The sequence below is a fragment of the Rhinatrema bivittatum genome, chromosome 6 (genome assembly GCF_901001135.1).
Source record: "Rhinatrema bivittatum chromosome 6, aRhiBiv1.1, whole genome shotgun sequence".
NCBI lineage: Eukaryota > Metazoa > Chordata > Amphibia > Gymnophiona > Rhinatrematidae > Rhinatrema > Rhinatrema bivittatum.
The window spans coordinates 205,537,719-205,781,511 of NC_042620.1; the positions used below are offsets into that span (position 1 = coordinate 205,537,719).

The 243,793-nt window shown below is 44.1% G+C and overlaps 1 protein-coding gene across 5 annotated transcripts; it reads left to right on the forward strand.

Moving 5' to 3' along the window:
• The first annotated feature begins 4,222 nt into the window (after window positions 1–4,222).
• Window positions 4,223–243,206, forward strand: SENP2 (SUMO specific peptidase 2). 5 transcript variants are annotated; one of them, XR_003857454.1, is made up of 17 exons: window positions 4,224–4,573; window positions 22,691–22,752; window positions 58,209–58,339; window positions 78,185–78,263; window positions 78,601–78,691; window positions 101,610–101,763; window positions 105,401–105,507; window positions 106,820–106,871; window positions 116,633–116,782; window positions 135,595–135,726; window positions 162,534–162,737; window positions 177,188–177,267; window positions 192,935–193,019; window positions 209,303–209,398; window positions 217,668–217,794; window positions 229,907–230,037; window positions 241,408–243,206. XR_003857454.1 is itself a non-coding variant. In XM_029606475.1 (16 exons), the coding sequence occupies exons 1-15, from the start codon at window positions 4,395–4,397 to the stop codon at window positions 223,268–223,270; spliced, it is 1,707 nt and encodes a 568-aa protein (XP_029462335.1). In that variant the 5' UTR covers window positions 4,223–4,394; the 3' UTR covers window positions 223,271–223,292; window positions 241,408–243,206. The 5 variants fall into 5 exon arrangements, 3 of the variants coding, with proteins under 3 accessions (XP_029462335.1, XP_029462336.1, XP_029462337.1); XM_029606475.1 differs by lacking the exons at window positions 217,668–217,794; window positions 229,907–230,037 and adding an exon at window positions 223,166–223,292 and having other exon boundaries at window positions 4,223–4,573; XR_003857453.1 differs by lacking the exon at window positions 229,907–230,037.
• The last annotated feature ends 587 nt before the right edge of the window (window positions 243,207–243,793 follow it).

Genomic DNA, 243,793 nt, shown 5'->3' on the forward strand with positions numbered 1-243,793 from the left:
TTGGGTTCCCAAATATGTTCCAACTGTAATATCCCTCTAGCTTTCCAAATAGGAAAAGAAGATAAGGGCAAGCCTTGGGCAAAGGATACATTATGAAATAGTGAGGTGCTAAGATAGAAATGCCTTTTCCAACTAAATGCCTTTTCCAGTGACCCAAATATTCAAAGTTTGAGCTAAAGAGACAGGCATTGCTGGTAATCTCCATGTTTTTATTTGGCTGCCAACAAGTGCATGCAGAGGCATTACTCCTAAGAAGGCTTGATCCAATAGTACCCACAGCTTCCTATTAATAACTTTATGCCAATCTGCAATCGCCCTTAGATGAGATGCAGCATGGTACCAATGTAAGTTAGGAACACCCAATCCACCCTGTAATTTAGATAGAAAAAGAACCCTTCCAGCCACTGTGGAAGGTCTCCCTTCCTATCGGGCCGATACAGTAAAGTGCACACTGTTAGCCCGCATTTGGCCGAGCGTATTTGATGCGCTATTTTTACCCTTTATATAGTAAGGGGTAATAGCGCGTCAAAAACGCGCGGCCAACCCTCCCCGAAACTAATAGCGCCCGCAACATGCAAATGCATTTTGATGGGCCTATTAGTCATTCCCACGCGATCCAGAAAGTAAAATGTGCAGCCAAGCCGCACATTTTACTTTCAGAAATTAATGCCTGCCCAAAGGCAGGTGTTAATTTTGGCCAGCACCGGGAAAGTGTTCAGAAAAGCAGAAAAAAACTGCTTTTCTGAACACTGCCTGTGTAAAATCTGCCTGTGGCCCGCAGGGTGGAAGACGGCCGCTCAATTTAGCCAGCATCCATTTTCCGAACCTGTGGCTGTCAGCAGGCTCGACAACCGACGCCGGTAAAATTGAGCGTCGGCTATCAAACCCGCTGACAGCCGCCGCTTCTGTCAAAAAGTAGGCGCTAGGGACGCGCTAGTGTCCCTAGCGCCTCCTTTTACTGCGGGCCTTCATTTACATAAATTTGTTTACTGGATCGCGCGCCCAGGAGAGTGCCCTGGGCGCTCGCCTGCTCTCCCGCGAAGTTTTCTGTATCTGCCCGCAAATAAACTGCAACAGACATCTTTGCCAGCAAGCCAAGACAGAGGGAACTTCGAAGGAGATAGTTTAAAACAAATAACTAAGTCTGGGTAGGATATTCATTTTCACCACTGCAATTCTACCCATCCATGAAATATGGTACATATCCCATTCTTCCAAGTCTTTATAAATTTATACTAGGAGTGGGGGGTAATTCAATTGAAACATATCCTTCGTGTTACAATATATACCCCAAGATATTTTATTTTCTGGTCAGCCCACTTAAATGGGAACGCAGCCTGCATCTCCATCACCAAGGAAACAGGAACAGTAAAATTATTTCCGATTTTTCCCAGTTGATCTTAAATCCAGAAACAATGCTAAAAACTGAGATCTCCAAAATTATTTCTGAGAGAGAACTGGATGGATCCATCACTGTAAACAAAATATCATTCACAAATGATAAGTTTTAGGAATAATCCCCAAGTTCGATTCCCAAAATCCTAGGATTATTCTGAATACAATGGCAAAGGGCTCTAAAAAAAGGTGCAAAAAGCAATGGAAACAGAGGACATCCCTATCTTGAACCCCGGCATAGAGGAAAAGATGCTGAATAGCCTCCATTTACCTTTATGCCGGCAACAGGAGTATAGTCGTTTAAAACAGGAGTATATCGTTTAACCATTTTATTCTTTCCTATTTCTTCCTCTTCACCAAGTTTTGCTACCCTTGTTAATTGTAACTGTACCTTCGGTCACCTCAGTTCTAGTTTGATGTATTTAATGCACTCCCGTTTCATGTAAACCAGCAAGATATGTTCTCATGATTGCCGGTATATAAAAAAACCTTAAATAAATAAATAAATAAAATAATATAATTTATGAAATCATTAAAGGAAAAAAATCACCAAACTGCATTTTCTCTAAGATATGGAATAGAAAAGGCCAATGTACAAGATCAAAAGCCTTTTCAGCATCGGTAGTTAGTAATAAGAAAGGATATTCTGTTGACGGGCCCACCAAATAAGAGTACACTGCTTTACGAACATTATCGGAAGCCATACGACCCGGAATAAATCCCAATTGATCAGGATGGATAATACCAGAAATAATACCATTCAGCCTATCAGCCAAAATCTTAGCTAACAATTTCAAATCTATATTAATAAGTGATATTGGGCGATAGGATCCGCAATTCGAGGAGTGGGTACCTGAGCCAGGGTCCAGAGTCCAAGAAGGGTCAAAGACAGCCGCAATAGGTCAGAGGAGACAGGAGCTAGTAGAGTAGCGAAGGAACTCATTGCCAAGTCGGCTAGCAGGGGGCAAAGGCGCTGCTTAAGAACCCAGATCCAATGATGTCATCAATCAGGGATGCCCCTGAAGTTCCCGCCATAGCAACTTCAAAAGAGGGCGCACGTCTAGGAAGGCCCAAAGTTGGCAGTGGCATCCAGGCCGCCACAAGGGACCATGAGATACACAGTGGTAGAGGCTGGCTCCTGCCGCAAGCAGGCCCGGAGAGGGAAGCAGGACAGTACAGGACGTGAGTAGATGCGGTCGCAGCCATCTGCGACCGACGGTCATAACATCTGAGAGGGGTGCCACTTCTATTGTACACAAAATAGCTCTAGATGATAATCAGTGTTAAAAATACCACTAGTCAATCTAAGACTATGATATGAGTCCCCACCCCACTCATACACGGGTGAAGCTGGAAGCTGCTCCCAGGTGCTGCTCACGCCAGACGTCGACCAAGAAGAGATGGTGGACCATCACCAATCCATTCACGTACTCCCTATTTTCAGGGAGGCGTATCCAGACCTGTTGTCTAAAAGACGTTACATGTCTTAAATCTTTTTCCCTATGGCCCATGTGTATTGGGGGTGACTGGGGACTGGAACGCTCTGAGGCCTTGGAGTTGCTGCTCGATCAGGGCATCTAGGAATAAGGGTGGTACATTAAAAAGTACCACCCTTATTCCTTGTCCCACGAGGGGCTCCACCTGATGGAACACACTGTCCACTATCATGCCCTGCTCCATCGCCTTAATGACCATGACGAATGAATAGAAAAAAAGGATAGTTTTTCCATACATCTTGCTGACTGACATGATATAACTAGGGCCTATTCCTTTGGCCAGGGCTGAGATGTAATCATTTATATCTGGAGAAGTTAGCATGGGGCTTTGGATGCAGTGTTTTAAGGACATGTCAATGATGGGGGTTGGTAAGGAGAACAGAGGGAAGGGGAGCAGTGACTACTGCAGCATAGCTTGATTTTCCCATTGCTCCTTCTGCGGTGGGGGTAGAGGTGGTGCTATGCCCACTCTACACCAGTGTCTGTAGTTATTGGGGTGACATTGCTCTTCTTTCTGTATGTCCACTTTGCATCTGTGGGTGCACCCCCTTTCTCTCTACAGAAAGAAAAGCAAACCAAATAGTGTGATAAAACAAAAAAGTCAGCTTAATGGAGGTTATGTAACTGAAAGTGGGTGTTTTAAACTATCCAGACTTAAGGTGAAAAAAGAGAAGAAAAAGGGGCAGGCAGGCCGCAGGCATGAGGGATAATACAGCATTAACAGTTAATATCAACTGATTCTCCAGTTATCTGATCGTTAGAGTTGCCTCTCAATCTCATGACTTGCCGTTTACCGTATTTCCTCCTCCGTGGGTGGAGCCCCAGAACGGCTTGTGCTGCAAAAGAAAGTGATATGAATGTGAGGGGTGCTCACAAAAACCACCTAGCTGCTGCTTTATTTGCCGTCTTTGTCCCTGGAAGGGCGGGGGCTGGTAAACTCTGTAACTTCTTTCTGCTCTCTCCTTCTCTGCAGATCTGGAGCTTGCAGGAACTTTGACTTCTGCAGTTACTGGGTTGGATTCAGGGGCGGGGGGAGATTTCCTTACTCCTTGTCAGCTGCTAAGAAAGATGAGGGAGAGTTTGGAATGATTCTTCAGGGTATCAGAGAAAAATCCCTCCTCTCTTCTTCTCCAGATGTGAAAACAGAAAACTTGTTTTCTCAAAAGCTAAGAGCAGCACGATAGAAATATGCTGAAACAACTCTCACTGCCGTGTTCTGCAGCAACAGTTGGTTTCCGTATCTGACCTGTCGTTCCTGTTATCTCTGATTGGCTGCAGCTGCCGATGAGTCATCACTCTGCGACTGCTAGCTGGGATGCCTGAAAAGAAAAGGCGCCAGTAATGTAAAGGGTTGTTAGCACTCGGCTGTGCAATCTGCCAGCCCAGAGCTAGTTAACCCACACATAAATATGTTTCCTGCACAACAGGAATAAAAGTAGCCCAACTGAGTGTGGAATAGTCCAATGTAACAATACCGACACCTTTACTTGCTGCAGGTCGTAGATGGCGTCATCGTCGCACGCCCCTATGTGGGTAGGTTGCACAGAAAGACGGAGCGAAGCGACCGGGCCTGGGATGTACAAATGGGTTCTTAACAGTATAAGCTCCTGGGTCGCCCCGCAACACCCGGAGTGTAAAACGCAGGCGAGTCTGATCTCCTGCAGGAAACGGGCTCGCCAGAGGTGAGTGAGGAGAGAAGACGGTAGGGTAGGGATACTTTTGTAGACTTGTTCTGTCTGTGCAAGAATAAAAGTGAACTGTGGGGATGATCAGTATTTGGAGGGAAGTTTTAGGCCATTTCTCGGCCTTTGTCTATCTTGCTTGACGCAGTGTGGTGTTTGAAGTGCAGATTTAATGTAGAAAAACTTGGACTACAAATCCCATAAAGCAGTGAAGGCATTAGAAATAATGGAATATGATTAAACCCATTGCTTATTTCCCCTTCTTGCTACAGTATTGCATAGTCCACCCGACCTCTAAATTTAATATCGCTTTCTTGCTTATTATTTGCGTTCTTTGATTATCATACCAGTTTTGTACGCCCCTCCCTCGCAACATTTCCCTTCGAATGACGGGATCACTGAGGCCGAGCAAAGAAGGTGCAAATCAATTTTTATTTCCACGAGTTTAACGTCCTGAAAACAAAAGGCCAATGGACCATATCAAAGGCGTTTTCAGCATCGAGAGGAGCTCAGTGGGGATTTTGCTCTTTTGCGCCCACCGGATTAGGTTAAATATTTCCCATATATTATCAGCTGCTATTCTACCTGGAATAAAACCTGCCTGGTCCATAAATAAGGGAGTTTGGCTGATAAGATCCCTATAATTCCAGGTCTCTCCCACCCTTTGTAATACTGTGATCCCTGCAGAGTTTGCAGCACCTATCTGTTCTAAAAGATTTTGGTTAGTGAGGCTACTAGACTGGCAGAAAAATATTTATAGAACCTTGCTGTGGAGCCATCCAACCCCAGAGCCTTTCCCACTTTAAGGTTTTTTTAATCACCTGTAGTACCTCCACTGACTCTCTCTGTCCAGTCAAATCTACTGTTTTGGTGTTAATTCTGGCAGCTCCACCTCCGCTAGATATGTTTCAATTAGACTTTCCTCATTTGAGTCATCTGAACTTAGCACTGGAAAAAAAAAGAGCTTCCCCTGATTTCGTATTTTAACAACCTGTTTGTGAGAACTGATTTTTGAGGCATCTGGCTAATAACTTATTTGCCTTGTTCCCAAACTCAAACAACTGTTGTAGAGTTAAATCTGGTTGACGCAAGGGAGTTTAAATCTTGTCGGGCTTGTAGCAATTTATTATAAATTCCCATAAAAACATAAGAGATGACATATGGAGTCAGAACAAGGGTCCCTCAAACCCAGTATCCTGTGTCCAATAGTAGCCAACCAAGTCACAAGCACCTAACAAGTACCCAAACAAATGAATAGATCCCATGTTACTAATCCTTTTTAATGGCAGTTTATGGACTTTTGCTCTAGGAACTTATCCAAACCTTTATTACACCCAGCTACACAAACTGCAGTAAGTACATCCTCTGGCAATGAATTCCAGAGCTTAATTATACATTGAGTGAAAAATAATTTTCTCCAATTTGTTTTAAATGAGCTACTTGCTAACTTCATGGAGTACCCCCGGGTTGTTGTATTATCTGAAGGAGTAAATAACCAATTCACATTTACCCATTCAAGTCCTTTCATGACTTTGTAGACCTCTGTCATATCCCGCCTCAGCTGTCGCTTCTTCATGTTGAACAGCCCTAAACTCTTTAGCCTTTCCTCATAGGGGAGCCGTTCCATCCCCTTTATCATTTTGGTTGCCCTTCTCTATACTTTCTCCGGTGCAACTATATCTTCTTTTTTTTTTTTAAATGAGGTGACCAGAACTGCACACAGTAATCAAGGTGTGGTCTCACCATGGAGCAATAAAGAGGCATTATGTCATCCACCATTGTATTTGCCATTCCCTTCCTAATAATTCCTAACATTCTGTTCGCTTTTTTGACCGCCACAGCACACTGAGCGGATGATTTCAACGTATTAACCACTAAGACGCTTAGATCTCTTTCCTGGGTGGTAACTACTAATGTGGAACCTAACATCGTGTAACCACAGTAAGGGTTATTTTTCCCTATATGCATCACCTTGCACTTGTCCACATTTAAATTTCATCTGGGCCCTTTGGATGCAAGGTCCTCCTGCAATTTATCACAATCCGCTTATGATTTAACTACTCTGCAAATTTAAGCACCTCAATCATCGTGCCCCTTTCCAGATCATTTATAAATATATTAAAAAAAAAACAGTCCAAGTACAGATCCCTGAGGCACTCCACTGTTTACCTTTTTCCACTGTGAAAAAAGACCATTTAATCCAACTCTGTTTCCTGTCTTTTAACCAGTTTGCAGTCCACAAAAGAATATCTCCTAACCCATGACTGTTTAGTTTTCTTAGAAGCCTCTCATGAGGGACTTTGTCGAATGCCTTCTGAAAATTCAAATACACCACATCTACCAGTTCACCTTCGTCCATATATTTATTCACCCCTTCATAAAAATGTAGCAGATTTTTGAGGCAAGACTTCCCTTGGGTAAATCCATGCTGGCTGTGTCCCATTAAACCATGTCTATAATTTTATTCTTTATAACAGTTTCCACAATGTTCACTGGTCTATAGTTTCCCAGATCTCCTCGGAGCCCTTTTTAAATGTTGGGGTTACATTGGCCACCCTCCAGTCTACAGGTACAATGGATAATTTTAATGATAGGTTACAAAATTTTACTAATAGGTCTGAAATTTCATTTTTTAGTTCTTTCAGAACCCTGGGGTATATACCATCTGGTCCAGGTGATTTACTGCTCTTCAGTTTGTCAATCTGGCCTACTACAAATTTCAGATCATCATAATTTGGTTCAGTTCATCTGAATCAGCAACCTTGAAAACCATCTTGAACAGGTATCTCCCCAACATCCTCTTCAGTAACACCAAAGCAAAGAATTCATTTAGTCTGTTGGCAATGAATTCATTTAATCTGTTGGCAATGGCCTTATCTTTCCTAAGTGCCCCTTTAACCCCTCGATCATCTAATGGTCCAACAAAGTCCCTCACAGGCTTTCAGCTTCAGATATATTTTTAAAAGTTTTTATTATGAGTTTTTGCCTCTTAGCCTGTCTTATCAATGTCTTACATTTAACTTGCCAACACTTATGCATTATCCTATTTTCTTCTGTTGGATCCTTCTTCCAATTTTTGAATGAAGATCTTTTGGCTAAAATAGCTTCTTTCACCTCACCTTTTAACCATGCCGTAATCATTTTGCCTTCCTTCCACCTTTCTTAATATGTGGAATACATGTGATCTGTGCTTCTAGGATGGTATTTTTTAACAATGACCACTCCTCTTGCACACTTTTTACCTTTTGTAGCTGCTCCTTTCAGTTTTTTCCTAACTATTTTTCTCATGTTATCAAAGTTTCCCTTTTGAAAGTTTAGCATTAGAGCCGTGGTTTTACTTACTGTCCCCCCTTCCAGTCATTAATTCAAATTTGATCATATGATCATTATTGCCAAGCGGCCCTACCACCATTACCTCTCTCAGCAAATCCTGTGCTCCACTGAGAATTAGATCTAAAATTGCTCCCCCTCTCTGTTCCTGAACCAATTGCTCCATAAAACTGCCCTTCTTTTTTTTTTTAACATAGTTACAAAGCATATCTCTTTGTTTAGAAACATTTGGAAATTTCTTTAATATTATCTCTCATATAAGAAAAAAATCATTATTTCAGACCTCAAGTCATTCCAGAGGAGGCATGCACAAATTAAAGGAGCAAATAAAGATAAGTTGTTTCTTTAAATTAAATTAACGTGTTATCTACTACCCATTACTGTTGCCTAGATATAGGACTCTCTTGCAGAGAGGGGATAGGCACCAGCCGTTTACGAGCTTCAAGTAACATTTTAAGCTGTTCTGGTACAAAGAAAATGTAGGAATACCTCAACTGAAAAGCGGCGCCCATTGTACGGGTCTCCTGGCGTAATGACAGGAAGCCGTCCCACATCTGGGAAGATTTGGACAACTTGACCCAGGAAATTAACCCCCATATACTGGAAGTAATTTCGCATTACAAGACCTAGGTCTTGTTTTATACCAATAGTGTTGATCTTTCGTATATCTCTACTGTTGAGGTTTCTAAAAAGTCCATTAGATTTTCAAAATCAATTTGGTGCTGTGCCGTATTCTCTCTTGTACGAGCAAATGGTAAGAAATATACTTTATTGAAAAGATATCTGGAGTTGTCTGAATCCATACGAAAGACAGACCAACTGTTCGTCCTTCACAGTGGGAAGAAGCAAGGGGAAGCAGCCTCACGAGCAACCATAGCCTGCTGGATCAAGGAAGTCATCAAGCTGCCGCCTCTACAAATCAAGGCCCATTCTACTAGGGCCCAGGCAGTGTCCTGGGCAGAAACCAAGATGCTGTCACCTGCCGAGTTCTGCAGGGCGGCGACATGGTTCTCCATCCACACCTTTTCCAGGTTTTACTACCTGGATGTTCAGGCTCAGGAGGACACAGCATTCGCAAGGGCAGCACTAAGTGGGTCACGGGCAGACTCCCATTCAGTTCGGGAGTAGCTTTTATACATCCCATTGGTCCTGAGTCCATCTGCTACACGCTAGGAAATGGGAGAAATTACTTACCTGATAATTTCGTTTTCCTTAGTGTAGACAGATGGACTCAGCATCCCACCCATGGCTGCCGTTACTCATGAAAGCCTCTGGGGACAACTCAGAGAGCAAGGAAATCAAGGGTAAGCCAGGCTTTCCTTCATCTAGGGCACCCACCCTACTGGGTGTCGACGTTTCCCGGTTGAGGGCAATGGCAGTCTCCAGCTATAGCCAATTCAACTGATTCAAGTTATGAAGTTACACAGGTTATTCAAATTAGTCAGTCACACATATATCCACAATGCTTTTCGAGGAGAATACTGAAGAGCTGCACTTCCTGCAGGGGTATATGTACTAGGGCTGACATCAGATTGAAATCTGATACGTCTCCAACTGCTATCAGGAGTACACTATACCCATTGGTCCTGAGTCCATCTGTCTGCACTAAAACGAAATTATCAGGTAAGAAATTTCTCCAATTCATGGCTCCCTGTTCCAACTGAGCCTCAGCTTGTAAAACATTCGGAGTACTTAAAGTTAGAGTTCTAACAGGCTCACCTCCACCAATCACTTCCATATGGGGTTCCAGGTCTAGGGACACTTTCGCCACATTCCCCTCTTTCAATGCCGCTGTAATAGTCCCAGTCCCCGCGGTGATTCCCTCACCTGCCTTTCCAGAACTCACTGGTTCTGTATCTGCATTCACTGGACTCGAGGACAGCTGGGAAAATGGCGCTGAAGGTGTTCTAGGACACAGAGGACTGAGAGTGGTTTCCCCAGGGAAGGCCAATGCTCCTCTATCGGTCTCCCCAGCAGGAGACGCCACTTCCGTCTTCGGGTAGTAGGTAGTAAGTTCAGAGATAGTTCGCTGCCCCGGTGGAAAGGAGGGCACCGAGGGAAATACCCGCACTCTCCCTTTCCATTTTGGAGGCATCTAATTCAGTATAATCGATGAAATTACTGTGAGGAAATGAACAGCGTCCTGAACACTACACACACATCGCTGGCATCTTGGCTCCTCCCCAGCCCTGCAAAACTGTCATTTATTCCATCCTGGAACTTTATCTCTCTCTAGCATGTCCCAATGATACATTTACCAATTTGGTTAGCTTCCCTAATTTCTCTTAGCATTTCACTGACCATCTCACCATCTTGGCCAGGTGGACAATAGTATATTCCTATCACTATATTCTTCCCCAACACACAAGGGATTTCTACCCATAAAGATTTGATTGTGCATTTAGTCTAATGCAGGATGTTTATCCTGTTGGACTCTATGCCATCCCGGACATAAAGCACTACACCGCCTCCTGGGTGCTCCTTTGTCATTGTGATATAATTTGTACCCCAGTATAGCACTGTCCAATTGGTTATCCTCCTTACACCATGTCTCTGAGATACCAATTAAGTCTATGTCATCATTCACTGCTATACATACTAATTCTCCCATCTTACTTCTTAAACTTCTGGCATTAGCATACAAACATTTAAAAGTTTGTTTTTTGTTTGTATTTTCATTCTGCTTTTTAATTGATAGGGATAATTTTGAATCTTTTATCTCAGATGCTTCTCTACTTTTATAGGCACATGGACTAGTTTTCTTATTGGAACCTCTCTGTTGAGATGCCCTAACTGTAATGCTTTTAGTATCCTTTGAAGATACCTCCCTCCGAAGTATATGCTGCTGAGCGACTGTCTGCTTTCCCCTTAGAGCAGCTTTTAAACTAGAACAATCTCCTTTTTAAAGGTTAGCGCTAGCAGCCTGGTTCAACCCTGACTAAGGTGGAGCCCATCCCTTTGGAAAAGACTCCCCCCTTCCCCAAAAGGTTTCCCAGTTCATTACAAAATTGAATCCCTCTTCATTGCACCATCATCTCATCCATACATTTAAAACTCCGGAGCTCTACCTGCTTCTGGGGACCTCTGTGTGGAACAGGAAGCATTTCAGAGAATGCTACTCTGAGGTTCTGGTTTTCAGCTTTCTACTTAAGAGCCTAAATTTGGCTCTAGAACCTCTCTCCCACCTTTTCCTATGTTGTTGGTGCTCACATGTACCACGACTGCCTGTTTCTCCCCATCACTGTCTAAAATCCTATCTAGGTTATGCATGAGACCCACCACCTTTGCCCCAGGTAGGCATGTTACCAGGCGATCCTCACGCCCATCAGCCACCCAGCTGTCTACATTCCTAATATTCGAATCACCAGCTATGACTGTCGACCTAACACTTCCATTCTGGGCAGTAGCCGTGGGAGACATGTCCTCAGTGCGAGAGGACAATGCACCAAATGGAGAGCAGGTCCTTGCTTACAGGATCATTTCCTGCTGCACAAGTTGATGGTTTCCGACCAGGAGAACTTCCTCTTCCAAGGCAGCACCAGGACTGCCAGACTGGAGTTGGGACTTGGCTACTATGTCCCTGAAGGTCTCATCTATATAACTCTCTGTCTGCCTCAGCTCCTCCAGGTCTGCCACTCTAGCCTCCAGAGATCACACTTGTTCTCTGAGAGACAGGAGTTCTTTGCACTGGGTGCACACATATAACCTCTCACTGACCCTGTCTGCTGCCCCCAAAGCGCACCTGGTCATTGCTGTGGTATTTCACTAGATAATCTCCATGAAGGCACTATCCTGGCTGTTGCAACACAGCCCCAAGGTCCTCGCTACATCCGTTGACCTCCTGCTACTGCTTAGACCGGCAGACCATCTGCTATCTACGGAAAACACAGTTTACGTTGAGCAAACTTGCTCTTTTCCCATAGATAAGCAGCATGAATTAGCCATGCTGTCTGGGACGTCCTCCATGCCACTAGATGGCGGAGCTCTCAAAGCTAAACTGATTTTTGCCAGTGAGGTGTATCTGCCTGTATGTTCCTGTGTTACCTCAAATCTCCTCAGTCAGTTACAAAGCAAGACGAGATGCATAGGTTAAAAACTGTCCGGGGAGACGGGAGGGTCAGCATGGCTTATTCATCTGCTATCTACGGAAAATACCGTTTATGGTGAGCAAACTTGCTCATTCTGCGAGTAATTAAAATCTTCTCTCACTATTGGCCCTCCCTCAACTTTAGTCAGCAGTACTTCTGACAGTGATTCAAAAAATATTCCCTGATCTTTATTTGGGACATATAGATTGACTGACTGACTAGAATATAACTGTCCTTTCCAACTTTAAAATGTACTATAATATATCTTCCCCCTTCTTCCCTATATACAGATCTAATCTCACACTGAAAGGTTTAAAAAAAAAAAACCCAAGATACCCATTCCCATGTATTTCTCTTGGCGAGTACATGCAGCAAAAAACGTGAGGATAACGCGGCAAAGTCATCAAGCTCTCAAAGCGTCTTTTTCAGATGGGTCTTCTCAACCAGCACAACTGACGCATGCAATTGTGAGACTGCTTGAAACAAAAGTTTGCACTTCTGTGGGGAATTCACTCCTTTCAGTTTTTTAAAACATTTTTTATTTAACAAGTTTCCAAAATAGACAATAATAGAAGACAAAATAAACATAGTGCTTTAACAAACCTGATAAAGGCAATATAATCCGCTGTCAAACCCACCCATCTTCAAAGCAAGCACTTTCAACCTGCCGTGTAATAAGCATGACATAGACCCAGAATATTTTGATATTTAAAACTTTTTTTTAATTTTGTAAAGCAAATCGCAAATGCTCAATACCTGCTGTTATCTGAACCTGATCCTGCCAATGGTGTATCCCAGAATTAGTTTCCCAAAAGGTGGCAATAGTAAACTTGGCAGCAAGCAATAGCTGACCTACCAATCACCTGTATTTCTGGGGAATCGTCTAACCCACCTACCAAGAAGACCCAATGTAGGAGTAATACCAATAGGGAATCCCAGTATATCAGCAATTTCCTGCATAACTTGACCCCAAAAGTGACATACACTTTGAGAGTACCACCACATATGCATGTTCGTTCCCAACTCACCACAGCCCCGCTAGCATGTAACTGCTGCGTCCCCATGAATTTTACCATAAAAAAAGAGGTGTTGGGTAAGTACTGTGCATCAATCGGATAATTAGCTCAACTCGTTTAACACAAATAGTTATGGTGCACAGCTAGTCAAATGTGTTTCCAAACCTTAGTCATAAGCAGTACCCTTGTCCAAATTCCATTGTGCAATCGATTTCTGGGATGTTTCCTCACCAAACGGACGAGATGGTATACCCCAATAAATGTCAGTTATCCCCTTTATTGAGGCATTGGGGTCCCCCAAATATCTCTCCATTTTACGTATCAACCCCAGCAGTGCAGAAACATTAAATGAAGGGCCAAAGCCTCACGCAACCTTAGGTAATGGGCTCGCGTAGACTCAAGCAGGTCATACTCCTGACAGAGATCCTCAAAGGATTGGAAACCATCCTCATCCCAGAGTTGCATAATTGTAAATAAACCCAAGTCTCTCCAGGTCTCTGTTGATGAAGTGTACCCCAAAATACAAGTATTCCCATAAATCGGTGCAATGGGTAACATTTCCCCACTAGATACCAAGAAAATTAAGAACCTGAGACCACACCTTAAGAGTGAGTGAGGTAATGGGAAGGCTCCTGCCAGCTGCTCTTCTCAACAAGGAGATGTCTGGGAGAAATGGCAACATAGCGAGGGAACTACCCTATAACTGCACGCGTTCCAACATTACACACAGAGCATCACTATGACCAGCCCACCTGTTAAGACACGCTAATCTAGCTGCCCAGTAATAGACTTAAGTTCGGCAATGCCATTTCACCTTGCCTCTTAGACATACATAACTGAACGAAACTGATCTGCGCTTGTTTATGATTCCAAATGAATTTCGCCATACAGCTATGAAGTGATCGAACACTTTCAAGGGAATATTACATGGGACATGTTGAAACACATATAAGAGCTTAGGTAATACGCTCATCTCTAGTAAATTTATCCGCCCAGTCCAAGACAAAGGGAGGTCCGCCCAATCCAGTAAATTTTTCTTAATCGTACCAATAAGGCCTGCAAAGTTATGTATATAAAGCTCAGCCCAATCCTTGGGGATATAAATACTTAGATACTTGAACCCCTCAGTCACCACCCTGAAGGCACCCAAACAGTCCGGGAGGCAAACGTTCATGACCCAGGAAAACACCTCAGATTTGCCCCAATTAATTGTGTAACCTGCAAAATCCTTTTACTGATGTAAAAGACCCAGCAGTACAGGAGCAGAGGACCTCAGCGAGGCAAGATAAATTAGTATGACGTCAGCATATATTGTGCTCAATATTCCCAATCCGTACCCCACGAATATCAGGGTGAAGACAGATTGCTGAAGCCAGGATTTCAATAGCCAAGTCAAAAAGCAAGGGTGATATGGGACAACCCTGCCTGGTACCAGTTCTATAGAGAAAAAAAGGAGAAAGGGAGGGAACCATTGATTAAGAGCCGAGCTCTAGGATTAGCATACATGGTTTGACTCCAAATAAGAAACTGATCAAATAAAAGTGGCCAAAAGATTCTGTTGAAGGGTTTTTCCGCATCCAAAGACAAAACGACCCCCAAGAGATCCTGACATTTAGCCAAATGGAGAATATTGAACAATCGTCTAGTGTTAAGAGTTGAGACTTGCCCTTTCACAAAACCAGTCTGGTCCCTGTGAACTAGGGAAGGAAGAACAGACTCAAGACATAGCTGCAAAACTTTAGCCAATATTTTCAAAGCGGAGTTAAGAAGTGAAATAGGTCTGTAAGACCCACATTCCAAGGGATCACACCCAGACTTGTAAATAAGAGAGATTGTAGCATCAGTTAAAGTCCCCAGGCCCTCATCAGGACTCCAGCAAAATTGTACACAGGTACTAAAAAGGGGGAAACCTCCAACAGATTAAAAAAAAAAAAAAATCAAAGGAGTAGCCATCAGGTCCTGGGCACTTACCCCCGGACAGCAACTTAATCGCATTCTGTACCTCGTGAGGTGATAGGAGCTGCTAACATCTCCCCCTGAACAGCAGATATGTGAGGAAGCTCGAGAGTCTCTAAGAATGAATAATATCCGTGGGAGAGGAAGGAGTTGGGTCACCTATAGTAATTTCCAAAATTGTATAAGAAGGCCTACTCAGTACCCTTGGAACTGGTCAAATCCTCACCCCGATCCCCCTTAATCCACAAAATATTGGACTTCTCTGCCCTCTTTCAGATCGCCTGTGCTAAAAAAAGCACCAGCTTTGTTTCTATGCTGATAAATTTTGAGTTTCACCAATTTGAGGGCTTGTTAAATCTTATCCAACTCAAGGGTGCGCAATTCTTTCCGAGAGGCCTTAAGCTTGCTTGTAAGTGCAGACCAAGCAATCTCGCTTGTGCTGATCCTCCAGCCACTTAATCGTGGCTGTCAGATCCCGAACCTTAGCCAAATGCTCTTTTTTGAGGTAACTCACAAAACTAATCAATCTACCCTGAAACCATGCCTTAAAAGTTTCCCAGCAAAGAACCGGGGAATAATTGTCGACCAGACTATTAATGTTAAACTCAGAAATGGTGACCTTCAGCAAAACTGGAAACTGGCTATGCCCTAACAAAGCTGTATTTAGCCTACAAAGAGATATCCTTGGGGTCCCATCCCCGAGAAACAAAGTAATTTCCACTAGCAAATGTTTAGACAGTATACTGACCAAGGTGTCACTACTTTTAACTTTAGAAACAAAAGCAGGGGAGCATAAGAAGTCATTCAGCCTAGTATTCATGTTGTGTCTCTGGGAGTAGAATGTAGAGTCTGGGTGGTGGGGTATAGAAATCTCCAGCTATCTGTTAGCATAAACGTCTCGGTCAACTCCCTTGTAGCAGGCACCACCAGGGTCCCAGAAGCAGATGTGGATGTTTTGTCAAAAATCGAGTCCAGGCATACATTCCAATCACCCCCCAAGCACAAATGATCAAAGCCAAACCCAGCAAGAGTATCCATCAATGCCCGATTGCTATAGGTGCCATAAACATTCACCAAAGTAAAGGTACTATTGAAAAGCGCACAATCCAAAATCACATAACACCCTTTCAAATCTTTAAGCTGATGACACACTATAAGAGTCAGGTTTTTATGCACCAGGATAGAATCCCCTACTACAAGAATTAAAGGACAAATAGCCCCCACCCAACCCTGTTTCAATTTATCGTGCTGGAAAGCAGAACAAACGGTAGTGATCGGTGTATCAAGGGATTCTTTATTGGAATATGCCCGACTCGGCCAGAGTCAGTATTATAGCTGAGAGAAAAAGAAAGCCATATTATCACAACTAGAAGACTATCTAGATGACCAAAATATTTTACATCCAAACCAATTTGAATTCAAAATAAATCGCTCTACCGAGACTTTACTCGTATCCTTAATGGACCCCATATTACGGGGATTTAACAATGACTAATCTTATATCCTGGTGCTAATTGACCTCTCGGCTGCCTTCGACATTGTGGACAATATCCTTCTATGCTATCAGCTGAGAAAATCGGATTTGATGGAGATGTAATGAAGTGGTTCACCTCCTTCTTATCAAAAAGGACATTTCAAATAACCTATCTTTAAAATCATCCATTGTACCTGAAGACTGGAGGATAGCTAATGTAACCCCTATATTTAAAAAGGGCTCCAGAGGCGATCCGGGAAACTACAGACCGGTTAGCCTGACTTCAGTGCCAGGAAAATTAGTGGAAAGTGTTCTAAACATCAAAATCACAAAACATATAGAAAGACATGGTTTAATGGAACAAAGTCAGCATGGCTTTATCTAAGGCAAGTCTTGCCTCACAAATCTGCTTCACTTTTTTGAAGGAGTTAATAAACATGTGGATAAAGGTGAACCGATAGATGTAGTGTACTTGGATTTTCAGAAGGCGTTTGACAAAGTTCCTCATGAGAGGCTTCTAGGAAAAGTAAAAAGTCATGGGATAGGTGGCGATGTCCTTTCATGGATTACAAACTGGCTAAAAGACAGGAAACAGAGAGTAGGATTAAATGGACAATTTTCTCAGTGGAAGGGAGTGGACAGTGGAGTGCCTCAGGGATCTGTATTGGGACCATTACTTTTCAATATATTTATAAATGATCTGGAAAGAAATACGACAAGTGAGGTAATCAAATTTGCAGATGATACAAAATTGTTCAGAGTAGTTAAATCACAAGCAGATTGTGATAAATTGCAGGAAGACCTTGTGAGACTGGAAAACTGGGCATCAAAATGGCAGATGAAATTTAATGTGGATAAGTGCAAGGTGATGCATATAGGGAAAAATAACCCATGCCATAGTTACACAATGTTAGGTTCCATATTAGGTGCTACTACCTAAGAAAGAGATCTAGGTGTCATAGTGGATAACACATTGAAATTGTCGGTTCAGTGTGCTGCAGCAGTCAAAAAAGCAAACAGAATGTTGGGAATTATTAGAAAGGGAATTGTGAATAAAACGGAAAATATCATAATGCCTCTGTATCACTCCATGGTGAGACCGCACCTTGAATACTGTATACAATTCTGGTCGCCGCATCTCAAAAAAGATATAATTGTGATGGAGAAGGTACAGAGAAGGGCTACCAAAATGATAAGGAGAATGGAACAACTCCCTTATGAGGAAAGACTAAAGAGGTTAGGACTTTTCAGCTTGGAGAAGAGACGACTGAGGTGGGATATGATAGAGGTGTTTAAAAACATGAGAGGTCTAGAACGGGTAGATGTGAATCGCTTATTTACACTTTCGGATAATAGAAAGACTAGGGGGCACTCCATGAAGTTAGCATGTGGCACATTTAAAACTAATCGGAGAAAGTTCTTTTTCACTCAACGCACAATTAAGCTCTGGAATTTGTTGCTAGAGGATGTGGTTAGTGCAGTTAGTATAGCTGTGTTTAAAAAAGGATTGGATAAGTTCTTGGAGGAGAAGCCCATTACCTGCTATTAATTAAGTTGACTTAGAAATTAGTCACTGCTATTACTAGCAAAGGTAACATGACTTAGTTTTTGGCTACTTGCCAGGTTCTTATGGCTTGGATTGGCCACTGTTGGAAACAGGATGCTGGGCTTGATGGATCCTTGGTCTGACCCAGTATGGCATGTTCTTATGGGCAACCATATTTCCAACACCTTCCTGATTGATGCTGGTGTCCCCCAGGATTTAGCACCTTCTGCAACTCTCTTCAACATCTACGTGCTTCCACTATGTAAATTACTAACTGATCTAGGAATTGCCTTCTTATCTATATGCCAATAATATTCAGTTCTACATACCATACACTACTTCCGTTGAAAATACAGAAAGGATGTTGGCATCATACATGAAGGCTATTCAACATGAACTATCGAATCTCAAACTTATCTCTAAACACAAAAAAAAACCTTAAATCATTCTGTTAAGAAGAAATCCTCCAATAAAATCTCCACAGACACTTGATCTAGGTAACTTCAATATTACACCCTCAGACCAAATATGGGACTTAGAAGTACAGATTGACGAGAACCTAACTATGGAAAAACATGTAACAAATTAATCAAATCAGGCTATGCTAAACTGTGGTTACTACGTAGTCTGAAACCATTGCTGACTCATGTAGACTACTACTACAAAACCTCATTTTTTTCAAACATAGACTACTGCAACTCTCTTCTACTCGGAGCACCTAAAGGTCTTGTAGGATTTTTTTTATAACTACTACAAAATGCTGCAGTGAGACTCCTAACAGGATCCAGGAAATTTGATCACAACTCAAAATCACTGTTAGCTCTGCATTGGCTACAGATACAAGCCCAAATCCATTACAAAGTCTTAACATTAATACATTCTTTCCTCCATTCTGAGACCGGCCTGGTAGGGGTGGCGCTATAACCAAACAAGCCACAGAGATCACTAAGATCTCCTAATAAAGAATTACTAGCTGTGCCATCATTAGAGAATACACATCAGATATGTTCTCCATTGCAGGCCCTACACTTTCCATCTCTCTAACTGAGACTGTAATTCAGACGTGACCTCAAAACGCAGTTATTTCAGAATGCCTAGAATTTTACTTAACCTCTCTGAAATCATCCCTTGCTCCTACGCTGACAAACTCCATGATGAACCTATCTATAGACCTCAATACTACTCTTTCCATCCCAGCACACATAAATCTATCTGAAACACCCTCGCTCCACTCCCTCTCCCACTTTATATCCCTCAGCACTTTTTGCAAAAAGTACTTCCTAATCCCTGCTACTTCACCCCTTATTTTTCTCCTCCTCTGACTGCCTTAGTCAATGTATGTGTCTTTCTCTAAAATGTATGATATAAGAACTCATCATAAGAATGTGATTGGAGATCTATTATATTTGTCATGATGTAAACCATTGTGATCTTCACTTGGAACAATGGTATATAAAATGGCTAAATAAATATTATTCCTAAAAAGTGCTTGCAGGCCCAGATTTAGGAATAGGTAACATAGGCAACTACTTCCAGTGCCAAACTTTTATAGGTGCCAGGATTGTTGTTGCTGACTGTTGCTATGCCTCTATGGACCTGCCACCCAGCTGCTTATCTAATGTGGTGGCAGCAACTTTAAAAAAAAAAAAAAAAAATTAAATTAAATGCAGAACTTACAGCTGCTGGCTGCATTCTCAATTCCCTGGCCCCCTCCTCTCATATGAGCTGCTTGTTACTATGGAAATTTGTGTGTGGGGCAGGGCCTTGAGCGTGTAGCTGGCAGTTGCAGTCCCTGTATTGAAATGTTTATATTGCTTCCACCATGGGATCAGGACTCTGCTGTTTTTGGGGCAGCAGCTGGGAGTTGACACCCTTCCCCTTCGCCCCCCGGCACTGCTTATGAGTGCACTTATTCCGGGAGGCATTTAACTTATAACTGTATGTTAAGTTTTAAATGCTGTCTTCTAGCAATAATTAATATCCTCCTTTAAATCATGACTGCTGTCATTTTTAAAGTTTTGCATTGTTTTGATTTGTGAATTGTCTGTCTAAATTTCAGTATGTTTTTAACTGTAAGCTGCTTAGACCCTAGGATAAGTGCCATACAAATACAAGTTTTTAAAATAAATAATACATCTGGTCCTGAGTGCTTGATTGACAGCACTGGAGACTGAGGTTCTCTATTCATCCAGAGAACAGACAGAATGTAGGCACTGTTATTTTAAACTTCCTTACATTATCCTGCATTGGTGAGATGATCTTTGAGCGGGAGTATACTTCATTTTCTATGCTTGTTAAATCTTTGGTCCCTCTAAAATTATCAGCAGTAGCATCAATTAATGCAACAGTGATGGTAGTTTTCATCTGCCCTCAAATCCTGCTCATTAAAGGGCTGATGCAATAAGCTGAACATTTAAAAAAAACAAAACAAAAAAAACATGCGGTTTCCAGCACACATTAACACTCAGGTTAAATTTTTTTAACTTCAAATGCAGTAAGCTAATGTTATGCAAATGCAATGGGAGTTTAAAAAAAAAAAAAAAAAAAAAGCAAAAACTGTAAAATGTACGTTTGGCATTGGCCGAAACCACATTTTAACTCAGGTAAGTGGGGGGAGGAGGCATCCTGGCAGCACCTTCTCCAGAGTCCATCCATTGGCCACATCTGCCGCTGGCCTGAAGCGGTAGCCATTGGGTTTTGCCTCGCTGCTGCTGCTGAGTCTCAGCTCCCCCTGCTCTACTCCCTCAATCGCTACTTATCTGACTAAGTGGCAGCAACCACTGACACTTACCAAAGTCAATACTTATCTGGGTATCTGGCAGTGGCGAGCTGCTGTCACTTATCCGGGTATCTGGTGCAGAGCACTGCTACTTATCTGGATAAGTAGCAGTGGCTGCCGCAACTTATTCAGCTACCCAAGTGAGCCCTTGTGTGAATGAGTGGCAGCGCCTTATCCTAAGGATGGAGGGAGGGTTGTGTTGGTGCTGGTACCCGCGGCTACCAAAATCCACCCAACCCTCTGCCACTAGAGGTATAGGGCCGCTCTGATGCAAGATAGCTGAGTGATTCTGGCTTGACGTGCCTGTTGCAGAGATTTTTCTGCATTTCCCTTTTTCCAGCATGCACAGGATCTGTATCTTCTCCCCACACTTGAAAGTAATTGATTGGGACTGAGAAACCTATTGGTAACTACCAAAGGAACAAGAGAAGAGATGCCAGGCAGCCTGCCTTTTGACATTGGCAGTATGTGTTTAGTAACATGATTTATAGGAAAGATAAATGTGCTGAAAGAAATGTGTAATTTGTTGGACTTCTTGTTATCTGCAGGGTTTTAATTTTTGATTAGAATCATTAAACATGGTCAACTTTTCAAAAGGGAATTCATTACAATAAAAATATGACTGAAGAAACTGCATAATTTTTAGTTTCCACTGCTTAATAATAGCTTCTTACTTAACATTTTTGTGGTGCTACTAGATGCGCATAGTACTTATCCAGCTAAGTGATAGCAGTTAGTTGGTAAACTTTTTTTTCTGTTTTTAACCAAATGTGATCAGCGCAGTAGCATTAGAAGCTTAACTCCATCTCTGGCCTGGAGTTAAGTTTCCAACGCTAAGAAAATGACAATTCGCCCAACGCACTGCTCTGCCTCGGGGAGTAATAATACCCTCATTTGAATGGTATTTCCATGCGGTTGCACTAAGTATTACTCCCATTTTAAAACACTTATTTTATGAGCGTAAAACTTGACTACGTCGGCTGTAAAGTTTATGCTCACAAAATAAGCATAGAATTGCAGGCAGTGCAGTACATTGCTCGGAATGCACCTTTCTGCGTCGGTCTGACAATGTGTATAATCTTTGAGGTTTTGTGAGTGGAGAAAATTTGCTCTGAACTGCTGGAAAAGGAAAACCTTAGATGCAGTCTGCAAGCCTAATAGAAAGAGAGAAAAGAGATTAGTGGAAGGGAGGAGAGCAAAGATGAGAAGTGGCTTGCATAGTAGCATGGACAGCTCATGCTAGTACAGCTGGTACTTTAGTAATATGCATGCCTGTCTCCTGGAGACCGGATGGAGATAAATCATTTCACATAGACCGCCCTTTTTGTTTACTGGGCTTGCAAGTGCTGAATCAGTGAGCTAGCAACTTACTAATTAAGACTGGTAGTTAAATTAGGTATTAGGTTATTTTTATTTTGTATATGTGGTGATGGTGGGAGGCAGCACAGCATACCCAATAGCTTCCTATTTTTGGACTTGCAGCTCAACCTGGTCAGGATCTGGTGCCATGAGCTTTTATTATTAGCTACTCAGAGCCTGGTGGTGGCTTCTCATCTAGGAAGCCTGGCAGCAGAGAGCTAACTGGGTCCATGGTTCTTTATCTGTTTGGCCCATTGGCAGAGGGTAGCCTCAGGTCACAGCAGATTTTTGGTAGCCTGATAACCTAGGATTTTTCTATTCCTTGATCTCTCTGTAATTGTTGGTGGTGTTCTATTTGCTAGGTTTCCTGTTGGTTGAGATCGTTTGTTGGAGCAATGTAAACAATTTCAAAAATAAGTGCATGGGATTTTCAGACTGGACATGGACCTTAAAGGATCATTATGTGTAATGTTAAGTGTTTGTTTAGCTCTCCTTCTGTTGCCAGCACAGCAGTTAATGGCTCTGTTGATTGATCATGATTTTTTTCCCTTTTTTTAATTTTTTTTTAGTGTTCACCAAGCTGCAGATGACTCTGAATGGTTACCAACAAAAAAGCAACGTCTAGAACGTGGTACAGTATCACTCTGGTTCGCTTTATAATCTGGTACTAAAATGTTCCCTGAATAAGCATACTACAGAAGTGAAATATTTTTAAGCAACCAGTGCCAAGCTACTCTGAGTCTAATTCATCCCTGGTGTGGATAGGCTTTATGTGTAAATGAAGACTGTTTTTTCTAGGTAGGGCAAGGGTTTGAAACAGATCGGCAGCCTACTGTTGATTGGACACACTCCAGGTAATCTCTTGAAAAAAAAAAATGCAAGTTGCTATATCTGCTATCACTAATTTTATCTTTACTCAAGAGTCACTTGTTAAGACATGCTAGGCCATGCTTGGTTTTTGCATATTCATTAAATCTAGCCTAGCATATCTGGTTGAATATTGACTCTTCTGAATAGATGAAAACCAGACAGTGATGGCATTTCTAGGGGTCTATGCCACAAACTAACATGAATGATAAGGGCCTTCTGTACATGCTAAAAATAGCATGCAATGCATTAAGGGGCGGATTTTAAAAGGTCTGCGTGCGTAAATCCTTCCGGATTTATGCGCGCAGGGCCCTCGTGCGCCGGCGCGCTTATTTTGCATAGGCCGCTGGCGCGAGTAAAGCCCCGGGGCGGGCGTGGTGCTGGCCCGGGCGCGTGGTCGAGGCCTCCGGACCAGCCCCCGGGACCGGAGGACGGAGCGGGGCTGCTGGCCGGTGCGCGCAAAGTTACGCCTGCTGAAAGCAGGCGTAACTTTGCTGACAAAGGTAGGGGGGGGTTTAGATAGGGCCGGGGGGTGGGTTAGGTAGGGGAAGGAAGGGGAAGGTGGGGGGAGGGCGAAGGAAAGTTCCCTCCGAGGCCGCTCCGAAATCGGAGCGGCCTCGGAGGGAACAGGCAGCGCGCGCTGGGCTCGGCGCGTGCAGGTTGCACAAATGTGCACCCCCTTGCGCGCGCCGACCCCGGATTTATAAGATACGTGCGGCTACGCGCGTATCTTATAAAATCCAGCGTACTTTTTAAAGATCTACCCCTAAGATCTACCCCTAAGGCTACCTTATTTAATCTATGTAAGCCAACCCCCTAGACAAAGTAATCTTTTCAGCTTCATTTGTAAATTTTGTAAATCAAATACCCTAGTATAACCTGTATACTTCCCAGTTTTGTTAAAAATGTTACCTTTTTCCTGTTTCTCTCCTTTCACTTAGTTTTTTGGTTCGCTGTTTTGAACCTCTTTCTCAGTTGTCGTCCCCCCCCCCCTTCCCTGTTATATGTAATTTCCACCTTTTGTTATTATGTAAACAGACATGATGTGTACTTTAATGTCGGTATAGAAAAGCTGTTAGTTAAATAAAATAAATAAATAAGGCTTTAACATGCACATTAAATGCTCCTTCAGTATATTACCAGGTAAGCCAAAAAGGTATTGCTCATCTCTATGTAAATGAGGTAGTGATTTATGCACAGCAGGCTTTACCAGGCTCACAGAAAATAAATGGTATGCTATAAGAACCCACAATTTTTCCATCAGTAAGCAGGCTGAATTAGCCAATACATGTGATGGCCATCCAAGACACTGCATGGGCTCGTCTCGCCTAGCTATTAGAGCTTTTAGCTGTACTGAACATGTATGGTAGTTCCCACATGGGCATTGTCTTGTGAGCTTTCTCCAAGCACAGTCGTACTAATTAGCAAAAAATATGCGGAGCTTCTTGATTGCAGAACTTTGGCTCTGTATGGCTGCTCGCGTCTTCCTGCATGATCGTCATCTTCTCAGACTGTTTTTTTTCCTTCCTGCCAGTCGCACACAGAGACTTTCTCTCTCTCCTTCTCCTTGGAGTTTCTAAAAAAAACCCAAAAAATTGCACTTTTCAGTGCTTCCATGGCTCCTAAATTGCCTGGGTTCAAGTATTGCCAGTGTGGTAAAGTTTTAAGAACATGCCATGTTGCGTCAGACCAAGGGTCCATCTAGCCCGGCAACCTGTTTCCAATAGTGGCCAATCAAGGCTGTAAGTACCTGGCAAGTACCCAAAAACTAAGTCTATCCCATGCTACTGATGCTAGTAATAGCAGTGGCTATTTTCTAAGTCAACTTAATAGCAAGTAATGGACTTTTCCACCAAGAAATTATCCAAACCTTTTTTAAATCCAACTACACTAACTGCACTAACCACATCCCTTGGCAACATATTCCAGAGTTTAATTGTGCGTTGAGTGAAAGAACTTTTTCTGATTAGTTTTAAATGTGCTGCATGCAAACTTCATAGAGTACCCCCTAGTCCTTCTATTATCCAAAAGAGTAAATAACTGATTCACAATTATCCATTCTAGATCTCTCATGATTTTAAACACCTCTATCATATCCCCCCCTCAGCTGTCTCTTCTCCAAGCTGAAAAGTCCTAATCTCTTTAGTCTTTCCTCATAGGGGAGCTGTTCCATTCCCCTTATCATTTTGGTAGCCCTTCTCTGTACCTTCTCCATCACAATTACATCTTTTTTTAAATGCGGCGACCAGAATTGTACACAGTATTCAAGGTGCGGTCTCACCATGGAGCGATACAGAGGCATTATGACATTTTCCGTTTTATTCATCATTCCCTTTCTAATAATTCCCAACATTCTGTTTGCTTTTTTGACTGCCGCAGCACACTGAACCGACGATTTCAATGTGTTATCCACTATGACGCCTAGATCTCTTTCTTGGGTTGTAGCACCTAATATGGAACCTAACATTGTGTAACTATAGCATGGGTTATTTTTCCCTATATGCATCACCTTGCACTCATCCACATTAAATTTCATCTGCCATTTGGATGCCCAATTGTCCAGTCTCACAAGGTCCTTCTGCAATTTATCACAATCCGCTTGTGATTTAACTACTCTGAATAATTTTGTATCCTCTGCAAATTTGATTATCTCACTCGTCTTATTCCTTTCCAGGTCATTTATAAATATATTGAAAAGCACAGGTCCCAGTACAGATCCCTGAGGCACTCCACTGCCCACCCCCCTCCACTGAGAAAATTGTCCATTTAATCCTGCTCTCTGTTTCCTGTCTTTTAACCAGTTTTGTAATCCATGAAAGGACATCACCACCTATCCCATGACTGTTTACTTAGCCTCTCATGAGGAACTTTGTCACATGCCTTCTGAAAATCCAGATACACTACAACTTCCGGTTCACCTTTATCTACATGTTTATTAACTCCTTCAAAAAAGTGAAGCAGATTTGTGAGGCAAGACTTGCCTTGGATAAAGCCATACTTTGTTCCATTAAACCATGCCTTTCTATATGGTCTATGATTTTGATCTTTAGAACACGTTCCACTATTTTTCCTGGCACTGAAGTCAGGCTAACTGGTCTGTAGTTTCCCGGATCGCCCCTGGAGCCCTTTTTAAATATTGGGGTTACATTAGCCACCCTCCAGTCTTCAGGGATAATGGATGATTTTAATGATAGTTTACAAATTTTTACTAATAGACCCCAGCTTCAGGAGCCTCAGTTGAAGAGGTGCAGGCTGTCTATTGCAAAAGAGCCAGCAACTCATCATAAAAGAGGGGCCCACTCACAAACTTGGCCAAACTCTTGACTTAGTGTTTTACAATACTTCCTTTTGTTTCTCTTGAAGCTGACATTTCTGCTGCCCCATGGTCTGACCCCTTCCTTATAATACTGAAAGGATCCTTCTATCCCATAAATCGCCTATCAATATAATGCCTATTTCTTTCTACAAAAGATCAAAATTTGATATTGTCTCATTCAGTGATTGCCTCATCCAACACCTTCCTACCTATACAAACTGAATCTCAAATTGACATAAACTCAAAATTTGAAAACTGGTTTACTATAGTATCGAACCATTACAATCGAATGACCCATATAAAACTCTGTCAAGCTAGGACACGCTCCTATGCACCATGGTACACCTCAGACATATGCCGTTTAAAAATCAAATTACACCATTCTTGTACGACGTTGGAGGAAAAATCCCAGTCCTGAATGAAAATCCGATTACTATGTCTGTTTACTTCGGTACAAAAAACAAATCAACTACAACAAAAAATCTCTCAAACCCACCATCTGACTTTTTGTAACGATATTGCACATTATTTTAAAGACGACAAAATTCAAACTCTCTCAATTATATTTTGACCACTTACCTATTCCAATTAACACACAACATACGCCTGCTTACTCATGGACAGAATTTTCAAAAATAACAGTTGACACTACTATTCATATTCTTTCAAAGATACAAATTTCTAACAGTCCCTATAATCCATGTCCTGGCAAACTCTTAAAAGACACCAATGAATCAATTGCACCATCACTAACTCACTTAATTAATTTATCATTATCCTCTGGTATTTTTCCAACAGTTCTTTAAAAAAAAAAAAAAAAAAAAAAAAATCCTCAATTTTACCAATTCCCAAGAAAAAAATCAACAGACACAATTATATTAAGTAATTATCGTCCTATTGCATCACTGACAACTCCAGCAAAAGTCATTGGATCTGTGGTATTACACCAACTTAGTGAATACATTGAAAAACAGAACATCCTACATTCAAACCAATATGGTTTCTGAAAAGGCCACAGTACATAATCCCTACTTCTTTCATCATTTGACTCCATAATTCGTGGTTTTGATTCAAATATAGATTACATCCTCAGTCTCTTAGACATAACTGCTGCATTTGATACACTAGATCACAATATTCTCTGTAATAATCTTAATATAGGCATCAATGGCAAGGTACTCGAATGGTTTACACCCTATCTACAGTCTCATCCGCAACAAAATAATTTTAAACATCACAATTCAGATTTATATTTTATTTATTTAAAAGTGTTTGTATACTGCTTTTACAAATAAAATTTAATCAAAATGGTTTACATTTTAAACACAGCAGAAGAATGTGCGGCAATCAATTAAACTGGACAATAGCACTAAAAATGAAGCATAAACAATTTAATGAGTGCACACACCAATAGTGCACAAAATTTGAATACTAAGCGTAAAAACGTAGTTATACAAAGCCCCGACACGGCCATGTTTCGCGTCAGGCTGCGTCAGGGGGATGAATTCCAAAGTTCTATGAAGACAAAATCCATACAGATATTGTACAGTGTGGCAGGCACAATGGTAACATTAGTAAAAGGTTAAAGTTAAACAAGGCACTGTAAAAAGCAACAAACAAACTTAACAACAAAGCAGTCTGAGGCACAGAAATAATCTGATAACATGTAAGTGAACCCTATGTGGATGGGGGAGGGAGAGAGGGGGGAGGGGGAAGGAAAGGAAGGAGGGGATTGGGGAAGGTAGAAGGGGGAAAAGGGGAGGGAAGGGAAAGGAATAATGAAAAAAGAGAGGGGGGAGGGGGGGAAGAAAGCCCCGCTTTTCTTCCCCTTCTTTCTTTCTTCCCCCCTCCCCCTCTCTTTTTTCATTATTCTTTTCCCCCTTCCTCCCCTCCCTCCCTTCCCTCTCCTTCCCTTCCCCAATCCCCTCCTTCCTTTCCTTCCCCCCTCCCCCATCCACATAGGGTTCACTTACATGTTATCAGATTATTTCTGTGCCTCAGACTGCTTTGTTGTTAGTTTGTTTGTTGCTTTTTACAGTACCTTGTTTATCTTTAACCTTTTACTAATGTTACCATTGTGCCTGCCACACTGTACAATATCTGTATGGATTTTGTCTTCATAGAACTTTGGAATTCATCCCCCTGACGCGAAACATGGCCGTGTCGGGGCTTTGTATAACTACGTTTTTACGCTTAGTATTCAAATTTTGTGCACTATTGGTGTGTGCACTCATTAAATTATTTATGCTTCATTTATAGTGCTATTGTCCAGTTTAATTGATTGCCGCACATTCTTCTGCTGTGATGTACCTAAATGTGTGTGCCTTTAACTCCGCCTTTTATGTATGCTTACATTTTAAACATACATAATCTGCTTAAAATTAAAACAATAAAATAGACCAAATTCAACATATCTAACAACAAAAAACAGAACTCTGTTTTAAGTGCATTATAAAGGTGCCAGGACCCTCATGAATCTTAGGCCGTAATGAGAAGGAATTGTAGGTGTATAAGGGGGGAATGTAAGTGATGTATGAAGTAGGTAAAATGCTAGAAGGGAACAGATAGGGATACTTTATGATGTATTTGAATGCTTTTTGAAATAACTTTAAAAACTTATCTTAAATTGTTGTGTGTTCGATAATTATTTATTTAGAGCTTTTCTATTCTGGCATTCATGATATAATCAAATCATGCTGGTTTACAGGTAACAGGGGGTGTAATAACCTTGAACAATTAACAGGTGAAGAGAAGCAAGAAATTACAGTATAACAGGGATGTTAGAACTGGGGAAGAAGAAAAAGCTAGAGTAACTTAACAGTAAGAGGAACAGTTATTTACATAGTGCTGACATGTCTCTAGATAAGAATGCGGTGATTCAATTAGGTTCTGGAAAGGCTTGTTTAAACAGCCAAGTTTTAAGCCTTTTTCTAAATGTTAAAAAGCATGGTTCCTGTCTAAGATCAGGGGGAATGGCATTCCAAATAGATGGTCCCGCTGTAGAGAAAGCCCAGTCTCTGAATGCTAGATGACGTGTAGATTTGGTTTGGGGAACATGCAGAGATCCTCTATAGGCTTCTCTGATGGGTCTGTATGAGGTGTGTAGTCTGAGCGGGATTTGAAGGTTAAGAGGGGTTTGGTTGTGGATGTATTTATGGATGATGGTGATGGACTTGTGAAGTATTCTGAACTGTATCGGCAGCCAGTGTAAATTTTTGAGAATGGGAGAGATGTGGTCTCTTCTTCTAGTGTTTGTCAGGATTTTGGTTGCCGCGTTTTGGAGCATCTGGAGAGGTTTGATGGATGAGGAAGGGAGACCTAGCAAGATAGTTACAATAGTCTATCTTGGAGAAGATAACAGCTTGGAGGACAGTTCTGAAGTCTTGAAAGTGAAGGAGTGGTTTGATTCTTTTTAGTACCTGCAGTTTATAAAACAGTCCTTGGTTGTGTGGTTGATGAATGTTTTTAGATTCAGGTGGTTGTCAATTAGTACTCCTAGGTCACTTGCTTGGGTGACGAATATATTAGATGATGCGCTTTGTGTGATATTGTTGTTTTCCGGGGTGATGAGGAGGAGTTCCGTTTTAGCTGAATTTAGTATCAGGTTCAAGCTAGCTAGGAGGAGATTAATCTCTCAGAGGCATTTTTCCCAGTACTCAAGTGTTTTAGTTATGGATTCTTTAATAGGGATTAAGATTTGCAAATCGTCGGCGTATAGGAAATGTTTTAGTTTAAGGTTGGTTAACAGCTGGCATAGTGGGAGAAGGTATATATTGAAGAGAGTGGGGAACCTTGAACTCCTAGTGAAGAGTTGCAGCGGGGGGATTCTTTATTGTTGATTCTGACCTTGTAACCTCTGTTTCATAGGAAGGTTTTAAACCATGTAAAAGCCGTTCCTGTTGTTCCAGTGTCCGACAGCTGGTTGAGGAGGATGGAATGGTTTACGGTATCAAAAGCCACCGAGAGGTCAAGGAGAATCAGTAAAAAGGATTGACCTTTTTCCAGGCCCATGATGAGGTGGTCTGTCACGGATATGAGTAAGGTTTCGGTACTTAATGCTTTGCAGAACCCGTATTGGGTGGGGTATAGTATTTTGTGATCTTCAATGTATTCGAAAAGTTGTGAATTGACCAGTTTTTCCATAATCTTGGCTATAAAAGGGAGATTGGAAATAGGGCGGTAGTTGTTGGGATCTTTTGGATCCAAATTCGGTTTCTTTAGGAGAGGTTTAAGCGAGGCCAATTTTAGGGCGTCTGGAAAGATACCCCGAGATAATGAACAGTTTATGATATCAGCCAGGGGTTTGGCAATAGTGTCAGGCACTAGCAGGAGAAGTTTAGTTGGGATTTGGTCGAAGGGGTGGAAGGAAGGTTTCATTTTCTTTAGTAGCGATTGGATCTCTACAGCAGTGGTGGGTTCAAATGATTCAAGAGTGATTCTTTTGTTTAGGAGATGGTATGATCTAGAGGGCGAGGAGGGGCTAGGGGGCAAGCGGGTTAAGAGGTTGGAGATTTTGTTTTGGAAAAAAAGAGCTAGTTCATCAGCTTTGGATTGTGCTTGGTCGTTAGGGATAGCTGGTGCATTGGTTTGTGTTAGTTCGGATATGTAAGAAAATAATGCTTTAGCGTTGAAGATAAGGTCATGAATCTTGTGAGCATAGAAATCCCTTTTTGATCTTAAGGTAGAGCTCCTGTAGTGGTGGAGAGCGTGTTTGTAGGCGGATAGAGTGCTGGGGCAGGGGGCTTTTCGCCATTTGCTCTCTTTCTGTCTGAGGCATTGTTTGAGTTTACGGAGTTCATTGGTGAACCACGGTTGTCTTTTTGGGGAGTTGGGGTTGAGTTTTTTTGTTTATAGTGGACTGATGTATCAGTAGATGTATCAGTAGACTGATACATCACGCATTTCCAGCATAGCTCCCTGCTTCAACAGCAGGGGAGAAGAAAAACAACCAATAAGGACTGTATAACATAGTCTGGGTAAAACAAATAAGCATGGGTGTAGCTTGCTTATTGCAGCGGTTACTACCCCTACTACCCCTAACTAATCAAGCTAGATATTTCAATGGTGGGGGTGGAAGGGAAATAGAACCAAGAGCTAAGAGAAACAGATAAGTATGAGAGAAAAAATGTGTGAAGCTTGCTGGGCAGACTGGATGGGCCGTTTGGTCTTCTTCTGCCGTCATTTCTATGTTTCTATATGTTTCTATAATTTATTTGCTACTGTCTCAGTGATGTTGCTCCAGGATAGGAGGGCTGAGTTGGGATCAGAGAGGTCTATGTGCGATAGTTCTTTAGCCAGGTGGTTGTTGAGGTCATCTGAGGAGCAGGGTCTTTTGTAGAGAAACGGGTGTGTGTTATGGGTTTCCGACATAGTGAAGGTGGCGGAGATTAGTACGTGGTCCGACCAGGGGACCTGCGTGCATATGGAGGGGGGATGAGTGCTTGATGCCCGGGTTTGTGAAGATAAGGTCCAGAGTGTGGCCAGCTTTGTGGGTAGGCTTATTGATGATCTGCTTGAATCCCATGGCTGACATGGTGGTGAGAAAGGCCTCACAGTTGGTTGTGAGTGTGGAGTTGTCAACGTGTAGATTGAAATCTCCTAGGATAATAGCAGGGGATATGAGGCGGAGAGAATCTGGTAATGAATTCCACAAAGAGGAGCCAGCCACAGAAAAGGCTCTCTTGCGGGTTATGTCTAATCTTGCTAGTCTAATTGTAGGTATTTATTTATTTTAAAACTTTTCTGTACCGTCATAACAGTTTACAATAAGGCACAAATATTAGAATTCATAATCTTTTCCAATATTATCATTATACATGTGCCAAGACTTTACGGTAACAAAGTAGTAATAAAAAAACTCATAATTGGATGTGTTATGTTATGTCCGTTAGTTTCTCTTTTATTCCCGCTCAAAACAATGTCATCTTATTCTAGATATTTGAGATTAATGATTAAAATAGAATATGTACCCGTGTTGATTTGGGTAGTGTGTTTAGGGTGTGCTGCCAATCGCTTTTCTATGTCTAGAAAATTTTTTGATTGTGATCTCAGCTGTCTGACTGGTTTGTAAATACATAGTGATGTGCATAACCAGGTTGATGAGGCATTATGGATAAGAGCATGAATAATAGTCAGGACTTTGTATTGTATTCTAAATTTTATAGGAAGCCAATAGAAAGAGTAAAGAACTGGGGTAATATGATTTCTACGAGAGATTCCTGAGAGAATAAGGGCAGCTGTATTTTGAACCAGTTGTAATGGGTGAATTGTAATGTCAGGTAGTCCCATATATAGCACATTGCAATAATCTAGACCCAAGAATAATAAAGATTGCAGGACCGTGCGAAAGTCTTGTAGGAACAACAGGGGGTGTATTCTTTTTAGGAGATGGAGTTTATAGAAAGATTTTTTAGTAATGGCAGAAATGTGTTGAGCCATTGATAGGTCTGAATTTATAATTATGCCTAGGCCAGTTGCATGATTTTGGATTGGAATAGAGATTCCACTGAAGAGGAGATGAGGTGAAGGTCCTATTGTGGAATTGGAGAAGGAAGTTAGATATAGTAGCTCTGTTTTAGCAGGATTTAATATTAAGCGATTGTGTGAAAGCCAGGTGTCAATTGTACCTAGATATAATGTTAACATAGATAGTGACTGACCAGGCAGTATTGTATGGAACTAGGAATTGAATGTCATCCACGTAGATTCTGAATTGAATATTTAGTGCAGAAAGAATATGGCAAAGTGGCAGTAGATATTAAAAAGAATCTGGGATAATGAAGACCCTTGGGGTACACCAGTGGATATTTATATATTGTTCAGATGATTGGTTTTGAATATTGATTTGTTGAGAACGATTTGATAAGAGAGACTGGAACCAGTTTAAGACTGTCACGGAAATACCTAGGGATTGTAAGCCAGATAAGAGGATCTGGTGGTCTAGAGTATCAAATACTGCTGATATGTCTAGAAAGACTAAAATGAAGTCTGTGTTTGTCAAAGCCGCGGAATAGGGTGTCAAAACAGGAAAGCAGAAGTGTCTCTGTAGAATGACCCTTTCAAAAGCCGTGCTGACCTGAGTGCAAGATTTCGTGGTCAGCAAGGAAATTGGATAATTAGTGTAAAACCACTGATAACCCAGGACTCGAGACTTTCGTCCGGCTCCTCCCTTTTCCCCTCCTCCTTTCCACAAATAATACAACACATCTGTATGGTGATAAACAAAAAGGCCGCAGTTTATTAAACTTAACCCGAGCCAGAATTTTAACAACAATCCAAATCCCCCCCCCCCCTTTGACTTCCTCCGCCGGTTCCCCTCTTCGCTTACACCGCGGCCCGGTGATAAGCTAGGTCTTGCCCCCCTTTTCCCCACTTACCCCGCCGCGTCACCAGCGAGGGTAAGCTTGCGGCCTGAGCATCGGCCCCCCCCTTGCTCTTTGGCCTTCCCGTGTAGCAGCCCCAAGCTACACGGGCATTCCTCCCCCCCCTCCGAACAGTCAATAACAATTGCACCATAAACAATACAACATATGGCTCGGGTTTACCGCCACAAACAAAGACCTAACTTTATCGGTCTTTGTACCCCCACTGCGGCCCTCTAACTAAAACCTGCTGCCTAATCCCATCCTCCAAGGCATTATTGAACAGATTGATGCCCACATCTGACAGGTGTACCCCATCCCCTAGAAAATACCCACTCAGAAGCTCCCAGGACCACTGATGCCGAATCCAGAAACCCCCCTCCCGCACGAGCCATTTGCCCACTTGACGGTTCAATTTCTTGACCCCATTGCGCCATAAGGGCTCGCCCTGGTGCCTGAGGCGAAGAATCACATCGGACCATCCCAACTTCGTGTGAGGCAAGCGGTTCATGATGGAAGCCATATCCTTCCTCATCATTTTGATGAGCTCACGACATGTCACCCTGCCCACATCGTTTCCGCCTAAATGGATGATAAGCCATTCCGGGGCACCCCACCTGTCAATATTGCCTTGCAACATAGCACATAGCTCCCCCCATCGCATCCCCCCTTTTCCAATCCATCGCACTCTAACGCCTTCAGGAGTCAAATTCAAATTCTCGCCATCAGGCCTCTTCTTGGCCCGACGGTAGGCACAATGAATAAAGGAATGACCCACGATCCAGGCACAGTTCCTGCGCAGCTCCTCCCCAGCCCGATCTGCAAGACAAACAAGCACATTACCATGAGGCAACCATGCGCACTCCCTCCCCGGGCCAGACGCTACTCTCGTACGTAGGCCCTAAACACCTCCGATTTCCACCGCCCCAACGCCTTAATCCTGGCCGCTGACCAACCCATTTCGGCTGCCGATGTAGCCGCCCCAATACGAAAGGAATGCGACGAGAATCGGTCTGCCTCCCACCCTAGTCCCTCCACCACCCTGCGCAACACCGCTCCAAACTGAAACCGGGTGAGTGGGGAGCCGTCAGCATGCGCTAAGAAAGGACCCCCCACCGGCGGGCGCACCAATACGTAAGCCAGCGCTAAGCGCACCGGACAAACCATGTCACACTCCGCCCGGATCAGGGAAATCCACGCACCCCTTCCCTTCTGGTCCGTTTTCGATTTGCGAATCCGCAGAGTCACCCGCTCGGTGAACACACGCACATCCCCGACCTGCAACCCTTCCTGCCACCCCTTGCCCCCCCTGGACCGAGCTACCAGCTCACCAATCCGCAGCGCCCCAAAGAACGCCCAAGAAAATGCTAAACGAAACAAAGCTACCTCAAACTCAGAACAGCACACCCCCCCCCCCCAGTCCCGTGGCCAACTCAATCAAATTCACGTACCGAATCGGCAGCCGCCTATCCTCCCGGATGCCCTCCCCCCTACTCCAGCCCTCCAACACTTTCTTAACTAAGAAACTGCGCAGGGGGTTCTCTCGACCCACCAACTTGCCGAAGAACGCAAAGCCAGCCAGTTGGCTCCTCACCGACGCCAAAGAAAGGCCTGCCCCTTTTGCCCACAGTATGAACTGAACCACCTCAGACTCTGACACCCGACGCCCCCAGGAAACGCGTCACTGCTGAATTCCCTGCCACGTAAGCTCTCCAAGTCGCCGGGGCCACAGATCGTCGAATCATGTCCCACGCCGCCTCAAGCCCAAGGTCCACAGATGGTTGGGGACTCTCGTTCCCTGCTGATCCGCCTGGGGAGCCGCCACTCGGAAGGTGTCCCACTTAAACGAGAGAGAGCATCGGCTATGAGATTCGAAGACCCAGGGACATGCCGCGCCCTCAAATTAACATTCAACTGCAGACATAACAGAACCATGACCCGCAAGAGAACTGATACCAGGCTGCACTTCGCTGACTGTCAGTTAACCACCTGGACCACCCCGAGGTTATCGCACCACCAGACCACACGTTTGTTCGCAAGGTCACGCCCCCAAATGGTCAGGGCCACCACGATCGGGAACAGTTCAAGGAAGGTAATATTCTTCACCAGCCCCTCAGCTACCCAAGCAGCTGGCCATGGCTCCGCGCACCATTTGCCCCGAAAGTACAGCCCCAAACCCGACGCTCCCGCAGCGTCCGAATACAACTCCAACTCCGCGTTGGACACTTCCGGCTCCATCATCAGGCATACCCCGTTGAACGATTGCAAAAATTCCTCCCATACCGCGAGTTCCTCCCGTATCGGACGTGACACCCTAATGAAGTGATGTCCAGCCCTAATACTGGCTGTCCGCGCTGATAAGCGCCGAATGAACGCCCGCCCCATTGGGATTACTCGACACGCAAAAGTCAAGGACCCGATAAGCGATTGAAGCTGCTGGAGGGTCACCTTAACCGCTGTTTTCATCTCACCCACCAACAACCGCAATTTCTCCACCTTGTCCGCTGGCAGACGGCAAACCATTGCAACAGAGTCGAGCTCAATGCCCAGGAAGGTCAACCTAGTAACCGGATCCTCCGTTTTGTCAGCTGCAATGGGCATGCCAAAACGCTCCGCCGTGTACAGAAAACCCCGCAACTGCCGCTGACACGCATCCGAGCCACCCGGCCCGACAAATAAAAAATCATCCAGGTAATGCAGGGACTCCTCACACTCGGTATGAACCTTCGTAGCCAGTGGATAAACGTGCTGAATGTTTCAAAAAAGGCGCACAAAATCGCGCAACCCATGGGAAGGCAACGATCTATGTAGTAACTGCCCTCAAAGGAGAAACCAAACAAAGGGAAACAGGACGGGTGTATCGGAAGCAACCGAAAAGCCGACTCTATGTCCGCTTTCGCTAACAAGGCTCCCTGCCCCGCGTTGCGCACCAACTCCACGGCCTGGTCAAAGGATGCGTATTTCACTACGCACGCTTCCCGCGGGATGAAATCATTCACCGAACCCCCCCCCTTTCGGACAAGACAAATTCAATATCAGCCTATACTTGCCCGCTGCCTTCTTCGGTATGACCGCCAGGGGCGATACGTGCATCTGCCCAAAAGGCTTCCCCGGAAACGGCCCAACCACCCTACCCCGCTCCATTTCCTCCCGTAGTTTTTTCCTGACCACCTGCCCCAGCTGAGAAACTGACCGCGAATTCCCCACCCGTCCCCCTTGCCCCGGACCCTGATATGGGATACGAAACCCCTCGGAAAACCCTGCCCGTAATAGCGCAGCAGCTACCCTATCCGGATACTCGCGCAAACCCGCAACCAACTCGGCCACCAGAATAGGGGAGTCTGCCTTGCACACTAATACGGACCTATTTGGCTCCCTTGCTAACCCCTCCCCCCGCCCCTTGCGGACACTTAACGGCAGAGTGCGCCCCTCCGCAGGTGGCACAAGCATGCCGAAACTTGCATTCTGGGAACAAACACGTGAGTTTGTTGTAGCGCCAGCAGATGTCGGCCGCCCCCGCCACCCCCTTTGAGCCTGGCTCACCGCTGCGCGCCCCCCCTGCACGAAAGGACTGTCCCTTACCACCCACCCCTGACGAAGCCCCCCCTGCCGCGATCGCCCCTCCCCCCATGTGGCTCTTCTTAACCAACCCCGCACTCTTATTTGTCATCTGAGTCAGCCACAGATGAATGTCCTGCGAGCCCCAAGTCATAAACTTGTTCCCCGCCATCTTATCCCAGAATTTTTCATCATAGTTGAGCCATGCCCAACCTTCATAATCCCGGAATGCCCCCAAAATGCTGTCCGCGTAGGACAGCAGCGCCCCATACTGGGACGGGTCAAAATGGCTAACTACGCTCGCTAGCCTTAGGAAACCCCTCATCCAGTTGACTACGTTCTTGGCAACGCGCGGAACCGACCCGCTCCTCCTGAGGCGCTTCTTCGCCTTTTTGGATAACTTTTTTTTTCCCCCCCCCCCGGCGGCCCTCCAGTAACTTAAATATATTGACAAACTTTCTCTTACGAATCCGTTTTACCAATCGGGTCGGCACCTCCTCCCACAGCTCCGACAGAGCAGCCGCCGCCGGGTGACCTACGTCAAATTTTGGACCCTCACCCAAGACTGCCCTCCTACTCAGCCGTGACCCACTAGAACTCAATCCCGCAGACGAACTCGTACTGGACTCCCCCCGAGACCTCCGTCTCCTGCCCTCTCGGTCCCTGCTCCCTCGCAGCGAACCATCCTTACCAGCATCAACAGGCTCGCACCGAGTACCGGCTGCGTCGGATCCCGGGACCGCCATCACTGGTTCCTGCCGCCTGTCACCACCGGTCATCCTGCACTCGCCCATCGCCGCTCCCGAAGCTAGTCCCTCGTGGGCCCTCCATGCCTCACGGCTCGACGGGCCCGGCATGTCGTCCTCAACCATCGCTGTGGAAAAAATCCCCACACCCTCGGACCTTCCCCCGGCCACTGAACCCTGTGCACCGAGGGCACTAGTCAACGGGAACACACCGCTGTGCATCCAGCTCAAACTACCCTCCACCATAGAGCCAATTCCCCCAGTGATAGCGCTCGTACCCCACTGCACCCCTGGCAATGAGCCATGACCCGTTTGCGCACTGGAACCACTGGGCGCCTGACTGAGGCTATAACCCGCTCTGGCCAAGTGGCCAATGACATCGGCAACGACAGCCGCCATATCATGCTGGGAAATGCTGCCCAAAGAGGCCGGAGGTAGGGGTGTCTGAGGCGAAGGTAAAAGGAAAGGAGGGGAGGCACCCGAACTCCCAACAGCTCGGCGACCCAAGGAGATAGTAGCTACACCCCTCGCCGGGGGTAACCTCGGTGCCTCAACCGGACCCCCTCGCGCTGCACTACGCCGCCGGCAAGCCGGGCCTGCACGTGCCCTGGACCGGGCGGAACTGCGCCGGGCGCCTGCAGGGAAGGCCACAGGAAGGGGCTCCACCAGCTGGCCAGCACAAACCCAGGAACGAGGAATCACCCCCGCCCCAATGGTTGGACGGGGATCCGTACTAGCCGGCGCAGGCATCACTAACCCAGCGTCCCCATGAGAAGAGGGGAGGCCATGTGCAGCCAACTCCCCCCCCGCCAGCCTGCGGCCCTAATGAGGGCGGCGAAACTTCCCCCATCGCGGCGCCGTCCAGCATCTCCAGCCCAAATACCCCGCGGGGGGAGGGGAGGCCATGAGCAGCCATCACCACCCCGCCTGGCCGCAGCCCCAAGGAGGGTGCCAAAACCTCCCGCAGCGCGTCACTCGCCGGGGCCGGCTGGGACACGCGTGCCAAGGAAATACCGAAATGAGAGCCAGGGCTGCCGGGAGGGTGGGGGCCCTCCGGCTCCGGGCCGCTCTCGCCCGAATCTGCCGCAGCAGGGGCCGAGGGACACACGAGAGAAGCAGTACCTGCCGGAGGCCGGGGCAGCGAAGGCGGCAATACAGGCGAGACACCAAGACTCACCCCCGGAACAAGGCCCTGTCCCTCCATCACGCTCGCCGGCTCCCGACTGGCTCCTGTCGCCGCCCGCACCGGCCTGGTGCGTGATTTCGCCGGCTGCTGGCTCCGGGAGCGCCGCATGGTGCTGCAGTAACCCGCCGAAAGGAGGTAAAGTTATATAAAAAACAAAATTTTATTTTATTTATTTTTTTTTTTTTAAATCCACCCACTGGGCCGGCTGCCGGAGAAAGGCAGGGAGAGAATTAATCGCCGCGTCCCCAGACGAAATGCGCCGCGCAGTTAGGAACAAGGCGAGCTGCAAGCAAGAACCCCTGCTAGCTTCGCTGCCTTGTTCCCAACTGCCACCTCCGCTACTCTACCCTCGTATTCTCCCTATTGCCTAGCCAATGGGAAGGCAGCATTTGAATTCGCTGCCTCCCCATTGGAGCCCTCACTAAATTCGCCTCCCCCTTTCTACCTACCCCACCCCCTGCTCCGCCTCCCGAGCTCGATCCTGGGTTACCGGCGGCGACCCAGGACCAGCCCGTGTCGCCTTCCTTTCTATTAACTTTGCTAACGAAGGTAATAGAGCAATAGGTCTGAAATTGAGGTCTAGGAGATTTTTAGATTTATTTTTGGAGTTCCTCAAGGATCCGCCCTTTCCGCAATTCTGTTTAACATATATCTTCTCCCATTATGTCACCTCTTATCCATCTCAACATAAATTAAATGTCATCTGCATATATTTTATAGTTTATCCTCCCATATAGTATATCTTGGAACCATACCTTTTCCTTAGCAACTCTCTACTTACAGACTATTAATACATGGTTAACTCATAATCGCCTCACTTTAAATGCAGCTAAAACTGAGATTGTACATTTATCTACTATTCCCAACTCTGCTTGCGCCCCACCCTCAATACCAGAATTCATTTACTAAAACACTTCAAACCTTTACTTTTTTTCTGATGACTTTCGCTCAGTTCTACAGTCTCTAATTCTAACATGCATTGACTACTGTAACTCTTTATATATCGTTCTCCCAGAATACTCAGTTCAACTACTCCAACTAATTCAGAACTGTGCTGCTAGATTCCTTACCAACACCCCTTGAAATGCCCATATCACCCCTATACTTAAACAACTTTACTGGTTTCCAGTTTGACAATGAATACAATATAAAATTTTGACAATAATTCACTCACTACTTTATAATACTTCCTTCGTATGACTATGTTCTACTCTCCGTTTTATATCAACCTCCATGCCACCTTTTTTCTTCTGAAAAAAAAAAATCATCTCAAAATACCCACTGTTAAAACAGCCAGCTTAGACCTTACTAGAAACCATGCTTTCTCTGTGGCCAGACCTAAATTATGGAACTCCATATCAAACTATATTCATCAACTTACTACCAAAAACAATTTCAAAAAAGCAATAAAAACATATTTATTCTCTCTGGCCTTTCCAAATTCCCAGAGTTAATTTTCTGTGAGAGCTTTAAATTACTTGTACCTTTTTTATTTTTCTTTGGTTGTTTTATTCCTGTTTACTTTTATTGATTTTGTGTGTTAATTGTAAACCGCCTATATCCACCAATGTGTGCATATGTGGTATATAAGAATCTTTTAAATAAATCCTCCTAGCTGGGGTATCTAGCTGGAGTACCCAGGGCAGGCATCATCATTCTACCACTGCAGCTACCGAGTCAAAGGACCGGCATACCACAGCAGAAGGTGGTCTAGCCTCCCAGGCAATGTCCCAGATCACGGAAATTCTCAACAATTTCTTCACATCTCTGGAAGCAGGGACAGCGAAGCATCCACCTCCAAGCCCCTTGTTGGGGGAGTTATCCCCACCTCAGCCACATAGCCCCCAGGAAGAAAGGGTGTCTCGCCTACCATGATCGCCACAGCTGAACTTGAAACCGCCTTACTCCCCGCCTTCTTCGCCATGATATTCTAGGGCAGGGGTGGGCAAGTCCGGTCCTCGAGGGCCGCAAACCAGTCGGGTTTTCAGGATACCCCTAATGAATATGCATGAAATAGATTTGCATACAACTGAGGCAGTGTGTATGCAGGTCTCTCTCATGCATATTCATTAAGGATATCCTGAAAACCCGACTGGTTTGCAGCCCTCAAGGACCGGAATTGCCCACCCCTGTTCTAGGGCATTCCATCCAACCTGCCTGAGGACCTCTGTTTATAGAGAAGGTGGGATCTCTGCTCAAGGTGGAAACAAAGAAGATACCAGGCCCTAGAACAGAAGTCCTCAACATCCAAAAATCTTCAAGGTCCCGTCCGAGTCTACGATGCTTCCATCCCATGCAGTCCTGGACGCGGTCATAGAGAAAACCTGGGAGTCTCCCTTCTCAGGACTTCCAGCATCCAGGAAAACAGACCTGAAGTTTCAGATGAGGAAATCACCATACTATAGTGCTGTGCAGTTACCGCATTCCTCCATTGTGTTTGAATCGGCCATGAAGAAGGCGAAGAAATCCAGACTCCATTCCAGTGCGCCACTGGACTTCCAAGCGGCCATGCTAAATGCTAAAATACAACAACACCAGTTCTACATCACTCAGAATCTTTGAGTGTTTGTAATCGATTAGGCCCCATTTCTTGAGCAATAATGCGGTGCTACCTCAACCCTTCATGGACACGGAGGAAGGGTTACGTCACCTCCTCAAGACGATATATGAAGCCTTCGCGATGTCAGCCTCTACATCGGCAATGGCTATAGGGACTCGGAGGACGGCCTAGTTGAGATCAAACGCCATCTGTATAGACGTTCACAAGAAGTTGATTGATCTGTGCAAAAGTGATAAATCTCTTTGGGGACAAGAGCAGGAGACAGTCGCGCAGCTAAAGGAACAGAATGTGATGGTTCCGACCCTGGCTTTTCCCTCGGAGCAACCATCTTCTTCCAAGAGGTATTACCCGAGCTACCGAATATCCAGCTACCACAGACGTCCATATCGGCAATTTAACCTTTACCGGACACAGGCTTTTCCACAGCCCAGAACACAAGTGCAGCCGGCGCTCCCCAGGAATAGATCCAGAGCACAGTGCCAACAGTGTCAGCCGTCGACTGCAACCCAGAAGCTGCTTCAGTTTTTGAGGGTAGCCAAGTCACTACTGCTGCCTATATGTAGGAGGCCAGATAGCCCAATTTTACAACTCTTGGAAGGCAATCACATCAGACCGTTGGGTTTTAAACATTATCTGCTAGGGCTATCCGTCAGGAAGACCCTACCGCTTCTGCGCCTTACGCCTTTTCTGCGGAACCGCGCCCAGACACCACTTCTACAAGAGGAAGTGTCCTCTCTTCTAAAACAGTATGCTATCCAAGTGGTGCCCGTTCACAAATGCAACTTGGGGTTCTACTCCCAAGTTGCATTTGTGAACTTCCTTATACCAAAGAAATCTGGGGGTCTCTGCCTAATCTTGGATTTAAGAGCCCTCAACAAGTTCATTCCAAGGGAGAAGTTCAAGATGACCTCCCTGAAGTCCATCCTGCCATTTCTACAACCCAATGACTGTATGTGCTCGATAGATCTCAAGGATGCATACACTCACATTCCGATGCACTGTTCCTCCTGGCGCTACCTATGTTTTCAGATCAATGGATGCAACTACCAGTAAAGGTGCTCTCTTTTGGTCTACTGTCTGCCCCGAGAGTCTTTACCAAGTGCTTGGCAGTAGCAATGACCCACCTCAGGCAGAAAGGGATGCAGCTATTTCCTTATCTGGACAATTGGCTTCTGGTAACCTCAGAAGTGAATTCTCTGCAGACTCACGTACAACAGACTATCAATTGTCTAGAAGTGCTAGGCTTCCTAATTAAACTATGAGAAGTCCAATCTCCAGCCAGTGCAGCTTCTGCAGTTCATTGGAGACAAAATCAACAGTTGCAGGAAGAGCTTATCTTCCAGGGGACAAAGCCAAACCATTCAATTGTTAGCACTGCAATTGCAGAGCATGACTCTCCCCTCTGCCTGCCAGATTTTGATCCTGCTAGGCCAGATGTCAGCTGTGATATAGAGTCTGGTGTGTGGTACTACATATATGTGGTGCCTACAATGGGGGTTAAAGTCACAGTGGACTCAGTTTGCTCCACCATTACACACCAAGGTGATATTAACAAAGGCCACACGCAAAGACATATCATGGTGGCTATCCCTGTCCACCCTCTCCGTGGGAGCACTATTCCGGAGCCTGACACATCAGCTAGTTCTGACCACAGACTCTTCAATGAAGGGCTGGGGAGCACACTTGGGCCGGCTAAAGATGCAGGGCCTGTGGTCCCCATTAGAGTTTAATTGCCAAATGAATCTGCTGGAGCTCAGAGCAATTCGAAATGTGCTTCTCACTCGCTCAAACCAGGTCGAAGGGAAGTAAGTCATGATCCACACGGACAAACAAGTAGCTATGTTCTGCATAAACAAGGAAGGAGGGTCAGGTTCATGGTCTCTTTGCAAGGAGGCGATCTAGATCCTCAAATGCGCAGAAATGTATTCCATCTCCTTGCAAGTGAACTACCTTCCAGGGGTGGCCAGTATCACAGCAGGGTGTTCCATCCACATGAATGGATTCTGAACCAAAGCGTGGCAGATGACCTCTTCGAGAGATGGGGTCTCCCCTGCATGGATCTCTTTGCCACAGTACACAACAGAGAGGTTCTGGCATTCTGCTCAGTTTATCCCAGTTGAGAACGATTAGCACAGGATGCGTTCCTCATCCCGTGGACAGGGGTTCTTCTATATGCTTACTCTCCGAAACCTCTTGTCTCCCGGACCATACAGATATGCATCGCGGATGTGTCAGACCTGATACTCATCACTCCAGCGTGGCTGAGACAACCTTAGTACACCTATCTAGTTTGACTGTCCATCGCTCTTCCTATCTCATTGGGGAAACAGTGCAAATCTTCTAGCGGAGGAAGGGGGAACTTTGCTGCACTCCATGCATTTTTCACTTCATCATCAGCATGGAGATTGAAAGGACAACATTGAACCATCTGCACTTGTCAGCAGGAGTTGAGGACATCCTCATATCGTCATTAAAATCTTCTACAAGGGAAAATAGTACCGTTTTTTCTACTTGGTGCCAGGTGAAGGAAATAAATCCGTTCTCCTGCTCACCAGACACCTTGCTAGAGTACTTCCACACTCTCTACCAGTCGGGCTTGGCGGCAGCTTCGGTCAGGCTTCATGTGAATGCTATTGCTGCATATCATCACCCATACAATGGACTTCCACTATTGAACCATCCCCTGATTTCTCGCTTCATGAAGGGGATCTTGAGACTGAGACCGTCAGCGACCAAGCCAGTGGTCTTTTGGGATCTTAACCTAGTATTAGAACAACTAATGCTTCCACCCTTTGAACTGATGGACAGTAGTCACAAGAAATAACTCACCTGGAAAGTGGTTTTCCTGGTCTCAGTGACGTCTGCCAGGAGGGTCAGTGAACTTCAAGCCCTGGTTCATTACTGATCCATAGCTTGTTTAGCACTAGTTATCCTCTATCACGTGGCAACCATGGTCCATATAGTCCAATTAGCTTGTCTTCACATGAGACCTTTTTGGTTGCAGTGGGATCAACTCCATCTCTTGTCTCATTCCATCGAAGTATTGATGAGGATGAAGATGTCCCTCCACTGGTGTTGAATTTGGGGATTCTAAAAATCAGTTCAATCCCCACTCCCTCCATGAATTTTTCTGTATCAGGCGATACACACCTCCATCAGGGGCTGGGGTATGCACACAGGCAAGGGTCATTGGCATAATGCCAGTATCCAATAAACCTCTTGGAACTCCGAATGATTCACTATGCCCCACGGGTGTTCACTCACCTTCTGCAAGGGAAAAAACTTCAAATTCAAACCAACAGTCAAGTAAAAGTGTTCTATGTAAACAAGCAAGGCGGGATGGGTTTCTGCATTCTCTGCCATGGGCCCTTGGTCACAGAGCCTACTGTTGTCCCTGCTTGGGTATTAGTGTTTTATTGCTTTATACTGAGATTCTTCCAGCAGTGGAGGATTCATTAAGGATTCAGAGGTGTCCTATAGCAGGAGTTCTCAATCTAGTCCTCTGTACACACCTAGCCAGTCAGGTTTTCAGGATATCCACAATGACTATTCATGAGATAGAGTTGCATGCACTGCCTCCATTGTATGCAAATCTGTCTTATACATATTCATTGCTGGTATCCTGAAATCCAGACTGGCTTCGTGTGTCCTGAGGACTGGGTTGAACATATTTTCAGACAGTGGTCCCATCTGTTGATATGGTAATCTTATGACAAAGGTTCAGAGGAAGTTCAAGGGGAGATTCTAATCTCTTTGCACCCATATATTAAGTCTATAGTTAAATCATCATCATTTTATAGGTTGCTTAGGTAACTTAGGCCACTCCTTGAACCACAGGATTTTTGGACTGTTCTCCAGGGTCTTTTACTAATTTGCCTGGATTACTATAACACTTTATATGCAGGCCTCCCAGCAAATACTAGGTGAGTATTGCAGATGATGCAGAATGCCACTGCTCTAATTTTTAACTTGCGCAAGTATGCATAACCATCTCACCCCTATTATATCATCCTTACATTGGTTACCAATTAAATGGTAGATTCACTTTAAACTGGCATCTTTAATGCATAGACTTCTGCACAATGATTTAATTCCCCAGATCAGTGCAGTACCGTGTGCATATTTAAACTTTCATGCTCATTCAGGTGGGCAGACAAAAGCTTACTAGATGTTTCTTCCCGAAAGCTAACACACCTCGAAGTTAGGAGAGCTTTTTCTGTGGCTGGGCCACTGCTTTGGAATTCTCTTCTAGAACAGCTCTGGTCCATATTATGCTTTTAAGTCCTTTAAAAAAAAAATAGCTCTAAAAATCCTTTTTATTAGCACAAGCATTCAGTGATGAAGTCACTTCATAAGATTGCATTTGTTCACGAGAGCAGCAGATTAAGCATATATTTGTATTGTTTGGACTGTGCTAGAGTTTTATTGCAGTGGTTTTTATTTATGTATGTTTTTCTTGTACTCCGTCTTGAACTTCACTGTTATGAGAGCAGATAAATTCTTTAAAATAAATACGTTAAGAATGATAGGGTGGTTCTTCTCTCAAAGAGGATAGGACATGTAGGAATATCATCAATTTTCCAGATATATAAAATAAAAATCCCCAACATATTCTGTGCCTTCTCTCCACAGTTTATCAATTTCAAGTTTCAGGACTGCATTTGTAATATCCCAAGCCAGGTCTGAAAAATACCAGATGCTAGGATGCCTAGAAAAAAGCTTCCTGGCATGAACCAAAGTCTGATAGGAGCTGCAGGACCCAGAAGTAGCGACTTATAGCTAGGGCAGGGAGGAGAGGAGGAAGACAAAAAAAAATTAAAGTGGACAAAATAAAACTACAAGGAAAAAGCAAAGCGAAATGGCAAAAAAGCAATCTTGTTTACTGTAATCAGGGTTCTTTGTAGACAGCAGTATGAATTTGCAATGACACATTAATAGAGCTTTTGCTTCACTGAGCATGAATGGAAGCTTCTGTGCGAATGCTGTCTCATGGGCCCCACAGTCAATAACAGAGCTTAGCTTTAACTAGGCAGTCCATTCTCCAGGGAGATGGGCAGGCAGGTAAGCAGTAAGCATGGCTAACTTATCCTACTGTCTATGGAGAACCCCATTTACAGTAAGCAAAACTTGCTTTCTTCACTGATAAGCAGGGCTGAAAGAGCCATGACATGTGGGGAGGCCCAAGCTGAGGGCTGCAAGTAGAGCACTTACAAGCTAGACCCCCCCCCCCCCCCCCCCCCCCCACACCTCAATCTCCCAGTGGAGAGTGGACTACTGGGTGAACAAGCTGCACAAAAACTGCTTGACCAAAGCTATTGTTGCTCCTTGAGAGATTGTCTGGACAGTAATGTGACATGAAGGTGTGAATTGACAACCAAGCTGCAGCTTTATAGATGTCTTCAATGGACGCAGGTGAGCCACTGAGACAGCCATGGTCCTCACTTTGGGGCTGATGCAATACAGTGCACTCAACTGACCACACTGTATAACCCACAGTCGGACATGGGTTAAATAGGTGCTAATCCACCCCTAATGCAATAGGGGGATTAACGCGCGTTCTCGCAGAGTGAATGCGATAGAGCTCATCACATGCAAATGCATGTGAATGAGGCTATTAGTCACTCCGCATTGGAAAAAAAAAGTGTGCATCTCGGACGCACATTTAGCTCTCAGGTATTAACGCCGGTAAACTCTGCATCGGTTTTCATAACCGGCCATCTGCCAGTACTGAAAATGGACGCCGACCGGTGTCTGTTTTCATAACCGGCAGCCGCCGCACCTCCTTGCTAGCACGATCCCCTAATTTCTGTATAGAATGGTGCCCCCCTTGCGGGTGCCATGCGCCTGTTAAGAAAGCGGGCGCTGGCTTTTCAGCACCCACTTCCCGCCATTTGTTGGGGGTTTTTTTTGCATCGGCCCCTTTGAGTTTAATCTGGAGGCCAGTCAGTTCATAACAATGCAGTCTGCCAGCCAATTCAACAGGAGTACTTTTAGCCACTGCTTTTCCCATCTTGTCAGGATGATAGAAGACAAAAGTTGGGACACTTGCCGATGTGGTCAAGTTCTATGCAGGTAATAAGTTATGGCTCTCTTACAGTCCAGTGAATGAAGGGCTCTCACACCTGCGCACATGCAGTTTTTGAAAAAAAAAAATGCATGCAAAACCATTACTTGATTAATCTGGAATGTGGAAACAATTTTCAGTAGAAACTTTGGGCGAGTATGTACCATCACCTATTGTGAAAAAAATAGCAAACAACGTAAGACCGGGCTTGAACCTTACTGACTATTCTTGCTGAAGTGATTGCTATTAAACAACACATCTTTCCAGGTAAGGAACTTAAGCAGAACAGAGTCCAAAGATTCAAAAGGGTGTTTCCCTGTACGTACCTGGATCAGTCCAGACCATGAGTTGAGCCCCCCCTCCAGCAGGTGGAGACAGACCAAAGTTCTAAGGGTAGCCTATATAAGGACGGAACCCACCCTGGGACCCTCAGTATTTGTCTGTCTCCAGCAGGTGGAACAGCTCACCCTGTGCTTCCCTGTTAGCTTGCCCTCTGTGCTTTCTTCTTCTTTTCTTCTGGGGAAAGCTCACGCAAGTACATTTTTAATTTGCTTTCTTACGTTTAAAAAAAAAAAAAAAAAGAGAATTTTTCTCTCTGACTGACTGTGTTAGGGCAGACAGTTTTGTCTCCCTTGCTCTTGGGGTTCCTAGGGGGGCTTTGCCCCTTGATTTCTATCAGCCTAGGTTCCCTTCCCGGTGACCTAGTGTGGGTGATAGTGGTGGTGCCAGTCCCTCTCCCCACTTTTCTCTGCTGCCATGCCCCGAGATGCCCATTCCTCGGTTGAGCTTTCAGGGGGGGAAATTCCCCTGCCTCTCTGAGTAAAATAGAATATTATTTTTGAATAAGTGTCTTTTTTTTTTTTTCACAGAGATTCACAAAGCAAATTTTAAATAATAAATTTTGGTCTTTGTTATATAAAAAAAAAAAAAGGGCAGCATATTTTTTGTGAGGAGGGAGCGGGGTTCAATCTCCCGCCCAGCTCCTCAGGGGCTCCCCGGTCAGCTGTTTTCAATTAGTATAGGCTACTTCTCTGCTTTCATGCCACCACCGCTTTGTTGTGTAGCTTGTGGAGAGTTGGGGGGGGGGGGGAAGGCTACTCTTCAGCGCTGCAGGTTTCCAAAGCTCGGGAATGGGCTTCTCGTTGTGTGGCCAGGCCGTTCCCGTCTCGGGAACGGCGGCCATTTTAGGTGTTTCTGAGGAAACCCATTATCCTTCTCCCGGAGCAGGGGATACATTTTCTCCTCTTTTACCCCCCTCGATTTGAGCCTGGTTCGCTCTTGGGGAGGTAATTCGGCCCGGGCCTTTTTTTCTTCAGATTTAGTTCTTTTACTTCAAGAATCTTATTTGGCTAGTTTACAGAGGGAGGTGGACCCCCCCCTCCCCCGAAACTTCCTCCTTTGCCCGTGCCGCCCCCCGCTGTTATTCCGGACCCTCAGGGCTCGGTTAGGGTTTGGGTGGTCCCGGGAACCCCCCTTCCCGGCAGACCCCCCAACCTCCCATGGACCCTTTTGATGGAGGGGAGAGTGATACCGCGGCCCAAGCCCCCCCCCCGCTAGAAGGCGACGATCCCTGTGTCCTGCGCTTGTTTCAGCGGGAGGAACTGGAGCCTCTTATTCCTTTTGTTCTCCAGGAATTGGGAATTGATGCCCCACCAGATTATTCGGTGGCGGCGGCGATGACGCCAAACGCGGACCCGGTCCTGGCGGGACTCAGGGTGTTACCGCGTACCTTCCCATTTCATCCCATGCACCGCTTGCTCCTCCTCCGAGAATGGGAGTCCCCTGAGACGGGTCTTCATGTTGGTAGGGCTGTGGAAAAGCTTTATCTGCTTCCTGAGGACTGCCTTGACATGTTAAAAATTCCAAAGGTAGATTCTTCCGTTACCGCGGTGATGAAACGTACTACCATTCCGGTGGTGGGAGCCACAGCATTAAGAGATGTACAGGACTGTAAGCTTGAATTTTATTTGAAACGCATTTTTGAGGTTTTAGCTCTCAGACTCCAGGCGACAATTTGCAGCAGTCTCATGTAGCGGGCAAGCCTTAGGTGGATGCAACAGTTACTCAGCACCCAGGACCTCCCGTCTGCAGAGGCTGAGCAAGCTGAGTGTTTGGAGGGCGCTATAGCCTATGGTGCGGATGCCCTCTATGACTTGCTTCGGGTCCAAGCAAAGGCCATGATTTCTGCGGTCTCGGCTAGACGTCTTCTCTGGCTCCGCAATTGGTCCGCTGATGCTTTTTCTAAGGCTCAGTTGGGCACTCTTCCTTTCAAGGGCAAGTTGCTTTTTGGTGAGGACCAGGAGCAGCTTATTAAATCCTTGGGTGAGAACAAGGTCCATAAGCTACCAGAGGACCGTCCCAAACAGTCGAAGTCTTTTTTCCCGACTCGCACTCGCTTCAGAGGGAACCGCCGTTACGACAACAGGGCCCGTGGCTCTTTCCCCAGGGGAGGTGTGTCCAGGTCCCAGTCTTGGTCCCATTCCTTTCGCGGCCGTCGAGGTTTCCAAGATGGCCATCAGCAACTCATGACCTCTAAGTCGGCTCCCCAATGAGATTCGGCCGATCCATTACTCCGCTCGAAACGTAAGTGGGCGTTTTTCTCTGTTTCTCGAGGAGTGTGCCAAAATCACATCAGATATCTAGGTCCTCGAGGTGATAGAACATGGCTACGCTTTAGAGTTTGCCAGGGACCTGCCGGATCTATATATCGTGTCCCCTTGCGGCCGTTCCAAGCGGCCTGCGGTCTGTCACACCCTGTTAAGACTTCAGGAATTGAGGGGCGATGGTACCGGTGCAGGAACAGGGCGTCGGCCAGTATTCAATTTACTTCGTTGTTCCCAAAAAGGACGATTCCTTTCGCCCCATTCTGGAACTCAAGAGTCAATCGGGCCCTCAAGGTTCCCCGTTTCAAGATGGAAACCCTGCGTGCAGTGATTGCGCTGGTCCGTCCCGGAGAGTTCCTCGCTTCCCTCGATCTGACGGAGGTGTATTTTCACATTCTCGTCCGTCGGGAACATCAAAGGTTACTCCGTTTTCAGATCCTAGGCCAGCACTTCTAGTTTCGGGCCCTCCCATTCGATCTTGCCTAAGCTCCTCGCACCTTCACCAAGATCATGGTAGTTGTTGCGGCAGCTCTCCGGGAAGGGATATTAGTCCATCCTTATCTCGACGACTGGTTAGTAAGGGCCAAGTCCACGGCCCTCTGCACGCACGTGGTAAACAGAGTATTAGCCCTACTCACTTCCCTCAGCTGGATAATCAACTACTCCAAAAGCAATCTGCGGCCCTCACAAGAGCTGGAATTCCTGGGCGCTCTTTTCAACACCCGGGTCGGGAAAGTTTTTCTTTCAGACTCACGGGCACTCAGCCTGATCGATCAGTTGAACACTTTTGTCTCCCTACCGCTTCCCACGGCGTGGGATTGCTTCCACGATCATCTCGTCCCCTGGGCATTTGCTCATATGCGTCCTTTACAGAAAGCTTTGCTATCCCTTTGGAAGCTGATGTCCAAGCAGTACCAGCAGATTCTCCCTCTCTCCAACTCTACCATTGCCAATATACAATGGTGGTTCTCCCCGGCACACCTTCTCAAGGGGATGCCTCTTTTCACTCCCTCTTGGGTCATAGTGACGACGAATGCCAGCCTCTCCGGTTGGGGGGCCATTTGCCATTCCCAAATGACTCAAGGTTTCTGGTCCCTGTCCCAGTTACGGTGGCACATCAATCGTCTAGAAGCCTGAGCGGTTCGCCTGGCCCTCAAATTTTTTCTTCCTCTGATTCGCCACAAAGCGCTCCGGGTGCTTTCAGACAATTCCATAACGGTGGCCTATATAAATCGATAGGGGGGAACTCTAAGTCACCTTATGGCGCTAGAGGCCAGCAAGCTTTTTCTCTGGGCAGAGAGGCACTTAGATCGCCTGGCAGCCTCACACATAGCGGGCAAGGAGAATGTTCAAGCCCACTTCCTCAGTCGACAACTTCTCGATCCCGGCGAATGAGAGTTGTCAGACGTAGCGATGGATCTAATCGTGCACAGGTGGGGTCCCCCTCACCTGGACCTCATGGCGACGCTATCCAATGCCAAGGCTCCCCGGTTCTTCAGCCTGTGGAGGGAGCATTGTTCGGAGGGGGGGTGGACACGCTGGTTCTTCCCTGGCTCTCCGACGTTCTACTCTACGTGTTCCCACCGTGGCCGTTATTGGGGAAGGTTCTGCGTCGAATAGAGCTCCATCGCGGACCAGTCATTCTCGTGGTTCGCGGATCTGGTGAATCTCACTACAGACGGCCCTCTTCGTCTCTGTCACCTGTCCCATCTTCTGCGACAGGGTCCCATATTTTTCGACCAGGCGGATTGCTTCTGTCTAGCAGCATGGCTTTTGAATGGAGACATTTGAGGCGCAGAGGTTATAAAGAAGAAGTTATTGCAACCCTCCTCAGGGCTCACAAACAGTCAACATCGCTTACCTACGTCCGGGTCTGGAAGGTTTTTGAAAACGTCTGCAAGGAGTTGGGTGTTTCGGCGATACTCACTTTTCTTCAGCATGGTCTCTCCAAGGGTCTTTCGGTCAGTTCCCTGAGAGATCAGGTTTCGGCTCTTGGTTCCCTCCTGGGCACCATTGAAGGTCGGGCGGTCGCCTCTCATCCTGATGTTCGTTTTCTCAGGGGCGCTAAGCATCTGAAACTGCCTGTCTGCTCTTTCTCCTTCGTGGAGTTGAAGTACTAAATTTAAAGTTCTTTGTACGGCGCCATTCGAGCCTCTCCGTCATGCCACTCTCAAAGACTTGACTCTCAAGACTGTCTTCTTGGTTGCTATTTCTACAGCCAGGAGAGTGTCTGAGCTTCAAGCTCTTTCCTGTAGAGACCCTTTCCTGTGTTTCTCGGACTCAGGCGTCTCTCTCAAGACAGTACCTTCTTTCTTACCTAAGATTGTTTCGTCTTTTCATGTTAACCAGTCCGTGGAACTTCCTGCTTTTTCACCAGAGGATATCGCGGCGTCTGGTAGTAGTGATCTTCGTCTCGACGTCAAACGTGTACTATTGCATTATCTTGAGGTCACTAATGATTTTCGGGTCTCCAATCATCTTTTTGTCCTATGGAGTGGACCCAACAAGGGAAAGCAAGCTTCTAAGGCTACGATCGCTCGCTGGTTGAAGGATGCGATTTCCTCTGCCTACATTTGCAAGGGCCGAGCAGTTCCTGAAGGCCTTAAAGCTCATTCTTTACGTTCTCAAGCAGCCTCTTGGGCGGAGTCTCAATTGGTGTCTCCGCAAGAAATATGTAGGGCGGCGACATGGAAATCTCTTCATACTTTTGCTCGGCACTACTGTCTCGATGTTCAGGCTCCAGTCTTTGGTTCCTTTGGTTGGCAGGTGCTTCGAGCGGGACTATCTGGGTCCCACCCTTTGAAGGGAAGCTTTGGGACATCCCATGGTCTGGACTGATCCGGGAATGTACAGGGAAAGGAAAATTAGTTCTTACCTGATAATTTTCGTTCCTGTAGTACCACGGATCAGTCCAGAAACCCGCCCATTCTTCTGTCCCCTCGAATTCTTTTTTCCTTCTTATAGGATTTTAGTTTTTCTATCTCTGCATCATCTTCCTGGAATTTATTGATAGGCACCGGAAGCACCATTATGATGATCAGGGGTAGATATACAAGAGTGCTTAGTTACACAGTTCATTTAATTGTTCTGTTATTTTGTTGGTTTAAATTAAATTACTAGTTATCCTGTTACTTGCTTGATCTTGTACTTTCTGCTTTGACAATGGTTATACTGAGGGTTCCAGGGTGGGTTCCGTCCTTTTATAAGCTACCCTTAGAACTTTGGTCTGTCTCCACCTGCTGGAAGGGGGGCTCAACCCATGGTCTGGACTGATCCGTGGTACTACAGGAACAATCAGGTAAGAACTGATTTTCCTTTCATCAACTGTGCAGATTTTCTGCCAATGTGTTACATCGCTTGAAGGTAGTGTAACCTCCCTACCCGGGTGTCACCTTCCCAGCCCCACAGAGCACTTGATTCGCTCAACCAAGGTGGGGGAATAAAATTTCTGAGTCTTATGAAATAGGGTCAGGCTCTCCTGTAAGGCCAAACTGGGCATAGATCACTTCTAAATATAACAGTCCACTCAATGTTGGTGCTTCAAAACAATAAAACAGTTTGTGTTTTCCTTGAGGAGATTGTTTGTGGGTTTTGGGGTTTGTTTTTTTTTTATCATTGGAACTGTTGTTCCCATGAGAACTCGAGTGGGAGTTAGTCTGAAGAGTTGCTCTGGTGAAGGTCTGGGTAGTGAAAGAGTGCAGAACTGGAATAAAGGAAAGCCAACCAAGAGAAATTGTCCCTGCCTGTCTTGCCAGCTCTAGGATAATCCTAAGAAGTCTGCCACTAGGAGAGAGTGGAGCGATTTTTCACAAGCCCATCTGATGCAGCATGAGTACTGTGTTCATGAATAAGAGAGACCCTGTAACTTTTACGGGGACCAGAGGACTTGGGGAAGAAAAAGCAGAGAGCTAACCTTGGGAGTGACTGGAGGTATAAGATCTGAATTCTGAAGTTGTAAGTTGGAGAGTGAAGTTCTGTACTTTCTGATATGGATTTTATCTACAGATTTTTATTTATTTATTTTTTTACTGTGGGCTCTGTATTTGAACTGTTTTTATTTATTTTTTAACACAAACCTTTTTGGCAACTTGGGAAAAGCATTCCTTGGGAAGAAAACAGTTGCTTACTTGTAACAGGTGTTCTCCTAGGACAGCAGGATGTTAGTCCTCACAGATGGTTGACATAATCAGATGGAGCCCGGCACAGACTGGCACATTGAGCATGCCCAGCATGGCACTATTCGCGCGTCCACGCAGGGTCCCTATTCAGTCTCGTAACATAGAATTCACGAGCAAAAAAATTAACAAAATGCAGGAGATCCCAACTCTGCAGGATGGTGGGTGGGTTTTCTGAGGACTAACATCCTGCTGTCCTAGGAGAACACCTGTTACAAGTAAGCAAATCTGCTCTTTCCTAGGACAAGCAGAATGGTAGTTATCTCAGACGGGTGAATACCAAGTTACAGGCTGCTCCCGGCAACAACCATGACCAATAGGCACCAAATCAAGTGCCAATGGGTACAAAAATAACTGTGGTGCTGTTGGTAACATAGGGTGATGGCCTGAACCTAAACAATGGGCCCTAGGTGGGGATAGTTGGGTTTAAGCCTGGAAGAGGTTGCAAAGGATAGATTGGCCGAAACTACTGTTATGTTGACCATCCTTGTCCAAACATTAGTGGGCAGCGAACATGTGTAAGGAACTCCACATTGCGGCCTTGCAGATTTCAGCAATGGGAATCGCTCGCAGGTGAGCAACCGATGCTGCCATGGCTCTCACAGAGTGAGCTTTTACTCTGCCTCGAAGCTGAAGGTTTGCCTGGGCATAGCAGAAGGAGATACAGTCTGCCAGCCGGTTGAACAGGGTTTGCTTGCCTACTGGAATGCCCAGCCTGTTCCTGTCAAAGGATAGAAAGAATTGCGAGGACTGCTTGTGGCCTGCTGTGTGTTCGAAATAGAAAGCTAAAGCTCTCTTGCAGTTCAAACTGTTCAGAGCCCATTTGCCCTGGTGAGAATGAGGCTTGGGGAAAATAGGTGGGCAGAATGATGGTCTGATTAAGATGAAAATCAGTCATCACCTTAGGCAGGAACTTAGGGTGGTCCTGCATATGCACCCTATCATGAAAAAATTTTGTGTAGGGTGGATATGTAATCAATGCCTGAAGCTCACTAACCCTGCTTGCCAAAGTGACCACCACCAGGAAGCGAACTTTCCAGGCCAGGAACTTAAGATCGCAGGAGCGCAAAGGCTCAAAGAGTTCATGAATGAGCTGCGTCAATACTACGTTGAGGTCCCAGGACACAACAGGAGGCTTCAGCTGAGGCAAGCCCCGCAGAAACCACCCCACAATGGGTTGCACAGAGAAGGGCGTACCACCCCCACCATGATGATAAGCGCTGATGGCACTCAGGTGTACTCTGACCGAGTTAAGTTTTTAACCCAGCCTCTGAGAGGTGCCACAGATAGTCAAGCAACGTCAGAGGGCGCAGGCGAAGGGATCCAAGCCAAGACCCTCGCACCAGATGGAGAACCTCCTCCACTTCAGTCGATAAGACTTCCTGGTGGAAGGCTTCCTGGAAGCTACCAACACCTGAGACACGTCATCAGAGAGGTCCAGAGGCTGCAGAACTAGGCTAATGCTCAAAGGTTTGGATGGTGCAGTCTGCCCCGATCCTGTGTAATCAGGTTGGGAGAGGTCCAAGATGGATGGGGTCTCCGTCAATCTGGTCCCCTGAAGGAGCAGGAACCAGACCTGTTTGGGCCAATAAGGGGCTATGAAAATCATGGTTCCCTGGTCCTGATGGAGCTTCAAGAGAGTCTTCAGACCAGTGGAAGAGGAGGATATGCATACAGACCTATGCCCCAATGCTGGGCAAAGGCCTCCGAGCCTGGAAGTCAGTCTGTCCTGAACAGGGAGCAGAATTTGCTTACTTTGCAGTTGTAGGGGGAGACAAAGAGATCCATGTCAGGAGTTCCCCATCGGCGGAAGATCCAGGCCGCTGGTGCCACCCTGGTCCTGGAGTCGTGCGTCGATGGTGACAGTGTTTGCGGGGTCTTTCGCAATGCTCAGCCCGGTCTTTCCCCGGTGCCAAGGAAGGTGAAGACCCCAACGTCCTGGAGTGCGATAACACCAGAGACAGTCTGTCTCTGGCTCCTCTCTCGAGACGGGTCCCCTGGGGAAGTGGAAAGGGACGGCCTATCTAACGGCTCCCCTTGGCCTCTAGGTGTCGACACCTCTGATGCAGGAGTAGATGGACCAGGCTTTTTGGACCCAAAAAGCTTTTCCATTTTGTCCAGCTGGGCACGGCAGCCTTTGGGGATCATTTGATCACACAGATGGCACCCACAGACATCGTGCGAGGCCCCCAAGCAGAGGATACAGACCTCATGTGGATCAATACTAGACATGGTCTGCAGGCACTGGGGGGCACTGTCGAAAACCCGATGATGCCATAAAAAACAGCCGGCGAGCAGTTGATGGCCAGCAGCTACCGAGGAACGACACGCTGGGAATTGACTGCAACGAAGGAAAAAAACAAACGTCTACCATGCCGCTGGACTGGCATCGACCAGAGAAGAGGGTCCCGGCATAGAAAAAGTTGAGAACTACCAGGAAACACTTTTGAAAAATACACTATAGAGCAGAGACTGAAGAGGGACCCCGTGTGATCACGCGGATAACGGCATGCTGGGCATGATCAATGTGCCAGTCAAAGTTCTAGAAACTCTGACAAAAGATTTCCGTGCTGGGCTCCATCTGATGATGTCACCCATCTGTGAGGACTACCATCCTGCTTGTCCTAGGAGAATAGATATTTTGCCTTTGTGTTTCTCTCACCCAACAAAGGTTTCATTTAAAGGAATACTACTAGGGAAACAATCTAAATCCTTTTTTTTTCTTCTTTCTGACATATTTCATTCCTGATAAGATAATAGTATTTTAAGTATTTGAAATTTCTTCCCACTTATGTCCATCATTATAGACTGGAGTAAACCATAGGTGTTGCTGTACTGATTACTGAGAATCCCTTCTAGATATGCTGACACATGGAAAGCATGAACACAGGACAAACAGCTGGTGACAAATGGCATTTTGTTAAAAAAAAAAAAAAAAAAAAAAGTGATCATGATAAATGCACAATAACTTTTTAGATAACTGGGAGGAGAATATATAGTAAGGAAAACATTTAGGACAAAAGGAGATGACCCTGAAATAAGATCAAAAGAGCAGAGCAGCAGAAATCTGATTTGTTGATGGAAAAATTGTGAATATTCTGATGTCTGTCATAATGACAAAGGAAGTAATAGAGCCACTGAACAGGCTGGTAATTTTAAAACTAGTTTACCCTATTCCTTTGTTTCCACAAATCCTGTTGCATAAAATCTATAAGATACAATGCCTGATTTGTGCTTTTTTTTTATTTTTTTTAATTAACTACATTTTAACAAGGATCTCTATAACTTGTCTGTATAATGATAACCTTTGCAATATTCAGACATTGCAGTGATGGTACTCTGACTGCTTCTTCTTCCAGAGTTAGGTTTGCAGTTTGACCTGTAATTGCTGCTGTTGCATGATGACTAGAGCTGGTTGTGCTTGGGAATCAAAACCAGAGCTCCTACATAGTAGCATACAGCAGTACTATTGAATCATAAGGCCAGAAATCTAGTTTAAGTTGTGGTTCTAAGAGCCTAAGATGTAGGAATCACTTGGTGCTCCTGCAGATTGTGGGAGGGAGAAATAAACACTATATAAATCAGTGTGGGTCTTAGCTCATCTTAGTTGACTTCCATAGCCCATACTAATATGCTGTCTTATATTTCTAGGTAGCTTTGTGTGCACAGTAAAGAAGACTATATCTGATGTTGCCAGTTTGATCAGATTCCCTTCCCCATTCACTTCTCCGTACATGAAACCTCCTCATAAAAAAGTGCAGACCACAGATCCTACAAATGAGGTCAGTGGAGGAATATAAGGAGCATGTATACTAATATTACTCTTTCCTTTACTACTGATGGCAATTCTGCTTTGCAGTGTGTCCTGTGTATATATATTGCTGGATGCATGCTCTGCTCCCTTATGCTGAGTTCATATACGTTTCTTACTCTGTTAGGACACAGAAGTATACTGGAATTCCACTCCTGGTGACATGGACTATTTGCTCTGATTGACAGCTAGAATTTGTCCTTTCTTAGTGTCTAGTCAGATGAATCCAGAACCAGTGGGTTATGCACCTCTACCAGCAGATGGAGACAGAGCAAAGCTGACAATACAATATATATACTCCTGCAGTGACATCAACCTATCAGTATTCTCTGTCTCCAGCAGATGGTATTTGTGCATCTCCCTACTGGGGATTGCCTCAAGTTTTAGAAGGAGACATAAAAGATATTTAATTAGCTCTGCTCTCCTGTGGTGATGCCAGATGGTTCTGTCTCCAGTTGAGAATTTTTGAGTTGATTTCCAAGATCCTTGGGTCTGGTAGCTGGTTTTCTCAGCCAGCATGGACTTAGCTATTAAAACAGCTTAAAGGCAGTGGGTGCAGGAAGCTGAAGTGCGGCAGTGACGGTATATGCCCTCTCCCCCCAGACCTGGAGACCGTCTCTGTATTCAGCTGGGAAAGGCTGAGCTCAGGTAAGGCTTTAAAAGAAAAAAAAAAAAGAGTAAGGTTATTTGTAAGGCTTCCCCTGTCTCCGTGCTCAATGTGCCATTCCGACATTTGTTCCCTTCCCCCGAGAGAGGTTAAGGGACGTTGGCAGTCTGGCGGGTTGAGCAGCCCATGTGGGCTAGGCCCCACTGTTAGGCTTTTCTCTGTGCACCGCGTGATAGGCCGCGGTGGCGTTTTTGTGCGCCTTTTCCCATGCATTAGGCTGCCCTCTTCATTGGGAGGCTGGGAGGTTCCCGGTGCATGCAAGTGCAACTGGCTGTGTCAGGTTGTGCGCCCAGATTTTGGGCGCACAACCTGACTGACTAGGAGTAAAAAATGTAATCATATTACACCAGTCTTAATTTCACTACATTGGTTACCAATTACTTGTCATACACAATATAAAATTTGCCTGTATTTTACACAACATTATCTATGGTGAAAAAACCGAATGGCTAAACACGGCAATACATTTGCACATCCCTCAGAGAAAACTGAGGTCAGCAAATAAGGGCTTATTAGCAATTCCAACTTTAAAGTCAGTACGACTTAGCCAGGTGCGAGATCGAGCAATATCAATAGCCGGCTCCAAACTCTGGAACACGTTACAAACACAGATAAGACTCCAAGCAGACACTAAGAAATTTAAGACCGAGCTTAAGACATGGCTTTTTAAATGTGTATATGCAGATATTAATTAATGAATGCCTTCAGATTTAATGTTTTTTAGTCTTAAGATAGCGCTTCTCAACCAGTGTGTCGCGACACACCAATGTGTCACCAAGCACCAGCTGGTGTGTCGCGGCTCCCGGTGTCCCACAGCCCCAGTTATGCTTCCCTTTACCTTTTTCCTGCCCTCGCGGGCCAATTGGAAGCTGCCTCCCTTCTTCCTGCCAGTGGGAGGAGGAAGCCTCTGATTGGCCGGTGGGGCAGGAAGAAGGGGGGCATCTCATAGCCCTGGGGTGGGGTGGTTTGAGGGGGGCTGGGAGGAGTGGCAGTGTCCTGAAATTCAACACAGCGGCGAGCCACAAAGAAAAGAGGCCAGCTGTGCCAGAAACCCCGCCATAGAGTAGGGATTCCTCGAAGCGGCAGTGAGTCGCAAGCACAAAGAGGCCGGTTGCTCCGGGGATTCCCCCCCCCCCCCTCTCATTGCAACAGTGAGCGCGGCGGTAAAAGTGGCACTCAGCCATGCTGATTACAGATGGGCAATTGGAGCTCCCGGTGGCTGTAAAAGTAGGCAGATTGGGGGGGGGGGCGCCGCGGCCACCTAGGGATATCCCGACAGCCAGAAGAAAGGCTTGAGTGCTGTGGCATATTTTTCTAAAATAAATGTTTGCGCTTCAGTGCGGCTGAGAAGGCAGCGGCAGCACTGGGAAATCTGCCACTGCGAAATTAAAGGGGAACACAGCATTGGGGCTCTAAGCAAAGTGTGTGTGAGACACAGAGACTGGGGTGTGTGAGAGAGACAGAGACTGGTCGTAGGGTTTAATTGGGGGGGGGGGGGGGGGTATGTGTCTTGTGGGCCCTAAAGAAGAGGACCGTAAGTACAGAGCTTCAGCAGCCGCTGCTGCTCCTGGTATGTGCTTTCAAGGCAAAGGAGTAGGAGATTTGCTGGAGAGGGTAAGTAAAGGTGGCATTTTAAGTTTATTTTTCTTTATTGACTGCCATTTTAATGATTGATTATTATGTGATGTCTGTTTTGAAATATTTTATTGATATTTGGGCAATTTTTAATTTTTATGAGTTTTAATTGACATTATTTTGTTCATCTGCTGTTTTGAAACATTTATTAATATAGTTTTACAGTTATTTCTGTGTTGGGATCTATAGCAGCTTGGCTTGTTCTGTTTTCCTATTAGGAGGTGTATTAGTTTTTAGGACCTGATGTAATTTGTAGTGTTGCCTTTTCATAGATAGAGTTATGTGTTCAATAATGCAGGTGTAACTTTCTGCGGGTTAGTTTGTGTGCATTATTGTAGATCCTGGGACTGTTAGGTGCTATATTTCTCTTTCCATTTCTCCAGGTTTGCACTGCATGCAGAGTGGCTTTTTTTGGTTTTCCATTCCAGTTTGTCTCTATATTTATAATGTGTGGTCTTTCTGTACTTAGTGCAGGTAGGTTCTGTGTGTGTGTCCAAGGTAAGGTATTTTACTAGCATATAGGCAATTGTATCAATCTTATTTGTTGTGTTTTTTCTCAATAGGATATGCATTAGTGGTAAATTATTAACTTTTCATAAGGAGGGCTATTGTGCCTGTTAGTAAGGGAGTTTGTTTTGCTTTTACTGAGATGTCATCAGAACCAGAATATCTTACTTTTTTTTTTTTTTTTCATGGTGAGTTCTATGGGTAATGCCCTAGTTCTGCTCTGCATCCATTGTTGGGGGGGGTCAAGGTGTTTCCGTGGATGCAGAGTGTATGTTTACATATAACCCCATGACGGTCATATGTTCAGTGTGTAATGCATGTGAGAACCATCTGTCAGGTGTGTCCTGGCCGAAAAAAGGTTGAGAACCACTGTTTTAAGAAACTTTTATTTTCGCACCTTTCTTTTAATGTTTGTAATTTATATTGTAGTTGTGCCTTGATATGATTGTATGATATTATTTGTAATCGCTCTTAATTATTTTAGTTCTTAACTAGTTTTTGTTACTTGTTTTAAATGCTATTAATGATTTATTGTATTTTTCTTACTCTTATTTTATTGTAAACAGTTGTGAAGGTTTTACTGATACGACAGTATGTAAAACAATAAACTAGAAACTAGCTTAGTTGGATGCTTGCTTGGGCATCCAATTGATAGCGGCTTCTGTGTTGTGTACACAGGCTCATCGCATCTAATTTGGGCCACATTGGTTGTGCGCGTAAGTTTGGAAGGACGGAAGGGTGCCTAAATTTTGGACGCATATGTTTTACAATGTGAATTCAGCTGGATGCACACCTTCAGTTGCCTGTTAAGCGTACTGACAGATTGATGGCACCTGTGGCTAAGAAACCTAATCGCCTTTCCCTCTGTGCTGCCTGTCATATTTGGGCATCTCAGCCTGGCGTGCCCTCTTAACTTGTGCCAGTGCTGCTTAGAGGCTCAGAGAGCATTATCTTCCTCTGATTTTACTAAGCCCAATTCTTCCCAGCCTGATGACTGCCTGGGTAAAGACATGTCAGGAGGGGCGCCTGACTTTGGAACTCCCTTAACTGGTTCGTCAGCGGGGGAGGGTAGCTCAGTGGGCACAGCACAGGTGCCTTCTGGTTTTGGCATGGATCCTGCGGCCTTTTCTTGGGTAGAAGTTTTTCAAGGATTGCAATCCTTTCTTCAAATACAGTCCTGCCAGGTCAGAGGCACAGGTGGTGACCACTCACTCGCCCAGTTCTACTGTTGAGCGTCAAAGTCACTTAGATCAGCAACAGGTCCTCCTGATAGGAGTCTGGATGGCACGGACGATGAGACCGATCCTGACTCTCTGGAGGATGGGGAAATTCCTCCAGGACTGGAACCGTATTAGGACTGTTGTGGTTCTTTCATAGAGATGAGCTACCGGCTCTGATTTCCCAGACATTAAAGATGCTAGGAGTACCTGGGGCTGAGTCCATGTCTGAGCCGTAGAAAAATCCTATTTTGGTTTCTTTGCGTAAAGCCTCTTGTTTTTTCCCTGTTATGGAGGCCATTCAAGAATTTTATTGATATCTGAGTGTGGTGCCCCAGAGGCTAATTTCAAACAAGGTCTGGTTTTGGAAGGCCTGTACCACCTGGATCCAGTGGTGAGAGAGCATTTGCATTTTGTGAAAGTGGATGCGCTTATCTGGGCCATCTCCAAGCAGACGACTAGAACCATGGAGGGAGGAGCGGCCTTGAAGGATGTGCACGATAGGAGGATTGAGGCCATCCTTAAGCAAGCATTTGAAGCCGTGGCAGTTATCTTGCTTCTTGTTGTTCCCTTCCTCTTGTTTACTTCTCTCTCAGGAGGTTGATGAATCTGGAGTGAATTCCAAGGCAGTAATGGAGCCAGCAGCCACCTTTTTGGCAGATAAGGACTGCAATTTGGTCCACACCTCAGCCAGAGGGGTGGCTTCAGTAATAGCGGCCAGGTGTGAGTTATGGCTGACAACTTGGTCGGCCAATGCGACCTCCAAGGCTAGCCTTACGAAATTGCCCTTTAAAGGTTCGCTTTTGTTTGGGAGAAAGTTGGAGAAACTGGCCAGTAAGTGAGGTGAATCCTCGGTTGCCGGAGGATAAGAAGCAGATGCCGCTCTTCTTTGGCATGAGTGTTTTTTCCAGGGGATCTAAGCGTTTTTAACCCTAATGAGCGACCTTTCGGTAGGTTTCAGTCCTTTCATCTCAGACAGGGCACGAGCTTGGGTAGTGGAACCTTCCTAGCCTCTCAATGAAGGTTTGCCAACTTACCCCCATGGACCTGGAGATAGGGGTGCACCTCTCTTTTATCGGAGGTAGGTCCGAATCACATCGGACCAGTGGAGTTTCGCAGTGTTCTTTGGGACATGTTCATGGTGTCGCCTTGCCACTCCTAGCAAAAGAAGCAGGTAGTGGTGGTTACATTGTCAAAGCTCCTCAGTCTGAGGGCTGTAGTTCCAGTGCCCACGTCTCAAGAAAATACGGGTCGATATGCCATTTATTTTGTTCTGCCCAAAAAGGAGGGCTCCTTTCGTCCCATCATGGATCTCAAAGGGGGTCAACAGTTATTTGCAGGTGACTCATTTTCGCATGGAAATAGTGCACTCAGTGATAATGGCCATGCAGTCGGGGGAGTTTTTGACCTCCTTGGATCTGTCTGAGGCGTACCTGCATATTCCCATCTGACTAGATCACCAACCTTTTTTTGCAGTTTGTGATCTTTGGACGCTATTATCCATTTCGGTTGATGCCTTTTGGTCTGGTCACCGCACCCAGAACCTTTTCCAAGGTTATGGTGGTGGTGACAGCAGAGTTGAGAGAGGATGGTATCCTGGTACACCAGTATTTAGGCGACTGACTGATTCAGGCCAAGTCTCTGGAAGAGAGACAAACCTAGTGTCCCACAAGATGATTTCCCTATTGCAGGAGCTTGGCTGGGTGGTGAACCTGGCCAGGAACAGTCTTCAGCTTTCTCAGTGGCTAGAGTATCTCTGTATCCAGTTCAACATGAAGCAAGGCAGGGTTTTCCTGCTGGAAGCTCGCATTCAGAAGTTGATGGCGCAGGTGCGTCTGAATACAATATGTCCTACAGTATGGTCCTATCTGCAGGTTTGATGGCGGCAACCCTGGAAGTGGTGCCATGGGCAAGGGCACATATGCATCCTTTTCAGCACTCCTTACTGTCTCATTGGGGAGCTCACAGACAGGAACTGACGGCACAAGGCCACATGAGTGTAGAAGATTCTCTCTGGAACATCAATCTGTTGGAAGCCCAGGCAATCCGGTTGGCATGCTTGCAGTTCAGCAGTAGGTTGCTGGGTCAAGTGGTCTAGATAATGTCGACAGTGCAACAATAGTGGGTTACATCAGTCAGCAGGGAGGAACCAAGAGCCAGCAAGTGTCACAGAAGATAAACCAACTTATGGAATGGGCAGAAGTGCATCTTCAGGAGAGCTTGACCTCGCACATTGCAGAAAAAGCAATGTGAGAGCAGACTTTCTCAGCAGGGAGAGTCCTGACCCAGGAGAATGGGTATTGTCAGCCAAGGTGTTTCAGTTAATAGTGGATCGCTGGGGCCTTCCATTTCTAGACTTGTTGGTGACTTCTCCTAGTGCGAAGGTTCCTAGATTCTTCAGTCGCAGGAAAGATCCAAAGTCATTAGGCATCAATGCTTTTGTCCAAGAATGGCCGGAGAACAATCTGCTGTATGCCTTTCCCCCATGGTGCATGTTGGGCAGAATGGTTTGGAGGGTCGAGTGTTGTGGAGGGATGTTACTTCTGGTAGCACCAGATTGGCTTAGGAGACCATGGTATGCGTCTGCGAAGGCTCCTGGGAGACTCTTCCCCTCCAGTTTCTGGCACACAGGAATCTGTTGGGGCAGGGACCTGTTCTTCACGAAGATCCAACTCAATTTTGTCTTATGGTATGGCTCTTCAGATGACTTGCTTGATGAAGCATGGGTATTCTAATGCAGTGTGTGCCACCTTGCTACGAGCAAGAAAGTTCTCCACTTCCTTAGTCTATGTGTGGGTTTGGCGAGTGTTTGAGGCTTGGTGTGAAGATCGAGGTGGTGATCCTTGTTCGGTTAAGATCCTGCTCATTTTGGAATTTTTGCAGGATAGATTGAATAAAAGGGTTGGCTCTTAATTCCTTAAAAGTGCAAGTAGCATCTCTTACTTGGTTCAGGTGAATAGTGATCATCCAGATGTGGCCTATTTCTTGAAAGGTGTGAACAGTCTTCTTCCTCCCTTGTGCTTACTGGTGTCTTTGTGGAGTCTTAATCTGGTTTTGGATTTCTTAGCGGGCCCTACATTTAGACCAATGCGTAACCTTTCCTTGCAGTTACCGACCATGAAATGGTGTTTCTTGTAGCAGTTTGTTCTGCATGTTGAATTTCCAAGTTCAGGCCTTGTCTTGCCAGGAGCTGTTCCTCCAAGTGACTCCAGGGGTAATGCTGTGTACTTTTCCTTTCTTTTTGCCAAAAGTGGTCTAGATTTTCACTTGAATCAGTCCATTTCCCTGCCATCTCTGGATAGGTAGAGATGCAGAGGAATATCGCCTGTTACAACTCTTAGACGTCAAGAAATATATCTGGAGGTTTCTAAACCTTTCCAAAAGATGGATCGCCTGTTTATCCTCCATGGTGGAGGTCTCTGGAGATAAACAGGGCGACCGACTTCACGGGCTACAGTAGCTCACTGGGTTAAGGAGGTGGTCATGGCCATGTATGTGGATGCTGAAGAACCATTGCCTAGTTAGGTTAGGGCTCATTCCACTAGGGCTCAGGCAGTGTCATGGGTGGAAGTTAGATTGTTGTCTCCCATCAACATTTACTGAGCTTGGGAGTTATATTAAGGGTCACTGCAGCATGATCAGAAACAAGAATGGGATAAATAGTAGCAGAAGTAGTAGTAGTCTGTAACAATTCCTCTAAAATTAAAAAAGTAATTGATTTCAGAATATGAAGAGTGAGGAAAAGAGAAAAAAAGTATAATCTTTATCTGTATGTGTAATAATCTCCAAGGATCAGATAACCTATGAGATCTCATATCCTCAATAACTTTCTGAGACTTAGAAGTAAACAATTTTACTTTTAGATTGCTTATCTAGTAAAGGGTAGAACTGACAATTGGGACAACTATCGTCCAATATCCAACCTGCCGTTTCTAGCAAAAGTTCTTGATAAAGCAGTGTTATCACAACTTGTCAATCACCTGGAAGATCAAAACATTCTCTACCCAAATCAATTTGAATTCAGGAAACACTCAACTGAGACATTACTACTCTCATTAACACTCTGTTTTACGAGGGCTTGAAACAGATTATAGTGGATGGATCGATGAGTCTGGGAGGCCTATATAGAATGAATTGCAATAATCTAGACCAGAGATAAGAGCTTGTAGAACAGTTCTGAAGTCATCAGGGTATAATAGAGGCTTTAATCTTTTAAGAAGGTTAAGTTTGTAGAAGGTTGTTTTTGACAACTTTAGCAATGTTAATGGACATAGACAAATTGAAGTTAAGAGTGACTCCTAAATTGCGAGCTTGATTGGTAATGGGTATCGTATGATTGTCAAATCTGAGGCAAGGGGGTGGATGGCAGGAGGAGCGAGGAATAGTTGATAAATGTAAAAGTTCTGTTTTAGCAGCATTCGATTTTAAACAATTATGTGATAACCTATCAGATTACACCAAGTTGCTTATTCTACATAGATTAAAACCATTATTAACTCTTGCAGACTTCCGTACTGTACTGCAAACGCTAATGTTCTCAAACCTTGACTACTGCAACTCCCTACTACTAGGTCTTCCAGCAAGTCATTTAAAACCACTACAGCTATTGCAAAATGCTGCAGCAAGACTATTACTAGGATCTAGGAAATATGATCATATTACTCGATTGTTGATATCACTGCATTGGTTACCAGTACAATCCAGAATCTACTATAAAGTATTAATGCTAATATTCAGCATCATTCATTCCAATAACACCAGTGGGTAAGGAGTGACACTAAAACCTTACAATCTCTGCAAACACTAAGATCTCAAAATAAGAACATAAGAAATTGCCATGCTGGGTCAGACCAAGGGTCCATCAAGCCCAGCATCCTGTTTCCAACAGAGGCCAAACCAGGCCACAAGAACCTGGCAATTACCCAAACACTAAAAAGATCCCATACTACTGATGCAATTAATAGCAGTGGCTATTCCCTAAGTAAACTTGATTAATAGCAGTTAATGAACTTCTCCAAGAACTTCTCCAAACCTTTTTTGAACCCAGCTACACTAACTGCACTAACACATCCTCTGGCAACAAATTCCAGAGCTTTATTGTGCATTGAGTGAAAAATAATTTTCTCCGATTAGTCTTAAATGTGCTACTTGCTAACTTCATGGACTACCCCCTAGTCCTTCTGTTATTCGAAAGTGTAAATAACCGATTCACATCTACTCATTCAAGACCTCTCATGATCTTAAAGACCTCTATCATATCCCCCCTCAGCTGTCTCTTCTCCAAGCTGAACAGCCCTAACTTCTTCAGCCTTTCCTCATAGGGGAGCTGTTCCATCCCCTTGATCATTTTGGTTGCCCTTCTCTGTACCTTCTCCATCACAACTATATCTTTTTTGAGATGCGGCGACCAGAATTGTACACAGAATTCAAGGTGCGGTCTCACCATGGAGCGATATAGAGGCATTATGACATTTTCCTTTTTGTTAACCATTCCCTTCCTTATAATTCCTAACATTCTGTTTGCTTTTTTAACTGCTGCAGCACACTGAGCTGACGATTTTAAAGTATTATCCACTATGATGCCTAGCTCTTTTTACTGGGTGGTAGCTCCTAATATGGAACCTAACATCGTGTAACTACAGCAAGGGTTATTTTTCCCTATATGCAACACCTTGCACTTGTCCACATTAAATTTCATCTGCCATTTGGATGCCCAATCTTGCCAAGGTTCTCCTGTAATGTATCACAATCCGCTTGTGATTTAAGTACTCTGAATAATTTTGTATCATCCGCAAATTTGATAACCTCACTCATCGTATTCCTCTCCAGATCATATATATATATATATATATATATATTTTGAAAAGCACCGGTCCAAGTACAGATCCCTGAGGCACTCGACTGTTTACCCTTTTCCACTGAGAAAATTGACCATTTAAGCCTACTCTCTGTTTCCTGTCTTTTAAGCAGTTTGTAATCCATGAAAGGACATCGCCTCCTATCCCATGACTCTCTTGTTTTCTTAGAAGCCTCTCATGAGGGACTTTGTCAAATGCCTTCTGAAAATCCAAATACACTACATCTACTGGTTCACCTTTATCCACAGGTTTATTAACCCCTTCAAAAAAATGAAGTAGATTTGTTAGGCAAGACTTCCCTTTGGGTAAATCCATGTTGACTGTGTTCCATTAAACCATGTCTTTCTATATGCTCTGAGGGCGGCCTCGGGATCTGGACCCCCGATTGCTGCGGGGTACCTGTCCTGAATCTAAAAAAGAGGCAGTTTGTGGTATACCACAAACTGTTACTGCATCCTCATCTTCTGGACAGTACTCTTCCATTGCTGCCTCTTTTTTAGATTCGGGACAGGCACCCCGCAGCAATCAGGGGTCCAGATCTCGAGGCCGCCCTCAGACTTCTCAACGGTCAACCAGAATAACCCGTCAACAACAAGACCCCTGGCAATAGACTCTGATATAGTATTTAATTTATCATCACGGACTTTATCAGATATTGAGTTAAGATCATTATCTAGGGGTCTATCATTTGTTCCTACTACTCGGGGTGACCTTTTTGATTTGCAAGTACATTTGTATAGATTTTTCAGGTTGTTGAAACTTAAGCTCTTTTTTCAGGATTCTCAGCCTGCACATGATGGATCTTTGGTCACCACTAAATCTAGATGGGTCCCTTCAGGTCCTGTTGACCCCATGCTGATAGTTTTTGAAAAACTGATACAACATGATATACACCTTGTATCCCAATCTCGTTGGCATATTCGATATAATCTAACTAAAGAGGAAAGACTCTCACTTTCCTCTCTGGCAGAGGATTCAACAATAGTCATAAAACCAGCTGATAAGGGGGGTGGGGTCGTTGTCATGAACCGTACTGATTATAGATCTGAGGTTTGTCGCCAATTGAATGACTCTACATTCTATCTTCCTTTACAAGCAGACCCCACTGATCTACTTAAACGAGATATTTCAATTCTGGTACAAGATGCATTAGCTAATCGTTATATCACTCAACGAGAGGCTAATTTTCTCACGGCTTCTTTTCCAGTTACCCCGGTGTTTTACATATTACCTAAGATTCATAAATCTTTAGTGGATCCACCGGGACGCCCCATCGTGTCCGGGATTGGGTCTGTTTTGGAACCCCTTTCACAGTTCGTGGAAATTTTCTTAAGACCAGTAGTTCCACACATCAAATCCTTTGTCCGTGATTCTGCCCATTTGATCCTTTTGTTAGTTTACAGTTCCCGACACCACCGTACCTGTTAGTTACATTGGACATCACGTCTCTGTACTCAAATATCCCCCAACAGTAGGCACTGCAGGTAATTGAGGACATCCTTAATCAACGCACTGCACCACACCGCGTTCCTCCATCCTTTCTTATGCAACTTACCACCTTAGCACTAACTAAGAATTATTTCCGTTTTGAAAACACCTTTTACCAGCAAATTAAGGGGACAGCTATGGGGGCAACGATGGCCCCTAGCCTGGCATGCTTATATGTGGCACGGTTTGAGGAGACCCACATATATCCCTCTGCCTGGCAAGGGTTCATACATGCGTGGTTCCGCTATATAGATGACGTTCTTTTGATTTGGTCAGGGACCGAGATTCAGTTTTTTATGTTTTTTGATTGGTTAAACCATTGCAATCCACACCTTCAGTTTTGCTTCAGTTTACACCACTCCCAGATTCCGTTTTTGGATATGCTTGTCACTATTAATGATGGTTTAGTCACAACTTCTATTTACAGAAAGCAAACTGACCGGAACACCATCCTTAAATTTGATAGTTACCACCCAAGAATTCTTAAGACTAACATTCCTACGGGTCAGTTCCTCCGGTTACGGAGGCTCTGTACCTCCAAAGCTGAGTACACTATTAAAGCTAAGAAGATGTTTCTCCGGTTTAGACAGAGGGGGTACCCTCTGAAGACTCTTAAACGCGCTTTTAAAAGAGCCTTGTACGTTAATAGAGACATGTTGTTCCTCCCGACACAAAAAGATACGAGTAACACGCTGAATTGTATTTTACCATTTTCACCTCTTAGTCATGATATAGCTACGATTGTACGAAGACATTGGTCGGCTTTGTCTTTCTCGCAGTTGTTTCAGGGCTCCCTGCGATTCACCTATCGCAGAGGTAGGAACTTAAGGGATATTTTAATTCGTTCCGACTTCTCTCAAAATATATCCAAACGTACACCGGGCGAACACGCCCCATGTGGCAACTGTTCTGTTTGTAAGCACACCTCTACTATGTCTAGTTTCATTGATCCTGGTTCTGGTAAGGTGCTTATACTTTATGATTTTTCCAACTGTAGTTCTACTGGTGTAATCTATGTTATACGTTGTCCTTGTGCAAAACTTTATGTAGGGAAGACCAGCAGACAAATCAGGACCAGGATTATAGAGCACCGTTCCAATATCAAACATTCACGTAGTCTGGCCCCCCTGGTTGATCATTGGACATCCTCATCCCACACCGTATCTGATTTATTCTTTTTTGTGCTGGAAGTGGTACCTCCCCTCCTTAGAGGAGGAGATTTTGATACTCATTTGATTCGCTGTGAACAACGGTGGATTTTACTGTCTTAACACCGTTGCCCCTGCAGGGCTAAACAAAGAAATTGAGTGGGTACATTTCACCTAACCGCTGATTGGATAAGAATTCTTGACTCTGATTGGTGGGTGGCTTTGCCTTAGCTGATTGGTTTGTGAGTATTTTGGCGCCTTTTGACATGTTTAAAGCCCTCTGTTTAATGACATGTAACGCGCTCCCTGTTACGCTACTTTGTAAACTTCAATTTGGTAAGTGTTCCTTACTTTTGAATTCACATATGGCATTGGTATGTAATTTCTCACACAGTCCTCTGTATTATCTTTCATTTACAGCACATATTGAAACTTCTTGTGCGTCCCTCCCGATGCAGCCCCTGGCGAAACACGGGTCCGTGTCGGGGGACCCTTCCGCCTAAGAAATATATTTATATACACAGTGGAGTTGCCGATATAAATAATAAAATTATCTTTGGACTTAAATTGTTTTGGACTCTTGGGACTGTGTAACCTTTTCTAGCACTCATTTTTGGTGTGGATGAGTGTATATGATGCCATGTGGTAATATAAATCATTTATAAAGAATATTAGAAAAAGATAGTGTCAACTGGTTAAGTTTAAATAAGTTGATAATATTTAAGTAATTACATTTAAGATTTGAACGCATAAAAACCAAAATGAGTAAAGGTGTTAAACGCAAGAGAACAGCTACATCATTTAAATCCGAATGGCTAGATGAGACTGTTGAAACTTATACTGTGAAGTCACACGGCCTAACTCGGGTAGCCCTGCACGAAATGTTTTCGTATGATGAAGATAAAGGAGTCATTTGTCTGATCTGCGCTGGAGCGAAAGCTGTAGGAGAGTTTTCTACGGGTAAAAGTTGGAACGAGGTCTGGAAACTGGATTTCCTCAAGACATCTCGTAAGTAAATCTCACAGTGACAGTGTAACAAAATTGAAAAATATGAATCCACTATTTCGCGGTGGGTTGAAGAACCTATTACTAGAAACTCCAGAAGAAAAGCAAAAGAGGCAAATCATTGTAGAACGGAAGCATTCAAATCCAGATGAGATAAAGGTCTTGACTGACAGCATCTTGCTAGCTATCAAATTGAACTCCTCTATGCTGGCTGTTACAGATATAAATGAACACATGGCCAAATTTGTAAAGCTGCCAGATAGTTGGAGAAGTAAAAATTACTCATTTGAATTTCTTGAAGTCATCAACAGCGTTGTTCAAAATGATATAATGCAAGAAATTTCTTTGGCATTGTTCCACACTTTAACCGTTGATGAAAGCACCGACATATCTTTGACCAAATGCTTAATACTTTACTTAAAGTAATCGGCCTAGCAATGCTTTGGATTACAAAGTATCGTTTGGTGGCATTTTGCGATTAGAACATTGCGATGCTGCTTTAATCGTATCTGCCATCAAACTCTTTTATACAGCAAACAAGCTTGATTTAAGGAAGATGGTTATGTTTACATCTGCCGGAGCCTCTTTCACGTTAGGAAGAAAAAATGGAGTAGCAGCACAGTTGAAAAAAGAAATCCTACACCTAACTCAGCAACACTGTGTAGCACATCGTGAAGATTTAGGAATAACTGATACATGGAAAGAAGTTAAACTGATGCAAGACATTGAAACTCTTATCAGAACTGTGTACTTGATGTTTAGTAGATCTATTTCGAAAAGAGTTAAATTTCAAGACATTTTTGATGCCTCAGAGCATGATTCAGTGGCATTCAGACCTTTAAATGAAGTGCGATGGCTGTCGAGGCATTTTGCTGTGCAAGCTATAGTTTGAAACTATGCTGTTTTGTTACAATATTTCGAGGAAGAGCAGGGAAAAGACCCAATTGCGAAATACTGTTTCAAGAAGCTGAGCATTTCTGAATTTAGGGTAGCTCTGGAAATTTTGAATGATGTTCTATCAGATTTGGCTTCTTCAGAAGAAGGGTTCTTCAGAAAGAAGAGTTTAACGACTCTAGAAGCTCACCATCTAGCTCGAGGCAAACTGAACAAGATCAGAAGTCAATATCTAACAGCTCACCTCAGTGGAGTCAGTGTTAAAGCACTATTACAGGTACCAACCAATAGTGCAGTCAACACAAGCTTGCTGATCACATTTAATTATTTATTTACTTGTTTATTTAAAACTTTTTTATGCCAACATTCATTTGCATATTACATCGGTTTACATATAACTGGGATTAATACAACAAATTGGAAAGTGAAAAATAAGTTACATTAAACAGGGAGGCGAAGGAACAAGATGTGAATGTAGTAGAAGAATAAAGGGTCCAACAGGAGAGTTGGATAGGTTAATAAAATGAAAAAGCATAAAATGAAATGAGAATGGAGTAACTATTTACAAGTTTCTGTGTTGAGGCTCTAGTTCAGGGTGTAAACTAAGATTGACAATAGATAAGTGTCTGTGGATTTCATTGGAGGGGGGTGGGATGATTTTAAGGGAGAGGGATGGTGGTGGGGGGGGGGTTATTATTATGAATAGGCCCTTTTGAATAGCCAAGTTTTTAGTTTAGTTTTTTTTTTTGAAAGTTTTTGTACAGTATTCTTGGTGTAGTCCGGGTGGCATTGAGTTCCAAAGTGTAGGTCCCGCTATGGAGAAGGCACAATCTTTAGTGGAGATATGGCGAGTGAGTTTGTGAGAGGGTATTGATAGGGATCCTATGTAGGCAGCTCTGGTAGGTCTTTTGGAAGTGTGATAGTGCAGGGAGTCCTTAAACCAATGAATATTTTGGTTATGTAGTGTTTTATATATGTCTTATATACGTTTTATATATGGTATCAATCTCTTGTGTGTCCATCTGGATGAAAGGTTTCCAGAAGAGGAAGTACAGGCATGGGCTGCATTTGATATTGGGTCACTTGTCAATTGTGACTTTGATTTCGGAATTGATAACATAAAATCACTTTGTGCTCAATATGAAGAGTTTCTGCCTGAGGAGTTAAATTCATTGTTGCTGAAAAAATCAAAGACAGTTGTTTCAAGTTTGTCATCTATGTTGTCGTTTGTAACTCAAAATGAACAATTCAAAGACCTCGCTATGTTGATGGATATTGGAGGAACATTCATGGCATCCACTGTAGACTGTGAACGTGGCTTCAGTTTAATGAACACTACGAAAACCAAATCGCGGAATCTGTTACAGAAGGAGCATTTGGATATGATAATGCGTGTGAAGAACTAGCAACTAGATGGCGGAAATATAGATCTTGACAGAATCTATAACGAATGGACAAATGTCAAGACCGCAGGGAAAAAATGTAAATATTATGGACTGTGAAGTTGTGAACTGAGTTATGAGGCGCAGTCGCCCAGTATATATGGTATAAAACAAATAAACTGTTACGCTTTCTACTTGCTATACCTTAGTAGCCTCTTTAGTTAAGAAGTATATAAACATGTTAACATTTCACTTGGTCTTCACTTCTTTTTTAACTCCAGTAGGCTGAGTTGTAAGTTTGGATACACAACATTAAGTTAAGTTGCGGAAAAGTTGCACACAACAAAATGTTTGCGCACATAGCATGTCAGAAATTATAGGGAACATTGCTCCCAAATACTGTGAATCTCAAATTTCTGTAGCACAATCTTTACTATTGCACCATTTGACTGACGTCATGGCTGGCAACCTGTTGGAGAATAAAGGTATGTGGGAGCGCCTATACATAGAGCAGTAGGGGGAGAGAATGCCTTTACAAGTATTTCATAGCGCTTACATTTGTTTTGTACGCATAGTCTATCTTATGTTTTCCTTGTTGTACTGCCATTTTGTATCCTGTGATTGTATTGTTTTAACTTACTTTTTCTGCAGGGCATATAACCTTTAAGTCTTTAGAGCTGCAATGTGATCTGAACTTCTTGAGTGGGCATTACCTATTTTGCATCACCTTAGTCAAAATGCTTACTGTTTTCCAATTGGTCCCTGAGACCCAAGCCATCCTGGGACAGTTTGTTCCTCAGGACAGACTTGGCAATTTGATAAGGGTTCTCATTTAAGCTAGCAGCACTTGCTGATTTCTCTATTGTAATCCCCGAGGAAAGCATTGCTTTTTACCAGTTTCACAGGCCAAAGAAGAACGGTGCGTTCAGCTGAACACATAGCTTTACCCATATTTAAGCGTACACTTCACTGCCAATGCTCAGCTCAAAAAGGTGCATTAAAAAAAATGTGAGTACTACTTAGTGCCCTCGCATGGAAATCCCATTCAAATGAGGGCACTAAGCAGTACCCCCAATGCAGAGAGGTGTGCTGGCCCCAATGCTGGAAACTTTATTTCTGGTAGGAAGTGGAGAAAAGTTTCCAGTGTTGCTGTGCTGGCAATTTAAACCAGGGGACAGGTGAAAGCAAAAAAAAATTTTTTTTTCTGCTATATTCAGATAGCCAGATTAATCCATATTTATCCGGTTAAGTGTCAGCAGCTGTGGCAGATAGCCAAATAAGTATGGACTTATCCAGCTATCTGGCCATGGTTAGCTGCCATCACTAGGCTGGGTAAGTATGAGCTCTCTCCTGGTGATCTTAGTATCATCTGCAAATAGAAGATAAAAGTTTGTCTATTTGTAAGAGCTGCAACAGAAAGGAGACTCCTGAAGGAGTAGAGAAAATGGAAAGTGATTTAAAAGCTTAAAGAGTGGTTGGAGATTTGGCAGCTGGGATTCAATGTCAAGAAATGCAGTTATTCATCTAGGGCAGAGCTTTCCAAACTGTGTGTCGGGACACGTTAGTGTGTCGCCTGCAGTGTGCAGGTGTGTCGCGCAAGCCCGGTCAACTCTGATGCGAGTTTGGGCTTTTTTTTTCTAGAGATTCACTTTTTTTTTTCAGTTTATGGGTTGCTTATTATTGGGTGATTTTTGCTGTCAATCGCGTTTTTTGGGGGGGCTTGGTGGGTGGAACGAGCCCAGCCATCCTTGCATTGGCTGCTGCTGCCGATGAGGCCTGGCCATGAGGAGTACTGACTGCAAGCAGCAGTGTCTGGTGATCATGGAAGGGAGTGAAGCACTTAACTGGCAACAATCAAAAAGTCGAGGTACATGAGTGTGGGGGCCAGACATGTGCTGGGGAGAGAGAGATGAGTGAGTGGGGGGCAAACGTGCTGGGGGGACAGACATGTGCTTGAGGGGGAGAGATATGAGTGTGTGGGGTACAGACGTGTGCTGGGGGGAGAGAAATGAGTGTGTGGGGGACAGACAATTTGTTTTATTATTGTTTCTCATAAATTATAACATGAATCTTGGAATATATATTTTTAATATAAATTTAAGGTTTTCATGAGATAGGTTGTGTCGTGAAACATTTTATTTATGTATATATTTAAGGAAACATACATAAATTGTCGAAATATGTTTCATTCGTTTAACCTTTAACCTCTGGTTTACTAGTAGACTGAATTACCGTGTCGTGAAATTATGTTTGTCTAAAAAGTGTGTCACCAACATGAAAAGTTTGGAAAGCTCTGATCTAGGGTGTAGTAATCCAAAAGAGCTGTATGTGATGGGAGTAAAAGACTAATGTGAATGGGGAGAGAGACCTTGGGATGATAGTGTCTAGTGATCTGAAGGCGGCAAAGCAATGTAACAAGGCGATAGCAAAAGCCAGAAGAATGCTGGGCTGCATTGAGAGAGGAATAACCAATAATAAAAGGAAGTGATAATCCCCTTGGTGAGGCCTCACCTGGAGTACTGTGTTCAGTTCTGGAGACCGTATCTCAAAAGGGACAGAGACAGGATGGAGACGGTCCAGAGAAGGGCAACAAAAATGGTAGGGGGTCTCTGTCAAATGACTTGGGAGGAGAGGTTGAAGGACCTGAATATGTATACTCTGGAGGAGAGGAGGTGCAGGGGAGATATGATACAGACCTTCAGATACCTGAAAGGTTTGGATGATGCAGAAACATAGACAAACGTTTTCCATTGGAAAGAAATCAGTAGAACTAGGGGTCACGAAATGAAACTCCAGGGAGGACTAATCCGAACCAATGTCAAGAAATATTTCTTCATGGAAAGGGTGATGGATGCCTGGAATGCCCTTTCATAGGAGGTGGTGAAGACAAAAAAGAGTAAAATAATTTCAAAGGGCAGGGGATAAACACTGTGGGTCCCTTAAGGTTAGAGGATGGGAATGAAGAAAAGAGGGCATGGGGATAACTTGCTGGTGAGGAGGTTATTACCTATAACCAATAAGCCTTTATGCTATTGATGCAATTTCATCATTGCTCTCTGGTTCAAGAGGTAACGGGGAATTGGACACAAACAGCAACTAACAAGGGCCCTGACTTTGACAGTCTGGGAAACTGATAATTATAAAGATGGCTTCTATGGCCAGCAGATACTACCATAAGCTTGCTGGGCAGACTGGATGGACCATTTGGTCGTTTTCTACCATCATTTCTATGTTTCTGTGTTTGTTTCTGATTCATGGGGGGAAAAATGGAAATTGGATTCAGATAACCAGTGCTGGGCCCTGACTTTTATGGTCTGGGGTATTGACACTCAGACATTAGGGAAAAAGCACAAGACTGCTTCTACAGCCAAGTCCAAAAGCAAAGCACATTTATGCAGCATTGGCTGTCTGAATTATCAAGAAGACTGCTTACTTTGTTACATTTTTTTTTTTTTTTTTTTTTTGCTAGCAGTAGTTTTATGGGTTTGACATTTGCTTGTTTTCGATTGTAAATATTATTATCCTTAATATAAGGCTTGGGGCTAACCTGCACAGAGCAGCAGTTACTACCATAAGAAACTTGTTGGGCAGGCTGGATGGTCCATTTTGTCTTTTTCTGCCATTATTATGTTATGTTGTGCAGAGAACTCATTACATGTCTGACAATTCCAGAGAATTTGTGAAATTACTCTAGATTCCATTACATCACAGTGAGTGTTAGGTTTATTCATTGTTCTAATAAATGATTTGGAAGTTGATCTGAGTGGTTATCTGAAGTTGGATCATAGGTAATCTAGCTGTCTAGCAGCACAAGGAAAAAAGGACATGTTTGTAAAGCCAGCACAGTATTCCTTATTGTGTAGAGAAGAATAGCAGAAAACTTGTTATGTTTTAAGGATCCATCTGTAGGCTGTTCTGTGATATATGTTGTTTCAAGAATTCAACTGCAGAGAGGTTCTACAATTAATCTACAAACTTCTAGGATCATGTTGCTTAAGATCTTTTTGTCTTGAAGGTACTTCCGTTGACCCTGGATTCTTCACGCAATGGCTTGGATCCTTATACCCCAAGGATGGACCTGATGGTGAAATATGGTATGGACTAGTTCAGCAATATGAAAATCCAATCTTTTTTATGTTTAGCTTTATTCTGCCCCGAAGCCTACATTTTTAAACTATTTACTATAGCACTGGGCACAGCACTGGGCACAGCACTGACCAAACAGCTCTTCATAAACCATTTGATTGGTATATGCTTTATAATTGTCAAAGCTCCATGCATGACAAACTTTAGTTGTGACAGAATAATGTAGATGGATGAGGATGCTATAGTTAGCATGAACTGCATATTGTGCAACTTTCTGTGCAGATTGGTTATATTCTTTCATAATGCAAGATATGCCTGAAATGCTGCTCACTTCTTTCTCTTTAGACCAGAAGCTGCCAACTGCTGTAAAAAGTTGTCCAAGCAAGGATTCCACTTATATCCATTACAAGGCAGTACCATGTTTCAGCAAATCTAGGTAAAACCTTTCATCCTTTGCATAACTTTCAATATTTTCCCACAGATAAGTAGACTGAATTAGCCATGCTGTCTGGACATCCCACTGGGGGCGACCGAGGTGGAGCTTCTCAAAGATCATAGAGCTTTGCTCTGGATGGCTGCGCATCCTTTCCCATGTGGTGCCATGTTTCTCTTTAGTCTGTTTTTTTTCCGCATCGCAGGCTGCATGTGGAGCTTTTCTTATCCTCGATTCAGAATTTTTCTGAGCTACAAAAGCACTTTTTAGTGTTCCAGCATGCCACCACAAACTGCCTGGATTCCAATACTGCCAATGTGGGAAAATGAGGTCCGTCACTGACGGACATAATTATTGTTATCTTTGCCTGGGCCTGGAGCATGACTAGTCCTCTTGCTGGGACTTCGGGCGGATGTCGCCCCGGGCCCAACCCCAACGTGCGGCAAAAATCACCCGCCTGAGAGAGGAATGTTTGGGGTCCTATGCCCCCGCCATTGAAGTGTTTATTTGCCTATTTGTTACTGGAGCCCCGCTCGGATCGCCCGGAGAAAATCAAGAGGGATCGATGGAGAAAAGGCCAGGTGGGTCAGCCCCCCATGGTGCCTATGTGCCCCATGCCTCGCTGCCACAAAAGGCGTAGGGAGATGTGCTGTCAAAAGTCCGCGGTGATTCCAGTGTCAAAGTGCCATGCCCGAGAGGAGCCACCTCCAACCAACGTGATACACAGATCGAACGACCACACACGAGATACGCCATCAAAGCCAAAACACCCACGCAAGGATGCATCACAGCCTGATGCACCGAAGCACCACCGATGCACGTCGTCTGACTCGATGTAGGCAAGATCCACGACTCAAGTACCAACGCAGGAGTGGATGGCATCGAAGCCCACGATGCAGAAAGTGTCAAAGTTGCATCAGACACATCTAGAGCAGAGTTCCTTGTCAGGGAAGCTCCCTAGTAAGCCTAGTGGACCCTTAAGGTTGTGTTCACCCCAGAGGAGTTGGCTGAGCTTGGCTTTTCAGATATTTGAGCTTATTTCCGAACAGATGTGCACCGGCTTCTCTGAATCCTCGGGATGGGTTTATTCAGATTTGTTTTCTGTATCCAAAAGGAAGAGGTATTCCCCGCAGCTGCAGGATCCCCTCCAAAAAAAGACACAAGAAGTCTTCCAAGACTGAAGAGAGTACTGCCCAAGGGGGCCTGACTCTTACATCTTGCCAACTGCTTTGCCTCCAGCAGATCCAGTTCGGAGAAGAGCAACTTCCCACCCTGCCTGGGGAGACTTGGCCTCACAGGCCATGTCACAGATTTCTAAAATCCTGTCACATTTCTTCACCTCCTTTGAAGAACAGAGGGGCAGCACATCTAGCCCTCCGCTACGGGACACCTCGCTTCAGGGAAAGTCACTTTCTCCACAGCCAAGGGAAAGCAGCCCGGAGCAACAGCCTAGGAGCCCAGCCTCTCTGATCTTTCCACAGCTGGACATTACTGCACAAGTCTCACCCCCAACCTCGCCAGGTTCCTCGACAAGATTTCTGTCTGACCCACCAGAGGAGCAACTGGAACCATCCTCGCCACCAGAGGACCTGTCCTACTCCAAGTTCGTGGAAAAGATGGGCGCTCATCTTAACATCAAGACACGGAAGGTGCTGGATCTGCGAGCAGAAGTGCTGAGGATCCTAAAGATCTTTGAGGTCCTGGCCGAATCTATGGCCTTACTATCCCACACGGTCTTAAATGCTGTGATGACAAAGGCTTGGGAGCCCCCTTTTTCCAGTCAGACGACCTCGAGAAAAACGGACCTGAAGTTTAGAATGAGGGAGTCTCCTTACTATAGCATGGTCCAGCTTCCACACACCTCGGTGGTGGTCGAATCGGCCATGAAGCACTCCAGAAAGACCCGCCTCCATTCGAATACCCCTCCGGGACTGCAAGTATTTGGATGACTTTGTTAAAAGAGCGTTCCAAGCATGTATGCTGAATGCAAAAATACAACAGCATCAATTTTACTTCACACAATATCTGTATGAATTCTTACAGTCCTTGAAGCCCCCACCTTGCCTCCACTTCTTCAGAATTAGCTCCACTGCAGCAATTTCATTACCTGGAGGAGGGGTTGAGGCACCTTATGAGGACCATTTTTGAGGCATTCAAAATGTCTGCCCGGACTTCGGCGGGGGCAGACATTTTGAGTGCCTGAAGAATGGCGTGGCTGTGAGCTAGTGCCATTAGGGAGGATGACCATGAAAAACTAGTGGACCTCCTGTGTGAGACTGACAACTTGTTTGGTGACAAGTTGTGAGAAACAGTCTCCCAACTGAAAGAGCAAGTGTAGCATTCTTATCGCTAGCGTCTCCCACAGACCAGCAGTCCTCGAGCAGGAAATACTACCTGAGCTTCAGAAGGGCTTACTACCAGTTTGGCTACCTTACAAGCCATACCCAACCTATCGTCCTCCCTCCTTTCCACAGAGCAGACCACAGTCGCAACACCAGCAGCAAACCTGGAGCAAGCAGCAGGGCCAGCGTCAGCAGCATCCACTGCAAAACAATAGTGCAAAGCCCCAACAGGGTTTTTAAGAGATAACCAGGCCACTCTTACCGCTTCGGGTGGGGGGCAGTGTCCTCTTTTTTTTTTTTTTTTTTTTTTTTACACCATTCTTGGGCAGCAATTACCTCCGATCATTGGGTACTGAAGATTGACAGGGTGAGTTACACTTTGAACTTCAAGAGCAACCCAGACCTTCTGCACCTGGTGCAACTCCATCAGTCCCGCTTAGAAAATGAGCATCTGCTACCGGAAGAAATCAGCAACCTGCTACATTAGCAATTGATTCAGCAGATTCCTCACTACCAGCTGAACAAGGGATTCTATTCCTAATACTTCTTCATACCCAAGAAGTGTGGGGGCTCCGTCTGATACTGGACATGCGGGCTCTCAACAAATTTCTGCGCAAGAAGAGGTTCAAGATGACATCTCTCAAGTCAATTGTATCCTTTCTGCAACCCAATGATTGGATGTGTTCGCTAGATCTCAAGGATGCATGCTCACACATCCCAATGCACCACTCATCCTGGCGCTACCTTTGTTTTCAAGTCAATATGCGCTATCATACACGCCAAGGGTCTTCACAAAGTGTTTAATGGTAGCAGTGGCCCATCTCAGAAGAAGTAGAATCAAACTATTCCCATTCCTGGATGACTTGTTGATAGTTGCCCAAAAACCTCTATAGAGCAGCTTGGAAACAACAATCTGTTGTCTGGAGGGTCTCTGTTTCACCATCAACTATGAAAAATCCAACCTCCAGCCCACACAAAATCTGCAGTTTATTGGGGCCCGGATAAGTACTGTGTTGGGAAGAGCATTCTTGTTGGTGGACAAGGCCCACACGCTTCGCACCCTGGAAATCCAAATGAAGAATTATGCACGCACCTCAGCTCATTGGATCCCGACCCTACTGGGCAACATGGCAGCGGCAATATATGTAGTGCCACACACTCGCTTGCACATGTGACGACTGCAGTGGGGATTGAAGGTGCAGTGGACTCAATTCTCCCAACTGCTTTCCAGAAGAATAAGTCTGACCCCAGCTATGCTGTGGGAACTGGTGTGGTGGTTACGCCTGGCAGTTCTTACCATCAGAGCACCATTCCGCCCCCCAGCCCATCAAGTGGTTCTTACCATGGATGCCTCAACCAAGGGGTGGGGAGCCCACTTGGAGCATGTGCAGATGCAGGGGCTCTGGTCCACATGGGAGCGAAGGCAGCAAATAAACCTCTTAGAGCTCAGGCAATAAAGAATGACTTACTCACATTTGGAAACTTCCTGCAGGGGCAGAATTTCATGATTCAAATGGGCAAGCAGGTCGCCATGTCCTACATAAACAAAGGAGGGCCTGGGTCCTGGATATTATGCAGGGAAGCGGTCCACATCCTGGAGGGGGCGGAGGAGCACTCAATCTCCCTCCAGGCGACATATCTGCCGTGGGTAGCAAACACCATGGCCGATGGATTGAGCAGAATATTCCATCCACATGAGTGGGAGCTTCACCAGGATGTGATGGACGAGCTGTTTGCGACTTAGGGCCTTCAGTACATAAACCTCTTCACTACAGAATGTAACAGGAAGGCAAAAAGATTCTGCTCCATCTACCCCAGCAGGAGGCGAATCGCACAGGATGCATTCCTCATACTGTGGACAGAGGGCCTCCTTTAAGCCTACACTTCAATCACACTCATCTCCAGGACAGTGCAGAAGTGTATTATGGATGTCACAGACTTCATTTAATTGCTCCAGCTTGGCCCAGGCAACTGTGGTACACCTATCTAGTGCAACTCTCCATTGCCCCACCTATTCCCCTGGGCGACAGTGTGGATCTCCTGATGTAGGAGAGCGGCACCTTACTTTATCCCATGCACTCCTTGTTACATCTCACTGCTTGAAGATTGAAAGGACAGTATTACGCCACTTGCACTTGCCGATGGCAATCCAGGAGATCCTGGAGTCGTCCAGGAAAAACTACCAGGACAAGTGGCACCGATACTCGGCCTGGTGTAGCGACAGAGACAGACCCTTTCTCTTGCTCCCCGGAATTGTTAATAGAGTATCTTCAACCCTTGTATCCAGCGGGGCTGGCGATAGCTTCTGTGTGGGTCCATGTGAGAGCCATCGTGGCCTATCATCACCTGTACAATGGTCTACTGGTGTCCAGCCACCCGCTGGTCTTCCAGTTCATGAAGGGGATATTGCGATTAAGACTGCCAGGGCTGAAGCCATCAGCTCTGTGGTACCTCAACCTAGTGCTGGAGCAGCTTATGCTTCCTCCCTTTGAACCATTGTATAGCAGTTAGATGCGGTATCACATAGAACTTCATTTTCTTGGTAGCAGTAACCTCAGCAAGACGGGTCAGTAAGTTACAGGCGTTGGTTCATTGCTCTCCGTATCTGCAGTTTCACCACAGCAAAGTTACCTTGCAAACGCATCCCTCATATTTTTACCCAAGGTGGCTTTGGCTTTTCACCTTAATCAAACCATCACATTGCCAACATTCTTCCTGAAGCCGCACAAAAATGACAGTGAACACTGGCTCCACACACTGGACTGCAAGAGGGCCTTAGCATACTGTAAGTGAAGATCGCATTTAGAGAAGAGGGCTTCTCGGCTATTTGTTTCCTTCAATCCAAATGCCCCTTGACTCCCGTTGACGAAATGAACTCTGTCAAATTGGATTTCTCAGTGTATTCACTTCTGCTACACGAAGAGATCAACAAACCTTTCTAGTGCACCAAGTAAGGGCAGCAGCAGCTTCGGTGGCTCATCTCTGGAAAGTTCCCTTACTGGACATTTGTAAGGCCGCCACGTGGTCATCACTACACACTTTCACATCTCATTAGTGTCTTGATCAGCAAGCCTCATTGGACGCAGCGGTGGGCTCGGCAGTACTGCAGTCAATGACGAGACTGTCCACAGCACAAGCAAGTTTGGGCGCATAGTGACATTGTAAAAAGGGGGGACTATACTAGGTCCCATTCATGAATCTTCAGACTGCACTCACAACCTTCAGCTGGGGACTCCCAGACAGCATGGCTGATTCGGCCTGCCTATCTTCAGGGAAAAAGGCAAGTCTGCTTACTGTAAATGGTGTTTTTCCGTAGCTAGCAGGATGAATTAGCCATGCTGACCCATCTGGCTCCCTAGACAGCCTCCAAGTTCAAAGCTTCACTGGTTAGGCGGTTATAGACTGAGGAGAAACATGGAGCTGTGCGGGAAAGGACACACAACTGCATAGAGCAAAGCTCTGTGATCTTTGAGAAGCTCCACCTTGATCATCCCAGAGGACGTTGAGACAGCATAGCTAATTCATCCTGCTATCTACAGAAAACACAGTTTACGGTAAGCAAACTTGCTTTTTCTTTAAATCCTATGCTCTGACAATGACCCAGCACATGGGAAGTTGACCTTGTAAAAGAGAGTCCGATGTACAAAGTATGTGTTTCTTTGTTTTAACATAGCTATGTACCCCTCATTCTTAAATAAGGAGGATGATGACTCACTCATAGAATAGGGACTCCAAAAATGGGTGGTGGGGGAGATGAAAATGAAGTCCTCCATTTTCTCCCAGCAGCTGTAGGGCTTAGATTTTGGTGACATCAGTAATGTCTGGGTCTGTCGGCAACCTAGCATTATGCAAATGTTTTCTGTGAAAAATAAAAATGCAGCCTTAATCACTAATGTGGGGTACATAGATGATTTAAAATCATAATAAATAAAAAAAAAAAAAAGGTGGTCCTTTTTCAGAACACCTGATTTCTATGCCCCTTTTCGCCTTCCCTTCTATTTGAAAAGGGGGACCACTTGAAGATGTGCTTGAAAGAAGATCATTCTGAGTTTTGTGAAAGGCAAGCACAACAATTAGGAAACAGATCTAAAAATATAATATTAAAGATGTTATGTAACATTTGACTAACATGGGAAGACACATTTTGTTCAGTTACTAGTGATGTCACCAGTGATGTCTATTCCATCTTACTTCAGTCTAAGCCTATTGAAATGGTAATATTTGTTTTATTTTTCTCTTGTGCATATATTGTACAACCTAAAAATCACAGCTTTATATGGACTTATACCAAAATGTGATAATGTGAGTCGATAGTGTTATCGCTAGCAAACAGAATAAGTCCTTCTATTTGGTTTGTTTTATTTACATGTTACATTTGGTCTTAAAAGTTCATGTCAACTTCTTTTAAGTATCCAATAAAAAGGGTAACCTTGGCCAGCCTGGTGGTTCAGTGGCAAATACCCTATATTGCCAGACAGGAAACCTGAGTTTGATTTCCAAGCCTTTTCTTGGCAGCCCAGAGTTGGAAATGCTCTGATATTACTCAGTGGTGATATTTAATGGCCAAATGTTTCTAATTGAAGCTCAAAAGAGGAAACTGAGGATGGATATGGATGCTAGAAGTCTGTTACAGTTGGCATCATAAGCAGACAAGCAGTATTTCAATCCCTGATACAATTTTGAAGATACAAAAAAGGGAAAGTTACTTTTCTGTTAGGGTAATTGAGATGTGGAAGCTTGCAGATGGCAGTTATTCAAAGTAGTTAAATTTTAAGCAGACTGTGAGAAATTGCAGGAGAACCTTGCCAGATTGGGGAACTGAGCAATTTAAATGGAACATGAAATTTAATGTAGACAAGAGCAATAACCCTATGTGCACACAATGCTGAGTTCCATATTAGGAGTTTATCACCCAATAAAAGACATTGGAGCTATTGTAAAAAAACCAAAATAAAAACATTGAAATCCTCAGCTCAGCATGCAGCAGCAGTCAAATAGGATTTATTTAGAAAAGAATGGAGAATAAAACTGAATATAATTCTTCAGTATATATTTATGGTGCGACTACACCTTGAGTATTGTGTGCTGTTCTGGTCACACCATCTCAAAAATGATATAGCAGAATTAGAAAAGGTCCTGAAAAGAGTGTAAAAAATAAAGTAAGGTAGGGTTCTTCAGTTTTGAGGAGAGATGACTGCAGTGCAGTGGAGCAGGTTAATAAGAAATTATTTACCCTTTCAAAGAGTACTAGGAATAGGGAATACTCCATGAAGCTAAATGGTAGCTGTTTTAAAACAAATTTGAGTCTTTCTTTTTCTGTCAACATACAATTATGCTGTGGAATTTCTTGCTATCTCTTGGGTCTGGGAATGTATAATGGGACTAGGATCTTTCCAATGGCATCCGGGTGACCCGGATTAGCCACTGCCAGAGGATGCTGGTCTTGCCCAGCATGGTGGTACTTATGTTATGTTTGGTGTATCTCATTTATAGATCTCTTAAAGGGTCATTTGGCCAAATTTGAATAAAAGGGTTATTAATTATGTTATTTGACACAATTTGTCAACCACAGAAAAATGAGCTCAGATTAATGAAGTCTTTATTTTTTTTATAATTATATTTCTCAGAGCAAAGGCCCAATAAGCCAGTAATCAAAGATACCAATGCAAATACAAGGCATTGAAACATAGTACTTGAAAGGATTTACATATAGACTCAACATCATTTCAGTTTTCTTTTAAGCCCCAACCAAACCATTCAAACACTGAAACTCGCACAACCTAAACATACACACCCACACGAGTTTCTGCATTGAGTAATACTGCCTAGTAAACCAAAACGGAGGGAACAAGCTCAAAAACTGATTCTGTGCCATATCCAGATATAAGGTTGCAAAGCAAGCTGATAGTTAAGAACATAAGAAATTGCCATGCTGGGTCAGACCAAGGGTCCATCAAGCCCAGCATCCTGTTTCCAACAGAGGCCAAACCAGGCCACAAGAACCTTGGCAATTACCCAAACACCAAGAAGATCCCATGCTACTGATGCAATTAATAGCAGTGGCTATTCCCTAAGTAAACTTGATTAATAGCAGTTAATGGACTTCTCCTCCAAGAACTTATCCAAACCTTTTTTGAACCTAACTGCACTAACCACATCCTCTGGCAACAAATTCCAGAGCTTAATTGTGCGTTGAGTGAAAAAGAATGTTCTCTGATTAGTCTTAAATGTGCTACTTGCTAACTTCATGGACTACCCCCTAGTCCTTCTATTATTTGAAAGTGTAAATAAGTCACATCTACTCGTTCAAGACCTCTCAAGATCTTAAAGACCTCTATCATATCTCCCCTCAGCCGTCTCTTCTCCAAGCTGAACAGCCCTAACCTCTTCAGCCTTTCCTCATAGGGGAGCTGTTCCATCCCCTTTATCATTTTGGTTGCCCTTCTCTGTACTTTCTCCATCGCAACTATAGTTGGGGGTCATAATTTCTCATTCAGTGACAAATTCTATCAAGGCCATTTGAGACACAGATGCCAACTAAGCATGATATGTTTGGGTATTAGCCAGGTACTTGTAACCTGGATTAGCCACTGTTGGAGATAGGATGCTGGGCTTCATGGACTCTCGTTCTGACCCAATATGGCAACTTCTTTGCTAGCAAAAGAGAGAGATCCAAAAATTTACTACTCCTTTTAAGCAATGACAAAGTTCTTTCACAAAAATGTAAATAAATCATTAACGCTAGCAGCCGCCACCTTAACCTGTGTGGCCGTCGTCCCTCCCTTCTTACTCCTTAATGGCACATTACACACAATTATGCATCCCTCATCCAATAAAAGACAACACCAAACTGTCAATTTGTATAATAAGGCCGCAGCTTTATTTAACAAGTTATCAAAAACCTAACCATTTGATACCCGGGCCGGAATGATGTCACCTCCGCTGCCTGCCATAGGGACCAAGCAGGGCAGCCTTACTCCATGGGCCCCCCGCCTTCTCCACCAGCAAGGGGGCCCCGACCATCGGTGCATTCTGCGCCCCCCTTTGGCGCCGATCAAGGCGCTGATCAGCTACCACGCCGTCCTGTGATGCCACCGGCACTACTTGCAATATGCCCAACCGACACGGGTAACCGCCAAAACATGAGGCAGGGAGGACCCTTGCCTCGTTTGTCTCCCCCCCACCCCCCCACCAACTGACCAACTAGCTGCGGCCTGTGACTTTTTCTTTTGCCACTCCGAACCTCTCTGGCCTCCTCGAGAGCATTAAGAATGTTAGAACATAAGAAAATGTCATACTGAGTCAGACCAAGGGTCCATCAAGCCCAGCATCCTGTTTCCAACAGTGGCCAATCCAGGCCATAAGAACCTGGCAAGTACCCAAAAACTAAGTCTATTCCATGTAACCATTGCTAATGGCAGTGGCTATTCTCTAAGTGAACTTAATAGCAGGTAATGGACTTCTCCTCCAAGAACTTATCCAGTCCTTTTTTAAACACAGCTATACTAACTGCACGAACCACATTCCCTGGCAACAAATTCCAGAGTTTAATTGTGCGTTGAGTAGAAAAGAACTTTCTCTGATTAGTTTTAAATGTGCCACATGCTAACTTCATGGAGTGCCCCCTAGTCTTTCCATTATCCGAAAGACTAAATAACCGATTCACATCTACCTGTTCTAGACCTCTCATGATTTTAAACACCTCTATTATATCCCCTCTCAGCCATCTCTTCTCCAAGCTGAAAAGTCCTAACCTCTTTAGTCTTTCCTCATAGGGGAGCTGTTCCATTCCCCTTATCATTTTGGTAGCCCTTCTCTGTACCTTCTCCATCACAATTATATCTTTTTTGAGATGCGGCGACCAGAATTGCACACAGTATTCAAGGTGCGGTCTCACCATGGAGTGATACAGAGGCATTATGATAATTTCTGTTTTATTCACCATTCCCTTTCTAATAATTCCCAACATTTTGACTGCCGCAGCACACTGAACCGATTTCAATGTGTTATCCACTATGACACCTAGATCTCTTTCTTGGGTTGTAGCACTTAATATGGAACTCAACATTGTGTAATTATAGGATAGGTTATTTTTCCCTATATGCATCACCTTGCACTTATCCACATTAAATTTCATCTGCCATTTGGATGCCCAATTTTCCAGTCTCACAAGGCCTTCCTACAATTTATCACAATCTGCTTGTGATTTTGTGTCATCTGCAAATTTGATTCTCACTCGTCGTATATCTTTCCAGATCATTTATAAATATATTGAAAAGTAAGGTTCCCAATACAGATCCCTGAGGCCAGTGGCGTAGCCAGAAATGAATTTTTGGCTGGGCCCAAGGTTAACATGGGTGGGCACTAAAAGTCTGAGCCATGGAATTCATATTCTTATTGATAAATACTTTCACACACACCTGACAATAGATTTCTAAATAATCTGCTACAGCTGTTATACTTTTAATATTTTAAACTCAATTACTTCAAGCAGCTACCAATGCTAAACCTAATATATAGTTATGAAAGCATTTCAATTATACTTAAAGAGATCTCAAGTGGCAGTATCTCATAACTTACAAAGAACCATATACTAGTCTACTATAAAGACAGATATCTCATCATACATCACAGTATTCTGTGAGATGTTTTAAAACCCTCTGGAATGTTGTACCAAAATATTTCTACTTGAAAAAAGCTCAGAAAAGCAATGTACTTTTAAGATGGAACTAGGTTCAAACTAATTACAAATTCAATGATGAAGGAACCCTCTTTCCTTAAACTTATCAAACGCAGTAATTCATGACCATCATAATAGGCATCATTGTGTGGTAAAGTATACCTTTGTCACTCTGCCTTATGCTTAATCATAGGTCAGTCCATATTTTTAAGTGTTTTTGTTGCTTAATTCACCCCAGTGATATACTCCAAATTTCTAGCAATAATCTTGTTACATCAATTCAAGGTTACTTATGTTGAAAATTATGAACCAAACTTATCTGGATAATACGATGTTATTACTTCTTCTTAACCACCATCGACTTTGAGCTTGATGCCACGCCAAGATACGCCATGCTGTGGAATATATTACGCCCTTGAAGAAGGACTCGATGCTAGTCTGAAACATTGTGTAATGTCGGGCATAGAACAGCAATATAGTGAATTCTCATATTGCTGACAATTTGAGGGCATCAAGCTCAAAGTCGATGGTGGTTAAGAAGAAGTAATAACATTGTATTATCCAGATAAGTTTGGTTCATAATTTTCAACAAAAGTAACCTTGAACTGATGTAACACAAGATTATTGCTAGAAATTTGGAGTATATCACTGGGGTGAATTAAGCAACAAAAACACTTAAAAATATGGACTGACCTATGATTAAGCATAAGGCAGAGTGACAAAGGTATATTTTACCACACAATGATGCCTATTATAATGGTCATGAATTACTGCGTTTGATAAGTTTAAGAAAATAGGAAAGGGGGTTCCTTCATCATTGAATTTGTACCAAAATATTTACCATAATTGAGCAAATGCCTTATTAATCTGTATCAATAAAACAGATAAATATCTTTGAAGATTTCTTTTCCTTTCCTATGGCTCAACTATTTAGTTTTAGTCTTCCTCTGATGCTGACATTTGCTGAATCGAGTCCAGGGGCTCCTGACATTCATCCCCATTTCTTTACAAAGGAAGAACAGAAAAAAAGACTGTTCTGGATAAAGAGATGTCTTGAAGGTGGTCACACCCTTTGGCTGACAGCTGGGATGCATCCTTAGCAGTGTGGAGAGGATAACTGGGTAGACAGGAGAAAAAGGCTATGCAGCCCTGTCATTTACTAAGCTATCATCATGTAAACATACACTCTGCATCCACAAATAAGATGGAGACAATTGCCTACATGCTAGTAAAATACCTCACCTCAGGCACACACACAGAACCGACCTTCACCAAAGTACAGAAAGACCACACATTATAAATATGGAGATAGAAACTGGAATGGAAAACCAAAAAAAGCCACTCTGCATGCAGTGCAAACCTGGAGAAATGGAAAGAGAAATATAGCACCTAACAGTCCCAGGATCTGCAATAATGCACACAAACTAAGCCGCACAAAGTTACACCTGCATTATGGAACATATAACAACCCTATCTATGAAAAGGCAACACTACAAATATTAAATCAGGTCCTAAACACTTATAGAAACATAGAAATGACGGCAGAAGAAGACCAAACGGCCCATCCAGTCTGCCCAGCAAGCTTCACATTTTTTTCTCACACTTATCTGTTTCTCTTAGCTCTTTGGTTCTATTTCCCTTCCACCCCCACCATTAATGTAGAGAGCAGTGATGGAGCTGCAACCAAGTGAAATATCAAGCTTGATTAGTTATGGGTAGTAGGGGAAGTAACCGCCGCAATAAGCAAGCTACACCCATGCTTATTTGTTTTACCCAGACTGTGTTATTCAGCCCTTATTGGTTGTTTTTCTTCTCCCCTGCTGTTGAAGCAGGGAGCTATGCTGGATATGCTTGTAGTATCAGTTTTTCTTCTCCCCTGCCGTTGAAGCAGGATATGCATTGAAAGTGAAGTATCAGGCTTATTTGGTTTGGGGTAGTAACCGCCGTAACAAGCCAGCTACTCCCCGCTTTGTGAGTGCGAATCCTTTTTTCTTCTCCCCTGCTATTGAAGCAGAGAGCTATGCTGGATATGCATGAAGTATCAGTTTTTCTTCTCCCCTGCCGTTGAAGCAGAGAGCTATGCTGGATATGCGTGAAGTATCAGTTTTTCTTCTCCCCTGCTGTTGAAGCAGGGAGCTATGCTGGATATGCGTGAAGTATCAGTTTTTCTTCTCCCCTGCCGTTGAAGCAGAGAGCTATGCTGGATATGCGTGAAGTATCAGTTTTTCTTCTCCCCTGCTGTTGAAGCAGGGAGCTATGCTGGATATGCGTGAAGTATCAGTTTTTCTTCTCCCCTGCCGTTGAAGCAGAGAGCTATGCTGGATATGCGTGAAGTATCAGTTTTTCTTCTCCCCTGCTGTTGAAGCAGGGAGCTATGCTGGATATGCGTGAAGTATCAGGTTTTCTTCTCCCCTGCCGTTGAAGCAGAGAGCTATGCTGGATATGCATTGAAAGTGAAGTATCAGGCTTATTTGGTTTGGGGTAGTAACCGCCGTAACAAGCCAGCTACTCCCCACTTTGTGAGTGCAAATCCTTTTTTCCACATTTCCTCTTGCTGTTGTAGCTTAGAGCGATGTTGGAGTCACAGTAACCATGTGTATGTTTATTGAATAAGGGTATTGTCTCCAGGCAGTAGCCGTCATTCTGGCTAGCCACCCACTCTTTATTGACGGCCTCTTGATTTTATGGATCCACAGTGTTTATCCCACGCCCCTTTGAAGTCCTTCACAGTTCTGGTCTTCACCACTTCCTCTGGAAGGGCATTCCAGGCATCCACCACCTCCTATTAGGAAAACAGAACAAGCCAAGCTGCTATAGAGCCCCACACAGAAATAACTGTAAAACTATATTAATAAATGTTTCAAAACAGCTGATGAACAGAATAACATCCAACAAAACTCATAAAAATTATTAAACATTGTCCAAATATCAATAAAATATTTCAAAACAGCAGACACATCACATAATACTCAATAATTAAAATGGCAGTCAATCAAGAAAAATAAACTTAAAATGCCACTTTTACTTACCATCTCCAGCAACTCTCCTACTCCTTTCCCTTGAAAGCACATACCAGGAGCAGCAGCTCTGTCTCTCACAAACACACCCCAGTCACCCTCCCTGCCCAGTCTCTGTCTCACACACACCCCAGTCACCCTCCCTGCCCAGTCTCTGTCTCACACACACCCCAGTCACCCTCCCTGCCCAGTCTCTGTCTCACACACACCCCAGTCACCCTCCCTGCCCAGTCTCTGTCTCACACACACCCCAGTCACCCTCCCTGCCCAGTCTCTGTCTCACACACACCCCAGTCACCCCCCCTGCCCAGTCTCTGTCTCACACACACCCCAGTCACACCCCAGTCACCTCCCTGCCCAGTCTCTGTCTCACACACACCCCAGTCACCCTCCCTGCCCAGTCTCTGTCTCACACACACCCCAGTCACACCCCAGTCACCTCCCTGCCCAGTCTCTGTCTCACACACACCCCAGTCACCCTCCCTGCCCAGTCTCTGTCTCACACACACCCCAGTCACCCTCCCTGCCCAGTCTCTGTCTCACACACACCCCAGTCACCCTCCCTGCCCAGTCTCTGTCTCACACACACCCCAGTCACCTCCCTGCCCTGCATTTCCAGCCCGTGGCTTGAACACTGCCACTCCTCCCACCCTGATGACCCCCTTCTTCCTGCCCCACCAGCCAATCAGAGGCTTCCTCCTTCCACTGGCAGGAAGGAGGCTTCCGATTGGCCCGCGGGGGCAGGTAGAAGGGAGGAGGTTTCCCATTGGCCCACGGGGGCAGGAAGAAGATAGGAGGTTTCCCATTGGCCCACGGGGGCAGGAAGAAGATAGGAGGTTTCCCATTGGCCCGCGGGGGCAGGAAGAATGTAAAGGGAAGTATTACTGGGGCTGTGGGACACCGGGAGCCGCAACACACCAGCTGATTTTATTTTATTTTCTCCCTTGGGTGCCTGCTGATGCTGCCTGCTTTTATTGGCTGCAGTGTCTTGCAAAGAAATTTGGGTGGGCCTGAATGGAAAGTGGGTGGGCCACTGCCCACCCAGGCCCACCCTTAGCTACGCCACTGCCTGAGGCAGTCCACTGTCCACTCCCTTCCACTGAGAAAATTGTCCATTTAATCCTACTCTCTGTTTCCTGCCTTTTAGCCAGTTTGCAATCCACGAAAGGACATCGCCAACTGTCCCGTGACTTTTTATTTTTCCTAGAAGCCTCTCATGAAGAACTTTGTCAAACGCCTTCTGAAAATCCAAGTATACTACATCTACCGGTTCACCTTTATCCACATGTTTATTAACTCCTTCAAAAAAGTGAAGCAAATTTGTGAGGCAAGACTTGCCTTGGGTAAAGCCATGCTGACTTTGTTCCATTAAACCATGCCTTTCTATATGTTCTGTGATTTTGATGGTTAGAACACTTTCCACTATTTTTCCTGGCACTGAAGTCAGGCTAACTGGTCTGTAGTTTCCCGGATCTCCCCTGGAGCCCTTTTTAGATATGGGGGTTACATTAGCTATCCTCCAGTCTTCAGGTACAATGGATGATTTTAATGATAGGTTACAAATTTTTACTAATAGGTCTGAAATTTCATTTTTTAGTTCCTTCAGAACCATCTGGTCCAGGTGATTTACTACTCTTCAGTTTATCAATCAGGTCTACCACATCTTCTAGGTTCACCATGATTTGATTCAGTCCATCTGAATCATTACCCATGAAAACCTTCTCCATTACGGGAGAAGGTTGTAACCCATATCAGGCAGGTGTACCCTCCCCTGTCATTTTCACCTTCTTATCCGCTGTTTGCAAGTCAATGATCATACATCATTGTCCCCCCCTCAATGCATTATTCTTGTGTCCTGAGCAACCCTTAAGTCTCTCGGGCATCGTGGACAGGCTATGACTAGTTTCATTGCATGCTGGGCTTTCCCATCTTTGTGGGTGCCCCTCCTAAATGTGTTCGCGGTTCTTCTCTGCGCTCTCCTGACCAACCAACATATATAGTCCATAGTCCAAGCTATTGGTGCGCCCGAGGCAGATCTGCAAAATAGAATATTAGTAGTTGTGGTTAGATGTGCTCACCTTATCCAACCGGACATATGTATTAACCGAATCGGATCACCATCATCCCATTCCCTTATCATGGCTGTTTGCCGTCCTGTTTGTTTCCAACTGCTGATTCTCTGTATACCCAACTCTATTGGGCACATAGATGTAATTACCGTCCGCCATTCGGCACTGGTGTTACTATCCGAGCTGTTATGTCGATTGCTGCAGACCGGGCTAGTCTTTTTACTTCCTGCTGCCTGCCGTAACAATCAAGCAAGGCTGCATCAATAAGTGGGACCCTCCTTTGTCTCTAGGTCAGTGAGACTGTGACGCTCGAGCACATTTTGCAGTGTGTGCCGGCAATCTCTTTGGCCGAGAGAAGTTGTCCTTCGGCTACGCATGAACTGGTCAACCACCCCTCTGATGACAAATGTAGTCCGAACCCTGGAGTAAATAATTAGTCTAGACTGATAGCCAACGATACAGCGGGGAGGTCCCCTCCAGGTGGACAAGTCCAGAGGATTCACCCTTGGGATCTTGGTACTGCTCCCCACATGTCCATAGCACAGATAGTTATGAATGATGCTCCTTTTTTTTTGTGCCCTCCAGTAATAATGGGCTGTCAAATGCCGTTTGAAATTCTTGAAATAAACAGCCCCTATTAAATCATGATAGATTTTGAAGGCTTCTAATTCAGTCAGTATGTATAGGCCAAACTACCACTTCTTACCCCTTTTGATCAGAAACCTCCTCTGTCTCGGATAGGCAGCTATCTGAGTCATTACTGACCCAGTGGGGGTGTTATGAATTGGCTCCTGTGAAGGGAGGAGTTAGCAATCTGTTATGAATCTGTTGCTGAAGACTCCTGATGGGGAAGGAGTAGCAATCTGTTACCAGCGGAGTGCTTGGAGAGGGCACTCAGCTGTAGGGGAATGTAGATAGGTGGATTCTTGGGCAGATGGTGGTTGACTGTGCCCCCAGGAGGATATCCTGAGAGGGACCACTGGCTAGGCTTGGGTAAGGAGACAGGCACAGATAATTCTTTTATTAGACAGGTTAGTAGTACCACCAGAGGTGGCAGTAGTGAGCTGATATGCCTGGCAGGGCTGAAGTCCCTCGGGTACTGGAACAGCGATCCCAGGTTTGCTGAGCTGAAGAGAAAACTATAGATAGTGAGTAGACAGGGTATGCTGTGTTCATAGCCAGAACTGGATGACAAAACTCACATAAAGTCTTAAGGAAGCTCAATAGCTGGAAAGGGTTAGGCCCTCGAGGAGCGAGTACCTGGTTCCAGGGAAAGCTCTGAGAGAGCAATGGTAACTCACAAAAGTCTGTATCTGCAATAGCTTCCAGGCAGTAGAGAATCTTCAGAGTGTTCAGGAACATGGGCCCTCGAGGAGCGAGTACCGGTTCCTATCTGCAATCTGAAATAAAGAAAAGAGAGCGAGGCCCCCGATAAGCGGGTACCCCTGGTAAGTCCGAGGAGGCAAAGTAGCTTGGGAGAAAAGCCGAAGCAATCCCCTTGCTAACTCAATTCATTAGCGAATACTGAGACCTTTTATATTGGAAGCGGATGACGTCATCTCAGGGGGATGCCCCCGATGTTCGCGCCCTTGCTGGTACATCAATCGGAGCGCGCGCGCGCGTCCTACGTCATCAGGCAACATGGCGGATCTGCAGCATCAAGCTGGTCCGGAGACGCTGGAGGGAGATGGCAAGAAGACGCCGAGGCAGCTAACTGTCCATCAGACCCGGAGGGAGTTGCCTCAGAGGTAAAGAGGGCGGAGTGAGGGCGTCGAGCGGCAACGGACACAACAGGGGGCTTCGGACATGCCGTCTTGATGTTACTAACCAAGCTCCCTGCCATTGGGGCAGCAAGGCTTTCACACCCTTCCACATTCTGATGATTGATTGACCATTTTTTGGTTCCTGTTTAACCACTTGCTCCTATTGTACTCAGGATACCACTTCTGCCATACCAATTACTAACCCATTGTACTTGTTTTCATCTGATATTGAAATTGCTGCTTAAATAGGCTTGTACCCAGCTCTTGGCCACTTTTTCTTCCGATAATCTGGATGTCCATATGCCTGAAGAACGAATACAGGTGGTGGGGCCTTTGTTCTTGTTCCATTTCCGGGACTCTGACCTGGTTATCATATCCTGGATTATCTCCCGAGGTAGTAACAACCATTTGACTCGTTCCGCTACCTAACAACTAAGAAAGTTGTCTGTTAACTTATGGAGGTAATAGCTCTGTAACATTGGACCAATGCCCGACGCAGAAAAGCGGTGAACCATGCAACTTGTGTGAGACACCAGGTCACCCCTAGGAAATTCTGCCACTCTCGATCCACTTATCTCCTCTTTTCTTTGTTCAGGTAAAGGCTCCCACTACTTTCTCATTCAAGCTCGATGCTCCCACTACTATCTCAACCCAGTTCGATCCTTATCTGAGCATGAAATGAAAAGGCCCCCCCAAGTCCTGAGGTTGTGCTGCTTTTTTGGTTCCAGCCTTTTCTCCCTGGGTAACATTTCATGAGTGCATTGCAGTTAAAATGGAGAAGGTTCTTTAAAAATGTTGACTTATTATCCCATCTTCCTGGCACTCAATGTCAGGGAGTGCCCTGCAGCTCTGTTCGAGCCCCCCTACTCCCTGGTGGCATCGGCTACATCAGGCTGCTGGGCCAGCTAGCATGGCAAATGAGCCAAGGGGGGGGACCCATCTCCCCATCTGTCTCCCTGAGGGGTGAACTGGTGTTCTTAAAGTGGTGGGGAACAGCGAGATGAGACATCGCTGGATGCACCCTCGACCATTCTTACCTTCGTTGCATTGCGCTCACTTCGCACTTCCAGCTTATGTCCACGGTCCACCCCGACCTTCTGATCCTGTGCAAGGTCGAAACTACATGCACCTTAACCGGTATGCCTGTCTTGTTGCGACGGATCTCATCTACGTCATAAGCAGCCCATGCAGCTTCCCCTGCCCTCCAGTCAATCGAATCCCCATGCTGGATTTGGCACTGCCTGCACTTGAATCTCCATCATAAGTGTGAACTGGCCCAATTCCTACCCCTCCCCACCACCGATATCCCCCAACATGACTGGACCCACAAAGCTGCCAACTTAATGTTCTATCTCATGTCTGTGCCTCACCTCAACACAAAACCGGTCCGAACATCTTGGTTGAAATCTACCCACGGTAGATTTCAACCAAGCTGTGTGGTCTGAAGAATCCATCATGGGCGCCCATGTCTGCCTTTTTTTTTTTTTTTTATGAAGGTGTGCCGTGGATGATATTTCCATATCTGAATGGCACTGCGACAAATACCTCTGTTTTTCAGAGGTATTTGTCCCCAATCACTAAAGGCCTTTTCTATGTAAGTGGATGGCACTGCCACTTAGCCATATTGTCTGCCCTCCTAGAAGAGTAGCAGACGACAGTTACTCTGCTCCCCGCTCTCTCAAATCCTAAATTTTGTGTTTCCTTTTTGGGGCAGAACTTGCCTCTGAACAGGGAAGGTGCTCCCGCCCAGAAGGAGGCCCTCTGTCTCCTAGCAGATGAAGACACACATTCCTACACTAGCAAGTGTTAGGAAAAGAAGATTTCAATAAAAGAAGTTTCACTTACGAAGATCGAGCCCCGCTCTCCCTTGGTGATGCCTAAAGGCCCCTCCCTTGGTTGAGAATTCCTGAGGTGATTTCCGTGATCCCTCGGAGATGTGACTCGGTTCGGGAGCCGGCCCTTCGGCGTGGACTTACCGCTGAAGTGGCTGAGAGACAGCAGGTGCAAGCCGAGCGTGGCGGTGAAGGTACAGCCCTCTCACCCCTGCAGCTGGAGACCGTCCCTGCACTCGGTCGGTAGGTGAGGACGGGGAAACTTCCTGGGTGAAGGTACATGTTTCGGAATGGTTAGAGTGCAAGGACCGGCCATCCTTCCGAGTGCCAGTTCAAACTCTCTGGGGTGGGTCCTGAAAGCAGATTAGTGCAAACTTTCTGGTGCATGGTGCAAAAAGCATGAACTATTCTGCTATATAATCAAATGTTAGCTGTCTGGGGTAGGTACCAAAGGTGGAATAGTACATGCTTTGATACATGGTGCCAGAGTACATATTATTCTGCTATGCATATAAGCTGCCTAGGGTGAGTGCCAAAAGCATTAGCTGAAAATTTAAAATGTAAACGCTCTGGGGTGGGTACTAAAAACAATAGTAAACACTTGGCAATTTTTTGTTGGCGATGCTGGCTCTGGCTGCTCGTGCAGCTGTCCACATCACATGCAGCAGTGGAAATCCAGTATAAGAGGCACACACACAAGAACAAGAGTGATCATAGAACATATATTTGGCATTTTGAAAAACCGGTGCCACTGCCTTGACTACTATGGAGGAGCTCTACAGTATTTGCTAGAGAAAGTGACAAATTTATCATGAAGTGCTGTATGCTTCACAATATCAACCTCCAGCATGGCATTCCCCAAGGCATAGACTTGGACCTGGGGCCAGAGCCAATGTGCCCATCTGCTGCAGACAGAGAGAATACAGCAAGGTGGCATGAGCTCCATTGCAGATTCATGGAGGACTATTTTGGAGGTGCTTCAAGATTGAGCAACAGTGATCTTTATTGCTTCAGCTTGGCTCAGACAGTTGTGGTTCCCATATCATATCTGGTTGTCCATTGTTGCCTCTGATCCTGTTAAATTGTGCATGATGAGGGACAGAGGAACGAGGCAAGCTCTGCCATCTTAATCTCTATTCTGGCCTTCAAGACATGGATCTTAAACACGGTAGTTTCCTTCTTGCTCCTTCCAAGAGAGATGGGAGAATGATTCCAGCTAGGAACCCTTCTGCTGAAAAGTCCTACAGTTTCGAATGGAAAAAGTTTTCATCTTAGTGTCAGGCTGTCTGTCTGAATCTTTTTGCCTGCATGCCAAAGAACTTGCTCTAATTCTTGCTTTACCCTTTCTTGCTTTGGGATTTAGTTCATCCTCCGTGAAAGTGCACTTCTCTGACATCGCTGTATGACATTAGCAGGTAGAAGTAGCACCATTCATTCTTTAGTATCCAAATTTATGAAAGGATTATGGTATTCAAAACCACCTGTCACTAAACCTCCTGTGCCTTTGGATGATAATGTCATCTTAACTCATGAAACCACCATTTGAGCCTCTGGAATCAACTACTTTTAAGGATTCTGATATGGAAAGTTTTTCTAGTAGCAGTCGCATCTTTTTGAAGAGTCTGTGAATTGCAAGCACTGGTCTTTTATTCATCATGCCTTCAGTTCTTCCCCCACCAGTGTGGTCCTGTGTACTCACTCTACATATCTTCCTAAAATGTTATCGGTGTTTCACATCAGTCAAACTATTGTTCTCCCCTCCTTGTTTCACCCAAAGTCATACACATAGAGGTGAGAAGGTTCTTCATTTTTGTACTGTAAGAGCTTTGGTATACTACTTCAGAAGGACTCTGCCTCATCTTCAAGCTTCTCAACAGTTTGTTTCTTTTGATCCCAATAGACTGGGAGTGGCAGTAGCCAGGAGAACTTTGTCAAATTGGCTAGCAGACTGTACGCACATTAGTTGGCTTACACATTATAGACCCTGTCAAGACTCGTCAAGTGAAAGCCATGGCAGACTCAGTGACTTACTTCTATTGAGGATATGTGCAAAGCTGTGGCTTGGCCATCTATGCACACATTCACATCCCATTACTGTCTGGACATGTCACGAGGTGACAGTTCTGGACAAGCAGTTTTGTGCAGCCTTGTCACTCAATAGTCTATTCTCTACTGGTGGGACCAGATTGCTTTTTTTTTTTCAGTAATTACTCTACTCTGCTTTGCAATACTCAGTTTAGGACTTCAGCCCTGCTTGTGGACAGCGAAAGCAAATTTGCTTACCTGTAAACAGTGTTCTCCATAGACAGCAGTGCATATTGCCTGCCTACCTCCCTGGAAATTAAGCTACCTAGCTAGAGTTTAAGCTCAAAAAAAAAAAAAAAGACTGAGGGCCTTGTGAGGCAGCACATGTGGGGACCACTGTGCACGCTAAATAACATTTTTACTGAACTATGAGAGATGGGTACCTTCAGCACTGTCAAATGAGATCTCCTACATGTCATGGCATTTTTGCTGTCTACAGAGAACCTCTTTACAGGTAAGCAAGCTTGCTTTACCAAGGTAAATTGCCCAGCCTATAGGTCACATTTTATGATGTTATATATTCTTTATTTTGCATTTTGTTATATAATTATCATTTAACAAATGTATTTGCTGTATGTCTTATCCTCCAATTTTAGACCTTTGGAGAAAGGCAGGGTATATTCGGAACAATTAAGGACAATATGTACAAGAATCCTAAATATAATTTTTGTTTCCAGCTATTTTAAAGCTGTGGTCTCTGTTTATAGCAAAATCACAATTTGCCATAAGTAGGACAAATTTGACTATAGTAAACAACTTCCATTCAGGCTTTAAAGGGGGTCCTGCTTTTAGACGAAAATACATTGGAACCAAGGAAGATAGGTGTCACGAAACTTCAAGGCTCATACCCTTGCCTGTTTATCTCTTCCTACTCAATATTACATACCCTAATTGATCTCTGGCTTTGTCATCACTAAAAATCCTTTGCAGTATCCCATGCTTTCTCAAATTATAATACTGTTTGTGCTCCTGTCCTTCTCACAGACAGGTAAAGTTTGAGTAGAATTAACCAGGAGCCCATGGGTCTCCTTGCTGTCTCCATTTTACTAGATCTTACTGTGCCCTAATCCAGTTAAGGTACTAACTCTCTCTTGTGGTTCTTGTTTGTTCATGTTCCCTTTTCTCATTAACAGAGAAACCTGTAATGCACAGAGTGTAAACACCAGTCGTCGTCATGGGGCCCTTCAAGAGGGCTTATTACCAAGACATATGCCGGTCCAGCATTCCCTGACCTGTGCTGCCAGCAGAGGCCAAACCCAAAGAAAGGTCCACTTCACTGTGGAAGAGGTGGGAATACTCCTGCGTTTCTCTTTAGAAAATGCATGCTGCTTGTATTTTTATTTATTTTATTTTTTACACCTATGTTGTGGAGCTGACCAATGAAAATAAACATGACCAAGCTGTAGGTAATACCTTTTTTATTGAATTAACGTAATACATTTTGATTAGCTTTTGTAGAAATAATGATCAACACTTGTCTGGGCCCCGCTGGTGCAGTAAGAATCAAATGGGCCCAGTCTTTATGCACTTTTTGTGCCATCTTGGCTAACAGCAGAATTGGTAGAAAAGCATATAGAAGATCCGCGTTCCAGCTGAGCAGAAAAGGATCCTGAGCAGATCTAAGTTCGCTGGGAAGAATGAAACCAAATCTTTCCACTTTTCTGTTTTCCTTTGACATAAACAGGTTGATTGATGGATGACTCCAAAGAGTAAAAGAAAAGTCTGTTGGCTAAAATTTAGCCAGAATTGCCCAAAATAGTCAAGTCGTCAGTTAGCCAGATCACGCGCAAGTTCCCTGGCTAAATGCCCCTGGATATTGCCCCAAAGTATTTAAACAGAAGGATCTGAAAAATGTTGTTTTCAGTAGTATCTTGAAGGAAATCAATGCAGTCTCAAAGTGAATATAAAACAAAATTCACTAGAGAATTTCAGAAAGATCAGAAAATGCACAAATGGTATAAAGTTGTCTAGGAGGAATATGCTGAATAGATGAGGAATGAAAGTGTCTCAGACATTTTGATAGATGCAAATATGGAAGTATGATAGCATATTTCCATATTTTAAACTTAATTGATTTGTATTATCCTGCATTACTTTTAGGTACGTTGTGATAAACCTTTTTCTCTCTCGCTTAAATATCCTGAATTGTACTCCCTGTTCATTGTAACTTTCTCTCATGTAGTTAAATGGTTTCCCCTGGTTCTACTGTAAACCGGTACGATAAGACTTGTCTTGAGCATCCGTATATTAAAAAGAATTTAAATAAATAAATAACCGGGCCAGTGCAGTACAATGTGCTGCAGGCAGCGCACGGCTCAATGTGCAACTGGGCGCACGTCCATAACCTCCGATGCAAAACGGGGGTTAGCGCGTCCAGAACATGCATAGCTAATAGCGCTGATCAGATGTAAATTCATGTTGAGGATATTAGCTATTCCACCCGATGCTAAATAAATAAATAGAATGTGCGCCCGATGCACACATTTTTACTCTCCAAACTTAATGCCTGCCCCAGAGCAGGCATTAATGTATGAGGAGCCCAAAAAGTGTACAGAAAAGCATAAAATACTGCTATTCTGTAATTCCTCCAACATAATAGCGTGGTGATATTAAATCAGAGGAACAGAAAAAGGAGTAAGGTAAAAAAAATTATTTTTTTTTTAATGGTCTGACCACCCCCAAGATCTGGCCCGATGGGTCAAGTGGTCCGGGTCAGACTCGGGAGGATGTCCTGTACCTGAAATTGGAAATCAGAGGTCCTTATGAAAAAACTGCCCTTGCCAGACTGCAAATCTCCTCCCTTCTGGCCAGGAGCCCTTGCCGGAGGCCCCTCCTCCAGCAGTCCTTTTAGCAGTGAAAGGATAAATCCCCTTTCAGGACAGCCTTCTGAAAATGTGATTGGTCCTTTCACTAACATGTGACAGTGAATGGACCAATCGGCAGTAAGGGAAGGAGTAAATGGTAGTTGGGTACGTGTTAGGAAGGCAGGCGCTCAGCATTGAGCACCTGTTTTCTATGCGCTGATTTTGCATCAGACTGATTGTTTCAGGGAGGGGACAGCTAGTAAGGAAGTTTTCTAGTAAGAAAGAAAGGATGATGCAGCTTGTCCAATAGACTAGGTTCAAGCATATTTTCTAGAGGGTAATTTTCAAAGCATTTTATGCAGGCTAACAAATGTTCATCTGTCTAAAAAAAAAAACCCCCCAAAACACTGAAAATTGCCCTCCATCTCTTTATTCTACCTGCCTCTATCTTCTACTTATTCTATTCTACTTATTCTACTTATTCTACCTGCCTCTATCATCTATTCTACTTATATAATACTTATTCTACTTATATATCTATTTTACTTATATAATATCTATTCTACTTATATAATACTTATCATCTATTCTACTTATCTATCTATATTCTACCTGCCTCTATCATTATTCTACTTATTCTACCTGCCTCTATCATCTATTTATTCTACCTGCCTCTATCTTCCTTCCAGCTTGTCTTTAAGCCTCCAAGTTTTCCATTCCTTGTTGATTGTAACTTTGACTTATTCCTTTTCCTTTGTTATATATTATTTACCAGAATTGTTACCTCAGTTTACCCTTTGTTAAAATGTAAACCGATCCGATATGGTTATCTACTATGAAGGTCGGTATAAAAAACTGTTAAATAAATAAATAAATAAATCTCTGCTGGTAAAAGCACCAATGCCAAAAAGGGGCAGATTGGAATGAGGTTCAGAGCCAGCCAGCCACACACAGTTTAAACTGTGGACTTTGCACCTGCTTTGCAGCAGGGACAAATTCTACAAATACAGACATACCTGAGGCATGACCAACCACTACATTTCCAATAACCTCCCCCCCGCCCCCCCAAAAAAAACACTTCATGGATAGCTTCCTCCTTGCAAAATTGCTTGCAGGGCCCATTAATGTGGTAAACAGGACCTTTCATTGGTTTTCCTGTATTTAGACATCATCTCGGAATTTGGGCCCATATTTCATTGCAGAGAAAAGCAATATGGATATTTTTCTATGCTCACAGATGGACTGTTTGTGGCAAAGGAATTGTTTCATTATTGGGCTGTTCACTGAATGGTTTTTGGATTTTCTTTTTTTTTTTGTTTCCATAATAGATGTGCTTAACAATTGGAGATGAGTTTTCTATATGCAGAGGTAGAAATAAAAATTTAAAACATTTTAGGAGCAGGTAAAATCATCTTGTAGCTTTTTTGTTTTTCATTTTTGTTTTTTTGTTTCATTGTTTTGCTTTTTTTTTTTTAAATATTTTTCTATGTTTTGCTTTCTTTGTTCTTTCCCATTCCCTCCCCATAAGAACATAAGATTTGCCATACTGGGGCAAACCAAAAGTCGATCATGCCCCATGTCCTGTTTCCAACAGTGGCCAATCCAGGTCACAAGTACTAGGTAAGATCCCTGAAGGTGAAAAGATTCAATGCTGCTTATCCCGGGATAAGCATTAGATTGCCCCAAGTCCACCTTTAATAATAATTTGTGAACTTTTTCTCCAGGAACTCATCCAAACCTTTTTCAAACCCATCTACACTAATGGCTTTCACCACATACTCTGGCAATGAATTCCAGAGCTTAACTATGTGTTGAGTAAAAAAAATATATATATTTTCTTCTATTTCTCTCCTCTTCTGAGACCCTGCAGTGGCTCTTTTAGACTGAGGCCAGTAGCATTTTCTATAGACCTGATAGGAGTCCAGTTTTAAGCATCCTGGCACTCAAGATTTTTCCAGCCACCCTAATAGAGAACTTTGTCTCCTTCAGTTAGTAGCATCACTTGTTTCATCTTTGTAAGAGCAAATCATCAGGTCCGTTCTTGAAAACATTGTATAACTTGTATATCTGTACACATGTAATGAATGCTCAAACTTTTGGTGGTTGTCATTCTCTGACAGGGTATTCAGGAAGAAGAAAAGGAAAAGTACAAGCAGTTGTTGCAGCTGGTGAAGGATGGATACCAACGAAAGCATCCTATTCCTGTGATGAGAGCAGTCCATTCTAAGTAATGCCAACCTACATCATTCTCACATGTAACAGGCCCCAGGCTCATTCTGCCATGTACTGTAAGCCTTTCAGAACAACCCATGATGAGTTGTTGTTTCCTTGAGTAACACCACAACTTACTCTAATGCAGCAGCTCATACTATATCACAGATGTCATCATGCATAGTGTAGGAATTAATCTGATACTTGCATGCATGATATGATCAGTGATCTTATCACTTAGGGGTAGATTTTTAAAGAAGCATGTGCATGCATGTTATAAAATCCAGGGGCCGCACACAAGGGGGGGGGGGACATTAATGCAAACTTCGTGCAGCAACACATCCCAGCCTTCCCTAGTTCCCTCCCAGTCCTCTCCAATTAAGGAGCAGACTGGGAGGGAACTTCCCTACCCTAACCTCCCGTCCCCTTCCCCTCTCCTCCCCAACCCGTAAATCATACCTTTTCCCTTTTTTGGCTTTTGTCTTCTAACTTACTTCAGGACCCAACCTGAAGTAAGTTGCGCTGGCGCGAGGTTCCAGGCCCGCCCCTTCAGAGACCCAGCAGTTCTGCGCATAATGGAGGTTACGTGCTTGGCTGGGCTCCTTTGAAAATGCATGCAGCGTGCGCAAGGCCCAGCCACACACACAATCCCTGTTTTTAACACGCGCTGGGAATTTAAAATTTGGCCATTTAGCTTCCTAAGTTCTGAAATTGAAGGGCTCACAAGACATTGCACAAGCAGGAACCATCGTGCATACTCTGTAAACTTTTTTACTAAGCTTGGAGAAATGTCTCTGGTGCCGTCTGACATCACGCACATGTCATGGCTAATTAATCCTGCTCTCTACAGAAAACTCAGTTTTACAGCTAAGAAACTTGCTTTCTCACCTTACAGACTGTATCTAGAATTTTTTTTTTTTAATTTGGTCATCTTTTTCAGTACTATTTCCCATTTTGCTCATGTTTTGTTTCATGGGTTGGCTTGGCTGAAGTATTAAAAAAATAATAATAATTTACTGCTGCTATTCTCCAAAAATGAGCCTAACATTCACAGCACTTGCTGTATGCCTGATGGAAGGTATGCTTCCCAAGCACCAAACCTTCACAAAAATTAGGTGTCAATGGGTGCTGTAAGTGCCATTGGGAAACTCATCCTGGATTCCTTTTTATGCTCTTGCAGAAAGTTTACACATCTGGGTTATCTTAAGTCTAACTACTTGTCTTAACTAGAATGCCTGACTGATTTCAGTGTTAGACTTGCCTTGAGAAGTGGTTGGTGCTAGGCAATAAGCTTGCAAGCCCATCTGTGTTTGTTCCTTACCCTATAGGACACAAGCACAGGCTGTGAAGAAACCTGGGCATGTTCTGGAGCAGGAAGGGGTGAGTATATGAAATTTTGAAAACTATGGTTCTCTTGTTATCTCCTTTCAAGCAATGCCGGGGCCTTCTGTAGAGATGCCCCTTTCCACACAACACCGTATAACAACCTAACATTTAAAGTTAAGATGATACCAGTACGAGACAGGCAATGGCCTTGATAATTCAAATTGAAGATATTGATATCCGTGAAGAACAGTTATTTTAATAAGTGACTTTAAGCAGAAATTATCAAGTGTAATGAATATAGAAGTTTTTGTATATGGAAAACATTGTCTTAAGTAAAACATTGTGCAATATATTTCTTGGTGTTTTAAATGGTGTATATGGAAAGTGTGTGTGTGCTAAGTTTTTAATTGTTTAGATAGGTGATAATCTAAAATGTGTTGAATAAATATAAGACACATTGTGAATATGTGGTCTCTCTGTGTGTGTTGTTGACCTTTCCACGCAACAGCATCAGTCAATTGCATTATCTTTGCTTTCTATGGATTCTTGCTTAGTTTTCTTATACATTTTTAACAGTCTTGAACTGGATCCTAATCTAATAAACCTACTACAAAGATAACTATAAGGCATCTTCTGTACCCTCAAAGTTAAACTAATAGTTGGGGAGATTTATATGCATTGGCTGTGAACAGACAGGGCAGGGATAAGAAAAGAGGATTTTAAAGGGAGAATAGGTTAAGTATATTAGGAATGTGGACTCTATTTGCCTAGTGCCTCATGTTCCCATTTTTCCTTCAGTTTATGATTGAATATAAGCAGTAACTAGATTTGTTTGGAGCAGTTATAAATGAGGTGCCCAACTTTACCTAGGATAGTATGTAGTCTTAAAATATTTTGTTTTCCATTTTATAATGCAAATGAGACTATGGTATTTCATTGGAATATCAGTTGAGTTTTTATAGCAACCATCTCTTTAAAATATAGTGTGCAATTTAAGAACTTAGACTCAATAATGAGAAAAGAACATAGGTGTCCCATAGAGAGTCAGATCAAAGGTCCATTAAGCCCAGCATCCTGTCTCAGAAGTGATCATTTCTGGTTATAAGAAAGTATCTGGCAGATCTGTATATCCATTCTTTGTTACTCACTGCCAGGAGTAAAGCAGTGATTTCTCAAGTTTATCTGGCTAATAATTTATGAACTTTCCTCCAAAACTTGTCCAAACCCCATTTAAATGACTGGAACCTTGCCTTCTAACCTTTCGAAAAAAACAAGACTTGGCTTTTCCGCCAAGCCTTCCCTTAATTGCTAAAACACCAACATTCCACTTAACCAGGCTTCGCTCAACTAGACGCTCTGCCTAGTCTCAGTAAATTTATATTATTCCTCTAGTTATGCTGTCCTTCTTATTCCTGGCTACTCTAGCCCCCAAGTTTGATCTCCTTGTTATATGTAACTTTTTTGCCTTTTGCTTTGCTTTTTGATTTCTTGTTGTATGGTTATTTTAGTTAGTCCCTAAGTTCCATGTAAACCGATTTGATATGAATATTTATTCATGAAGGTCGGTATAGAAAAGTGTTAAATAAAATAAATAAATAAATGCAGTTCCTCCTTGTTTTACTATATCAGTTTAGACAAGTGAGTTGCTCTATACCAGCAGATGGCGATAGAGCACGGCTTTCTCTGTGACATCTTCACAGCTACTTACATGTGGTGCAGTCAAGGCCAGTGCTACCTTTTTTGCTGCCTTGTGCGAAAAATTACTGTGCTGTCTCCCCCATCCCCGATTCATTCAAGGCTTGTCCCGGGCTCATCAAATAGAGCCCAGTTCCATCCTGTAGTCCTTATTTTTAAAAATGGACACCCCATCCCCCCGGAATCCATGGAGAGGGAAGGATATTAGGTACCTAGGCAAACTTTACAGCCGCACGCACACACATACCCGCGCACACTCCTATACATTTTATAGACACATACAAATTATACATTTATAACAAATTTTACATGAGAGAGAACATTCAAAAGTACAGTCTTCTGAGGCAAAAATATCACTTACAACATGCATATTATAATTTTCCTGTAGTGCCAACCAGAAAACTCTGCAAAAAAGACATTTGGAACTCCTATGGAATTACTTTTTGCAATGCGTGCTGGGTGTGAGCTTAGTCCTCAGAAAGCCATGAATAAATGCAATTTATTATAATATAGTAAACCTCCCATACCAAAACAACCCTAACTACCTTATCTATGAAAAAGCAGCACTGCACATATTACACCAGGCCTTAGAACATCAATAAAACTCTTATAAGAAAAACAGGCTGCTATCGATCCCTACACAGAAATTACATGCCAGCAAAATACCTCACCTCTGTCACATAAGTAGAACACCAGCGTGACACTGACCAAATACATAATAAAGAGATCAGAAAGTATTAACAGAAACATACTGAGAAGATCTGAACTGGAACCCATAACAAGCCAGCTTCTTATATGCAGAGCAACAATGGAAAAACAGAAATATTACCATTCTTCATAAAACATTAAATAAAAAAAAATCAAGAAATATAAAACATGATTCATAATAGCAAAATCATATTCATAAAAAGAATTGAAACCAGTTAACAGACTATTGAAAGTTTCTCAAAAGCCAATAAAATAATGAATGAAAAATCCAATAATTGAGAAATGTTCTATCCCCCCCCCCCCCACCACCATCACCAAAATTAAATATTTTGAAAAAGCAGAATCATCAAATTACACCCAATAATTAAAACTAATAAGGATTAAAAAATTGCCTGCTCTTCATATCTAGGATCTGATATACAGTCACCTTGAGTTTGTTGTGGATTAGGGGATTAGGGCCACACAGATTTTATCTTTTCTCTCACACTTGTACAATAACACACATTCGTTCTCTCATACAGACCCACTCTCTAACATACAAAGGCTACCACTCCCTCCCCCTTACAGATACATTGTGTGACTGTCTATGAAAGCTTATATGTGTCACATAAGCTCTCAAAGGCACACAAACATACAAAAACATACATTCACAGGCACAAACACAAGATCACACAGATACACACATGCACGCACAAAGCTTCTAACTCATACACTTACACACCTTCTGCTGTCTTCGGGCCATGGTGGGATAAGCTCCAGCTTGGCTCTGTGGGCCTCCTGCTGTCTTCAGGTCAAAGTGGGATGAGCAGAAAACATGCAAGAGAGTCTTTTGGACAATTGGATGATCAAGGGGTTAAAGGGGCACTTAGAGAAGATAAAGCTATCACAAAAAGATTAAACTATTTCTTTGCTTTGATGTTTACTGAAGAAGATGTTTGAGAGAGACCCATTCTGGAGAAGATTTTCATGGGTGATGATTCAGATCAACTAAACCAAATCATGGTGAACCTGGAAGATGTGGTAGGCCTGATTGAAAAACTGAAGAATAGTAAATCACCTGGCTTGGATGGTATACACCCCAGGGTTCTGAAAGGACTAAAAAATGAAATTTCAAACCTATTTCAATTAATATGTAACCTATCATTAAAATCATCCAATGTACCTGAAGATTGGAAGATGTCCAATGTAACCCCTATTAGGAAGGGAATGGTTAATAAAACGAAAAATGTCATAATACCTCTGTATCGCTCCATGGTGAGACCGCACTTTGAATACTGTGTACAATTCTGGTCGCCGCATCTCAAAAAAGATATAGTTGTGATGGAGAAGGTACAGAGAACGGCAACCAAAATGATAAAGGGGATGGAACAGCTCCCCTGTGAGGAATGGCTGAAGAGGTTAGGCCTTTTCAGCTTGGAGAAGAGCGGCTGAGGGGGGATATGATAGAGGTCTTCAAGATCATGAGAGGTCTTGAACGAGTAGATGTGAATCGGTTATTTACATTTTTGGATAATAGAAGGACTAGGGGGCATTCCATGAAGTTGGCAAGTAGCACATTTAAGACTAATAGGAGAAAATTATTTTTCACGCAACGCACAGTTAAACTCTGGAATTTGTTGCCAGAGGATGTGGTTAGTGCAGTTAGTGTAGCTGGGATCAAAAAAGGTTTGGATAAGTTCTTGGAGGAGAAGTCCATTAACTGCTATTAATCAAGTTTACTTAGGGAATAGCCACTGCTATTAATTGCATCAGTAGCATAGGATCTTCTTGGTGTTCGGGTATTTGCCAGGTTCTTGTGGCCTGGTTTGGCCTCTGTTGAAAACAGGATGCTGGGCTTGATGGACCCTTGGTCTGACCCAGTATGGAAAATTCTTATGTTCTTAAAAAGGGATCTAGGGGTGATCCGGGAAACTATAGACCAGTGAGCCTGACTTCAGTGCCGGGAAAAATCGTGGAAACTGTTATAAAGAATAAAATCACAAAACATTTAGATAGACATGGTTTGATTGGACACAGCCAACATGGATTTACCCAAGGGAAATCTTGCCTCACAAATCCCCTACATTTGTTTGAAAGGATGAATAAACATGTGGACAAAGGTGAGCCAGTAGATGTGGTGTATTTGGATTTTCAGAAGGCATTCGACAAAGTCCCACATGAGAGGCTTCTAAGAAAACTAAAAAGTCATGGGATAGGAGGCAATGTCCTTTTATGGATTACAAGCTGGTTAAAAAACAGGAAACAGAGAGTAGGATTAAATGGTCATTTTTCACAGTGGAGAAAGGTAAACAGTGGAGTGCCTCAGATCTGTACTTGGACTGGTGCTTTTTAATATATTTATAAATGATCCCGAAAGGGGTATGACAAGTGAGGTGATCACATTTTCGGATGACACAAAATTATGCAGAGTAGTTAAATCTCAAGTGGATTGTGATGAATTGCAGGAGGACCTTGTGAGACTGGAAGATTGAGCTTCCAAATGGCAGATGAAATTTAATGTGGACAAGTACAAAGTGATGCATAGAGGGAAAAATAACCCTTGCTGTAGTTAAACAATGTTAGGTTCTATCTTAGGAGTTACCACTCAGGAAAGAGATCTAGGCGTCATAGTGGATAAAATTTTCGGCCTAGTGTGCTGTGGCGATCAAAAAAGCAAACAATGTTAGGAATTATTAGGAAGGGAATGGCAAATAAAACAGAGGATGTCATAATGCCTCTGTATCACTCCATGGTGAGACCGCACCTTGAATACCGTGTGCAGTTCTGGTCACCGCATGTCAAAAAAGATATAGCTATACTGGAGAAAGTGCAGAGAAGGGTGACCAAAATAAGGGGCATGGAATGGCTGCCCTATGAGGAAAGGCTAAAGAAGGTTGTTCAGTTTGGAGAAGAGACTGAGAGGGGATATGATAGAAGTCTACAAAATCATGAAAGGACTTGAACAATTTAATGTGAATTGGTTATTTACTCTCTCAGATAATAGAAGGACCAGGGAGTGCACTATGAAGTTGGAAAGTAGCTCATTTAAAACAAATTGAAGAACATTATTTTTCACTCAGCGCATAGTTAAGCTCTGGAATTCATTGCCAGAGGATGTAGTTACAGCAGTTAGTGTAACTGGGTTTAAAAAAGGTTTGGGTAAGTTCCTATAGGATTAATCCATAAATTGCTATTACAGTAATTAATAAGCAATAGTAACTTGTGATTTACCTAATGTTGGTACTTGCCAGGTTCTTGTGACTAGGATTGGCCACTGTTGGAAACAGGATACTCGGCTTGATGGACCCTTGGTGTGACCCAGTATGGCATATCTTATGTTCTTATGGAGGATGTGCATAATTTTTTTTGAAGAGCACAGCTGGTCTTCCTCCCAGAGCAGAGAATTGTTTGCTCCCCAGCTGTTATCTGGGAATTCCTCAAGAGAGCCTCTCCCTCATTGCAGCAGGCTGAGGGGCCCCCTCCAATTCCTCAGGGTTGAGCAAACAAGAAAGCCATTCTTAGGCGTCACTGAGCCCTTGGCGAGTATCATGAAGCTCAGAGCCTCGTAAGAAGAAAAGCGCCACTCTTCAGAGCCAATGGAGTAATTGGCGCAGAAGAAGCAACAGTCAGCAGCATTGATGTAACCGATGCACCATTTACCAATTAATTGCGTGCTGGTGCCATCAACACACCCAGCTCAGGAGCATGCAGTACATTGAACTTAGATGCCATTATTCCCATCCTCTATACTTGATTTGGCAGAGCAAATGTCTGCATCATCAACGCATGGGACCACAGTGCTTCTGTTGCAGCTTTTCACAAAATCACATGTACCTTTGAATCCAGGAAGATTTTCAGGGTTAGGAAGTGATTTTTCACTTACCTCCACCAATTTCTAGGGCAGTTTCCCCATCAAAGTTATTGGAACAAGACTTATGCCTGGACACATCAGATCCCATTGGCTCCATGGTGCCATTAATTTCCAACTTGCCTCAGGACACATTTTAAAAAGTCCAGAAGATATACAAGAAGGCTCCATCATCTTATTTGAAGAGGATGTTCTATCTCAAATGTCCAGCTAGAAGACATATCAGCCCTTAGACCAAGTAGCAGAGTTGATGAAGGATTTTACCTCTCTGGATAAGGATAAGAAGGGCACTCTTCAATATCTCCTTTTCAACATATCAGGGAGAAGTCCCAGTTACCCCTGAATTGACTCCATCAGAATCCCTGCAAGGTGGTTCTAGCCCCTAGCACTCACTTGCAATGGAGTCTAATCAGTTGAAGTAGGTTCTACTGGAATATATCCCTAAGAAGCGACAAAAGACCCTTCGTAAATTGACTAATTCTTCATTGTGGTCTTAGATTAGTGTCCCCTCTCAAGAAGCCAAGGAAGATTTTGACAGGTATCCCCTCTGACCCCCTGCCTGAGCCTCTGGGCCACTTGTCTCCACCTGAGGACCTCTTACTCCGTTTCTGGATAAGTTGAGTAAAACGCCCAGAGCTAATTTTATTAAGGAGAAGGAATTTATCACAGAAGTCTTCTAGAATCTAGATATCTCAGTGGAGCCAGCAGCCATTTCAATCCAATGCAAGAATGTGGGAAAATCTGATAATGTTTGCTCCCCCAAGCCAGGAAATTGGACATAAAGTATAGAATCCAGAAGACTTCAGGTTTTGGAGTAGTGCTGTTGCCTCATCTATCAATTGTGGTGAAGTCTATGCTAAAAAGGGGAAGGAAAATAATATTTTCTAACACTCCTCCAGGGAAAGACCACAGGCTCCTGGACAATTTTGATGAATACATTTCTGCTTACCAGTTTTACATGGTGCAATACTTACATGATTGTAGTAAACAACTGAAACCATGCTTTCCTCCAGTGAACAGTGGCTTCTTGAACCAGCAAGGTATTTTATCTGCACAAATGGTCCCTTCAGCAGTCAACAGCCAACAGACTTTTCTTTTACTCTTTGGAGTCATCCATCAATCAACCTGTTTATGTCAAAGGAAAACAGAAAAGTGGAAAGATTTGGTTTCATTCTTCCCAGCGAACTTAGATCTGCTCAGGATCCTTTTCTGCTCAACTGGAATGAGGATCTTCTATATGCTTTTCTACCAATTCTGCTGTTAGCCAAGATGGCACAAAAAGTGCATAAAGACTGGGCCCATTTGATTCTTATTGCACCAGCGTGGCCCAGACAAGTGTGATTTGTGTACCTAATACAACTGTCCATCAGTCTCCCAATCCCTCTAGAGGCTTACCCATCCTTGTTATGTTAAGAAGAGGGATGTCTATAGCATCTCAACCTTCCATTTCTCAACTTTGACAGCCTTGATGTCGAGCATTTGCTGATTGCCCTATTTTCCTTACCCAAAAATGTTTAGGACATATTATCCACCAGAAAACTCTCAATTACATGGAAATCATTCTCCTGGTGTCAACAAAGCTCCTTGGACCCTTTGGCATGTAAGCCATGAGCTACTCCAGTATTTTCTCATTCTTTCTTTCATCCTTGGGTCTGAGAACGTCATCCAGTGAGAGCCATAGCGGCCTGCCCTACTCAGATTGACAGTAGGCCAATCTCTACTTATAGCATAGACCTATAGCATACTAAACCCCCAGTGGTTAAACCACCTGTTTCATGTGACCTTATTGTCGTTCTGCTACAACTTATGAAGCCATCTTTGAAACTATTAGAGTTGGCTTCTTTCATGTTCTTTGAGGCCACACATACATAAAGATGAAAAGGTCCTTCATTCCTTGGACTGTAAAAGAACATTGGCTTATTACAGAAAAAGAATTCTGCTACATAATCAAGCCTTGCAACTATTTGTCTCTTAGATACTAACCAACTGGGCATGGCAGTTGCTAAACAAATATTGTCCAATTGGCTGGCCAACTGTATGCCCCAGCAGGCCTCCATATTAGACTATATCAAGGCTCATCAAGTAAGTGCCATAGCTACATCAGCATCTTATCTGATAATTCTTATTGAAGACATCTGCAAAGCTGCAGTTTGGTTTTCAGTGCATACCTTCACATTCCATTACTGCCTGAACAGTTTTTCAAAAAGTAACAGTAAATTTGGAGAAACATTTTTGCATAGCCTCTTCACCAAGTAATCTATTGTCTGGGGTCTGGGTTGCTTATTCAGTAAATGTTCTGCTGCAACCCTCAGCTTGGGACTCCCCATGCGTCATGGATAATTCAGCCCTGTTTGTCAACAAAGAATGTAAATTTGCTTACTGTAAATGGTGTCTCCATAGACAGCAGAATGCATTTTCAATACTAAATACCCACTTGCCTTCCTGGAGAGTAGACTACCTAACTAGACTTAGCTCTAATATCCACTGAGGGACTCATGAGAACACCCAAGCGGGAATTTTCATACATGCTCAGAGGAAAAGCTCTGAGGTACGAGAAGAGTATATTCGGCACTGTTGGCTGACAACATCCATGTGTAAAGGCTAATTCCTCCTGCTGTCTTTGGAGAATGCCATTTATGGTAAGCAAACTTGCTTACCATTTCTTTAAATTTAGTTAGGAAAATTTAACTGTATTTATGTAAGGACAGTAATCGATTCCTATTATGCACAATTTTCCCCTAAATCCCTTAATGGGGCAGTATTCCATATATTAGAATATATCTCTCAATCAAGATTTGAGTCTGGGGTGCTTAAAGCAAACAAGCACACATTCCCTCAACAAGCAAGTTTTATATTAACTTTTAAACCCTTTAATTCCCCTAATAGACAACCTATCATGAAGGTTAAGTACACTCCTCTCAGCAAACAAAACCCTTGAATTTTAGAGAAATCCTTACAGTTCCAGTGGAGAGTCATGTTTTCATTAGCTGCACCTCAAGACTGAGGCTGTTCTAACCCTTGCCTTAATGTTTGCATTTCAAGACAATTTCTAATCACAATTGTCCTCCTGAAAGACAATAGAAAGCAGCCATTCTGAGTATCTCCTCTCAGCTATGCTAATCTCCTATCGCATTCTCTTATTGTTAAAATACTTTATCACTTTCAAACTAAGCAACACTAGCTCAAATTCCACCATAAGCAAACACTTTATGAACTTTGCATACAAATTTCCTCAATAAGCAAGGTTGTATGGACTTCTAAACACTCAAACCCCCCCAACAGATAATTTGCCTTACAGTTTAAGCACATTCCTCTCAGCAAACAGAATATCCATGAGTTTAGAGAAATCCCAGTGCTTACCCTGTTCTCTTTAGCTGCGACTCCCTCGGTCTTGTTGCTTTATATTATCCAGAAAATGAGATGGTTTTATACTTAGGCTGTTTTCTTACTTCACTAAGAAGTAATATTTTCATTAATGGGTGACTAATTATGTACAGGTATTTGTAAATAACACAGGGTTTGTTCTTCCCTGAAGTTGCTGCTGCTTATTGTTCTCTTCCCATAGGTGCAGAAATTGGACTCTGAACTGTCAGATGAGGTTGCAATTCGGTTGTGTCTGAGGAACAAGAAGTCTGCCACATTTGAGCATAATAATTGGATGGGCCTGCAGACCACACAACGAAAGGATTCAAAGGAGCTACCAAAGCTAACAGAGGTATTGTTTCTAAGTTGCTTTTACCAGGGTCTATTGCTATGGAGAAATGTTTCATTTTTGCCTTCAGTGTAAAAGAGATGATGTGCTACAGGTGGTATGCTGCTTTCTGATTTAAACACTGTTCCCAGTGGGACCATACTGTCTGATGAATAGAGAGCCATTATATAAACACTCACCTTTCTGAGACTGCTTTTAAATCCTAAACACATTTCTAAAATAAATATACTTTCCCCAGATGTATTTGTCATGTATTGCCTTGACTGGATTGTAAGTTCCTAGGAGTAAGGACTCTCTTATATCTGTACAGAACTTTGTGTCTAGTAGTGCTTTAAAAATGATGAATAGTAGTAGTAATGTAGTAACTTGAAAAAGGGGAAGAAAATAAGTCATGTAGCTGAATTCTGTGTGGGGGTAAATCAGTAAAAGAACTGTGAAGAGGGTGTTGCAGTAGTCTAAGCAGGAGGTGATGAGAGGAGGTTTCTGGAAGCTTTTTGGCAAGCACTGTGTCTGTAGGATATTGAAACCAGCTTAGAGTGGATGCAGAATGTTTTGTGATGCAAGAAAATCAAGGAAATTGAATGACGTGTTAAAGTAATTTGGATGTGGAAGTGAGTGAAACACAGCATGGCAGGTGGGATCCAGTGAGGGATTTTTAAAGATTGGGATGATCACAGTAAGTTAGAAGTCAGTGAGACTAGTTACAGTATCAAGATAAAGGGAAGACTTCAGATAAGAGAACTGAGGAGCTGGGTGGGAATGAGATCAGAGGAACAAGGAGTGAGTTTGGAGGAGGAGAAAGAATGTCACTGTTTAGAGTTGAGTAGGAGGAGAAATGCTGTCACTAGGTTTTGGGGAGGGGGTTTTGGCATGAAGAGAATGGAAAGTGTCAGCACTGGGAGGAGAGTAGTGAAGAGGATTTGCACTCAGAGCCCTTAAGTATACTATATCCAAAGGTATTGCTAGGTATTAGAGCCTAAACTCATAAGCATGCTGCTGAATCCTTCCCTCGCCTTCCTCCTTCCACCCCACCCCCCCACAGGCACATCCTTTGTCTTCACCCCTATAAAAAATGTGGTCTGCGGTCGCCTCTTCCAAAGCGCAGTTGGGAACCCTTCCCTTCAAGGGCCAGTTGCTTTTTGGTGAGGACCTAGAGCAACTTATCAAATCCCTGGAAGAAAATAAGGTTCATAAGTTGCCGGAGGACCGCCCAAAACAGTCTAAGTCCTTCTTACACTCTCACACTAGATTTAGGGGGCAGCGCTGTTTATCCGCCAGGGCAAGGGGCTCTTTCCCGAGGGGTAATGCTTCCCGATCTTAATTCTGGCCTCATTCCTTTCAGGGATGCTGGCCCTTCAGGGTTAGTAGCCAGCAACACTCGGTCACCAAGTCCTCCTTTCAATGAGATGGGGCCGGCTCATTCCTCCATTCGAGACTTAGGTGGACGACTGTCCCAGTTTCTCGGGGAATGGGCCACACCATAACGACGGATCAGTGGATCCTAGAGGTGATAGAAAAAGGCTACACGTTAGAATTTGCTCGAGACCTACCGGATCTTCACCTGATCTCCCCCTGCAGAAGTTGAAAGAGGCCTGCGGTCGAACAAACCCTGCACAGGCTTCTGGAACTGGGGGCCATAGTCCCAGTCCCAGTGGAAGAACAAGGGTCCGGCCAATATTCCATCTACTTTGTCGTGCCCAAAAAGGAGGGCTCCTTTCGTCCAATTTTGGATCTCAAGCGCATCAACTGGGCTCTCAAGGTTCCCCATTTTCAGATGGAAACCTTGAGGGCGGTGATAGCAGCAGTTCAATCCGGAGAATTCTTGGCCTCGCTCGATCTGACGGAGGCCTACTTACACATCCTGATTCGCTGTGATCACCAGAGGTATCTTTGGTTCAAAATACTGGGCCAACATTTTCAGTTTCGAGCACTCCCCTTCAGTCTTGCCATGGCGCCACACACTTTCACCAAGGTAATGGTGGTAGTGGCGGCCACCCTGCTTCAAGACAGTCCTAGTCCATCCTTACCTGGATGATTGGCTCGTCCGGGCCAAATCAAAGTCTCTTTGCCAACTGGCGGTCAGCAAGATCCTGTCGTGTCTGACCTCTCTGGGGTGGGTCATCAAGTTTCCCAAGAGCAAGCTTCAACCCTCCCAGACATTGGAATTACTGGGGGCACAATTCGACACTCGAATAGTCAGGGTGTTTCTTCCGGAGGACCGATTGCTCAAACTCAGGGGCCAAGGGTGCAATTTTCTCTCTTGCCCTGCCAACGGCCTGGGATTATCTCCAGGTTCTGGGGTCTATGGCCTTCACTATCGTTCTGGTCCCCTGGGCTTTTGTGCATGTGTGTCAGTTACAGAAAGCCTTGCTATCCCGCTGGAAACCGATATCAGAACAGTTTCAGACGCCCCTGCCGCTCTCAGAGTCTACTGTTGCAGAATTGCAGTGGTGGCTATCGCCTGCCCATCTTCAGAAGGGGATATCCCTTCTGACACTGCAGTGGATTGTGGTAACAATGGACGCCAGCCTCTCCGGCTAGGGAGCTGTATGCCAGACCCAGTCTGCTCAGGAGTATTGGTCTCCGACCCAATCTCGCTGGCACTTCAATCGACTGGAAGCTCAAGTGGTCCGACTGGCTCTCAAAGCCTTCCTTCCCCTACTCCTCCACAAGGCGGTGCGGGTCCTGTCGGACAATTCCACCGCTGTAGCCTACATCAATCGACAAGAGGGGCACCAGGAGTCGCCTAGTCGCTCTGGAAGCCAGCAGGCTGTTTGCATGGGCAGAACGTCACCTAGAGCGCTTAGCGGCGTCCCATATTGTGGGGAAGGAGAACTTTCAAGCGGATTTTCTCAGTCGCCAGAGGTTAGACCCAGGCGAGTGGCAATTGTCAGATGCAGTGATGAACCTGATCATCCGCAGGTGGGGTCCCCCTCACTTGGATCTAATGGCCACCATGACCAATGCGAAAGCTCCTCTGTTCTTCAGCTGCAGACGGGAACATTGCGCGGAAGGGGTGGGCGCCCTGGTCCTTTCCTGGCCCCACGACATTCTACTGTACGTGTTTCCTCCCTGGCCATTAGTGGGCAAAGTACTCCGAAGAATCGAGCTTCATCGGGGGCCTGTCATTCTAGTGGCTCGGAATAGCCTCATAGACCGTGGTTTGCGGACTTCATGAATCTAGCCACGGACGGTCCCCTACGCCTCGGTCCTCTTTCCCATCTTCTTCAGCAGGGTCCCGTATTTTTCGATCAGGTGGATCGCTTCTGTCTAGCGGTCTGGCTTTTGAACAGCGGAGATTGAGAGAGAAGGAATATAAGGAAGAAGTTATATCCACTCTATTGCGGGCCAGGAAGCAGACTACCTCGCTTGCTAATGTCAGAGTATGGAAGGTGTTTGAAAATGCATGTGTCGCCTCGGGTATCTCGGCTCGTAAAGCTCCGGTTTCCCAGATCCTTTCTTTTCTCCATAACGGTCTCGCCAAGGGATTGTCGTTCAGTTCCTTGCGAGTGCAAGTCTCCACTCTCGGTTCTCTTAGGTACCATTGACAGTTACTGAGTGGTGGCTCATCCAGGTGTTGTCCGTTTTCTCAAGGGAGCCAAGCACTTGAATCCTCCGGTCCGGGTTATTTGTCCCTCGTGGAGTCTTAACTTGGTTCTCCGGGTTCTCTGCGATGCTCCTTTTGAACCTTTAAGGAGGGTTTCGCTTAAGGTTTTGTCTCTCAAAACTGTCTTTTTGGTGTCCATTTGTTCAGCCAGAAGAATCTGAGCTCCAAGCGTTGTCGTGCAGAGAGCCTTTTCTACGTTTCTCGGATTCAGGGGTATCCCTTAAGACGGCACCCTCTTTCTTGCCAAAGTTCATGTCATCTTTTCATGTCAATCAGTCCGTGGAACTTCCGGCTTTCTCTTCGTCAGAAGTAGCAAATATAGCTGGGGGTGATCTGTGGCGCCTCGATGTGAAACGGGCCTTGCTGCGTTACCTTCAGGTTACAAATGAGTTCCGGGTCTCTGTGGGCTAAATAAAGGTAATAAGGCTTCCAAGGCCACTATCGTGCGTTGGCTAAAGGAGGCCATTGCGTCGGCTTACATCTGTAAGGGTCGGCCCATGCCAGAAGGCTTAAAAGCTCATTTCCTAGCGTGTAGCAGATGGACTCATTACAAATGGGTATAGTGTGCTCGTGCTAGCAGTTGGAGACGGATCTGACGTCACCACGTGGTACATATACCCCCGTAGGAAGTGCAGCAACTCAGTAATTTCCGTCTCCAAAGCAGTTTGGAGCTACCTTACACTCGCTGAGCGGTTTTCCAAATTATAATGACTAAATTCTTAGAAGACATCCTACCTGAAGACGAGCCCCGCACTCCTGCGGTGATACCCTCGGGTCCCTCCCCCAGTTGAGTTTCCCCGAGGTGATTTCCGTGGTCCCTCGGCGGTAAGTGCCTCGGTCCGGTGGCCGGATCGCGGCAGGGACCTAGCCCCTGAGTGAGAAGGGCTCGGGCGCAGCATAGAGGCAGCCTCAGTCCCGGTGAGGACTTAGCCCCCGAGCGAGATGAGTTCGGGCACGGCTTAGAGGCAGCGGGTGCACTTCCTCAAGCACGGCGGTGACGGTACTTACCCTCTCACCCCCCGCAGCCGGAGACCGCCCGGGTCACAGCCGGGAAGCGCCGAAGATCAGGTAAGGCGTACATCTTTACTTTACTGGTCTCCGAAGAGCGAGGATTAGCAGGGTCTGCCTACGTGGCAGCCCGCCAAGGAGGTCGCCTTCTTGCCTGCCTGCTCGCCGTCGCCATCTGCCTTGGTTCGCCGCCTCGATCTAAGCGGGGCGACGGGCGTGTATGTTAGGCGCCCGAAAATATTTGGGCGCCCATTGCTAAGCGCACGTTGATAGGCGCACATTGCTAAGCGCATTGTTAAGCATTACTAAGCGCACGTTGATAGGCGCACGTTGATAGGTGCACATTCATTCATAGGCGCTCATTCATAGGAGATCACAGACGCGATGGAGCGTATGAGAGCCCATGCGTCCGCAGAGCCGGCACCTCCAGATTCAGGCATAAGAGCTCTAGGCCTCTGCTTAGCATGCCACCTCAGAGCCACACAGAGTGAGGAAGCAGACTCCCTATGTGCCCAATGTGAGGAGGCCCTGGGAGTTCCAGGCCAGGGCCGGTCTCAGCCCAGTTTGACTGCCAGTTCCTCAGGGAACACCCCGAACCTAGCAGGCCGCGGTGAGCAGCCAGGGAACCCCACAGACCTGGTGCCCCTACGGCTAGAACCTGCTTCACTATCCTGGGTGGAATTATTCAAGGGGATTCATGCCTTCGTCAAGATGCAGTCTGATCCCCGACCGGACCCATACGTACCGGATGACCCTGCCCCGGGATCTTCCAGACCTACGCATGGCCACCCGCCACCCGGAAGCCCCACTTATGGGGACTCGGATTACTCTGAGGAAGAGGGCGAGCCCCCTGAGGAGGGAGAACTCCCCTCGGGGATAGAGCCGTATCGAACCATGAGACGCTTCTTTCCTAAGGAGGATCTTCCAGACCTGGTCTCTCAATGCCTGTTGGAGCTGGCTATCCCGGGCCAGGGCACCCCAAGGGAACCTAGGATGAACCCCCTGCTAGAGGGCCTGCGTCAAACGGCTCACCATTTTCCCCTTCTACAAGCAGCACAGCAGTTAATCGATCTGGAATGGAATGTGCCAGAGGCTTCATTCAAAGGGGGGGTCGGGCTTTGTCTAGCATGTACCCCCTAGACCCGGCAACCAAGGAGCTGCTGGCGTGCCCGATGGTAGACGCCATAGTTAGCGCAATTGTGAAGCGCACCACCATTCTGGTGGAGGGAGGGGCGGCCCTCAAGGATGCACATGACCGGCGCATGGACGCCATTCTGAAACAAGCCTTTGAGGTGGCAGCCATGTCCCTATGAATTGCGACCTGCTGCACCGTGGTGAAGCGCTCCTGCTTATCACAAGCCAGAAACAACACCCCGGGAGAAGAAATGGAATCAGCCCTCTCGTTCCTCACTGATGCTGCCTCCGACCTCGTCCGTACAGCAGCCAAGGGAGTGTCATCCTCAGTGGCAGCCAGAAGACACCTCTGGTTACGAAATTGGTCGGCCGACTCCTCCTCCAAGACTCGCCTTACAAGAATGCCCTTTAAGGGATCCCTCCTGTTCGGCAGCGACCTCGAGAAACTGGCTAATAAATGGGGCGCATCTCCATTACCCGTCTACCGGAAGACAGGTCAAGGAGGAACCAGCGCCCTTTTCCTAGACCATCCAGAGGTAGAAGCTCTCAACGCTTCAATCCTTACAGGGCTCGCTACCAAGCACCTCGTTCTCAGACCAGGAACCAGTCCTTTCGGACCAGGCACAACAAGAGGGGAACCGGCTCGGGGTCGGGTCCCGGCCGCACCCCTCAATGAGAATCAACTGACCCATCTGGGAGATTTTTTACCGCAGGTGGGTCGAGATTACTTCAGACCAGTGGGTCCTCGCCATTGTCCGGGAAGGGTATTACCTGGACTTCCTTCATCTCCCTCCGGACAAGTTTGTGGAATCGCCTTGTCCGCCTCTCAAGAGGGCGGCGCTGGCAGCTACCTTGGAGAGACTCCTGTCCCTAAAACCCATAATCCCAGTGCCTGCATGGGACATAAATTCTGGGCATTACTCCATTTATTTCATTTTCCCCAAGAAGGGGGGGGGGCACCTTCAGACCCGTCCTGGACCTCAAGTCAGTCAACCGGCACTTACGGGTCCCAGGATTTTGCATGGAAACTCTGCGGTCAGTCCGATGTGCAATACAGCCAGGGGAGTATCTCACATCCCTGGATCTCTCAGAGGCCTATTTGCATATCCCAATTCATCGGGATCATCAGCGTTACTTACGCTTCAAAGTCCTGGATCAGCACTTTCAGTTCCGGGCTCTACCCTTCGGGTTGGCCACCGTGCCACGGACCTTTACCAAGGTAATAGTGGTGGCGGCGTCACTCAGGAAGGAAGGCATTCTCGTCCATCCCTACCTAGACTTCAGGGGTATATGTACCACGTGCTGACGTCAGATCAGTCTCCAACTGCTAGCACGAGCACACTATACCCATTTGTAATGAGTCCATCTGTCTACACTAAGGAAAATGAGATTATCAGGTAAGTAATCTCTCCATTCCTTACGGTCTCAGGCTACTTCTTGAGTGGAGAGTCAATCTGTCTCTCCGCAGGAAATATGTAGGGCAGCTACTTGGAAATCCCTGCATACTTTTGCTCGTCATTACCGTCTGGATATACAGGCTCCAGGTTTTGGCTCTTTTGGGCGGCAGGTTCTTTGAGCGGGACTGTCTCGGTCCCACCCTGTTTAGGGAAACTTTGGTACATCCCACGGTCTGGACTGATCTGGGTACATACAGGGAAAGGAAAATTGATTCTTACCTGCTAATTTTCGTTTCTGTAGTACCACGGATCAGTCCAGGCACCCACCCGTACTAGAGCTGATACGTCCGCTCGAATGTTCTGTCTTTTTCTACAGGTTTTTTCAGTTATCTGATTTGTTGTCTACTATTACTAAAGACACCAGAAGCATCTACCAGATGAAAATAAAATTGTATGCAAGAGCGTTTTTCTTCATACAGAATCCTTTCAATTGTTCACTTGTTCAATTTGTTAGTTTTTTCTTATTGCTTGCTTGATCTTTGGGGAGTTATATCTGCTTTGAAAGTACTTTATACTGAAGGGGGGTGTAGGGTAGGCTCTGTCCTGATATAGGATACCCTCACAGTTTTGGTCTGTCTCCACCTGCTGGACAAGGAGGCTCAACCCATGGTCTGGACTGATCCGTGGTACTACAGGAATGAAAATTAGCAGGTAAGAACCAATTTTCCTTTACATGTTAGCAACTCTGCTTTATTGCTTAGTCTACAAATACTAGCTCAATCTATGAGTAAGAATTGCATTTTGAAATAGTTGGTATAATGACTAATTTTCAGAAAAAGGGGTTAGTCACCATCTAGCAAGCTTAAGTCATTGATCCTTTTCAAGCAGGATCTGTGTTTTCTGAGGTAACCTTCCCTTATCCCAGAATTATCTAAATGTGGAAAAAATGTCAAACTAGTCTTTTGAGGGGTCACCTCTGAAATCCTGCTAACTCCAAGGAGTCCAATATGAAAAATTTGCCCTGGTTAGAATTGGCAATAAATATTTGCAATTGTGAATCTTTACATGATAAAAAGAAACCTCTCCTCAGCTCATTGTGTGACCTTGGCCTCGGCCTTTACCTCTACTCTTAAGTCCCTTGAATATAAAATTGCCACCCCTGTACTCTGCTTATTAGTTAAATTAGAAGCAGAAAAATACAAATGGGAAATTGGCACACCTAATTTTTCGGCCCTTCCCTTCAAGTCTCTTGAATGAATAGGACTAAAGCAGCTAATTTAGAGGCATCTTTGTATAATAGCCCCTCACATTCAGAGATCCAGTGTAAAAGTCACTATCAACCGCATCTGTCTTCCCACATTTACTATAACAATATAATTCCCCACTTGCCAAGAAGAGGTAAAAAAATCATTGCACTGTTTCCTGAGCCGCCGCACATTGTATAAGCTTGCTTCTTTTTATCTTTTTAAAACAAACAATGTCCCCTGCTCAACCCCCATCCTCATATATCAAGACTTCTCCATGCCATCAGTGCTTGTAGGATATAACAAGAATTTGAGGAATAACTGCACCTCCTGGATGACTGGTATGTGTGTGTGTGTGTGTATATATATATATATATATATATATATCACAGAAAAAAAATAACCTGCATAATTTGCACAAGAGACCATCAAAAAGTGGAAAAACCTGCAAAAAGATATAGAAAAGAAAAAAAAAATCATTTTGCTCTTCTACTGTCCCTCACCCCGGAGTTAGTCACATTAGTTCCTCAGAAACAAGGAAAACTCATATTCCACTTAGAAGGAAATCTAGCTCAGTCTCTTAACATTCACTCTTTTTGGTCTGCTGGTCCTGTAGAGAGCCTCTTCAGCCTTTTGCTTCTTAGTGATGCCAGCTGTCACTTGGAGAAATCTTATGTTTCTATCTTTATTGGATTTATTAATCAACTAAACCAAGGCACTAAGTTCATATAGAACGAACATACATAATATCCAACTTCTACATTCAATAAAATAAAATGCCAACAAAAATAATTGAAAAAGTGCTGTTTTCAAGCAGCCAGTCAGTAATAAGCCTGCCTAAATAGATAGGGTTCAGTGGACTCTTAAATGTTTTTGTACAGTTCGAGATGCAACTATTCAGTAAACAAGTTCCACAGTGCTAGAGCGGCAACTGAGAAAGATCTTTCCCTTGTCTCAACAAGGTGAGCCTGTTTCAACGATGGAATGTCTAATATTCCTCAATGTGACAACCACAGAGTGAGTAGGACAATAAATCGGTAATAATGCATTCACCCAAAGGAAAGAGTCCAGTTTATGAAAAAGGTCAATAAATAAAGCTGAATTATTAGCTTGATAGTATTAACCCAGCTAGATTGCATGTGGATAAAGAATTACCGGAGGATGTGGTTAAGGTAGTTAGCGTCAGCCTGGTGGGGAAAAGAGCAATTCTTCTCGGTTGGAGAGAAGTGGAGCCGCCATCGTTTTGGATCTCTATGCTTCGTTCGACCATCAAAATACCTTGCTTTTGTAGAATTCTTCCGTACAAAAGGATGGATCCCTTTGGCTCTTTATCAATTACCAGGGTCTCAATAAGGTCACAGTTAAAGATAGTTATCCCTCACTAATCTATGAACTCTTTGATAGACTCCAAAGTGCACAAAATTTTACTAAGCTGGACTTGTGTGGGTGGAGGGCTGTCTACAACCTTATTCAGATCCTTCAAGGTGATGAGTAGAAGACTGCCTTCAAGACTAGGGATAGGCACTATGAGTATACATTCATGCCCTTTGTAACATTCCTGCCATATTCTAAGCCTTTGTCTTTGATGTTTTCCAAGACTTCGTCTCTCAATATGTGGTCTACCTTGATATCTTGATTTTCTCCTCAGAATTAGCCACTAATAGGCTGCATGTAATAGAGGTTCTTTCTCATCTTTGCCAGCACTAGCTTTACGCCAAGATTGAGAAATGTGACTAGGAGCAAGTCCATGTCTTGGGGGGTATGTAATCTAAGCTGAAGGGTTTGAGATTTTATCAGATAAAGTAACCACAGTACTTAATTGGCTGGTACCTTTGGGCATCTAGTAACTCCGTTTTCTGGACTTGTACTGTTATCGGAGCTTCATTCAAAACATCTTTAAGGTAATGGCTTCGCTTACTGACCTTATATGTAAGAGCATGCCAAAGAATTCTTGAAATGCCCCGAGCTCATCTGCTTGTGATTTGGCAACCCAAAATAATTTTATCAGCTGCAAATTTGATCACTTCACTCATCATACCCCTTTCCAGATCATTTATAAATATATTAAAAAGCACTACTCCAAGTACAGATCCCTGAGACACTCCACTGTTTACCTTTCTCTGTTGAGAAAACAGCATTTAATCCTATTCTGTTTCCTATCTTTTAACCAGTTTGCAATCCATAACAGGACATTGCCTCCTATCCCATGACTTTTTAACATGTCGCAGGAGTGTCTCATGGGGGCTTTGTTAAATGTCTTCTGAAAATCCAAATACACCATGTCCACTACCACATTCAGATCAATTGAAGCAACTCTCGCCATCAGCTCGAATCCTGTCACCCTGATCCAACTAAGCATTTCATCTTAAAGTAGATGTCTCTGAGGTTGGCACAGGTTCAGTCATAAAGGCCCAATCTAGATTTTTGGCTCCACCTCTGGTTAATATTCCCAGAAGCGCTCTCCTGTGGAAGGAAACTGATGTCTGAATCCGAGAGTTCCTTGTTAAGGGGCTTGGAAGAGTGGAGACATCTGTTGGAAGGAGCCACCTTTGCAATTACAGTCCTTATGGATCATAAACATTTCCTTTATATTGAAGCTGCAAAACATTTGAATCCCCGGCAAGCCTGGTGGGCCATGTTCTTTGCTTGCTTTCAGTTTATTATCTCCTATTGCCCTCAAAGAATGTTAAGACTAGCTCGTTGTCATGACAGTTTTCTGCTTTAGCAGACTCCGAAGCATTGAAATAAAGGCCCCATTATCCTAGCCTTCAGGATCAATTCAAACACAGTAAAGAGTTATCTGATGGAGAAAATTAACCTGGAATCTTTGGTCCAGAAACCTCCTTTCGGGGTTCCTATTGGGTATTCTTTTGTTCCAGATGCTTGCTGCCCAAATGTTTTAAAATTGGGCATTATTCCAAACTTTCCAGATATCCAGGGATTAAGAAAACTTTTGAATTGATTTCCAGGGATTTTTGGTGGCCTTTCCTGTGCTGCAAGGATTGTAGGACTTATGTCTTGGCCTGCCCAGTAGTGCTAGAACCAAGGTTCCTCATGCTAAACATATGGGTGAATTGTGCCCACTCCTGATTCCTTCTGTACTGTGGACTCGCCTCTTCACAGATTTCATCACAGATCTGGTTTCTACTAAATTTACTGCCATCTTAATAGTAGTGGATGGTTTTTCCCAAATGATGCACTTCATCCCCATCTCTAAGCTGCCTTTGGCCCCTCAGCTGGCCATCATCTTTATCAGGGAGGTGGACCATTTACATGCAATTCATTGCCTTTTGTAAAGATTTGGTATCAATTTGTAATTTTTATCAAAATACCATCCCCAGATAAATGGCCTTATGACGAGGACTAATGAAGACGTTGAACAGCTCCTTAGATGTTTTGTGTCTGTTTGTCGGAATGATTGGGCCAGATTGCTCCCATGGACTAAGCTTGCTCACAACAATCATGTTAGTGAATCTATAGGGGTTTCACCATTCGTCAATTTACAGCCAACACCCTGTTTGTTTACCTCCTACTGCTCTGGATATGGAAATTCCTGCAACCAGTGACTTGGTGTGATACATATAGACAACCTGGGCAGAGATGTGCAGTAATTTGGAGGAAACCATGACCCAGCAAAAACAACATTCTCTGACTGGGTGAAGGACTAATGTGGATGGACTAGGAGAGGGACCTTGATGTAATAATGTCTGGAGATCTGAAGGCAGTGAAGCAATGTGATAGAGTGAGAGCTACTGCTAGAAGAATGTTGGGCTGCACAGAGAAAGGAAGAACATAAGAACAGTTAAAACATAAGAAAATTGCCATACTGGGTCAGACCAAGGGTCCATCAAGCCCAGCATCCTGTTTCTAACAGTGGCCAATCCAGGCTACAAGTACCTGGCAAGTATCCACACACTAAGTAGAGCCCATGCTACTGTTGCCAGTAATAGCAGTGGCTATTCCCTAAGTCAGCTTGATTTAATAGCAGTTAAGGGGCTTCTCCTTCAAGAACTTATCCAAACCTTTTTTAAACCCAGCTACACTAATTTCACTAACCACATCCTCTGGCCACAAATTCCAGAGCTTAATTGTGTGTTGAGTGAAAAAGAATTTTCTTCAGTTAATTTTTTTTTTCTTTTGTAACTCACTGATTTAATATGAAGATCCTTTGTCTTCATATTATGTATAAACGGTTTTTATTAAAAGAAATAGATAACAGTACATAGAGAATTAGAGACATTTGGTTTCTTCTATATCCCCAATTCCTGGTTCAAACCATCTGAACAAGATCTTCATTACTAGGTATCACCCCAACCCCCTCCCCCAGATCCCCGACAGAAGTCCTAGCTCAATATAATCCATGTCTGTATGAGTCCACGAGTGGATGGTCGTAAACGTGCAGAAATCGTATCAACTATTGAGAATCAGGCTACGTGCCCGATGTGGTAAAGTTTGTAAGTATCCGTTCCAAATCTGAAGAAATCTTCGATGTTGTAGAGGACACATCTTAGAGGCTATCTTGTCCATTTGCATCATGTGTTGTAAGTGAGTCCGCCACAGCCAAAAGGAAGTATTGTCAACCTCTTTCCAGGTAAGTATTCGTCAATTAATTTTAAATGTGCTACTTGCTGACTTCATGGAGTGTCCCCTTGTCCTTCTATTAACCAAAAGAGTAACTAACTGATTCACATCTACCCATTCTAGACCTCTCATGATTTTAAAGACCTCTGTCATATCCCCCTCAGCCATTTCTTCTCCATGATGAACAACGCTAACTTCTTTAGCCTTTCCTCATAGGAGAGCTGTTCCATCCCCTTTATCATTTTGATGATAACGCTCTTGTTTAGGTCTCTGAGGCTTTATCTGTAGTACTGGGTTCAGTTCTGGAGCCCATATCTCAAAAAGGATAGAGCAGGACAGAGGTGGTCCAGAGATGAGCAATCAAAATGGTATGGGGTCTATATTGGAAAATGTATGAAGAGAGGCTGAAGGATCTGAATATGTATACCGGAGAAGAGGAGGAGATATACGCAGATATATGCAGGAGATATACACATACGATACAGACCTTCAGATACTGGAAAGGTTTTAATGATACATGAGCTTCAAACCTTTTTCATTGGAAAGGAAACAGTAGAATTAGGGGTCACGAAATGAAACTCCCCGGGGGACAACTCAGAACAAACATCAGGAGAAATTTCTTCATAGTGTGGTGGAAGCCTGGAATGCCCTTCCATAAGAGGCATTCAAAACACTCTAGATCCCTAAAGATTAGAGGTTGGAAATTAAGGAAAGGATACATGGGGGTAATGTGCCTGGAGCAGCAGTTACTTAGCCATAACAGAAGGTATGGGGATTACTACCCTTAACCAATTAGTCTTGTTGCTTTTGGCACAACTTCAACATCGCTCTCTGCTTCGATGGCAGGAGTAAAAAGGGAAATCAGATTCAGATGACAGCCAACACTAGGCCTTGACTTTTACGGTCCAGGATACTGATGCACAGTCATTAGGGAAAAGCATAGAACGTCTTCTATGTGCAAGTCCAAAAGCAAAGCACGTTCAAGAAACATTGTCTGAATTATCAAGAAGCTTGCTCACCTTGTAAAAATATTGCAAGCAGTAATTTTGTTATGGGTTTGACAGTTGCTTGGTTTGATTGTAAATATTACCCTTAACAAAGGCTTGGGAGTAAACAGCACAGAGCAGCAGTTACTACCATAAGAAACTTCATAGGAAGACTGGTTGGACCACTTGGTCTTTTTCTGTTGTCATTACTATGTTACTATGTCGTCGCAGACGTCAACCCCAGTTTCAGGTTGGCAACAGTCTGGCTGTCCACAAGGAATCTACATCTGAACCTCTCTTGTACTAAGCTCAGCTCTAAGTACATAAGGCCCTATGCCATTATTGAGAAAATTGACCCAGTAACCATGCACCTTCAGCTTCCCAACAATCTTAAGATACCATCCTCATTTCACATCTCCTTGTTAAAGCTGGCTAGGCCAGATCCTTTCAACAGGCAAGGAACACCTCTGGATCCAGTCCTGGTCAATGACCAACCTGAATTCAAGGTTGAGGAGATTCGGGAATCTAGAATAATGCATAACAAAGTACAGTGTTTGGTCCACTGGCAGAGTATGGCCCCTGAAGAAAGATGTTGGGTTAATGCGTCTAATCTACACAGACTTTTTCTTTTGAAGAAATTTGTCCAGCGGCTGCCCTGAAGGGGTGAGAGGCACTGTACATATCCATTGCTGAGTTTGTTCCTCTCCTTACCCCTCACTGGCCACCAGCATCAGGGGACTCAATCTGAAGGGAAGGTGACTGGCCTAGGGGAAAGTCCATTTACCATTTACCTGGATTTGACTTTCCTCGGACTAGGCCATTCTTTTCAGGGACAACCCACAGATAACAGTCACAAAACCATGTCTTCTGAAATGTTTGATTTTATTTGCTATGATCTTTCATAGCTCTGAAGTCACTCACCTGTCATGGCCGCCGGCTGCGGCAGTCGTGGCTGGGACCAAGTACTCACCCGAGGCGTCAGGTTGGTCCCGAGGCTCCTGCAGGAGCAGGCAGCCTCCCTCGGCGCTCTCCGCGCAGTCATGACCGCTGCTGAGGCCGATCGCAGGGCCCTGCATGGCCGGGATGACTCCACCTCCTTCTGGCTGACTTAGAGCCGCGTGCGTGGCTGAAGATGAGATTTAAAGGGGCCACGACAGGAAGTTGCTGTGGTTCCTTCCCAGGACTCTTCCCTCGTTTTGGATATTTAAGGCAAGGTCTGCTCCTCAGACCTTGCCTTGGTATTGAGGCTCTGTGCTCGGTTTCCGGTGCTCCATGTTCCTGGACTTGCTCTGTTCTTTGCCCCGCTTCTGCTCCTCCTCTTCGTTGGATTGATTCTTTGGCTTCTGACCTTCAGACCGACTGTGGTGGTTCTCTGGCGTTGACTTCGGATCGGCTTTGGACCCTTCTCCTGTGTTGCTCCTGGACTGGCTTCGGACCACTCTCACGTCTCTTCCTGGACCGGCTCTCGACCTCTCTCTGGACTTCGACCCTTGGACCGGCTTTGAACTATCCTTCGACTTCTACTCCCAGACTATCTACGACCAGCTGGAGGCACCAGCCGTCTGGAATCCACGACCTGCAGGAGGCGCCTTCATTGAGACCTTCATTAGTCTTCAGGGAGTTTGTCCCAGCAGCCGGAACCCTTCGGGCTCCTCCCGGGGGGATCTCGAGCTTCCAGGGTGAAGTCTTCATACTACGCTTCTCTCATCAAGCCTTGCCCTCCGGTAGAGACCTAAAAGGTTACCAGTCTGTTTGTGTAGCGCCTACTCTACCTCGCAACAGGGGTCCACCTTCTGATACGCAATATCACCAGTCTATATTTGCTGGATCACCCCTGCAGCCTTTTTAAAGATTGGCCACTCTCCAGCCTTCAGGTACAGTAGATGATTTTATTGATAGGTAATAAAATTACTAGTAATAGAGCTGCAGTTTCATTTTTTAATTCTTTCAGAACTCTGGTCCAGGCAATTTGCTACTCTTTAGTTTGACAGTCTACCTTATTATATCTTCCAGGTTCTCTGTGATTTTGTTTCAGTTCTTCTGAATCATCACCATTAAATACAGTTTCTAACATGGGTATCTCTCCAACATCCTCTTCAGTAAACATTGAAGCAAAGAATTCATTTAGTCTTTCCACTACGGCCTTGTCTTCCCTAAGTGCCCATTTAACCCCTTGATCATCTAACTGTCCAACCAACTCCCTCACACAGGCGTTCTACCTTAGATATATTTTTAAAAGTTTATTATGAGTTTTTGCCTCTATTGTCAGCTTCTTTTCAAACTCTTTTTGTCTGCCGTCTCAATGTTTTGCATCTAACTTGCTGGTAATTATGCTTTTCTCCTATTTTCTTCAGAGGATCCTTTCTCCAATTTTCAAAACGTTTTTTTGGCAAAAATAGCCATCCTTCCACCTTTTTCAATGTGTGGAATACTTCTGGTCTGAGCTTCCAAGACGGTATTTTAAACAATGGCTATGCCTGTAAATCTTTGTAGCTGTAATTTTTAGGGGTTTTTTTGTATTTTCCTCATTTTATCAAAGTCTCCATTTTGACAGTTGAATGCTAGAGCAATAGATTTACTTAATGTCTTCCCTTCAATCATTAAGTCAAATTTGATCACGTTATGATCACTGTTTGAATGGCCTCACTACCATTACCTCTTGGACCAAATCCTGTGTTCCACCAAGAATTCGCTGTAAAATGGCTTTCCCCCTCTCATCAGTTCCTGGACCAGCTGCTCCATGAAGCAGTCATTTATTTCATCTAGAAACTTTTCCTCCCTAGCATGTCCTGATGTGACATTTACCTAGTCAATATTGGGATAATTGAAATCTCCCATTATTACTGTGCTGCCAAATTTGTTAGCTTCCCTAATTTCTGTTAGCATTTCATCATCTGTCTTCATTTTGGCTAGGTGAACTGTAGTATACCCCCACTGCTATACTCTTCCACATGACAATTGGACTTTCCTCCCATAAAGAATCTACTGTGCATTTAGTCTCCCACAGAATCTTTATCCTTTTGGATTCTGTGCCATCCCTAACATAAAACATCAACCCCCAGCCACCAAGTTGATCCACCCTGTTATTGCAGTATAATTTGAACCCTGGAATAGCACTAAGCCATTGGTTATCCTCCTTCCTCCAAATCTCTGAGATGCCAATTATGTCTTTCTCTTCAGTGCTATATATTCTAACTCTCCTATCTTACTTTTTAGACTTTGGCATTAGTGTGCAGACATTTTTTTATTTGTATATACTACTTTCCTGGCAGCTAAAAGGGATAATTTGGCATCTTTTCTTTACTTATAGGTACATGGGCTACTCTTGCTTTTATTTTAACTTCTGTATCAGGATGTTCTAACGTCTGTTTCTTTAGTGTCCTTCGAACATCTCTCTCTCTCTCTCTCTCTCTCTCTCTCTGAACCATGCCCTCCTCGCCCATCTATCTGTGCCCCCTCCTACCCCCTTCCTCTAAGCCCTTATCCCCCACCCCCAGCTGATTTCTGCAAGAGTTAATAGCCCCATCTGGCCTTTTCACCACTCTGCTTCATCTCCACACTGACTACCTCTATCTCAAATATTTCATTTCACTCATTCTTTCTTCCCTTTTGTCTGTCTTTGTCACTCCCAATTCTCTCCTTATGCTCTTGTGCCTGCCATTATCTTTTTTCTGGTTTGCTTTGAAACCCAGTCATTCCCTCACATGCTCTCATATACCCTCCTTCATTCTTTTGGACTTAGGAATCCACCCCATCACACCTTCATGTGTGTGTATCTTTCTCTCTTTCAAACCCTTCCTCCTCCCAATAATACTCTCCACCCTACACCAACTCTGGCTTTTTCACATCCTCCCCCTCTTTCTTGCAGCTCTCTGTCCCCTTTCCCCCAGCTTTCTCACACCTCTAAATCATCCCTCTACTCCTGGTGCCCACTCTATTTCCTCCTGCACCAGACCCAGTCCTCTTTTACCTGCTGCAGAACACGTGGTAGTACAGACCTTGGAAAGGAAAAAGATACCGAACAGTCCATGTTTCCATTGTTGTCAGGGAGACGAGTAGAGCAGGAGGCAACATTCACCCCAACCCCATGCTGATCAATCATCCCCTTCCAAGTATTCGGCCCCATCCCCATATCACCATTAATCATTCAACCTAATCACCATATCACTATAAATCATTCATGGGATTCACTTTTCTGACTGCTACTCTGTGTGGCACCTCTCCTCTGCCAGTAGCTGAATCCCAGCTCCACAGAGCACAATGGACCTTCACCTGTCTGCTCCAGTCTCCCCAGTCTCCTCCTATGTGCTTCCTTGTTACTGCAGGGATTGAAGGGGAAGAGTTTGAGGCTGGAGCAGGGAACAGAGTTGCTCTTCTCTGCTTTGGTTCTCCAGTCCCTCCCTGTCTCTTGTCCCTGCAGCACCAAGCAGTATATTGGGTGGAGCAGACACAGCAAAGTAGCTGTTCTCTACTTTGCTGTGCGAGATGGGGGTCACTTAGTTGGGGCACAGGCTCTATGCGACTGTGTCTAGCAATGCCCTGCTTTTCTCCTCTCGTCATCTTCTGTGCTATTCTGTTCCTCTCCACACTGGCACATGCTCTCCACTACCACTGTCTGCCTTTGCATTGGATCTTTGAGCAAGAACAGGGTCAAAATTATCATTGGAGGTACTTTATTTGTCATATGTATGACTTGTAGATAAAATTAGTTGTACAAGGTGTTAGTAAGTATCAGAAGCAGGTTTTTAATTTGTGTGTCTAGATCCCCCATCCCATTCATCTAAATCAGGCAATGTCATACCCTACTCTGCAGTCCACTGCTGATTTACCATTTATAGGACTTCTGCTGTGCTTTCAGAAAATGGAGATTGAAATTCAACGTGCTCTCGGACATGGTGATGAGGATGAAATTCTAAGTAGTGCTTTTAAGCTACAGCTGACCCGTGGGGATATCTGGACCCTGAAGAATCATCACTGGCTGAATGATGAAGTAGGTGTTCTCTCATCTTTAATATGGCTTCTTCCCTGCTCATTCATGTGGTGTACACAGATGACAGCATACTCTGTATTAAGTAAAAACACACTTAGAATATTTAACACATTTACATGTGGTAGAATTGCAGTGAATAACAGTTTTCCTAGCGTGTAGCAGATGGACTCAGGACCAATGGGGTATAGTGTGCTCCTGGTAGCAGTTGGAGACGGATCAGATTTCAATCTGACGTCAGCCCTAGTACATATACCCCTGCAGGACGCCATGCTCCTCAGTATTTTCCGTCACTTTTGATTGGGATGGGGGAGTAATCAAGCTCTTCCCCCCATCTCTGCTCCAAGCTCCACCCACATTCCCACTGCCAATTTTTTAATTTACATTTACAGTTATTCTATCTCATATACATTTTCCCGTCAATAAGCAAGCTTGAATTAGCCATGCTGTCTGGGATGTCCTCCGGCGGCCCTGGGGCAGAGCTTCTCTGAGATTACAGAGCTTTGGCTCTGCGTAACTACATGCGTTTTCCTGCGCGATTGCCATCTCTTTTCAGTCTTTTTTCTTCTGCACTGCAGGCTGCACACAGAGGAAATGATTGGTAGTTGTCCCATCTCTAGGTATGTCCTTGCATACAAACACTCAGACTGCTTTTTTTTTTTTTCTTTTACAGTTAAACTCAACCACAAGAAAAAAAAATGCTCCTCAACACACAGTCATCAATAAATCCTCATTAACATCATATAGCCACCCAATCATTAACATTCTGAGTGTACATGCTCATGGCAGAGGCTTGGGAGCCACATTCTCTCCTCAATTCCTTGTTTTCTCCTCAATTTCTTCTCTCCAACTGAATCCAAAAAGCACTTTTAAGTGCTATCATGGAGCCGAAGCCACTAGGCTTCAAATATTGCCAATGTGGAAAAATGTCCATCACAGATGGACATAATTACTGCTACATATGCTTCAGGCCAGAGCACAACCAGACCTCTTGCAGGGAATGTGGTTGAATGTCACCCAGGTCCCAGAGGCGGAGGCCCAGAAGATCACTCAACTGAGGGAGGAGGGCACTGGAATCTATGCCCCAGCATCTTGAGCAGCTCTCCTCTCATTCATCCCCGGGACTGAAAACTAACTGCCCCAAAAAGACACGGAGAGCTCCTCCCTGGGTCTAGTCACTGCAAACAAGGGACAGAGCCAAGTGGGTCATACTCCCACAGCACTTGAGGACCCTCATGCCCCAGAGAACCAACTGGCATTGGGAGATGCTAAGCCTCCGCCAAAATCGGCGTCAAAAACTGCCAGCATCGTTGAGGCCCACAGACCAATGCAGTCGTTGAAACAAATTCATGACACTCAAAGTAAGAGTGGCTCGACGCATGCATCGAGGGCGAAAGGCCATGATGCATGGGTGCGTTGCAGAGCCATGACGCACCAAAGCGAATGGTGCCGCCCAAACTTGTGGTGATGCAGAAACCTACCACAGAGTGCCCACAAGTATCAGACAGCTGGCTCCTCCCCAGCACTGTCTAAAATCCTATCTAGGTGTCGTATGAGGTCCGCCATCTTTGCACGAGGTAGGCATGTTACCAGGTGATCCTTACGCCCACCAGCCACCCAGCTGTCTACATTCCTAAGAATCGAATCATCAACTATGACGGCCGACCTAACCTTTCCCTTCTGGACAGTAGCCCTGGGAGACATATCCTCAATGTAAGAGGACAATGCACCACCTGGAGAGCAGGTCCTTGCTACAGGATCATTTCCTGCTGCACCAAGTTGATGCTCTCCGATCATGAGACCTTCCTTCTCCAAGGCAGCACCAGGGCTGCCAGTCTGAAGTTCGGACTTGGCTACTATGTCCCTGAAGGTCTCATCTATATACCTCTGTCTACCTCAGCTCCTCCAGGTCTGCCACTCTAGCCTCCAGAGATCAAATTCGTTCTCTTAGAAACAGGAGCTCTTTGCATTGGATGCACACACAAAATTTCTTACCTGAGGGTAAACAAAATCGTACATGTGACATTCACCAAAGACTGGGAGGCCCCACTCTTGCTTCTGGACTGCTGCCTTCATCTTAAATTTGTTCAGTTCCTAGTTAAGTTTTAGGTTACTATGGGAGTAGACCTGCGTACAAATAGGATCCTTTAAATGTATCAGTGTATTCACTATATATCTGGTAGTAACCTGCAAGGAAATGATTAAACTCTTGATAAGGTGTGAGAAATTTTTTAATTAAAGTTAAAAGTTTGATTAATTTTTTTTTATTTTTTATTTATTTTTTTTTTAGTGTTAGTGTTACCTGCCTATAAATTAAAGGATGAGATGGGGGGTGGTTTGTTTTTTGCCTGCCTTTCTGACTAGCTATTCAATACAGACACACAAATACACTAAATAATATACCCCAATAGTTTACTTCTCACCAATATTTTTAAGTTTTAAAAATTTCCCCAAGCAGCAATTAACATTATTTTCAGCCACCAGTAAGATGATTCTCTCCTCTCAGTGCTCCCACTGGAATACAGGTAGGAGTTCCATGTCTGCTCCCATTAAGGAAAATGGTTATAAATGACTATATAATTGGTATTTGACTCCTGAAAAGCTGTATAAATTATAGCCCACAGTAAAATAGGTTTGCTGGAAGAATTGTGGGGAAGCAGGATCCTTTTTCCATGTGTGGTAGGGTTGTCCATGTTATGACTACCGGTCGCGGCCGTCCACGGCAAGCTCAACTCACCTCATGTCTTGCCTGGCCCTCCACCTCCAGTGCTCTCACAGAGGTGGCCAGTAACCACCGCCGTGTTTCTCCTGGCTTCCTACACTCCACGTGGTGGCTGGGACGCCGCCGAACAGCGCTCTGATCTTGGGCCTCTCTAGGCACGCACTCGCTACATGCCCTGCTTTTAAAGTGACAATGGCAGGAACTCCGAGTTCGTCCCTGCCTGATGACATCATTGACTTGGGATAAGAACATAAGAAAATGCTATACTGGGTCAGACCAAGGGACCATCAAGCCCAGCATCCTGTCTCCAACAGTGGCCAATCCAGGCCACAAGAACCTGGCAAGTACCCAAAAACTAAGTCTATTCCATGTTACCATTGCTAATGTCAGTGGCTATTCTCTAAGTGAACTTAATAGCAGGTAATGGACTTCTCCTCCAAGAACTTATCTAATCCTTTTTTAAACACAGCTATACTAACTGCACTGACCACATTCTCTGGTAAAAAATTCCAGAGTTTAATTGTGCATTGAGTAAAAAAGAACTTTCTCCGATTAGCTTTAAATGTGCCCCATGCTAACTTCATGGAGTGCCCCCTAGTCTTTCTACTATCCGAAAGAGTAAATAACCGATTCACATCTACCCGTTCTAGACCTCTCATGATTTTAAACACCTCTATCATATCCCCCCTCAGTCGTCTCTTCTCCAAGCTGAAAAGTCCTAACCTCTTTAGTCTTTCCTTGTAGGGAAGTTGTTCCATTCCCCTTATCATTTTGGTAGCCCTTCTCTGTACCTTCTCCATCGCAATTATATCTTTTTTGAGATGCGGCGACCAGAATTGTACACAGTATTCAAGATATTTTAAGCCCTACCTATAGCCTCTACCAACCAACTTGGCAACGGGTTCCATGGTTCCTTTTGGTGCCATACTCTCTCCTTGGACCGATTTTTGCTCCTGTCATCTGACCTCTGCGCTTCTCCTTCCGGGTTCCCCTCTCAGCGCTTCCCCGCTCCTCAAGGCCAGGCTTAGCACACCCTTACTCAGTTTCTCTCTCTCTCTCCTTCCCACTCCGCAGGACCTGACTCAGCGCAATCTACTGGACTCTTTCTCAGCGCTTCCCGCTCCTTGGGGCCAGGTTCAGCGCAACCTAACTGGGACTCTCTCTCTCAGTGCTTCCCGCTCTGCGGGTTCTGGCTCAGCGCAACCTAACCTGGACTTCCTCCCAGCGCTTCCCGCTCCTCAGAGCCAGGCTCAGCGCCAGCCTACTTGTGAATTCCAACAGTAGTGTCCGCTGCTCCTGGGAATCCCCATGGAACTTCTCCTTGAGGATTTCACCTACATTGTCTTCTCTCTCCGGGAGTTGGCTCAGCGCAGTACACCTTCAGACCGGCCTTGGAGCCCAGCTCCTCGGGGCAGCCCTCTACGCTGCTACTACATAAGATCTTGCCACTGGCCTGCAGTACCCCGGCGCTGCTAATCTTCAGGCACGGGCTATAGCAAGTTCCCCGCTCTAGCTCTTATCCAACGTATTACAGTTCGTGTCTCTGCATCTCCTCTCCTCGAGGCCAATCCCACGTGGTCCTGCTCTACTCCCTTCAGAGCTGCAGATCCTTGCACTCCCTGAGACTTTCTCCTCCTCCCTCCGAGATTGCTCCTGCCTCGAACTGTTCCTAATCTCTCTGACACTCCGCATTCTCTCAGCTACCCTCTCCAGCACCAGCCACACAGGGGCGCTTTTAAGTCCTACCGGCCCCAGCACCCAAGGGCTCAACCTGCGGGGAACGAGGGTCAGCACAGGTGAAGGTCCAGCTTGCCTCTGTTCCCGGCCAGCCTCGCCTCCAGATGGTGGGGACCTGTGGGGCCCAACCCTTCAGGTAGCAAGAACCCCACCTCAGGCCAAGGGTCCACAATTCCTAATAGATTGCCAAGTCCATGGACCTGGTGGAGGCCTCAGCGATTCAGGCACAAAAGATCATTGAACAGCAAAAGATCCTGGAAACCTTAGCGTTTGCAGTAGAGAATTTAAGTAAGCAATTGGACGCAGCCACAGCAGTGACTATGCTGTCCTCTAGACCAAATACCTCTGCCTCCAGGCTGGTCACACAGCCAACGGTTCCTTTACCGGCACCTCCTCGGTTCTCTGAGAAACCCCTGTTGTGTAGGGGATTCCTAAATCAATACAATATGCATTTTTGCCTGCAATCAGCCTTTTTCCCCAGACGTCATTACAAAGACCATTTACATTCTTTCCCTACTGGATGGCAAGGCCTTGGCCTGGGCTTCGCCTCTTTGGGAGCGAGCGGACCCGGTCCTCCGAGATCTGTCCGGGTTTCATGCCTTGTTCCGCCCCGTCTTCGACGACCCTGGCAGACACTCCGCCTCCAGATCCACGCTCCTACATCTCCGGCAACTCCATACCTTGGCTTTGGATTCTGGAGGCGGAGGCAACTTTATTTTGAAGCAACTCACGGAACACCTTCAGATCCCCACCGTCCACACTTCAGTGCCTCTGCTTCTTTCCTCTATCCATGGAGAACCCTCGTCTGGGCGGGTTACCCATGTTACTAGCCTGCTCCACCTTTGAACAGGATCCCTGAATGTGGAATCCATCTCCTTTCATGTGTTGGACAAAGCCATACACCCGGTGGTCTTGGGCCTCCCATGGCTACAAAACCATGCCTCCCAGTTCGACTGGGCCATGTTGCATCTCTCTTGCTGGGGTCCTTCGTGTCACTCCAACTGCCTGGAGTCTGTCTCCCCCCCGATTTTGTCTTAATACTTCACTTCTTCCACCTCCATGTGCAGCGTTTGCCAATGTCTTCTCCAAGAAGGCCGCTGACACCCTACCTCTGCACCGAGCCTTTGATTGTGCCATCAATCTAATTCCCAACACAACCGCCTCAAGGCAGGATTTACCCGCTGTCCCTCACCGCGACGCATGCCATGTCATATTACATCCGCGAGAACCTAGCCAAAGATTTTATCCAACCCTCCAAGTCTCCTGCCGGAGCAGGTTTTTTTTTTTTTTGTTGGGAAGAAAGACTTTCATTCTGTCCTTGATTTGACTACCGGGGTTTAAATGAGATCACCCAGAAGGACCGTTACCCTCTTCCTCTCATTTCCGAGCTCTTCGACAGACTCCAAGGGGCGAAAATTTTCCCCAAACTTGACCTCAGAGGAGCATATAATCTGGTTCGTATCCACGAGAGAGACGAATGGAAGACATCTTTTTTAGTACAAGAAACGGTCACTATGAATATCTCGTAATGCCGTTTGGCCTTTGCAATGCCCCAGCTGTCTTTCAGAGCTTAATGAATGAGATCTTCAGAGACATCCTGTACCAATGTGTCGTAGTGTATCTCAACGATATCCTAATTTTTTCCAAAGACCTGCAAAGCCACCGTCTAGACATCACCTGCATTCTCCAACATCTCCAAGAAAACCAGCTCTACGCCAAACTAGAAAAATGTTTCTTTGAGCAGGAGATTAAACCCTTCCTTTGATATATCGTCTCAAGCCAAGGCTTTTGTATGGACCCTCAGAAGCTAAAATGTATTCGGGATTGGCTCCAGCCCACAGGTCTCTGCTCTCTACAGAGGTTCCTTGGCTTTGCCAATTATTACTGTTCCTTCATCCACCGCTTCTCCACACTGATCGTGCCTCTCATGACTATGACCCGCAAGGGTGCCAATCCCTCTCTCTGGTTGCCCGAGGCCATTACAGCTTTTCAAGACCTTAAAACCACCTTCCTCCGTTAGCTATGCCTTCGTCATCCTGATCCCAGTCCCTTTATTGTTGAGGTTGATGTCTCCGACGAGGAAGTGGGGGCAGTCTTAAGCCAGTACTCCGCCAATCAAACCTTACACCCATGCTCCTTTTTCTCCTGCAGAACGCAATTACGCTATAGGAGATAAGGAGGTCCTGGCTATCAAGTTAACCTTCGAAGAGTGGCACCCCTGGCTCGAGGGAGCTCAGCACCAGATCACGATGTATACCGATCACAAGAACCGCGAGTACTTGCAACGGGCTCAACGCTTGAATCACCGACAGGCCCGCTGGGCTCTCTTTTTCACCTGATTTTAACTTTTTGCTTCGATATCATCCAGCTAATAAAAACTGCCAGGCTGATACCCTCTCTGGGTCCTTCATCCCCGAAGATGTGCCCGACCTGTCTCGTCACATCATAGACCCTGCTAAGGTCATCCTGGCTGCTACCTATCCAGTCCCACCTGGTAAGATGGTTCTGCGCCAGCTTCACCAGAGAGTGCTTCACTGGGGACATGACTCCCTCACCACAGGGCACCCCGGGCAGTGCAGAACCCTGGCCACCCTTCAGTGATTTTATTGGTGTCCCACCATGAGGAAGGATGTACAAGCTTATGTGGAGTCCTGCCCTACTTGCGCTCACCATAAACCTCTCTGAGGATGCCCAGTGGATCTCTTACAACCTTTACCAATTCCTAGCGAAGCTTGGACCCACATTGCGACAGATTTTATTGTTGCCCTTCCACTCTCCAGAGGCAACAACACTATCTGGGTCATTGTGGACTGCTTTTCAAAAATGGCCCACTTTGTTGCTCTGCCTGGCCTTCCATCAGCTCCTCAACTTGCTCAGCTTTTCATTAGCCATGTGTTCCAGCTCCATGGCCTTCCTAAGCACATTCTGTCTGACTGCAGAGTTCAGTTTACAACCCGTTTTTGGAGGTCCCTCTGTAAGAAATTCAATGTCTCTCTAGACTTCACATCTGCTTACCACCCTCAGGCCAATGGACAGGCGGAGAGAACTAATAGAACCCTCAAACAGTTCCTACAAGCCTATGTTAATCTCCGGCAAAACGATTGGGCAGACCTCCTTCCCTGGGCGGAGTTTGCATTGAATTCACATTCCTCCTCTTCCACTGGCTCCTCACCTTTTCAGGTAGTCTACGGATGTCGACCTCTTCCTCCGCTACCATTACCATTATCCGACCCTTCTCCTGCGGCCCAGGCTTCTGCCCAAGAGTTACACCAACTCTGGACGAGCACTCAACTACTACTCCAAAGGGCCAAGAAGTTCTTTGATGCCCATCATCGTGCAGGGCCTCAGTTCAAACCAGGCGACAAGGTGTGGCTGAGTACCCAATTTATCTGCCTCTGGGTGGAAGAGATATTGCCACATTTGTGAGAGCTACTTGGCTGGATCAATTCATATGAAAACAGGGGCGGATGACCATATCAGTCCTATTTCTCTGCTTTATTGCCACCCACAAACAGAAGGGGGCATTCGGAGAGTGTATCAGGGCAACTTTCTTTTTCTGCCAGCTCTACTTATACTGTGGCAAGTTCAGTGTAGCCTTGGTTCTGGTTAGGGAATGAGCGCTGATGTGATGGTGATTCAGGGATAGTGTTCCTTTTGAACAATCAGTTTGATACTCTAGGGCCTAGAGGGCAGATATAAAATGAAGGCATAACTAAAAAAGGAATGACTACTTGAGAGGGTCTTATCGTAACTGTCAAGGGAGATGTAAGAGAGCAAACCACACTTTTATTCCCCACACCTTTTACTGGTTGTGTCTGACCTGAAAATGGTGCTTCTATCTTATGGTGATCACTTACTCTAAGAAGAGACTGTTGCACTCCAGTGTCTACCCTCATGCAGCGAGAGAAGCCCTCCAGGTCGACTTCCACTGTTAGAATTGGACAACACAAATACTGTGCCAACTAAGGAAATGCCAGTATCTGTTCCTGCCTTTAAGTCTGTTGTAATTATTAACATTTTTGGGCTGGGTAAGTGGGTTGCCCAGAGCCTGCTGCTGGGCTGGAATCATGGCTGAAAGTTTGGCTGTGTCGAGTTTGACTGCAGCCAGGGAGCAGTGCCCCCAGGATCCTGGCCTCTTTTGAGCATTCATATCAGCTAGTCTCCTTTAACACACTAATTGCTAGTGACCCAGGCAGCCACAGTTATAGCAACAGTCACTCTGCAGGGCATTACTGGCCCCTTAACCTCTGTTTCTACCCTCCTTGACCCTTTGCATGATTATCTGAAGGAGATAATACCTTCTCGCCCTTCTCGACCTATCCGCCGCATTTGACACAGTCAATCATGCCATCCTTCTCGAACGGCTATCCGATATAGGAATTCAAGGAGAAGCCCACAGCTGGTTTCAATCGTTCCTGGAGAATAGATTCTATAAAGTCAAGATCAATAATGAAGAATCGCCTCCTATTAAATCAACACGAGGAGTACCACAAGGATCATCTCTCTCCCCTACGCTATTTAATATTTACCTGCTTCCACTCTGCCACCTACTCTCCAGCCTCAAGCTAAAACACTATATTTTCGCTGATGACATTCAGATACTCCTCCCCATCACAGAATCACTGCAAAAAAACTTGGGCACATTGGAATAATTGTTTACAATCTATCAATACTCTGCTATCCAGCCTGAACCTCATACTTAATTCAAATAAAACAGAAATCCTCATCATCTCGCCAGACGAAAACCATACTCTCATCAACTCCCAAAGCGCAACACAATTCGCAAAATTATCCTTCAACCACTCCCCTTCAGTCAGAGACTTAGGGGTGCGTCTCGACAATAAATTCAACCTTAAATCCTTCGTTATCAACACAACTAAAAAATGTTATTTCAAACTTCAAGTGCTAAAAAATCTGAAACCTCTCCTCCACTTCAGTGACTTCCGTCTTGTAGTCCAGTCTTTAATTCTGTCTAAATTAGACTACTGCAACTCTCTATTGCTAGGTCTTCCAATCTTATCCACAAAACCCCTACAGATGGTGCAGAACTCTGCGGCGAGGTTACTCACCAACACAAATAAAAGAGCCCACATCACACCAATTCTCCACAGCCTTCACTGGCTTCCTATAAAAGCCAGAATTACCTTCAAGACATTATCAATGATCCACAAGGATATTATGGGCATCGCTCATCTAAATCTAAACTCGCAACTCCGCCCTCACACATCACAAAGACCTATCAGATACAATTACAAAGGTTCCTTATATGCTCCCCCGATCAAAAGTTCACTAACTAAAAGAGCACTCTCCACAGCCGGGCCCACCCTCTGGAACTCATTACCGCCGGTTCTACGCCAAGAGACATGTCATCTAACTTTTAAGAAAAACCTAAAAACATGGCTCTTCCGGCAAGCCTATCCAGAATCGCAGGAACACTCCGACACCGGTCAAAGAGCAAAATAGTCCACTATAAGTTCCACGACCGCCCATACCCCTCAAGGCCCTATTACGCCTGATCTGGACAGACCATTTGTTTTAAAAAGACTCCTTTGTTGATGCATTATTCTCTAGCTCATGTATTACTCATGGTTTTTTTTGCCCATCATTACTGTTCTCCGTTACCTGTTTAATCCTTATTTAGCCTACCCTCTTTTTTAAATATTCCCTACATATATTCATGTTATTTTGATGAGTTATTGTTGTCTATTTAATATTTAATAATTATATTCTTATGTTCAGAAACTCTGTTTAATGTAACACCTCAACCGCGACAGTTTTGTTCTATGTAAACCGACCTGATTCGATATTTGTATTGAGAAGGTCGGTATATAAAAATCCTAAATAAATAAATAAGAACATGAAAACATAAGACTTGCCATACTGAGTCAGACCACGTGTCCATTAATCCCAGTATCCTCTTTCAACAGTGGCCAAACTAAGTCACAAATACCTGGCTTGATCCTAAAGGGTAGATAAGATTCCAAGCTGCTTATCTCAAGAATAAGTAGTGGATATCTACAACTCCACCTTAATGGTTTATGGACTTTTCCTCCAGGTACTTGTCCAAACTGTTTTTAAACACAACTACACCAATAGCTTCCACTACATCTACTGGCAACGAATTCCAGGGCTTAATTATACATTAAGTAAAAAAATATTTTCTCTTATTAGTTTTAAATGTATTACCTAGTAACTTCATTGTGTGTCCCCTGGTCTTTGTACTTTCTGAAAGAGTAAACAAGTGATTAACATTTACTTGTTCCATTCCACTCATTTTATAAACCTCTATCATCTTCCCTCATCCATCTCTTCTCCAAGCTGAAGAGTCCTAACCTTTTTAGCCTTTCCTTATAGGGGAATAGTTACATCCCCTTTATCATTTTCGTCGCCCTTCTCTGTGTCTTTTCGAATTCTGCTATATCTTTTTTGAGATGTGACCAGAATTGCGCACAGTGCTCAAGATAAGACTGCACCATGAAGCAATATAGCAGCATTATGATATTCTCTGTTTTATTCTCTATTATTTTCCTAATAATCCCTAGCATTCTATTTGCTTTCTTGGATGTTGCTGCACACTGAGCAGAAGTTTTCAACAATGGCGCCTAAATTTAGGTTACTCTTCTCTAACTGCATCACTTTGCACTTGTCCACATTAAATTTGCTTGCCCAGTCTCCCAGTTTTGCAGTTCCTCTTGTAATTTCTCACAATCCTCTTGTGATTTAATAACTTTGAATAATTTAGTGTCATTAGCAGATTTGATCACCTCACTTGTTCCCATTTCCAGGTAATTTATAAATATATTAAAAAGCAATGGTCCAAGAACACATCCTTGGGGCATGCCGCTATTCACCTTTCTTCATTGGGAAAATGTACTATTTAGTCTTACTCTGTTTTCTATCTTTTAACCAGTCGGCAATCCACAATATAACACAGGTTCCTATCTCATGACGTTTTAATTTCCTAAGAAGTTTCTCTTGAGGGACTTTGTCAAATGCTTTCTGGAAATCCAGATACACTGGCTCACCTTTATCCACATATTTATACCCTCAAAAACAAATGTAGCAAATTGGTGAGGCAAGACTTAGCTAAATCCATGTTGGCTTTGTTCTATTAAACTATGCTCTTCTAAATGTTCAGGAGTTTGATTCTTTGTAATGGTTTCTACCATTTTGCCTGGCATGGACATCAGACTGACTGGTCTGTAGTTTCCTTGATCATCCCCCTTTTTTAAAAATTGGCATTACATTGGCAACCCTGTAGTCTTTGGGTACCATAGACTGTTAATGATAGTTTACAAATTTCCGATAGCAAGTCCACAATTTCATTTCTCTGTGTTTTCAACACTGGGATGCATACCATCTGGTCCAGGTGATTTGTTACTTTAGTTTGTCAATTTGCCCTAGTACATCTTTGAGGTTCACTGAGATTTGTTTCCTTTCCTCTGAATCATCACCTTTGAATATCATTTCTGGCATGGGTATCTCTTACATATTCCTTAGTGAATATCGAAGCAAAGAATTCATTTAATTTCTCTGCTATGTTTTTGTCATCCCTACATGCCCCATTTGCCCCTTGATCATCCAGTGGTCCAATTGACTCCCTCGCAGGCTTTTTACTTCGAATGTACCTGAAACAGTTTTTATTATGAATTTTTGCTTCCACGGCAAGCTTCTTTTCAAATTATTTGTTTGCCTTTCTTATCAATGCTTTGCATCTAGTTTGCCAGTACTTATGCTGTTTCCTGGTTTTTTTTTTTTCATTCATATCCCTTCTCCATTTCTTGAAATAAATTGTTTTAGCTATAGCCTCTCTCACCTCTCCTTTTAACCATGCCGGTAATTGTTTAGCCTTCCTTCCACCTTTGTTAATGCATGGAATACATCTGGTCTGGGTTTCCAAGATGGTATTTTTAAACAGCATTCATGTATGAGCTAAACTCTTAACCTTAGTAGTTGCTCCTTTTAGTTTTTTCCTAACCATTTTCCTCATTTTTGGAAATTAAATGCTATCACAGTAGATTTCTTTTTTGCCCTCCCTCCATTTAAGTCAAATTTGATAATGTTGTGATCGCTGTTGCCAAATGGCTCCAACACTGTTACCCTTTGCACCAAATCTGGTATTCCAGTAAGGACTAGGTCTAAAATAGTTTCCCCTATTGTTGAATATTGTACGAGTTGCTACATGAAGCAGTCATTGATTTTATCTAGGAACTTTACTAGTCTAGAATGTCCTGATGTGACATTAATCCAGTCAATACCAGGGTAACTGAAATCACCCATTATTACTGTATTGCTGATTTTGTTACCTTTCTTAATTTCTTTTAGCATTTCATTGTTTGGTCAGGTACACCCCCACTGCTATTTTATTCCCCTTTTCACCTGGAATTTTTTATTCAGAAAGATTCAACATTTTGTTTCCTGCAGAATTTGTATCCTGTTTGACTCTATGCCTTCTTTTACATATAGTGCCAACCCTTCACCAATTTGATCCATCTTTGTATCATTTCAATATAGTTTGTACCCTTTTATCACAGTGTCCCATTGGTTATCATACTTCCAGCAGGTCTCAGAAATGCCAATTACAGTATATCTATAACTGGTCCTATACAATCTAACTCTCCCATCTTATTTTTTAGACTTCTAACATTTGTATACAGAATTTCAAATTATGTTTTTTTGTTTGTAATAACAACCTGCTCATTAGATCACAAGGGAAATTTTGAATCTTTCTGCTCTTTACTTCAAACACCTAGTCTACTTTAGCATTTATTACAACCTCTCTACTGGGATGCCCTAATTTTCCTGTTCGCTTAGTATCCTTCAAAAATGCATCATTCTGAATTATGCCCTTCTGAACAACTGTCGGAGCTACCAATTTTTCTTCTTTATTTGTAGTCTAATAAAATCCTCCCAAGTAGCAGATGTATACGTAATTAGCATTTGCTCTACACTTATTTTGACATGTGGATTAAATCCACATTCACACTGGGCAATTAAGGGATCAACGGAGACAATACCTATACGGGCATTAGATTCCATACCTCCAAAAAGTGTGCTCAGAAATCATGGAGACTCATCTTTCCCCTGTATAGTTGCTCTAATTACATTCAAATTAGATTTTGAAGGTTAACATGTTACCAAATCAGCTAAAATTTGAAAAGTGATGGCTATTTCAATTTCATAAAAGGTAATATCTCTGTTCGGATTACTAGGGGGGGGTCTGCGAGTGAGAATAGTTCCTACATGATGCATTTTTTTCTGTAAGATTAGTTATAGTTGCCCAGTACTCAAATTGTTCATCAGATATGATCTGCATACATCATCATCAAATGTAAAATCTCCCATATGGACTGCTATAGAGTGCATCAGCAAGCTGCTTACCACCTTGAATGTCTAATTTGGGCAGTTTTTCACAGATTGAATGGATTTCTATAGCTGAAATAGACATGTTTCAAATTGTCATGCTCTGGGAGATATGAGCCCTTGGGCTGCTGCTAGGCTGACGCAGCCTGGGGCATGTGAACATGACCCAGGCCCTAGCAGGCGGCATCTGACACATCACAAGGCAAGGTCTTCTGCCTGGCTGGCTCCCTCCCCTTTGGATTGATCCCGCAGCTTCTGGGGTCTGGCAGAACTTTAGCCTTCTTTGGTCCCGTCTTCCTCGCACCCTGCTAGTGACCTCAGGACCGGCAGTGTCAAGAACAAACAAGGGCCAGAGCTGGCAAAGAACTAGCAAGGGCGATGTCCAGGCAGGGTTGAGGCAGGCAGAGATCAAGCTGGGTCAGCAACAGAAGAATAGTCTGAGAAAGGCTGACAGAAAGGCAAAGCAGGGCAGAAGAACAAGGCTTGACAAAACAGGAACATGGCAAGGCTGGGACAGCAGCTACGTAGCACCAACAAGTAGTGCAGGACGACCTACTGCTGAGGTGCTAGCTGGGTGCAGAGGACTTTTTTATATACTTAGACAGGATGTGATGTCAGCCAGTTCCCCAGGAAGTCCTGGCTGCAGGGGCTATAAGAGAAGCTCAAGAATGCAGGAATATTATGCATGGCCCTTGGATGCAGCACAGAGTGGGATCCTATGCTGGAAGCAAGTGGAGAATAAGGGGTGCAAGACAAATAAGTTTCCCCCAGGCACTGAGGATTAGGCTATGCCCTTCAACTTCAGTGGGGCTAGAGTCAAATTGCTGTTGTGCATAGCAGCCAGAGTATCTAACAAGGGGTTGTATGGCTCTGAAGCCTGAGGAGAAGGGAAAGAAGACTCTGGAGTACTTGGTATAAGAGGTAGGGGTGAAATGAGATCAGCATAAATGGGGTCCTTCTTCAAAGATATTTTTTCTTTAGCTCCTACTTCCTGTTTTTTCTTCAGTGCTTCATCCAGAAACATTTGTAGTATACACTTGGCTATCTGACCTTTTTATTTATGGTTATAAAAAGACAAATTCCATATGATTTATGTAGATCCCAGGACCCTTCAGCTGGCTGGACCATGGAGCCTAGTTTTTTAATAATCCATGCCCCAATTTCCTGTGTATCAAAATTTCCCACATTCTTTAACTGATTCATATAGTTTGGAGTATTACCGGTAGCTTTTCCACCCTCCTTTGACTTTTCCCCTTTAAAACATTGTTCCCCACCCACACTCTTAGCATACCCTGCTATACTCTTAAATCAACACCCCTACTACATACAGAACAGCAGTGCCGAGAAGCATAAATTCATTTGGCTTCTCAAACATTCTTATGCATTGACAATCATAACCTCTGCGAACACACACAGAGCAAACCAGAAATCCTGTCTCTCCATACAAACACAGACCGATATAGTTATGCATCACAGATCAGGAGCACAGCTCCACTTTAACTTCTCTCTCTTTCTCAACTTTTGTGAGTACGGCTTGTGCAAATTACTCATGCGCTCACACTGCAGGCGCCGGTTCTCATAACATTCCCCCACAACACTAGAAGACCATCCTGAATATGTTTAAATACCAATACTGTTACCACTATCCTTTTCCCTTTTTTTCCTTATGCTCCCTTTTTCACCACCAACCTCTCCCCGACCCCTTTCTTTTCCACTATTAATTTATGCATCAGTGTTTTTAATGGTTTATTCTCTGTTTGATTTTTGTAAACCGTTATGATGGCTGAACCGAATGACGGTATATAAAACTAAACAAATAAATAAATATATTTTTTTTAATTTATTTATTTGTGTTTTTCTATACCGGCATTCACGGCAGTTCGTATCATGTCGGTTTACATAAAACAAGGGGTGAGCAATACATTATAACGTACATAGCTAAAACGTAAGAGTATACATTACAAAAGTATAACAAGTGCGTAGAAGAAAAAGTTACAATAAAACAGGGGTTATTCTAACTGGGATTAGAGTTAGAGGAGAGATAAAAAGTTTAACAAGAAGTAAAACATTGTAGTGATTGGTTGGTATTGTCTGTTTCAGTTTAATAGAAGATGCTCAGTGTTGCTGCATTTGATGGAAGTGAATCATTAAGGGTCCGGAAATGCTTTCATGAACAGCCATGTTTTAAGTCTCTTCCTGAAGGTTGGAAGACATGGTTCCTGTCGTAATTCTAAGGGGATTGAGTTCCATAGTGGGGGACCTGCTGTGGAGAAGGCCCGATCTCTCAATGTTATATGTTGGGTGGTATTGTTGTGAGGTACTTGTAGATATTCTCTATATGCTTCTCTGATGGGTCTGTTGGAGGAATGTTTTTTGAGAGCTATTTGTAGATGGAGTGGAGCCAGTCCATGGATATTTTTGTAGATTGTGGTGAGGGACTTATGAATTATTCTGTAGTGGTTTGGTAACCAGTGAAGGTCTTTGAGGACTGGTGTAATGTGATCTCTTCTCCTTTTGTTTGTTAGAATTCTTGCTGCCGTGTTCTGTATCATTTGGAGAGGTTTAGTGTGGGATGATGGGAGGCCTAGAAGGATAGAGTTGCAGTAATCAATTTTCACAAATATTATTGCTTGGAGCACTGTTCTATAATCATGGAAATGAAATAGGGGTTTTATTCTTTTTAATACGTGCAGTTTGTGGAAGCAGTCTTTGGTTGTTTGGTTGATAAACGATTTTAAATTTATTTATTTATTTATTTATTGTTTTTGTTATACCGAGTTTCATGATAGGCATCACATCAACCCGGTTTACAAATAACAAGGAGTGTAAAGCATAACGTAACGTAAAAAACAATATTTTCAATAAGAACCTTGAACTTTAAATACAGTGAATCAGAAAAATTTAGCCGGTTGTCTATAGAAACTCCTAAATCTCTTACTTTTGAGATTTGCAAGTTGGCTGGCGGGTTTGTAGTGATTTTGCAATTATCTGGAGAGATTAGCATGAATTCGCTTTTTGATTGGTTTAGAATAAGATTTAAGCTGGATAAGAGATCGTTAATTTCTTGAAAACAGTTTTCCCAAAGTTCTAGAGCTTTAGTGATGGATTCTTTGATGGGGATCACAATCTGGACATCGTCGGCGAATATGAAGTGTTTTAGGTTCAATTTGTTTAGCAGTTGGCAAAGCGGGAGAAGGTATAAGTTGAAAAGTGTTGGTGAGAGAGAGGAACCCTGAGGAACTCCTTGTGAAGATGGGTATCTGGGGGATTCTTTGTTGTGGATTTTAACTTTGAAACCTCTGTTTTCTAAGAATGTCTTGAACCATGTTAGTGCTGATCCTGCAATACCGATGTTCGCCAGTTGCTTTAGTAATATGGCGTGGTTAACAGTATCGAAAGCTGCCGATAGATCCAATAAAATCAGTAGGAAGGCCTGTCCTTTGTCGAGGCCCAGTATAATGTAGTCAGTCAGTGAGATTAGAAGGGATTCTGTGCTTGAAGCTTTTCTGAAACCGAATTGATTAGGGAATAGAATTTTGTGTTCTTCTATGTATTCAGATAGTTGTGTGTTAACTAGTTTCTCCATCACCTTGGCAATGAAAGGCAGATTGGAGATTGGACGGAAGTTGTTAGGATCTTTGGGGTCCAAGTTAGGCTTCTTGAGGAGCGGTTTAATGGATGCTAGTTTGAGGTCGTCTGGATAGAAACCCTGGGTGAATGAGCAGTTTATGATGTCCGCTAGGGTTTTGGTTATGGTGTCCGGGATTAGCAGTAGTAGTTTAGATGGGATCTGGTCTAGTGGATGAGATGAGGGTTTCATTTTCTTAAGAAGTGTTTGGATCTCTGAGGAAGTGGTGAGTTCAAGAGACTGGAGGGAGATGTCTTTATTATGGAGTGCGTAATTGCTGGCTGGTGTGCCTGTATTAGGCTTTAATTGTGTTAGCAGGTTTGTGATTTTCTTACTGAAGAAGAATGCCAGCTCATCAGCTTTTGTTTGAGCTTGGTTAGGTGGTATGTCAGGAAGGTTGGCCTGAGTTAGATTGGAGACAAATGTGAATAGCGCTTTGGAGTCGAATATGATGTCATGAATCTTATGTGCGTAGAAGTCCCTTTTTGTTTTTAAAGTGGAGCTCTTGTATGATTGGAGGGCGAGCTTGTATGTAGAAAGTGTAAAGGGGGAAGGGGCTTTACGCCATTTACTTTCTTTTTGACGCAGGTTAAGTTTGAGGTTTTTAAGTTCGTTAGTAAACCATGGCTGTCTTTTTGACTCGCCTTGTTTGACTTTTTTTGTTGTCCACGGACAAAGTTTGTTTGCCACAGTTTCTGTTATAGTAGACCAGGAATTTATGGCTGCATTAGGTGATGTGACGTCTATGTGTGAGAGTTCCGTGATTAGATGATTGCTGAGTTCATCTGAGGCGCATACTTTTCTGTAGAGAAATGAGTGTTGAGGAGAGGGTTTATTGCTCGTTTGGGTCATTGAGAAGGTGGTGGAGATTAAAGAGTGGTCTGACCAGGGAACTTTTTTGCAAGTGGGTTGTACTGAATGTGTTATACCTGAGTTCACAAAGATAAGGTCCAGTATGTGACCTGCCTTGTGGGTAGGTTCATTGATTATTTGTTTGAATCCCATTGCAGACATGGCTGTAAGAATGGTTTCGCAGCTGGTAGAGAGTGTGGTGTTATCAACGTGCAAGTTGAAATCTCCTAGGATTATCGTTGGGGAGTCTGGTTTTAGATAAGATGCTAAGATTTCTAGGAAGGGTGATGGATCCGCTTCTAGAAGTCCTGGGGGGGCATATACTAGAAGGATTTGTAGAGAGTCTGATTTGAAAAGACCTGTTTCCAATTTAGAGTCAGATTTGATTGGGTGATGAGAGAATCTGAGTTCTTTCTTTGCTGCTAGGAGAATGCCCCCACCCCTTTTTTTCTGTCGTGGGATCGAGAAAAAGTCGTAGGTCTGAGTTGGTAGTTGATTAATTAAAGCTATATCTGTAGATTTAAACCACGTTTCTGTTATAGCACAGAGGTCTGGGTTTGCATCTAGGAGAAGGTCATTTAAAATCAGAGATTTCTTGGATAGTGATTGAGCATTAAATAATATCAGTGAAAAAAGAGTGAATCCTAGAAGTTGTGTGATTGGAGTAATCATGATAGGGATAAGGGATTTGTAGGTGCGTTGATTGTAGAGTATGTTTGGTTTTCCTGTGAGTAGCGTTCGATGATGGAGAATCGGTATTGGGAGACCGTGGCACATTTTTTGCATTGTTAGGAGCTAGCTGAGTTGTCAGCGATGAAGCGACTGGATGTCAGATCAGTAGCTGAGTTGTTTAATTGATGACGTTTAGTTGTCTTGGTATTAGTTGAGTTGTCTGGTGATGGCGTCTGGTTGTCTGGGTGGTGGTTGAGTTGTCTGGAGATGGCGTCTGGTTGTCTGGGTGGTGGTTGAGTTGTCTGGAGATGGCGTCTGGTTGTCTGGGTAGTAGTTGAGTTGTCTGGAGATGGCGTCTGGTTGTCTGGGTGGTGGTTGAGTTGTCTGGAGATGGCGTCTGGTTGTCTGGGTAGTGGTTGAGTTGTCTGGTGATGGCGTCTGGTAGTTTAGTTAGTTTCGTTATTTGTGATGTCTGTGTAGTCTGATTATCAGTCAGGGCTGTCTGTTTGTCTGCAACTGTGGATTCTAGTTGTCTGAGCAGTGAAGACTTATTGTTTAAGCTGTGTCGTTAGTGCAGACTGCGGCGTCTCATTGGGTTGTCTGTATTGTAGAGGGCTTGTTTGGAAGACTGGTAGTCTGGATGATGAATGTTTGTTTGGTAAGGCTGTGCTGTGTGTTTGGTTGCCTCTGTGTGGTTCTGCTCCGCTCTCAGGGTCCGCACGAAGGGGCGCACAAAGGGGCAGGCCCCTTTGTCGCGCACCTTCGGCGCGCGACGCCCGGCACACGGCGCCTGGGAGCGGCTCTGAAGTTTAAATCCCCCTAGGTCGAGGGGTGATGACGTCACGTGTGCGTCCAGTGGAGGAGGGGCGCCTGTGTAAGGCGATCGGCGTTCTTTGAGGGCTTCGTCGGTTTAAGGACGGCGGGCAGATGAGCTGCCAGATGGCCCGTGGTCGGCGCAGGGGCCCTCGGAGGTAAGAGCGAGAAAAAAGTGGGCCTTACCCCGACGGGCTCAAGCGCCGACTGCGCGGCCCCTTCTCCCAGCTCCTGCTTCTGCCTCTGCTCGGGCGTCCTCCGATCGCGTTGGTCGCCGCGGGAAAGGGCGCCTGGGAGCGGCTCCCAAGTTTAAATCCCCCTAGGTCGAGGGGTGATGACGTCACGTGTGCGTCCAGTGGAGGAGGGGCGCCTGTGTAAGGCGATCGGCGTTCTTTGAGGGCTTCGTCGGTTTAAGGACGGCGGGCAGATGAGCTGCCAGATGGCCCGTGGTCGGCGCAGGGGCCCTCGGAGGTAAGAGCGAGAAAAAAGTGGGCCTTACCCCGACGGGCTCAAGCGCCGACTGCGCGGCCCCTTCTCCCAGCTCCTGCTTCTGCCTCTGCTCGGGCGTCCTCCGATCGCGTTGGTCGCCGCGGGAAAGGGCGCCTGGGAGCGGCTCTGAAGTTTAAATCCCCCTAGGTCGAGGGGTGATGACGTCACGTGTGCGTCCAGTGGAGGAGGGGCGCCTGTGTAAGGCGATCGGCGTTCTTTGAGGGCTTCGTCGGTTTAAGGACGGCGGGCAGATGAGCTGCCAGATGGCCCGTGGTCGGCGCAGGGGCCCTCGGAGGTAAGAGCGAGAAAAAAGTGGGCCTTACCCCGACGGGCTCAAGCGCCGACTGCGCGGCCCCTTCTCCCAGCTCCTGCTTCTGCCTCTGCTCGGGCGTCCTCCGATCGCGTTGGTCGCCGCGGGAAAGGGCGCCTGGGAGCGGCTCCCAAGTTTAAATCCCCCTAGGTCGAGGGGTGATGACGTCACGTGTGCGTCCAGTGGAGGAGGGGCGCCTGTGTAAGGCGATCGGCGTTCTTTGAGGGCTTCGTCGGTTTAAGGACGGCGGGCAGATGAGCTGCCAGATGGCCCGTGGTCGGCGCAGGGGCCCTCGGAGGTAAGAGCGAGAAAAAAGTGGGCCTTACCCCGACGGGCTCAAGCGCCGACTGCGCGGCCCCTTCTCCCAGCTCCTGCTTCTGCCTCTGCTCGGGCGTCCTCCGATCGCGTTGGTCGCCGCGGGAAAGCGAAACATGGGGAAAGCAAAAGAACTGTCAAAGGATCTGCGATCAAAAGTAGTTCAACTTTTATAAATCAGGGAAAGGATATTAAAATAAAAAATCCAAGATTTGAAAATGCCATGCAGTACTGTTCAAATTCTGATCAAGAAGTGAAAAATTATGGGTTCTGTTAATACCAAGCTACGGTCAGAAAGATTTCAGACCCAATTGTCAGGAATAATTGTCGGGATGCAAAGAAAAACAGACAAGCAATTTCTGCTGAAATAGTGGTGTGGGTGTTTCAGCATGCAAAATAAGAAGATACTTGAAAAAAAAAAATGGACTGCATGGTAGAGTTGCCAGAAAAAATGCCAGTGCTGCACCAGCACCACAAAACATCCAGCTTACAATATGCTAAACAGCACCTAGAGAAGCCTCAAAGCTTCTGGAACAAAATAATTTGGAGTGATGAGACCAAAATTGAACTTTATGGTCACAACAATAAATGCTATAAAGAGAAGCACACCATACCTACTGTGAAGCATGTAGGTGCATCTGTTTTGCAAGGGGAGGGGTGAGCACAGGGAATTTAGTCAAAATTGATAACAGGATAAATATAGCATCTTATCAGAAAATATTGGAGGAGAATTTGCATTCAGCAACCAGGAAGCTACACATGGGGCACATTTGAACTTTCCAACATGACAATGATCCAAAACATAAGGCCAAGGTGACTCTTCAATGGCTGCAGCAGAAGAAAGTGGCTATCACAGTCTCCTGAGCTCAACACCATTCAGCTACTTTGGGGAGAATTCAAACACGTAGTTCATGTTAGACAACCAAAGAACTTATAGGAATTGGAGGTCTTTTGCCAGGAAGAATGGGCAGTTTTACGACATGAGAAAATAAAGGACCTCTTTCACAACTAACATAAAATTTGACTGTAAGCTGTGATGATGCAAAAGGGGGCAATACATAAGAACTAAGGGGTAGATTTTAAAAGCCCTGCGCCGCGCGCCTATTTTGCATAGGCCGCCAGCGCGCGCAAAGCCCCGGGGCTTTATAAAAGAGGCGGGAGGGGCGTGTCCGGGGCGTGTCGGCAGGCCGAGGTGTGTCCAGGGGCGTGTCATGGGGCGGTCCAGGGGTGTGGTGACAGTTCGGGGGCGGGCCGGGAGGGCGGTCCCAAGTCCCCCGGCACTGCAGCCTGTGCCAGGGGATGCCGAGGCGGCGCACGCAAGTTACGCCTGCCTCAAGCAGGCGTAACTTGCACAACAAAGGTAGGGGGGAAGGATTTAGGTAGGGCTGGGGGGTGGGTTAGATAGGGGAAGGGAGGGGAAGGTGGGGGGATGCGGAAGGAAAGTTCCCTCTGAGGCCGCTCCGATTTCAGAGCGGCCTCGGAGGGAAAGGAGGCAGGCTGCGCGGCTCGGCACACGCAGGCTGCCGATTTTGCGCAGCCTTGTGTGCGCCGATCCCGGATTTTATAAGATACGTGCAGCTACGCGCGTATCTTATAAAATCCGGCGTACTTTTTTAAGATCTATCTCTAAGGGTATGCAAACTTTTAAACAGGACCATTTTATTATTTCCCTTATTGCTATGGTTTGTTTAATGATTGTGCTATTCTGTGATGCATAATAGTTTAATTTGAAAACATTAAAAATGTTTTGTCTGATCACTCATGTTTTCTTAAAATGCTACACATCTTACAACTTGTGCCAGGGGTATGTAAACTTATGAGCACAACTGTAAAATCTCAGACACAAACTTTTCTCTCAGCTGCCCCAGTATGTGACTGACAAAAAGCCCAAATAGATGAATGAAAAGAACAGTAGGCTATTCAGAGAGACAAAAGAAAAGAACAACCCTTCTCTACTTATCAATAGAATGCCTCTGGCCAGCTTTCTCCTTTTATGTCCCCAAAAAGATGTGGGCACTGAAAGAAAAGTAATTTATTTATTTCCAAGTGGATTACATTCATGTACTGTAGGAATTTCCCTGCCCCAGAAGGCTCACAATCTAAGTTTTATACCTGAGACAATAGCAGGTGAAGTAACTTGCCCAAGTTCACAAGGAGCAGCAATGAGATTTGAACCAGTCTGTGAAGCAGGTATTCCCTGCTTCACAGACTGCAGCTCTAACCATTAGGCTACTACTCTACTTTTTTTTTTTTTTTTTTTTTTTAATTTTTATTCATTTTAATCTACATTTAAGTAATAACTCTTACTTTCAGAAAAATCAGAGATGCATGAGTATATATCTTAATACATAATTATCTAAACAATAGTATCATTCTGAAGAAATGTATCCAAATAATTTAACAAAAATCTTTACTTTAACCATTTACTCATGCCCCCCACAAAAAAAAGGTAATAAAGGTATAAGAGAGGGGACAACATCATTGGGAGTTAAACAAAGAAAATAAATATATGAAGAAACAGGCTTTACATATCCATACCTTATTACTATATACCTTCAGGGATTAGATTTTAACTAAGGATTGGGTAGTTATATTCCTAGCGTTGATAAAAGACTCCAATTGCTCTTGTAGGAAAAAAATGAAGGATTCATCATGCGCTCTAATTAGGCATTTACATGGATATCCTAGTGAAAAATTATAGCCAAGAGATATTACTTGAGGCTTTAGAACAAGAAATTCATACCATCTCTCTTGAGTAACTAGAGTAAAGTCAGGATATATTCTGACTTGTTGAGAAAGGAAACTAGCTGAGATATTTTTTAAATATCTCTGCATTATTATTTGACTCAAATCAGACTCATTAAAGAAAGTTACTAACAGGGTTCCTCGTTCATAAACTTCTTCAACTGAGCTTTCCAAAAATTGAGTTAAGTTCACTAAAGCCTCTGGCTGATTTTGAATATTTCTCACATTTGATGGTACAGGTAAAAATACCAATTTATTCACAACAGGAATTTTTTGTTCATCAAACTGCAAAATCTTTCATATATTTTTTCAAAGTTATAAGCGAATCTTGTCCTAGGACTTTAGGGAAATTTAATAGGCGCAGATTTAACCTCCTATTATAATTTTCTAAATGTTCCAATCTTCTGCTAGTATTATTAAAGTCCTTTTATAAGTTTTGCTGCACAGTCTGAATTTTTAATTGTTGAAGATTCAACTTTCTCAATTTGTTCCTTAAATTCAGATATTTGCTTCTCTACGTTTTCTTCCAGCGTTTCAATTTTAGACTTTAAATGTTTAATTTTTGTCCCTTGTTCCTTGAAACACTGGCCTAATCCGGCCATTAAGTCCCATAACACTACAAGCATTACCACCTCAGGTCTAGGTGGAATGTGAAAAGACTCAACCATATCTTCCAAATGGGCTGAGTCTTCTTCCTCCGTTGCTGTCCTGGGCATTCGCGACACTCCTTCCCGCATTCCAGGTTCTCCATCCGGCATTGAGGTCAGGAGACAAGCCCCTATTCCCATGCTGTTTAGATCCTCTGCTTGTGGGAGTGCGGTTCCTTGACCAAGCAGATCCTCTCTTGAGCCCCTACCTTCTGCAGTCGCTCAACCGATGTCATCCATCGGTGCCGCAGGAAAGAGAGGGGAACCAGTCAATCTCTGGGCCTGAGGAGGTTGAAGGTATGGAGGGCTTAAGATTAGCTCCCCTGGTGGCTCCCTCGCGGTTCTCCACAACGAGGATATCGTCCTCTTTCTCCAAGGTCGGAGTAGTTCGGAAGGGTGTGATCAATCTTTGCGATGAGGGCGTAGTAGCTTTGGTGGGAGGTAAGAGCGCACCTTACCCTTTCTCTTAGCAGGCATCTTGAACAGGAAATTGTAAATTGCAGAGAGAACGTTCCTCAGAGCTAGCTTACGCTGTCATCTTGTCCCAGAATTAAATGTTAACTCCTACTCTACTCTTAATACTGGACAGCTAGAAGAGAAAAGTTATTTATTCAGAAAAGCAAATATAATCTTATGAAGAGTTGCTTCAGTTTTACCATGTAAGATGAACAGGAGCAGTCTCAGAAATTGTATGCTTTTATATAAAAGGTTAAATTGTTCAACACTGGTCACACATGTACAATGAACTATCTATGCAGTTATCAAACATGATTTCAAGTAGTTAGTAAAAGCTAAACATTTCATTAAGTGGGTGATGCAAATTTTTTATCTTTAATATGCAAATATATAAAATGAGTCTAAAGCAGAGCTGGATTGCAGGTATCCCTGAACTTTACTCCACTTCTGCATTCCTTTCAGCACAGTGAGTACTGGCAAGTTTCATACTAGCTATTTCTAGAAGCTTCTGTTTCATACTGTCTTTGTCTTGCAAATACATTTAATAATCAAAAAAAGCAATACATTTCTTAAGAATAAAGACTTGTACTGTGACTTGCCTTTATACTGATTCTCTGCTGCTCAGGGATGTACCTTTTACAGGTATAGTGTGCAGGGCACCTCTACAGAGGGGCTAAATGTGATTACTTTAACAGAGGACTAATAACTTTAGGATCTATGGAAACTCACCCCATCCAATGAAAAATTGACAATATGTGTCAGCCTCTTGGGCCATCTGGCCCATCTGGGTTAATTAACCAGATGGATAAGAATTCAATAAACTACCTGAAAGTCAAAGTGAAAGTTGTTTTGGTGGGCTAGCACTGGGATTAATATCCCTGGCTGGAAGTAGGATTAGGAGCAGGCGAATAAGTAGGAGAGGTAGAGGTGTGACAACAGCGACAAGGATGAGATGCTGTCAGAGAGTAGAGTTGGCTGAATGAGAGGAAGAAAACTTTGAAGTTCAAAAGCAGCAGACAGTGTAGATGACAGAATGACAGGTAATGTAATGAACAAAGGGAATAGGGAAGATGGATTTGGTCTTAGTAGTGGTTTGCAACAGGGAATAAGATTGGCTAAGATTAGCATGAAGAAGAGAAAATGCAATGGAACCATAGGAAATAGAGGCCTGCAACCTCCCAGTACCTGGCCAGCTGCTCAGGGAGCGCTGAGTTGGAGCAGCTTAGGCCTGAGTTGGGTTATGGTAACTTCCGGAGTCAACCATTAAGGCAGCTGGGAGAAGTATGCAGATTGGCTGCAATTTCCCCAGTACCTGGCTGGCTGCTCAGGGGGCATATAGTGTAGGAGCAACTCAGGCCTGAGCTGGGTTGTGTATGAAGTAAAACTCAAATTTGGGAGCTTTTCAGCTTGGAAAAAGTATATATAAAATGAGGAAAGGTAGGGTGAAAGTAAATGAGGGCCTATTAGTCACCTTGTCTCATAATACAGGGTACCTGATTATCCCACTGTGTCTCATATGCAGGGTATCTGAGAAAACTAGTAAGCAGCTAAGCTTAAAACAAGGAACTACTTCTTCACACAGCACAGTTAACTAATTTAAGTTCAGTGCCACAGGATGCCCATACATCCAAGTTCAAAAAGGTATTAGCCAAATGTTTGAAGTAAAGCTCAGTTGCAGATTATTTAATACAAAAAGATGTCATCTTGCGACATCCCTAACACATGACTGTTAGAAATTGGAAGGGTGTGGCTGTGGATGGTCAAATCTGCACATGCCCTCTTTTTGATACCCTTCCTGCAAGTGTCTGCTGCCTGCCACTGAAAATTGGTCTTGACCCAATTTATTTTTATGATCTTCTGAGTTTGGTACACAAGGGAATGGGAAGCACAGAAAGAAATGAGCAACTAAATGCAAAGGACTGTAAGGTTGAAAGACTAGTGCTTTAATATAAACTTTGTTAGAGCTTGGAGATGCTGTAGTAGGAAAGGTCTCTGGTAGTACACCCCTACACATACTTTATTTTTTTCTATGGTTAATTGCCTTTTCTTTTTGTTGTACAGGTCATCAACTTTTACCTCAGTCTCTTGGTGGAGAGGAATAAAGAGCAACATTTACCCAGGCTCCATGTCTTCAGCACTTTCTTCTACCCCAAACTATACTCGGGAGGTTACTATTCAGTAAGAAGATGGACCAAGCATGTGAATCTGTTTGAAAATGACCTCATTCTGATACCCATTCACTTAAGGGTGCACTGGAGCTTAGTGGTGAGTGTGTAAGTAAAGGGGTTTGTAAAATCAATTTAAAAAATGGCTACATGGAAGAGACTGTGAAGGTCATGTGGCATATCTGTAAAAGGGCAATTGTTTTTTTTTCTGGGGATAGATAAGACAGTAATCAGCCACACAAGTGGGTAATTTCATCCAATGATGCTCACAGAAAAGCTCTCCAAAGTCAGAAAAGCTATCTATTTTTTTTTCTTTTTGTTTGAGCATACACAAAGGTTTCTATTCAGTTGCTGCCAAATGAGTCTGGTTTCTTTTTTTTCTTTCTGTTCATGCAAAAGGGTTTGTGTGTACTATCGCTTTCCTAATCACTTCTGAAGTTTTTCTTCATCTAATTTTTGATAAGACTTTTTTTTCTTTTTTTTTTGCAAGTCTTTAAAAAAAAAAACAACCCTTTTCTGTTGTGAAAATTGAGTTTCATTTAGCTTTTCAGCTTTCTTGCAGTGGCAGACAAAAACCAGGGCTTCAAAATGTGTCTTGGATATTCCTAGAAGATTTCTGTAGCAGATCTCCACAACTGCTGCCTTCGTTGTTTGGGACTTTCACATAATGTCCACAATTGCGCTGCTTTGTGCCTGAATGTATATCAGAAGTTTTGTACTCTTATTTTAGTGGTCTCAACCTTCTACAACAGTGAAGAGGAAACAGTCACCAGCTGAAGGACCAAGTCCTAAAGAAAAAATGCCAGAGTCCTCTCATGCTAAGCACCATGACTCTGAAGCCTCGGTGCAGAGATCACTCCCCTTCTATTAAAGAGGGAGAGAAACTGCACTCTTTGGTGCCAAAACTGGCACTGAGAAAGGCCCTGATTGTGCCAGTGATTCTTCGATGCATAGAATCAAGATGCCTGTATTCTTCAGTGCCATCAACAATCAAAAGCATCATCAACATTCCCTGCACAGACAAATATCAGAACCAAACAATAAAAAAACTTAATTCCTTTGGAATCTAAACAAACTATGCCACTTTTAGTTTCAGAATTGGACAATTCTTTTGTGGAGATTCCTCCTAGTATGGAGCACCATCTCTTTTGTGAGGAAAATATTTTGACTTTGTCAAAAATTATTTTACAAACTTTCCTTGTTCTTTATTTCCATCTCATCTATTAAGGAACTTGTGGACCAGAAATCTGAAACAGTCTACTATTCTGCCATGTCAAGCATATCAAGCCAGACAAGATGACTTGCAGCCTGATCCACCATTTAAGACTTCATAATTTACATTACTTATAGCAAGGGATTTGGATCTTAAGTACAGTTCCCACATGAGTTTGTGGTGGAATCACTTTTGAGGAAAGCAAAGCATGTGTTACGCTTGGGCTCCGGTCAGGAGGCGTGAACACCACCCAGCAGGGTGGCTCCAGGTGGAGAGAGACAGGAAGCTAGAACCAGTGTCTGGTTCCAGGCTGGGTCAAGGCAGGCAGCAATAAGCAGTGTCTAGTTCAGGCTGGGTCAGAGCAGGCGGCAAGGAGCAGAGTCTAAGTTCAGGCTGGGTCAGGGCAGGCGGCAATGAGCAGAGTCTGAGTTCAGGCTGGGTCAGGGCAGGCGGCAATGAGCAGAGTCTAAGTTCAGGCTGGGTCAGGGCAGGCGGCAATGAGCAGAGTCTAAGTTCAGGCTGGGTCAGGGCACAGTAAGCAGGGCAAGGCAGGTCAGAAGGCCCGTAGGCCACACACACACAGAAGGCCCGTAGGCCACACACCATAAGCGGGGCAAGGCAGGTCAGAAGGCCCGTAGGCCACACACACACAGAAGGCCCGTAGGCCACACACCATAAGCGGGGCAAGGCAGGTCAGAAGGCCCGTAGGCTCCACACACACAGACAGAAGGCCCGTAGGCCACACACCATAAGCAGAGCAGGGCAGGTCAGAAGGCCCGTAGGCCACACACACACAGAAGGCCCGTAGGCCACACACCATAAGTAGAGCAGGCAGGTCAGAAGGCCCGTAGGCCACACATACACAGAAGGCCCGTAGGCCACACACCGTAGTCAGGGCAAGCAGGTCAGAAGGCCCATAGGCCACACATACACAGAAGGCCCGTAGGCCACACACCGTAAGCAGAGCAGGCAGGTCAGAAGGCCCGTAGGCCAGGTGAGAACAGCGAGGAAGGAGGCCCGAAGGCCGCGCAGGGCAAGGCAAGGAAAGGCCCGAAGGCCGCGCAAGGCTAGAGCAGGGAGCCCAGGTGAGCTCGATGCCGAAGCACCGAGGCAACTGTCAGGCAGGGTTATAAGGACACACCCAGAGCACAGAGTGGACAGATAAGATGGACTGGGCCTGTCCGGAAAGCCAGCACTAGAGGGACCCCTGGTAGTGAGGCGGTTGCACTGCAGCCAAAACTGTAACAGCATGCTAAAATTCATTATAGTATTCCTTCTGGGAAGCATTTTAAGTAACTGGACAGTATGGGAAACATTTTCCAATCAGCTATGTTAATATCCAGAATAGTTGCCTATCAACTGTATATGATGGAATATGTGTATAATTCTTTACAAAACCTGCAAGACGTGACCCAGCAGCTTCCTACAGATACCATGGATCGTTTGTCTCAATATTACAAGAGGTAGCATAATGTTGAAGGTATCTAATTTTTTTTAGCTTACGGTGCATACAATGCTTCCTCCAGAAGGTCCAAAATCCTTCTCCAATAGTGGCCAGTCCTGATCACAAAAACTCGGCAGATCACAAAAAGTAGATCTATTTCTCATTACTCTCGGGTGTAGCGATAGCTTTTTTCATTCTCCTTGGTTAATGTTTTATGACTTTTCCTCTAAGAACTTGTCAAAACATCTTTAAAACTTAGTTATGCTAGTCTCTTTGACCACTTCCTCTGGCAATAGATTCCTCAGCTTGGTTGTGCACTGAGTGAAAAAGTACGTTCTACAGTTTGTTTTAAATCTGCTGGTTGGTTGTTTTATGGTGTCCCCTTGTTTTAGTATTTAAAAGGGTAAATAACCATCTTTTATCTGTTCCTGCTCGCTCATGATTTTCTAAAATTCTATCAACTTTCAACTATCTCTTTTCCAAACTGAAGACCTCTAGCTTGCATCACCTATCCGTCATAGGGGAACTATAACATCCCCTTTATTGTTTTTGTTCCTTTCCTCTGCACCTTTTCTAGTTCCATTATGTCTTTGAGACATAGGGACCAGAAGTGTACAAAGGCACAAGGTGCGGTCACACCATGGATTAATACAGAGGTGATGTGAGATTTTCCATTGTATTATCCATTTCTTTTTGGCTCGTCCCTTACATTCTCTTTGCCATTTTGACTGCCACCACACATATCTGAAGACTTCAGTGTATTATCTATCAAAATTCAGAGGTGCTTTTCCTAGGTGGTGATGTCCAATACAGAACCCAGAATCGTCTATCTCTAGTTGGGATTAATTTTCTTTGTTTCTTTTTTTGCACTTTTCCACATTAAATTTCAGATGCCCGGTCTCCCAATATTTGTATATGGTATTAGAAATTTAATGCATGTATATTTATTGTAAACCGTGTTGATTTTGTTAATTACACAATATATCAAATTAAATAAATTAAAGTCTCACTAGGTCCTTCTGTAGTTCCTCATAAGCTATTACTGTTTAACAACTTTGAATAATTTTTCATCTGCTATCTACTGAAAACACTATTTACGGTAAGCTAAATTTCTATCAATAAGCAGGGCTGAATTAGCTATGATCTGTGGGCAGTCCCAAGCTGAGGGTTGCAGCAGAGTGTTTACTAGTAAGCAGCCCGTACTCCACCGTGGAAAGACTCTTTGTAATATATGATGTACTGCTTGTCCCACCTCACTGTCCGAAGTAGTCAGGCTATCTAGGCATAATGTAATATGAATGTATGTACCAATGGCAGGTAGCAGCTTTACAAATATCCTCATGGGGCACTTCTCTGAGAAGTGCAATTAAGGAAGCTGTTCCTCTAGCCTAGTTAGCTCTGATCAGCTTGCTGAGCTCAAGTCCAGCTGCATCATAGCAATGCCACATGCAGCTTGTAACCCAGTTGGATAAAGTCCTTTTGCACATAGCAATGCCAAGTCCATTGGGATCGTACGATAATGAATAGCTGTGACGTATTCCTATGCAATTATGTGTGACATTTGTACTGCAAAAGAGCACTGGCTTATTATAAAGTATGCAGCAGTTTTTCAGCATCATGAGCATGTGGATATGGAAAGAAAATAGATAGCACAATCGATTGATTTAAACGGAACACAGACACCATGTTCGGCAGATAAGCATGGATTGTGTCTGAGACGTACGATCAGTTTTATGGATAGCTGTGCAAGATTTGCATGCCATGCCAGTGTGATCAGAATCATGGTGACCCAATCCTGTATTAGCTTATTTACTGTTCTCACTATAAGTAGTATAGGAGTAAAAGCATACACAAGGCTTTTGTCCCAGAGTATAGAAATGTGTCCTGAAGCTTGCATCGTGTGCTGGGTAGTATGGAGCAGAATTGATTTAATTTCCAGTTCTGTTCTAATGCGAGTGAGTTGATCCCATAGCCAGAAAAGACGATTGGCTATGGATTGTTGAAACGATCACACAGGAGGATGGAAAATTCTGCTGAGGCGGTCCACTAGGGTATTCACTATGCCAGGCAAGTAAGTGGTCTGTAGTGTGGTATTATCTATTGCTCACTGCCATATGAAAAGGGTTTTCTGGAAAAGAATCTAAGATCCACTTCCCCCTTGTTTGTTCACATAAAACATGATTGTCAGTTTGTGTGTCCCTCAGAGGATTGTGCATTGATCTGAATTCCATAAGATTGACTTGAAGATAGCATTCCTGAGGGGTCCATATACCCTGCGTCCTGTACTGACCAGTGTGAGCTCCCCATCCTGGAGTTGAGGCATCTGTGACCAGCACCACTTGGTAAGGGATGGGCTGGAGAGGTGTTTCCATACGAAATATTGCAGGTTGTAACCACTAATGGATCTTCGACATCATTTCCGAAGTGAGACAGACAAATGGATAGATAGGTTGTAGAAGCTGGTCCCACTGTGTATGTAGTTCCCATTGAAGCCTACACATGTGTAAGCGAGTGAAAGGAACTACATAAACTGCTGCTGCTAGGTGTCGCATGAAAATTAGATGATGGCATGCCGTTATGTTCTGAGAGGATAGTAGTGAATTGGCAATTTTGGTTAATGTGGCTACTCTGTCCAAAGGAAAGAACACTCGCACCTGTTGTGAGTCTGATTGCTCCAATGAATTGCAAGCACTGAGTAACTAGGATCGATTTCTCAGTATTGATGAGGAATCTGAGACTGCAGTATCTCTACTGCTGTTAAGTATCCCCGAAGGCTGTTTTCTGTTGGAGATTCTAGCAATCAATTGTCCAAATATGGAAACACTCAAATCCCTTGACAACGTAAATGGGCCACTACTACTGCAAGGCATTTTATGAAGACTCAGGGGGCTGAACGGAAGAACTTTGTATTGGTAGTGTAATGTATCCACCAAAAAGAAGGGTGTAAGGGGATGTGTGTTGGCATATTTGAGGTCCAGGGAGCACAACCAGTCTCCTTATTGAATAAAGGGAAGAGTAATGCTCAAGGATGTCATTTTTAATTTTTTCTGACTAAGGTGCTAATTGATATCTTGAAGGTCTAGTATGGACCGCAGGCCTCCAGTCATTTTGGGGATTAGGAAGTATTGGGAGTAGAATCCCTGGCCATGTTGCACTAGAGGTACTTCCTATATGACCCTTTGTGCTAATAGCTGCTATATCTCCAGATGTAACTGGGGAAGATGTGTGGGGCCAGATGGTTGAATTGCTGCATGAAGAAGCACTGGTGGTCATTTGAAACGGAGGCAATACCCATGTTGAACAATTTTTAGGACCCAATTGTCTTATGATATTTGGCGTCAGACTGGTTCAAAGGATTGAATTCTGTCCTCTACTGGATGCTGTGTCACAGATACTGGGCTGATCAAAAACTGACCCAGTTTTGCTTGCGACTGTTGCATTTTTTGCTGATGGCACTGTCTTGGACAACCCCTTGCTGGTACAGTCTGAGATTGCTGGCTCTATGTAGGAAGTAGTGGCAAGCAGTAGTGTTGGTATGATCTTCTTGGATAGTAAGGTTATTTGTATGCGAGATATGATCTTCTACCTGAGGAATATGGTTCTGGTACTGTTGACAGTGATTGGACTGCTATGTTCTGCTGTTTGATTTGGGACACTGTTACTCATAGCTTCTTACTGACAAGGTTATCGTCCAGGCAGGCTAAGTCAACTAACTTTTTGTGCAATCCTCTCATATGCTATTGCCCTTAACTATGCCATGCATCAAGCACCAAAGAATGCAACTGATTTGCGAGCTATGATGTCAAAAAGATTTGAAAACAGAAGGACAAATAGCCTCTTCTAAATCATAGAGTGGAGCCAGAGAGATTTGTTTTGTGGATTCAGAATGAATGAAGGGCTTCAGATTTTGGACGCATTTGAAAGTATACTGGACCATGTAAAACTGGTGTTGCGAGATCTGTGTTGTAAGCATTGTGCCCTGGAAAAAAACACCTTTCCAAAATCATCTAGCATGTGGTGATCTTTTTCATGTGGAATGTTGGAGTGAAGGCAGGTCTTTTTAGCCTTCTTGAGGCTAACAAGACTACAGAGTTGTGTGGAAGCTGAACTACGCCATAGCCCGGTGATGATTTATTTTTAAATAAAAATTTCAAATCTAGTTCTCCAACAGCTGTAATTCCTGAATACAGTGTTTCCACATTGTTGTTAAGAGCACATCCAAGATTGCATGTGTTGGTAATGCAGACGGTTTAGCTGGGATATCCAAGATCTTTAGGATGCCTGTGACTTCTGCCTGAGATCTGTATCCTTATGTACCATTATGTTAAAGGCAACACCTATCTTCTCCACAAACTTGGTGTATGTTAGATCTTCTGGTGGAGAGTTATTGTCCAGCGTCCCCAGGGGTGTGTCAGAAGGAATACTGGTGGAGTTGCCGGGGGACTTCCCTAGAGAAGGCAAACTAGACCATGAGGAACAAGGCAACAGCTGAAGGATCTGTAATCCAGAGGGAGCTGCAATGGGTGGAGGATGGTTACTAGAGCAAGTCTGCAAATGTTCTGAGGAAGAGGATGTCAGCAGTGGTGGAATATCTGGCATCACTCTGTGTGGTGAGTATGATAGGATAGGTTGGCGGGAATGAAGGCTGCATTAGTTCTTGGACGAAGGAAGAGAAGTTGCACACAGTGTCCATAGCCTGCTATGACCTCTGGGTTGGTGTTAGGGGAGGTGCATCTTCCTCAGATACCAGAACAAATTCTTATTCTACTGCAAGCAGTGGATTTGACACCAAGGGTAGGGCAAAGCAAATTGGTTCTGGAGACTGTAAGCGAAGGCCCTAGTATAACAAATGGGACACTGGTAAGGCCTTGGTTATGAGAGGCAGAAGACTAAGTACATTCTCCAATATAGATTTGCCATAAGCCATATAGAATTGAATAGATAAGGCTGCCTTTAGTATCTCTTGTTCATACCAGTCACCTGAATGTACTGGTAGGACTGGAAACAAAATTGGCTCCACTGTCTTTGAGTGTTTTGAAGCAGTGAAGTAATGAGATGGTGGAGAAAGATGAGGTACCTAATCCAGACTAATAGAGAGGACTTTGGAGTTTTGTGCATCACATGCCTCAAGCTGCTTGAAGATTGCATTGATGAATGCTTCAATGTGTCTTGTGTTGGGGAAGGCCAATGCATTACATGGTCTTTCACTTTGTGCATTAGCTTTTTCACAGTTCCTGATTCTCACACCTTCAGTGCATTTTGGAAATGAGCAAAGGAGATCAGGCAGTTTGACACACCAGTCTGTTTCTTTGATACAGCATGTGTCGATTGCTTCAAAGTTCTGCGCTTCGGTCAGGTTGATGCATTGTGAATCAACTATCTTGTTCTGTGTGTCAGGAGCTCTGATGCATCATGTGTTGGGCACTTCAACGATTTGTGCACCAGTTGTTTTGATGCATCATTCGTCGAATGCACCGATGCACTGTGTGTCGATGGCTTCGAGAATCTCTACACATCTTTTTAATGCACGGATTTTACCTGAGGCTGCATCAAATTTCTCTTCTTAGAGAGCACTGGTGCAGAATGCATCTGTTTGTTTGTTTTTTGCATTTGTAAGTAGTCTGATGGAGTCAGAGGACCAAGGGGGGTCTAGGGCTCAACACATCTGGGACTGTCAAGTTCAGGTCATCTTGGTGGGATGAACCTCTAGTCTACTTCCTAAATGATGTAGAAGAATGACTTCCTGAAGCTGACCTACTCCTGCGTTTGGGCCTGAGGCTTGCAATCTTCGCCATCCTGTATCTTTGAGAGCAAGGGGACATCCTGTTGCAAGCTGTACATTTTGGCAGGTCATGGTATGGACAGAGATATGTAGCACTGCTCATGTCTCATCTGTAATGGACATGATTTGCCTGCAAGCACAGGACTTGAAGCCACAGATGACTTGTTTAGTAGCCATGTTCCAGAAGGTTCACAGAACTTCTTAGAACAAGTTCCTTCTTCCCTTTTTTTTTTCTAAGCAGAAAATCTGACTAACCCTGAAAAGCGTTGTTGTGGGTCTCTGAAACAGCGAGGTTTGAAGAGGGTTTTTTTTCTGTTTTTTGGGGGGTTTTTTTTTTTTAATTCTTTATATATTTTCTAATAAATCACACTCGATTTACAGAACACAAAGAGAAAAAAAATGGTTTGATAATTAAATAATTATCACTAAGATTTAAGACATTCCTTACATCATCAACACCATTTATCATTCAAGCCAATCTTGAGAGGGATGCGGCATTACAACAACAAAACTAAGGGAGTATAAGTACTCTAAGCTTCCTAACAGAACAGGGCTAATACAGAAACCTGCATTATCATTTACTTGTGTTTACCTTGGGAACAGGAGATGAAGTTGTTAACTTCTTTTGTTCCAGGTAATTTTTTAAATGGTCAGGTATGAAAAAAATGAAAACTTCATCATGCTTTGCAATTAAACACACGGAAATCTTAAATTAAAGGATTGGGGGGTTTTTTGTTGTAAAGCCTAAGAAGAAAGTTTCTTGAGAGTCAGAAAAGCCATCCATTCAAGGCATGGACAAAAACAGACTGAAGAGACTCTGGAGCAATGCCCTCACAGGAACTCCCATACATGCTCAGTAGAGTGCAAAAAAATCTACTAGATTAGAAAGACAGTTTTTTTCAGTCATGGCTAATTTAGCCCTGCTTATTTATGGAAAAGGAATGTGATAGACCCTTTTTTGTTTTAATTTTTAACATGTTTTTATGTTATGATCGTTTTAAATATCCTGGTTATTAATGCTTGTTTTACTGTAATCTGCCTAAAACAGCATATAGTTGAATGAAGTAGAATATAAAATTTTAAATAAATTTGCAAGTCTCCACATAAGACAAGCCCAATGATACTTAAAGTTCCAGTGGAATCACAATCCCTATCGCACAACGTATCTCTAACATTCTTATCCAATCTTTAATCTGGTGGATGAATTTGTCAAATCTGTTGAAAGGACAGTGTTTGGGGTTTTGTTTTGTTTTTTTTACCAACTTCAATGTCAACTTTTAACTACAAATGCCTCCAATCATAGATGGGGAGTCTCTCTGAACAATCTGTTTTTGGAAAGATTGCCCTTTGTTCCACCTAAACCATTTAGAATTATCTCCAATGCTTTGAAAGTGTTCATACCTGGTTAAAAGAGAATGTGGTGTTTATGCAAATAGACAAACAAGTAGCAATGTATATCCACAAACAAAGAGGAACAGACTCTCTCAACCTTTGTCAAAAGGCCTACAAGCTATGGGAATGGGCAATTTCACAAAAAATGTACCTGTCTTCCTGGAAACCAAAACCAGATACCCGACATATTCCAATCGCCAACTACAATCACACGAATGGTCTTTGGACCAATGCATAGCCAAACTGGGGAACTTCATAAATTAATCTCTTTACAGTCCCATTCAACAATAAAGTTCCCACCTACTGTTCAAAAAAACCAGCAAAGAACAGTCTAGCAACAAATACTTTTTCCGTCCCATAGAATCAAGGACTTCTTTTGTGTATCCCCTGATTCTTGTCGTAGTCAAGAGGATTAAAAGATTCAGAAGAGAAAGGGGCCTAATGATGGTCTGTTTTTACAATGTCAAATTTGGTTTCTGTGACTTCAAAGACTAGCTATTCGACAGCCAATATGGTTAAAAATCCCTGATCATTCAGTAGGATGGGAATTTTCTCAGTTTGAAATGTCAGTATTTTTCTGAGGCCACATTCCAATAAAGGCAAATGGGCTCCTCAAACCTTAGACTGCAGAAGAGCTTTGTTCTTCTCAACTGTTTCCTTCAACCCAGTCAAACAAGAGTTTTCAGTTTCAAAGCAAACTCTTTCCACATAGAATTCTGATTGCATCTTTTGTTATAATCTGTCAAGACAATAAGAGTATGGTAAAAGTCCATCAAGTCAGGGTTATAGCAGCTTCCGTAGCTCACCTTCACTCAACCTCCTTAGAAGTAATCTGCAAAGTTGCCTCCTGGTCTTATTACCTAGAAAATGCTTCTCAAAAGCTTATTTAACTAATTCCTTCAACTCACCTTTCAGCCTCTTCAAAGTAAAACTTGCAAATACCTCCCTCCATCAGGGATACTACTCGGGCCCATTAAAATCAATTCACACAAAGCTTTTGGTAAAATAACCCTCACTAGACACCTCAAAATGTGCCAGTTGCCATCTAGTAGCAACCCCCCCTGCACTGGCCAAACTTCTGGAGTCCATAGTTACCAAACAAAAGACTACCTAGAAGAAACAGACATGAATCAGCCCAATCAGGATTCCATACAGGATATAGTATAGAAACTCTTAGTTTCTCTATTAGGTGACATATGGCTACTGATCCTCCTTGATCTTTCTGTTACATTTGACATAATTGATCACCAGGTCATGCTAACCAGACTGGCTAGTATAGGTATTGGGATGGGGGAGGGGAAAACTGGTTTGAATCTGGTCACTGGCAGAACCTAAATAATAACTTTGAGGGCAAATAACTTCAAACCTTGGCTTCTAAAACGGGATGCACCCAGGACTCTCCAGTAAAACCCATCCTATTCAATGTATACGTCATGCTCCTTGCTATCATAAGACAGGCTCAAAGTACACAGATCCGCTGACAATATCCAAATCCTTATGCCAGCTTTAAACACCTGGGGGAAAAACAGCAGCAGCCCCAGAGAAACATTTCAAGGAGATTAGTCTGGATGACCAACAACTATCTTATAAACTGGAACAAAACGGATGTCTTATAGGCCAGCAACTCCATTCCCCTGCTTGTCATAGACAATATCATTCTACATTCATAACATGAGGAGTCACACTAGATTCTGCACTGACCATAGAAAGCCAAATGGCAACAGTGACTAGGAGCATTCTGGTGTCTCCAAATGATAAAACAATTATGTTCCTTTCTATAATCAGGAGACCTTAAAATCTGTCATGCAAGTAGTGGTACTCCTACACATAGACTACTGCAATGCCATCTAGACAGGACTACTTAAAGACAACAAACTGCAGATAGCTTTTGTGGCCACATCATAGATTATCACAGGCAACCGGAAATAGGAATATGCCACCCCCCATCTTAATCTCCCTATATTGGCTGCCCAAATCACCTCATCAAATTTAAGGTCCAAATCCTCACATTTAGGACACTGAAGATCAATGGCTCCTAGTACCTAATGGAGAAGGTAATAGAATATCAACCACACAAAATCTTCACTCGGATCAAAAACTAGCAGTTCTAGCTCTTAAAAATCTCTGATTAAGGGGGTAAAAAAGAACCAGAACCTTCACAGAAGCAGTGCCGGAACTATGGAACACACTGCTTTCCCCTCCTCCTCAAGGAATCAATGACTATATGGGTTTCTAACACCAATTAAAAACATGACTATTTTTACAACAGGCTAACATCCTGTAGGAACGAAGCACATTGGATGTAAATAACTCATGAATGAATTGACTAACTTGCTCTTTGTAAATCATAGCTTTCACCAATTTTATCGATACACTACAATGTTTGCAAACTTGCCGGTAATATGCTTCCTAACCTGTAATATAATGCTCTCATTTAAATAATTATGTATTCTGAATTGAAGTGGCTAACCAGCTGTGAAAGGTGAAAAAATATTAAATTGAAGTACTGATTGCATGTGTTCTGCTGATTACAAAAACATAAATGTTTGCAGCCTTCGGCTTGGGAGTCCCCACTTACATGGCTGATGACTGTCCTGCTTGTCCATGGAGAAAGCAATAATTTCCCTGTGATAAGTGTTCTCAGTAAATAGCCCTTCTGTTATTTATAAGGTTAGCTTATTATAAAGACTGTGTGACAGCTGCTGTGTGGGTATCCTCATGTACGGTATGCTGTTTTCTAAGCTCAGAGAAATTTTCTAACTCTGCATTATTGAATATAGTCACCCACCTGTTATAAGTAAGCAAATTTGCTTTACCTGGGGCTGCAGTCACTGTATACAGCTACAGAGATGCAACTGTGTATGCTTATTGCTTTTCACTTTTTCTGGACTATATTTTACTGTCCAGCTGATATGGACGGAGTGCACTGTTAACCCGCCATTGGACGCGCGTTTTCCCTTACCCCTTATTCAGTAAGGGGCCGAAAACGCGCGTCCAACCTGCCGAAACTAATAGTGCCCTTAACGTGCAAATGCATGTTGATGGCCCTATTAGGTATTCCCACGCGATTCAGAAAACAAAATGTGCAGCCAAGCCGCACATTTTGCTTTCAGAAATTAGCGCCTACCCAAAGGTAGGCGCTAATTTCTTCGGGCACCGGGAAAGTGCACAGAAAAGCAGTAAAAACTGCTTTCTGTGCACCCTCCGACTTAATATCATGGCGATTACTTATAACAGGTGGGTGACTATATTCAATAATGCAGAGTTAGTTAGAAAATCATGGCGATATTAAGTTTCTACCGACGGGCCTCATTTAAATACAGAATCGCGCGCACAGGCAAGTGGCCTGGGCGAATGCCCGCTCTCCCGCGGACTTTACTGAATCGGCCCGTTTGTTGCAAGCTATTGCAAGGGCAGAAGATTTGTTTATCCTTTCACATTGTGTTGCTTCTGCTGAGCTGTAAGGCTGCAGTGGCTGTCAGTTGTGATTCAAGAGTGTTAAAACACTACTGGATCAATGGCCTATCATAAAATTAAATATACAAATTCTAGTTTCCATTCGGATGTAGAACAAACCATTAAATAGAGTCTGAATTTGATTTCATAGTTGCATTGCTGTTGTCTTTCACTACAGATATCAACCAAAGTACTCTTTCAGATATGCATTGCTGGCAAATAATCCTGTTTGGCAATCGTTGCAGGCTTCGAAAGCTGAGTGCTATACACAGTTTCAGTAGCCCAGTATTACCCTAATTGGGTACAAATTAGGTTTTCTGTGTGTGTAGTGAAAATAAGCCTAGAGATGGAAGTGTTGAGACTACCTGAAAAGAGCAAGAAATAAAGCAACAGTGCCTCCCATTTTTTGCAAGATTCATATTTCCCTGTACGTATTGTACATGCTTGGTATTTTTTTTTCCCAAAAGCAGACCCATTTTAGTAAAAACTGAGAGTAAAAAACTTGGAAATTAAGCAATAACCTACAGGCTTTCTCCATTTGTTGTCTTATAGTTGTGACTGTTGTCTTCATCTTCAGAAGTTGAAAAGCAAAGGGTTAGAAAACTAGGAAATTGCGGTACCACTTTCCTGTTTTGGTTTTGTTTAAATTAATTTAGGCTGTATTTATGGGAAAGTAAGACTGGCTTGAATCATCCAGATGACTGGAGCTACCTTGCAAAACTTCCACATTATGTTCCTACAGGGGAAGTTTTGCCCAGAATGCCATTGGCTGTGCCACCAGTTTTAGATCCAGGTTTAAAAGCCATACAGTTTTCTGGTAGAATGTTTTCATGGTTTCTGCCACTATTTATACACAACCATTTAACAAATCTTTGGCTTTGAGATTTTTCACGTTTTGGGGCTTTTTTTTTTTGTTTTGTTTTCCTAACAAATGAAGGGAAAAATTTTTGTTTCTGTTTTATTTTTAAAAGTCCTTATACTTTTTCCTCCTGCCCTTTATTCCAGCATTAATATGCAGATTGTAATCTAAAGTGTAACATTTTGGAATATATATATTGGCTAAAATATGCTTTTAAATTTATTGCAATGGCAGGCATTTGAGGCATGCTATTCTCTCCAAGTTTCTGCTTAGTTGTCGTTATGACAGAAGTGTGCATGGCACTGAGCATTTCCACTTCCTACATTCTTCCAGCATCAGTACACTGTGGCCTTTAACTGAAGTTTAATTATCAACCCATATTTTATTCTTTGTTTAAATTGCAGGCAGTAGACCTCAGGAAAAAGACCATTGCCTACCACGACTCTATGGGACAGAAGAATCCTGGTATTTGTAAGAATGTGCTGTAAGTCTCTCTGCCGTTCTTTGGTTTTATCACAGGCTCAGCTTGCCTTTCCATATGTGCTGCCTCATGGGTTCACATTTCATCCAGCCGATGGTGCCATCACTTAAGGAGTGGCCATGGTTAGTTGTTCCCGACTTAGCCAATTTAGTTTTTCACCAGTGGTTCATTGTGAGGTAGCAGTTGTGCCTCTGTTCCACAAGTAAATGGTCCTGTGAGATGATGCACACCATCTGCTTTCCTTGTACAGAAAAATTGCAGTCGGAAAGCAGCATAGACAAGTACAAACCAGCAAAGAAGACTCTGGTTTGCTCCTTCATTCTTGCATCTGTCCTGTACATACCACTCTTGAAAAGAAACTCAGACAAATGCAAGCTATCAAAGAGAATATAAACAAAAACACACATGTTCATGCACAAACATTTTGACTTTCTTATGCAGAAGAACTGTCAAAAAAACCATAGAGGAAATGGCAGCAAAAGATATGCACGCAGAATGCTATGAATATTATACTATTTCTCCTGCTATTCTCTTTCCAGTGAACTAAGCTCTTGAGCTGTAGGAGTACAGCTTGAAAATTGAAAAAAATATTTTTTGTACTGTTTATGTAATATCCTAGCAGAGGAAGCATGATATTGGCACAGACTGCATGGATGAAGGCTTGTATCCATAGGTTCTCTGATGGCTGATTCACTTTGTTAATCCACAAAATGAGTAGCACACTCAGAAAGATCCAGAAAACTTTGAGCATGTGTTGGAATGCCCACCTACCTGCCTCTGCACAAGCTCCCTCCGTTCTTTTCTGTCCACTCCACTAAACAGATGCGAGCATGCTCTCTCAATTTCTTTTCTTGCCATTTTGCATTGAATTATATATTTTCTTTTCTTCCTTCCAAAAGCACTGTGGATGTGGGCTCACCTGAATAGGGGTTTTTTGCCTTTCACAATTGACTTCAACCTATTAGTAAAAAATTGTAACCTATCATTAAAATCATCCATTGTACCTGAAGACTGGAGGATAGCAAATGTAACCCCAATATTTAAAAAGGGCTCCAGGAGTGATCCGGGAAACTACAGACCGGTTAGCCTGACTTCAGTGCCAGGAAAAATAGTGGAAAGTGTTCTAAACATCAAAATCACAGAACATATTGAAAGACATGGTTTAATGGAACAAAGTCAGCATGGCTTTACCCAAGGCAAGTCTTGCCTCACAAATCTGCTTCACTTTTTTGAAGGAGTTAATAAACATGTGGCTAAAGGTGAACCGGTAGATGTAGTATACTTGGATTTTCAGAAGGCATTTGACAAAGTTCCTCATGAGAGGCTTCTAGGAAAAGTAAAAAGTCATGGGATAGGTGGCGATGTCCTTTCGTGGATTGCAAACTGGCTAAAAGACAGGAAACAGAGAGTAGGATTAAATGGACAATTTTCTCAGTGGAAGGGAGTGGACAGTGGAGTGCCTCAGGGATCTGTATTGGGACCCTTACTTTTCAATATATTTATAAATGATCTGGAAAGAAATACGACGAGTGAGATAATCAAATTTGCAGATGATACAAAATTGTTCAGAGTAGTTAAATCACAAGCAGATTGTGATAAATTGCAGGAAGACCTGTGAGACTGGAAAATTGGGCATCCAAATGGCAGATGAAATTTAATGTGGATAAGTGCAAGGTGATGCATATAGGGAAAAATAACCCATGCTATAATTACACAATGTTGGGTTCCATATTAGGTGCTACAACCCAAGAAAGAGATCTAGGCGTCATAGTGGATAACACATTGAAATCGTCTGTTCAGTGTGCTGCGGCAGTCAAAAAAGCAAACAGAATATTGGGAATTATTAGAAAGGGAATGGTAAATAAAACGGAAAATGTCATAATGCCTCTGTATCGCTCCATGCTGAGACCGCACCTTGAATACTGTGTACAATTCCGGTCGCCGCATCTCAAAAAAGATATAATTGCAATGGAGAAGGTACAGAGAAGGGCCACCAAAATAAGGGGAATGGAACAGCTCCCCTATGAGGAAAGACTAAAGAGGTTAGGACTTTTCAGCTTGGAGAAGAGACGGCTGAGGGGGGATATGATAGAGATGTTTAAAATTATGAGAGGTCTAGAACGGGTAGATGTGAATCGGTTATTTACTCTTTCAGATAATAGAAAGACTAGGGGGCACTCCATGAAGTTAGCATGGGGCACATTTAAAACTAATTGGAGAAAGTTCTGTTTTACTCAACGCACAATTAAACTCTGGAATTTGTTGCCAGAGGATGTGGTTAGTGCAGTTAGTATAGCTGTGTTTAAAAAAGGATTGGATAAGTTCTTGGAGGAGAAGTCCATTACCTGCTATTAAGTTCACTTAGAGAATAGCCACTGCCATTAGCAATGGTAACATGGAATAGACTTAGTTTTTGGGTACTTGTCAGGTTCTTATGGCCTGGATTGGCCACTGTTGGAAACAGGATGCTGGGCTTGATGGACCCTTGGTCTGACCCAGTATGACATTTTCTTATGTTCTTATGTTCAGCCATTTTTGTCTGGGCCCTTCATATCATATTCCAAAACGCCCTGTTTGCATAAGGATGGTCCTATAGGGCAATCAACTATCAGAAGTTTATACTTGAAGGTATGGGAAACATTTCTCCGACACTGGAGACTCCCCATTCAGCTAGAGTGACAATAAAGATGAGAAACCAAGAGAAAAAGTCCAGCTCCAGCCTGTCTTCCAGTAAAGACTCCTCAGTTTCCAAAGAGTCACCATGTGTAGTGGAAAAGTGGGAAGATTAGCATAGTGGTCTCCGGAAGGAATCTTTCTTGCCCAAACTAGGAAAAGAGTAGTGCCAAAATGTACAGTGGTACCTCTAGTCAGTTATGTCTACTAGCAGACATCAGGGATCAGAGCCCTTTTTGCCTTGTCAATGGTGCAAAACCACTGGTGCTGATTGCCTTTTCAGCAAAAAGAGAGACCAGCATTAGCACCAAAGAGAAGAGAACCTGGCACCAAGACCATCACAGTGCCAAAGAGGATGAATTCTCACAGGGCAAGCAGTATGGTAGTCCTCACATATGGGTGATATCACAGGATGGAGCCCAATCATGGAACACTTTTGTCAAAGTTTCTAGAACTTTGACTGGCACCTGCTGGGCATGTCCAGCATGGCACTAAATCTGCAGCCAGCGGGGTCTCTCTTCAGTCTTCTTTTTTCCACGCAGCAGTAGCCACGCGGGTTAAGGAGCTGCACAGAGATTCCTGACAGGAATTTTCCTCACGGAAATACTAAAAACTTTCATACCCCACAGGCGTCCCTCCTTCGAATTTTTGACTCCACGGTACTCCGGTAAGTTTTTTACCCAGTTTCGAAAGATTCCCATCGAGTTTGGCCCTCGCGGCCTACTTGCCGTCGACCGTACTGCGGCTAAATTTTTCAAAGGCCATGGCGTTGGGGTTCTGTTGGTGCTTAGACTGTACTCGCACCATGTCCATTACAGACCCGTATAAAGTCTGTGTAATGTTTCGGGTGCGAGCATGATGTCCTGACTTGCACCAAATGTGCCTTAATGACACCAAATGTTCGCAAGGCCAGAATGGAGAAAATGGAACTTCTCTTCCGTACTCAAACTCCGACGCCGTCTATTGCATAGACGTCGTCTGAACCAGCACCGTCCACTTTGTGCCAGTATCTGCCACCGGCCGCTGACCATCTGGCGTCGACGACTTCTCGGCCTTCAACTACCTCTGCTCCCCTTCAGGACCGAGGGGATCGTAGAGAGAAACATCGACATCGCAAGTCTCTGACTATCGAGGAAGGAAGATGTTCGACCTCGCCATCATCTGAGCCGCCAACGAAGAAACCCCATCCAGAAAAGGCACCGACCCTTTCTGCGACTGGGTCACCGAGGCAACCCTCACCCGGACGGGTATTGGGAGCTGTGACTCCGCCTTTAACGGTGGTCCTTCCGGCTATGCCTCTGCCTCCTTCCTCCCTTCCGGAGCCGGGACTGCTTGCTCCAGGTCTCCGTGAAGAACTGGACCGGATGGTTCAGGAGGCCATCGATAAGGCAATGCACAGACTCCAAGTTCCTCCGCCACCGAAACCGGTGCCGATTGTGGAACTGACCATCGATCTGATTCCGGCAGCACTGGCACTGCTGCTCTCGAAGATGGAAGCGCTTATAGCCGCTTTTCCACTGATGGCTCCGGTGCCCTCCCCACTTACCCTGTCATCGGGAGGGGAAACACCGTTCCGCATTCCTCCATCGGGAATCCTTCTGATGCTGCAACCATCGATGCCAATGCGCCCATCAGTGCCACCGATCCATCCATCGATGCCCTCGATGCCTTCATCGATGCCTCCAGCACTTCCCTCGATGCCTTCAGAGCCTGGACCAGGACCTTCAGGAATACCATCGTCCCATCCTTCTCAGGCTCCTAGAGGGGCAGGTCCTGATCCCTATGACACCTGGACCAATGATTCTTCTCAAGACACCAATGACTTGCCATTGCCACCTTCTCCTACTGAAAGCAGGAAGCGTTCTCCTCCAGAGGACCTATCCTTCATAAACTTTGTGAAGGAAATGTCTGAATTGGTTCCCTTCCAATTGCAGACTGAACAAGATGACAGACATCAAATGATGGAGCTGTTACAATTCCTGGATGCTCCCAAGGAAATAACCTCCATCCCTATTCACCGGGTTCTTTTAGATCTCCTCAAAAAGAACTGGGAACACCCTGGTTCTGTTGCTCTAGTCAACAGAAAAGCTGATACCACTTATTTGGTCCAGTCAGCCCCAGGTTTTCCAGAAACCTCAGCTGGATCACCAATCTGTGGTTGTAGAATCTGACCAAAAAAGGGCAAAAAGATCAAAACCCTACTCTTCCTTTCCCCCAGGTAAGGAACAGAAATTTCTGGATGCCATTGGCCGGCTTATCTCTCGGATCGCCTCCTACCAGCTATATTTGACCCAGTACAACAGGGTCTTATTCAAGCAGATACAGGACTTCGCAGAGTCCCTGCCTCAGCAATTCCAAGAACAACTTCTAATCCTAGTGAACAAGGGTTTTGAGGCAGGGAAGCATGAAATAAGATCTTCTTATATCATCTTTGACACCGCTTCCAGGGTATCTGCAACTGCTATTTCGGCAAGAAGTTGGGCCTGGCTTAAGTCTTCAGACTTTCGCACTGAAGTACAAGACAGATTATCTGATCTGCCCTGCATAGGAGACAATCTGTTTGGGGAACAGATTCAGCGGACGGTGGCGGAACTCAAGGACCATCATGAGACCCTTCGCCAGCTCTCTCTGATGCCCTCTCAGTATTTCTCCAAACAGCCTTTCAGGAAGGATACTAAAAAGTCATTCTTCCATCCAAAGAAGTCCTATCCACCACAGTCTAGGACTCATTCCACGAGACCGTTCCAAAAGGCCCAGTCTCGTCAACCTCGTAAACAAAAGCCGCAAGCAGCTCCTCAGCCGGGCCCTGCTTCCGGTTTTTGATTCCTGCATAGAGAGCAGCAGCCAGTTTCCACTGCCTCAAATACCAGTGGGAGGTCGATTGTGCCATTTCAACAACAGGTGGCACACAATCACCTCAGACCAGTGGGTCCTTACCATAATCTCTCAAGGTTATCGACTGAACTTTCTGTCCATTCCACCGGACTCCCCACCTCTACTGGCGTGGGGAATATCTGACCACTCACTACTCCTGGAGCAGGAGGTCTCCCTCCTCCTCCAGTCCAGAGCAATTGAACCAGTATCTTACTCTCAACAAGGCCTAGGAGGCGTTCGTCCAATTCTGGACCTACATGCCCTCAACAAGTACCGCCAACAAGAAAAGTTCAACTGGTAACCTTGGGTTCCCTCCTTCCTCTTTTGCAAGGAGGAGACTAGCTCTGCTCTCTCGATCTCCAAGATGCGTAAACGCACATTGCGATAAATCCATCTCATCGCAGGTTCCTGAGATTTCTAGTAGGCCCCAAGCACTATCACTACCGAGTGCTCCCATTTGGCCTGGCATCTGCACCACGAGTCTCTTCATCAAGTGCCTCGTAGTAGTAGCAGCCTTTATCAGGACTCAAGGTGTTCACGTCTACCCCTATCTAGACGATTGGTTGATCAGGGCTCCCACTAGGAAGCTGCTCTGTCGTCCCTACGTCTTACTTTACACAATCTGATTTCGCTAGGATTTCTCGTCAAATACGCAAAATCCTGCTTAGTCCCATCTCAAACTTTTAATTTAATTTTTATTGAACTTTTCATATTTTTACAGGATACAGTAAGACAGTATACAAGAGGATATTGCAATCGTTTTCTTATTAACCAACAACCAAGGATTCAACAAACTCCTTCTTTATACTAATACCTAAACATTGTTTTTATGATTACCTAAATCTCTGCTCTAAGTGAAATACCTGTAACGCTCAAAGTTTTTTCCATCTCAAACTTTATAATTCATAGGGGCAGACTTGGACACCTTGCAGGCAAAGGCATTTCTGCCTCGAAGCGAGCTCTCACTCTCATCTCTCTCGCACACCAACTACAGTCTCAACAACGCACGACTGCACGCCACTTCCTCATCCTACTGGGACACATGACGTCCTCAGTACAGGTTACCCCAATGACCCGCTTGGCCATGAGAGTCATGCAGTGGACTCTAAGGTCACAATGGATTCAGTCCGTCCAACCTCTATCGACCACTGTCCACATCACCAACTCACTCAGTCTCTAGCCTGGTGGAAAAATCAGATCAATCTCCTCCAAGGCCTGCCCTTCCAGGCTCCAGACCCTCAAATAATTCTCACCAACGATGCTTCCAGCTCGGCTGGGGAGCCCATGTTGCCGATTTACAAACACAAGGAACTTGATCTCCAGAGGAAGCCAAACACCAAATCAATTTCCTGGAGCTGCGAGCAATCAGATATGCTCTCAGGGTGTTTCAGGATCGCCTTTCCAATCAGGTCATCCTGATTCAGACGGACAACCAGGTGGCCATGTGGTACATCAACAAACAGGGAGGGACGGGCTCCTACCTACTGTGTCAGGAAGCTGCGCAGATATGGGCGGAGACCCTCTCCCACTCGATGTACTTCAGGGCCACCTATTTGCCGGGAGTGGACACTGTGTTGGCGGACAATCTAAGTCGGGCTTTCCATCCGCACGAGTAGTCCCTCAACCCCACAGTAGCGGATTCAATATTCCAACGTTGGGGTCATCCTCGCATAGACCTCTTTGCGTCACCTCAAAGTAGAGAACTTTTGCTCTCTCACTCGCAGCCACGAGATGCGTTCTCCCTCTCATGGGCAACCGGGCTCCTATATGCATTCCCTCCACTTTCACATCTGTCGAAGACTCTCGTGAAGTTACATCAGGACAAGGGATGCATGATCCTGATAGCACCTCACTGGCCTCACCAAGTCTGGTATCCAATACTTCAGGATCTCTCCATTCGCAGGCACATTCCCTTGGGAAAGAAACCGCTTCTGATCACTCAGAACGACGGGTGCCTATGCCACCCCAATCTTCAAGTTTTGTCCCTGACGGCCTGGATGTTGAAAGGTTCATTCTTCAGCCACTTAACCTTTCGGAGCCAGTTTCCCGTGTCCTGATTGCTTCACGGAAGTCTTCCATGAGAAAGTCTTACCTCTACAAATTGAACAGGTTTAATTAATGGTCTCCTTCTTAATCCCTTGATCTCTTTACCTGTTCCACCTTGAAGTTTCTAGACACTCTCTGGCACTTATCAGAGTCAGGTCTAAAAATTTCCTCCATTAGAATGCATGTCAGTGCAGTAGCCGCCTTCCATAAAGGTGTCTGATGTTCCTATTTCGGTTCAACCCCTCGTAACAAGTTTTCTGAAAGGCTTGCTTGACCTCAAGCCTCTACTGTGTCCTCCTTGGGACCTTAATCTGGTCTTAGGTCGGCTCATGAAACCACCATTTGAGCCTCTCCAATCCTGTGGTCTTCGCTTTCTCACATGGAAAGTGATATTCCTATTGGCAATAACATCATCTCACATTCAGAAAAAAACTGAAAACCTGGCTCTTCGCCCAAGCATATCGCTGAAGAAACCCATGGTACCCGCAAGGACCTCCACCCCCACGGTTGATGTCCTCTCCCAGCTGCATTAAGTATCCGCTATTCTAGAACCGCTCTTGCATATTAATATTCCAATTAATCTCCATTATGTAAATATGTATTTGTTTAACAGAGAAGCAACCGCTCCTTGCTGATCGACTCTTCTATACGTTTAGAGTAGAAATTGTTAATCTATCCTTTTTCTTCAAACAGCCATGTTAGTTACCTGTTTTAATGTAACTTTTCGCTTCCTACGTTAACTGGTTTTCCCCCTTGTTTATTGTAAACCGGAACGATAAGACCTAGTCTTGAGCATCGGTATATTAAAAGAACTTAAATAAATAAATAAATCTGCTCGCAGAGTTAGTGAGTTGCAGGCCCTAGTTACCTAAACTTCTGCAGGACTGGGCAGTACTCTGCACTCACCCTAAGTTCTTACCTAAGGTAGTATCGGAGTTTTACATTAATCCATTATACTACCTACCTTCTTTCCCAGGCCTTACTCCAATCCAGGAGAACAGGCTCTGCATACCCTTGACTGTAAACGGGCTCTAGCCTTCTATCTAGACCGTACAGCTGCCAACAGGAAAAGCACTCAATTGTTTGTCTCTTTCCATTCCACCAAATTGGGGCAGCCTGTGTGTAAGCAGACTCTCTCCTCCTGGTTAGTGGACTGCATATCCTTTTGCTATCAGCAAGCAGGCATTCCACTTCAAGACCGTGTTAAGGCACACTCTGTGAGGGCCATGGCGACTTCAGTAACACACCTACGCTCTGTGCCACTTCCTGACATTTGCAGGGCTGCTACCTGGAGTTCTCTCCATACCTTTACAGTCCATTATTGCTTAGACAAGGCCGGAAGACAAGATTCCATCTTTGGCCAGTCTGTCTTGCGAAACCTTTTTACAACTTGATGTACCAACACCCTTCCGCCTGCCCGTTAGGGTTCAGGATGCCCTCTACCAAACCTCTCCCCAATACTTGTGCCTATTGCACAGCTTGGGTACATTTGGTGCATTTCTCGGACATCCTCAGCTCGGTACTCACCCATATGTGAGGACTACCATCCTGCTTGTCCTGTGAAAAAGCAAATGTTGCTTACCTGTATCAGGTGTTCTCACAGGATAGCAGGATGTTAGTCCTCACGAAACCCGCCCACCGCCCCGCGGTGTTGGGTTCGTTATGTTTTCTTATTTTATTTTTCAGCACTTCCTATAGCTTTAAACAAGACTGAAGAGGGACCCCTGCTGTCTGCAGGTTTAGTGCCATGCTGGGCATGCCCAGTAGGTACCAGTCAAAGTTCTAGAAACTTTGACAAAAGTGTTCTGTTATTGGGCTCCATCCTGTGATGTCACCCATATGTGAGGACTAACATCCTGCTGTCCTGTGAGAACACCTGTTACAGGTAAGCAACATTTGCTTTATAGTGCCTAGATCCTCATGGTGTCAAATATGAGGGATTATAGTGCTGAGTGCGCTTTGGTTCCTGAAATTTGTAATAGGTTTAGCGATTTATTTTAAATTATCTTATTTTAATCTAATATTAACTGTGTGTTAAATTTTGTGGATTTTAGAAAACCACCTTGATACTATTTTGATGAATGGTCAATCAAATTGAATAAATATGGGTCCTACCAAGTTTCTCAATGCCTATTGGCACCAATGCCTGGCACAGACACCTATCTCAAGATTCCTCTCAACACTTCTCATGGAAAAAATGTTTTCCCAACTCCTCGATGAACCTGTTCATAGATGAGCCTTCACATTCTTTGGTGCTTCCACTGCTCCAGCTAGATGTGAAGACACATGCAGGTTAATTTTTAAATGGAAAACATAAATATAACATATCATAGCAATTTTCAAAAGCTCATTTACCTGCCTTATGTGCACGTAGTGTGGATAAACTTTATTGACAATTCAATAGCATATATTGTAGCATGTCTCCTCTAGAAGACCTCAACTATCCAGGTTTCAGCCAAAAAAAATGGAAAAGGATATACTCTTTCCTTTGTAGGAGGAGGTAAAAAACCTCATGCTGAAATCTTTGGCTTGCTGAATTTAACTGAAGTGCCAAAGGAAGTAGCAGTTCCCTACAAGATTCCTTCAAGATAAGCCAGTTAGGATATGGCAAATTTCAGTTCTCTGTTTCTAAGAGGCTTGATGTCAAATACTGTTATGATCTGCTGTGCAGATGGGAGTTAGCAATCTGTTAGAATTCGCTCCTCCAGAGGGGAGGAATTAGTAATCTGTTATGAATCTGTAATGAATCAGCTCCCTTGGTGGGAGGAGTTAGCAATCTGTAAAGCTCTTCTCCATGAGAGGGAGGAGTTAGTAATCTTGTTAGGGTATAGACTGCGTAGTTAGCAATCTTGATGTGAATCTACTTTTGTGGAAGGAGGAGTTAGCAATCTGATATGCTCAGTTCCTGTAAAGGGAGTAGATAACAATCTGTTATGAACTGTTGCTGAAGACCCCTGATGGAAGGAGTAGCAATCTGTACCAGCGGAGTGCTTGGAGAGCGCACTCAGCTGTAGAGGAAGGTAGATAGGTGAATCCTTGGGCCGATGGCAGATGACAGCACCCCCAGGAGGATATCCTGAGAGGGACCACCGGCTAGGCTGGGTTATGGAGACAGACACAGATTGTTCTTTTATTAGACAGGTTAGTAGAACCACCAGAGGTGGCAGTAGTGAGCTGATATGCCCGGCAGGGCTGAAGTCCCTCAGGTACTGGAACAGTGATCCCAGGGTGGCTGAGCTGTAGAGAGACCATAGATAGTGAGTAGACAGGGTATGCTGTGTTCATAGTCAGAACTAGATAACCAATCTCACATAAGGTCTTAAAGAGGCTCAGTAGCTGGAAAGGGGTAGGCCCTTGAGTGCCTGGTTCCAGGGAAAGCTCTGAGAGAGCGATGGTAACTCACAAATGTCTGTATCTGTGATAGCTTCCAGGCAGTAGAGAATCTTCAGAGTATTCAGGAACATGGGCCCTCGAGGAGCGAGTACCGGCTCCTATCTGCAATCTGAAATAAAGAAAAGAGAGTGAGGCCCCCGAGGAGCGGGTACCCCTGGTAAGTCTGAAGAGGCAGAGTAGCTTGGAACGAATCCCTTGCTAACTCGATTCGTTAGCGAATACTGAGACCTTTTATGTTGGAAGCGGATGACTACAGTTCAGGGGGATGCCCCTGACATGTTACCAGGTGATTCTCACGCCACCCAGCTATCTACATTCCTAATAATCTAATTGCCAACTATGACGGTCAACCTAACCCTTCCCTCCTGGTTAGTAGCCCTGAGGGAAACATCCTCCGTGCGAGAGGACAATGCATCACATGGAGATCAGATCCTAGCAACAGCATCACTTCCTGCTGCACCAGGTTGATGCTCTCCAACCATGAGACTTTCCTTCTCTGAGGCAGTACAAGAGCTGCCAGATTGGAATTGGGACTTGGCTGTATGTCCCTGAAGGTCTCATCTATAAAATTCTCTGTCTGCCTCAGCTCCTCCAGGTCTGTCATTCCAGAGATCAGACTCATTCTCTGAGAACCAGAAGCTCTTTGCATCGGGTGCACACATACAGTTTTTCACTGGTGGGTAAAAAAAAACATACATGTGACATTCGATGCAGAAGACTGGAAGGCCCCCTCTCTTGCTGCTGGATTGCTGCCTTCATCTTAATTTTGTTGCAGTCTTAGTTAAGTTTAGGTTGCTAAGGAGTTGGAATGTGTAAATAAATTTATTGGTATATTCACTATTAATCTGGTAGTGACCTGCAATGAGATTGATTTATTTATTTTATTTAAAGTTTTTTATATATCGCGTCGGTGTACAGAGAACAGGAACATACGCCAGAGCGTTATACATTTAACATAGGTTAATATATGAATTCTTAAACATGAAACAAGTAAAAATAATTAAATCGAAACATATCAATTAGATGCAACTTAACTGAACTGAGTTAAACATAGTTTAAAGAATAATATAGGGAGCCTAGGAATACTAGGTATGACGTTCGGGAAGGATAAAAGAAAGAATGGAATTATAAGTTAGAGATGGCAAATAGGGGGAGAGATGGCAAGTCCATGTAGGAGCGGTTAAATAGAGGGTATTGAATGTATTAAGCAGTTATAAGATAATTAAACTCTTGATAAAGCTGGGGAAATCATGTGTTTTAGATAAAATGCTGATTGATTTTTAATGTGAAAATGTCTCCTGCCTGCAAATCAAAGAATGAGTTAGGGGTGGGAGGGAGGGAAAGGCAGCACACACAAAACTAAGCTTTTTCCTACCTTTTGGCTAGCTTTTTATAACAAATACACAAACTAAAGAATATACCCCAATAGTTTACCTCTCCCCAAAGCATTTTAAGTTCTAAAATTTCACAAAGCATTACTAACCGGTCCTCTTCATCCACCAGCAATATGATCCTCTCCTCTCAGTGCTCCCACTCGGTATCTACGAGACAGCAGCTCAGGGAAAATTCCAGTCTGAGCAGGAGTATTCCCTTCCAAATTTCTCAGATTCAAATTATCTTCACCACTTATACATCCAACCTGGAGTGGGGAGCTAATGTAGAGGGGCTCTACACCCAGGATCTTTAGTCTGTTAAGGAAAGTCTTCATCAGATAAACTTCATGGAGTTATGAGCAATCCAGTACATCCTAAAGGCTTTCAGGAGTCAATTGCCATCAAAATAGTCCTAGTTCAAACAATCAGGTTATGATATTCTACATCAACAAGTAGGGAGGCGTGTTATCATGCCTCCTGTATTGGGGCATTGTCCAGCTGTGGAGCTAGGCCATCTCTTAGGGGATAATTCTCAGGACCACATATTTGGCAGGAGTGGACAATGTCCTGGACAGCAAATTTGAAATGGATCCTGAAACCACACAAGTAGTCCCTGGACTAGTGGGTAGCAAACCAGATTTTCCAGCAGTGGGGTACTCTCATGGTGGATCTGTTTGTGTTCCCTCTGAATAGGAAGGTGTCACTCTTCTGTTCCAGAAAATCTGCACAAGGCAAACTAGCCTTGGATGCTTTTGCCTTTGGCTGAGACAAATCTTGTGCCCACTTCTCAGGGAGATGTCCATTAGAGAATCAGACTGGGGACTTCCCCAGATCTCACCACTTGAGATCAAGGTAGGTTGTGCCATCTTAGTGTCAGGTCCCTGGATGTCGAGAGGTTGACCTTTCAACCCCTTGATTTATCTGGTCCTGCCTCTTGAGTTCTCTTAACTTCAAGAAAGGATTCTACTGGAAAGCCCTATGGACTTAAATGAAAGAGGTTTGTCTTGTGATGTGAGCAGAAGTCCTAGATCCTTTCTCCTGCTCCACACAAAAACTGTTTGTACCTTCTACATTTGTCCAAGCTTGGTCTTAAGACCAACTTGGTAAGAGTTCACTTAGTACAGTTGATGCTTATCACTAGCATGTAGAAAGTAGATCTCTCTGTATAGCCCCAGCAGATGAAGCTCCCTTTGAGCCTCTGCACTCCTGTGACCTAAAGTACTTGACCTAGAAGATTCTGTTTTTGGTAGAGGTCACTTTAGCACAGGGTCCCTGAGCTCCAGACTCTAGTAACTTACCCCTCTTATACCAAATTTCAACATGATAGGAAGGTTCTGCGTACCCATCCTAAGTTTTTGTCTCAGGTGATGACAGAATTCTATCTAAGAACATAAGAAATTGCCATGTTGGGTCAGACCAAGGGTCCATCAAGCCCAGCATCCTGTTTCCAACATAGGCCAAACCAGGCCACAAGAAACTGGCAATTACCCAAACACTAAGAAGATCCCATGCTACTGATGCAATTACTAGCAGTGGCTATTCCCTAAGTAAACTTGATTAATAGCCATTAATGGACTTGTCCTCCAAGAACTTATCCAAACCAAACCTTTTTTGAACCTAGCTACACTAACTCAGTCAGTTGTCCTTCCAACATCTTTCATAGGCCACATGTCTACCAAGGAGAACAAGCACTTCACAGTTTGAACTGCAAGAGAGCTTTGGCCATCTACATGGAGCAGATTAAAGCCTATAGAAAATCCACCCTGCTTTTTGTTTGTTTTTTTATACCAACAAATTATGGACAGCCATTGCGAAATAAACTTTATCCAGTTGGCTAATAGATTGTGTTTCCTTCTCTTATGCTCAGGCAGACCTGAATCTGGTGGGCAATTTCAAGGCTCAGTATACACACACACACACACACACAAAGCTGAGGCATGGAATTCACATCTCACTACTGTTTGAACAGGGATGACCGATGAGATAGTGGTTTTATCTAGTTTGGCTTGTTGCCAACAAAAGAATATTTTGTTGTGCCCATTGGTACTTGTTTCCCCTTTTCTGTTTGGGGCATTTTGTAAATAGGGATTCCCCATTTGTGAACACTGCCATCTTTGTCCTCAGAGAAAGCAGGGTTGCTTGCCTATAACAGGAGTTCTCAGAGGACAGCAGGATGCGAGTCCTCACGAAATCCATCCACCTCTCCTTAGAGTTGGTTTCAGTTGTATTGGTTAAGGAACAAGACTGAAGCGGCCCTTAAATGGACGTATAGTATGTTGACATGCTGGGCATGCTTAGTGATGTGCAGTCAAAGTTCTAGAAACTTTGGCATAAAATGTACGGGACTGGCTCCATTGAATGATGTTATCCACTTGTGAAAACTGACATCCCTTGCAGAATATCTGTTACAGGTAAGCAACTCTGCTTTCTCCGAGGACAGCAGGATATCAGGCCTCACAGAATCCACCTAGCTCCAGTAAAAGCTGATTCTTTTATAGCTCCATACTGAATCGAGGGGGACCCCACACAATGACATGTACGTGTCCAGTAGACTATGCGATCGTTGCACCGACTAGGGCTCCATTAGATGATATCACCTTCTCAGTGAAGACTGATATCCTATTGTCCTCGGAGAATACCTTTACGGAATACAGTTTTTGCTTTGTCATGAAAGTTAAAGTATATTGAGGGCAATAATCAAACTGATGTACATGGAATGATTATTACCTCCCCCCTCTCCCCCCACTTCCTGCTATAGTATTTTTACTCGCCCAAAATAATGGGTGGCATTAGATCAGGGAACAAAATTGTGCACAGAGAATTTTTAAATCAGTTTCTGTGCATCCTTTCTGTTGGGTACTTTTGTGTCTGCCTCATGCAGATGCAAAAGTATGAAGGTACATTGTACGTGCGAGCGGTGTGCCTGTTGTGTTTTCAAAGATGAATTCCACTAGGACTATCATTATTGGCTTCCCTATAACTTTTCACCATGAACTTTCAGACCTCTACTGGGTCTTATCAGGGATCTTCATAGTGCCCTGCAGTGCCCTCACAAGAAGGCCCCCACAGGCCTTCTTGTGAGGGCACTCAGCAGTTCCACAGAAACCTATCACTGTTGCTAAACGAGGCACAGATATGACGCAAGGCAGAGCTGTAGAGCAGAATTTGAGCATGTGTCCAAAACTCACATGGGTGATGGAGTTCAGCGATTAGAGTGGTTAGAAATTATTTATTTTGGAATGGGAATGCTGTAAGTAAAAGAAACATGCTCCTTTGTCTCATTTCCTTTTTTTTTTTTTTTTTTTTAACAGCAAATATTTGCAGGAAGAGAGCAAGGCTACAAGGAACCAGAGCCTGGATTTAGCCCAGTGGACACTCAACAGCATGAGTCCTCATGTATGTACAGGTCCCATGCCTTTCATCTAAAACACTCAGTAGCCATGGGGGATATCCAAGCAATTGTGAAGACCAGGTTCCTGGGACTGTGCCACTTTTGAGAATGGCGAGTCTGATAGTCACCAGCAGGTTGCTTAGGCTTTAATTTCCGTCTTTTCCCCTTTAAGAAATTCTAGTTGCTTTTAAGGCTTCTGATTGATCACCCTGGTACTGGCTCTTTAAATGTCTATCAGCTGAGCACAGCAATTGTTTTTTGGTTGTCATATTCAAGCAGTGCAAATTAAATGCAGATAAACTTTGAAGATACATTTCATCAAAGCTAGGAAAAGAATGAAAGTGGTGTTCATGCTGTAAGCAGTAGGAATTATTTAGTTTATTTAGGTCTTAAATACTCCTTTTAAAAGACTTTAACAGTGGTGCTATGTTGCATTCATTATTCAATAGTCAGTTCCACTCTTACATAATACTGGGCTGGGAAAACTAGAAGGCATTTTTCACAGTCCCTAGGAAGGGAGGTGGTTTCAGACCTATAAGCAATGGGGAGGCAGTATAATCGCACTCCCTCGAGGAAGGTGTCTCATGGTTTGGAGCACTGGGAAAGTAGAACTCTACTGTTGGAAGAGGACTGGTTTCAAGCATGATTGTTCTAACAGGTTTCACCCTACAGAGTTATGCCTTTTGATCACAAGTATCAGACTTTTTACTGGTCAGGGGATCTAGAACTGCATATAGAAAAAGAATTTCCCAGTACGTGCCCGGATCAGTCCAGATTCCTGTGTTTATGCATCCCTGCCAGCAGATGGAGAAAATTTCACTGACGCTGCTCGATAAACTCTAGTGCCACCTGCAGTTCCTCAGTATTTCTCTGTCTCCAGCAGATGGTAGATAGTACTAAACCTGCAGTTCTGTGGTTTGGGCAGTTTTTGTTTTTGAGCCTTCCTCCCGAGGGTCTTTTTTTGCTTTTTGGAATCCTAAGGGGTTCTACCCTGACTGGGCAAGCCGGGGGTCGGGGACCTCTTTGTGTGCTCGACCTGTGCATCTGTGGGGTGTAAATCTGGTGGTCCAGATCCCTCCCCTTCATGAGGCAGCTCTGGTGGCTGCAGGTTGTGATACCCCTTTTTTTCTCTAAAAGAGGCACTCTATTCTTTTATATTTCAGGTCTAGGCTGGTGCCTCCATAATAAAGTTTTTGTTAAAAAAAAAAAAAAAAAAAGAAAAAAAGCCAGAAGCAGAAGTTTTGAGCACAGGCAAGGCTTGCTTCCTCTTCCTTTCAGGCTTCGGTGTGAGGGGGTCTGATCTCGGAGCAAGGTAGGTTTATTTCTGGCAGAGGCAGTGCCCCCTCTCCAATGTGATGACCCGTAGGTCAGCATGCAGGACATGTGGCACTGCTCATGTGCGGCTCAATCGGCAGGGCCTTTGTGTGGGGTGCTCTGATGGCGGGGAGGGCTCGTTGTGGCCATTTTGTTTTCTTCGTTTGCGGTTCCCGTGCTGCCGGGGGAGGGGAGGGGGATGCTCCCCCACGCCTGACCCCAGCCTGTTCCGACTCCGGTCTCGATCGAAGGGATGGGGAGGAGGAAATAAGCCATAGGTTGCTGGTTCCCAGCTCCCTACAGGGGGGCAGACCTACTGAGGTCTTTTTCTCCGGATTTTGTCCTGCTGCTGCATGATGCCTATTTGGCAAGGCAGTAAGCAGAGTTCAGGGCTCAGTTTTCCAGAACCCTGACTGTCCGCCAGGCCGAAAGCCCTTTGGGGGTCCCCAGACAGCATGGCTCCAGGCTCAGTTGAACCTCCCAGGTCCAGTGGCTGCTCAGTCCTCCTCCTTCGGGTACCGGTCAGGAGGAGTCAGACATTATGCTCGCGGTTCCTGGGGACCCTGGGGAGAATCCTGATCAGGTTGACCCAGTGGATCCAGGGACCAGAGGGCCAGACCCAGGGGACAGTTTGTTCGCCTCAGTCCCTGAGGGGGATGACCCTGAATGTGGTTTGCCTTTTTCGGAAAGATGAACTTGAGGCTTTATTGCCTTTTTCCTTCCTGGTCCAGGGGGTTAAAATCCCTCAGCAGAAGTCCGATTTGGAGGGGGCTGATCCCGTTTTGGACGTTATGTACAGCCCTCCTACAGCTTTTCCATACCACATATCAGTAAAAAATTGGTAGAGGCAGAATGCAGTTTTCCTAATTCCGGTCTCAAGGTGGGGAGGGCCATGTCAATCCAGTGCCAGAGCAGGCATTTGAACTTTTTGCTCTCCCTAAGGTGGACGCTGCGGTTTCCGCGGTCACCAAGCGAACAACTGTCCCAGGTGATAGATTCCACAGCTTTGAAAGACGTTCAGGATTGCAAATTGGAGATCCATCTCAAGCGGATTTTTGAAGTCTCTGCCTTGGGCTTGAGAGCCGCTATTTGTTCTAATTTTATGCAGCATGCATGCCTCCGCTGGGTGCAGCAGTTGCAGGAGAGCCTGCCCAAGTCGGGGGAGGATGCAGACAAGGTTGAACGAATTGAGGCAGCCTGGCTTACGGGGCGGATGCACTTTATGATTTGGTGTGTACCTCCTCTAGGGTAATGGCTTCGGCTGTGGCGGCCAAAAGATTATTTTGGTTGCATAACTGGGCCACGGATGTCTTCTCCAAAGCGCAGATAGGATCATTTCCCTTCAAAGGTAGTCTCTTATTTGGGGAGGATTTTGAGCAGTTAATGCAGTTTCTTGGAGAGAATAAGGCCCTCCAGTTACCTGAGGATAAGCCTAAGGCCAAAAGGTTTTTTTCAGGTGCATTTAGGAATTATTAGGAAGGGAATGGTTAATAAAACAGAAAATATCATAATGCCTCTATATCGCTCCATGGTGAGACCTCACCTTGAATACTGTGTACAATTCTGGTCGCCGCATCTCAAAAAAGATATAGTTGCGATGGAGAAGGTACAGAGAAGGGCAATCAAAATGATAAAGGGGATGGAACAGCTCCTGTATGAGGAAAGGCTGAAGAGGTTAGGGCTGTTCAGCTTGGAGAAGAGACAGCTGAGGGGGGGATATGATAGATGTCTTTAAGATCATGAGAGGTCTTGAACGAGTAGATGTAAATCGGTTATTTACACTTCTGAATAATAGAAGGACTAGGGGGCATTCCATGAAGTTAGCAAGTAGCACATTTAAGACTAATCGGAGAAAATTCTTTTTCACTTAACGCACAATAAAGCTCTGGAATTTGTTGCCAGAGGATGTGGTTAGTGTAGCTGGGTTCAAAAAAGGTTTCGATAAGTTCTTGGAGGAGAAGTCCATTAACGGCTAAGTTTAGTTAGGGAATTGCCACTGCTATTAATTGCATCAATAGCATGGGATCTTCTTAGTTTTTGAGTAATTGCCAGGTTCTTGTGGCCTGGTTTGGCCTCTGTTGGAAACAGGATGCTGGGCTTGATGGACCCTTGGTCTGACCCAGCATGGCAATTTCTTATGTTCTTATGTTTCTGTTTTGCTCTGATAGGAGATCTAGACTCTCAAGGGCCTCGCCCGATTCTCAGAGGCAGTTCTCTCCTGGGGACAGTCCTTTCAGGGTCTATGGCTGGAGTTAAGGCATTGCAATGAGGCGAGGCTGGTCCACTCCGTCGTTCCTATTATACGACTGACTCAGTTCTATGACAAGTGGACCAGAGTTACATAGGACCAGTGCGTTCTCTGTGTGGTCAGAGACGGCTGTGCTTTAGAATTTGCTCAGCCCATTTGCAAACTGTTTCTAATTTCCCTCTGTGGTCCTGTGAGCAAGTAGTCAGCGGGACAGGAGACCCTAGATAGTCTCCAATGCCTGGGAGTGGTAATTCCAGTTCCCTCGGCAGAGGTTCGCAAGGGAAGATATTCTATCTATTTGGTGGTCCTGAAGAAGGAGTGACATTTCGTCTGATTGTCGATTTGAAAAAGATAAATGCAGCGCTCAAGGTGCCGTGCTTCCTGATGGAGGCCTTGCGGTCAGTGATGGTGGCGGTTCGCAAGGGAGAGTTTCTGGCTTCGCTTGATCTCACCGAAGCCTATCTCCATATTTCCATGCATCCAAACTCGCAGCGTTTTCTCCGCTTCATGATTCTGGGACAGCATTTTCAGTTTCAGGCCCTTCCTTGCGGTCTGGCCACGGCTTCATGCACTTTCTGATGCACCCATATCTGGATGACTGGCTAAGCAGAGTAAAGTTGGAGGCCCTTTGTCGCCAATCGGTTAACAAGGTTCTCAATCTTCTCCTGTCCCTCAGTTGGGTAGTGAATGTGGCAAAGAGACATTTGATCCCGACACAATCTTTGGATTATCTGGGTGCTCAGTTCAACACCTTGGTCAGCAAAGTGTATCTTTCGGAGGAGAGAGTATTGAAACTGCAATGTCAGTTTCGCCAGTTGTTGCAGTTACATGTTCTCAAGGTCTGGGACTATTTGCAGGTTCTGGGCTCGATGACTTCCACGCTGGAGTTGGCGCTGTAGGCGTTTTCCCATCTGAGACCCTTGCAGAGGGCGCTTTTGGCTTGTTGGCAGCCAATATCCGAGGGCTTGTTGGCAGCCAATATCTGAGGGCGAAGCGAGAGAGAGCCTTTCCCGGTGGCTTCAGACTTCCAATCTTGTTCAAGGGGTGGACCTCGAGATTCCAGATTGGGTGATAGTTACTACGATGCTAGTCTCTGTGGATGGGGAGCAATTTGTCAGCGGCACTTGGGCCAGGGTACTTGGCCCTGTTAGAGACCAGGGTGGTCCATTTAGCCTTGCAGGAGTTTCTGCCATTAGTCCGAGGACAGTTAGTAAGGATTCTTTCAGACAATGCGACAATTGGCAGGGCGGAACCAAGAGCCAAGCAGTAGCTCGGGAGGCACAACAATTGATTCTTTGGGCAGAAAGGCACCTGGAGCGCATAGCTGCGTCCCACAGAGCTGGGATTGATAACATTCAGGCAAACTTCCTGAGTTGAACTCAGTTAGACCCGGGCAAGTGGGAATTATCAGATTCCACAATGCAACTCATTCGAGATCTGTGGGGGTTCTCCTCATGTGGATCTCATGGTGACTCGTTAAAATGTCAAAGCATTTAGTTTCTTCAATCTGAGACATCAGCACAGGGCCGAAGGAGTCGACATGCTAGTTCTGCCTTGGCTGCAAGGGGTCCTTCTCTATGACTTCACCCCATGGCTGTTAGTGGGCAAAGTGTTGCGTCACATAGAAAAACATCATGGAGAGGTGGTATTGGTTGCGCCAGAGTGGCCGTGGCATTTGTGGTTCACGGATCTGATCAACTTGATAGTGGATGGACCAATTCACTTCGGACATCTGGAGGGTCTCCTTTGTCACGGCCCCATATTTTCCGGCCAGGCTGCTCACTTTTGTCTAGTGGCACGACTTTTGAGAGGTGAAGGTTAAGGAGTAGACGTTATCCCAAAACTGTCATAACCACCTTATTGCAAGCCAGAAGAAAGTCCACAAACATGGCTTACGTTAGAGTATGGAAGATGTTTGATTCCTGGTGAGCTGCTCTTGGAGTACGACCCTTAAGTCCTCCGTCCCAGACATTTTATTTTTTCTTCAAGATGGTTTCGCTAAAAGCTTGTCTCCTAGCTCTCAGAGTGCAGGTGGTGGCCTTGGACTGCCTTCATGGTAAGATCAAGGGTTCCATTATTTCCATTCATCCAGATGACGTTAGGTTCCTTAGAGGAGCAAAGAATTTGCATCCTCCAGTTAGAAATGTTTGTCCATCCTGGAACCTTAATATGGTCCTATAAGGTTTGAGTGCGGCCTTTTGAGCCCCTGAGGAGAGCATCACTGAAGGTCTTGACTATCAAAGTGGGGTTTCTCATCACTATATGGTCGGCTAGAAGAATTTTGGAGTTGCAATTTTTGTACTGTCAAGACCCCTTCCTTCAAATTTCGAGTTCAGTGGTTTCATTGAGGACAGTGCCTTCTTTTTTGCTGAAAGTAGTTTCCGCATTTCATGTGAACCAGACAATGGAGCAACCAGACAGTGGAGCTTCCAACCTTTCCATCAGTAGATGCATCTGCTCCACATGTGAAGGAGCTCAAGCAGTTAGATGTTCGGCAAGCTCTATGCGCTATCTTGAGGTGACGAATGATTTCAGGAGGTTTGACCACCTTTTTGTTTTGTGGAGCGGCGCAAAGCGAGGTTTCAAAACTTCTAAGGCTACTATTGCGTGTTGGTTGAAAGAGGCGATTGGGTCCACTTACACTACAGGAGGTTGTGAAATTCCGGAGGGCTTACGGGCTTATTCTGTGCGTTCGCAGGTGGCCTCCTGGGCAGAAGCGCAGCTGGTGTCTCCTCAGGAGATTTGCAGGGCAGCAACTTGGAAGTTGCTACATACCATTTGACCGACACTATCGTTTGGATGTGGGAGATCCAGGTTCTCCTTCCTTTGGTGAGAGTGTTTTGAGAACGGGACTCTCCAGGTCCCACCCTAAGAAGGGGACTTTGGTAATCACAGGAGTCTGGACTGATCCAAGTTCGTACAGGGAAAGGAAAATTGGTTCTTATCTGCTAATTTTCGTTCCTGTAGTACCATGGATCAGTCCAGAACCCACCAGATTTAAGGAGATGGCGAGTCGCCTGCTCAGCTGTTCTTTTTATTATGGAAGGCCATTTTGTTGGTATACTTTAAGAAGGTTTTCATACAATTTAAGAAGGTTTTTACTATTTTGATTTTTGCAACTGTTTTTTATTGCTTGGGTACAGATCAATACTGAGGAACTGCAGATGGCACTAGAGTTTATCAAACAGTGTCAGTGAAACTTTCTCTGTCTCCATCTGCTGGCAGTGATGCATAAACCCAGGAGTCTGGATTGATCCATAGTATTACAGGAACAAAAATTAGCAGGTAAGAACCAATTTTCCTTTGACAGATGAGAACCCAAGCACTTAGGTTAAGTGAATAATATAGGTCCAAAGTACCAATCTCACAACTTGTTTATTAGTCACTGTTAGCAAAATGTACTTTAATCAGTGCAACAATTGTGGTACTTATGTCTCAAGGTCTATCATTTGGAGAAGGAGGGATTGTCCAATTTGCCTTTGGCTGTCTCCCATGAATAAGGAGCTAATTCACTTGAAAGAGAAATTGCCCACGTTTCAAATAACCTCCCCTTCCTTCCAGCACCTAGAATATCTCTACCAACTCTCAAAGGTTTCAGAAACCCAGGCATAAATGGTTTATAGTGGACGCTGATAAAACAAGATCTGTGACTCTGAGACACCCAATTTCCCCAACTTTGAAGTATTTTGTATGTCTGCCCCCACTCCCACAAAAAAGTCAGACATCTGAAATTCAGAAAACCAGGAATAATTAGATTACAGTGAGCTATGGCAGACTAAGGCCTGTGAGGAAGAGATACCCACTCTGCCCACTATCACCCTTCTATAATGTATTTTCTGCATTAGAAAATGAAAAATTCTCAGCAATAGAATATGAAGTGATATCTGAAAGGGAAGTATTGCACCCGGAAACCCTTCACATGATCAAATGTCAGAAAAGAAAGCTGCTTCTGCTGGGAGACTCATTCATCAGAGGAATCTATTTGGGAACACATTTGATAGGGCCATAACAATTAAAATGCCTTCAGGATTCTCAGCTAATATAAATGTAAACCAGCTGTTCAAAGCAATTATAGAAGAAAGTAAGGACTCTATCAGTTATCTTTCATCTGGGGATCAATGACCTCACTAGAAATTGTGTCCTTGAAGTACAGAAAGATTTCCAAAATCTAGAGGGAAAGATTACACATAACAAAGCTATTGCCTTTACGAAAGTATTACCTGTCCATGGAAAGGGAAAGGAAATGCTATGCCATAGAGATAATTTTAATTCCTGGCTCAAAACCTGGTGTAAGGAAAGTGGTTTTGGATATATTGGAGGCTGAGGTTATGCATAGAGCAATAAAAGCTTATATGGTAAGGATGACCTACATTTATCTATGGCAGGAAAGAGGATACTAAGTGAAAAATTCAGATTATACATTAGGCATTTAAACTAGAGAGTGTGGGTTACAGAAGGTGGACAGTGAAATTGACATGTCACCCCTAAGCAAAACAGGAAGAAAGCAGAAAAGGTGACTAGAGGGGGGCGCTAGCACCATGGAACAAGATGGATGCTTGAATCCGAGCTCCGGCAACTCCTGAGCCACAAATTAAGAAGTCGCGCACAAAATAGCTTTATAGACCTGCAACCAGACTCCCCCTTGGTAGGCAAGCGATCCAGGATGGCAGAGAAGAAAAAAGGCCCAATTTCAAACAATTCTCATATTCAAAAAGCACGAACAATGAAGATGGGACTACGGGAGACCGTGAAACCGCACCCTCGGGTATGAACGAGATGGAGGAAGATGGCAAAATAGGCAGAACTGCGGCGAGCCTCACTGAATTGCCAACCAAGGATGAGTTCAGGCACTGGTTCAGCAATTTGAGAAAAGAAATGAAGGATAATAAACAAGAACTACTCTCCACAATGTCGGATATGAGAGGAGATGTCTGAGATTGGGAGGAGAGTGGATGACTGCGACAAGGCTGGATGCGCAAGCACTAAAAATTGAGACTCTACAAAAAAAATTATGTTCGAATCACCAGTGATAACAGGAAACTTCAGGCCAAAATTGAAGACCTGGAAAATCTGAGCAGGAAAAATAACCTGCGGTTCCATGGCATCCCTGAAACAGAGGAGTTTTCCAACTGTAAGGCAACGATCAAGAAGATATGCAGTTTTCTGTTGAGCCAACAAAATGGCGCTGATGTGGAGGACGGAGCACCCGAGGTGGAACTGGGGGGAGGGCCCACAGATCATTGGGTCCCAAGACAAATGACAAGCCGAGAGATATTGTGGTCTTCTTCAATCACTATACTAAGAAGAAGGTATTTTGGGCAGCCAGAAAACAACAAACCTGATCTTGGGACTTGCACACAATTGCGGTCTTTGCAGACATTTCACAGACGACACATAGGAGAATGGACTTTCGGGACATTACTGCTTTACTGAGAAAAGAGGGAATAAGATGCAGGTGGTTGTTTCCTTTCGGCATAGCCATGGCAATCCAAGGTTCAACGTCTAAAGCTAAAACAGTGGAAGAAGAGGTGGCCATATTGAAAGAGGCAGGCCACGCAATTAAATTTACAGCTCCGGTGAAGAATTCATCCCAAGCACTGAACATGGACAGCCCCAGATGGCAGAGTACGCAAAGGAGGTCGGAGGCTGTGACAGAACTCAGGGGACTCCTCTCATGAGAAGGACAATGGGAAAGGGTGAACACTCCTATAAGAACACCTTGGTTTGGCAGAGTCGGTAGCCCCTCGTAGGGAACACCTGGAGCTTAGCAATATTGCCAAAGGCCATGACTAAATGTTTATTAGCGATTTCTATTTAATGACTCTAAGGTTGTTTATGCATTACAAGTGAGGCTCGGGAAGGGCTGGGGCATGTTCCACGAATGTCCCCACCCCCATCTGCAGTAGCAGATCTGCTATGGGAGAATAGCAGCAGGCACAGCCATGTGGGGGGAGGGAGGAGGGAAAGGGTGATAATGGTTAGCATGCATGTTGGCTATACATATTCCATAGATGAGGTGGGAAGTAGCTTCATTTCCAAGAGTGTCTGTACCTCACTTGAAGTGGCACCATCCAGTTTGGGGCAGTTTGGCGGAGGGGTGAGAGAGGTATTAGATGACTGGTATGAAGAGTGGGAATCAGTGCGGGCAATAGTGCACTCACCACAATGTAACGGGCAGGATGACTATTAAAATACTGTCCCTTAACATTCAGGGACTAAACAGCCCACAAAAAACGGCAACTATTAAGGTCAGAGGCTCAAAGTTCGAAAGTGGTTATTATTTTCTTACAGGAAACTCATCTGAAATGCCGCTACGAGCACCTACTCCAATGGCCACTATTCACTTGCCAATTTTTCGCTGCAGCCTCTAAAGCGGCGCGATATGCTGGAGTGGGAATACTGATCCATAAAGACTTAGTGTCATGTTTTAAGATCCCACGAGGACCCACTAGGGTGCTTCCTATTTTTGCAACTGGAAATAGCAAGGTCGCTGTACTCTTTACTCAACATCTATGCCCCAAACACTGACCATCAGGCATTTTTGGATTGAATTGGGGCACTTAATCATAGCGGGTGACTTCAATTTAACGCTACAACCTCAGTTAGATAATTCATCGTAGGGGGGATTGGGAGCAAAATCTAGTCTCAAACATCTTAAAAATTTTATTCAGGGAAGAGATTTGTTGGATATATGGAGGCATAGAAATCCCACACAGAGGAACTACATGTTTTACTCGCATCCCCATAACTCCTATTCCAGGATAGATTTCTTTTAAGTGGATAAAATTCTGAGCTTGAGGGTTGTAGAGGTCGATCTAGGTCAAATTACATGGATAGACCACACTCCCACGTGGATAGGCTTACAACTCAAAGGCATTGACCCAGGGAAGCAATATTGGAAGCTAAATGACACCTTGCTAGATGATGAACCATTTTGGTTAGCAGTTCAAGAGACAATAGAGGAATACGAGCAGCACAATGGGGACCAGATGCCAAATAAATCAATGTATTGGAAGTGTTTTTAGGCGGTCCTCAGGGGGAAATTTATATCACAAGCTTCCTATAAGAAAAAGGAGAAATTAGCTCGTAAAGCCCTAATAATTGCAGAGATTTTCCAATTAGAAGCCCGTCATAAAAGATCCCAGTCCCAATCCATATATCTAAAACTGCAGAGGGCCAGGCAAGTACTTAGTGCAGTACATTTAGATGCTATCTCGTTACAATTAAATCAGGTAAAGCAAGAGCACTTTGAATGGGGCAACAAGGCTAGTCTGCTTTTGGCCCACAAGCTGAAACATGATAGCCCAAACTCAAATAACTAGGATACGAGCTGCAAATGGTTCATTGCTGTCCTCTCCTAAAGAAATTCAGCGAAGATTTCAACAATTTTATGGGGATTTGTATAAGGCAGAATCAGGCATACAGAAGGAAGGGATTGAGTCATACCTGACTCAGGTGGAGCTCCCCCAAATATCCGATGAGGAAAAGGCAGTTCTTTGAAAAAGAAATATCCCAAGCGGAAATCATGCAGGTGATAAGAGTTTAAAATCAATAAAGCCCCGGGGCTCGACTGATTTACAGACCACTTTTACAAGAAGTTTGTTAATCATTTGGCCCCACATATAACTGAGATGTTTAATAATCTTTGCCAGGGAACTCCTCTATTCCCAGGATCCAATGTAGCCGGGATCAACATATTAGCAAAGCTGGGCTGAGACCTCTTGGAGTGCGGTTCTTACAGACCCATATCATTGATCAACATTGACCTGAAAATTCTCTCCAAAATTTTAGCCAATCATTTGAATAGAGTAATGGCAAAATTGATACACCCCGATCAGGCAGGCTTCATTCCGGGTAGAAAGGCGACAGTGTACACAAGATATTAGATCTCCTCTGGTGGGCAAAACAGCAACAGGTCCCTGCGGTGCTGCTCTCCGTGGACACGGAGAAAGCATTCAACATGGTTCATTGGCCCTACTTGTTTAGAACACTAGAGAGAATAAATTTTGGCCCCCTGTTTCTGAACTGGCTACTCATGCTATACGAGTTCCCTAAGGCAAGTGTTAAAATTAATTTATTTATTTTATTTACCAGCTTTTATATACTGCTATTTGAGTGAACATCATATCGGTTTACATCAAAAACAAAAGGTGGAAAATACAATGAACGGGGGGGGAGGGGCAACAACGGTGCTGCAGCAAGAAAAGCCTCTAATGGAGAGCATGAAGCATAAAACTAGAGAGGAAAAACATGTATTAATATATTAAGATATTAATGTAATAACATATTAGTATGAAAACATATTTACATAAGACTTTGTGATGGCATCTATTCAGACCTTTCCAAATTCAGAGAGGGACTAGGCAGGGGGTGCCCATTATCCCCGCTGTAATTTTTGCTTTTTTTTTTTTTTTTTTTTTTTTTTTTTAGAGCCCTTAGCCATTAAGATTAGAAGCCAGACCTCAATCACAGGCATAGAGGTAGGGGGAACCGATTACAAGATGTCACTTTTCGCCGATGACATCCTGTTTACCTTGTCCCAGACATCAAAATCCCTAGCTGGAGTTGTGGAAATGCTGGCAGAAACAGCTTTTTGCATTCATTTGGAAAAGGAAGCCGGCTAGGGTAGCAAGCAGTGTTATGTATAGACACAAATTGCGGGGTGGGCTGGGCATACCCCAACTGAGATGGTACTTTGCTGCAGCTCAGCTAAGTGCCTTCCTCACTTGGAATAATCAGGGAGAACAACAAAGCTGGGTTACTATAGAGCAAGTGATTTTGGGAGATATGCTAATCTGGGCCCTCACCTGGCAGCCCCGAGAGACACGGATGGTGCGGGCTGACCTCCCCCTGTCCACTCAAAGCACCCTCCGCATCTGGAAGCAATGGCAACATGTTTTGGTGGGTAACAGGAGGTATTTTTTCAGCACTTTGCTGTTCCATAACACCAAGTTCTCCCTGGGACGGGACTCACTTCTTTTTGAGGAATGGAAAACAAAAGGGACAATATCACTTGGGAAATTGGGGGGGCCAGGAGAGCTTCTAACATTAGAACATATAAGGGAAACACATCAGCTGAGGACCAATGCCACATTTCCCTATTTACAATTACTCCATTTTGTTCAGCAGAAAGGTATTGGAAGGGATCTACCTTTGGGGAAGTCTCAATGTGAATGTTGGTGTGAGCTGGCTGACTGGGTCAAAGGGGGACGTTCTAAGATTTATAGTCTCCTCCAGAAAGACCCCGGCCAGAAACCAGCTTTCATTTCAACTTGGGAACAAGACTTGGGCAGAATACTGACAGATGAGGAATGGGATCAGATATTTTCTCATACCAAACGAAGTTCGATTTCAGCACTACTATCGGAAAACAGCTACAAGTATTACTCCGATGACACCTCACTCCCTCTAGGCTTCACAAGGCCCACCTTAGCAGAGATGACTTATGCTGGAAGGGTTGTGGCCAAAAAAAGTCATATATTCATAGGTGGTGGGAATGCCCCAGCTTTAGGCGATTATGGAAAGAGGTATCTCTACTTATCCAGCAAGTCCTCCAACTCCCTATTCAGCTAACTCCTGAAAGGGCATTATTGAACACACCAGTTGACTGCTCAAGGAGCGAAGGGATATTGGTGAATCCAGTTATTTTGGGAACCAGATGTGTAATAGCTACTTGGAAAACACCCACAGTGCCCCCGCTTACTGCGGTCCTCTCAAAGCTGGATAAGATGTGCGAACTATAAAAACTGACAGCCCGCAAACACCATACACTTCCTAGGTTTTCACAAGTGTGGAACCCCTATTTACAATGGAGGGCTGCATCCTAAAATTAGTCATGTAAGACGAATATTGCCATTAACTAGGTGGTCCCCAATGTAGATTGGGCTAGATAGAGGTACACATTATGTAATCTTATGTAATCTTTGTATTGCCCATAACGTTAGCTGCCGAAAATGAAGTAATCATGGTCATTAGACTGTTTATGAATGTGTAGAGTTTATTTTCATGTATACAAGTTGCGATGTTGCAGTGCTGACAGTTGATTCAATAAAATAGCATTTACAAAAAAAAAAAAAGAAAAGGTGACTAGAAAGAGCAGCTGAAAAGCTATGTATACAATTGCTCGTAGTCTGAGCAATAAAATCCCAGACATGCAGCTGTAATGATGGAGGCAGACTTGGCCATTGCTACTGTTACAAGACATGGTTCACTGAGTCTCATGGTTGAGATACAGCCATCCCAGGCTATAACTTGTTAAGGAAGGACAGAGAGGACCGAAAAGGGGGAAAAGTAGATTTTTTTGTCAAAAACAATATCCAAGCAACTGAATTGCAAGGGACGTGGGGTAGAGAAGAAGCATTATGAACCGTTCTTAAAAAAAAAAAATGGTGCTTCCATTGTTACTGGTATGATCTGCAGGCCACCCCTCAAACAGAAGAACTAGACAGAGATCTGATCAGACATCCCAAAGGTGGGAAAGAAGGGAGAAGTGTTGCTTGTTGGAGATTTTAATCTGCCCCATGTGGATTGGAGTAGTCCTTCTGTGAATCTGAGATGTAGAGAGATAGTGGATGCCCTTCAAGGGACCCAAGGGAGAGTGTGATACTTGATCTAGTGATCACTAATAGTGATAATGTATCTAATGTTCGGGTTGGGGCTCACTTGAGCACAAGTGATCATCAGACAGTATGGTTTGATATTACAAATAGGATACAGAGATGTCACTGAAGAGAGAACTATGTTATGTGGAGTGCCACAGGAATCTGTATTGGGACGACATCTGTTTATTATCTTTGAGCGACAGTGCGGAAGGGATAGAAGATAAAGTTTGTCTTTTTGTAGACTATACTAAGAGCTGCAACAGAGTGGACACTCCTGAAGGAGTAGAGAGAATGAAATATGATTTAAGAAAGCTTGAAGAGTGGTCAAAGATTTAGTACCTGGAATTAAATGCCAACAAATGTAGAGTCATGCATCTGGGATGCAATAATCCAAAAGAGATGTAAACTATGGGCATGAAAGACTGATGTGCACTGACCAAGAGAGGGATCTTCAGGTGATAGTGTCTGGAGATCTGAAAATGGTGAAGCAATGTGACAAGGCGATAGCTAAAGTCAAAAGAATGCATAGATTGAGGAATAACCAGTAAGAAAAAAAAAAAGGTGAAAATGCCCTTGTAGAGCTTCTTGGTTAAGGCCTGATCTGGAGTACTGTGTTCCATTCTCAAAAAAATTGACAGGATGGAGGCGAACCAAAGAAGGGCAACCAAAATGGTATGAGGGCAATATCAGGAGACTTATGAAGAAAGGCTGAAGGATCTAAATATGTATCCCCTGGAAGAGAGGAGGTGCAGGAGGAGATATGATACAAACTTTCAGATTCCTGAAAGGTTTAAATGATGCACAAACTTCTAACCTTTTCCATTGGAAAGAAATCAATATTACTAGGGATCACGAAATGAAACTCCAGGGGGAGCAACTCAGAACCAACATCAGGAAATATTTCTTCATGGAGAGGGTGGTACATGCCTAGAATGCCCTTCCAGAGGAGGTGATAAAGATGACGACAGTCTGGATCCGTAAAGGCTAGAGGATGGAAATGAAGAAAAGGGTGCATGGGATTAATTTGCTGGTGCGGAGGATACTGCTGTTAACCAATAAGCCTTGATGCTTTTGATGCATTTGCACCATTGCTCTCCACTTCAGAGGCAGGGGAAAGGGGAAATTTAATTCAGACAACAACCAATGAGGGCCCTGACGTTTACGATCTGGGGAACTGATAAGCATGGGAGTAACCTGCTTGGAACAGCAGTTACTAACTTTTAACAGAAGGCAAGGGATTATTACCCTTAACCAATAAAAGCATCTGCAGCATCACTCTCTGCTTTGATTGGGGGTTTGGAGGGGAGGGTGGGGAAGCCCTGACTTTTACAGTCTGGGGTACTGATAAACAGCATAAGGAAAAAAGCACAGGACTGCTTCTTTGGCCAATTCCATAAGCAAAGCAAATCAAGCAGCTCTGTCTAAATTTTCAAGAAGGCTCATCACCCAGTAAAAATGTTGCTAACAATACATTTTTTATGGCTTATCATAAGGCTTGGGAATAATCGCACTGAGCAGCAGTTGCTACTCTTAAGAGAAACATGGGGGTAACCTGCATGGTGCAGCAGATACTACCATGAGAATCTGGATGGACCATTTATTCCTTTTCTGCCAGCATTACTATTTTGGTAGTCTACCTAGTTTACTTCCTGGTGCATAGTCATTGATCCCCATAGATCTCTGGATTTCCTTTCATGTTATTTCATTGGTGTTATTGTGCCATAGTTTCTCTCCTGTTTGGTTTTTTTTTTACCCCTTTCCCAACCTTAAGGGAATGGGAAATAATTAGGCTTGTATCAAGTGTGAGAGCTGACTCTTAGAGGTAATACACTTGGGAGAGTGATAACATCACCTTTTATAACCGGGATGGGCAAAGCTCTTTCTGAGTTAATCTCTGCATGGAAACTCCTAGGAATAATCTATAAAAATACTTCTCCATGGATGATAGACTTTGAATCAGAAAATGTTTAATTTGAGACAATAGGCTTGAGCAAAATTTTTCTCATCTGTGATTTCTTTCTTTGGTGGTTAGAATTTGTACTATAAATTCTCCCAGGTGATGTGATACAAGTGAGTGCTCTCTCCCTAATTTTCCATAAAGCTGGTGGTTCTTTTTCCTTTGCAGGAAATCCCTCAGCAAATGAATGGCAGTGACTGCGGAGTATTCATCTGTAAATATGCTGACTGCATCTCCAAAGACCAGCTTTTCTCTTTCACTCAGGTATGTTAGTCCCAACCATATGCTGTCTCTTGGGTTAATTTACTCTAAACTGTTGAGACACAGCTGTTAAGAGAAATATGCAAAACATATTAGAAATGTGCATTTGAAATGATAGAAGTATTTCATACATTGATGTCTTGTGATTAAGAATTAGGGACCAGTTTCAAAGAGTTGCTAAGTGACCAAGATAAGTGTTTTTAGGAAGCTGTTTAGGTTAATATTTAGTATAAAGCAAATCAAAATAAAGATCTTGGTCATATATCTGTTAAATATGAAAGCATAAGCATTCCTTAATGCTATAAATATGAGAGTCCGCCACTGTCAGCTAATACCAAACATGCTGACAACAAATGGTCCACTTTTTTTTTGTTTTTTTAGTGAAATGCACATAAAATGTTAGCTCAAATTGTATCAATTGCAACTTATAAGTACTGTTTTCACAATGTCCAAAATGAATAATAGAGAGAAAAAAGTTAATACTGTCCAGAAATCGCTGGCAATACTTAGCTGAAAATCTTTTAAGAAAGCCCCAACATGGTCCCATGTTTGATACCATCTGCTTCAGGGGGATCACAACTATAATGAATTTAAACAACTTTAGACTCCTTTAACAAACTTTCTGATGTTCGATCCCTCTCATCGCAATTTCCTATGAAACACTGTCCGTGTCAGGGGACCGTGTAATCAACATTAAAGTCAGAATATCTGATGATACATCTAAAAGCTTGAACCCATAATGAGAGCTAATAAAAATATGAACAACTGAAAAAGATTTCCTTGCTCTTCCTATTTGATTTTTTTTGCACTGTTGTGAGTTGGGCTTTCACCTAGTCTGTTGTTGGATCTTATACCATGACATTGCATACTCGCACATAGGCAGCCCAAACCATGCTTGAACAACTTTAGAAATCTCTGTAAAACATGGAGGAAAGCCCCTGGCTTGGACCTCCTACGTGTGAGCATGTAATGTCGTAGAATAAGATCCCCCTGAAGCAGATGGTATTCAAAACATGGGACCATGTCGGGGCTCTCTTCAAAAGTTTTCAGTCAAGTATTGCCAGTGATTTTTTTGGATAGTATTAACTGTTCCCTGTACGTACCAGGATCAGTCCAGACTGCTGAGTTATGCCTCCCTTCCATCAGATGGAGTCAGAGAAAAGCTGAAAAGCACCCCCTAGATAATCTGGTGTGCTACCTACGATCCTTCAGTATATCTCTGACTCCAGGAGATGAAAGAGAGACATAACCTATGGTCCTGATCCTTAGCAAATTAACAACTATCTGGGTTGACAGGTTTGATATTTGGGATATTCCTTTGGGCTAGATCAATCTGATTTCAAATAGTTAAAAAAAAAAAAAAAAAAAAATCCTGTCAGCTACTTGTCAGCAGTTTGAAGGGCAGGCAAGGCAGGGCAATGCCCTAATGCCATTCTTACCCAGAGATAGTGCTACTGCCCGGTGAGTTGGGGAGAGTATTCATCAGTGGGCCGGTCACTCTCCCCCCCCCCCCTTCATCCCAGAGACGATATTTCTTCCTCTGGAGGGTGCTGGTTTCATGCAGGGAAGTTTCTCTTTACCCCTGCCCGCTGGTTGAGTAAAAAAAAAAAAAAAAAAAAAAAGATTGCGGTGATTAATCAACCAGACCTTACTTTTACTGCAATTTGTGCAGCACTAGCCTGCCATCTCTCCTGGGCCTCCGGAAGGGGTGGAATCCTTCACCTGGCTGCCGCCTTCTTTTTTTCACGCGCTAATCATGCTGCGTGGTTCGTGCTGCGGGGCTTGTGGGGAGCCGGCGTCTCAGCTCTCGCGAAAAGGTCTGTGCTCCCAGTGTATTCCCAGGGGTGAGGGACCTTCACGGAGGCCAAATTCGGAGCGGGGGGTCTCCTGCCGTGATCGCACGGTTCGGGGAGCAATTCGGCGGCTCGCAGGCAGAAGCCTGCCTCCTCCCCCCATGGCTCAGGAGCGGCGGCCATCTTGCATCGAGTGCAGATGCCGTGCCAGATTCAGAGGGAGAAGATCTCCCTCCTCTATACCCGCCGGCTTTGAACCCTCAACGAACCCGTGATTGGCAGGCAGACACAGACCCTCCCCCTTTTCTACCTCGGGGGGGGGGGGGGGGCGTAAAGCGACAGCACCGATTTTCGTCCCAATTTGTATTGCTACTCCATAGGGCTTATATGGAAGCAGAGGCTGCCTGCGATGCGCAGGATCCAGTCCCAGCAAAGCAATTTAGACCGGCTGCAGACCCGGGGGGGGGGGTGTCCATAATTTCTGGACTCAGGGCCAGGCATACAAGAACACTTTAGACTCCGTAAATGGTATAAAGTAAATTTTATTTGGCTTTTAAAAAGTGTTCCTGGGAGATGCTGTATACTACGTGCCTTTTGTCTTTCAAAATAACCAGCATCTCTCTGAATATAGGACATGCCCTTACTTTTATAGTCAAACATACAGCACCGCCGAAGTTTCCAGAATGGCGTGACTGCCCAAAGACTCATTTACAAAGACACATTATGCTGTTGTCATGACAATCTATCATGTATAGAAAATGCTTGTGAGGATCACTCCCCCACCCTGAGAATTCTTCACCAGCTAAACCTGTCCATCCTCCCACCATAAAAGTTCCTTTATCAACATGGCTTTGATGCCCTTTGTTTCTTCTGATCTTCTCTTGATCCGCTGTGTTGTGTAAACAGATAGCGAGTCTGTGTTCTGAATAGAAAATAGGCCTGAATTCCGTTTGCTGGCGCCAGGACTTTAATTAAAACTGTAACCTTAAAAAGTCTTCTTTTCACCTGGCTCCTGTCGTTGAGATAGGCATCTGTAAGACAAAAGCTTGCATCTTGGCTTCATGCGAACCAAGCTTCCCTGTATTGTGGTGCAAATATTGTCATTGATGCCCACCTAGCCTTTAATTATAGGCTTTGCAGAGCCACAAGTTTCCCAACTCTTCTACATTCTTTGAGTCTGAGAGGGTCAGAAAGTCACTATATTTCAACAGTGTCAGTGTGAATCAGCCCTCTGAGGATTCTGGGAATGGCTGAATGAGCCACAGTTCTGAACCAGAGTTATGAATTATATCAGGGGCTGGTCCTCTGCTTCCTTCCTCGGTTCCGTTTGGAGGTTTTCCTGGGTCCTCCACTCTCTTAAGTCCAGCGCTTCAGGACCCCCTCCACCTTAGACGCGGGCGATGATGTGGATAGTTCCGCCCCGCTGGAGGGAGATGATCCACAGGTGCTCCGCCTGTTCCGTAAGGAGGAACTGGATCAGTTAATCCCATATGTTCTTCAGGAGCTGGGGATCCCGACTCCGCAAGCGGTGGCTGATTCTGCGCCGGGGGATTCAGTGTTATCAGGACTTCGCGATCCTCCTTCAGACTTTTCCTTTACATCCGAAGCTTTTCCAAATTTTGTCCCAGGAATGGGATGCGCCTGAGGCCACCATGCAAGTCAGCAGGGCTATGGAAAAGCTTTATCCACTTCCAAGGGAAACCTTGGATCTTCTTAAAGTTCCGAAGGTGGATTTGGCTGTCACAGCCATAGCTAAGCATACCACGATTCTCGTCACGGGAGGAGCGGCTCTTAAAGGTCTTCAAGATAGAAAGCTGGAAATTTTGCTCAAGCGGATTTTTGAGGGGTCCACACTGGGAGTGCTGGCCGCTGTCTATAGCAGCCTTATGCAAAGGGCTACCCTCCTCTGGGTTCAGCAGCTGCTCACATCCCAGGAATTCCCCCCAGGGAAGACGAAGCAAGCAAACCGCATTGAATCGGCAGTTGCCTATATGGCAGATGCGTTATACGATCTTTTCCGTACCTCTGCACGTACCATGTCGTCCGCAGTTTCAGCAAGTAGGTTGCTGTGGCTTCGTAATTGGTCGGCTGATGCCTCGTCCAAGTCTCAGCTAGGTTCCTTTCCTTTCAAAGGGAAGCTGTTGTTTGGAGAAGATCTTGATCAGCTTATTAAGGCCTTGGGGGACAACAAGGTTTACAAACTGCCTGAGTACAAGCCCAGATCGTCTCGGCCCTTTAGCGCCTCCCGAGGTCGTTTCCGAGGTCAACTTGGTTTCCATTCTGGCAGGGGTGCCTCTTATGCCCCTAGGCAGACATCAGTACGGTCACAGCCATGGGCGCATTCCTTTCGAGGCAGGTGGCCTCAGCGCGATGGTTCCTCTCAGGGTTTCACTGCTAACAAGCCTTCCCAATGAAGGTGTGCTGACCCGTTGCTCCATACCAAGGATAGGGGGCCGACTCTCCCTGTTTCGCGAGGAATGGGTCAAAATCACGTTGGACCAATGGGTACTAGATATTATAAATCATGGTTACGCTTTGGATTTTGCTCTGCCTCTTCGGGATCTGTTTCTTGTGTCTCCCGGCATGGCTCCAGCAAAACGTCAGGTGATTCTTCAAACCCTGTCTCAGTTGAAGTCCTTGGGGTGATAGTGCCGATCCCGCCAGACTAATTTTGGACCGGTTGGTACTCCATTTACTTCAAAGTCCCCAAAAAGGAAGGCTCGTTCCGCCCCATCTTGGATTTAAAGGATGTCAACAAGGCGTTGCGAGTTCCCAGTTTTCAAATGGAGACGCTGAGATCGGTCATTGCAGCCGTGGACAAAGGCGAATTTTTGGCCTCTTTGGATTTGACGGAAGCTTACCTTCACATAGGAATCCAAGCGCATCATCAGCAGTTCCTGAGATTCATGGTTTTGGGAGAGCACTTCCAGTTTTGCGCTCTTCCATTCGGTCTGGCAACGGCTCCCCAAGTCTTCACCAAGGTGATGGTAGTTGTCACAGCCTGCCTTCGACGCGAGGGGATACTAGTGCATCAATACCTGGACGACTGGCTCATTCAAGCGAAATCAGCAGAACTGTGCAAGGCGGCAGTGCAGTCTGTTTTACACTGTCTAAAGTCGCTAGGTTGGGTAGTCAGTTACGACAAGAGTCGACTGGTCCCCTCTCAAGTATTAGAGTTTCTGGGAGCTCGTTTCGACACGGCTGCGGGCAAGGTTTCCCTGCCTCTGTTGAGGTTGGAGAAGCTCATGGCTCAAGTTCGCCGTCTATTGGCCCTCCCGCTGCTCACGATGTGGAATGATTTGCAAGGTCTTGGGTCTATGGCGTCTATCATGGAGATGGTGCCTTGTGCCTTTGCTCATATGAGACCATTGCAGAGAGTGTTACTTTCCCGTTGGGATCCCAAATCGGAGGAGTTCCACCTACCCTTGCTGTTGCAGGAGCCCGCCCAGACCAGCCTGGATTGGTGGTTGGTGTCGGATCACTTACTTCGGGGTGTGGGCCTGGAAACTCCACAGTGGCTAATCGTGACAACGGATGCCAGCCTCTCCGGGTTGGAGGCGGTCTGTCAATCGCGAGTGGCACAGGGCCAGTGGACACCTCTGCAGTCCAAGTGGTCCATCAATCGGTTGGAAACCAGAGCAGTTCGCTTAGCGCTATGACACTTTCTCCCAATAGTTCGGCAACGGGCGGTACGGATTCTCTCTGACAACACGACCACCGTGGCTTACATAAACCGGCAAGGAGGAACAAGGAGTCGACCAGTAGCCTCTGAGGCAGACAAGCTAATGTCCTGGGCAGAACGTCATCTGGGCCGCATAGCGGCATCTCACATAGCCAGCATGGACAATGTCCAGGCGGATTTTCTCAGTCGTCAACGACTAGATCCCGGCAAATGGGAACTGTCCGAGGAAGCGATGCAGCTCGTGCGGCGCCGTTGGGGGACTCCTCGGCTGGATTTGATGGCGACTCGTCTGAACGCCAAAGCGGCTCATTTTTTTCAGCCACAGACGGGAGCACTGGTCGGAAGGGGTGGATGACCTGGTTCTCCCATGGCCCCCCGACATTCTCATGTATGTGTTTCCACCTTGGCCGTTGGTGGGAAAGGTTTTAAGGCAAATAGAGTCCTACCGGGGGCCGGTCATCCTCCTGGCTCCGGAGTGGCCGAGGAGGCCGTGGTTCACAGAACTCATCAACCTCGCGGTAGAGGGCCCCTTGCGAATGGGTCATCTACTGAAGTTACTGCTCCAGGGTCCTGTATTTTTCGATCAGGCGGCTTGCTTTTGTCTCGCGGCTTGGCTTATGAGAGGAAGCAATTGAGAAAGAGAGGCTATCCGGAGGCCGTGATTACCACTCTTCTTCGGGCGCATAAGACTTCTACTTCCTTCACTTATGTTCAGGTTTGGAAGGTCTTCGATTCTTGGTGCAGCGGGTAGAAGGTGTCCCCACGGCAAGCCTCTATCATCCACATCCTTGCCTTTTTGCAGGAAGGCTTAAAGAAGTGTCTGGCGTACAGTTCGCTTTGGGTCCAGGTGTCAGCATTAGGCTGTTTGAGAGGTAAGATTGATGGATCTCCTATAGCAGGCCATCCAGATGTCGTCCGTTTTTTGAAGGGGGCTAAGCACTTTCACCCGCCAGTACGCGCGATATGTCCCTCGTGGAGTTTGAATTTGGTTCTTCGAGGGCTTTGCGGTTCCCCCTTTGAGCCTCTCAAATGGGCTACTTTGTATTTAAACAATTTTTTTTTATTGTCAATTCGCAAAAACCATCAATACATAAACACAAGCACAAAAAAGATGTGTATCTCCATTTCATACAAAGTAAACGCATTACATAGACGCAAAAAATTGACAAAACATTTTTCAATATTTTTAAGAACCAAACCATGCCCCAGTTCCCCCTCCCTCCCCCCCCCCTGAAAGACTTGACACTCAAGACGTTTTTTCTCGTGGCTATTTGTTCGGCTAGATGGGTTTCCGAACTTCAAGCTTCGTCTTGTAGGGAGTCATTCTTGCGAATTTCAGACTCTGGGGTTTCACTTCGGACAGTACCCTCCTTTTTGCCGAAGGTGGTTTCGGCTTTTCATGTCAACCGGTCAGTTGAGTTGCCGGCCTTTCCAGACGTGGATCTGAATTCTCCTCAGGCCCAGGATCTGCGGAGATTAGATGTCCGCCGGATTCTTTTGAGGTATTTGGAGGTGACTAATCCCTTTCAATTATCTGACCATCTGTTTGTCTTATGGGAGCGGTCCTAAGCAGGGATGTAAGGCTTCTAAGACGACGATTGCCCACTGGTTGAAGGAGACTATCACCTCGGCTTACATCTGTCACGGGCAGCAAGTACCAGATGGTCTCAAGGCGCATTCCATCAGGTCACAGGCGGCTTCCTGGGCAGAAAGCCAATGTGTGTCACCTCAAGAGATTTGCCGGGCAGCCACTTTGAAATCTTTGCACACATTTGCTAAGCATTACCGTTTGGACGTCCGGGATCCGCAAGTGGATTCTTTTGGCAGCAGTGTGCTTCGAGCGGGACTCCCCTTTTATGGCAGCTTGGGTACATCCCAGCAGGCTGGACTGATCCTGGTACATACAGGGAAAGGAAAATTGGTTCTTACCTGCTAATTTTCGTTCCTGTAGTACCAAGGATCAGTCCAGACGCCCGCCCATGGGTATCTATATGGAGAGTCTGCTCAGCTACTTGTGTTTTTTCTCTTTACAGACATTTTCGAAGATGGTGCACCTATACTATGCCTCTACGTAGTGGTTGTTTTTTTCACATGTTCTGGTTTTCTTTCAAGGTTAAAGTTTGGATTGATCTAGTCATTGGTTGTTAAATTTACTTAATTCTGCTTTGATATTGATTATACTGAAGGATTGTAGGTAGCACACCAGGTTATCTAGGGGGTGCTTTTCAGCTTTTCTCTGACTCCATCTGCTAGAAGGGAGGCATAACCGAGCAGTCTGGACTGATCCTTGGTACTATAGGAACGAAAATTAGTAGGTAAGAACCAATTTTCCTTTTTTGCTCACTATTATCCATTTTGGACATTGTGAATACGGTGCTTAAAGTTGCAATCTATACAATTTAAGGATAATTTTTTAATATCCATTTCACTAAAAAAAAAACCAAAGTGGTTCATTTGTTGTCAGCATACACGTTTGGTATTAGCTGATTCAGTGGCGGTCCTACATATATTTAAAGCATTAAGGGATGCTTGTGCTTCCATATTTAGTAAATATATGACCAAGATCTTTATTTTGATTTGTTTTATACTTGATATACATTGATCTTGGAATAAGTACTTTATTTTCTGGTATGTCGTTAGGTTAATATTCAGCCATAATCTAGTTGGCTATATTGTGGCTGAAAATTAGCTTAAAAGTCAATATGATTGGGTATAACTAAGTATCTGAGGAGCTCTTTGAAAATTTGTCCCATTGATGGTACAAAGAAATTCCTCTCTCCCCTTTTCCAACCTCCAGAGTATCATGCATTTGTCCTTCCAAACCCCTCTTATATTCACCATTCCTTGAGAATCTTCACTTAAGATTCCTGAGTTGCTGTCTTCACTGAACATGACAGTCCTCCTGATAGCACCAGAACTCATTGGTAAGTTGTGCTGTGTAGATACTCTGAGGTGGTTGTGAGGGTGCAGATGCTTGATACTGTGGGGGAAAGGGAGAGATCAGGGTCCCCAATATTGACTCAACCTACATGAGGTAAGGAAGAGTTGATGGTTGGGTCTCACTGCACGGGAGTGGTCAGCTCAATTTATGCCAACTATTTTTGTGCCCTAGGCATCTAGTGGTGAAAAACAATGCTTAGTGCCTAATTTTTTATCCCCAGATCTAATTCTTCCCCTAGCACAGCCCATTTTTGAGCAACTACATCTAGCCACCTACTTTCATAAAACACCTAAGTACAGGGATAGCTCATTAAACTGAGTTAGTTATACCTGAGGACCTGGCTAGCCACATTTTATTCCAACATGCCCCCGACCTCACTAGTACAAGTCAGGCCTTGTTCAGGGAAACTGTTTCTTCCTCCCTCTCAAAACAACAATCTCCAAAGTATTACACATCTTTTTTCTGGGGGAGGGAATGAAATTTTCACCTAGAAAGATCTAGCTTCTGAATTCTCAAAGTTAGGTGGCTAAATCGTTTGAAAATTCACCCCTCGGTTTCTGCAAATGACAGATGAATAAACATTTTGTGAATTGAAATTGGACTTATCTGGGTACACACAGGGAACTGGAATATCAGACTCCTCTGTTTTGCCTCACTGAATGTTTCACTGACACTGTATATAACCCAGTGTGCCACCTGCAGTCCCCAGTATTTCTGTCTCCAGCAGATGGTAACTGGTATAAAACCTGCAGTCTGGAGAGAAAGGGAAAAAAAAAGATTAAAAGACAAAATTTCTGGATCCTCCCAGGGGGGTTGTGAGGTTCTGGTAGGGCCATCCCCCTCAGTTTGAGGCGGACGAGCAGGGGGTTGGTGACCCTTCTGATAACTCGGTCCTGAGGTTTGTGGGGTAGACATCGGGTGGTCCAGATCCCTCATCCCCCATGAGACAGTGGTGGAACCTGCTGGCAGTTCTGCACTGCAAGCCCAGTGAAGCATTTTATACTGTTTGTTCTGGGCTGTGTCGCTAAAATTTGGTGAAAGGAGACTGATGTAGCCAGTAGTCTGGCTCTTTTCTGATCTGCCAAGTGGCCTGCTCTCCTGGAACCGAAACCTCTGCATCAAAGGAAAGTATTGGTTTCTATGTACCTTTATTTGTTCTCAGAGAGTGAAAAAAAAAGAAAACAAGGATCTAGTTGGAGGAATCTGTGCAGCATCGGGGTTCCAGGGGGGAGCTACCTTAGCAGCTCGGGGGGCTCAGCAGTGGGGTTTTTCAGCAGCTTCTCTGCCTGTGGAGGAGACCGGTGTTGGCTCCGTGGCACTGAGACTGTTCTGCTTGAGGTGCTGGTGGTGCCGCGGTGCAGGAACAGCATGTGAGTTCGGCAAAATCGGCATGGCATTCAGAGGTCTGTGTCGAGCATGGCTGCACCAGTAGAATGAGCCTCGCGGGTGATGGGATCTAGCACTGAGGCTTTCCCTGTCAACAAAGAAATGGCAACCATTTTTTTATTCCCTAGCAACATCTGTGGGAGAGGCAGGGGAATCTCCCCAACTACTGCTGGCAGTTTTCCTATCCCACGGAGGTGCAGAGAGGCTATTGTACCAAGGAGTCATCTCTGATTCTGGTAGAGGTCTTCTGTTGGTTTATAATTTGCTTATGCACAAAGCTTGTTTAGCCAAACAAGCAGTTGGGTATGCTGGCTCATCCCCATTCTCCATGGAGTCTCGGCTGGTCAAGAGGCCTGAGCTATTGAAAAGCTCTTCAGGCCTTCAATGATTTTCGGTGCCGGATATTGAACAGATCTCAGCCTGAACACGCTGAAGGTGTAGACAGGCTTTGCTCAGCTGTGTGGGAGGCTGCGGCAGCTGTTCTTTTCTCATGTTAGTAGACGTGTGTGCATTCTCACCGCATGTTGGTTGCATGCGCAGGGACCTGTGCATGTAAGGCTGTGGCCTAGATTTGAGCATGTATGTCTGTGACCTGGAATTGAGCGCGTATTTGCATAGATACTTGTGTGCGTAAGGCCAAGACCTAGACTGGAGTGCGTATTTGCGCAGGTACTTGTGCACATACGACTGCAACCTAAACTTGATCACATATTTGTGCATATACTTGTACATGTATGACCGCAACCTAGTCTTGAGCTCGTATTTGTGCGCGTACGCCCGGGTGGTATTGGTGTGCACGCAGGAGGCCACCTAGAGCTGAAGTTCAGGAGAGCTAGGCGTCAGGAACGAACAGGTCCAAGCACCTTGCTATCTGTGAGGCTTGCCATCTGATAGCAATTCAGTCCTCACTCTCTTTTTATTTAGCGTTATTTAGGTGCTCAAAGTGAATTGACTACTACAGCTTTTGCCTATGTTGGGACATCCCCTCGGCCTATGGTGTCTCTGGAGGAGAGTGGAATGAGAGGTGAGGCAACAGTCAGTTCTCCTCCTCCCTTGTTCCTGAGGGCAGAAGCTTCCCAGAGAGAGAGGTTGGAGAGATCAAAGTTGGGACTATGGGCTCGAGTATAGATCCATCCTCCTTCTGGGTGGAATGTTTCCAAGGCCTGCAGGGGTGCCCAGCGAAGGTGAAGCAACCTACTATGTAGGGATTGCATGCTCGAGCCTCCCATTTGTCAGTCACAGCAAGCAAATGCCACAGGGAGGCTGTCCCTGGTATTGTTCAAGGGGATGTGGATCATGAGACATCAGAGGATTCCAATGAGGAATTGGCTTTCTCACCTCTAGAAAAGGGAGAAATTGCAAATGAATGAGAGCCACTTTGGACTCTGCGCAGATTTTTTCTTTTTTCACAGACATGTCTTGCTGAGTTTGTTGGCTCGGACCCTAAATATGCTCAGCGTGGCCTGAATCTTTTGACTCAGACCCTGAATACGGAGGTGAGTTTTAAGTTAAGCATCCTGTTTCTTTCCTCCTGTATCCATTTCAAGAGATATTGAATTTAAAGAAGGTAAATGCGGCTCTCAGGGTTCCGTTTCCGCATGGAAACTCTGAGGTCTGTCATAGTGGCGGTACGCAAGGGAGAGTCCTTGGCATCTCTCACCTTGAGAGGGGCATATCTGCACATAACCATAAGGCCAGAGCACTTAGAGAGTCCTGAGGTTCATGGTCCTAAGGGAACATTTTCGGTTTCAAGCTCTTCTTTTGGCTGGCAATGGCTGTATGTACCTTCACCAAAGTGGTGGTGGGGGCAGCCGCGTTGTAAACGGAGGATGTGTTGGTGCATTCATGTCAGGACTACTGGCTTATGTATGTAAAATCAGAGGACCTCTGTTGAAAATCAGTACAAAAGGTACCGATGCACTTGAAATCTCTATGGGTGGTGAACCTAGCAATGATCCATTTAGTCCTCTTTCAAACTCTGGAGTATCTGAGAGCTTAGTTTGACAGACTGGCAGAGAGCGTGTTTCTCATGGAGAGAGATTGCTGAAATTGCAAAGTCAGATTAGGTTCATCCAGGAGTCTGGACTGATCTGGGTACGTACAGGGAAAGGAAAATTGGTTCTTACCTGCTAATTTTCTTTCCTGCAGTACCACAGATCAGTCCAGAGATCCATCCATTTACTGGATGGGAGAGTCTGCCACTCAGTGTTGCTTTGTATATAGTGCGGAGTTGTTGGAGGTTTTTAATGCTGATCACTTATGTTAAATTTGGGAAACCAGTTTTCCATTGTCTTTTTGAGCAACTTCAACTTCTTCCGTCTCATTGGAGGGGGAGGGAGTTTGCTTAGAAATTAGCTTAGAGGGGACAGCATCTGAAGGCTTCCCCGCGGTTTCCTTCCTACATCCGGGAACCTGCCCACTGAGGCCACTGACGTCACTGCAAGCCCAGGGCCTGGCCGATAAAGCACGGCGTGCAGCAGTGCACAGCCGTTGGCGTGCCCCTTCTATTGTTTTTGTTCTTGGAATTTTCTCCACCACACTTTTTCAAGTTTCACTCCTGGATATGTGCAAGAAGAGAAAAGGTACTTTGAGGAGTATCCCTCCTGCCTCTGTCTACCCCTCGGACTACCCTACCTGGTTTGGAAACCTTTAATTTTACTAGTTCACTTTTGGGACCAAGTGAGCTTGGAGCCTTTGGGTTTTCTGGCTCTGCTCCTGTAGAGTTATCACTCTCTCTCAGTCCCTCTGGTCCAGTCCCACCGCAGGTGCCTAATCCATCTCCCTGGGTCCTAGGGAAGGAATGGTAGTCTTAACTAGTCTTTCTAATCCTTCCCTGGAGGTGAGGCCCCAAGAGGGAAGGTGTTTTTCTACCACTTATACCTTGTAAAATGGATAAACCTGCTGAAATTACATTAGACTCTCTTTGGTCAGCAATCACTAAATTGGAGTTAGCTCTTTCTTCGCAAATTGACGTTTTGGGATCTTATGGGAGTTTATCTGGCCAGGTTAAAGAAAATTTACAGAAAATCACAGAACTAGAAAGTCATATTACTAATGTTGTATCTGATTGTAACAAGCTATGAGATACTACAGTCTCTCTGATTAGAGACAATCAATCCTTACATAGGAAGATAGAAAATATGGGCAATCATTCTAAATGATTTAATTTGAGATTTCTCAATGTTCCTAGTTATTCTTTAATTTCCCCTTTGGAGATGATTAAAAAGTTTTATACTGACTTTTTGAAAATCTCCAAAGAGACCATTCCTGAGATTGTTAATGCTTTTTATCTTCCAGATGATAAATCTACTGCTGAGGTTGAGGCTGTGGATAGAGTTGGATGTGAGAGAGAAATTATTAAATCTTACTGAATTCTTGGAAGATTCTGTTATTGATGTTAAAGATTGGGCTACTTTGTTAGTAATTTTTGCTCACAAATGTGACAAGCAATGGACTCTTAAACTTTTTTTCCGTGTTAAAGATTCTTCCTTTCTTGGTTCTAAGATAAATGTATTCCCAGATGTTAGTCACAGGCTCGTAGAAACATTTTTCTTATTAAAAAACCTAGAGTTCTGGCTCTGGGTGCATCCTTTTTACTTAGGTTTCCTTGCAAATGTCTAGTTAAATTTCAAGGTGTTAATTATATTTTCTGCAATCCCAACCAACTGGAGAATTTCTTACAAAATAAAACTACCCCTAAATTAGTTGCTTACTAGCCATAGTGAGTCTGGGACGTACCAATTATGACAGGTAACTAGTGTGTTTTTCCTTTTGTAATTTTTCTTCTTTTTCTCTCCCCATTATGTGATATGCGATAATTTAACATTAGCTTCTATATATTTTTGTTTTTCCTTGTATACAATACAGATGTTTCCTAATGCAAGGTGTTCTCGTAATAATAGTAAAACTTAATAAACAGAATTTAGCTTAGAAATTTGATTGTTGCTGTCATTATGGCTTGGGTACAGGTCAATACTGAGCGACTGCAGGTGGAACACTCGGTTATGTACAGTGTCATTGAAACTTTGTCTCCATCTGCTGGCATGGAGGCAAAACCCAGGAGTCTGGATTGATCTGTGGAACAATAATTAGCAGGTAGGAACCAATATTCCTGTAGCATAGTCATGTTTTGAGTGCAAGTATGGTTTTTCAGTCTGTTTCATTATAAAGCAATCCATGCCTATCAAACAGATATATAGATATAGACAAAATAGGCATAGAGACCAGGTAGCAGGAGGATAAACTATGGGATATTGTAATACCATGGTACAAATTTACATTGATATGATAGTGTGGTTAAAACTGGTGAAGGGGTACTTTATGTTAAGGTTGGCATAGAGTCCAGCAGGATAAAAATTTTGCAGGAAACAAACTGCACTCTGGAATTCTTATGGATGACATGCTAATGGTAAAAGGGAAGAGTGTATAGTAGTGGGGATATTTTACCACCCAGCTGGCCAGGATGAGAAAAATTGTAAAATGGTAACAGATTAGACTAGCTAGTGAAATGTGCAAGACTAATAATGGGAAACTTTGAATACTGAGTATTGACTTGGTAAATGTCACATCAGGACATACAGGGGAGCTAAAGTTCCTAAATGCCATCAATAACTGCTTCATGCAGCAGTTGGTCATTGAATCAATGAGAGTGGGTACTATATTAGATCTAGATCTTAGTGGAATGCAGGACCTGGTACAAGAGATAATGGTGCTAGATCTGCTTGGTAACAGTGATTTATTTAGTATTTATTTTATTTTGAACTTTTCTATATCGACCTTCATGTTGAAGTAATATATCAAATCGGTTTACATTGTAACAACAATATTGCTCATAATGTAATAAAATTTGACGCATGCATTTACCAGAGGTAAATCTTGTCAGACGAATCTGATCAATTTCTTTGATTGGGTGGCCAGAGAGTTGGATTAAGGGAGAACGCTAGATATAGTGTACTTTGATTTCAGTAAGGCCTTTGACACTGCGTAAGAACATAAGGCTTTGCCATACCTGGGTCAGACCAAAGGTCCATCAAGCCCAGTATCCTGTTTCCAATAGTGGTCAAACCAGGTCACAAGTACTTGGTAGGATTCCAAGGGGTAGATATATCCTAAGCTGCTTATCCCAAAAATAAGCAGTGGATTTCTGCAACTCTACCTTAATAATGGTTAATGGACTTGTCCTCTAAATAAAGGTTTAGACAAGTTCTCAAACACAGCTACACTAATAGCTTTCACTTTTCATCCTTTGGTAGCGAATTCCAGAGCTTAATTTTGCATCAAATAAAAACATATTTTCTCTTATTAGTTTTACATTTATTACCCAGTAACTTCATTTCGTGTCCCCTAGTCTTTTTACTTTTCGAAAGAGTAACAGTTGAATGATAAGGATGCACCAAACTAGAAGTTAGTACTTGTAACCTACAAATGCATTTTAATATTAAATCAAATCCGCCTAATATGTTCCTAACAAACAAGCTTTAAAGTACAACACACAGTTTTTTCTTATATTAATTTGTTACCGCTCCACGATGGCACATGATTAATTTGTAATCTATACCACTCATATTTTTTCATTATCGTGCCTTTTTGTAAACCGTTGTGATGGTTATCTAACTCAACGACTGTATAGAAGGTTTTTTAAATAAATAAAATAAACTGATTGTTTACTCCTTCCATTCCACTCATTATTTTATAGACCTGAATCATATCTCTCCTCAGTCATCTCTTCTCCAAGCTGAAGAGTCCTAACCTCTTTAACCTTTCTTCATAGGGGAATTGTTTCATCCCCTTTTACCATTTTGGTTGCCCTTCTCTGTACCTTTTCTAATTCTGCTATATCTTTTTTGAGATGTGGTGACCAGAATTGCACACAATATTCAAGATGAGGTGCACCATGGAGTGATAGAGGCATTGATATTCTCTCTTTTATTCTCCATGCCTTTCCTAATAATTCTTAGCATTCTATTCTCTTTCTTGGCTGCTGCTGCACACTGCACAGATGATTTCAATATATTTTCAACGATGACACCTAGATCCTTTTCCTGAGTGATGACGCCTAATGTAGAACCTTGCATTATGTAGCTATAATTTGGGTTACTCTTCCCTAAGTGCATAACTTTGCACTTCTCCACATTAAATTTCATGAGCCCAGTTTTGCAGTGTCCTCTTGCAATTTCTCACAATCCTCTTATGATTTAACAACTTTGAATAATTGTGTGTTATCTGCAAATTTGATCACCTCACTTGTGGTTCCCATTTCCAGGTCATTTATAAAAATATTAAAAAGCAGTGGTTCCAGAATATATCCTTGGGGCACTCCACTGTTCACCTTTTTCCATTGGAAAAATTTACCATTTAGCCTACTCTGTTTTCTATCTTTTAACCAATTGGCAATCCACAATAGGACATTGCTTCCTATCTCATGACTTTTTAATTTCCTAAGAAGTCTCTTGTATGGGACTTTGTCAGATACTTTCTGGAATTCCAGATACACTATATCAACTGGCTCACCTTTATCCACATGTTTGTTTACTCCCTCAAAAAAATTTAGAAAATTTGTAAGCCAAAACTTCCCTTGGCTAAATCTGTTGATTTTGTCCCATTAAACTATGCTTATCTATATGTTAAATGTTATTCTTTATGATAGTTTCTAGCATTTTGACTGGCACAGACATCAGACCAACTGGTCTGTAGTTTCCTGGATCACCCCTTGATCCTTTTTTAAATATTGGCGTTACATTGGCAACCCTCCAGTCTTCAGGAACCATAGACAATGTTACTAATAGTTTACAAATTTCCAATAGCAGGTCTGCAATTTCATTTCTCAGTTCTTTCAGTACTCTGGGATGTATACCATCTGGTCCAGGTGATTTATTGCTCTTTAATTTATCATTGTGCCCTAGTACATCTTCTAGGCTCACTGAGATTTGTTTGTTCCTCTGAATCATCACCTTTGAATATAATTTCTGGCATGGGTATATTTCTTAGATCTTCCTCAGTGAATGCTGAATCAAAGAATTACCGTATTTTTTGCTCCATAAGACGCACCTAACCATAAGACGCACCTAGGATTCAGAGGGGGAAAATTAAAAAAAAAAAAAAATTTTGTGCTAAACCGGCTCTGCGTCTGGGCGTCTTATGGAGCAAATTAGGGGAGTGCATAGCTTTTTGTTTTTCTCCCCATTTTGTTTTTGGGTCTGGGGAGGGCCATTTCGGTCCACTCCCCAGATCAGAAAACTTTTCTTTCTCTGGGAACCCCTCCCCCCCCAAAAAAAACCCCATCCCAACCCTTTAAATTAATTAACAACCCTCACCCTCCTGACCCACCTCCAAGACCTGCCGACTTAATTTACTACAACCCCCCACCCTCCTGACCCCCCCCCCCCCCAAGACCTGCCGACTTAATTTACTACAACCCCCCACCCTCCTGACCCCCCCCCAAGACCTGCCAAACATCCCTGGTGGTCCAGCGGGGGTCCGGGAGTGATCTCCTCGGCTTTGGCCGTCGGCTGCCAGTAAACAAAATGGCGCCAACGGCCTTTTGCCCTCTCCATGTCACTGAGACCGACCAATAGCAGCGGTCGGTCCCAGTGACATAGTGAGGGCAAAGGGCCATCGGCGCCATTTTGATTACTGGCAGCCGACGGCCCTTTGCCCTTACTATGTCACAGGGACAACCGCTGCCATTGGTTCTTTTACTGAATAAGGGGTAAAGCTAGTGCGTCAAATGCGTGTCCAAACGCGGGTTAACAGTGCGCTCCACTGGAGCGCACTGTACTGTATCGGCCTGTTTATTATTATTACAATATCTGGTAACCAGTAAAGCCCGACTCTGGCCGAGTTTCCCTCAGGTGGACAATAATACACCCTTACTACTATGTTGTTCCTTTTTTTTCACCTGGAGTTTCTATCCATAAAGATTCAAAATTCTATTTTGTTTCCTGCAGAACTTTTATCCTGTTTGACTCAATGCTTTCTTTAACATATAGCACCACCCCTTCACCAATTTGATCCATCCTTTCATTTTGATATAATTGTACTCTGGTATCATAGTGTCCCAATGGTTATCCTCCTTCCAGCAGGTGTCTGAGATGCCAATTATATCTATGTCTTCATCCAATGCTATGCACTCTAATTCTCCCATCTTATTTTTTAGACTTCTAGCATTTGTATACAGACATTTCAAAATATTTTTCTTCTTTGTATTAACAACCTGTTCATCAGTTGACAAGGGGTACTTTAGAATCTTTCTGCACTTTTAGACACCTGGTCCACTTTGGCATTTATTGCAACCTTTCTACTGAGATGATCTATTTTCCCTGTTTTCTTAATATCCTTCAAAGATGTATCATTCCGAACCACGCACTTCTGAGCGGCTGTCTGCTTTCCCCAGTCATCTAGTTTAAAAGCTGTGCTATCGCCTTTTTAAAGGTTAGTGCCAGCAGCCTGATTTCACTCTGGTTAAGGTGGAGCCCATCCTTTCAGAAAAGGCTGCCTCCTTCCCCAGTATGAAGCCCGGTTCCAAACAAACCTAAAACCCTCTTCCTTACACCATCATCTCATCCATGCATTGAGACTCTGGAGCTCTGACTGCTTCTGGGGACCTGCACGTGGAACGGGGAGCATTTCTGAGAATGCTACCCTGGAGGATTCTGTATTTCAGCTTTCTACCTAAATCTTTAAATTTTGCTTCCAAGAACCCCTCTCCTGCACTTTCCTATGTCATTGGTACCTACATGTACCAAGACAGCCACCCCAGCACTATCTAAAATCCTATCTATGTGATTCATGAGATCTGCCACCTTCGCACCAGGTAGGCAACTTACCAAGTAATCCTCATGTCAGCCAGCCACCCATTGAATCACAGACTATAACAGCTGTCCTAACTCTTCCCTCCTGGGTATGTGCCCCTATAGAACTATCCTCAGTGCAAGAGGATACTACATCATCTTGAAGACAGGTCCTAACTACAGGATTGCTTCCTGCCTCAAGCTGATGCTCTTCTTCCAGGTAACCTTCCTCCTCTAAGGCAGCACAGGGGCTACCAGATTGGAGATGGGACTTCTTTACTATGTCCCTGAAAGTCTCCTCTATAAATCTCTCTGTCTCCCTTGGTATGGACCTAGAATGACTGACTGGGTTAGAAACTGGCTTAGTGGGAGGCAACAAAGGATAGTGATAAATGGAGTTTTCTCTGAGGATGGGGTTGTTACTAGCAGTTTGTTTCAGGGATCGGACCTTGGAACTGTTCTTCAACATTTTCGTGAGCAACATAGCAGAAGGATTGTCAGGAAAGATTTGTTTTTTTGCCATTTATACCAAAATCTACAACAGGATGGATAGCCAGAAAGGTGTGGAAAACATGAGGAGAGATCTAGCAAAGCTTGAGGAATCAGCTAGGATCTGGCAATAAGATTTAATGTTAAAAAGAAAATGCAGAATAATGCATTCAGGCGGCAAAAAACCAAAAGAGAGGTGAAATTCTAAGCAGAATGGGATCTGGGGGTGATTGTATCTGATGATCTTATTGTCACCAAACAGTTGGATAAAGCAACAGCAAAAGCCAGAAAGATACTTGGCTGCATAGAAAGAGAAATGGTCAGATACCACCTTCGAAAGGATATAAATCAATTGGCGTCTGTCCATAGGGTGGCTACTAAAATAGTCAGTGGTCTTTGTTCTAAAGCATATGGGGATAAATTTAAAGATCTAAACATGTGCAGCCTAGAGGAAAGGTGAGAGAGGGTTGATATGATAGAGGTATTTAAATATCTCATAGTGGGGGATCACATGGTGCTGTGAGCTGCTCAGGCATGAGGAGTAGCAACTCCAGGTTTCACCCCTACTAAACCAGCGACATTAACCAGTGATTTTCCATAAGAACATAAGAAAATACCATACTGGGTCAGAGCAAGGATCCATCAAGCCCAGCATCCTGTTTCCAACAGTGGCCAATCCAGGCCATAAGAACCTGGCAAGTACCCAAAAACTAAGTCTATTCCATGTTACCATTGCTAATGGCAGTGGCTATTCTCTAAGTGAACTTAATAGCAGGTAATGGACTTCTCCTCCAAGAACTTATCCAATCCTTTTTTAAACACAGCTATACTAACTGCACTAACCACATCCTCTGGCAACAAATTCCAGAGTTTAATTGTGCGTTGAGTAAAAAAGAACTTTCTCCGATTAGTTTTAAATGTGCCCCATGCTAACTTCATGGAGTGCCCCCTAGTCTTTCTACTATCCAAAAGAGTAAATAACCGATTCACATCTACCCGTTCTAGACCTCTCATATTTTTAAACATCTCTATCATATCCCCCCTCAGCTGTCTCTTCTCCAAGCTGAAAAGTCCTAACCTCTTTAGTCTTTCCTCATAGGGGAGCTGTTCCATTCCCCTTATCATTTTGATAGCCCTCTTACCTTTCAGTTTGCTTGGAGAGATTATTAACTGTCTGAGATCTATAGCTCTTCCTTTTGGAAGCAGATTTGAAAATATCCTGACTACAAAACTTACTAAATGGGGGAAAAAAGCAAACGTGATGAACCCTAAGATGGCGGACAAGGCCCCTGAGCCTGTAGGATCTGACACCATGGAAATTATTCAAAATCTCTACTACTATTATAGCTGCCATAAACTGGAAAAAAATCAGCTCTTCAGTGGCAGGGATGGATGAAAAATGTGACTTAATTTGTCCTTTCTTTGAAATAGAAGCTGATGCCATGGAAATGAGTGCAAAGGTAAACTCTCTGGAGACACAATTGGGCCTAGAGTAAGCAGTAAAGGCTGCATGAGAGAAAATAGAAGATCTCGAGAAGCAAAGCTACAGAAATAATCCTAAGGTACTGGGTCTGTCAGAAAATGGCTCGTAAGCTCAGCTGTTAAGACTGGTTCCACACACTATTTCTAAAGGAGCTGGGTTTGAGTGCAAAGGCCTGTGCTGACATTCACTTTGAGCATGCACATTGTATAGGGCCACATGGAGCGGCGGGTGACAGGCCAAAGCCAATCATGACGAGAATTCTCAATTTCAATGGTAAGCTTAAAATTGAGAACTTTTGAGAAGCTGGCAGAGATGCTCTGCGAAGATGATAGATCCCAATTTTTAATGATTACTCAGTATCTCTAGCAGCCAAGTGGAAAGTGATGGCACTGATCTGCACTTATTTAGTGGAAAAGAAACTGCACTTTGCCTTATTTTTCCCTGCCACACTACGGATCCAGATTAACGGACAGCAATATAAATTTACTTCAGCTGCGAACACAAAGCCGTTCTTGGAGGCTCCTAAAAATCTCTAGCCTAATGAAGAAAAGAGTGCATGGGGATAACTCCCTTGGTGCAACAGTTATTACCCTTAGCAGAAGGTATTACTACCCTCAACCAATAAGCCTTGATATTTTTTACATAACTGCAACATCACTCTCTGTTTTGACAGCAGAGGGAGAAAAAAAAGAAATTGGATTCAGACGGCAACCAACATGGGCCCCGACTGTTATGGTCTGGGGGTAATGGTATGCAGTAACAAGGAAAAAAGCACAGGATTGCTTCTACAGACAAGTCCAAAAGCAAGACAAGTCAGCATTGTCAGAATTTTCAGGAAGGCTCCTCACCCAGTAAAAACATTGCTAGCAATAATTAGGGGTTTGACAGTTGTTTGGTTTTTGATTGTAAATATTACTACCTTTATCATAAGGATTGGGGGAACTGCACAGACTATATCCTTAAGAGAAACTTGAGGGGAACCTTCACGGCATGGTAGATATTACCATAAGAAGGTTGCTGGATGGACCATTTGATTTTTTTTTCTGCTGTCTTTACTGTGTTATTATGTAACTGCAAATACACATCAACTCTTTGTTCTCCAAACCATAGTTATCCTTTAAGTGCTGAAAAGAACAAGTTCCTTCCCTATCATCCAATAAGAATTGTCAGTTAAAAACCCTTTAGAAACCCATCTCCTAAAGACAACATTTTCCAATCCTGGTTAAAAAAAAAAAAAAAATTAAAAATCCTTATTGCCACTGGTCGTGAGGTAACCCAAGATTTGTGGTCAGATTATGAGAGATAGTTGGTGGTCAGCTTCAGAAGTCGCCACAACCCATTTCAGGCCTGAACTTCTCCCAGCTCACATTCCTTGCGTAGTTGGCTGGTATTGAGAAAGTTGCAGGCCTCTCTTTATTTCCTATGACGCCACGACATTTTCTCTTCCTGATGCTAATCCTCCTTAATTTTATTTCCTGCTGCAAACCACTACTAACACCAAGTCCACCTTTCTCATTCCCTACATTCTTTCTCAACTGCCACTCTCTCATCTCATTGTCCACTGCTCTTGAACTTCAAAGTTTTCTTCCTCTCATCCAGCCATCTCTACTTTTCATGACAGTACTTCATCTTTGTCGCTATCATTACAACTCATTGCTTCTACATATTCTCCTACTCTTCCTCCTTGTTCCTCCTCCTACTGTCAGAAGCAGATATTGGTCCCAGTTCTGACCCTCCAAGGCAACTTTCACCCTATCAATGCATATCAGTTATCTCTCCAGTCATATCACTATTCCTCCTCTCTCTTCAGCTTCTCTTCCTTTCTTGTGCTTCCTATGGAATGCCCACTTTCCAAGAAGCTGGCCTACACTTGACCTTTTTATCTCTCATAATCTTCATCTCCTTGCCTTGACTGAGACCTGGTTTTCCCCTGAGGAGTGTGCTTCAATTGCTGCTCTCTGTCATGGAGGTTATCTTTTTTCCCCATACACCTAGGACAGTAGACCATTGTGGTTAGGCTGCTCTTGCCATCCTGTAGATTTCAGTCCATTCTTCAATCCCAGTCTCACTCTTTTTCTTCCTTTGAGGCCCTTTCCATCTGCCTGTTCACCCCACTACCTCTCCTGGTGGCTATCTTTATCAGCCCCCTGATAAATCACTCTCTCAACGATTTTACATAATATAAGAATTGCTATGCTGGGTCAGACCAAGGTCCATCAAGCCCAGCATCCTGTCTCCAAAGGTAGCCAATCCAAATTGCAAGTACCTGGCAGATTACATAAAGTAGATCTAATTCCTTTTATGTACTCCCAAGGATAGCAATAATTAGTCTACCTGGCTTATATGTTATGGGCTTTTCCTTAGGGAGCTTGTCCAAAATCTATTTTAAACCCTGCTGTGATAGTTATTTTGATCCCATCCTATGGCAACAGATTCCACAGCTTGATAGTGTGCTGAGTGGAAAAGTAAATTTGTTTTGAATCTACTGGTAGTGAATTTCATGGAGTGTCCCCTTGTTTTAGTATTTGAAAGGGTAAATAACCATCCTTCATTTACTCATTCCTCCCCACTTATGATTTTATAAACTTCTGTTATGTCCTCTCTCAGCCATCACTTTTCCAAGCCGAAGAGCCCTAGGCTTTATAGTCTCTCATCACAGGAGAGATATTCTATCTCCTCTCTAATTTTTGTTGCCTCATCTGCACCTTTTCTAGTTCTGCTACATCTTGTAATGGAGTGACCAGAACGTCACATAGTACTCAAGGTGCAGTTGCACCATAGATCAGTACACAGGAAATATCTTTTCTGTTTTATTCTCCATTCCTTTTCAGATCATACCTGAGTGGAAAAATTATCTTTGCTTTTTTGACCACAGCTGTGCATTGAGCAGAAGTTTTCAACTTATTGTCCACAAGAATTCCTAGGTAGTGATTCCTAATGCAAAATCATAAGAAAGCAGGGCCCAGAAGGATTAGACAGGCCCCGGGGAGCATGCAGGAACCCAGTCTGTGCAAAGACCTGCTGTGTTTGATGTCTGTGTGCTACCTGAAGTAAAGGAGAGATGCTCCAGCTTGGAGTTAGAGGCATTTAACAGTGATTTGAGCCAAAGCCAGATGAGAGTACAAGGTTCTGCATTAAAAAAGTTGAGGTCTCAAAACTTGACACATCCTGATGCCTCGAGTGGATGAGCATCTGGGATCAGCCCAGTTCATCTCTACCCTGGACCTTACAAAAGGCTATTGGCAGGTGCCTCTCACATCAGCGGCGAAGGAGAACACTGCATTTATTTATTTATTTATTTATTTAACATTTTTATATACCGAAATTCATGTAGCAATGTTACATATCAATTCGGTTTATATTATAACATTAACATGCATGTAAGGATGCGGTTACATTGAACAGGGAGATAAATTTGGAACAAGTAACTGGGGAATAAATTACAACAAATAAATAAAGTAGTGCGAGTTCTCCTGCGAAGTTGAGACTAACCTGACTAAATATATAGGTGCTTATAGAAGCTTATAGGATACAATAGACACGGAACATGGAGCACCTGATTGGATAGATAAGGCGGCGATTATTTGACACCAAAGGAACATTTCCAGTTCACTGTCCTTCCTTTTATACTCCATAGCACACCGCAACGTTTCAGCGCTTGGTCGACTGCCTGCTCTGCCCACATAAAAGGTACACAGCCGAATGACATTTTGGTGTACAGCCCAGATTGGAAGACACAGCTAAGCCAACTCCAAGCCATGATAACCAGACTGAGGAAAGTAGGACTGATGACCAGTCCTACGATGTGTTTGCTAGGAGGGCAAGAAGTCCAGTTTCTTAGCTACAACATGGGGAAGGGCAAGGTCTACCTGCAGACCCAGAATATCAAGGCGTTCACCTAAGTGCCAGTCCTGAAAACAAAAGTGAAAATCAGAGCATTCCTAGGCCTCACGGGAATCCCCAATTACTCGTAGAACATGGAGCCTCTCACAAGGCTTCTGTTGAAGAAAGCACCAGAGAAGATCCAGTGGTCAGCTGAAGCAGAAGAGGTCTTCCGGATTCTGAAAGAGGCATTATGCTCCGAACCGGTCCTGATAAGTCCGGACTTAACCAAACCCTTCATGGAGCAGAACGATCCCTCAGAAATAGGCTTGGGAGCTGTCTTAGTCCAAGAGAAGAATGGCCAAAAACATCCTGTAACATACATTAGCTGGAAGCTGATGCCATGAAAGAAGCATTACTCAACTGTCAAGAAGGAGAACTTGGCAGTCAAGAGGGCCTTAGAGGCCTTGTGCTTCTACCTACTGGAATGGCAGTTCATGCTCATAATGGACCACAACTGCTCCTAGGGATAAATAGAAATATAGTTCAATGCAAGGGTGATGAGAGAATTCCTGGCCCTACAGCCCTTCAATTATAAAATATGACATAGGGCAGGCAAGGAAACACCAATGCAGATTTCCTGTCTAGAAAGATGTCCCTCATACAGGCAAGTGCTCATCCCGACAAGTCTGGGCTGAAGGGGGAGATGTGAGAGCGTGCACAGGAAACTCCCTCAACCCACCTTAAGGAACTGGCCACAGCTTTCTTGTCCAGTGCTCCTTAAGGATCAGCCCTGCAAGGAATTCTGGGCCCAGGGAGGATCCCTTCAGCTTAGCATAAGAAGGCAGGGCCCAGAAGGGTTAGACAGGCCCCAGGGAGCAGGCAAGAACCCAGTCTGTGCAAAGACCAGCTATGTTTGATGTCTGTGTGCTACTTGAAGTTAAGGTGAGCTGCATTCTTTGTTTGATTTTCCTTTTTACTGTAAATAAATTCCTCATAAAGGAAACAGACAGAATCTGCCTCCTTATTCCTCCTGGTTGTTTCTTAAGCCGCTATTGCTCAAGTTACCGCACCACCTTAAAACAATTCTAAAGATTAGTAAAACAAGACTTTCCCTTGCTAAAACCATCTTGACTCTTCTCCCTTAAGCCATGTCTGTCTATATGGCCAATAATTTTGTTTTTAAGAATGGCTTCTATCATTTTGTGCAGCACTGATGTCAGCCGCACCTTGATCCATCTTGCCCTTCCCTTATTCTTGGTGACTTTAACCATCATGTTGATGTCCCCTCTGACTCTTATGTCTCAAAATTCCTTTCTTTAATCTCATTTGATCTTCAGCTCTGCTCTACCACCCTACTTAAAAGCATGGCCACTACCTTGACCTAGTCCTTTTCTCCAACTGTGGTCTCTGACTTCTCCACCTTAGTTCTTCATCTCTCATACAATCATCTGATAACTTTCACACTAAACCACCCTTCCCCACAGCCTTGTCCAGTCACCACAAACACCTTCAGGAATCTTCAGATTGTCGACCCCTGTATCCTCTCCACTACTGTTTCATCTCTTCTTTCCGCCACAGAGTCAATTGATGAAGCAGTTTCTTCTTACAATACTATACTATCTTCTGCTTTAGGCACTCTTGCCCATCCCCTTACCTATTCTGTAGGTGTGTACCAAACCTAGCCTTGGCTCACTTTTAGAATTTATTTTTTTACGTTCCTCTGCCCACTCTGCAGTACATTTTTGGCTGAATTCCCATGCAGACTTCATACATTTCAAATTCATTCTTACCTCCTTTCAATCTGCTACTGTACTTGCCAAGCAAGACTACTACGTCCAACTGATAAACTCTTGCATCCAAACCTCGCCATCTATGTGCTACACTCAATTCCCTCCTCAAATTTCTATCATCTCCCCTGCCACAATCACGCACACTTCACTGTGCGCCCAGACTATGGCAGACTACATTCATGACAAGATTCACAAAATTCGTCTCATGTTCTCAATTACTCTCTCCTCCTCCCTTGCCCCCACTTCTTTCTTCTACCATTCCCCTGGCCTCCCCCCCTCCCCCACTCCTTTTCTGAATTCACTGTGGAGAAAACTGCCCATCTTCTCTCCTCCAAACTTACTATTTGTTCCTCTCATGCCATTCCCACCCAATTCCTCAAATTAAGGATATGGAAGATGGAATGGAAAGGATGACTGCAGTGGAAATAGAGCTACATTTTCCACTACAACTGTTTCTGTTGCCTTCAAGTTTATTGTGATCACACCGATCCTGAAAAAACTATGACTGGGACCCTACCTGTCCTGCCAATTATTGTACCATCTCCCTACTTCCCTTTGCTTCCAAAGTACTTAAATGTGCTGTTCACCGCTGTCTTGATTTTCTTTCATCTCAAGCCATTCTTGATCCCCTTCAATCTGGATTTTGCCCTCTACATTCCTAGAAACAGCCCCTTACCAAAGTCTCCAAAAACCTGTTTATGGATAAAATCAAAGGTCTTTACTCTGTGTTCATCCTCCTTGATCTATCTGCTGCCTTTGACACTGTTGATCACCATCTACTCTGTCCTCACTTGGATTTCATGACTTTGTCCTGTCTTGGTTCTCTCTTTATCTCTCCCATCAAACTTTTGTGTTTCCTCTGGCAGATTCTCCACTGCCTTCCCACTATCAATTGGTATGCCTCAGCATTCTGTCCTGGACCCTCTTCTCATATCTCTGTATTCTGATTTCCTCTCATGGCTAACTTTATGCTGCCGATTCTCAGATTTACCTCTACACCAAAAATGTCTTCAGCAATCCAGTCCTGTATTTCAGCCTGTCTGACATTGCTGCCTGAATGTCTCACTGCCACCTTAAACTTAATGTGGCCAAAATGAGCTCCTTATCTTTGCCCCAAGCCCAATTCCCCTCTTCCTCCTTTCTCTATTTTTGTGGATAACATCATAATCTTCTCAGTCCCCTCAGCCCCTTGGCGTCCTCTTTGATTCTGGCGTCCTCTTCGATTCCTCTCTCCTTCTCTATACTTATCCAAAACACTGCTAAAATGTGCTGTTTCTTTCTCTATCATCAAAATCCATTCCTTCTTTTGTGAGCAAACTACCAGAATCCTTACCCATTCTCTCATCACTTCACGCTTAGACAATTGTAACCTGCTCCTCACAAGTCTCCCTGTGAGCTATCTCTCTCCACTACAATGTCCAAAATTGAGCTGCACAACTTAACTTTCGCCAAAGTCACTACATCCATATATCCCCTCTTCTCAAATCACTACATTGGCTTCCTATCCATTCCTGCATACAGTTCAAGCTCCTCTTACTCACTCACCCACAAGAGCCTTCATTCTGCAGCTCCTCAGTAACTCTCCTCTCTAATCTCTCTACACTCTTCATTGTGCACATCACCCATCAAGCAAATAACGTCTATGTCTTTCTTTCCCCTTTACTGCCAAATCCTGACTCTATGCTTTCCACCAGGCTGCATCATATGTTTAGAATAGACTTCCTGAGGTGCTGTCATGCTCCTCTTGCTTTATTTAAGTCCCATATGAAACCCCACTTTTTTGAGGCTGCTTTTAAATCTTAACCCCAGATTGCCCTGCTTACAGCCTCATTCATTTTTAAACATTTTCTTAATAAATGAACTTCCCAAAGTCTGTTTTACCCTGTATGTTTGTCGTGATTAGATTGTAAGTTCCACTGAGCAGGTACTATCAGATGTGTTTTTGTACAGTCTAGTAATTATTTAATTGCAATTACCTCTCTAATGCTTGCTATTATTCATCTTTTGTGTTATCTTTTTGCTATATATATATATATATATATATATTTATATATTTTTATAATAATATATAATATATATATTATATATATATATATAAAATATATTTATATGTATATATTTTTATAATATATAATATATATAATGATATATAAACTGATAGTGATATTTTTATATATATATAGCAATATATATATAATGTTTATATATATGTATGAGATATACTATATATAATATTATAAAAAAGATAATAAATAATATATAGCAAAAAGATAATATAGATATATATATAGAATATATATATAATATATATTATATATATATATATCTATAAGATAACACAAAAGATATATAGATAGATATATAGATATAGCAAATCTTAGGTTCCTAATAGACGTTAAAATGGGCCCAAGAAATCCATCTGTGGTCTCCGTTCCGGAAGTCTGAAGTGTAACAGTGCTGAGATCCTTACTGCTTTTACTTACTTTTATAGGAATTTTCTTAACACTGCTTGAAGCAGGAGCAAGTCCCTCTCCCTCCCATTGTTCTTATACTGTTCAGCACATCTGCTGCTCAAAACCTTAATAATTTTTTATGTTTACCTCGATGCGTACAACTCCGTTTCTTGTCTGACCTTGTCTGCCAGTTATCATGGGTTCAGCGCAAAAGCATTTTTGAGTATAAATAATCTGCATGTCCCTTAGAAACAAAAATAGCCATAGTTCCCACAGACATAATAACAGCATTTGCAGCATGTCAGACATCCTCTTTCTCTGTGACCTTTTTTACCTGACAGTTTTTACTAACAGAGGTTGGCTAAGTGTGGTCAACAATTAGACAAACCCCTATTCCATTAAGATCCATGGTGCAACTGCACCTTTAGTATTTTGTGCAGTTCTGGTAGCCCTATCTTAAAAATAAAAAAAAAAAGACATAGTGGACATAGTTGAGACATAGTACAGAAGGGCAACAAAAATGATAAAAGGGATGAAAAAGCTCCCTTATGGAGACAGGCTAAACAGATTGGGACTCTTTAGCTGGCAAAGAGACAACAGAGGGCATATGATTGAAATTTATAAAATCATGAATGGAGTGGAACAGATAGATAAGGAATGGTTATTTACCATTTCAAATAACACTAGGACTAGGGGACACTCCATGAAACACAGAACTGGCAGATTTAACATAAATCATAGGAATTTTTTCACTCAGTGCACAGTCAAACTGCAGAATTTGTTGCCAGAAGATATGGTCAAGGCAGCCAACATACGGGTCGATACAGTAAGGCCGCGGTAAAAACAGTGCGGCAGTGTCAGGCGCACCCTTCCTCCCCGCACCCACAGTTCTCTAGACCTAGCGCCTGATACAGTCTTCTAATCGCATGCAAATGCATGCCGAGGCTGTGAGGCGTTAGGGAAGGGTTATGCCCGCGCAACCCATTTTACTGTATAGGCGCTTAATACAGCGCCTATACAGTAACCTGGGTGCGCTGGTACCTGTCATTTCAAATGACATTTGAAATGACAGGCACCAGGAAGTGTAAAAAGTGTAAAAAACCAAAAACCTGTGTGTTATATAAAAAATATTAAAAAAAATATTAAAAAATAAAAAAAAAAATTTAAATACCTGTCGGAGGGCCGTGGGTCCAGGCGGCGGCGAGAAGCAAAAAAAAAGCGGCATCCAGGGGGCAGCAGCGGGGGGCAGCAGGATCCGGGATCGGCGGGTAGGTAGCAGCGGCAGCAGGGGGGGAGCGGCATCCGGGATCCGGGGATAGCAGCGGCAGCGGGGGGGCAGCGGGATCCGGGGGGAGCAGCGGCAGCGGGGGGGCTGCGGGATCCGGCGTGTTCGATCGGGCGAGCAGGTAGGTGGCAAGAAAAGATGGCCGCCTGCACGGGGAAAGCGTACAATTGGCCGCTGAAGTCGTGACGTCACGACGTTTGGCGGCCAATTGCATGCTTCCCCCCGTGCAGGCGGCCATCTTTTTTTTGCCACCTACCCGCTCGCTCGCTCGAACACGCCGCCTCCTACTCGCCCCCCGGATCTCGCTGCCGCCCCCAGATCCCGCTGCCCCCCGCTGCCGCTGCTGCCTCCGGATCCCTCTGCCCCCCCGCTGCCGCTGCTGCCCCCGGATCCCGCTGCCCCTGCTACCTACCCGCCGCTCCCGGATCCCGCTGCTGCCCCCGGATCCCGGATGCCGCTTTTTTTTTTGCTTCTCGCCGCCGCCTGGACCCACGGCCCTCCGACAGGTATTTAAAAAAATTGTTTTATTTTTTTATGCTGCCCCCGGATCCCGCTGCCCCCCCCCCCCCCGCTGCCGCTGCTGCCTCCGGATCCCGCTGCCCCCCCCCCGTAGCAGGCCCGAGCCTTGCTACTTTTTCGGTTTTTTTTTTTTTTTTTTGCTTCGGGAGGAGGGGACCGGACTGGGCTGCAGGAGACCGGACTGGGGCTACACCGGACGGCTGGACCGGGGACCAGGGCAGGTAAGCAATGTTTTTTTACACTACACTACACTAACTCCTACTAGGGGGAGGCGGTAAACTAGCACGTTAAGGCCGCGGCAAAACAGCGGGTTACTGAGGAGATAATATCAGCGCCTGTTACAGTATTGGAGGGGAATTGCTAATTCCTTCATTATACAGCTTTTTCGTTCATTTACACATCATCTACATGCTGGGTGCGGAAAGGGTTAGGTGTTTATTTTAGGAAGCGCTAAGGACGCGTGAAACTGGAGACTGTATTGCTGGACCGCCTTACTCGTCTGTATTGTGCGCTCCCAGCACGTTACAGACGGGGAATCTTTAACTGAACGTTACTGTATCGACCTGATAGTGGGGTTCAACAGAGGATTGGACAAGTTCCTGAATGAAAAGTCTTTGAACAATTAGCAGCTAGGTAAATTTGGGAAAGCCAGTACTTTTCCCTGGGAGTGAGATACAAAAAAATAGATCAACTGTTTGGGATCGGACAGAGATTTGTAACCTAGATTGGCCATTGTCAGAGACAGAATACCGGGCTCGATGGGCCTTGGACCATGGCAGTTATGTTCTTATCAATGGAAAATATGTTATATTTATATATTTCAAATACGTTATAATTGATATATTTCAAATATACTTTTATAATATATGGCCAGTAAAACATTTTCATAAAATTGGGTTCTTTGCAGGTTTTCATGATAGTTGTGATCAACATTAAGAATTATCCAGAGATAATATATATGAGGTTTCAAGACCACATAGGTTCTTTATTTGTTATGTGAAGACACGACCTCTGTGGCCTCAAGTTTATGTCCAACATTCTTTGGATAATTCATATGTTGGTCTAATAAACATATAACCTGCAACAAATCCAGGTTGCTTTGAAACCATTCTGGCTACTCTTAACATCACACTTGTTTTCTTAAATTTTTGAAGCATGTAGCATGCTTGATCTCAGAAACTTCAGTTGCATTGAGTAACTGTCTAGTGGAGAAGACACAAGCACTTGTAGAAAGTAACTCACGTTCTGCTACCTACCTACTTATATGGCATAAAGGATAATGTATTTATGCCAGTTGGGCAGTTTGTTTTATGTGGCTAGTCTTTTCTGGGATGAAACTGAGCTATATATTTTGAAGTTGGTATCTATCACAACACCTTCTCAATTTAGGAAACTGAGAAAGAAAGGTAATATAACCAGTCCTGTTTAACCCAAATAAGTTTGCATAGTGCAGCTGTAGGGATGGGGAGAGAAGCTATGGTAGAGATGATAGTATGGCAAGATAAATGATGTCCTGATTATAGAAGTACTGCGCTTCAGCCTATCTAACCTTATGTTTGTTTGTTTTTCTCCTCCAGCGGCACATGCCCCACTTCAGGAAAATGATGGTATGGGAAATCCTTCATCAGAAACTGCTGTGAGCCCAGGAAAGGCTTCCAGGGAAAGAGAATATGCTGTTTCTCCAATCACCATATCAGATACCTCATGGAGCAGCTGGCCAAGGCTCAGTCCTGGATTCTCAGAGAAGGAGACCTTACTGGTGTACTCTGCTGATTCCTCTCTCGAATTGGGAACTCTTAGTCCTTGTATGGAAAGCCAGAGAATCTTTGGAAGAAGCATTTTGGTTTGTCATGGTTGGATAATAATAACAACACAAAATATGCTTCATGTTATCTCAGCACAGAGTTCTTGCCATGGCACTTAGGTTTTTGCAAGCCTGATGGATTACAGAGGTAGAAGGGTACAAGAAAGCAGTTATAACACCCATCTGTTTTCTGACAGTAATAGAGCACTCGGTGGGATTCTCCACTTATACTTCTTAGGTGGTTAAGTCCTTCTGGATCATTCTTGATAAGCTGATGTGAAAGACACACGCTCTTGTGTTTCTAGAATTGCCCCAAGTCTGTCATGAGATTATGCTCCAGCCCCCTTTTTAACTCCTGACACAACACATCCAGTTTTTGCAAGACAGTAAAGACTGGAATGCATGAGGATAGGTAGCAGAAAATAAAGTCTGGAGTGAACTCATGCTGGCCTGGAATAATTACAAGAACCTTTATTGCTGTATTTGGAACCCTTGTCCCATCAAAGTGGATCCTCTTTCACTCTTAGAAAAATGTTTAAATCCTGATATGTGCAAGCTTCACAGAAAGCACAGTGTACCACATGCACATACCAGGATTTAATTTGGATTTCTAAAAAAGCCAAAAAGTATTTTTAGCTCATACACTATAGAATGAGTGCTATCCACAAATATACAGTATGTCACATGTAACCCAATGGTTGTAAATAAGTGAATATTGACAAAGGGCAATCACTGTAAGTGCAAATACTGCAACTAGCAAATAGAATACAGAACATTCTTAAAGGGAAGTTCAAAGTAAACAAATATAAATTTAGCATTTTCTTCTTCTTTTTGATCCCTGATGGTAATAGCTCTGACCTATCTGTCCACTCTAGCTCTTTTTCCAGTTGCCCCCCCTATACACACAGAAACAAAGGTAGAAAATGACATTATGACCCAGACAGTGTTTGCTACACCTAGGTGCCAACCACATACACAAAATACTTTTCAATAGTGCCTAAGTCAGGGGTGGCTAACTCAGGTCCTCGAGAGCCGCAAACAGGCCAGGTTTTCAGGATATCCACAAGGAATACGCATGAGATAGATTTGCATGCAATGAAGGCGGTGACTGCAAATCTCTCATGCATATTCATTGTGGATATCCTGAAAACCTGGCCTGTTTGTGGCTCTCGAAGACCAGCCTTGGCCAACCCTGGCCTAAGCTAACCACAGTGGATGTCTCATTTTGCCACTGTTTTAAAAGTTTAAGAAGGAAAAAAGTTTGGAAAAGGGAGGCAACTTATTAGAGTTTTGGAAATGGATTTTGAAATAAATTCAGATTCTCCCAGTGAATGGAGTCATTGCTGTACCATAAACATATTTATTCATAAGGGATGTACCAGAGATAATTGCATATTTGTGTTTCTATGTGTTTTTTTTCCCCAGACTGAAAAGAATGTTTGTAACTTATTTAATGTCGTCATCTCTTGGAAATGGTGGTTTTTGTTTATTGAGAGGAGTGCATGAATTTGTTTTCTGTGAATTTGCATTTGCCATTAATCTTTGTAAAATAAAGTGATCTCTCAAACTGCATGTTACTGAGTGAGACTTTTGAAGTTTGCAGTGGTGAATTATGATATTTGGAGAGCTGTATCTTGTGAATCTTTGGAGGTGAATAATGGAGGTATGCTCACAATAAAAGGGAGTTTAGATGTTCTTTTAAACCTATTCCCAAAGTAGTGTAGTTGAGAAAGCAAGCAATCTTTTTTTTTGTTTTAATCTATCTGGATTATATTTCGGGGTTTTTTGCTAGTTCTTTTTCTTTAAAAAAGTAATCTTGCTTCATAACTTTATGCAACTATGTGCCTGACCTGGGCATTCCCTATTCAGTAGGAGATAAACCCTGACTGAACTTGAGGCAGAACTGCTCCCTGGTAAGGGTAAGAGGGAGGAACCCACCTCATACCATTGTGCTATTTGTTTACACACTCCTGGCATGTGATTAGCTGACAACAATCATGTGACAAGCTCATATTTCTACCATTCACCGACTTGATTCCAAATATGAGGTACTGATGCATTCTAGTTGTTAGAGTTGAGTTAGGATAAAGTGCCAGTCGCTGTATATATGATACTTTATTACACCTCTTAATATGTCATGTTGTTACCTTTATTTCTGC

Excerpts from the sequence above, each read along its gene's own strand:
- SENP2 (XM_029606475.1), top strand. The coding sequence starts at position 4,395 with ATGGCGTCATCGTCGCACGCCCCTATGTGGGTAGGTTGCACAGAAAGA. Across the intron at positions 135,727-162,533 it reads ATCACTGGCTGAATGATGAA|GTCATCAACTTTTACCTCAG; the intron begins GTAGGTGTTCTC and ends TTTGTTGTACAG. Across the intron at positions 209,399-223,165 it reads AGCTTTTCTCTTTCACTCAG|GTCAATACTGAGCGACTGCA; the intron begins GTATGTTAGTCC and ends GCTTGGGTACAG.